Genomic DNA, 226,450 nt, shown 5'->3' on the forward strand with positions numbered 1-226,450 from the left:
AGTAGTAAAGGTAGTAATTTAAAAATCTACCTTTCAGTCATTGGCTGAAGGAAACGGACACATAAGTCAACCAATGATGAATCTGTTAAACAGGAGCTTGAAGTAGTGACACCTGCAGCACCTGAGCCCACATTTTAAAATGTGTTATTGCCTAAAAACAAGTGTGTGCACCTCTATCTCTTTCCCTCCAAGACTTGAGGCCCCTGTAAGCATGTGGGTTAAGTAGGCACTGGTCTCGTGAGGAAGCTGAGGGTAACCAGAAACAAGTAGACTTGATGGGTGGAGTGTGGTTGCGGTGTAGCCCTTGTGCCCTGAGCCTAAATTAAGCTACCTAACGTGATATATGGTGCACAGCGCCAATATAAAAGCATTCCTCAGCTGGCATATTCCACAGTAGTCACAACAACTCATTGCTGCGCCTCTCTAACTAACACCAATCCCACCGATTCCTGATAACGGCACACGCGCCATCAGTCGACCCTCCTTCACCCGACTGAGGGCCACAATTAGCCAACAAAAGGTAATCTCAATCAATTTCAATTTCACCTTTTGTAGAGACGATTGAGAACACAAGGGGTTAATTATCCCTCTGCAGTATTGATTGGGGTTTCTGGCTGGCCGGTTAATTAGGGTGACTGATTTGGCACCAGAGTTGGAGTGAGAGATAAATGATAAGCGGGAGTGGAGAGGACCGCGGAGTAAATCCTCGCAGCTACTCGACAATTTCAAGCCTCCGCTGTTGCTTCTCTCTTTCTCTCCTCGTCTGTTTCTTCCTCTCATGAATTTCACTGTGCTTTTAGATGAATAATGAAAGGGCAGAAGATTCAATCCTCTTTTTTTTTCTCTGTTTGACGAATCTGGCTTGATGGAGGCATTTTGTGTCACTCAGATACCTGAGACTTTGCATATTACATGCTATTTATCTATGACAGGAAGATGCTCTGAAATACTTAGTTTGTTTCTTATGTATTTTTCATGATGTGCTGCTTGCAGAAGACGGCATAAAAGGTTATTTCTCTCATACCTCTTCAAGCTGTTTTTATTGTCGTGTCTCATTGATGGGCGCATGATAAGGAATGAATAAAACCCGGTCGCAGAAACATGTATATCCCTTTGTGGGAGCTTTCCATGAATGCTGGGCCGACTGCCGCTCGGCTATGCTTGGCTACACAGGTGACAGCGTGGCTTAGCTGTGAAAGTGAGGCAGGCAGAGCTGCAAGGCAAGCCTAATTGAAATCCCCTCCTATGTGAGACAGAGGAGATGGAGCTGTAAAAGGCCCTGTAATTACTGAGGCCACTAATGAGAGATAATTAGGTCATATGGCAATGTCTCTACCGGGGCTCTGTTGCGAGAGTGGCGAGGAATAAAAAGGTGGGCAAACTATGAACTCCTGTTGCTCATAACCATTATGCACCACCATTACAAATGAACAGTTAATTAGAAGTAATAAGTTATCTTTTTGAAAAGGCCCCTCTTTTCATCCCCAATGAAGTGAATACTGCCGAGGACAATGGCACACGCATGGCACAAGTGAATTAAGCAGCTCTTTGGCACCCGAAAGCTACTTGGACCCCGTAAACAAGCAGATGAGCAGATATGAAGGCTTCTTGTCATTTTTCATTTTCCAAAACATGGTGACTGTGCTTCATTTCCTTTCCTTAAGTAGTTTTAGTTTTATGTCGCTGTTGCTGCTCTTCTCTACTTTTGCACATTGCAGACTTAATTGAAACTGTTAACCAGATGCCACCATTTATTTGTGAAGGTACCACTGTGTAAAAATACTCCGTTAAAGGTAAAAATCAAATATCTAAATGTAAAACTTCACTAAGTACAGAGGTGTTATCGGCAAGATGTGCTTGATTATTGAAAGTAAAAGTTTACTCATCGTACAGCAGACTGGCGTGTGTCAGTGTTATTGTATTAGAGCTGCATCTAACGATATTTTTGTCATCAGTTATTCTGCCAAATATTTTCTCAATTAATCGGCTAGTTGTTTGGTCTATAAAACATTTGAAAAATTAAAAATGGCCATCAAAATATGCGATGACCTCATCAAATGTCTTGGTTTGTTCCCTCAAAAGTATTCAATTTGTTAAAAATAAAATAAAACGTAAAATGAAATGTTGTGAAGTAGAAGTATAAAGTATCATACAATAGAAATACTCAAATGAAGTACAAGGACTTGAGTACTTGGTCTTTGTTACATTCCACCATGCTGGTTTGTTGTATCAGTGTACCACACCCCTCAGGCCCCGCAACATGCATGATTTAATTTTAAAAGTGTATTTCACATAAAACACAGCGACTGTAAAATGAGTGCCGGTGATTTTACTCTCCACTGTCTCTGAGAGTCCCAGCGAATTCGAGTCAACCTGCACAAGTGGAGCGACAAATTAGTAGCACTCTCATATTCACCAACACACACATTCATACACAGGCCTCATATATTTAAAGTGTTTGACGCACATCTGTCTTTTTATCGACATCAATACTCCTCATTGCCCTTTAAACCTCTCTTAATTGGCCCTCGTAAATACATTTACATTCATCAGATGTCGGCGAAGTGACTGTGGGATTCAGGGGGAGGCTGAGACAGACGGCTTCCTGTTGAACGCGCCGGTCGGCATGACGAATATAGGATGCGACGATGTTCACGGTCAGAGAAGCGGGATTATGTCGAGCTGCTGTGCATGAATGTCTGATTCCCGCACACCGTATATGAGGAACCCCGTTGAAAAAGGCTTTATATACCCAGTCCCTTTACAGCCGTATATATTGATGATGCAATTCATGTTCCTCTGGCTGTTGTGGGAAACATTTGTACATTGTTTGGTTTACCATCTCCTTTTGCAGGGCTAACGTGAAAGTCGATATTTCTTGGATTTGTTCTGTGTGCAGTGCTCAGTTTGTGGAAAGCATTGATTTGTTCCTTGGTATTTTTCTTTTGGCTTCGCTCAGTGTTAAAGGATAAAGTTTTCTCCACAGCTTTATACTATGTGCCGCAGCGTGGAGGGCAGTGAACGTATGAAAGCGTGTCTGAATGATTGAGCTCGCGTGCATGGACGACTGCACGTGCTCTTCAGACGCAGCGACGGTAAAGCGTTTAACAAACCCGGCCACCAGAATCAGCCATGTGTCTTTTTATTGGAGAAACAGAAAACCAAAGTGGAGGAGTCATGGGTGCAGCTTTGGAAAACCCCTAATGGGCTTCTTCAGAGCTCTTCAGGATAATGACCTCTGACGCTCGCCAACCATTTAAGTGATCTCCAGTTAATTGGGCTGGAACCTCAGTCATGTCGACACCCCCCCCCCTCTGACCCCGCTCTCCTTTTATCCATTAGCAGTATTTCTATTCCACACTGTTCTGAGTGCCTTCAGAGAAAATGTATGCAGTGATGAATTAGAGTCCCTCGTCAAAGTGTTTACAATTCGCACCGCTGTTAAAGGAAAATGTAGTTTATAAAATGTCATAAAATAGTGACAAATGCACAATCACCACTATTTCAAATTTAAATTTTACAGTGATATAAAATGAATATGTAGTGTGTCCACACTAAAAATAAAGTGAGTAAACTCACAGCTGGAAAACATTATAATAAATTGTGGGTGGTGGTGAAACGGCTCCATAAAATCTCGGAAAACAGGTGTTAATAGGTATTAAATCTCAGGAAAAAACATGTTGTCTCTTTTTTTTTGGAAGTTTAATTGGCAATTGGCTCATTTTGCTTTCATTGCTCTTCAAGTATTGAACTCTCACAAGTATTGGCACAAAGTTAAGTCCTGGCCATTGACCTCTGTCAGGAGAAGAACACTGAAATGATTAACAAGATTTCACTCATTCTACGCATTAGATTATGTACTACTATGTTTTCTCTTCGAAATCCTCAGCCTTGGCACAAGAAACCTTCCTGTGACAAGTAAATGGTGGCATCTGTGGGCTGGAACCTCTGCGACACAGCGACTGGGGACAGAGGCTGGCGGGACGGGACGGGATGAATATTCATCACAGGGCCGCTATTTCACCCCATCGGCTCGGTGCCGGCTGTTCCCTGTCCTTCGATAGAGACGGAAAGGCAGAACGTGACACAGAAAATGTGATGATGATGTGTGAAGAGAGTCGAGGCCGAGGAGGAAGCGAAGCAGATTGAGGGAAGGAGAGGGCGTGGCTTTGAAAGATGCTTCGACCGGATGAGAGCGACAACTTGGGAGGGTGGACGGCGGGAAAAGAGAGAGAAACCGAGGTAGAGGGAAAAGATTGCTTTGGAGAGATAACTAGACAGCAGCAGCAGAGAGGGAAAGTGTCACGAGGTGGGGGCTTGGAGGGAGAATGAGGAGAGGAGGTGAAAGGGATTGCTTTTGAAAGATGAGTAAATAAAGTGGCAAAGGATGCAGGAAAAAAGGATGTCTTCAGAGCGATGAGTAGACGGCGTGAGAGGAGCGAAAGGTGTGGAAGTTTGGCGTCGGTGTAAAGAATGATTTATCCTCGGATGAAGACAGAAGCCGACCCCCCCCCACCAGCTCACTTCTCCTCCTCCCGCTCCTCCCAGCTCGTCCTGAGCGCTTGCTTTACCTGTGGACAGGCTGCTGCTGCTCTCCGGTCGAGGGATAAGTAAACAAGGCTGTTGCTCGCAGATGGGGCTGTCGGAGATGGATGGCCTTGTCTCAGATACAAGCATGAACACACACACACACACACACACACACACACACACACACTCGCTCACACTGAGCCAAACTATGGCAGCGTGGAAGGAGAAAACAAATACTCGCACATGAACAAAGTCATTGGAAAAATCACTTTAGGCAAAACAAGAGCGTAGTGTTTTTGTGGGTGGGCAAGACCACAGAGGAGATGGTGCAGTATTCAGCGTCTGCAGAGGTGAAGCTGGGACACACCTGCCTGCTGTGATTGGCTGTGTGTGTGTGTGTGTGTGTGTGTGTGTGTGTGTGTGTGTGTGTGTGAGAGGGAGAAAAGGAACAAATTAGATGGTAAACTGTGTTCATGACAGCGTGTTTCTGTCTGTGTGGCTGAGCACTCAAGGTTTCCTTTCGCTGCACCGCGACCCATCACCTTCACGCTTCCTTTTAGCATGTCTGTCTGTCTGCATTGTGTCGTCGTCTTGTTTGCATGAGAAACCTGTAATCTTCCAGAAATGTGGGTGGGCAGGTACCATTGTACCCTGGATAGACAACTCTAAATCACAGGAGGAAGCGCGGAGAAACAAATAAAAAAGTCGTCATCAACCTTATATTTTTCATTTGTCAGCGAGGCAGAAGCGTGACCGCGCCGCTCCCCACATGGAAAAGAAAAATATGAATGCAGAAAACGGCAATCCTTGCCGCTCCGCCATCTCACGCGTCGGCCGGCCCTCCTCGATGAAGAATTCATTATCTCTAATGTATTCTAATGCACCCAAGTGCCAGCTTTCATCACAGCTGAAGAGTATAATACTCCGGTTTTGTTAGCGTTAGTATGTATGAAAGTTTCTATACAGTATGAGCTCATCTACTGTAACTGTATAGCTTCCCGTCTACATGGTCTTTCGTGTTTATACAGCTGACAGTTTAGTGATGAATGTGAGTCGGTGGATGTTTTTCAGCTTCAACCAGCACACGATACAAGTTCAACAGTTCAGTAATTTCAAAAAATGACCGCAGAATGCTGCCACTTCAACACTGAACTGTATGAAACAGACGACTGCATCACTTCAAATGTCAATCAACGGCTGAAATTTTCACCCAACCTCTGTCACAGCTGTGTTCAGTCAGACTGGACGTGAAACTCGAGCCGTCAGGTGATCGTACAGGTTGTGAATTACTTATTTGGAGGAGAAAACAAAGGCAAACTGTAAAATTAGTTTACAGAATTCTGGTTAGATTTTGACCTGCAGCACTTTCTGTAGCTGTGTGGACACAGTTTCACCTCCAAATGAAGTGGTTTAAATAATCAGGATGAACTGTTGGCCTGTTAGCTTTTTATTTTTTAATTTTTTAATTGGACGTTGTACATCCTGTTACAAAGTCTTGGTACTTCAGTAACTAGTTGCTACTTAACCAGGGCCTCAGCACATGTTCTACTAACCATCAGATTACAGTGAAGGCAAAGGGGTCCGTTTGGGGCTACATGTCACTGCTGCTCTGTTGGGTTTTCACAATGAATGTTGAAGAAAGAAATAGAAAACTGCAGCAATATGTGTTCAACGTTGGAAACTAGGACTCAATTTGATATCTGTTCTGAAATTTCTCTGCCTTTGACTGTCAAGATAAGGTGGTCCCACCCTCCTCCCAACCCAGAGCCTTCATTTGAAACGAGAGTTACGTCAGGGTGCATTTGTATGATTTGCGCAGGTATGTGCCACGATAGAAATCCCAGCCTCTAATCCAGAGTTAGTCAGTTTCGCACCAAACCTGTCACCTTTTATTGCAGTTTTTCCAGCATGTTACTCAGGTATCTTTCAGTATTACGTCACGTTAGTGGTAGTTCAGGTCCCAGTGAGATGAACGCTATGAGGTAAGATCCCAGTAACAGCTGTCACTTTCACATTATCCCAAAACCCCGACTCACTGAGCTTGATAATGAATTCCTATACAATTTAAGTTCACGCGCTGTAACGTCGGCCGCAATCAGCAATAACTCAATGTGGATGTCTGTCACTACATCCACATCACAGAGAGGAGACGCAGAATATCTTTGAAGAGAGCTGTTTATATATTATATATCGCCGATCACTGCAGATTTCATCATCACAGCTGGTGATTTCATTTTTTATTGGTTTCTTCTCTCCTGCAACTCTTTTTTCCTTTTCATCTGACTAGGAGAGATGGAGACAAACACACAGTGTTCACACTGCACCTGAACGTGTCCTGGTTTAAACTTCTTCTCCCCTCATGTGACACAAACCGGTGTTTTCTTACCAGAGTGAGTGGAGTGGTGAATTTCAAGTTAAGGACTAGTTCATCATTTTTGGTTTCTTTGAGATGAGAAAATTATTATCTGTCTCGTGTGTGTACCTTATGTACTGATCTGGGATCAGGATGTGGCTCGCCTAGTTTAGCCTTAAAGGGGAACTCCAACGATTTTACAGATCTTTGGGAGCACTACTGCATATGTGTCGGTGGGGGCTGAAGAGTACTAGTCTGAAAATTGTAGGTGTGTAGAGTTAGAGTCTCTGCGTGAGGCTCAAGGCTGCAAATAGTTACAGTACGCCACATAATCCCCACCAAATCCTCAAACCGCTGTTTTTACATTCATGTTTGTACCAAATTCAGACTATACAATATCAGCCTGATAATTACCTGAGCTGTCAGACACGTAGTGTCAGGAAAATGAGCGTTGGTCTATTTCTCATTTTACCCGACTAGAGTCAACTTTATTGTTGTTGCACACAGTAAGAACCAGGACAACAAGATGCAGCAGTGTGTCATAGTCAAAGACAACCGTTGCTGCTTCTTTGTGACGCCTCGTGATGCTCCAACAAAAAGACTACTGTGGCAGAATATTTTCTTTAAAGATGGCATAAAGAGGGCATGTTTGCCTTTGTTGGAAAACGGATAGTATAGAAACCAGAGAGGGAGAGAGAGACCAGTATGACGTGCAACAAAGGATGTTGCAGTTATTTGGTAGGTGGAACAGTGAAGCTGGTCGCTGGCATTTGACCAATCACCTGTGCACATCATGCAAGTCATGAAAGACTACAAGCTATGATTGGTTAGCATGTAGTCTGCCTTGTCTCTTGGATGAGTCACAGCAAGACTTTATGTCCTCGCCTAATCTGACACAGGGAGCATCTCAAAAGACTCAAATAATGTTTAGTTTGGTCTCTGCATCAAACAAACAGATAGTCTGTTGGTAGCTGTATTTTTTTTTTTAATTCTTTATGCTAAGCTAGGCTAACTACGTCCTGACTCCAGCGCTTGATGCACAGACATGAGATTGATGTCTATCATCTCATCTCTTTAAACTCTGATCTGAACCACATGAACGTGCATTATAATCTGCAATCTAATCAGCGCCGCCATGATAACAATAGGCCAATCACAGACTCCCTTCCCATAATTTCGGCACTGACAGCAGCTTGAATGAGTCATCTTCAGCATGAAGCAGTGGACAGAGAGCCGACAACCGAGTTGACTGGTGTTTGGGGAATTGCCTCAGTTCAGTCAACACTGCAACATGTACTCTAACTGAGGTGAAACGGACAGGTGTGCAGTCGAGCAGGTAGCTATAAAAACAGATGTCATTTTGTTTATTTGTACAAGCTTGTGTTTTCTTACACTGTCACTTAATATGTTAGCAGATGTGGGTTACATCCCAGAAGAGATATGAATATAAATCTCACAAATCGAGTCCTGCAGTGATTCAGAGCCGAGCGCGAAGGCCTGCGGAGTGAACTCACCCACCGAGATCAAACCTCAGTCATTTACCTGAAACGAACGGCAGCGAGGCTTCTGTCGAGACGTTTTCTCTCAGACAGCTTGTGACTCGCCTGTTGGTGTTTTTTAATTTCAAGAGCAAGGTGACGCCCAATGGGTGCCGGGAAAATGGCAAGCTGTGAAGTGACAGTTTGCCCAAATCTGCTCGCTGTGCGCCAGCGGGGAGAAGGCGCTGAGTTTTCATCTCTGGCAGGCTGCTACTGAAGAAAGTGGGCGATTTGTGTGATGTCTTAGGCTTCGTCCACAAGGTGGCTAAATCTGTAAACACATTTTTATTCTCAGTTTTAAGGCGCAGTATTTCAAACCCACAGAGGATTCTTAGATGACATTACATGTAATTCCTCTCTCAATTGCCATGGCAGCTGACAAAAAAAGCCACATGGTGCACGAGGAAAGACTTGATTCATTAGAATAACATGAATGCCATCATAGGCGGGAAATTAAATGCCATATGTGGTCATACTGGTCCCTCATGTAATGTAGTCATGGTGTCTTTAGCTGGAGGAAACGCACTGATTCACATTTTATATTCAAAAAATGCTGGGCTGTTCGGCAGGTGATTTAAATTTAGTGAAAACTTTTTCCTACTTCGTCTAACATCAGATTCCTAATCATATGAAAAATCATATGATTTTTTTGCATGTTGAAGTTTATATTTTTTTAACCTGCTGCCACCATTTAGGCCACACTATTGCTAAGTGTGGCTTAAAAGCGAAAGTGTGTAATGTGAAACCAGATAATTATCAATGTGTTTTAGCGTGTTTCAACTCATTGTTTTGGTTTTCCAGCCCACAACTTGTTGCCACTCTCACCAGCGTGGTTTTCCGCCACAGCAAGAAGCTGTTTTCAACCAAAAAGCTCTAAAAACCAGCTGTACACCACCTGGTCAGCGCCAAACGGTAGATGGACAAAGTTAGCGACTAGCTGGTGAACACAGTGGAGCATTTAGCAGCTAAAGAGCAGAATATTTCCTTCAGTAGTTGGTAGACACCAAATCGGAGCGCGGCTCTCAAATGAATGCTAATGTTAGTCGGTGCCTGCTCGATATGTAAATAAGAAACTGTTTGCAAACCTGTTCACCATTTCAACTTTATGAGACAATCAATATGTTAATGTTGTTTTTCCAGCTCGTCGCATGCCCCCGTGGCCAAAAATCAACTGACGCAGTTTTAAAATAACTGTTTACCATCAATAGAAGGGCCACAGCTATGGATTCATTTCATCATTAATTTATCTATTTATATTTTTAAGTTGTTTAGTAATCATCTTATCTACAAAAAATATTGAAAAGTCCCTGTCACTGTTTCCCAAAGGCCAAGGCAATATTTCTTTTCTTTCTTTTTTTTTTAATATCAACCACCAAAATGTTAAAGATATTTAACATTCAATTACATAATACAGAGAAAACACATCAAAAATCCTCATATTTGCGTTGCTATAATGTTGGTATTTCTGCTAAATGGCTTTAAATGATTAATAGGTAATCAAACGTGTTGCCGATAAATGTTCTGTCCAGCGACTTATTGACAATCAATACTCAGTTATTTGCAGGAAAGCCATTAAGAATTATTGCACCAGAGCCCATCGTGACCAAACTGCACCAGACCTAGAGCACATTTCACTTCAGGCTTTTCCTGTAACCTCCAGCTTACCACAGTGAATCCATCTGAAATGAAACACCCTCCTGTCTGAAAACATGAAACATGGGCACATTTCACTTCTCGTGCGGAAGGCTTTTGATCCTGATCCATCCTTTCACTGTGGCTTCCAGGCAGCGGCTGGTATTTACTACGTGTTGGTGTCTCTGGTGTATTCTGATCCGACTGCGTATGCAGTGTCTTGACTGTTCTTTGCTGCTTGTGCTGTACAAACTGGGTTGTTTTGGTGATAAAGGAATTTCTCTCTGTGGCAACAATAAGGTATTATCATCAGTCCTGCTTGTTATTTTCAAACTGTGTATATATTTTCTTATTTATATGCATTTTCAGGTCACACATATTTGATCTACTGTCTTGTTTTTTTTTACACTTTGTGCTGTGAATTCAAAGATGCAAATATGAGTCGTTCCTATCTTTTCACTAATAATACCAATATTAGCTTTTTGTTCCTTAAGGGATTATTAGAGTTTGACTTGAAGCTAACTCTGTTACAACTGCCAAAACTACTGATCCTAATACAACTAATAGTATTAGTACGAGTCTTACGGCTACTATTAATACTGCTTCTCCGGTTCGGTCTCTGCCGTACCCTCACAGCCCCCTCAGAAGCTGCTCTTCATTGACACCAGCTGTCACGCTCCAAATGTTTGTTTTGAGTGGAGTTTAAATTGGATGTAATGTGACTGTATTAATTACATAGAAGAAGGCGATGTGTCCAACACGTTCTGGGTTTTCCTCATAAGATTCGTGAAGTCCGAACATGAACCCGCTCTCCTCGCCACTCCGTTCTTCCTCTACCCTTTTCCTCAACCCCATGATGTAACCGAAGAGCGCCGACTAGTTGAAAATACCTGATCCTGGAACATCAACTTAACATTACTGTAAAGACTAAATGTGTATAAACAAGCTGACAGCAATTCAAGAAGAATACGCTGAATTTATATTTGCACAATTATTGTTTGTCACACAATCTCACTCTTACAATATCGTCGCAATTTTAATTATTTTAATACAAACTATACATAACATAATTACATGACTTTGCTCCCCCTAATTGAATAATAGGGACGCATTTGCTCCATTGATCAGGCACCTATGGCAGTAGTCCCACCCGACATACACGCAGCCCTAGTTGAGAATCACTGCCCTAAAACACTAAGGGTCGGCAAGAGCTCACTTTCTTCATTATCTCATTTGTGTCCATGTTGTGGATAATATACATGCAGCAGACACAGCATCATCAGGTTTTCTTGACTCTGAGAGAGGTGTATATTGAAGTCTGAGACCAGTTTTTTATTGGTTTGCATCTTATTTTCAGTTGTTTTTGTGATGGGAGACACTAACATATGGAAGTATCATGGAATTAAAACCTCCTTACTGTTAAATATGTAGTGTGCACTAACACAGCATCACAAAATACAGCAACACTGGAAGGACATAACTCTCATATTATGAGATCAAAGGATTGCTATGATTAAGCCTCATTAATCCAAAGTTTTGGGATCGCCTCCAGATTGCAGCCCTCTTGAAATCACTGACACCTGTCCATTGGCAACACAACAATTTGGCAATGAGCATCAGCAGTCGTAAGTATGAAAAAATCCTTTGAAACAGATTCCTACTGCCACAGGGTTTACAGATAAACATGCTCTCAGAAACCCCGGCTGAATACACATTTCCTTGTTTTTTTTTTAAGAGTCCTTTAAAGCTGAATGGTTCTTGATAATGTGCCACTGAACTCCAATCAAATCACAGGCTGTTAAGAAGGAGACACTGTTATGGAAACCATTTTAATTCTGATAACATGCCGTACATTTGACTCCAATCAAACAATGGGAGTTTAGAACATACTGCACAGTTTATGCATATCATCATACCCCTTTAATGCATTAAGCTTAAATTTCCCTTAACTTTTCAAAGGAAATGAAACCCCTTCCCCCGTTGTATTGGTTCCTTGTGTTTTGCTCATCTTTTGCTAGTTCTTTGTTTCTATACATTTGTTATTTTATCATTAGAGCTCATGATTTTTATTTTATTAAGTTTATATCAAATGAAACTGATGTAAATTGGCTGAAAATAAATCAATAATGAACACAGTCAGTTGAAAGTTGGATTATGGATTGGATAAACTTGCATGATCTGATCTGTGTAGGGAAAATAAAATGAAAATTTTCTTCAAAAAATAAGAAAGCTTATCACTATCATATTGGTTATAGAAACTCCGACCTTGGTAGCTGCGGCGCTGCTGTCAATGAAGCTGATGAACTAAATGCTGAGTGAATGCCAGAAACATTGAAAGAGAACCGGCCTGGTGGTCTCAGCAGTGAAACATAGTTCCTTATAACGATGCTGTAGCTGTAGAATTCAGCAGACAGTTTGCAGCAGCCTTTTCTTCCTCTCCAGTCTTCTCCTACGCACCTGTCACTGTGTCTTCAGGTGTGCTAAAGCTCTGCTGCTTAGTGGACTAAATGCCAAAAACTGTGGCGTGTTATACGTTCCACTGAGTCCTCCTGACTGTTTATAATTCTGTTCAACACACACATAAAGTTGGTTGTTTTGTGTGTCTCTTCGTCATCGTTTTGTGTCTCTTTGCTGTTGTTTCGTGTTTTTGTGCCATTCGGGTCTCTTTGTAGTTGTTTTACACCTTTTTGTGGTCGTTTTACTGTCTCTTTGTGGTCGTCTTGCATCTCTCTTAGGTCATTTTGCATCTCTTTGTGGTCATCTTGCGTCTCTTTGTGGTCATTTGATTGAGTTTTTGGTCGTTTTACTGTCTCTTTGCATCTCTTTGTGGTCATTTTGCGTCTCTTTGTGGTCATTTGATTGAGTTTGTGGTCGTTTTACTGTCTCTTTGCATCTCTTTGTGGTCATTTTGCGTCTCTTTGTGGTCATTTGATTGAGTTTGTGACAAGAACTCTTGACAGTCAAGCTGAGACCAGGTGCTCCCTGACGCCTCGGGTCACTTGGACCTGTCAGGCCCACTCAGTAATCCTTCCAGGATCACACAGCAAGACATAAGCTCATTCTCTGTGATGTTTGTGAATGTGTCTATAAAGAATTAACAACGTGAAATGGCCTGCATGTTCAGTGCTTTGGTCTTTTGAGGATTCAAATTCTTATTCCATGTACATCATTTAAATGCAGCTCAGATTGTTGTTTTAACATTTGAGCCAATAGCTCCCAGCCTCCTCAATTATGCACAGTTATCATTATTAATAGATTCTTTCAGACATCTATTGTGGCTTCTAATGGAAGAAAGCACCCTAATGCATTGCAGCACACCTCTCAATCTGCTATTAGGAAAGCATCTAATTTTCTTTTAAAACTAGACGGCCTTCATTCTCTAGCTGGCCCGATGCGAGGACACAAATACTAATGTCAATACGTTTGTAAGGCGAGTACAATATGGCAGAAAGTGTTCTGAAAATTGGTACTTTCAGAGTTTCTACATTTGTGCTCTAGAAGCTCCATTAAGCCCCAGTGATTTTTTTCTTTGAAAAAGGGTTCATTTGTGTCATGGGAAGAGTGTGGACCACCTCATGGGCAAAGGTTCAAAAGCCTAAAACAGCATGACTACCTTACACAGTTCTTTATACCCTGCTGGTAGTTAAAGAAATGTCAAATCAGTTGTTTAGCCGATTAGTCTTCACTTTGATGCTGAGTAATAATTAATTTGCAGCAGCAGCAGCAACCTTTCAGTTGCTTAACTCAGAATGCAGGGGTCATGTGATCGGCCGAAATGTGAGGGGGCATGTTAGAAGCACAACACAACGGGTTAAAAGCAGCAGGAATGAGGTTCCTTCGCAGGTCTGCTGGGACAGCTTGCATGCACACTTGTGTTTATACTACGCTGGATGTCTGAATGTGACTGGTCCATGCAAACCCTTGTGGACATGGGCAGATAACAATGTATGTCACGCAGGCCCGTGCAAGACTCTCCCAACCATCCAGATGTGGGAAGTATAATTTGAGACATCTGGAAGGAGCTCTGAGGGGAACCGCTCCTCCTTTGCACCAAAAGAAGCCAGTTTGGGACTTTTTTCTCTTCCCCAGTGTTGATCCCTCAGCCCTGAGGTCTCCTCCAGAGACCCAGAACATGCTGAAGGGATTACGTATGGCATCTGGCCAGGGAACCCCTTGGGATCCTTCAGGAGGAGCTAGAGGACGTGGCAAGGGAAAAGGATGTCTGGGATACCTTTCTTGGCTTGTTGCCACTGTGACTCAAATATACTGTGGAAAATGGAAGGATGATATGCAAATTGCCATGAAATTTCTTGAGCACATTCATGCTCTTCAGAGGGTAAACGCTCCCCATGCTCTTTCCTCTACTCTACCCTCGCGAAAGCCTTACGTTTCTACCATCACTGCTGGTGAGGCTGTGCTTATAGCAGAATCATCAGTGTGTTTTTCATTTGTATGAAGGGTGTAAAGACATAATTACTATTGCAGCCTCTTGAGGCCGCTAGTGGACCTTATAGTCTTATAACTTTAAGCAGAGAAAAATGTATCCCATAAACCATCTCACCCCCTTCCATAAATTAACATATCTTTCGAATGTGGCTTCTCGCAAGTTCTCACAAGTTTTCCCAAAGATTCAAAAGGTTCCTCCTGAGAATTAATCAAAAGTGGAGTGGTAGTTCAGTGAGCGCACACAGTAAAAACGTTGGACTTCCCCAAATGGGTTCATGTGCGTGTTTCATAAAAGCAGCCCTCATCAGGAGGAATGAAACCAGTTCCATGTTCTGCTGCGAACTTTTTCCCTCTTTCCTCTCTTCGAGCGAGATCAGCACCAACAATGTTACGTGGGTGTTTGTATCCTGTATTTGCTCCGAATTGTCTTGAAATATTTGGTGTGCTTTGTGTTTTCTCCTTTTTTTGGGGGGATTTTTGACCTTGAGTGACTTCAGCATGCCCCTAGCTCCGTACGTGATTACCGAGAGATAGTTATCCTTGAATCTTGGGTGTTAAATTTCTTTTCTCCGGTGCCCCGTGTTGTTGTGTTTTCCGGCAAAGGATTTTATTGAAGGAGGGCAGGATGATGGATAAGGTCTATTCCCAGGATCCCCTGCTCAGGGAACGTATCATCAGTGTCAGACTTTGATAGCAGCTCAAGGTGATGGGTGTCAGGGGCTAAAGCAGCAGTGGGAGGAAGGAGGTGTGAGATCAGAGCAATAATGGTATCCTTATCATGACTGACTCTGCCTGTGGCTCATCATGGCCTCTCTCTGTGGCCAGACATCGCTCAGCTGTGGACTTTCTACACTGTTAAAGAGGTGGTGCCATTTTTAATACTCCTTTGTGTCTGCTACAATTAAACCAAGAATTTGACACTTTCATCCAGAGTAGGCAGTTTTGTGTCTTGGCCAAGGACACTTTGACAGGGCATAGAGCTGCTGATGGATGGACTAAAGTGAACTTGGGTCTTGCTTCATATGGGACAGGTCCTCTTAAAACTGGACTACCTGCTTCATTGTTTTATAATTGTACAACACCTACAGCACATTATTGCCTCAGAATAGTTTTATTTCCCCTTACAGATATGCTGAGTACTATTAAAACACAAGCTCTTAAATCTGGTGTGCGGGACTTTTACATATTAATGAATGTCCGTTAAACGTCCAAGAAAAGTTTCTGATGCTCCAGATAAAAAAGAAGGAAGGACTACAGTGAAAAAAAAGAAAGTGATCAATTCAATAGGTGTTTCTCAGTTTAAGACTGAACTTTAAACCTCAACTTTCAAGCTAATGGTGACGAAGTCCTCAAAGTGCTCAGAATTTGAACATCTACAATTACATGACAACTGGGCAAACTCCATCTGGAAATTGAGATCATGTGCTATACTCGAAAGCTGCTGAGCGGATAGTAAATGGACCTTGTGGTGGTGTTAATGAGATGAGATGAGATGTATTGTTCTCTGATACTGGTTCTCTGCTCTTTTCTGTGCATTCAAAGTTGACGATTATATGTGGAAGTTTTGTTTCTAAAATAGAAAATGTTTACTTGAATAGTGGCTCATATTTAAACAGAGGAAGTTCAACAAGTGGTCTGAAGCCACACATGACATCCAGAGCATAAACTAATCAGCTCTTATTTAATTTGCAATTAAGTCCCAAGATGGGCTTTTGTTAAAAGCAGATGGACATGAAGGGAAAGAGAGGCAGCTCGGTTAGGTCAACAATAACTGCATGAGTCATTAGCCTTCAGTATCTGTTTCAATTTGTCTTTCAACTGGTTCCAATAATTATCAAGTTGTTTTAGTGAGGAATCCCATCAGGGATAGAAACAGTTGTTTGTCCAAAGGAGTGTTTGAAAAATACCACATTAGTCATGTATTTGCAAGTATAATGCTGTTACATGGACACAATACATCAAATGTGTCATTTCTTTGGATGTGGCAGGAGCTAAAAATGTCTCAGACCATAAAAATCAATCCAATCTATGGAAAGTGATGTTAAAGGCTGAAAATCACTGATATTGTAGATTCTCACACAAAAACAGTGAATTTTGATGTGTTGGACCCATTTCAGGGACAGAATGATAAACAGCTTTTTTTTTTATCTAACCAGAATTATAGAGTTATATGGGTTTCAGCTGACAAAAGCAGTATTCAAATGCATTGTCTGCTATTGTCATTCGAGGGGATACGCTACTTCTGTAAGAGATTTGCAAAAATCACTGTCCATTGTGATGCTGGCTTGTTTCTATCAATCTCTATCAGGCTTACAGCTCTATAAATACTGCTAGCCTTAAATAGCAATTTGCCAGTTTGATCAGTTAAGCGCTTTTGACAGCGGTGTCATTGAGCAACTTTTTCCAAGATGCAGCGGGGATCACTCGTTGCCCTCATTGATACTGTACTCTGTTGGTGGGATTAGCTTCAAATCCTCTCCCTCTCTAAAATCCTCTGTAGTGAGCGCAGTCATTGAACCTGCTGTAACGGAGCTCTACTCTATTTTTATTCCTTTTGCTCTTAGTCAGCCTTGGTGAGAAACATCAAAGCACATTTGTAGTTCAGCAAAAGGAAAACCAAACCCCTCATTTATAACTGGTTCACAGCTGAATTAATTATTCATTCAGATTACCGTTCACCAACACGAACAACAGGAAGATAGGACGAGACACACAAACACGTACACAAATTCTCTCAAAGTGCTTCAGAAAAGTGAAGGGCAGATAATGAGAGCGGTTGCCGTGTTTTCAGTCTGCTATAAAAGCTCTCACCTTCCAAAAATCGCCCGAAAGAGCACAATGTAGAGGTTTACTGCACAGTCCAACTCCAAGGTGTTTTTAAGCAGATTAGTAGGTGTTTTGAAGCAGATAAGCAGACAGATTACAGACCTTCTCTGCAGTGGAGTTTAGAGTTAAAGCTTTCAGTGTCTCTGACGGGTAATTGGGCTTTTGGCAAGACAAACAACATCATACATAATCGCAATCAATGAAGTACAGATATGCAAAGCACATTTAAATTAAACAATGCAAAGTGCTACAGATGGAGTTAATGGGGTAGTCTATCAGGGACGTTTTAAACAGGATTAAAACACACAATGTGGGTGAGTCATCCAGGTCACAAATGGCCATAGTCACACATTTTAACTAAGTTTTTACGCCAATTCAGTCAGAGACAATGAAAATCTTATTCTTTACACTATGAACATGACATTTTACTTTAGCTTTGGCATGAAGGTGTTTTCATGTGTTGATTTATAGCAGATTTCCATCAGGCTGGATGCTGTACCCGCAACTTGTGGTGTTGTCTGTGCGACGGGAATGTCGTGGGAAAGGCAATAAGAGCTTGTCGTCTGCAACACTTTGGCTCACCGGTTCGTTTAAGATCAGCTGCGGCCAAAAAGAGTCGCAACACAAGCCGTTTTCTCTGCTCTTCACTGTTTATAATTCAGGTATTACACTTATTAACACACAGACCTGAAACCTGCTGCCATTCACCGGGACCTGCATGTGTAGACGGAAGGAGAGAAATGGAGCTTAGATTTAATTTGTTGAATTTTCAAGGTAATTCTCTGGGTATCACTATTAGCAGAGACTCCAGTTTACAGTGTAGTCCCACACACTTCATTAAACCAGAGATTAATCCTGTGACAGCTGTCTCATACTGCGTGTCTCATGTTCAGCGGACCTGCGTAATGTGTACATCTGCTGTGTGGACGGCGTGTCAGATAAAAGTAAGAGTGAAATAAAGTAGTCACAGGAGCTATGGAACTACTGAAAGCGAAGCACAGAGCCTCGCCTGCACAAACAGACTTCAGCAGTAGTTTATTTTGGGTGGAACATTGGTTGGAATTGATATTTCTAAATGAGGCATTAAAAGGCCGTCCTTGTTCAAACAAAGGGGCTTTTTTTAACAGCAGTGTTGTACTGGAAGAGGTTGCTGGCTACTTTTGCGCAGCTATATTTAGAGTGAAGAAATGACAATAGTTTAATATGTTTACATAACTCCCTTTCACCTACTCATTATATTATTACAGTTAGTGCCAGCGATTCATTTTCTCTCCCTCACACAGAAGCTTCCTAAATGAATGGAAAATGTTGCATGCCAAAATCAAACAGAGTCAATCTCCTTATAATTCGCACTAAAACAATATCATCGTGAGGCGCCATGAATAACTCAAAAGCATATATGTAAAAAAAAATAAGGAGGAACGCTGTTGGGATGTGGACTTTGACTGATTTGCATATGAAATGCAAACATGTTTAAGTAAGACGGGAAACACGAGAAAATCGCACATCATCTCCGCACTGCAGCGCCCCCCTGCAGCGGCATCGTGGTATTACAGTCAGGCGCCATAGAGGGGAGCGAAGACTAAGAACGCAGAGGTCTGTGGGTCAGCACTCTGTGGAGGCTCCCCTGTGCTGTTGTCCATCCATCTGCCAACACACACACACTCTCTCAACGGTGTGAACTCAGCAGTGTGCTATGTGCACACCAGTGAATCACTTGGTGGTTTTTTTCCTCCGATAAATCACAACAAACCTGAAACCTGAATTAGACCATGACTAACTGGAAGATGCCACCGTGTCTGACAGTAAAACGGACACTTCACACATGGTGTAACACTAAGCTCATCAGTCAGGAAGATCATTGATCATAGAGTTGAGCAGACTGTGCACTACTGGCTGAGTTACTGGCACCTTTACTTGGTAGTCCAATAGTATTGACCAGTCTTGTTTTAGTGGGCTTTGTTTGCATGCAGCTGAATAGTCCGTGTGGAGAGGGGAACTCGATGGGTTCTGAGAAACGCCACAAGAGATTATTCAAAACTGTAAACCATGAATATCAGTTAGGTGAGAGAGGAGCAGCAGACGGGTTGGATTTACCCAAAGTTTGTGACGACTTTATTCATGGTTGGATTTTATGTTCAAACCTGCCAAAGCAGGTCAAGGCCATCGTTAAAGAGTCGCAGTTTCACAGGAAGGGACATTTTTTCAAGAGATTAAAGCGTCAAAATGTCTTTTAAAGCAGTACTTTTTGATTTCTTTTGGCCACTTGGAGGCAGCAGAACAAGTTGTAAATACAAAACGTATATCAATTGATGGCTAACGTGTCCATCATTAAAGTCCAGCGCTCCGACCTGCTCTGATTCAACTGACATCTTGGTTCTTTGTTCATTCTTTATACATCTCACAATTTCTTCTGGCCTCACACAATGTGTGGATTAGAAAGAGAAATCGGAGTGCGCTTGTTAAGTGTAATTACTTGAACTCGCCAGCTGAATCCATCTTCAGGGGCAGGAGTTTCTCAGCAGGAGGTTTCTCTGTTGCACCTGTGTTTAACTACATTTTTTGTGTAAACCGCACCGAAACATGGCACCGACTGGCCTGGTTCAACATACCGACTAGCAAAGAGGTATAACTCACCAGCTTACAGCCTGGATAAAGCATCCTGCTGACGCTGAGAATGAAATGAACATGTTTTTATATGTTTTTATACTGCCTCTGTACCTCTTGGCAACCAGCTGGCCACATTACACAACACTACATACCTGCACCAGCAGGGCACAGACATGCCCAGATGCGTGGCATTCAAACGAGTGCGAGGGAGGGAAACATGCCTTCTGTTTTCAAGTATGGCCGAGCAGGTGTGTTTCTGCTGCTCAAAGACGTCATCTCGTATAAACGCACCTCGACCCTGCTGGAGTTCCTATTTTATCAGCTGTTAGCCCATTAATTTGTCTGCCTGACAGGCATCTAATGTTAGGACTGGACTGCATCCATCTCTGGCTCACGGTGTCCTCCGCTGTCTGTCCGTCTCAGTCTGTCCCGGCTTTGATCATGTTTGGCTTTGCAATGAGTCAGACATGAACACGCGCTGATGCACAACCCACACAGATCCTGCACATGCATTCACACCACGCGCACGCACACACATGTATGAAGCTTAGTCTTGCACTGATGCTTCAAAGCTCTGCCTCCTAACTTGTCTCTCTCCACACCTGTCTGTCTGAATCCATGTGGGCAGGGATGTAGATATTCCCTGATGTAAGAATGTCTTGTAATCCTTCCATATGTGTCATGTTACTCATCACAGCTCTAACTCTGAAGATACGTAACACTGTCAACAAGACTCAATTCTATAGTGAATAAAGCGACTCTTCAATAATTTATTCTATATCAGTTTGCAAAATGACTTGGGCTTGGTGTCATCTAGGGCTCATTGAAATATATGGGATGCTGCCGGCTTTCTGACATTAACACGACAGCTCATGTGAACACTGTTAGCAGCCTCAGAGGAGGACTTCACCACCTTTCTGGGATTAAAAGTCCCCAAAGTCCCGATGTGTTGCTCAGGGAGCTTAATCTGAATTAAGAAAACTTTCAATTAAAGGAAATCATCATCATCATCATCATTCATTTTCAGGCCAAAGTCACCTTGCCCTAACATTCTATTATTCATTTCATTAAGATGAATTAATTAACAAATCGTTTTTTTTAAATTCTGCGGTCCAATACAAGCACTAGTACAAATTCATGCATTGATTTCTTTTCGTCCACACTTGACTTCCTTTTATATATTTATATTTTTTTGCTACTGAACAACCACTGATCTTGTAAATAGGAGGAGGCAGAGTCTGATTAGGGGTTAATGTTAATGTTTGAATTCTTTTTTAAAACCTTGGCTCATGATATTTATGATAATATTATAGGCGTCTAGTGAATGGTGCTCCTGTTCGAAGGCTTTGTAGTTACACAGTCGTCATCTGCAGTCACATATTTAGGTTAGTGGATCACTCTTGTTGGGAATTAGTAAGTACATTTACTGTGCAGTACAGTACAGTACAGTGACTTTGATGTACTTGTGTATGTATTTAGTTTAGGAGACAGGCGATTATTGTACTTTTTAATTGACTGTCATAAGCTCATAAAATATTTATGTTGTTTGGTAAAAATTCATGTTTTAAACACTCATCTACTCCGCTTCATCAGGACCGTGTTGGTGTAATTTGATCATATTTAATGAACAGTGGCCCGACAACAAATGTAATAACCCACCAATTGTTGTTAAATCCGCTGACTCCTGATTGGTCAGAAGTACGTGACATCACCTTTTTCCAAGTGAGCCCTGTCCTCTTTAAACCAGCGAGAAGAGCCCACACAAAACAGCAGAGACGGAAATCTGTCAACTGATAAAAGCTGATTGAGAAAACAGAGTAAAGAATTTGAACACATTTTCCAAAAAAACTCCCACAAAGGACTGCAATATCCAACTGTGAGAGCGATTTTCAAAGATTGTCTCAGGCTTTTTAAAATCACAAACAGGCCTATTTCCTCCCGCCCCAACGGACATATAGCATTCTGAAACATTTCAAGTGCCTTCTTATTAAGACGGGCACTTTCTGCAGTAAGGCTCCTCTGTAAAGGAAACGTCTTCCATCATGAAAAGTGGGCAGGCAAACCCACGGGGAAGTTCTCCTTCCGTGCATCACTGGAGCAGGAAAAATCCCTTGAAAGGGTTCTTGGCAGCAGGTGACGGGCTACTGTGGCGAAACAGGAGCACGAGATTGGCTCTCTGTGAAGTGGTTTAGGCTGGCTCGCTCTCAGTATCTAAAAGGAGGCCTCTGCCATGCTAATGAGACACGCCCCGGGGTGAGAGGATGTTCAGAGTGTGACAGCTGCCTGGGAGTCCGTGACTCACTTAACAAAAAAAGAAGAAAAATTAAAAGCCGATAACTGTTCGTGTACTACAACATTGCACTCTAAGGCATAAATAAAGCTCTGTAAGGGTGGCTTAGTATTTATTATACATATGTTAGGGGACTGAGAGTGTTTCTCTAACAATACACAACTTTTGTAATGGCTGCTGTGGTTACACTGCACTGCATTAAAGGCCACGTATGTGATATTGATCCAAGAGAACACCTGTTGCAAAAAAAAATGGTCAATAATTATAATTAAACAGGATGCTAAGGTTAGGATTAAGGATTCCTTTTTAGGATTTGTTTTATTCAGGATTTGAAGAAAACTAAATTGCATGAATGTTATTTCCTTCCTGCCAAGTAAAAGACTGAAGAAAACACTGAATCTTTGTAATCATTTTGGCTGTTGGATGATTATTGATATAAATTACTTGCTTTTGGTGGTGTTGGACCTCAAAGACCCATATTTGTGTAACCAAAATTTTCTTTATTTTTTGTTGATTTGGTTTCTATCTGTCATCCAGTAGAGCTGCAGGATTTTCTGCGCAAGAGTGCTTGTGCAAATGGAAAAAAGAACTCTTACATTTGTCACATTGGCCGTCTGAAGTCACTCCTGATTTATATCATGCAGTATATTTACTGTGTATCTTATTTGAGTTGTTCTGCCCTCAAAGATTCCCACAATGGATCAAAAGAAGTGGTGTCCATGGCCTGAATTACTTTATGGATCCTTCAGTGATACTCAACACATTTTATAGATGGGAGAATTACAGACCCTCAGTGAGTCTCACGACGTCAGTGATGCAGAATGATAGTGATTAATAAGTGCCCACAGTCTCACTTTACTGCTCATTATAGAGTAAACTACTGAGTGCCTGTTATTATTGTTGTTGTTGCTGTTAATATTATTATTATATAGGGAATAGTGAATGAATAATCATTTTGGGGCCTATTCAGTTCTGTTGTATTGTATTTTAAATATGGAAGGTTTGAGCGTTGTGCTTATAACATGATGCTGCTCATCGTCTGATAGTGTGGCTGTCAGAAACTGAGTGACATGAACGCTGCCGCAGTGTTAAAGCCCTAGCCAGACGTTTCCTGCATTAAAAATGAAACAAGCCAATGTTTGGGAGAGGGGTCTCTGAGGGAAAATCAAAGTGTGTGTGAGGCCGTCATGTGGTAAACAAAAGGCACATCATTAGCACACCAATCACTACAGCGTTTCACTCCGTGCTCTTCTTGCTTGAATTTGAACTGTTACTCCGCACAGAAAACTGTTATGAGCTGTGACAAACTGTCAACTTAAAAGTCAGACAGCCGGGGCGTGGGTGTGGACCCTTGGCAGTAAGCAACTTTATTTTATCTTTCTGAATGGGACGTACCTGACAACAGCTATTTAGTTGTGGCTGTTGGAGTTCCCTCTCTGGATTATGTGATAAAACTCAGATTGTGCAAGGCAGGGGTCTGTTCCGATCAGTCCACCTACTGGTAATGGCTGCCGTATCTTCAGTAAATAATAAACACAGAAATAGTTTGTCTTTAACTTAAGGTCGCCATTTAGCTGTAGGTTCAGTTAAGTTTATTATATATTTTTAAAAAGAAATGTAGATTTAAAAAAAAGAAAAGAAAACTTGATTTCTGGCTTTTGATCATAAAATAAAGCTGTGGTGATGTGCAGCGTGCGAAACGCTTCATTGGAATCAATTAGAAAAAAGTACATTCTGCTGCTAAAAGCTCATCCAATGAAATCGCCCACCTAACTCTGTATGTTCAATACAGTTTGTGTGTGGAGGCCAGTTGGCTGTATAAAGGCATCAGTATGCTTCAGATGAAGAGCTTTTCAGATCGTCTAACAGCATCTGAACCCCCCCCCCCCCACATCTTTCCGAATGGGGAGGGTTGTGTGTCAGATTTGCAGAGGTGAGAAAGTAAACAGGGTTTAAACTTTTCTCTTGTGTTCATTATTCACACAACTATCACTCACTATTACAGCAGGCTTCTCGTCTTGTCTTTCAGTGTAGCTCGTAGTTAAACTAGTTTGTTTGAAACATACTGAACCCTTAATTCCCTTTCAGAGAAGTGCGGGGCTTTTGCCACGTTCAGACAGAAAACAAAACAATGTCAGAAACGCTGAAGCTGCTTCTTAGGTAGCACATTGCTCCACGTACAAGTGAGAAGTTCAAATACAATCCAGGCATTACTCTTACTCTTTGTATTATGGGGTTTTTAAAACTTTCCCATGGCACATAAAAAGCTATTTTTATGCGTGATATCATCCCAATGAGACGAGCTGGTGATGTTTATGCACTGGCTGTGCAATTTTCATTTATATGAATGTGCGCCATCTTGGAATTCAGTACCCACTTCTTATAATACATCCAGTGGTTGCGTGTATCTGCAACTGCAGTGTGTTAACGTTACATTGTTTTTTGGCTGTTGGGGCCCCCTGCTGTGCCAACACACAGGTCTCATTATCAAAAACTGCAGCCTCCTCATTCATTTCAAAGTGCGAATGAAACCTTATTAAGCACTGAACATGTAATATCAGCCGCCATCCCGCTCATGCAGAAGTGACAAAACCTTTGTCCTCCTGCCACAAATACAGATGAACCAGGACCAGCGTCCAGGATATGACAAGCTAAAACTCCACCACGAAGCTAACCTGACACCCTTTCGTCTCTTTACGGAGAGTCTGATCCATCCAGCGCTGCGCCCTGTGAGTTAAGGACACAACACGACACTACAAAGAGAAGAGGGACTAATCCAATAACCTCAGCTGAACTTTCTCATCTTCAGGCTGTTGGAAGCCTTGATGCACTCACTATCAGCTACTGAACAGGGTCTTGTGTTTTGTTGTTTTTTTTGACACAAAATTGGCTGAGGCAGAGTGGGTAAGTGGGAAATCGTTTGCGTGAAAGGGGGTGTTGCAATTGTGTTTGTGTGTGTACCTGCATGTGTGGTTATCTGTGCTTGTTTGTTTGTTTGACTGTGCCGTCACACATGTATGTGTGTTCGTGTGCACGGGCTCGTGGCTGAGGCATAATGAAGAAGCCTGAAATTGTTAGTACAGCATCACATACTGACTCTGAATGTGTGTCTGCAGCATGTTTGTCTGTAGGTGTGCGTGTGTCTGTGCTTATCTGCAAGTAAAACCTTTTAGGCGACCATCTCTTACTCTTCACTTACATTTGACTGTGTGTTTTGTGCTGCATGTGTGTGCGTGTGTGTCGGTGAATTTATCTCTCCTATGTAACTTCCTGCTTTGATTTGTGTGATGCTGGATTCTGTTCTGATAACAAACTGCAGCCTCTCAGACAGCCGAGCCTGCAGCTGCTCCGTCTCTCACCCCGTCCTCCATCTTCCACCCTTCTTCCCTCTCGCTCTCACCAGCTTTTATGGAGGCAATAAATAAACCGTACACTGTCTCCATGTTTAACTTGGTTTTAGAGGCCAGTGGAGCAGGCCGCGCCTGGCAACATCACACTTTACAAACGCGGGGTTCATTGGAGGGTCATCAAAGATCTTCAGTTAGCAGAAGAGCCCCTAAAAGGACCACTTCGATGTTTTGAGAAGTACGCTTGTCTGATGTATGAGAAGAATGACACAAATGTGATATCTGTGCATCCAGCAGCCTAGTTTAGCTAGGAGAAACTGCTAGCCTAGCTTTGCCAAAAATCACTTCTAACGGACAGTCTTATTTATAAGCTGTATGTTAAGAAATGAAAATGTAAACATTACACTGATGTTTTAGTAGCAATTAGCAGAATGACTAAAAACAGAGAAACTGCGCCCATTGGAGAAACAATACACGATAAACCAGAGCTTTTTGGGCTGAATCAATAAAGAGGACGTCATCTTCCTACATAGCTAGCTAGCTAACTAGCTACATCCACGAGAAATAGCAAATGAGAAATGACGGCAACAAATGTGGATGAGTTCGACTCAGCCGAACAGGCTGTTATAAATTGACTTACAAAAGAAACTCCTTAATCAGCGTAGTTCTTGCCCGGGTCCAGACCTTTGAATTCGCTCACTCAAGCCAGTCTGATTCTGGTCCCATCATGACATGAAACAATGGTTTCTGAGTCGAGAAGCGATCGATCCTGTGAGCGACATTTGAGACCCAGTGATTGTTCAGCATTTTTGCTTGATAGATGAGTTGATTACGTCATCAATATACTTGGACATTGACTATGGCACCAAAGAAGCATATTTTTCAAATGTGAGTTTTAAAAACATGCTTTTTAGTGTCCAAGCCTGACAAAAAAAAAGTGCTTCTTTAAATCCCTCGACGTGTGGAGGTTTGTTCCATGAATCCATGAATTATTAATGAAGGAAATCTTAAAGGAACTTGCTGAAGTTCCCATGTCGTTGCCCTCTAAAGAACCCCTAAAGGTTCCTCGAAGGCCTTTAACTCGTAAGAGACTGGATTAAGCCAGGCTAAAACAAATTTAAAGAGTGTTTCTGAGAGGGACAGGTTCTTATGGAGCCACCATGGCTAAGTGGATGAAAAGGGATTCGGGGAGATCAGAGGCAACTCCCATTTATCGTGATCTATGTGTGTTTTAGGAAGGATTAACAAGGCAGATGAAGGAAGCAGCATTTACCTGTGTGGCCATCTTGAAGCCCTCATGGATCTGAAAGGCAAATACAATTACCATGATGGAGGGCCAAAACCAGAAGGCCAGAAAGAGGGAGGTGGGGGCGCTTTCCAACGGATATCAAAGCCTACATATTATTATACTATGTCACATTTTAAGCTTTATTTTCCTAAATAAGTTTGGATGTGTTGGCTTACATCTCACATGTTATACAGTAATATGATCCGATGGAGGGTTGAATCTGCTGCTTCCTCTTTCTTTCTCTTTAGCTGCACCACTGTGCACTATTTCACACTACAGTACTGTTAGCTAGGTGTTAAATTAAAACATCATCTCTTGTATCGCTTTATATAAATATTTATGTTATTGCTGCACTTAAATAAATTCAGCTTCTGCAGACTGATAATTTGCACGTATTCCTTGCGCTGCACTGTTATGTAAATACACTAACGTATCTGCAAGCTAAGCTACACAGTCTGCAAGATACATAGCCAAGCAGCTACACCACGCAAACAGCTGTATTAGCTTATAGCAGTCTTAACACATTAGCAAGCTCACCTTTTTCCTGACTCAAATGTGTCATGAGTTGTTTTCCCTCATTTTCATTTCTTTCCTTTCATTTTGGCTTTTTTGGGGGTATCTAGATTCAGCTTTGATGTTGAGGAAAAAGCATCTAGCTTGCCAGCAGTCAGTACAATTAGCCACGTTAGGTTATGATCAAACCACAGTGCAGGTACAGACTGAACCATATGTGTCTTAATGAGGGGGAGCGCTGGGGGGCAGAGGACCTCACAAACCCATATCAGCCATATTTCTTAGTTTTTATCAAAGGAAAGTTTTTGGGAGTTTTTGGTTCTCGTAATGGTAACCGTAATAGATTTCATCAGCATTAGATCCTTTTTATATTTCAGACATGTGGGATGCACATTTCTCTGAAGCTGTTTTAGACCACAGCTCTTCAAAAAATCATCCCCATGAGTCTTTACGACTAATGACTTCTGACTGGTTTTGTTTATTTTCTCCAACCTTCACACCTGGTACCCGTCTCAACCACACACATGGATGGGGAGAGTATTGGACTAGGCTAGCACCTGGTAAATGATATAAAATATGTTAAAAATCCAGTGTCATCCATGCTCCTTGTCTTCTTCAGAGCAGTGGCAGTAACGTAGGCGGCTAATTATTTTCTCTCCCTCTCGAGAATCAATTGATTGCGTGTCTTTGAGTTGGTCTGAAAGCAGCCGAAAGAAAACGTGCTGTCATATTCACATCATAAATGTTATTATTCCGCACACATAGCACGCAGACACAAGGTTGACATTTTCTAATTAAACGTTTCCTTAAGCTGTGTACATCTCCCTGGGAAGTCTGAAAGACGCAGACGCCCTCACTGCCAAGATGAAAGAACTCATTATTTTCCCTTGCCCACTATCGTCCTCGTGTTTCTCCCCTTTTTATCCAGATAACAGAACTATTCCATTTAATCAATGTTGCCTGCTAGAGTACAGCAGAGCAGCCGCGGTCAAGAAAATGCACCTCAACAAGTAAGCATAAAATTCAATTCAGCCCCCCCCCTCCCACGCCACCCCAAAACAAACAAGCACACATAGCAGCGGGGCATTCATCATCGCTGTTTCTGGTTTGACAACTCGCTCTGTTTTAGTATTACAATCATAAGCCTTGAATTGGATAAGGGCAGCAGGAGAGGTTGAAAAATGGAAACGCAATGGATTTGGCCCGCCACCAACAGGAAAAAAAAAAACCCTTTCCTGTGCGGTTGGAAATGATAGCACTGCACAGAAGTTGCAAGGAGTCGGAGATTATATTCTAATCCTCAACTCACACTTTAGTGGCTCTGTTTGAATGCAACCCACAGGCATTGTAAAACAGCCTTAATATGGAAATTATTTCACAAGACACAAAAAACAGGAGAAAAACTATCTTTTTGATTTTTTTGTTTGTTTTATTCTTGGTGTAGGGTTTGATGAGTAGCAGCAAAGATTTAAAAAAAAAAAACACAGCAGCAAAAAATTGACAGGTTTCTTTTTTTTTTTTTTAAAGGATTAAGTGCAATCAGTGACAAAATGGGAGGATTGGGCGCTGTGTCAACCCTACACAATATCAAAAGCATAAAGATGAACCAAACGTTGCTCAATGTTTAAAGCACATCATGGGATATATGTTTCAAAACCAGTGCTTCTCTGCGCTGCTCGTAGGATTCAGTTTGAAACTCCATCAGATATCCCACTGACAGACAGGCAATCATCAATCCAAAGCCGTGTGCATTAGGCTGCATTATCTGTCGCTGCAAACTGTGCAGCTTCTCTTGTTCACAGAGGAAAAAGTTTCTTTGTTTCTTGGGGAAACAAAACTTCTCTAGTTTTTTGCAGACAGCAACTAGCATTGAGTTGCCAGATCAGTCGCATTCAAATCAACGCTCTCAGCAGGAACAGCAGGGTATTAAAGTTTACTTTGGAACAGATAGCTGTTATTGCAAACATATTGGTTATCTTAGTCAAATACTATCTTAAATAGCTAAAGAAAGGGAGCTTGGCGAGCTGATTCTCGCTGTAATGTGTTCTTTCACATGGTTCATTTCAGTCCAGCCTTTTATACTTTCAACCCACTCGCCAAAGAGGAAGACATTGAATAATTACAACTTCTTTGAAATATTTATTATTTATTATCATCAGCTACAGTGCGATTGAGGTCTGGTTAAGGACTGATGTCTACTCAGTTTAAGTTGCATTACATTTTATTTTCTGGCTGTTTGGGGATATAAGAACACATAAAAGCTGATTGATGTGAAGGCTGAAATATTATTGTTTTGTTTTAGCGTACAACAGCCTACTTACACATCTAGCAAACACTAAACATAAGCATTCAGTCGGTGATGAATTTAACTAATAATTATTTTAGTTTTAAACTTTGGTTGTGCCGTAATTACAGCAGTCCGTTACTTTGCAATGGCCATTTATGTTTGCTCCTCTTCAGCAGCTCCAGGGACCAGATGTACTAATGATAGGTACACACAGAAGCCATGAGATTGAGATTTATAAAACAGAACCAGGTGTTCATGCAGCGTCATAAATGCGATGAAAGGAATGCGCATGTATATTTCTGTCTTCATGCGTACAGAGTTTTATGCATCTGGCCCCAGGGGTCTTCAAAGTCTGACACTCCTCAGACTTCCCCTGACTTCCTCAGACAAAATCAAGACAACTGCGCCCGCCAACACCCCCGTCATCATCGTTTACATTATGGCAAGTCGGCACCATCAGAGGTGGCGTATTAGTTATTAGCAGTTTGCAATGTACCCATGGATATACAGCCAACTATCACTGGATTACTTTGATACTGAAGAAAATAGTAATACAAATTAAACATAAGGTGCTCCTGTTAACTGCAGACATACATACATCCACTCTCAGTGGAGTATTATGTCTGTGTGCTCAGAGTTATGATTCCAACAACACCTCAACAGCAGCCTCCTCTGCCAGCAACTCCTTTGACATTGCATGTGCTCATTTGATGCGTTTTTAATAATAGAAATATTGATTAGTGGAGCTTTAAGGTTAGGTTTGTGTGAGACACAACAAAGTCTCAAAGTCAAATGTGATACAACCCTTTGCTCTAATAAATAAATGTCCCACTGAGTGTTGGCTTTGGACATAAACTATAAATTGCAGAGTTGACCATAAATGGGTGATTTTCCTAAGGACAAGGGGTAACACTTTTGCAGGTAGTTTTGAGTAATGCAGAGCTCTATTCAGGTATCAGTCTCCCTGTGAGACAATAATACATTTTAGCGCAGGAACAGGTAGGGCCCTTCAGCACAGGTAATAAAAATCAGAAAAAGGTTTCTCTAACCACAGAGCCACCTTAATGCCGGCTTGCAAATGTTTTATCTGCTATTACAACCAGCATACTTAAAAGCTCCACCAAGCTTCTGCTGTTATCAGTGCTGTACACATCAAACACCTGTAGTTTTAGAACATGGTGCTCTCCAGGAAATGAATGTCTGCAGGAGCCTGTGATTCAGCACATGCTAAAAATCTGTTAAAGTGCACATGCACCAAATGGAATATGTAGTTTAGCAACCCTTTTTTTTCCACGTCAGATTTAGCAAAACACCTTGTTCATTTCAACAAACTCACAGTGAATTAAAGAGACTTGAGCTTTTAAGGTGACAAGTTCCCACTTGCTATGATTCACCTTGCAGTGTGTTCCATGTTCTCATGATCTGTACGAGCTCTTTGTACTGAGCTAGGGGCCATTTAAGATGTCAGAAAGTCATATTCAGTGTGGGTCCAACTGGTCAGTTGAGATCACAGCAAAGATACAAGACATCTGGCCGTTCCTGAAATGCAAATGCCATCCTAACTTTACAGGAAGTGGAGGACTTCTTCCCCTCAATGCAGCTAGAGCGCTAGGAAACACATTTAATACAGAAGATGCTCTTTTCATTTGTTGTCTTATTTGTACAAAGGACATCTAGGAATGAGAATGCATTACAAGCTGGAAGTGTGGGGTTTGAAATAAGTGGCCATTCAGGAGGCAGAAGGGGTCTAATGAAAGACGCCATGGAGTTGCACTGCGTCAAATGTAGGATCCAGTGGTTTTGGACCTTGATCCATACAACTAAATGTTGTAAATGTCAGGATGTCTCAGCCTCTGCTGCTCTGATGTCTCTCTTGTGGGTCCCCCAACTTTATGGAAGTGCAACACTGTAAATCGCAGGAGTGCCTCTTCAAAAGAGGTGCTAGTGCTGCTAATCCCCCGCTTTATGTAGTTATCAGCCATTTTGAGCTTATTAGTTTTGTTAGTTTTTTTGGATGGAGTACCCCTTTGTCCTAATGAAATTGTGGGTAGCTGCTCACAACCTCACACAAGCCAATTATACACTGCCTATATCACAGTTTTCCAACAATTTATAGAGAAAATAATTAGTTGAAGAAAATAATTAAGATTAATTAATAATGAAAATAATTGTTAGTTGCAGTGCACACACTGCTTCTAATTTAGACTTCTTTTTCTTTCTTCCTCCATTTCTCTGTTCACTGCCACCCAAAGCACCCTCTGCCTTTTTGATAAAATGACACAACACATTGTGGATGCATGGGTCAATAAAAAAACATAAATCCAGTTAATTTTTTGGTGAAAATTGGTCAAAGAACAAAAATGAAAAGAATAAATGATGATAAAGTTTTGGAGTTTACTATCTGCCCTCTAGTTGTCATAATAGTTTAATGCAGCTGTCAAGCAAATGTGGAGCATCACTGGTTGAAGAAGCGGCCAGCAGTGTGAAAACAGCACAGTTTGAAGTAATTTAGCTTTACTGCCTTTACGCTTGGTGCAGCGTTTCTCCGTGACCGATGCATTGTAAAGGCGGTAAATATATACATCACCCTCCCGTGGTGAGCTGTGAGGGACTCGCTGTGGTGGGGATAGCTTTGTAGGCTTTATGTGGATCATGTATGTCCGTGCATGCACGTGTTGTCCCACTGTGTCTTGCCCACTTTCATGGGATCGTGCAGCTTCAAAGCCACATTTATGGAATAATGCGTCAGGGGGTCTGACTGAGTAGAAACTGGTCGGCTGTGGTAGTAAGTGTCTCCTTTGTTGGAATAATGCTCAAGACCAAAAAGTGACTGGAATGATTCAGACTAGCCAGCATGGTCTGCTGGACTCCCACTTACCCCAGCATGAAAATATAGGCAGCAGCAGCACAGTGAGAAATGTTATGGTTTCGCTCTGTTGTGACTGTGTGTGTGTGTGGGGAGGCAATGAAAAAGGCCTCACACAGAGCGCGGCACAATCCGGCAAGTAGAGTTACCCCTGGAGAAATTAGCACATAATGTTCTCAAATTATAATTCATAATGTTCTTTTAAAGGCTTGTTAGCGCCGTGGTTGGCTGTTTTAAGAAATAACGGCTCCACAGAGAGCATAGAGCGATATTACAGTTTACACGCAGGCTGTTTTGGTAAAGACGTACCTTTTAGAGAAAAAAAGATGATTGAAGAGGAAGTGGCAGTTACACTATATCTGTTTCTGCCCAAACACAACTATCTGAACTTCTAGTGGCACTCCAAATATGTAAACACAACTTGAGCTCAATTATATCAGTTTTGTTGATGGCGAGAAATACGGCGTAATTGAGGTCAAGTCATGTCTGAGTTTCTGCAGTTCTGCCATTTCAGTGTTCTTTGAAAAAAAGGAAAAGAAATCATGCCCTCATCCATGAGTCATAAATGCGTTAATGGACAAAAGAAGTGTGAAAAGTGTGCAGCAGACAAAGCTCCTACTGCCTCGGAGTCTATCTACAGTAATGTATTTCTGGAGCACTTTAATATTTCAATTATAATATATAATGTGTTTTTGATTTAAAGCAGAAATCAGGCTCTGAATAATGAATGGGGTTCTGTTGATCAAAAGCACACGTCTTAGAGTTGTGTTGTAGCTTTCTGTTCACCTTCAGGAACCTTTGAACTTTCACGCAGTATATTCCATGTACACAGAGCTGAGACGTTTGTGTGTGACTGCAGCTTTAAGATCGCGCAGCTTTTGTAAAGGCTTCTTTATCTCCAAAGACGCAGGCTGACGACACCTTTCTAGGTATGCTAGTCTTTTAGCACGCTGACCTTCCAAGACCACGAACACCACAGTCAGGAATGAGTTTGTGAAGTCACTGCCCTTTGTAATATTTTGAGTATTTTCTTACCGGTTTCTTTGTTGCCTTTCTGGCTTGAGATTTACTGATGACTGAGACTGAATTCAGCCATTTAGATTATTTCTGCCTTCAGTGTAGCTCCGCCTCCTATAAGCAAATTATACATTACAGTCAGCAAAATCAGCAGCTATCAGCTATGTTTACAACCACGACAGATAAAACAAAGTTCTCAAAGAAAATCCTTAACCTCAACCCTGAAACGCTTTGACAAGAGCAGGAACGAGGGATGTTTTTGTCTGTCTGTCTTATTATACTCACACTCCAAGTATAGTTTTACATTCCAAAAGCTTCATGTAATGCTTTGACAAATCAAAGTCAATATTCAGCAAATAATGTTGGCAAATTATTTAATTAACTTTAATAATGTGCTTAACCTTTGTGCTACAGTTTCAGCATGCTGCAAACAAGGTTAGTTACCTTTCACACACAGGATATCTCAAGTTGAAATGAAACTACAAAGAGTAAAAGAAAGTCTCAGCCTACTTGCTGTTCTATATAAACACCTAATGTGTGTCTCCCCATGCTAATAAATCAAGTCAAAAACTAATCTTTGGAGAAGAGTAAAAAATTCATGACCATCTGGCTGTGAGATTTCTAATCACTGGCGTTGCAGTCGGGGAGGAAGACTTCTGTGAACCTCTGCAGCTCTCAAACCGAGGGCCATGGATGTCCAGGGGTCTTCTAGGACGGGAAAATGGGAAAATAGTTTGCTGACATGATAAATACATTCATAAGTGTCATTCCAAGCACACTTTAATGTTGAAAATTCACTGTTAAATACACTAAAACGGCTAACGTGTGTCTGTTTAGTGGTTTGTGACATTTGAAAAATGATTTTGGAAAACCTGCGTTTTTACTGTTAAAAGGGTTTTTACTGGGGAGTTTTTCCTCATTCTAATCGGGGGTCTAAGGACAGAGGGTGTTGTATGCTGTACAGGTTGTAAAGCCCCTTGAGGCAAATTGTGATTTGTGATATTGGGCTACATGGAAAAGATACTGAACTGAAGTAGTTTCTTTAGGCTCTTGTCCACTTAAATAAACTGCATGATCGATTAATTCAGTGGCTCCGATCGTGATGTAAACCCAACATGGTACATGAGGACGCAGTGTCACAGATGACCTTTGATATTAGCCACTGCAGCCGAGACAACCAGACCAGCCGGTCCAATCAAAATACTTGAGTAGATGAGTTCAGCGAGTTTAGGATTCGTCTCGCCCGTCCCAACCTCCCCATAACATCAATGAAATAATGACATGACTTCTGAGCCGACGCAAGCAAGTTGTTCTTGGCCGTTTTTGGAGTCAGAGAGACAAACCGTACTGTCGCCTCCCCTTCCCCTCCCACTCTGAGGGTGAAGAGTGCACACCCGCCTTTGAATCCTCGTATCCATTGAATGACAATAAATCAGGACAGACGTCGGGATACGAGAGACAGCGGAGGACGTCGTCATGCTTCAGCGGTCAGCCCTCTGGATCTGCGGGTTACATTTGCTCAGTGATGTGGTCAGACTCAAAAAATAGATAAATAAATAACGAAATGTTATTCCATCTCCCGCTTTCCCGATGTTTTTCAATTTTGTCCCCGCAGACAGAATAATACACTGTTTTCACATTCAATTATGCAGCAGCTGAAACAGCTCAGGAGAGGAAGAGGAGGAATCACGACATTATGTATTAGGCTCGAGAGGACAGCACAGTTATCTCTGCTGGTAATGACAACATGAAGCTCCACTGATGCCATTTTGTTGTGCGTTTATTTTATCCCTTTGTGTCCCTGCCATGGCCTGTTGCGTCACACATATGTTTGAATTATTATAGCGCGTTGCTCTTCCCTCAAATGCAATAAGATGTATTATTTACTGTTTTCTGAAGGAGTGGGAATCCTTGAAGGCCCCAAGCCTCTCTGCACCATGTGGTATGTGCTTAGAATACCACTGAGTGTTTAATAGGCAACTCAACTGCAGTTTAGATCACTTATTAATGAAAGAACGTACAAAATACACAAAGCCTGCTGTTGCTGCAAGACCGATAACACACTAAAGTCAGATGATCCCTGAATAATAAATACAATAAAAAACAAAACGATCAATAAATTATGATCCTTGTTATTTCAATTCATTCCTACATCAGTGTGGCGCCCCTGCCTGCCATCGTAGATTCCAGCTGTCACCTGTTTTGCGAGTCCACGTACACTCACCACGCTCCAACGCAATCAGAAATGTCATTAAGCATTGACTTTAGTTAACTCCACAGACGGAGATCCATCCTCCTGTAATAAGGCGCTTTTCAAGTGAGTTCCTTGTCAACACATGAAGTTTTTAAAATGTTTGTGTGATCTGTCATCTACACCAGGAACCCTGAGGATGTGACTTGAACTGGGAAGAAATGCCTAACTTGCTGCACATCACCCAAATCATCTGCACGGAACAAACATTAATAGCTAAACTGTCAGTTTGATGTCGTTCCTTTTGGCTGCTTTGCTAAAACATCTCTTTTTTTTTTTTTGGTCGCTGTCATAATGTTTCAAGGAGAGAGTCCAGAATATAATAAAGATACTGAAGTATTTAAATGTTTCCGATATATATCACGCTCAGTCTTCTTTCTGGCCACACCACCTGAACACTGCTTCACATTTTGCCTTCCCTCTTCCTCTGTACCTCTGACACATCTTGCGCCCCAAATCTCTGGAGTCGAATCTCACTGTTTCTAAGTATGTGCTTACACCAGCAGTGGCATCATGAGACAAAGCGACAGGCGCTTATTCATTTCATACGAGTGCAGGGAACCAAGGAGTGACAGAGTGTGAAGTGGCAGCTGGTGGAGAGAGATCAGTGACTTGGCAACACTTCAAAGTTGAGCTGATTTCAACTTTATGCAAATACCGAGCGATGCATTGTAGTGATGGACAGGAGAAGTGCCGAGTTAAAGTCTTGTGCTGTAAAAATGCTTTTGACTTTAATCTGTCAACTTATTTGTTGCTGATTAATTCGTGACTTTGCAACTTAATATAAATGCGTGTCTGTTTAATTTAAAAAGCTGTTTTCATCGAGATCACTATAACTTTGGTGAGCAAGCTGTGTGTGCAGCCGTGGTGTCCACTATGGATTTTAACATGTAAAGCAATTTTTCTGATGTTAGCGGCTTTTGATTCAGGTTAGGCTGCACGTCTCTGATATAAAATGTTGCAGTGCATGTAAACTGGAAGTTGTGGAAACCACCGCCTCATGTCAAATTACTGCCATCTTAATTTGAAAGGCTAAGATGTGGTCGCTGTCTGTAGGGAGGAGCATTGGGTCAATTACTACACATGTATTGAGCAGTAGAGTAAATGCAATGCTGCCCGGGTCACATTTTGAAGAAACGTTTTTAATGAACACGTCTGCAAAGCTGCAAAATATTCATACTGAATGTACCTGCTAAACATTTGCTGATGATGCATTTCATTTGTTTTGCCTACAGGATCCGATCCATGATTAAGTTATGTTTAGGCACACAGAAGAGTTGGCTAAAGTAAGGGTTAAGTAATTGTTAGTAATTAGTTAGTAATTTCTAAGTAATTGTCTTGGTTGAATATAAAAAAAACAAATCAAGGCTGCCTTGAGTCACGAGAGAAGATGTGTTTAGTTTTTCAATATTTAACCTAAACCATGATCTTTCCACGAACCTTAAAGTTTTTAAGTAACCTAAACCTAACCATACAAGGACTCAGGAGTCCGAGAACCCCTTATCTTATGAAAGTCCTGTGCTTTGTGTGCTCAACATCCCCGACCGCCTCCTTACGATTTCTGTGCGGTTCACACTGTTGCCAGCGAAGATAATCTCTTTCTCTTCTCTCTCTTTGAGGTCGACCCTCCGCCACCGCTCGGCAGGAGCTGAAGAACCAGAGTGGAAGTAACAAATCACATTTTCTCTCATTAGTAAATGACTTAGTTCTTCCACCTGACTGCTCTCCCAACCTTCAGGAAATCAGCTTTGCCTTGAATAATTCACTGTTCCTGATCTTCTGGAATGGGAGACTGTAATTAGTTAACACCCAAATAAGATTGATTAACAAGCCTAAACCAAGAGACTTCCCTGACAGATTAAAAAGAGGGCCACATATAATCTCTACTTGCACTCGGTGAGCAAACACTTTTAATTAACCATGCCTATAGGGGGAGAAGAGAATTGGATGTGTTCAGGTGTTGGTGTGATGAACAGTTGTTACACTACAGCTCAGGAGAAGCATGGCTGATTCTGTCCCCCCATTTTCTCCAAGTGTCACAGTACTTCATCTCCTGCTCTGTTCCTCTAAAGAAATCCACGAGATGCTTAACTGTTGACTTTGATCATTCATCGGGGAGACATTTATTGCAGCTGCTAATTAAATATTTTCCGTAACAACACCTTGCATCCCGCAGGCCTGCCGCAGCGGCTCATGTTCCTTCTGCAAGAACGAACGCTGAGAGAGTTAGCCTAGCCGCGGCGGCTCGTCAGTATTGACCGTGGGTTGTGTTTGCTGTTGGTGTGCTAATGCAGTACCTGCTGTTTCGAACACTTCCTGAGGGATATGTTGAAACCGAGTCAATATTTATGAGTATTGCTGCTGTGGGCTCTTCCCTAATGGCATATGGCAGCTGAGGTGTCTGTGCAGAGCGATGAATGATTCGCCCGAGGCTGCCGACGATGAGAGGGGCTGAGTGAGAGAGGAAGAAAGGAAGTGTGTTTGTGTGTGCGAGAGACGGGCGGTAAAGAGCTTCATACAGTACATATTGACCTGGCCTTTGTAATGGTGATGATGCAATCCTCTGACCTGGCCCCAGGATTAGAAATCTATTCAGGTTAGAGAGTAGAGAAAAACTGTGCTTATCTGTGTGGGGGTGCGCTCAGGTGAAGGTGAGACCTTGTGTTCCACTTGCATAATCTAATAACACGAAGAACAGCGTTTTGGGAATATTGTACGTTCACACACTGTCAGTTGTGATTGTTGGAAATACGGCTGCAACTAATGATTGTCATTATCGATTAATCTGCCAGTTATTTTCTCGACTGTTTTTCCTTCTATAAAATGTCAGAAAATGGTAATAAAAGGCTCATTATAATTCTTCTACAACCTACCAATACTCTAAAACCCAAATATATTCAGTTTACTGTCATATATGACAAAGAAAATCAGCAGATCCTCATGTTTGAGAGGTTGGAGTGTTTGGCGGACACTTCCACTAGTGTCTAATTAATGTGTAACTTTTGGAGATGGATTTTCATTCTCTCAATTCATATCTGTTTGTTTTTAGCTGCCAATACGGGTCATAGTTGTAGTTTATTATATTAATATTTATCTGTTGACTGAGAAAGATATTTGTGGACAGAGTATTCAAATCTTCCAGTGAAGTAGAAATACTGTTACTGCGCTGAACCACTGTGGTATAAATGTACTTATTAGACAGAGAAAAAGGTACAACTTTATGTGTCTCTTGCCTTATGTTAGTATCTGATGAGCTGTAGACCTGTGTCTTTTCTGTGGTTGTCAGGAAGACGGCAAGAGAGGAGCTATCTCAGGCAGACGCTGTACGTATGGCTGTCGTCAGCGTGCATGTTCTGCATGCTGTGATGAATCATTACTGGCTGATGGACTTGATTGCAGCTATTGTTTTGATTGAGATGCCTATAGAGCTCATTTATTTGTTGATCACAGCTGTGGTCTCATTAGTTAGTAAGCCTTCTGATTTTCGACTTTTTCTGTATTACTACACTGAAACTGTGACCTGATGATGGCGCTGGATGAAAAAGTTAAGGCATGATCAAAGTTATTACGGTTCATCCTGAGGGGGACATAAATATCTATAACTGTCGAGACATTTCACAGAAAAACAGAAATGACAAAAGTCAGTAGGATTCATCCTCACCGAGTCTGTGACATCACCATCTCCATGTGGCTAAAAAAAACTGATGGCACATCCTGAAGACAAGTGATGTTAATAGACACTGTTGGTGTTGGTTTATCTCAGTGTGACAGACAAAACCTCATCTTTGGCTGTTTGAGTGTTTCTTTGTTTCATTGATTGATTGATTAATTAATTCAGGCTTTAATTATACTCAGCGAGAACACATTGAGCACTTACTCACAAGTGTGCACGTTTACACTTTAACAGCAATTTCATTTTTGTACGTATTTTCTTTCTTAGGCTGCTCTGTTGCCATGTTTGGTGTTTAATGTTACTGTCTAGAGGAGTCAGCGTCATGACATTGGTGCAAAAATCACATGTATTGGAGCAGCCTATTGATTTGCAGCCTTGCCTACAATTACCTAATACAATACATCCAGCAACATTAAAGAGACAGCTCTAATAGTTTGGACTGTACAGAATGAGACAAAGACACACAGTTATTGTCTCCTCGTATATATATATATCGTCATATTGTCCAACCCTAGTTTTAATACTTTTTCGGTCCCAGCCTCTCTCACTGTGGCTTGTCCGCTGGAAACCGCTGTGATAACATTTTGCGACAGCCCGACATTATAAATGAGCTCTGCCACAGTCGAGCATTCTCCTTATTAAAATGTGCTGTGATGAGCCAGCTCTGTTGGGTTTGAATCATAGACCCTGTCCCTCCCTCATTAACACCCAGCGAACACTGACTCCACACTGCCGCTGCTTCCCTGCTAGGGAAGGATATGTTAATGCACTGGTGGTGGCGACACAGAGGTGCTGCATACTTTTAATCATGTGCATGCGTTCTGTTCGTCTGCACACATGCATGTTTTTGCACAGTATCTCTGTGTGCAAACGCTCAGCCTGTTCTGATGTTGGCGTCTTGGTGTTCCACTCCTACGTGTACTGTATGTGTGTGTGTGTGTGTGTGTGTGTGTGCCTGTAATGTGAGTGTGTGAGATCATTAGCAGTAATGTGCACTGGCCTGTTTCTCTGCCCGTCCTCGGCTTCTTTAGATGTATTAATATTTAGAGGAGTCACCTGGTGAAACTGAAAGCTTACGCAAGCACAATCACCATGAGAGCGTACATGTATTGTTGTGTACTGGGACTCATTATCGGGCAGAGAAATTTGCACACATAGTATTTTAGTATACACATGTTGGGGGGGGGGGGGGGGGGGGGACGAGATTTTTAATGTGTTGCACTTTTTGGTCATACAGTGTTTTGCTTTTACACAGATGTCCACAAGCATTTGTCATCCGTGAAACAGTTTCATGATTGTAGCTGTAAAGCCGTAGTATAAACACAAATGATAAAATAACATACAATATTAAATGAAATAACAATAACACTAAGTGGGATATTTTGAGTCTCTGCCTGTGCGTCTTTAATCCCACTCGTTACTTGGCTTCTAGCAGTTATTTTTATTATCGGTGAAAGAAAGAATGAAGATTTAGGTAAGCTTGTAAATAACAAGGTACCGTGAGGCTATTGGAAACTGTACAGGAAAGTTACAGCAACAACAAAGATGGGATAAACCAGTAAGATAATACATTAAAATGTAGAAATATATCATAAAGACTGATTTAAAATCAAGAGGAAAGGGCAGGTAAATAAACCTGAAATGCAACAGACTTGTAATGTTAGCTTGTCACTCGAGTGAGGCAGCGGGAAACGAATGGGGAGCGACGTCTGACACATTCAAAAGTATTGCATATTGCAAGGTCATAGTATTTTTTTATTTTATTTCCATCAAAGATAATTTGTTGACGTGTGGTAATACAGTTGAAATTGCAGGTTTATTTGAAGTGAATCGCTGGAGGCGCATTCATTTGCTGGTTTAGAAAATACAAAATATTAAATACAAAAGCTGGCTGACAGAAAGGATTGCATTCACAGACTATCAAATCTAGAGGACACGTATAACAAATACGGATGTCATTAAAAGATAATATGAATTTGACAGCACCTTGGACTGAAACGGTGCTTTTTGTAATGTTCTCAAAATTATTATGAAAGGTGATTGTCGAAGAAGTTTAATATATATAACAGGATTGTGATAATAAGAGTGTCACTGACAAACACTCAGTTTATTGAAACACAAATAAAAACAAATTTTCTGTCTCAACACCGATACAAAAATCACATCTGTGAACATGCCTAATCTTTGACATTCATATTTCATTTATAAAGTAAGTCCCAACCACTGCATCGCTTTTATCTTTCTGATAAACAGCCTCCATTTTCCCTTGTAGGAATGGTCTCCAAGCCAAATGTAATCTTCAAAGGGAAGCACTGAGGCGTCCTCGTGGCTTAGATGCGAGTCATGTATCCACAATGTCTTTTGTTTGAATCTGGAACAGGACCATGGTCACATGTCATCCACCTCCAATTTTATCTCGCCAATCGTTTTCATCTTTCTGCTGCTGATTATATACCCCCCCCCCCCCAAAAAAAAAGAAATCTGACAAAAGTGTAGGGAAATATTTCAAACCACAAAATGGCATTTGTTTGTTAATGATAGTCATGTGCATCAAGGAAGTGATTGTTTTGCTTTTAACCTAATTTTTCATGCATGTTTAATTAGGAAAATAAATATTTGCTCTGGCTTTTTGTTTGAATATCTTCCCCACATAAAATACTGATATATGTGTACATTTACTCTAATGATCCCCATAGGGAAGTTGTGAGATGGTGGCCTATATACAGTAGCTGTGGTGCTGCATTAAAGTATAATTAGTATGAGAAATGACAACAGCAGGGGGATACAGTACCCTGGTGGGTTAATAGGGCACTTCCATCTTCCATCACTGCCTTGTATGTGTCTGGATGTCCTCATTGAACTGTGTGTAACTTCAACTGCAGCTGTCCCTGGTGTGTGTGTGTGCGTGTGGAGTTGACACACAGTAATGTGAAAGCCATGTTCGCACCAAGTCAAATGACAACATACCATGTTGTCATTTGGGTTACTGCAGAACCCAGAGTGCACTACAGCATAAACATTGCTACACATCAGAAACCAGTTGAAGGGATCATAAGAACTGGAGTTGGATGTTGTTGGATTCTTACCATAGTGGATAACTGATGAGGTTTCTCATCAGTAGAACATCTCAGACTCGGCTTGCTCTACCTACTTTGACTGTGCCTTGACTTGAGTTGAGAGCTAATGTTAGCATGCTAGCGTGAGCGGCGTGATTGTGTATTGTGTACAAAGGAAATTAAAATGACATGGACATGCATTTGCTTTAGACACAGTGAACAAAGGCAAGCAAAGGTCCGGAACATCGTAACGTCTAACTTGCGTTGTGATTTAGTGTGATTATATATTGAAGTAGCCTGGTAGTTGTATCAACGACTGACTGTCAAATCAAATAAAGAAAGTACAATTCAAAAACATTTTGACAATATTTATTGTCACTTAACATTGAACTATACAGATATATAATACTGTAGATATGTATAATGTTCTTCCCTCATTAAGTAAAAGAAGGGCTGCATTTAAAAAGAAAATAAATAAAATAAATAAAATAGCTTTTGAAAAATTGGAAAAAAAAACTAACCCTTGAAATGAAGTGCAGAAATAAAGCGTAGCAGCAGCTTGAGTTTCCCTTTTTCTTTGTTAACTGTTTCACATCTTGACTTCACAGCCTCTCTCCCTGTATCGTTAACTCGTCTTATCGTCTGTCACTCGCCTCTCATCTCTCTCGTCTGTATTCAGAGTCGCAGTGTTTATAACGCCTGGAATGCACAGATTTGATTGGCTGAGTAGCGTCACGTGGGCTGGCGTAACTCGTATGAAATTGGTCTGTGAGTTTCCTGAGCCGCTGAACCAGTGCTGTAAAGACTAGAAAAACTGCGCCGGTTAAAATAGAAGCGCCCCGTCAAAATTTAAAATCCCATAATAATTTATTGATTAGAGGTCCAGGTCCGTATAGGACGGCGTCTGGGTCCGGACTCGGACCGCGGGCCACCTGTAGCTAACAGCTACAGATAACGTCTGCACAGTCAGTACTTTGACAGTTTGTGGTGAATAAAACCAGCTAAACAAACAGCTAAAATCTCTGAATAAAGCAAGGTGAACATATTTTCTGGAACATGCTTGCAGTGATCATACAAATGTCTTAAAATCAATGTATGAATGATTTCTTCATGGTCATCTGCTACACACAGTATGTGAAAGTCCCACAGAGCGAAAACTTAAAAGAGAAAATAAATTTGAAATGTGTTCACAGTCCTCCTGAAAAACTACTGGCTTCTGCAGCTTGTTGGTAGAAACTTTTCCTTACGGAGGCAAAATGTGGACTGAGAGTTTCTCTGAATGATGGAATGCTAAGGCATTTTGAGTGTTTTCCATTAGCCTGAGAAATACTCAAGAGACATAATGTACCAGTTGAACACCTCCCCTTGGAGTGTGTGAGACGGTGAGTGTATTGCAATGTAAGTGTTCTGGAGAGTTGGAGGAATGAAAGGGAGGCAGGAAGAAAGAGAAAGAGGAGAGAAAAGTCACGGAGAGAGAGACAAGAGGGGGAGAGCGGCAGAAAGAGGAAGAGAGGCAGAGAGAAAGAACGATCAAGGGAGGAGAGGGAAGGGGTGAGGCAGCGAGAGAGAAGTGGTACAGGAGACAGCAGCAGAGAGAAAACCTCTCACAGAGAGCATCTCAGTGTGAGTGTGTTGGTTCAGAGCGGCTGCACATCAGGCTCCACAGGGGGCCGTGGAGAGAAGCTGCTTGGCTGACGATGCCTTCTGCAAAAACTGACGTTTGCTTCCGAACACAACCTAACACTTGTATTTGGCCAGCAGGCCAAGGCTCTGAGAGCAGTTAGAGAGGCTCTGGAGACGGAGGCTGCTTGCTCACACCAAAGCTTTATGTAATGTACTGCTTTAGTAGTCCAAGTTCCCAGAAAAGGTGCAAATTGCAAGGTGTTATTTGGTGGGGTGCACTGACATTTGGCAACGGATGCATAAAGTCGGGCGTGAATCAGGAACGTCTGAGCTGGAAACACTGCAGAGATCGTTTGGCAATACAACAATTCAGTCACTACAGTGATTTGTAAAGTAGGACAGTTGCTGTTAGATAACAGCGGCTCATCAAATAATTACTATCTTTGGCGGTGAGTTGCATGTTGTTACCTAACATGCTGCTCTTCCATGAGACAAACAGAATGTTCTGATTCATAGCACACGGTCCGATGAACTGTAAGTTTTTTGGTCAGTTAAAGATGGGTTTGGATTGTTTTTAAACCTGTTTTGACTCACATGGCAGATATTGAAAGAGCTACTGGGTACTGTAATCATTCCTCCTCTTCATACTGGCCGCAAAGTGATCCCTTACTAGAATGACTCAAAAACCCAGGCCTTGTTCTGTGTAAAAATGTTGTTGATACGAGGCTTCAGCAGGCAGAGATAGCAAAACAAGTCATTTATTTTAGTACAAATTTCCACACACTGTTTCCTTGCTCATCCACTGGGATGGGTTTGCTGTTGGGTATACCACACCGGCGGTGAAGAGTTCTGCATGGGCCTCAAACAGAGTCCCAAACCCGGTCCGTACCTGAGCCTTTCAGACCTGGCCTGACTGAACCCGCCTGGTACTGCTGAATTTGAGAGCATAACAATAATCTAACAATCTAATTAACAGATCAACTTCACCTTTCCCAGTATCGGACAGATGGATGTGGCTGTTTAATTCAAAGCGTCTTTCCCGGCTGAACTTGACAAAAGTCAGTCAAGTTACAATCCAGCGCAGAACTTTGTGCAGCCATGATCGCGATGCTCTTTAAGAATACGAGTTGTAGAGGAGATTTTTTTTTTGTCACAACAAGTTCATAATGTTTCCACAGTGCACTGGCCTTCCCCAAAGCACTGGGGATTTTAAGAAGCTCCCCCTTTGCAAGTTTTTGCTTTATTTCATTCATTATTAACTGCTAGCTCTGCAGTCCAATGCAACACATAGGCTTCCCAGTGGACATCGCGTATCTACATGCAACACACGACACGCATCGACGCAGACGAGAGTCAGAGAGAGAGAAACTGCTGAAACACTGGTTAAGTTTTGAGTAAACTTAAGAATTTGGACTTTGGATTTTGAACCAGTGTGAAGAGGAGAGACGAGCGACCTATAACTCTTTCAACAGTCGTATGGGATGTGAGTAAAGAGTAGATGACTAAGGTAATGCATTCAAAGTTATTGCACTGTGAGTTTTTATGACTTGTCGGAACATTTTCCTTTCAGAAGTCATGAGTACGACAACAGCGATCTGGTCTCTTGGACTCTTCTCATGAACTTGGTACATGACCCCATTTCAAGGAACCATCAGACTCCAAACTCATCTGCTGTGATGGTGTTATTTCTGCGTTTTGTGCTAACACTAATATTGAGTGACGGCAGTGATTTCAAAGCCAAACTCAACACAAAGGTGTTAACTGGTCTACAGCAGGCCAGTCTTAGTTTTGTCCTTACACTTGTCTCATGGAAGTTAGACAGTTGGACTGAAATAATAAATGACTACAATTTAATATTCTTATTGTATATTTAGCCACCCAACCCTAAGAAACCAAGAACAATCAATCAAATTCTGGTTTGTGCAAAGACAATGTTACTTAAGTGCTCTACTAAATACTACCTTTTCAGCAAAAATCACTGTGCCTTTCAAATTTGTTTCTAAAAGTTTTAACTGCTATCTTCCATTGTGCACTTTTTAGTAGATTATAAAGACAGAATTGGACCTACTCTGAACAACAATATCCCTCTTAACTCTTTAAGGTGGTCCAGCTGTTTACAGCACGACACTGGTACAGAGCTAACAGTGGAAAAGCAGTATGAATGTACTGCAACTTATCAGTTTGAAGCAGGGTGTTTCTGAAAGGAGAATGCATGCTCAGCAAATCTTTCTTGGATTACAAAACTAGAATAAAAATGTGTCACAATCGTCCTGATCTTTATATAGAGTACGCTTCAGATTCTGTCTCGTCTTGACTCGAGAACAGAAATTGACTTGATCATAAAACCCACAACAGCTCTGTGGATGTAAAGGAGTTCTTGCGTGATCAGTGCTAAATATGGCATCACTAAACGTCCTAAATTCATTTCTGATTTAATCAGAGATGCTGAGTCGAGCTGAGTATTGCACTCAACTTGTTCTTCCTGTCTTCAAATAATTGCTGTAGAGTCTCGCCTAAGTGTAGTGAAACGTTGTGATTTGCACATATGGTGCTAATGCCGGCGTTGCATTTTTCTGTACTTTAGTCATGTGATGTTTTGATGATAGTCATGGCAGTGGTGGTTTTGTGCTTCTTTGAGATCACGTCAGTTTCTACTGTCATATTACGACTACTGTGACCAAATTAAAATGGGTTGCACCACACAAACTACTTCTTATGTAGAGATTTGTCAATTTACAGCTAACTAAAGATAGCTAAAAGATATCTGCCCCAGGGTCCCAACCTCTCAAAGGCCCCAAAAGCCACAGATTCACTGCATGTTAGTTGAATTTTGGTGATTTGATTAAATACAAAACAGGGCCAGTGGTTGTGGGTCAACAGGGGTCCAACAACACATTTTCCCCCGGGGCCCCCTAGAAGGTCACGGCTCACTGCCAGATGGAACTGTTGCATAGCTGACTGTCAAATATTAGCAAGCTAGTTTTGCTAGCTAATTAATATGGCTGTGCTTACATAGTGGATTGCTCTTGATTGTACAGCACTGCAGATGTTCCGTAGCAGCCGATTTACACATTGCTGAAGTCATTTTACAAGCTAAGACATTAGTTAAATTTTAATGGTGCAACCCGACCTCACTAGAAATCACTAGTTTGAAACTAGCTAGTAGTTACTAAGAATTTAAGAAGGACTTTATGTTCAAACTTAGAAATAGATTTATGAATAGCTGGTGAAAACCAATCCTGGAGAGCACGATTGTTTTCCATGAACCAGACCGTGGGCGTTTGGATCAGCAATGGTGGCAACTATTAACGATTTGATAAAGTGTATGTAAGATGATGAGTTGGGTAAAAATAGTAATGAGACTGCTGATCTTACACCATAACCTGGCTGGTCTTCAGAGCGCCCAATTTCGGCTGAATGGAAACTGGCTGAATTGGATTCCTCGTTCTAGTACTGGTGCCCGTGATCGATGGTGGGCTGCATTATGTGGTATCCTCTTCTCTCGCTGATCTGATCTCAGCAGACCCACGGGGAGAGAGTTAATGGCTGTGCTGTGGAAGCAGTCCTGTACCAGCTCCGGCTCCCGAGGTGTTCAGTCATGAAGGTCATTACGGTAATGGAAAAGGTTTGTTAAGCTCCACTTGCCTGTGTGCACTACATGACTGGTAGATAGCCCTGGACACACAAGGAGAGCGGCTGGGCCGGAACAGATGGGAGCAAGAAACCGGGCTAACTTTAAGACTCTCATATGTGGCAACATCATCTGCCCTCTTCCTCTTCATCTTCCTCTCTGTCAACTTCACTTTTAACTTCTTTTTCTTGACTGTCTTCCTCTTTCTTTTGTTAGTTTTTTTTTTCATGCATCTTTTCATTTCTTTCCAGCTGATTAGCTGTGCTGCCTGCTTGCACTTTACTTTAGTGATGGATGAATGTGGATAATCACTTCCTAAAACACTTTTAATACACTGACTTTATTGCCAAATCATTCTGCCCGCTTAGCTTGTATCCAATGGAAAAACTACAGCAATGCATGACTATTTAAAAATACCTGTACGCCTGTAAAGCAATAACCCAAACACTATTTAGCAGGACTTAATTTGACAGTGAGGAGTCTTCAATCTCCACTCAGCATGCTCAGGCATCTGTACCCAGCAACTCGCTGAATCCTAATGAGTACATTTCTACCAGCAACAGCAGAAACAATGGCTGTCTCGCTATTCATTTGTACCTACAACAGCAGCTCTGCTTCGCTCCTCCGATCACTTACACAGACGCATGAATATTCCTCATTGCAGATTAGCGTCTCTAATCAGCATTCCATCTGAGACGTGCACGACGACTGTGATTCATCCACACACCCGCCTTCAGGGAGGGAAAGAGAATTGAAATTTCTCAAATCGATGGGAAAATACTTGGGGATGGAAAGAAATCAGCTCTCCAAATGCTGAGTGCATATTCACAGATGTAACAAGAGTCCCAATTGTTTTGTATATGTAGCGTGGGTGTTTGTGTTTTGGGCGGCGGTTGGGGGGTTATCCTCCATGAATATTGCTGAAAAGGAATCTATAGCACAGTGGTAAATAGTAAAACATTAATAAGCACTAAAACATTTACATACACTGTTATGAGCCTCAGCTACAGCAGTCTTTAACATGATGAAGATGATGAAAGTGGAACAGCAACACATCATCATCATCATCATGCAGCCCTGTAGTTTTATCGTTAATGTTGGATGAATCAATCAAAAAGTCTTGAGAGTGAACTTTTCACAAAAGACTCATTAAAAACTATGTATATTCATATCCAGTGCTTTGGAGAGTGTTGGTGTCAGTCACGTGACTTAACTCCAACTGATCATGTGTTTCAAATGCCAAAGACCAGAGTGAAGGCAAAAGTCCATCAAAAAAGTGAGACTAATGCAATGCAGGCCTTGCAGAGTATCACCAGTGAGACATAAGTCACTGACTGCAAAGGACACCGCAGCATTGACACTGAATATTAAATATAAGGGACGTAATATGTTTTTTAATATAAACCCTAACGGCACTAGGGTGGAGCTTGTGTGGAGTTCGATGTGGCTATATCCCCACCATGGATTACAATACCAGCACCAAGAAACAACCAGTCGTTCAACATACAAAATCCTGCCTGATTTCCTTGTATTTGGCTGCTGTTTTCTCCCATTTTCCAGTTGCTCTGGTCCAGTAGCTCCCCCAGTTGCCGTAGCAACCCTGTAAGCACTGGAATCACCTGGGCAGGTTCACGTCGCTCACGTCACACAAGATGTATTTACTTAAGTAAACTTTATTGAGCTTGCTTTGGTACGCTGCCAAAAACACATTGTTTCATCATCCAACGAGCTCGTCGAGAGAAACCAGAAACTCGTGAAAATGGGAAAGTGAAGGCAGCAGAGTTGGAACAGCCGGGGGAGACCACCCGTGACCTTCTCCAGTACTTCCATCTCTTCTACTCACTCCTGGCAGTGTTGTTAGCTGGCTGGCAGCCAGAGGAGGAACCTGGTGCCCAAAGTAACCCCCACAAATATTCCACAACCAGCAAAGCGGCTTTATTCTGAGTTTTGTATGAGCAGAACTCCTGACTGGAATATTCTGTTGCTAAAGAGTCCCTGTCTGTCGTCCTCGTTTGTCGAGATGTAAGCTGTGTAGTTCCTCTGTTATTCTGCCTATAATTTGTTTTCCAATGACTTTTCCAAAGTTTACTGTTGTGTATTTCTGCCTGCCGTCTTTCTGCACTTTGGACATGTCGCAGTGCTGTTTTTTTTTTGTTTTTTTTAAGTTAAAAATGTTTTATTGTTAGTGTGGAGTACTTTTGGGAATGTGTTTGCAGTAGGTAGTAGTCTTTTTCATTAATGCATTTATTACAATTTCCACCAGTAAACAATGAACGGCCCAAATAGCACTAAATAGAATAAACAATCTCTGGCACCACCCATGGAAATACAAACAAATTAAAGCTGAAAGTGAGCTCTCACTTCAATCTCATAGTTACTGTGTCATTTCAAATCCAACGTATTAGAGTACACAATCTCAAGCACTAAAACTGATATTTGACGCAGAGGGACAACTTTGGTCCTCTACCAAAGAGACTGCTCTGTTCAGCCCCTCAAAGAAAACAACATCAAGGGATTTTCACTAGATCGGAGGAACTAACATTGTTATTGCGCTATGCATGTTTGTCTCTGTAGTCAGCACGCATGAGTGGCCCTTGCTGGTTCACTGCTCTTAATATCCCTAGTACCTGGGCTCCGTGCAAGGAGACGCTTTTCAGACCTTTTCCCCTGGTAGACGATGGGAAATGAAATGAATGGAAAAAACAGACAACTGACAGACGCACAGACACCAACAAAAACAGAGACACACAGACGCACTGTACTGTGGCTGCGATGTCTCTCACGCGTGCACGCACACGTGCACATAAAACCGGGCATACACACAAGCCGACATATAAACAGGCACATGCATCATACCAGCATGAATGCATCCACAAAAACAGGTTTACACACACATAGATGTAGGCCCAGACAGGCAAATACAAATTATATCCGCATGCATGCTCAGAGACGGTCAAAAAGGGACAGACGGTTATACACACACATATCAACCCTCTCCCAGCAAGCACTTGACAGACACAGCGGGCGGCCAAGTTCAACACCCACAAAAATCAGCACAAAATTCTGATGATATTACACTTAATAAATTATATTAAAACACTCAGGAAGTTAAATTGAAATAGAAGGTTCCAATTTTGCAAAATGGTGGAGCAGTTTAATCGCCGCCTCTTATTTTGGCCATATGTGTACATAGGTTTTTAATGTTGATGCATATTGTTTGGTTATTATTCAGTTAAAATCTCAATACATTCGACAAACTGCAAGACACCAGTCTTAATAAGGCATTAGGATTCAGTAAAAGGTTAAATGCCATGTTAAGACAGTTTTTTGCAGACTAGGGTGCGCTGCAAAACTAATTCATGAATATTTGAAGAACTAATTCCAAAATGAGATACAGTGAATTTATTAGCTAAATACTGGGCTTGCTTCCCAAAAAAGCCAAGAAGTGTACTTTTAAGAAACTAATGGAATGGAAATGTTGCTATTATGGTATTTCAAATTCAAAGATGATGTTTTTGAAACAGATTGAAATAGATTTTTCACATCTTCAAGCTACTTGCTTAAAATTCATCAACCTATAAGACCGGAATGTATTGCTGCCCTCAAAAGTGTAATAATATGCGGAGAAAAAGTATTGAAGTACATTGTAACTTGAAATGTCTTCCATAATGAGTTTCCATTTCACATGGATGTGTCATCATTTCCTAACAGGTTTGTGATCTCATTCTCAAGACATTTTTATCTGCAGCCAGACAATAATAATGAAACTGACAGTAACCTTAAAAGAAGGTAAAAGAAATTCAGAAATTGCCTTGCAGACAGTAAAACATTCATAAATGAAAAAGAAAAGCAATAATAAAGAAAAATAAGCAAACGCAAGACACCTGAAAGGCAGAAATATATACATTTCCGTGTGCAGGAAGTGGGTTTGATTGATAAATTGGAGGTAAATATATGCATTGTTCATTACTTACCGGGAGAATGATGAAACAATATTATTTGTCTCAAAGAATAGGTTAGAAGAGGTGAGTCAGCAAACAGCTCCACTTTGCAGCTACAACATGATGTGACTGATATCTCATGCAAATATATGCAAGGTTCATTATGAGACCGATTAATGACGACCAGCGTTCACATTAATGTCTAATTTCTCTGTCGGGCTAACGTCCATGTTGAAGGTGAAAGGTAACGTCTCCTTGGGGAGGAAGGTGAGGGAGAAGGTTATTAGATTAGTGTGAGAGAAGTGTTTCACCAATGGTCCCCGCAGGGTAAAGTGATTGAGCTCTGAAGACAGATTGTGTGCAATTACAGTCCATTTGTTCCAGCCTGGGCCCCCCCCCCCGCCGTTAGAGAGGACCTGGTAATGGAACTGGCTTGCTGGCTTTCGCCCGGCTCCTATTGTCTTTGACTTGCCTCTTTTCTCGCCTCGCTCTGTCTTCTTTCCCCTTCTCTTTCCATCTGTATCTCTATCTCCCTCCTCTCTAGTCTCTCCTTTCTCTCGTGATCAGAATCACTTTATCCTCCAAGTCCAATAAATACACTAGATCTCTCATTCTCTCATTCTTTAATTTCTTCCTTTACCTCTTCTTCTATATATCTTTATCTCCCCTCCTCTGGTCCTCCCACACTTTACTCTCCTCCCTGTCCTTTTTCTGTCTCTTTCTCCTTCTTTCTGTCTGGCCGAGGCAATTATATGCTTCCCAGCTTCTAACTAAAGGCCTTTCCTTTTCCAAAGCAAGAACCCCCCCCCCCCCCCCCCCCCGTTATCCCACTTGGCCTCCTCCAAAGGACCCAGTGGAGTCTGTCACTTGCAGGATATATCGAGTGTAACTTAATTACATGAAGCTCGTGACACCAACAAATGCAGAGGGACCTCACATGCAGTGCAAAGGGACATAGAAAAACATATTAATGACATATCACTCTACAAATAGAAATTCAGTCAATGTGCCAAATGACCATATAACCTCTGTCTATTCTCAACTTTCTCACATCCTTTCCTCTTGTTCTTTATTTTTCTGTCTGGCCAAGGCAATTATATGCTTTGCAGCTCTTTGCAGAAGCTCTTTGCTTTCAGCAGTAACCCTTCCCTCCCTCCCTCCTGGTCTTTCTTTGCTCCCTCCAAAGCAGTTCAACTTCGCTCAGAACCTCCTGGTTCTCTCTCAAGGACCCTGAGGAGTCGGTCTCCTGAGTGCACCATTGCAAGATTCAGAGTCGAGCTCAATTAGATGCCAATAGTGTTGTAAATAAATGCTATGTAGCCTGAAATACAGTACAAAGGAGAGTGCAAGACCACTGTTCAATATGTCACCAAGATGTCAATATTCAGTCATCGGTCATGTGCAGCTAGATATTTATGTGAACAGGCAGTCTGAATATTTGCTCTTCTTTCTTTTCCAGTAGTGGCTAAAAATACATAGACTTCCCTCTTCATCTTTATTTGCCTCCCTGCTCAACACCTCCACTGCCATCTTCGTGCCTCTTGATATTCCCAGGCCAGATGGAATACGTAATCCCTCCTGAGTGTTCTGGGTCTGGTCGTGACTGGAAGTCCTCCAGGAAGCGTCCTGATCAGAGGCCTGCCCACCTCCTCATGCTCCTTTCAATGTGAAAGAGCAGCTGACTTTATTCCTTTATGAAAGCGGGTGCTCTGTATATTCTCTCTGCCTTCTCACTCGGTTTCTCTCTTTATAGACAGTCTTCCTTCCTCGTCTTTATTGGCCCTCCTGCTGCGCACCTTCACTTTGCTCTCCATACCTCTTGGCCTGCTCCAAAAGACCTTACAGAGTCCATGTCCATGAGTTCACGCTCTCAAGATATTGAGGAACCTAATTAGATGAACCATGTGAAAGTGACATAAACAAATGTAGTACAGTACAGAGGGCCATCGCAAGACCTGTGATAAACATATCCCTCTGTACATAACAATAAGTTCCTGTGCATTGTGAAATGATAAGTGTTCTGTGCTCTATTCACAGCTTCTCTTCGATTCTCTTGTTCTTTCTCTTCCTTTATCTTTCTGTCTGACTGCAGCAATTACCTCCTATTCTAGCTCTTTGCTAAAGCCCTTTCTTCTCATCAGCAATACCACAATTCCTTCGTAGTATCCCTACTTTCATTCGGTACCTCTTGAGTCCCCTCCAAAGGACCCCATGGAGTGTGTCTCTTGGGTGTACTACTGAGTGGAGCACAATGACATGAACTTTACAGAGGCTTAACAGATGTCGCGGGTCACACTCCCTCTTCAGTTTTAGGACAGGTGCTGTCAGAGTGGTGCCATCACAGGTAATTAGCTTCAGATTTCACGTTTCATTGACGGTCTGTTGTAACAGAATTATGTGATCGTCTAAACGGAGGACCGAGGGGGAAAAATGTAACCTGTCAGAGATGAGCTGTTGCAGATAAACGGCCACTCCCACACCACACGTGTGTTTCTCAGACACTTACATTTCTAGCCATAAATTTTAGTATTGACAACCTCATCCATCACACCAGATGCAATTCCGAGTATAGCCTGGTGGTTTTGGTTTTAACAACCTTTCACTGCAGTTCTTTATGCGTAAATTTTTTTTCTCTCCATCACACCGTTTCTCATTTCATTGTGCGATTGTTGGGCCGATTCTGATTTGTGCATCACAACTGATTAGACCGAGCTGGAGGGGGGGGGGGGTGTGTCTACCTTCTGATCTCGTCATGGCCCGTCACTGCAAGCATCACTGAAGACAGCAGTGCTTTGAGCTAAACGTCAGCGTGCTAACACGCTCACAATGCCAATGCTATCTTGCTGATGTTTACTTGCAGGTAAAATGTCTAACTTGTTAACAGTCTTAGTTTAGTGCTGGCATGCTAATATTTGCTATTTGGCACTAAACACAATTAGATCAATGAGATATTCTTCTGGATAAGTGGAAAAATTTGACCTGCATGGCTAAAAGAATGCTTGTTGAAAACCCGAAGTTGCTTTTGGAGTATTGTTTTATAATCCAGGTCATGCAGTGCAGAGCCAAAGCTTGAAGTTCACATCACTCTTACAAAGTTCACTTACCTCCAGCACCGTCTTCAGAGTTTACTGTCCTTGTACTGTCTCCTTCCAGCACTTCATCCAGCATTTCATCCGAAAAAGAAAGTCCAGTCCATATCTACCCATAGTTTTGTGTGTTGTCAGTTTTATTTACATGCTGACTATCCAGACGAAACAAATCTGTGTACTTTACTGGAAATAAGTTCTTACATGTGCAGTGTTCGTATGCACATACTGTAGACTCATATACTTTGTCTATTTGCGCTATTTTCTCTGTAAACATCTGCTCTCTGTTGGCTATTCAATTTCTCGGTCCACCTTCTTTATTATAACTCTCTCTGATGATCCAGTGTGTCTGAATTAACAGAGTACTGATTCAGCCTTTATACCAAATTTATCAAATGCTTCACATTTGCATTTTTAGCCATGCTAGCGGCGCAGCTCTAGGGATAGCAATGTCTGTTATTAGGTTGGTTGGTTGGTTTACCACGTTGGTCCAGACTGAAATATCTCTATCAGATGATTTAAAATGAAATTTTAATGATGACAATGTTAATGGTTCCCAGACGAGAAAGCCTACTGACTTTGGTGATGCTCTGACTTCCCTCTGGCACCATTATCAGGTCAAAATTTAAATCAAAACATTGTAGTAAGTGTTAACTAACAAATGTTAGCATGCTAACATGCTAATTTATGATGTGTTGTGTATAGCCTCATAGAGCTGCTAGCCTGGCTGCAGACCCTTAGTCTTGTTAAATGCTTGGTTGTAAAAGTCTTCTGGGTGCAAATGTTTTTTATGCATGTATATTTTTGCATGTATATATATTTTTTTTTTTAAAGAAGAAACCGATTCATCATCTGGGAACCATTAATGTCAGAACAAAATATTATGCCAATCCATCCAGATGTTAAGATGTTACGCTGGATATTTGAAAACGTTCACCTGCTGATGAGGAAAACACAAAATCATTCATGAATATAACTGTCAGCCTGGCAAAGGTGTTCTTACAGCTTAAACGGCAAACATATAATGTAGCGTACATTTCGTGGTTCCCATGTCAATACAATTTCAACAAATTCAATTTCAAGACAGCTAGATATTCTCATTCTGGCTTTACTGAGAAGAATTATTGAGATCAAAAGTGAGAGACTGTGCTGGGAGAAGCATCCTAGCATTTTTATTTTTATTTTTGCTGAAAAACAATCACATTTCCTGTCAAATCTGGTGTACAGGAGGTAAAGCTGAGGCTGTTATAGGCTGCTAATTCTCCTCATGATGGACCTGTTTGCTTACTCTAATTATACTGACACCTCAAATTATTCTTGTAATGATTTATTGATGTTAAATTGCTACATGTAGCACCTCCAATTATGCAGTCAATGTATTTTGTATGTCATTCTTTCTCCGCTTGTTTTCTGCCACATACATAAACACATTTATACCTTTTCTTTCATTGCTTAAAATATGCTCGCTGCTTTCTTTTAATCTCTTCAATTCTCTTTCTTTCACAAACACATACTCTGTACATCCGCACTGTCAGCCTATAAACACTGAATTTGTCTGCCTCTTAATACACTTACACTTTTTTACCACTGTCCTCTGTCGCTGTCCTCTTTCCCCCACTGATACTGGTGTGTTTTGATCAGACTGTGTTCGAGACGGGAATCTCCTCCACCACTGGTATAATCGGTCCGGAACAGGGTCCAGGTGCAGCTCAGCGGGAGAACCTCTCCCTTCCCCGGAAACCTGGTGATTACAGGACAATTAAAGTAAACACTAACAGCTGAGCTTCATCCCAAACACAGCCTTTATCAGTCAGCAGCCCGCCTCTCTCTGGGCAACACTGGGCATTTATCTCCATCTAGACAGACAGACGACCCCTTCGGGCAGCATCCTGCGTGGAAATAGCTCCACTGTAAACACCTTCATCTTAAAAAGCTGTTTAATATGGTACTGAGCTGTATCGTCTCATTTCGTTTAAATGTTGCGGAAATTGTAAACGCCGCTAATTGAGGCAAGAGCTCTTGCATGTTTCCATGGCAAGTTTATTCTCCATGAATGTCCTCAAAATAAGTCACTGTAAAAATAAAACACCCCAAAATTATATTATAAGTGTGATACCAAGGAAATCTCAGTATTCAAAAATAGCTGATTTGTCCCCCAATGTCACTCATGTTTTTACCTTGTCTAGAGTAGCTCACATTTTTATCTTTACAACAGCTGCTCTGGCCACAGAAAGCTGACTTACTCTAAAACTAAAACTTTAACAACTAGTGAACATAAGCAATGGTAATGTTATAGCACTAGAATGTGATTGATAGATGGCCCATTAACCATTTAACAGGACATTTCTGCATCATCTTGATGTGATGTTGTTCCAACAGCAGCCAAAAGTTCAGGACTGAACATTATGTTTAATAACTTGCTATCAATGGCATTTATTGCAGTGTTTGCCTCATGTTTTGTTGGTAGTGTAACTCTAATGTGACTCTTGTGAAACATAAAGCTGAAATCAAGGCTGCACAAATAAAACATAAATATTATGTAAACAGTAAGTATCAAAAATGTAATATTCACCTCTTTGAGCCTGCAATTATTCTCACAAGGGGAAGTTCTTTCACACCACAGTGTTCTGGCGCTCTGCAACTACCAATCAAGTGAACCGCATAAACTGCACCCCCACCCTCCCGCTTCAGCCCACACACGCAATGTTTGAGTGAACCGGGGGCCTACAAAAACGAACAAAAGACAAATTGACCTGAACAGCGATTAATATGATTTTTATTAGTGTTGTGCTGCTGCTTGCTTCAACGCTGCTCAACAGTAGAGCAAGGCGCCCTTCATGTAACAGTTCACCTGAACACATATTTAGTGTTAGCATCACATTGAGATTCTCAGCGGGTTATTCTGATGTTGACCAGCTGTCCTGCTGCTGGACAATCAAAAAAGAAAACGTTGTAATTTAGGTTAATGATGCCCATTCTCGCTCTAAATGTGTGTGTGTGTGTGTGTGGTCATACTGTACATGCCTGAATATACTGCATTGCCCGTGAGGAAAGACAACCTAAAACACAAGGACAACGCACATCCATCTGTCTGTCTGTCATGTCTGTCCCCTCTGCGCAGCCGTGAGCTCTGGGAAACAAGTGTCCTGCAGCTGTGTGTATACTGGTCCTGTGGCAAAGCCGCCTGCACACTGCTCAGTGATTGTCACACTGCTGCTTTCTCACAATACACGATGTTGCACACTGTGTGGCCCCGCCGGCTCTTTTCACTGCAGAAAAATCAGAGCATGAAAGTATGTGATTTACTTCCATTTCTTTTGTACAAGAAGAATAGATCAAGCCTTGTGGTGCACCGTGTTATCTCAGTTGGTTTATAAAAGGATGAGATCCTTGTTTTCAGCCAAACCCCTTCATAATTTGTAGCTAGTCTACACTTAGTCATTGAAACTGAGAGATGCAGCTGCACCGTATGAGCCTTAGGCCACATTCAGACCGACAGTAGTTCTGCATGGAAAAAACCGCAGGCCTCTCAGTCATTTGAATGGGGACAGTCTGTCAGCTCCGGAAAAACAACGCAGTGCTGTTGTTTTTCTGTACAGTGGTTTAACATCTCACCCTGCTGCCGTGATGTACAGGTGCACTCCAGGACCCTGTGACACCACTGTTGGGTGGTAACAAGTGGACAAAAGCACACTTCAAAGATGAAACAGGCCTTAAACGTTCAACCGTAGAGGTTTAGTAGTAAATCTTTAAAGAATCACTGAAATGCCTGAATGCTACAGCCTTACCCTTTTATATTAGGACTCATTATGCAAACATTTCTGGAGGCATCCTGTCACAATCATAATCCAGTCTGGATCAAATATCCAGACTGGACTCTCTCCAGTGGATGTTGTGAGCTCAGGATCAGCAGGGCATCAACCTTCTGGTATCTGGGTGGCAACAAAATCCTGCCCATATTTGACTGAGACCCATCTGGAACCGCTCCCATCTGTTAGTGTGTGCTCACCCCGAAGAAAAACTGCAGTTTATTACAACTTGGGTCTATTTTTCACAGCTCTGGCAATCATTGCCATCGGTTTTGATAACATTGTGCTCTCCAAAGTAATTGTTGAGATCTCAAAACACGGCTGCATCACTAACAATACGTCTAGCGAGGCATCAAGCATGAGCGTAAAGGCTGTAAACAAAGGTTTGTCAGATTTATTAGAGCAGAGAAAAAGAAGGTGAACGGTAAAACGATTACCCAAACTTGCCGTTGTACTCATCCAAACCAGCTTACAGGCCGACTTCCTTCTTCAACTTTGACGTATGTTCCATAGTTGTGCACATGCATACAGTTTTCCTGTGCAGTAAGAGATTATTACTGACATTAACACCAAATAAAGTGGTATCTGGCTAAACTGTTGTGAACTGAGTACAATGTCATCGGTATTACAGTCACGTTGTAATCAAGAAAAAGACGAAGTTCAGTTAGCTCTGCTTGGTTAATTACTTTAGAAGGCTGGTTGGCTTTCCACCCCCCCCGAGTCCACATTGTACATGTTATAGCTGCGTTTGTAATTTGTCCATCTCACAGAACACAAATGCCTCAGTGTTAACCAGTGCAGCGGCCTACATTGTTGGCTTGTGCTGAATACACATGGCTGCAGCTTGTTTAACTGTATGAGTGAGCTCCATCAAAATGCTTCTGAATGCACCGCAGCACTGTGGCTGAAATGCTGCTGCCGTGCTGTTTACACTGCACAACTGGTGTAGACAAGGAATAAGTGTAAATGAAAGAGGAAAGGATCCACAAGTGGTACAAACCCCCCCCCCCCCCGGTCAGAATTCACATGGGAAATAACAAGCATGATTGTCCTGACGCGTCATCCGACGGCAGCACATTGTTCACTTGTCCTCCCTTCACTGTGGCTTCATGCTCATTACTCCACCGTGCCTTGACCTCTTCCCCTCCTGACCCCCCCCCCCCTCCTCCAGTGTTACAGTGACCTTCTGACCTCAGTCTGCTCTCTGCTGTTAGTCCACACAGATCCTGTCTTCTACACTTTCACTGCTCATATCTGCTTTACTTGCTCCCGATCTTTCTGCTGTCTTGTATAAACAGTAAATAAACAGTAAAAGATGAATAAGATTAACAAATAAAAAAATGATAAAATAAAACACATACCCTAAAGACCCCCCTCTGATGGGGCACTTGTAGCAGGGAAAGAGATGTAAATCTTGGCCAGATTACTGAGTCTTGGGAAGTTTCATGGAGCTTCCACCACTGAGCTGGATCAGTGTCAGGGGACAGGTAGTAGCAGTTTCAGTTTTGTCTTGTCACTTTCCTCTTGAAGTTGAAGAAACTTGAAGAAAGTCTTTTCTTCTTGGGGTTAGGGTTAGGGTTACACCCGCACAGCTGGGCCAGCCTGTGGTGTGATATTGTCAGCTGGCAGAGACATCAGATCTGTGACAGCTCTTTTCTTAATTTGTTTCACCTTGTCTTGGTCAATGTAAGTTGTCCTTCAGTGAGGCCACGTCCAAGAGTTCATCTGTGACAGGGTCACTGTATTTGTCATTAAGGTACCCCAGTGTTTTTATTGTGAAGTCAGTGTCTTCCTCCTCTGGCTGCAGGAGACTGCTTCTGAGCACATGGAGCAGCGGTTTGATGTAGGAGACGCTGACATAAGTCTCTTCAGACAGGGCGTCAGTGAAATCTAGCAGTGGCTTTCACAGCTTTATTCACTGACTCTAATACATTTATGTCTTACCATGTGGGCACAAGGGGCCTGCTTTTCTTCTCTGACCCCAGGACACGGGCTATGACTCCCTCCTGTTCCAGGACTTGCTCTATCATCTTTTGCCTTGAACCCGTCCTGGTTGGGGACTCTATAAGCTGAGTGGGTAGACTGAGCTCAGCCTGTACTACAGCCAACTCTCTTCTTTCTTTTTTCCAACTGAAGGAAAAACGCACTGACAACCTTTTAAGAAACCCCAATGGCACGCTCAGTCCTTCACACCATTCTCTGTATAAAAAGAACGAAACAAGAAACGAACATTCAATACTGTGACATGGACTACACTCATACACGTATAAGCTAATATGTCTTTTTTTCTGTTGCAAAGGTAAAAATAGTTTTACCTTTCAAAACTTTATTGATACATACAATGAACTCACACACGTGTGTGCTATATATGACGTGTGCATTTTGTGGAAATATGTATGCATTTGATTCAATTGAAATAGGATGCAACAAAACTTTATACTAGTAAATGAACTAAGGCATTAGGAATGTTGAATATGGCTTCATTAATCAATCAATCAATAAACTTTTATTTTTTAATTTAGACAAATAAACTCACCTGGACCATAGCTCTGTTGTAGAGCAGTAAAAAGACACATCCTCCAGCTGTTTTGCAATTTTCTCAAGTGCACTGTTGTATCGATAAGGGCAGCGTCAAATCACGTGAAAATACTTTTGGCTCGGTAGCTCGCATCTGGGGTCGAGCATGTGGATGAACGCAGGCTTCTCATCTGTATATATGGGCACCACATCTTTGGTGAAACACCTGTAATGTCTCTCCACCGGGGGCCGCGTTCTCATATGAGAAAGTTCCTTTTCAGCAGTTGTTTTAGGACTGCCGCTGTCTCGTGCAACTCGCAGTGCCACACACTCCGGCTGCTTGCTTCTGTTTGAGACGCTGGAATAAATGAGTCGTGCTGCTGCTTTTAGCTGCCGCAAACTTCACAGCAGACAGCGGTTTGTTTGAGGTCGGACGCTGCAAAACCCAACCACTTCCAGATGACGCCTGTTCTTGGGAACAAACTCCTCACTTTCATTAGCGCATGCTGCCATCGTGATGCTTCACCTGTGTCTGAAGGGAACTCTTCTTCAACCGCTTTTTGTAATATCAATGATATTAACATCTTATTCTTTCGTCGTCTGGAAAAGAGCATCACTTTAATGCTTGACATGTAAATTTACAATTTACCAAAGCCCTCACTCATCTTCACCTCATTTTCTTTTGCGTATCCAATCTGTCCATTTGCATTTGGTGCAAACACAACACCGTAGTTTGGATTGCTATTTCCTTTTGATCACAGTCAACTGGCCAGGCAAGAAAACAAATAGAGTGTTTTGAAATTGACACAGAGAAACATTACAGCACAATCAAAGCCGTGATCTAAAGCGTTCTATTTAATGTCAGCCATTCATGTGCTGATTTTAAATCGCTAACAGCACCACGCTGTGCCAAGTGTCTATAATCACAGTGACAATATACAATATTCTGGCCCGTAGGCGAGAGCTCCCTCTCCAATTATGTTTCTCTTGGCTTGAGATTGAATCTATTACTGTGTAATTGCCTCTATATCTCCAACTATCACCCGCAGCAGTTCCACAGATTATTCACACATATGGTGAGTAAATGTTTGGTGGAAATCAATGCTATTTTTAGGATGTTGTTGATATTGAAGGAGCTGTGTCCTGATGGACTATCTTATCCCAAATCATTAGCGATGGTGACCCAGCACTTTCTCCATCTGAGAGTTTATTGGAGCCGAAGGAAAAAAATGATTCAGAAAAGTACATGTGAGCACAAGCCGGGGTTGTGACAAATAGTTTTTAACAATTCCTGTAATCTTTTGGTCCCAGGTGGGTGCGGTTCACTGCATCAAGATAACTCAGATAGCATCAGTCAAGCTGTCATGCACTGAAAAGTAGACTTACTTTCCTGTGGTAGTCCAGCAGGGTAAAGCCTCCGGATCTCAAAATACTGACTGAAACAGACATTAAGAGTGAAATATTTATAATTCAACTTAATGCTTTTCGCCTGCCAGGTCTGCCAAGTAGAGTCAGCTATATCACCACCAGGGTTGAGTCAGTTTACCTTCTCTTAGCTGACCATTTTATTTAGGTTAACGTTAGTTTCCATTTCGCTGGTGGTTTGGCCTGAAGATAGTGATATTGACTGGTCTGTTCACATGTGTCCAACAACTTAATGCAAAGGAAAATATCTCCAACGATGGGCTAAATTAACGAGACATTTCGTTTCCCTCTTGAGGATGCACACCAAATAGCTTTTTGTTGCTTCTTTCCCTTTTTATGGATTTTTTAATATGTCAAAGATAATTATTAATAACTTTGGTGACCCTCAACCTTTCATCCACAGCAGAAGGTTTACAACCTTTTTTTGCACCTCAGATCATTTTTATTGTGTCAGTGTTACTGTGGACTGACTGAGGGAGGGTTATTAACATTTAACTGACAGGGTTGGTTTGGAGATTACTGACAGATTACCTTGCCTGCTGATGACCTACAATACACGGCTCTGCCAATTACTTCAAAAATAGCCTCTAATAGCTCATAACATGAATTATTATTCAGCTTTTTGATTTTGCCAAATCGAAACATTTCCTTTTGACCCCAAATTTGCTTTGGATTGTAATGCTCCCCAGAGGATAAACCCCCTCCATATGACCCTGACATCAGCCTGGTGATCTTTGATTCTAATCAAAATATTTCACAGCTATGATCATACACCTAAATCACATCTGGCAGCATCCTGCTAGTCAACGGTTTTAGATTTGACATCACTGCAGTAGCTGACGGCTGTGAAGTTTATGTTTTTTATGTTTTTCTTTTTTAGAGATGGTTGCAAAGTGGCCGCTGAGTTGTGTTGTTGTAAACTTATTGTGCTATTTGTTTCTGTTGGAGGAGAGACCATTTCACCTCGTCATTGAAAACAAGGTGCCATTCTCCACTACGCTTTCCCAGATGCTCAAACAGAACAGTGCTAAAATATTAAAGATGCATGATGTGCACTATGTAAACAGAGCAGCTCTTTGTGAAGAGTAGCAAACATCATTATATGGATTTACAGCCTGAAAATAACCCAAATCAGCCAGCTTCTTTCGGTCACAGCAATTCTACTAAATGATGGCTGGTCCTTCTGGAGCCCTGAGCAAGCCAGGCCAGAGTCTGCTCTCACGGTTCCAATGCTTTAGGTGATCATTTGTTTTTGAATATCTAAGAGGAAGCAGAACAAGCACAAACACATGTGGCCGGGTAATGATGGTGCAGTGTTTGCCTGCTAACAGCTGCACAAAGACTGACAAAATCTTTTGAATGCATGGTGTGGGCTCAAATCCTGAAAGGTGCTTTCATGTCGTTTTCTGAACCAAACATATAAAAGAATACAAAAACATTACATGGGAAGATGTTGGTGTGTTGCGTCCGACACTAAACTCGGGCCACTTACAGCAGAGAGGTGTCTAACAGCTAACTAACAGCTAACTAACAGCTAACAGCAGTTAACGAGAGATCTACACATGAAATAACAGCAACATGTAAGACCAGATAACACAGCACAATCGGATCTGTTTTATGGCTGCAATTACTGTGACTACACAAATCACAGTTAAAGTTTGAAGAAAACATCCTCAGTAATTGAAAAACAATCCACTGAGTCTTGCTGGATGCATACGCGGACGTTCCTCTGATGTTAGCGACACCTGATTGATTTATTCATCTTCACGAATGCAGTGCTGCGTTTTGACGAGAACCCTGCTGCTGTTTTAAAGTGAAAACCTCAAAACTACAGTCCTGCGTTTACTGACAGTGAAGCTTTTATTTATTCAGTTATTGATAGGTTAGGAAAGTGTCACCACCTGTTCTATAATTTTATAAAAATGTCAGTCTAAAAGACTCAGAATTCCTGAAAAGCAGACTTTTTAAAGAAGCAAGGATTTCATCTGAGAGCAGCGCACAGCTTGAAGGAGTGCCGCTGATGTGCTTATCAGGCTTCTTGATAGGCTGGCAGACCATGTCACACTAAATCTGGGCTATCACCTTTCCCAACACACAACAAAGGAGAAAGATTCAAAGCAGGCAGCAGGGGTTGCAATCTTCTATGGAGTAACAGAGCTGTGTAAAGGCGGGTTCGAATACTTTGTGGTTTTTTTAGACTGATTGGACAGCCAAGACCGGAGGTTTTACCACATCAGGACTATTAAGGTTCACACAGAGAAGTAAGGCAGACTTCACAAGAGGGGGAGAGCTGCACGGAGAGAGTGTAGGAATACGCAACAATCACAACAAGTCCTCCCAATTAAATGCCAAAATACGTTGTTTTTCCTCTAGAACGACACATAGAGGCGTTTTCTGATCTAAAGTTATGGAATCAGGAAACAACAAAGGAATTCTTCTTCTTGTCCAATGTTTTGTTGACCCACCCATCCACCAAGACCATGTCTCTATGCAGACTTCGTCACTCTATAACACCATCCCCTGACTTCTACTTCAATGTGAACATGTTGTTCTGGGGCACTTGCTGAAATGACACATGCTGTCGTTTTTCTTGGGAAGACGGTCTCAGTCTGACAGGTGATTCGTGCCGCGTCTTTCCAGAAGTTCATCTGTTTTCTGGCGCGTTCTTCCATTAAAATACATGACGTTCAACAGCCTGTGTGAATAGAAACCTTAGATTACATCAAGTCAACTCTGTAATTGACAACCTAGGGCGGCTGCCGGGGATGAATTGTAAACTTCATTTTTAGCAACATGGCTGCTCCGTGATGGTGTGCATCTAAAGATTGAACGCTAGTTAATTCGTCTGGCGATGCATTTGTCCAAAGCAACGTACAGATGAGGGTAAAATCCACACAGCCACGGTAGATCAAGGAGAAGCCAACGTTGCAGGTACAACATAGCAAATGATATATATATTTTAGAGAGAGCGTGTGGTGAGTGAGTGCTCTTGAAGTAGATAGGTCTTCAAGTGAGTTCTCTTTCTCACTGCTCTGTAGGACACAGATCGTTTGTCATTATTTTCACTTGATCATCGTTTAAAGGAAAACTGTTTCTTACAACTTGAGGTTTGTTTTTGTTGATCCGTCAGTTCTATCAGTTTGGATAGAAAACTGTAATCACCAAAGTAACTGCTGAGCGGGAACATCACAAAGAAGTGGTACACAGGGGTTCGGACAACGAGCTCCCAGGGTAGTCAAACTCTTATTTGGAAGAAGAAAACAAAAGCAAACTGTAAATTTATGAGTACAATGTTAACATGACCAACAGAACCAAAGACCGGAGTTACAAAACCACGAACCCACGTCGTAATAAACCGTGGTGTTCCTGTTAAACAAGTACTCTGGTGTGACATCAAGAGACGGATTAAAAACAGAGATTCGATGAAGCACAGGGAGATAAATACTTTCACTTTCAGTCCCTTGTATAGGTCAAGCTTGAAAAACCCTGGTAACTAAATAGTAAAAATAAACAAATAAATCAGTAATAATAATAAATAAATCTTGTCTCTCTTACAGAGACATTATCTGTGTTATCTAAGTGTTTTCACAGACTGTATGTGTCTGTACTCCTCATGACTAATGAACTGCTGATGTGTAAAATCAGTCTGCGCAGTCTGTTTCTACACCTGAAGCGTGCCTCATTCTCACATATGTGTCGCTCCACTGTAAGAAGTTTTGGTATCAACCTGCTGAGCGCGCTGAGCGCAGGCCTGGTTGCCGCTGTGATGAAGTAGCAACACGTCTGATTTAATAACAATATTTTTTTTCCAGAACAATAGCTTTACTGAGAGGAACTTGTTTACAATTATAAATGTTTGAGTTTGCCCCAGCAGCATTGTGATGCTGAAGCGACCCACAGCTGTTTGTGCCTAATGAGGTGTCTAATATATCTGAGAACAGTCAGACTTTGTAGTTCGCCAGCAAAAGGTTTTCATGAATCTTTGTCTCCGACGCACAGGAAGTATTGGAAGATTTTGCAAGTAACCGAGTTAGACTTCTGCGGGCGTTAGATTACGTGTCGAAGCATTAATCACAAATAAAAACACTGTAATGTCAGTTTCACCACAGAATTTGTCCTTTGTCTTTTGTGTGCATTGTCTTATAGGGAATCAAACCCTGTTCTATACTTTATATATAACCAGGAAGGCCTTTTGCTGTATATATCGATACAAGAAATGAGAGAAAAGCTGCTTAATACTAACATCCTCCTCTACAATATATTACTGTTTTCTTTTATTCTCCAGGTGCAGCGGGTGGAAATACCCCCAGGAGTATATTTTCAAAAACTCTTGCTATCACTTTGTTCTACAATTTATACAAGGAAGCACAAAGGAAGGAAATATATGGATGAGCACCGTCTCAGCTCCCAGTAAAAGCTCTTATTTCATTAGAGGGCCTCGGCTGCACTTGTCTGGGTTGCACTGCAGGGATCTACAGGGTTTACTTGTCACCTGCAACAAATCACACTTCTCCACCTTTTATGGACATTGAGGCAGCTAGTTTGGTTAGCTAGCAAGTTGCCCCCAGAAGTATGTCCCTGTGCACTTAGCTACGGTGGGTAATCCAGGGGTCGCACACTCTTCAACTTCAATGCAGCCTCTCTATTTGTTAAATGTGTCAGTTGGTTCATCACATTTTGGCTTCTTCGAGGTGACTATAACTCCTGTCTTTGATGTCTGTCTGCAGCTCTCCAGAGTAGGTGTGTGTTTTCCTTTAGCTCTTCATTGTGACCAGTTTGAACAAAGTAGGACGGGACCAATTTAGACAATCTTTGATGGGTTATTGATTAACACTTTCTGCTCTATGTACTGTAACTACAAAATCACTTTCTGGTCGGTGGTTTGTGTTTGAAGAAAAACTCTTAATGCACCCTCCAGTCCTCGCTCTTTAAGCATCTACCCACAAAGTCTGCAAGAAGGAAAGCACAAAAACCCTGCCCCCTCCCAAAACTGCTTGGTGGCTAACAGTACAATACTCGTGTAACACTACACAGCTCCCAGCTTTATGTGTGTGTGTGTGTGTGTGTGTGTGTGTTTTTCCCCCAGGCCATAATGCAGTAAATCAGACTGTGTTCTTAGTCAACTTCCGTGCTAAATAACTGTTAAATGTACTGTAAGTCAGCGTTTTTCAGACTCAGCAGCGGGGATTTTTGCTGAGAGGTCGCTGCTCCGGTTCGCTGTCAGAGACAGGCTGTTTTGTAGATTGTAGATTTGATGTAAACCACTATTAGGCTGCATTCAAGTGGGCCCTGAAGGTAGGAATGATTTAGCTTCCTGGACACTACAACATTACCTTTTTGTTTATTTGTATAAATAAACAACTTATGTTACGCAAGCAAAATGGGGGCTGACAACTGAATATCTTGTGATTTTTACATAGTAGCTAATTCACTGCTCAACAAGGCGTCCTATTACAAAATGTACTACAAATGTCCTGAGAACCGTCAGTATGAATTACACTGGCGCGGGACGGATGTAACGCTTCTTCTGTCAATTTGCCCACTAAAATTGGGCTCATTACAGCTTAATAGCCATCAAATCCACAGAATAGTTAATATCCTTTTCATTGTGAAGTTGTACAAATCCCTTTCTGTTCCACAGGCATGTCGAATGTGGCTTTAACAGGAGTAATGAAAGCAAAGCCCCCCTGCAAAATGCAATTATAGTGTGTGAATTATGTACAGTTAAACCCCCGTAATGATTCTCGAGCCAGTGGGACAATTATTGCATTTAATTTGTAGATACCATCGTTTCAGATACGTCTTGATTTGACATTTTCAAAGCGAGAAGTTCATCAAGTTTTTCTTTTATTAATCCAAAGGGAGCGAGCAAACGCCTGAGGACACCTCACAGGAAAAAAAAAAGAAAAAAGAAAAGGTGCAGTGATAAACCTTTGAATGAAAGAGGTTCAGTGAAGTTCAGTCAGAGTTCATGAAGCCTTTAAAAAAGGGTTTCGCAAAGAAACATTTGTCCACAGGGATCACAATAGAACAACTCAAGGTACTTACGTCAACTGTGCCACCAAATCTGCTTTTAAAGGTTAAATCTGATATTCTATATTTTTTATTGCCAACAAATCCCATGAAAAGCCCAAAGCCAACAATGAATTGGTACCAACAAGTAAATAAGTGTTGACTCTGTATCTAAAGCCTTATGTAGGTCAAATAGGCTTAAACACTCATTAGCTCATTATTTACTCCCTTTTCTGTAGGATATCACCGGCCTTATCCTACTTTCATGAAGCTTTTCGCTTTAGTGCGGAGTTTTCTTTTTCAGGTTGACTCGGACAATTTCTGAAGCTTTTTATCTGTGGCTTGGCAAGCTGTAGATGAGTTACTTACAAATAAAAATGCAGAGGCTCAGGTTTAATCAGTCAATGAAAATTTAAAAATCACATGAAACTGGTCACAGGTCAGCTCCAGAATCTTTTTGTGTGTTTTTTTCTACTTTATGTACATATCTGATATACTGTTGTTGTTTGTTGTTACTTACCAAATGCTAGGGCTACAATGAGGTTCAATGTGTATGACCTCTGGTTCAAATATGAACGTGGGAATATGTCGTGGGAATTTCAGGAAAAACAGAAGACTGGCAACAAGGGAGTAGTTCTTGTGGTTTTATTCACGTCTGCAGACGGACGGTTCCGACAGCAACTCAATTGTCCCTGCCCGGCTGACCGTACTGCATCTCAGAGTGGTCTGCTTTTATACAGCATGTACAGCGAAGAATGTGAACACTTGTAAGACATACGTCACTCTCTTTGACAGTCATCACCTTGTAAGGATCAAGTCTCCAATCAATGATAATTATAGACAGCTGAAAATGCACCACTGAGAACACGTAGAGAAGTCTATGGTCCCTTGCTAGGGTCAAAGGGCACCACAGCAAATACCTGTGACCTAAAATAAACTCTTCAGGGTGAGGAAGGGATATGTTGTATTTTCCCACTACACCTGGGTCCCTCGTCATCGGTAGTCTAACGTGAAGACGTCTAATTTGAACTTTCTAATACGCTATATCCTCAAGTTTTCACGTTTTTCTTGTAGCATTTTGAGTTACATCATTTCTCTTGAAATATATGATTTAGCTCGACTCTATTGAAGAGTTCCTTAAAGCCATTCTGCCGTGTGAAGTATAGGGAACTCTAAATGGTTGTTACTTGTGAGTTACCCTCAAGTGCTCATTGACTCTGTTTGGATTTCAGAGCCCCCGATGAACACAGAGATTTGAAGGTGTGCAATTGCAATGTGAAGATCCCCTACAGGCCCTGCGAAGCCTTTTGACCTTGTGGAGCCGAAGAATGAGGCAGAAGTTCTTGGCAAATGTGTTTATTACTTTGCTCTGAGCGCTCCAGCCTGGCACACAGAGATGTATTTGCATACAGGGCTCTTCTTTTGACTCACCTCAGCATGTACCAGCAGCCGTCTTTGCACTTTTTCGACCCGCTGACCGCACTGCAAACCATAAATTAACAAATAAATAAACACCAGCAACTTCTCAAACACTTGAAATAAAAAAAGAGTGCATGTTTAGCTCTGGTTTCTTTATCATTATTTGCTTTAGAGATGCATAAAGAAGCTCCGCTGTGGTATCTGGGGGATGAAAGTGAAAAGGGGGCCACGATTTTCCCTGGTCGCTCTCGACCTCACACTATCTCAATTAAGCTTTGGCACTTTATTCGCTTGCAGATTTGCATAATTTATGAAGTGCCCTCAGGAAGTGCCTCCTCATTACAAGGCTTGTTATTATACTTTTATTAGGTTCAGAATTGGGCCTTTGTGTGCGCTGCCTGATAACATAGTTTACACGAAACAAACTGATGGGATACTGCGCTTTAATGTCTTCCACTGAGTTTGAGCATCTGTGACTCATACAGGTCCTTGAAACTTTGATTGCCAAGAAAATTTCTGCTTCAGGACGTCTGCAAAAGTCCAGTTTGAAACCGCTTTGATCTGCGGTTTGAATTAGTTTTTTTTTATGAATTCTGTTGTTGTATTCTAATTTTTAATAAGAATTTGTATTACTATCACAATATTACTGTTACATCACCATTTCGCTGTTTACGGCTCTGCTGAGAGGAGCCGGCAGTGCTTTTATTATTAGTATTTGCTGGCTGAGTTTCGTGCATCCATGTACACCCTCACAGTTGTGTTTTGACTGATTGTCCCGGGTGAAAATGCCAAAACACATCTTAATTTGGCTGGTTGTGTCGAGGGGCGCAGTGTTACGATTCCCCCACATCGTTGTTATTTACACAAGCTAACAAGGTTAGGACAGGATTTAGACTCCTGAATGTCATGGTGGTTTTAAAGAAGCAGAATTTAATAAGCTCCCCTGTCAGGTTGGTTGCAGCAGTGCATTAATAAGCATGAATATGTATAAGCATCTCTTCCTCACATTTAAAGGATTAACAGCTGAGTCTGTTACCTGTTTTAGAATTGCCAGAGGAGGAGTATTTTTGGCTCTACTAGGGGGAGAATTATTTATCATCATTATTATCATGTGCTGGAGGGCACGCCGTACCAAGCTAATGTCGATACTTAAGGCAAAACTGGCTTAAAAAGCTGTACCTCTACGGCCCACCGTAATTACTTGATTTCAATTTACATATTATGATAATTTGTGAGTCATATGGCACTTTGCTCATTTATGGTTTTGAATTAATAGGCTCTGGCTGTCTGCATGGTTCAGGGTGGAGGTGTGTGTTCTTGACCCACTTCCAGGAGTCTGTGTCGCTGTCGGTCCATTCAGCTGAGTCAGGTCTGCCGCCCCCACCCCCCCCACCCACACACACTAACCCGTTTATATGCCCCCATCATCCCCAAGCCAATATATTCCCATTTACTGTGGCCGACAGTGGGTATGAACAGAGCTACGAATAGCACTGGGTCATTTAATGAGGGCGGAAGTTACCTGAAGGTGAGAACAGTGGGCTTGTTGCTTGAAGGTTGCTGGTTCAAATCCCTGGGAAGGTAAAGCAGAGAGAGTAGTAATAAGTGTAGTTATTTTCTGCACAGGTCTACAAAAAGGTAATTTAGGTGACTTTTGGAAAGTGTGATAATGTGATACAGTATATTGTTGTTTGATGACAGGAGTGATACAACTAGAGATTATCATTCTTGATTCATTTCTTAATTGTTTCGTTTCAGTTTGTTATAACAAATTAGAAAAAAGTAAACCACTTGTTTCCAGAGGCCATGTTGACATCTTCAAATAGCTTTTTTCCCCCCAACCAACAGCCCAGACGCTAGATTTATTATATAAAAGAGATAATATCAGCAAATTCACACATTTCAGATGCTGGTTTGGCATTGTTGTCAAAAACAACTTCAACAATTATTCAAAAAGTTTTGTTGATTCAGTATCTTGTCTTAACTTGTCGAATAGTTTCAGCACATTGTTTCACATGTACGCGTATCCATTGCACCTCAAAATATCAGGATGCTGTAAATACTGAAGATCTGTAATATATCCAGTATGGGCTGGATGTATCTCCAAAAACAAGATGTCTTAATACCTACAGAAATTCATAGTGCTCATAGTGTCAGGAAACGCACAGTACGTGACTGTAACAAACAAGTTATGTTCACAACACAGTGGATTTATACGTGCTTTATAGGAATTATGAGGAGAAGGTGCTGGAAGGTGTTGGAGGTCAATTCTTAAACTTGTAGTTTTGTAGTATTGCTTTTGTTTTTTTAATAGTTTTGTAATAAATACAGAAGCCCCACATTTCATAGCTAACCTAAGTAACTATGGCAACATGCTGAAACCAGGGCTGTGCAATAAAACAGGATTATTGTTCACTGATCAAACCACACGTCAAGCAAATGCCCTTGAGCAAGCACATGTCTCCCAGCTACTCCAGCTGAGCTACATAGTGGGGCGGATTGGAAACCTCTAGTTCTTCTGTGCAACCTTCTACTATGTTTGGATGAGTTCATGTAGTTTCACCAGCAGGCGCTCGATGTAAATGTGTGTTCATCATCACATTTTGCATGAAAAAAAAAAAGGCATTTTAAAACAGATCAAATGTCAGTATGGACTATTTTAGCATCTAAGCATCAGATATGTTTTATGCCTTGGGGTTAATGGTGTGTTACATGAATGTGGGCGAGGGGTTAATGTCAAACAGCACATCTCCATGTGAACAAGAGCCTGCTGTCGTATCCTAATATGGATGTTTGCAGATTTTTATGTTGACTGCTGTACCTGTTGAGCGAGCAGATTTTATTTCACCCGCGAGAATTCACATCAGACCGGAGTTGGGATTTGACTGATCTGTCATGTAGCATTTAAACTAAAGTTAAATAAGAGAACGAGCGGCATGCAAAGCAAAGCTTCAGAGGGCCGGGGCTGTGACAGAGAGGTTTGTCTGAAAATCAAATGAGCGAGTCAGACTTTATGCGCACGGCTCACCTACTGTATCCTCGCTCGCAGAAGTGTCGGTGCAAGTTTAAATCGATCTCGCCGCCTTATGTCAGCCCGCTGGAGTTGGCCAAAGTTGCTGTTTTGCTGATGGTCAAACCCCTTTGATCACGAGACATGGTGCGAGGTCCTGAGGCCCTCCAGTGACTCAGCAGATATGACTCAATGAGGCAGAGAGTAACCTGAGTCAGCTGAAAACAAAAACCCCAGTGTCATAACAATAAGAGCCGGGTGGAAAATGAAGCATTTTAGCTGACTAAACCAGAGGAGAGCCAGTGACGACGGCAACGATCACACATCACGGATGAAATGCTAAGCGCTCCTCAGAGATCCAGTTTATTTCCCCCTTTGGCCTTATATAGAAACATTAACGCTTTTGTCACATGTTGGCAAAATACATCAAACCTGGGAAGCTAGTGTGTGTGACGACAGCCTGAAAACACAACACCTACGTTGTTAATGCTGCTATTGTATTCACTCTCTCATCATTACCTGCACGACCTAATAAAGATACAGCTTCAATACGCAGCGCCATAAACAGACATTTATGAGAGACACAAAAAGATCCACTGTCTGCCCAGAGGCGATCGAAGGGAATCGAGGGATGAACTGAGCCTGTGAGACGGAGAGGAAGAATGAGAAGAGAGGGGTGGCTAAAGCACCCGGAGGTCAACAACAAAAGCTTCACAAGCAAAACTAGAGACAGCTGTGCCTCAGGATATCAGCTAATGAGCAGGGAATGTCTTTCTTTTCAAGAATCCAAGCTCACATGATGTGACGAGGAGGCTGGAGCAGCGTACGGTTGATGGTCTGTGGCAAATGATCCTTTATTACCAGGAAAGAAAAAACAACATAAAGGAAAATCAAATGATTCTGTAAATGAGGGGTTTCGTGCCAAAAGTCTGGAGTGTATTTTGGGAATGTTTTAGTTTCCTAAAATCCATCAATCATTGCCTCAAAAAAAAAGCACAAATTATTCTATCATCAAGAGCAGTTTCCCAAGTTTGATGTGCTTCACTTCTATTAAAGTAATGACTTTTAGCGCACAGCGCATGTGAGGGATCTTATCTCGTTGGAATTAAAATTTTGTAATAGCACATAACTTTTCTTCAATGCACTGACAACAGCACAAGCAACGTACATTTAAACAGTTTAATTTAGATCACTGGACTGCAGTCTAGTTACATTAGTTCAAAGGATGAAGCTGGTGTAATTCTATATTTTTATTATTGTCAACAAACCCATGAAAAGTCAAGAATGGGTTAGTCCGTCTCTCAATACTTTCCAACTTCCCTACCCTGCCTGTGCCACTCAGCCCATTGGTTCCTACTTTAAAAAGGAATCACAAATATATAGTTTCATATTAAAAAGGCTCAGCAATTTCCTAAAACAGCTGGGCACTGTAGTTTTTAGAAAACATTTTCAGCTGCAGATTAATACACATTAAGTGCAGGACATTGTGTGTGGGACTGACTCAAAAGCAACTATGGTGCCCTTGTTTATTGTAATGAAGGAACATGTCACTCAGCGGCTCACTGATGTGTTTTTAACAGTTTTTGGACAACAGTGGAGCTCTATGGCACAGAAGAAGAAGATATACTGTATATCAGGCTTTGGTTACACAGACAATACTTGTTAGTAGGATCAATTCACTGTTGGTTTTGGTCTTTTCATGGGATCAGAAAAATATAAGATATTACAAGATTTGTTCTTGAATCAATTAAGAAAAGAGCAGTTAGCTGACCTGCCAGTTACATTTCATAATGCAGTGTATAAACAAGACCACGTACACGCATGCATTCACACATTTATGCATTCACGTGTTCACACCTGTCACACACACACACACACACACACACCATGCCAAATTTCAGCCTCTTAGGGCAAAAACTAGGAGGCTGACCGACCAAACAACATAGCAAGCTATAGAGCTGCTGGTGTTTCTTTATAAATATGTCTTTGTTTACATAGTGGCATTCAGTTTTTCAAAATGGAATTCACTCTTAGACTGTATGCTCTAATAGCATTAGCAGAGGTTAATTAAGTTGGTCTAACAGCTGTAATGAGATAATTACGTAGACACACTCATACAGATGGCAGTTATTTACACTGCAGGTAACAGGTAACTGGCAGACGAGGTGAAGCTTGAAAGAAAAGGTTAGACTCTTTTAAATTGCAATAGTGGTAATGATTTATGTGTTTACGAGCGTTGTAGACGTCTGGATGTGAAACCAGTTCGAGCGATATTGTTTGGTAAAAATGAACAGTGGTAATTCCATACTGGTAATTGTGTGATACGTGTGGTCGATTGAGAAGTCATGAAAAATGTGAATTATTGTGGCTCGTGTGTTTCTGGTAAATTGATTTAGACTCTGCTGCTGTTTGAAAGAAAAAGTAAACTTTCTGACTTGTACAGTTGTACACCGCAGTGACGCCAGTTGTACCTTTGCTGCAGATTCCTTTGCATTGTTGCAAATGACTGTGTAAAACACCATTCGTCATTTGTCGGAACGACATCCTCAGGGTAGAAATTAATAGCGTTAACACAATGGATTGTCTTGTTGTTTAGCCCTTTGCACTCTGTTGTGTAACTAGGTAGGCTGCACACACAATGCCACCCGTCCTCATAAATTTCCAGCCGAGGGTGAAAGCGAACGTTGACGAGGACCGAGCCTTTATCTGAGAATGATAAATCCCCCACCACTGCCACACAGAGGATCACTGAGGAACCTTGAGCTGATTTATTGAGCTCAGAAAAACAGGGAGAGTGAGGAAGCTGTCCTCTGGCTGGATATCGCTGCCATTCTTCATTTGGGTGACGTTTCACTCAGCCCCTGAAGAGACTCCCAGGGAATACTGCTTTGTCTGTTTTTTAGACAATTTTCATGGCATTTCTGCTTCATAAGATGGTGTTTAGAGACAAAACAGGAAAAGAAAAGCGGTATGAGAGACATGACAGAGGGTCATGAGTTGTATTCAAAGCCATGACATTGCACATACATCGTTTTGTGTGTTTTCATTTTATTCTTGAGGCCAGTGTTGACAACAGCATGTCATTTGCAACTCTGGGGCCTCTCATTTATTGAAGGTTCCCCCCAAAGGCGCAGCACACCAGCATTTAAAACTGCGAAATGTCTGGGTGAAATAAATGCATTTAATTGGGATCTCTGCGATCAGTAGGAAGAGGTGTGGTACATTTGCATGATTGTTTGTGTCCAGTTCAGCTTTGGTTTACATTTGTGCCACTGACAAATATTTCAAAATGGAGGAAGCTAACATTATTGTAGCTTATTAGCTGTGTGTCATGTAACCTCCTCTGTCTGAGTATGAACTGCTGTGTTACGGCACAGTACAGAGGAAATGGAAAGAAGCTGGGAGAACTATTGTGACTGACTATCACTGGCATGTTCACCACCTACAGTAGTTCACCAGCAAGCCCTGCGAGTAGTCAATATTTCATGACGATGCACAGATGAATTGTGCCACCCTCTGGTGTGAGGCCTTAAAAATTAAACATCAAGTGCTTCTTTCAAGAACCACCATTTAATAATTATCCATTGTTGAAGCAGCAGAGAGACCAATTTCAGCTCCCGCTGTAGCCCCAGTAAACCATGACGCAATGGAGCCATAAGAAATGTGAGAAAAATTTTCGCTTTCAAGTTTTCTCCATTGCTATCGCTTTCGCCGCCTCCACACGCAACTCCCAGCTCAGCGAAACAAGTTCACATTGGTTCTCTGGAGGCTGTCAGACAAAAGCAGGCGAGGCAGGTTGAAGTACACCGGGTACTCCGCAAGACTTGACTACAACACTTCATCACAAAATCAGTGCCTCGCAGAAGGCACTGAACATCACACGTCCAACAAAGTAAGAGTCTCGAGGTCAGATATTTCTTTTAAAAGCAGTGAAGTTTTGCAAAATCCTGCTGTGCACTCATTGAAACCTGGCAGCTGCCCAGCACAGGCGGTCTGCTACCGACCCAGACTCTCGACTAAATAATTAATTTGTGTTGTATCAGGGTCTGGGTGAATCCCTTCTCTTGGTTCGCTGGAAGATGTCCATTAAAACTGTTTTTGCCATGGAGAGTACTGCACATTCTCACCATTATGAATTAATACTTGTAGCTGGAAGGCTTTGGCTTCTGCTAATTGTTAAAGACATAATGTTTTGTTTCCGCGGTTGACAAAGATATGTTTCTAACAAATATTTTTTATTTAAATAACGGTTGTTATATATCTATTGCTGCCAGCTGGTGATAGTTCAGGCGGCATAATCCACTCCAGACTGCGTGGCTTGTTGTGGATTATCCCTTAAATTTAATCACTGTTATAGATTGATATGCTTGCCTCAAAGTCACTAAGCAACCCGTGTCACCTTAGCAACATGCTAAAACATTAGCAGGCACAGTAAACAAGTATACAAGTATCTAACTTTTGCTTCATAACTTTTCAATTCTGAGTTGTAAATATTCAACAAAACATGAGAACGCTCTTATTTGAAATTTTAAAAAGCCTAATAATTCAACCCCCAGATGTGTGTTTAAGGATTGCTTAAGGCGCTCGACACCATTTTCACATTTACTTTGTGTCAGGTTGTTCTTTGCTCTGCAGCTCATGCATTCTGCAGTCTTCTAACACACTGTTTGTCTTGGATTGTACCGTACATGTTAAAGTGCTCTCACAAGGTCTTTTGGAAGTTTTATAGACAGAATTGGTCTTCGTTTACCAAATAAACAAATCCTTTACTTCACATGCAGTTTTATGTTGTGATGCAATACATTTTCTGGAACATTACTTGAAAACACTGTTTATTGATAAAAGAAGCAGACAGAGATGTTAATTTTTAAATACATAACAAAACAAATTACTTCATCTCATTACACAGAAGGCATGAAACAATCCAATGTTGCCATAATCACTTCTGCTCAGTGATTTGCAATGTTTTTCAACTATGGTCTCCAACAATTAAACATTGCACTCCTGTAACACACACACAAAAAAAGCTTTATTGAAAGCATTCGTCTTCCTTGTCAAAAGCCTCAACTTTTTCCACATACTGTATGCAATAATAACTCCCAAAGCCTGTAAACAGCCTCTGATGTGATCTTTAATAAGAGAGCTGCTATGGTATAAATGCTTTAAACGGTGTCTATGGCAGTTTTTATATTGTCTCATGATGTATATAGTCAAGTCTCCAAGACTCTGACATCGCTGGCCCTTGAGTTCCATCTTTCAAATACATACATCATCCATCTGCTGCTACATCAGCCGCCAGTCATGTAGCAGTGTTGCTAGTTGTCCTGCCAATCACCGCGGCACCAATGGTGCCACAACCCGCAATCATCCGTCTCAGAGTGGCCTTTGGACAGCAGCAGAATGATGTGGTTACAAGCAGCGTGACAGCAGTGAACTGGGCGGATGGATGGATACGTGGACATATAGATGGATTTTGTTTTATTTCATCATCCAAACCTCAACTATTGTATTTCACTTGTCCTTGTAGTAATCACGCTTTTTAAAAGGCTATTTCATTATTCATATATCCATTGAGGCTAAAAACAAGTCTGCTATTTTTAATGCTAAGCCACTGGTGAGTGTTTGAATTCCCTTTTCACTTGTGTCCCTGAAACATCTAGGTTATACCCCTGGGTGATCTGCACTGAGCCAAGGTAGTGATGTGAGCTCTGATGTCAGGGAACAATAGATTGATTTATTTGGCCTTACATGGTTTTCACTGCTCTGTACAGTGTACACTGTCTCATTTCTTCAGAATAAAGTGTTGGAGCGTAGGTGAGATGGTGAGCTTTTTTGAACCAAATACAATTTCCTGCTGTCATAAAAGCAACCACGTAGGACTTATTAGACAGCAAATTAAGTGTTGAGTGAGTTTTTTTTTGGCTCTGGGACCTGCTATAAAATCTATTGGGTAATCTAAAATATAGTTCCTAAAGCAGGTGCCAATGGAAAAATGAGCATTCTTTGAAAAGCATACTTTTAGTAGATGTGTGGTTTTCCCCAGACAACACCAATTTTCTCAATTTCAGCCACACATCTTTTCTGAAGTATTTAGTGGGCGGTTTAGCAATATGAGGAATGGGGAGAGACAGGCAACACGAGGCCGCTCATGAAGAGTTTCGTTTTGTGGCTTTTCAATTGAATCTACCTGCATCACTGGGTCAAGCTGGAGCGTCCAGGCAAGCCTCAGGATGACCCTCAGTGCTAAACATATCTGACACCTTAATGGTCCAGGCAGACAGGGATGTTTGTTTAGTCGCTGTAAGGAAGAGAATTGTTTTCAAATTATCTGCACCTGTCTGCTGCATTGCTCCAGTCAGCTGATTGCTCTATCTGCCTTCCTCTTAGACAACTGCAGGCGTGACCGCTCTAGCCGAGACGTGATTGGCCGTTTGCAGATCCATTAAGCTGTGGTGGGACCAGAATTGACCCTTTGCTTCACATGATGGCTACATACACCTGTATGAATGCAGTTATATGAGGATCAGTATTGCCTGAAGACCCTTTCAGTCCCACCTTTTCTCAGATTGGCTAGACATTGGAGATATCGCCTCCATAGTTCAGAATTCAATGAAGGCGATCCTTGACATGCATATCTGCTGCTCTCGATTGAAGTGGAAATGCATTCTTTCAAAATGAGTCTATTGCACGAATGGAAAGGAATTTGAATGGAAAGGAATTCGAGGTGGAGTGAGTATTTACAGAAACTGCTGCACGTGTCAGCATGCAGGTCAGGGTCTCTGTGATTGCTCTTAAAGAAATTCGTAAAAACTGAAGGATAGATGTCTAAACCCCGAGCTGTTTTCATGACCAGCTGAATCAAATTTAATTTGTTCTTTTCAGTTTCACTTCCTGCCTGTAGCAAATGCTCATAGCGTGTCAGTGGGGGTTTGATAAGGTTATTCATCGATACCATTTACTCAGTCATTACTCCATCGGGGGCCAGATGTATAAATTGCGCACATTAGTGATTATAAAAAACACATGCAGTGAGTTGCATGCTTTACACCAGGAACACGCCGTTATGAGTCAGCCAGGCTGAGAGTGTGAATTAGCAATGAGGCAAAAACATCAAAGAGGGAATTTGTGTTTGGAATCTTTCAAAGTAGTTAATATTTAAAGTCTCAAAAGATTTATAGCTGCATGTCCTCTTTTATAAGAATGATTTTAATTCTAGCATATTGGTTTAGATATTACTACTGTACCAACTGTATTGTAACAGATTATTTCTGCTCATATTAGTTCATAAATCCGACATAATGAAGTGCAATCAGTTGAATATTATGTTCACAATGTACATCAGTATATATGTTATTGCTTGATGCTGTTTTCAGGAATGAAGTCAAAGAACATAATAAATGAAAAACTAAAGGCAGCAAGTACAATATGAGTGATCTTGAAATAACTGGCTTTCAACCAAAACAAAATGTTGGCCTAGCTTTGATCACTTATTATTTAAGTTCAGATAGTTATGTCAGCTGAAATTTTGGCACAGCTTTGTACATCACCTGCAGCTGGTTAACGGTGCAACATGTGTAGTTGCCATAGAAATGCTGATGTTCACATGTTGTTCTTTTTCCTTTCTATGAACTTTTAAAGACTTCTTGTCCATATTTACCTGAAAGTTGGGTTTACAAGGTTCGTTCTTGACCTTGAAAACAGCAGAGAGCGACATTGTGCCACATTGTGTTAGATTGCATTGTAGCAAACAGTGTGAAGTGAAAGTCAGTGTCTGCTGGATGGCTTGTCTGGCAATTTGCAGTTAGCAGGTTAGGAAAACAAACTGCCGACTTACACATCCAGCAGAAGCAGAAACAGCCCAGTAAAGTAATATTTCTGACCACAACTACTACACAACTGATGTTGATTTTCAGTGGGATCAGCGGTTCTAGCTAGCACCCCTTTCATTTTAATGGCAGTCCTTCGCTTTAACTTTTAGCTTTTCTGTGCTCATCATCTCAACTCATATTTAACTCTTATTTTATAGATCAGTGTCACAAAGATCTCCTGTATCCTAATCTGTTTCACTGTTATTCGCCTAACTCTCTCCATCTATCTCCTACAGTAGTTGCAGTTTGCAAGCAGCCCCATCTGGCAAGGAGTCGTGGAGTGTCACTAAATGAACAGACGTCAAGTCGCAGTGAGTATACAGATATTTGCTTGCAGCACTGTGTTTGAAACCAGTACAACAGCAGTTTAATTTTGTGCAAGCTCGATTTCATTTCTAGTATACTGCTGCCTTCAGGAGAGAGCAGTCCTGTTGATTGGCTTTTAATGTATGTCCAAACCGGGTTGAATCTGGATGGTTAAACAAGCATTTGATGCTAATTGTGTAACTGGTTAAAATAAAAGCCTATGAGAATATCAGGACACTTCACATCTCCCAGTTTTACCTGTCTAATGCCTCTATGATGAATCAGTGACCAGCATTTGAAAACATTTCAGGTCTTTTTTACTCCAAAAAATCAAATGAAGTAGTATTTCATCTCCATAATGTCACTACTTCACTACATATCATGAGTCACATTCAATCTCAAGACGTGAACTCATAAGCCTGTTATGCACCGCCGCCCCCTGAGCTCTTCAATTAATTTTGGCATCTTTTTTTGCGAAATCACATCACTAAAATTAAATGTGAGCAGATATGCAGTTAAAGCAGTGAACGCAGCGCCTCCAATTCCTTCACGATAACGCCACATTTTCCCCGCGAAATGAATCCAGCACAGAGAATTACCTACAGTGTCATTTTCTCTGCATGATCACACTGATTTTCCTATCGCAGGTTTTTGCAGAAAATGTATTGGTTTATCTTTGAAATGTAGTGGAACTTCTTAACCAGTGATGCCGCTGTCAGCAGTGCAAACAAAAAGCTGATTACAGGGCAGAATTATCTAGATTGCCTGTCTCTCTTAGCATCCAGAGATATCATAGCACCAAAGAACAGAGAGAGGTACTTGCCTCACACGCTTGTTTATAAGATAATATCTTTTACGAGTCCCCATTCCCAAGCCCCGCCCAAACAATATAAATGTATATGAGGGAAAACTAGGGCAAGCCTGAATCAGAATTTCAATAGACCCCATTTTTGTTTAGACTTGCAATTTTGGCAGTAAGCACCACCACACCCAGAATATCAATCAAAAGCTGTTATTCTTATGTCTCTGAGATGTGTTTTGAGTGAGACACCACTCTGCTCAGCGGAAGTGGCACCGGTGAAAATATCTACAATAATCACTACCAGAGGCAGATGTCACAGATTTTTTTTCCCCCTCGATATGAATTATTCCTCTGATATGAAGCGTCGGCAACCCTGCCACCTTTCTCTCCCCCACACTACTATCAACACCTCGACGTTTGCCAGTCCTCTGTGACCCCTCCATACATTAAACAGCAACATTAACTGCCGTTCTGCTTGCTGATTCACTTGCACGGTTTTATTGGAATGATGCTCAGAGATATTTGGCTGCAGAGGCCAAAAATAGAAATAGGGTGATGATGGATCGTAAAGTATTTCGTTTATTGGACTTAATGGGGCTCAGTTTATAGGTAGAATTGTGAACCATTGAAATAGGAGTGTCAGTGGCGTATTATAGTCACCATAAAGCCCCCGGCTCCCTTCAGAGCACTGCATAAATGCAGCCAGGAAACTTAGTTAGTCATATGTTGGAAAAGAATAATAAATGACAACGCTGTGAAACGAGGGGTGGGTAGAGTGAATATTCAGAATACCTTAATTTGAACTCATCAATGCCAGAATTCAGCTGCTCATTGTGTTCGACTCACTCGTTGTCATTTAATTGCAGCGTGGCTTTACTTTCAAATAAAGTGGGGGGGATTTTTTTCTTAAGATGTCAAGGAATTATTTTCGGGGTGCGAGAGCCACCCGCTGTGAAAGCTCCACTCCGAGTGAACCCGCCGAAACTTGACGGACATACCCGCCACCTATGGTTGCCTTAGCTTGAATGAAGTGAATGAGAGGCTGATGGGTGCACAAAGACGTGGGAATGTTGAATTGGCAGGCTGCACAGGTTCCCCTGCAACCCCTCAGAAGCACATTTTAGCCCTTACAGCTGATTGACTCCTGGCTCAGCCTCATTAGTGAGTTCGGAGAGGAAAGTTTCATGCAGGTGGGGTGGGGAGGGAGTTTCATAGAGCATGAAGGCCAAATACACCGCTTCCCATGACAATACCAAGGACACTGTTCTGCCGACCACAGAACCATGGCAGAGTCCTTGGCTCATCTAAAATGCTGTTTCACATAATGGGACCAAGCTGAAAACAAATAAACCAACCTGATAATGAGGCTTTCCCTCAACTTGCGCAACGTTTTTCCAATAAGAGTCATCTGTGCTTTTAATAGACAACAAACATCTGTGCTGCTCGGAATCACAGAATCTAATTTGTTTGGTAATTGTTGGCTGAGCACAGAGTGAGCTAACCACGTTTTTTGTCAATAGCTATTAAAGTTCTCAGAGACATAATAAAATGGTTATTCATTACAGTATGCACTCCTCTCATAATTCAACTGCCGATGTAAGTTACAGCACTCAGTAGTGGATGTTTTCACTGCAAGAGAGCTAGGTCGGGTTTTAGCCAGCGACGTGGCTCTAGAGAAAGAAATCTGTCTGTCGCTTTGGTCCAGGCTGAAATATCTCAACAACAATTGAAAAGGCGGTCATGAAATTCGTTAGCTGCATTCAAGGTTTCTAGCGGATAAATTCCAATGACTTTGTTGACCCCTTGGCTGTCCTTGTAGCATAACACTTTTGGTTGAGAGTGAAATGTCTGGACAACTATTGGATTTGTTGCCATGTAAATTGGTGCAAATCATGCAATGAATAATCACAGTGAAGGCTGTTTTCTCTTTGTGAAAGGTTTATCTTTTAGAGATTCATGGTTTTTCTGTGGGCAGTGATGAAGAAATGTTTTAGGTAAAACTATTTTCACAGTGTTTTTAGTAAAAGTCTGAAGTTGCCTGAAGTGTTTTTTTTTTCAGAGAGATAAAATTACACAAAACAAGATCATAATTTACACAGGAAAGTACTGACACACATTTTAAGATACAGAACCAGACCTTGTATGTGTGTGTTTGCACGCAGCTGTAATGTATTCAAAGCAGTTGCCGTCACTCAGGCAGTACAGAGGTTTATTCAATTAGCTGTAATTCTGATGCTTTGCTAATTAGTGAGGAAAAATAATTATACTCAGATGAGATCCTTTGGGGACTTTCCACTTGGTTTGTTCGCTGATTCGTCTCCTGTGATTCAGTGGCGAGAAACAGGCGGACATAAGAAAATACTATTATGCTCCCTTCTACTTTAGTTAGTCCGTCTGTGAAGGGTAAGAACCTGATGTTTCACAGACTCTCCGCTGCCTCCATTTTTGGAAATGATGACATATTTTCTCACAAAATGACTGATGGTAGAAAATGAGGAGAAATTACAGTGCTTTCACGAGATAGTTGGTAACTGATGACCTTGGCTGACTGAACGCTTTGTGGCTCGATGTTTCGTCTTTAGCGCGAGGAGGCACTGAGAATTTTTTACATTTACTCAAATTTGTTAAAGCCTGCACAAGAACAGGAGGAATGTGACTTGGGCTGACGCTGGTTAATGCTGGCATTTATAAAGATAACGCTGATTCATGCAGTTCTGACAGAAAGGTTGACAGTCAAATAAATCAAGTTTCTTTTCAAGATAAGATATGAACTATTTGTGAATTCAGTTCTTGCTGGTGTGAAACCACAAAAAAAAAAAAAAAAAAAATCAGATTGAGGAATATTGTTGAAATTATTAGCTGGTGTGCAGCATTTGCTATTAGCTACAATAATTAAAAGTAATCATCTTTATCTTTAAAAATTGAAATAACAGTGATCACGCTCACGACCCGCATGATTCGACACGTTTTTAACGGTCAGTTCCAAAAGAGAAACCTCTGTTTTTTAGTTGTTAAATTGGGGCTTAATTGCGAGACCGCAGCCAGCACAATAAAGGCAGAGGTGCTGACAGAGGTAGGAGGTAAAGTGGAGGATAGATTGGACACTGCTGGGGCCGGGCTCACACCGCTGAGAACAAAATAGAGGTCCCTCTCAGTAATGGTGGCTGGGGAAAAATGGTTCTTGTGAAGAGAGGGGAGGGGGGGCGGGGGGGGGGGGGGGGTCTGACTTCTTCTGTTGCTGCTGTTTTAATGTTGATCATAATTTGCATCTTTATTTAAGAGAGACCTGGCCAACAGACAGACAAGCAATACTGAAAAAGACAGAAAAGAAATACTATGACGCACAAAACACTGTTACAACAGACCAAACAATACTAAACACACAGAAGAAGCTAAGAAAGCCACATGTGATGTAAAATCAGAAAATATAAAGCAATATAATTATGTAAGAGCAGACACAGGTTACCATAAAAAGCAATTTAAATTCAGTCAGAGATATTCAGCTACAGACTGTTACAATGGCTACAGAAAAAAGTAGAAAAAGACGGAATTGGGGAATAAAAAATCATAAAAACATGAAGACACATGTAGCCTGCTCATTTTCTCCTTCTGTCTAATTATAACAGAAATCAAAAGGCTGAGCTCACAGTGAACTTCTACTGCAGTAAACTCCATGTAGTCGTCTTTTCAGCTGTTTTTCTCAACTTTATTGTTCAAGGTGCCTTACCACAGCCGCGACTATAGCATCGTCGTGTTGGTTGTATTTTGAAGGTCCAGTTAATGCCGGTCTGTTTCTGTTAAAACAAGATGTGGATTACAGTGTCAGTGCTTGATGAACTAGATTTAAATGTAAATGTGACCAACTTGAAAGCAGCTGTTTAATGATGAGTCTGTTTGTACTTCTGCTTTAACAAGGACGTTGAATTAAATGACCCTTAATCAAGGCGGCATGTTGGAACCCAGAGCCCGGATGCTGTTAGACATAATTTCCATTTTCAACACTGCCAATTCTGTATCTTAGCATTTCAACACATTTTTCAGGTCCTTCAAAAAAAGATCTTAATTTGTGCAAGTATGTGACATTTAACAGCTTTATTGTCAAGACACAAAAAGCAACCGTGTCAACTATGTCAATTACAACCACAACAGAGAGAAGCCTTTTATTGCAACAGAACCACAGTCTTGAAGGTGGCTCTCTGCGAAAATAAAAGAGCAAAAGCGTGGGTTGTTTGTCTCGCTAATGCCACTCATTTTACTTTTAAAGCAGGTGCATTTTGGAAAATGTGCTCTTGAACTGAACCTGCCTTGCGTTAATGGAAGCTGTGCTGTTGGAGGTGGAGGGCTGCAGCCCTCCAGGGATCCTTGATAAAAAGCCATTAGTCTCCTGTGGGCAATACCTGGTACTTTACAGTATATAATGGACTTAACATGCCGGTTGTGTATCTTTGTGTTCTGTATTTTATCCATCGTACTGGGATTAATCCCTAAAGGCTGATAGATGCTAAATGAATATTTATGACCCCATACGGTGGGGGGGAGTACCGTAGACAGGTGTGTGTGGTTGTGCGCCTTTGAACTGGCCAACATAATCAAATCCTCATAACATACTTTTAACCAAAACACTTCACTGTGACATGAGTTTATAGATTTGTGAGAGGAAAATCATGTGTTTTCCTTTTTACAATGTTACATTGCTATAATTAGCATCAAACTGACAATTAGATATCATTATATAAAATATAAAATAAGTACAAATGACCAACAGCGTGCCCTATTCTTTGGTCTCTTCACAGTCAAGAGTCTTTGATTCTGCACATCTGTCTATGAATAAAAAGAATATATCAGGCAGATTAAAGCCATTAAATTTGCTGAACAAATTCATGCTCCCAAATAGATAAACCCCTTTGATTTTTTTAGGGCTGCCCTCTTGGAATTTACATTTTAACCCACTAGTGGTTCTTTTGAGCACTTTTTTTAAATTGTGCGTAATAAACATCGGAGCCTCAAGCAGCTGCTAGCGTGTCTTCAGACCCTTTGAAGATGGCACGAGGCAAACCAGAGTTCACTGTCAGATAACAGACCAGCAAAGAGCAGAAGAAAAGGGGCAAGTAGAAAATCGAACGTTTGTAATTTTTGCAAATGTGCGCCCTTGTGTTCAAGATTATAGATGCAAACAAAAGCAAAGTGCTGCTTGGCACAAAGTCAGCTAAATTGAAAAGTTCTACTGCCACAGACTTTTCTGTGATAACAAGCTAGTTGAGCATCTAGTCATTTTCTGAATTTCCTGTGTTCATCTCCATGAATGAATTGTCTTTGACCGACTAGTTGATTGTATTACTTGCAGCGTCAACACAGGGTTTGTATCATTCTCCTGCTGCCTACTGAGCTGCACAGAGAATTTAGTTTCTTCCTATGCAAAGGGTTAGTGTCGCGCTCTGCCCATTCAGATAGACGGGACCGCAGAGTAACCTGACAGCGCCTCAGATTTGCATTAAAGTCTTTCTGATGTCATTTTAAGAATCTAGAATGGTTTTCATACAAATGCTGAAACTCTCCCACGTGACTGTCTGTTTTGTGGTTTAGGGCACTTCTTAAAATGATTGTTCTGCAATGCAGTTCAAACCATCGAGCTAACTCGCTCTTTTTAACGTCAGCCGTTTGCTGGGGTTGCACGAAATTGCAAATCAGCGGCTGGTGACACTCTGGCATGTTCGCAACGAGGAAAAGAAAAAGAGAGGAGGGAGGGAGAGAAGAGAGGAAGCAGAAACAGTATCTAACACCTGCAAATGGAAACTGTCACAGCTTGATAACAAACCTAGAGGAGGTTGAGCGGAATAAACATTAAGCTCTCTAATGTTGCTGCTTAATGAGGTTTTCAATGACAGTGAGATGGAAAGAAGTGACTGGCAGTTGTGAGCGTGATACACAAGGCGAGCCGGCTCCCGTGACCCCTGCAGGATCTGTAAGTCTTAGTGGCCATACATTTCATTCCTCTCAATGACGGAGATCCTATAGAATATCATAAAAGGAGTCACCGCCACGGCTGGGCGCTCAGCTCTGCCTTTGATTTAGTGCAGGGAGACGACCAGAGACACTGACGCAGCCTTGCATGACCGAAGGCAAATGAAACAGGAAACTGACCGCCTCATCTTCTCAAGGGTGTCTGTGGAGGGTGAGGGGGGTGTTCAGGTGGGGTGGGCAGGGGTGGTAAGGTTGGGGGGCAGTATATTTTACTAATGAGGACACACTTGCATTCACCTGTGCGTTTACAAACAGAGATGAGAGAGAGAAATTAGTTGTATTTTACAAATGCACCCGAACATGCTTTCAATTGAACACTGCAGATCTGGATAGCTGGATAGCTTGCCTGCTAACTGCAGTGTGTCTATTGATTGCCTACACACAGACATATAGATACAATAGAGACATATGGTAGATAAAAATGATAAAACATTACAGATTTCTAGCTAGCTGGCTATCTGCTGGCTTAAGATAGATGCTTTATAGAAATAGAAAGGTATCGATAATCTATAAGTAGATATGTGGTGTTAGAACAATTCATGTGGCTAATGATTAGCCTGGTTCCAATAGGTTTAAATAGGCCTGGTGCTCATTCATGACTCTTTCTGCTAGTTGGAGAAAAAACAATTTGCTGATCACAGTTTTGTAAGTTACATTAAAAATAATAAATGATAATAAAAAATATTTTATTTAAATAAAGCACTGTTTTTAGGGTCAAAGTTATGGTAAATAAATTGTCACGATGGTTGTAGTGTAAAATCAAAAAGTCTTTTTTTAGCTAGTCCGTTATTGGAGTGAAATCTTTTCCCCCTGTGTGTAGCATCTTGCCCTGTATGTTAGAAAACAGCATGGTATTCCCCTGTTGACCTGGATCCTGTCAGTAAGGCTCATGATCCACCTCTGGACTGGAATAACTCACCTGTGATGTGAAAAGTCTCCCCAAACATTTCACATCTGAGCAAGACTGTGTGCAGATGATGAATAGATGACATAACGTCTGTAGGAAAACCAGTTAACACAGCATCTTTTACTTTAAGATTTAAGGAAATCTGGTATTCTGATTGACATGCAGACACTCGCTGCTGAAGGGTCTGCATGTCCGGCATTTGAGGCGTTAAGCTGAGGCTCCTAACCAGAATGACTTTGAGTGATGTAACAGTTAGCAGTTTGGAGGGTTTCTCAAGGACACTTTGGGTAGCACGTCGCCTCTGGGGCTCTAACCAGTGATCGTTTAATAACAGGGACGTCTTTGTGAGCGTTAGGCTACCCTGCCACCTTTCACTTATTGTGCTGTTCATGGTTCACAAGTCTCTAATCCATTTAGGTGTGGGAGGCACGGGCTTCATTACAAATGAAATGGTCCGTGCACATCGGGAGGAGGAGAGGGGAGTGTCATATTAGCAGAGTGGACTTGATATTATACGCTGTCACTTCTCTGCCTTGAGATGTACTTTGACACTGACAGAAAAAGCCTTCGTCTTCATGGTTCTGTAACTGGTCCTGCTCCCATTATGTGCAGCTATGACACTTGAACTACAAAATGCCAAAAGTGCAAACGGATGATTTTCCAACTGTGTGACTATGACCAAATGCTGTTAAATTGCCATTTGGTTGATGCTTTCATCCAAAGCAGTGCTTAAGCATTGGTGGTAAAAGAAGCCCTAACCCGGTCACTTTAAGCATGTTTGGCCAATTTATTCAGGGTCTGGTATTTTTTCCTCCTTTAGTTTGGATCAGTCGGACAAGTGAGAAGAGTGCCATTCAAACAGTGCAGGTCACCAGCTCTGACAATGTAATACGAACCAACAGCAGGAAACAATGCCAAAGTGCACTCAGTTTTATGGGTATTAGAGGAAACATGTTGATATCTTTATAGTGAGCAGATCCTGCAAAGAATAATAAGAACTTGTCCGAAGGGATGCTCAGATTCAGCTACTGCTTCATGTGTTCTTAACCTCTTCAACTCGTGATTTCCTCAGAATTCCCCATGTGCTTCTTTAAATTTCCATTTCCAAAAACCCAGTGTACAAGAAGTATCTCATATATTCTGTATCTGCTTGTTACAGCACGAAGCTACAGTATATAATGCTGACAGCAAGTATTCACACCCAAGATGCTGTTTTTATGGCTTCAGCATTACATCAAATTGAAATATTTTAGATGTCTTGTGCATAATGTTTTGCACTTTCTTGTGACATATTTGTATCCCTGGAAACTTGGGGATCTCCACTAGAATTTAAAATAGTCTGGCACATTTTAGTGATGTAAACACAGAGAAGGTGGATTATGGCAATGAGCACAATAAAGGTCCCTTATGATTTGCTGAATTTGCAGTACCAGGACTCATACTTGTTTGGACTCGTCCTTGGTGGGTTAAGCAAAGTGGAAAGCACCATGGCTGAAACACCTGTCAACCCTGGCACCTCAAACATACCGCACTTCTCTGTGAAAACCTTATGTGATGTTTAAAGTCAAAGCTTAGACACACATCAGAATAAGTGAAAGTAACTATTAAACCCTCAACTTTTGTTGTTACGCTTGATGTTTCTCGGGAGAATCGTCTCTTTTCAGTTGTCTCTAATGCAGTCTGAGTGTCTTGGAGTTTGCGTTTCGAGGCCTTTCAACACCAGAACAGATCATTGATATAAGATGATTCTCAAATCCCCAGATTATGCTGAGTGACAACATTATTTTTAGTATCTACTTCCTGCATCAGCACTGATCGTTGGCATTGGGCGTAAGTCGTGGTGTACAGAAACATCCAATATGGACGGAATTCCTAGGGACACTGGACTGGGCCTTTACAGCAACTACATCTTAATACTATAAGCTGTGTTGGCTGCAGTTTGGTGTGAAAATCTTAATGCCAACGGCCAACGAAGCAGCACACCTAATGAAAATAAACACATTTTAATTTCGCCATGCGATTTCTGACAAATTATCATAAGGTTTCACTTTTGCGAGCACGCCTCCGGACGTAAGTCAGTCAAAAGTTCATTATAAAAACAAACAGGTGAGATCAGTGTGGCGACACTGATAACAAGGTTATTTTCCTCATCTCTGTAATGAATGGAGTAATCAGCTCAGTGAGGCTGCTGTCGAATGAACATCAGCACTAAACCATTTCTCATCCACACTTCTTCTCCCCCGACGGGCTCATTAGTGTGCTGCTGAAAGCTGCACACCACTGCTATACAACATATTTATTATTTAGCATCTTTTTCCCTATTCTTCTTTTTTTCCCCTACTTCCTTTGTTTGCACTGCATCCTCCTGCACATTTCACACTCCAGCGCTCTGATCAAACTCTGAACTACTACGACCTACTCTACTTAATGTGGCTCTCTCACACTCAGATACTTTCTTTAGTCGTAACATGTGGGGTATTTTTTTATCAAAGGTGATGATGACATGTAGGGTTTATTAACAGGCTCTGATCCAGAAATGCTGCGGTTTGATATTGTTAAAATATTTCACTGATTCTTTTACAGCAATTAGCGTTAGACCAACACCCTTTAGTCATTTCTTCACTGTGATCTCTGTTCTTCTTACTACGTGATCACACTTTATAGCTCACCATCTCATGAAGCTAGAATAAATCTTCACCTCTAGTGAGAAGTTATGACCTATAAAGGGTTTGTCAGTTTGAGCATGTTTCTGCATCACAGTTGGATCAACATCATCAGTGTTGTTGAGAGCAGAACACATGCTCATAACAACTGCTGTCATTGTCACCGCGGTGTAATTGATGGCACAGATGTAGTGTACGCTCTCCTCGTTTAGACACACGGAAGTCGCACATCTGTTTAAAGGGTGTAAAGGCAAGACGAAGGAGAGGGAAGTGGCCTTCAGTTCTCTGCAGTCTCAGAGTCATTTGTTACCCCTGCCTTCAGATAACTACATGTGAACTTTGGTCCAGAAGAGGTCAGCCGTTTTCCAGCCATTCCATAATGTCTGTCTGGGATAAACAGTACAGGCAGAAAGTATTTGGCTCCATTCCTGCACTCAGCTTTAATTTGAGGGTGTTTACATCCAAATCAGTTGAAGAGTGAAGACATTTTCAGGAATTCTCACCCTTTTACTGCATAGTTCCCCAATTTTAATAAACAGGAAGCGATTGATTAGTATGAACATAAAGTCCTTATATCTATTATGTGGTTGCAAATCGATCGCAGCCAGTGACCTCAGCAGACACTTGGTATCCTTGTTGCTGACGCTCCGCCAGGCCTGAACTGTAGCCATCTTCACTTCTTTCTTGTTTCGGGGGGGGGGGGGGGGTTGCCTTCCCTCTGCTCTTTGTGGCCAGGTAACTGACTTTGCCAAGAACCAGACACGTCGCCAGAGGAAACACGAAGGGCATCTGGCTGAATATTTCTATTTTATTTTAAGACATTGTTGGATAAAATCCAGGCAACCGTTGAAGAATATATATTTCTACTTTCCATATTTACATGAAAACAAAAAAAAAACGTTTTGCAGCTAAAAATACACCTCCGATATTTGATTGCAATGGATATAAACAGTTTCACTAAGGAGCACTCCAACTGTATGTGTCGGTACAGGACTGATACTAAAATCAGCCTATTTTGCTTCACTTGCATGGAAACAGCAAATCAGACTCAACAACATAAAGACCAGTGAAGCGTATCAGAGAATAGAATTTAATGCTGCATCTTCTGCAATTTCTTGCCCATAACATCTTGACTGCCTTGGCGTATCTTTAGGATCATTGTCCTAAAATTTGGGGTCTGACACTGTACACCCAGTACATGTGAACACCTCTAAATATCCTGCACTTTAACTACAGTAGCGTCTTTATTCCTACATCTGTTTTAACCTTATAGTAATTTCTTTATTTTCAAGCCAGCGTATCAGGGTCTTATTTCTGCACTGCACATGCACGCTGGAATGGAATCCTTTGTTTGCTGTTAGATGACTAAAAGAGCGCCTCGTTTTGTCCTGAATATTGTGGAGATGTTCAACTAATTAAGCTCACTTCACATTCTTCCGATAAAAAGATGTTTCGAATCAATGATTAAAATACATCTCAAGGCAAATTTTCACTGGGAAAATATTTCCCCAATGGCTCTGTAGGCCCTTAAAACATTATGAATGTTTTAAGACTATTTTGTGAGCACTTTTCGTCTGGGGCTTCAGAATGCACTCAACTGCGGTAATCCCTAAAACTTGTTAGAAACAACTTCAGATACATAATTGTGTACTCACGCTTTTACAGAGCAGGCAGGAGAGGAGGCCCTGGAGGCTGGGCTCTGTTTCTTTTTCATGCCCACAAAATGTTGTATTTACTCTGAAAGACAGCAACACACACAAAACCTGTAAAGGCCACTAGTTATTCAGGTTAATCAGGTTTTATTATTTAGGAGTTTTGATATTGAGGTGTTCAGAGAAGAGGATGGTGACCAGAGTCGAGTTAGAAACCCTTCGACCGGCAGGGAACTGAGACACATGGGAGGAGAAGGTAATGAGTAATTCAGCAACTAGCGTCGACGTGCCCTTTACCTCACACTGCTCCAATGCAGCCGCTCAGTGTCCACCAGTATGATGCTGTGGTTGTACTGGGGAGCTAGCTGTGAATGTAATTGTGTGCATGGGAAGCAGGGAGCTGCTGGAACAGAACATGCATGCACAATCAACTTTCCCTGGATAAATAATATGGAAAGAGATTAGTGCCAGCAGAGATTGTATTTGTATTGCATAAATTTGAATTTGTCACCCTCATATTAAGCAGCTGATTTAAAAAAAAAAAAATGCCTCTGTTGAATAAATTAATTCAGAAATTGAATTTGAATGGAAATTAAAGGCAGTAGCTTTATTTTGGATTTGATTACATTTAAATTAAACTTAACATGCCGGTATGATCTCTGTCATAGTTTGTTGTCTTCTGATTGTTAAGTCTTTGACAAAATATATATAATATATACAAACACCCCTCAGGACAAGACATAAAGTAAAGGGTTAAAACCTGTAGGAAACATTTAGATTCAACAAATGTATTCATGACTTTAAAGCCTTTTAAACTGAACTTCAGCTGAACACTGTGGCTACAAATGACTTACATGGATAATGGTAAATTATTAATGTTATTATTAACAGTGTTCACTCAATGTTCATTACACAGCAATATCTAGCTAAAGTTTGCTAACATTAGCCACCAGAAGCTACTGGTCATACCAGACTGAAGCCACAACACCACATCAGCAAAACTGTACTGAATGGAGTACGGGTGTGTTGTATTATCTAAGTACAGTTATACTACTTTAATCTTCAACTCCACCTACATTTCAGATTTTACTCTGACAGCTATAGTTACGAGTCACTTTAACTATTAAATATATATTAAATAAAGCACACGATACACTTCTGAAATACAACACATTGTTCCTGATTAAACCAGTGGTTCCCAACCTTTTTGGCTTGTGACCCTTGACCCTTGACGAGTGTCTAGTTGGGCCCCTTGTCATGTTTCAGATGAGTGGTTGGAGTTGTTGGAGTTCCCCCCGCCAAACATTTCTCAGCTTGTTTAATTTGAAAAACAGTCAGAGGCCTAAAGAGGTAAAAGTATCCAATATTTCACAAGAAAGTCATTTGTTTAGCAGAACTTTTGTTTTTTACTTTCCTCCCTCATTAATCTTCTCACAACCCCTCAGATTTTTCTTGTGACCCCTTGGTGGGGCCGGACCCCTAGGTTGGGAACCATTGGACTAAAGTAGCTAACTGTATAATGTTGTTAAAACTAGCTCCGCGTCAACCAGCTACAAGCTAATAATGTCACGTATAATAATATTTCACAGGCGCTACTTTTTTTCTGCGTAAGTACTTTTACTTTTTAGTACTGCTTAGTATTTTGAATGAGGGACTTGTATTGGTCCTTTTACTTAAGTAAAGGATCTGAGTACTTCTTCCACCATTGTTTAAACTTTCCATTCGTAAGAAGAAGTGTTATTTCTTCTGTCGAAACAAAGGTAAAGAAGGTATTAATAGCTGTTCAAAGAGCAAACTAATAATTTAAGTGATTCAGGTTCATATTGAAGGAAACAATTGTTATTGTCTCAAATCTGATAAATCGAAATAAACAGCAACTGACGTCGGCAGTGAGAACGCACTGTGACTAATAATGTGAAAAATAAACATTGTTTGAATCAGCTGTATTTTAAACTTAGTTAGTAGCTATCGACATCTCTCACGTTCTTCGCCTTCCATTATGCTTCATTTCTTGCTTTTCTAGTGAACAAAAATGTAACTCTTACTGCCTGAACTCACCTCTGATAAAGACTAGACTAGTTTCTGTCTGCAGTGTCTTCGTAGACACAGTGGAACAAACACTGAAGGCAACAATTCAATTTGGAAGAAACATCTTTTACCACATCTGCCTCTTTAGTAGTTCAGTCTCCTCTGGGGACATACAGTACTCTGTAGCATACTGTATGTCACCTAATAAAAGCGTAGACTTGTACATACAAACAAGTCAATGTAGAGCCAACTGCATTTCTTGCTTTTCCGGTTTGAGAGGTAACATTGCCAGTTAGTAATTATTGATATCAAGAGCAGGAGAAGAAAGCTTTATTGCCTCAAATGACATGAGATCCCCTGGCAGCACATTCAGGGTTGACTGCTCCTGAGGTGTTTTTGGAGGTGTTGATGCTAGAAAGAAAAAAACGTTCTGACACGCTGCTGGCTGCTTTGTGGTTTGATGAGGTAACGTTTGCGTTCCTGCCGCGGATAATGTCCGTTAACTGTTGTGTTGAAGAATTCTGTGTTGCAGACGGACAATATCAAATCTCTCGACAACAAATTGACAATCATCTTTGACAAAGTAAAATACTCGCATGATAGCAATTTCTGTATGACCTTGGGGTCTGTTTGACCCCCCGCTTATTAGTGTGCCGGTTAGTCCTGGAGAAGAAAATGGGCAGTAAAAGTTGTAGTAGACTAAGTTTGTCAGTTTAATCGAAGGCTTGTTCGCCATTTGTCTACCTGTGTGCATGAATGAAGAAAAGTAGCTCCGTGTTTCAGCTGTCTTCGTGTTTTCATGCAGAACATTTAGGGTCACATGTTCCTTAAGATTTCAGTCCCTGTTGATTTTGGCGACACTCACGGTTACCGCGGTAACGGCAAGTGCGGTTAGCGCAGACCTCAGTGACGAATACATTGTGTTTCCTGTGGCTGCTTCACAATAAAACAACAACGTGTTTATAGCACGAGGAGAGCAGACGCAGAGTAATAATACTTTGGTGTTACTTTGAGATTATTGTGTTTGATTATAGGTCATTGACGTGCATTCACGTTTTTGTGTGAAACTCAGTGGCTCCAATTTAGTATTTTGGTTATGTTTAATATAAGTTGTAATACACTGTGAGGTTGGAGAGTTTTTATTACAGTCTGCACCCAGTAGCCCATGATATTATACATAGACAGTCTCATTCAACTCAACACAGGCTGATAATATGGAGACAGTTTTCCTGACGGCAACAAAATACAATAAATGTCACTGAATGAGGCCGATGACTCAGTTTGACCATCAGTCATTTTATGAATATTGTCTACATAATTCCTGTGGCCCATTGCTTAACTCAAATTTGCTGTCCTCTATTCATGGTCAGTTAGATGCTGTTCAGTAGTGGAAAAAAAAAAGCAGAAATACAGTTAATGTCTAACCTGAGGGGTTCTTATATACGTTTGTTTCCCTCATACACAACCTCATTAAACATTAAGAATAATAAACATAAGACAATAGAACATTTCAGGACCGTTCAGGACCGTTAAGTGAAGGTTTTATTTTCAGCTGAATGTATTTTATGTTTTCTATGAAATATCGTTGTGATAATGATTTCTATTCAGATTGAACTCTTTCTCCCTGTGTGTGTGTGTGTGTGTGTGTGTGTGTGTGAGAGAGATAGTAGGAGTGAGAGGTGTCATTGTGTGTGTGTGTGTGTGTGTGTGATGACAACTGACTCAGCTGGAGAGGGCAGACAATGACAATGATGATATTCAGTAATACTCATAGCAACTGGGGCCTTAATTTAGACATGCTGCAGTTACCAAGTACAAGGCTATTTAGTTTCACGTTGACAGTCTATGATTCATTTTTAAACGTTTGCCAGATTTATCTTCTGCAAGGGAACGTCATTTACACTTCCTTTCCCAATTTTTGTTTTTATTTTGAAAACCCTCAACAAACAAATCATATTTCAAACTCTGATCTGCAGCAAATATGTCTGTTAATTGCTCTTTAGGCTGTGAAAAAAAACAAACCCGCTTTCATAAGTATAGCATGACCTATAACTTCCTAAAAGGCAAATTAAAAAGGAAAATCGTTTGATTTGTGTCATGAAAATAACAAGGCTCGCTCTCTTTTTTTTTTTTGCATCTCAGTAATGAATGGAATAATTAGGTCTGTGAGGCTACTGTCGAATGAACGTCAGCATTAAACCATTTCTCATCTTGACTTCCTCTCCCCAGATGGCCTCATTGATTTATCCATTTCCACGCATCCTTGCTGTGCATCTGAAATATGCTGCTGCAAACACATCATGAAAACAGCCCTGAATTGCCAAGGGCATACGGGTCTTTTAGCTTTTATGCCTCACACTTCTTTCTGGACACATTCGTCTCATCACCTGCCCACTGTGATGGCCAGATATGATTATAATTACACCACAGGCCTACCTTGAAAGGCCTGAACCCGATACAGCCTCATTTGGCAGCCCGTCTATTGCTTTTTTTCCCTGGTTACAGCTCGAGCCTGCAATAAGAGCAGAAACTGATGCTGCAGTACATTGGTACCACTGCAGGGGAGGCTTCTCATATTCAGCTTCATTTTCAAAGGGCTGTTGGAAAGGCTAGTGACAAGTTGGCACTTTGATGACTGCCCTGTGCTACACGGGCGAAGCAGAAATATGTTGTCTGTTGTAATCTCCAATCATTGCTGTAGCCGGCGGTCGGGAGCTTATACACCATCCAAACTTAAGCATAGACAGATTTTCAAGCGGGATACGAGTCGTGCTGAAATAAAAGAAAATGTAAAACACTCCATCGGAGGCAAAAGTCCTGTATTCAAAATGTACACAAGTGAAAGTACAGAAATGTGATCAAAGTTAGAAAAGTAAAAGTATGCATGCAGGACCTTTACCAGGACTCCCAATGGTCTCACCACACACCCCACCCCCTCATTTGTTTTTTGATTTAGATTTTTCATATTGTATGTATTCAACTAACCGTTCAATTATGATATAGTAATGCAGTCAAAGTTCTCTCTACACTGCAAGGAATAAAAGTCTGGTGGAGAAATACTAAATAATAATCATTCATTTCATTGTCTTAAAGTAGTCAAGTGTTTATTCTGAAAATACCAGGATCAGTTTTATTTGGTTATTTTAACTTTTTTTTCGATCTTATTTTATTGCATTTGAGGTATTTTATTCTATTTTATTCACTGTACTTTTTCTGCAGGATTTTATTTTTATTTTGGTGTTGATTTGTTTTAATTTCCTTTCCAACATTGTTTTAAAGGGTGCTAAATAAATAAAGTGTATTATTATTCCTGACTTAAATCAGTGTAGTTTAAATAAACTACTTTCCATCTCTGCATATACATTTTTATTACAAGATACAAAGAGTTGAAAATGCAGCGCAGCAAACCGTCAGGCAACATTTTACAGATTTCATTGTTTACGCTTTGCATAGAATTTTACCAGCTGAGATTCTCACACCTAAAAAGATTAAGCTTGGACATCAAATGAGACGTGCTGAGTTTCATTCTACTCGGACCTTTAAAGGCTATAATACTCGGGGAATGTTTTGTAGCAGTATGGCTTGGTAATATCACCCACAGCAGGGTTTTGCAAATGGGATAAAATCAGTGTGATGGCCAGGAAAGTGCCATCAGTCCAGACCTTCAGTTGTCGCTCCGCAGGCTTCTATTTCGGCTATATTTCTGCCGAAGGAGAGGGAGTGTAAAGTGTTCTGAACTGAACAGAGCACCATCACGAGCTTTTAAAAAGCATACGTTAAAATCAAAATGTGACCGCAGGGTGGAACCGCGAAGACCAAGTCAAGACTTCAGTCCTGTTCGAGACCAAAATATGCAATAAACAGTAAAACATGCATGTAGGATGGACAGAGCTGTAGATCTGTGAAACTCTTTCTCTCCAACTAAGAGTGTACAGACGTTCTACTAACTGGAAGTGTGAGAAAATAAAAACTAAAATAAATGTCTTTCTTGGCCATTATTTTGAAATGATCTCTTATGGAAATTAAGTAAATACCCTTTTAATTTAACACAAGATGGTAACATGAAATATGTGGAGTTTTCTTCAGCCTAGGTGTATTCAACTGTACCACACAATAGTACTGAAACAAGTAGCTGATTGTCAGAAAACTGACAATTTTGACATTCACTGATTCCAGCTTCTTACATATGAGGATATTGCTGCTTTTCTGTGTTTGACGCTCAGGAAGTTGAAGCGTCAGTAGTTTATTCAGTAATGGGACATGATGGACTTTTCCACCGTTCCTTGTATTACAAAGTGAATGAAAGGATGTAAACACAGTTACCGTGGGGAATATAGTTAAAGCCGTTTACAGCCGGATCACATACAATACATCCGTCTAGTGTTGCGGTGGTTCAACAAGAGAAATCTGATGTTGAACTATAAATGCAAACCTGAGCTGTAGGTATCTATGTCATGACCTCCGTTAATCTCTCATGTCAAGTACAAATCCAGTTTAAGGCTCCCGATGGAGGTTGGCCCCTTGCATGGCAGCTCGGTCACCGTTGGTGTGTGAATGGGTGAATGAGCGCAGATCTGTAAAGCGCTTTGGGAGCCGATACGGTTGAAGAGCGCCATATAAGTGAAGACTGTACACCATTTCAATTGTTTGTCTTAATTGTAAAACATGAGACGTAACATGTAGGAGTTTGGTCTGGGCGGCTGCTCTGCAGGTACACTGCACATGAATAATGTGGTATTTCTCATAGTTCTGGGTAAGGTGTATTGATGAAAGGACTGCAGTTGAAAATTAGCCAGCTGGCTTACAAAAATGTTGATGAATGTGCGTCCTTATAAAAGAAATAGATAAAATGAACATATCAGTCATATTTTCAAAAAATATGCGTAGATAGAAAAACATAAACATTTTGCATAATCGTCCAACAGTGGAAAGTAGGTGAGGGACAGACAGGTTGAAGATGTCAGACACACAGAGAGCAGAGTGTTGTGCAGCAGCTCGATTTGTGACATTATCATGTAACTGTATCCTCTTTGCCCAGCAAGTCTTTATGTACCGCGGCCTTGAAAAGCTGTTCCAATGTGTGATTCTCTCTCTCCTTCGCCTCCCCCTCTAATTTCTCTCGCCATGTGTCTCTGCGAGACTATGTATCAGCAGGCAGACACACCGAAAAAAACAACATCTCAGGAGCTGGCATTAATTTGAATGCATTAACACCTCTTAACCAGCCAATTGGAAGGTTTTTTTTTTTTATAACGTTTCATGACCAACCCAGCAGGAGCCTGTCCCACATCCTCTCCTGGCTTATGACATCAGCATTGCAAAGACTTTAAGGGCAAGGCAGCTTTTCAAGTCACCGAGAAGGGATACAGAGTGGGAGCGGAGGCGGGGACGCAGGAGAGAAATCTCTGCAAGGATTCGATCCAGAGCAGGCGGGGGCACGTTTGATTCAAAGAGGAGAGGTGGGAATCAATATGCCATCTTTTTTGGCACACACTGTAATTCAGGGGTGTTGGGAGAGGGGTTAGGCTCGGTTGTACTTTCATGACCTTCTGGGAAAACCTGTTTCGGAGACCTGAATAAGGCCTGTTCTGCCTTCCCACAGCAACTGCAGCCAGTTTGCCCTTGAGCAAGGCAGTTAACTACCAGCTGCTGCTGCTGTGGAGCTGCTCAGCGCTGCTGCTCAGCGCTGCTGGACCACCGCCAGGCTACGAATCCAAACCTCAGACTTTATACCCCCCTGATGTCACTTGGAAAAACCATTCTCCTTGTGTTCTTTCTTGTTAAATCTACACATGCCAAGAATGTTACGAACACACTCGTTTTAACACAAAATGAGGCGGCGGCAGACAAAAGCTTCCCGTCCCAAAGTAAAGACATCCCATACGCTCACCCTGACTGCCCAGATGAGACTCTGTTGTTTGGTATGGTCACATTTCTACTCATAGGAAGTGAAATTTAAGAATGGAAACCAAACTGTCAGCTAAACTGCAGCGAAAGAACACACTGTGCCGAGAAAACTAGTGTGACCAACCATAGATCTTTTTACTCTCTCGTCCTTTGGAACACAGAAAGCACTCGTGAGCATGGTGCATGCTGGCGTTACATTAAATCTCTGAATTAAATCTGAATATGCAATACATTTCCAAGTTTCTTTTTTTTTTATTTAGACAATCATACCACCTTAAAAGACTGGAAACACAGGTCAAACCACATAGAGCCAGATAAAGAAGAAAAAAAAAGAAAAGGTTGCCAGAGTAGCAGATAAATGTCCATGCATGCTGAGATATGCGGCGTCTCCAGTCTCCATAGCAACCTTAATGTGAGTGTCAATAAAGGCTGAAATTGTCCAATAAGTGTGATTTACAAAAATGAACTTAAGGAGTTCAAATAAACTGTACATGTAGCCACCTTCAGAGGGCCACATGAATAAACATACAATATTAAGTCTTGACAACTTTACAGTAGGAGTCAGATGAGGAGTACAGTCCTTTAAATAAAGACAGAAGCAAAGCAAACAAGCTGCAACGCAATCCTTCGTGGCAATTTCACTCGTCAAAAGTTAGTCCACTACAAGTTTGTTTGTGTCACTGACAGGCTCAGATAGTCTGACAGCATTATGGAAAGGATCCCTCCTGAGATATACTTGTAACCATTAGTTAAAAATGACCAGTTAGGTGGGCGTTTACATCATGGTCACAGCAATAATCATGTGGTCATGCTTTAAAAAAAAAACGTTGACTGCTGCTATGAAACAGGAAACAAACCGCGGTCTCTGGCGTTGCAGTCCAAGGTTTTGTTGACCCATCCGTTCACCCAAACCTCGTCCCTACGCTGACTTTGTCTCCTTAACGTCACCTGACTTCCTCCTTTGCTCCCGTCACAATTACCACAGCCGCTGGAAGGCTTTGTCACTTGAATGTAAAGAGGAGGTTGTTTTGGGACGGTTGCAACCAGACAAACCAGGTTTTTATTAGCAGACTACAGTATGGAGTCGCCAACCACCAGGGAATAAGCTGTTTTTTGTGTCTCACTCTCCCAAAAAGATTTATATAATCATGACCACAGAAACCAAAGCAAAGCCACAATACTGACAAAACAGTGTATGTTTAAAAATGATGTGGAATGAAAAGCTTTAGGATTATTTCTCTGTAAAAACACACGTGTGTGTGTATAAATCTCTACAGTTTCACCCTCTTTTACATACTCTGACAACAACCTCTAGATGTGATACTGACAGAGTACATGTGTTGTGATCAGTAAGTAATTAAAAGTGGCCTTCAAATGTAAGGAAAGCTTGAGCAAAGAGGGAAAATGGAGAGAAGCAGCAGTGGCCTCTGAGCCGTACATGCTGCTGGCCTTGGAGAACAAATCCTCCTAGAAACACCTCTTCTCTCGCAGTATCTTTCCTCTAAACCTGCCGACTGTCTCAGTATAAGCAAACCCTGAGAGAAGTAGACTGCCCACTCTCCTCAGAAAAAAAAACTAAATGCTGAACAGAAGTTTGTCTGCTGAGGTTATGCAGCTTCTTCTTTAGAAACAGAGTATGATCCTTCCCACGTTTCCGTGAGTGTCAGCCTTTTTTACATACTGCACAAACAAGGTTTTGGATGAAAGTGTCCCCGAGATGCTGTAAAAATTCCAAAAATAAGCTTGAGGAGGCAAAACAACTCCCAACAGAGAAACCGCTCAAAAATTAATTTCTCATCCAGAGTGTGAGTTTAACGACTTGAAAATAATTCAGGCTTTGACCAAAAGAAAAATGTAAAAAAAGAGGCACCCATAACAGCTGTCAGTATGAAGAATTTAAATATTCTCCATGATTTATGGAGTGCTGCTTCTACAGGCTTAATCCAATTATTCGGGGCTGCGTGGCAAACATATTTCTTGTTGATAAAAAAAAAGTAGGCTATGTCTCAAAACAATAATGGAGCGTCAATCAGGCCCCTCTGTCCCCAAAACCAAGATCAAACTAGATTGTTCTTTGTTCTGTTTTGAAACGAGACCAGCATGAGCACATTAGACAGCAGGTAGCCTCAAACAGCCCATGCTGGCTGCAAGATGGTCTCTTCATTCTCACCATTAAGAGGCACAGACACTGTGAGTCAGCCTGCCTCTGTTTTTATTGTCTGCTCCTTCTCTGCTGCTTCTGCTGCTGTTGGCCCCTAAAATATTTTCTCAACTGCCTCCAAATCAATGATTCTCCTGCAGGTTGACTGTGGTGGATTCTCTTTTTTTTGGGGGGGGAATAACCTACTTTCAGAGAAGTGTGGATATGGTCTACCCACCCATACAGACTATGCACCATTTTACGCTGTTTCATTGTTTCCATTTTATGGCAGTATGAAATAGGCTATCGATTTAACTTGTCCTCTTTCAACTTTGGCCAAGATTGGATTTTTAAACGAGCTGGGCTGGGCATCTCCGGCCGACCCGCCCGGGAGCAGAGGATCACAGGGACTGTGGGACTCGCAGGTCGGAGTGCGCAAAGCAACGCGCCCCTGTGATTCATCCGCAGTTTCCAGACGGTGCGCAGGTGGAGGCGAAGAGGAGAGGAAGCAGCCGCTCAGGACGGACGGATGAAACGGCCGGGGGATGTTCAATACGCGTAAGATTTCTTCGACCTAAGGAACGAACTGCTTTTTTCTGCCCCCTCCTCGGCGTTGCGTTGATTTGGCGCAGCTGTAACCAATTTTTCCTTCATGACAAAAGTTTGACTGTTAAAAGATGAAGCTCTGCTGCGCTCCTGTTTTTTCATGCAAGGCTGTGGATTCCGGCGTCAGCGGCCAGTCATCACTTGAGAAATAGCTGCCATTCTTTCGGTCTTAATTTCGGTGCCAATTTCAACAAACAGAGGGCTTTTATTCTCGCACAGCATCACTCGCCCGGGATTGCATCCATTTGAATTAATGTCGCACTCCATAATGGACTTCCTCGGACTGTACTTCTTACAGCTGGCTCTTATCGGTAAGTTGAAGCACACTTCTAATGTAATTCAGCACAGTTGAACTTGTTCGAAATGAACGCGTTGCTCTGCGGATGGTCGCTGCGGCTCCTATAAGACCTGTTCTCTGCTAGTGTCCTTTAACGAGTCCGTACTCAAAGTTGCATGATGAGATATTTATTTCCCTGCGAGATCAGTCAGTTGTGTTAATGTGAGCAGATGCACTACAGGGTCCCGGCCTGAGCAGGGATGCTGTGTTTTTTTAAGGGACCACACAGAAAGACCGCAAAATATTATCTGATGGGAGACTGACAGTAATGAAGCGGCGGGACTCGCCAGATTGTCTCCACTCAAGAGACGCTTGCATGTCTTTTCTCAGCAGTAGAGCAATTTCTGTGTCACCCAGCAGCCCCGTATGTACTCCCATGTGTATGCAAATGATGTGAGGATAGATTTGAAAAGAAAATATGGTCTAAAAATTGTTTTTCGCCACCAAAGCCGCCGCTGCAGCTGCTGCTGGTCCCCCGTTTGACTGCGAAAATGCCAATGCAGACAAGTGTGTCTCAAAGTGTTGGTGTGTGCGCGCGTCTCCCAGCCTGTGTGGTTATTGTTGCGCATGCACGTGGTGTGCGCGCTCGTGCAGGTGAATTGTGTTGTGTGTTGTGTGTGTGTGTGTGTGTGTGCTGGGGGCGGAGCGGAGTGGCAGCCGGTGTGTGAGGTGTTTGTATGTGAGCGCCCGCATTTGTGCATGTGTGTAAGAAGCATAAAACTGCCCAAACAAAGTGGTGTGCAGGATCAAATCAAGCCCTCAATCCATGAGCAACGACCACCAGCACCGCACACACACAACCACATGCACACACTCTATTAATCATGTTACCTGTACACCTCTCATTGTGCCAGCTGGTGCAAGTCATTTCTAATGCCAGTGCTGTTTTCTACTGGTCTAATTTAAAATTCATCTGTGGTGCAAACTGACTTTTTGATTCTGCTGCACTCTGTTCTGCAAAATCCCCTCACCATGGAGAGAAAAAAAAGCCCCCTTCCTGCAGAGAGAATGCGGACTGGAAACGGGACGTATGGACGAAAGGATTTGTATTTGTGAGATTTATAGCCTCGATGATGACAGCTCTACATCTCAGACTCCATTTCCCTTTGCTGCAGCTGAGATTTCAGCCACTCACGAGGCACACTGAAAACAGCCTTGTATGGCGTGTGTGTGCTGGAAATTCAACAAGATGTTCCACTACCTCGAACCCTGAGCGCACACACACACACACACACACACACACACACACACACACACACACACACACTTGCAGCACTTCTCTCCGCCACACTTTCCCTAAAGGAAGTGGTGCTATTACGTCTACTCCGCCTTCCCTCACTTCTCACATCATATGTAAAATGTGTGTCACCATGCTGAGCTGTCACTCAAGACACGAGACGGGTGGGTAAGTGAAAGCAAGATGTGTGTGTGGGGGGGGGGGGGGGGGGGGGGGGGGGCAGTCAGTCCTAGTCTTTTCTCCACAGATATTCTCACCTTGTCAAATAGATGTGTCAAAACGGCAGAGAGTTTCTAACCCAGGGCCTCATGATCCCGTCCATCAGCCTCACAGGGAGGCAGGCGCACAGAGAAGGGGGGGGGGGGATCAAAGGAACTGAAGCAGCTTTAGCCTGAAGGTTAGAGAGGGGAAGAGGCAGGTGGTCGGGTTTGAATCCACAGGAGGGAAATCAAAGTGGGAGGAGCAAATGAGTCTTAAAGTGCTGTCAGAAATGTTAGGAGATGAGTGCACCTGAACGATTCTTGGGGGGGAAAAGTGATAAACACAAATGGGAAGTTTGGAATTTGCCACTAAATCTGAGTTGCAGTTGCTGACGATAAGGCGCAGCATGTACGCCGAGTACGCCAAGTCGATTCATGTAAGCCTGATTTATTATCGGACGTTTATGTTTGGTGTTTAGTGTAAATATTTGCGACTGTATTTTTGCTTTAACTTTTTAGTGATGCATTTTCTGTGTCGTCTCGTTTGTCATGCAAAGTAGCGCAGCATCACTTGAATTTTAAGTAAAACATCTAACACCATGGAGAGAAAAAAAGCCCACTTTTGATTCATGGGTTGCATTTTGTTATCATGTCCAACGAAGAGCTCTCAAATGTGAGAAAAGTCATATTTACAACTGAAATTGGAGCTTTCATGGAGTAATTGAAGGCAGCATCAGTTCCTTCAGCATCTTTTGCCAAAGTGTCCTCGGGCACGCTTACCAACAGCAGTCGCTCCCAGGTGTTTGTGTGTGCAGACTGGCTTAGCTGTACTTCTGAGGACCTGCAGTTCACAGCCCACTCTCCTTATGAGGACATTTCGGTTTAAAAGGACGTACTGGCTGCTGTGTGTGTGTGTGTGTGTGTTTGTATTTGCATGCAGCTCTCTTCCCTGAGGTGCTCCTCTACAACTTGCCAGGCCTAACAAGGTTTTAAAAATACATGTGGTGTCTGGGGCTGCAATAATATCTGTCCAATCTAATGTGTCTTTCTGATGGAGCGAGTTGTATGAAGTGGATGTATGCAAGATTAGCATGCTGTGTCGTTAACTTACGGGAGTTAAATCGTGCATTAAAAAAAAGAAGGGAAAAAAACAAGCCCCTATTTACTTCAGATTTAAATTAGCATATTTGCTGCTCAGTCTTGTGATGCTCCAGTGATTATCTGCCCACACCGCTCTGAACATTTTGCAATCATTACTGTAATTAGTTGACCAGGTTCATCTGCATATTATTCTTCTCTAATGGTAGGCAGTAAATGAACACACCCTATCTCGCCATTTGCAACATGGCAGCAGGTTTGTACTGTTTTACATATGGGGAATCTTGTTATATACACAGCAGTAATTGGCTGGGAAGAAGTAATAATCATAAACATAAACGGCTCACTACTTGAAGGTGGTATGTATATTTTTCCCAGCGTGAGTTTGTGGTGACTGGTTCCTCACAGGGGCAGCGGAGGGAAGGTGTGAACAATTTGAGGATGCGTTAAACTGCAGGGGCCCTTAAGAAAGGCAAACTGGTGTGTGGCTTTAGATTAGATTCATCATGGTGGGGGCCCACTATCACGTCCTACAAAGAGGCCCCGCGGACTGGAAGAATCATCCACTGCTGATTTTATATCAGCCTGTTTTGGCAAACAGCTGATTATGTGTAATCTGTTTCAAAGTGGTAGCTGTCATCAGTTACATTCAGTGGGGAAAAAGAACACAATGATCAAATTACAGACGCTAAAATGAAGTAATTGTCGAATTGTGCAAAAAATGTTCAGACAGGAAACGTTCCATTTTGATTATAAAATTATTGGACGTGATTAGAGTCATGACTAACGAAACAAACGGTCAAATTATTACTTCCAAACAGTTTTTAAGTAGTTATCTGATTCTAAAGAAATGACTGACTAGTTGTTTTTCAGCTTATTTACACACTGAGTCATTTTATACTGTAGCTAATCACGGTTTGGCTGTTGATTATGTCAGAAAAGCGTTTGAAATCACTGATTGGAACTAAAGAGCCATTTTGATTTCATATTTTGAGGACTCTAGAGCAAAGTTACCCAAAAGTAATTACAGTGTTGAGATTGCAGTACTGAGAGTAAGCTGACTGTTGATTACCATTTCTCACTAGGTATTTATTTACTGATTAACTTTCCAGTCCAGTTGAATTGATGTTTAAAGTAGTCCTTCCATACTTCACTGCGGTAGAATTATCTCATTTTTAGAAGAAAAGTACAACTTCAGATACTCTGAACACTGTTAGAAATCACATGTTTAATGTGCACTGAATTCTTGGGTTTTGTCTGCAACAAGTGATGTCTTACATTTTCTCTCCAGTGTTGACATCTGCATGACTTTGTTGCGTGTAGATGTGAGCTTTACATGTAGTTGGGAAGACCAATAGCAATTAGGGATTTTCTAGCATGGGAGAGTCTAACATGCGGCTTCATTGCATTCTTGTGAATTGAAGCTGCTGTCTGTGTAAAGAAACTGGTCTGTCTGCCTCCTCTGAGATGGATTTCTGTCTGTATGATTATTGAATGTCGGTGCCAGATGGTGGGTCTGGACTTAAGAATCAAAGCCTTTCTCTGACCATGGGGGACTAACATTGTTGATGGTCGGGATTCACCCCGATCCTTGTGCCAATACTGACCCATTTTAGCGGTCTCGTATCAGACATGACGTGACTCATCCATTAAATACAGTTTCTCTGTCAATGTCATTATGAAATTCAGTATTTTCACTATCAGTCACTGTGGGCGACCAACTCAGATGTGGAGCCACAGCAATCCCTGGTTGCATGATCCCGATGAGTTCCACGCTGTATACAGATTTTAAATTTGGGAGAACGACAGCAGCGGTATCGGATTGATGTTCACTATCAGGAGAGAAAAAGTTTGATCAGTGCATCTCTCGGTGGTGACTGCTTGACTACTTACGGACAGGAATACACAACCAAAAACCAAACCGGGCCCAGCAATGCAGGATACTTCTCAAGCAGTAGTGTTTTTTATGGTTTATTTTTCTTAAAGCTGCATTAATGGATTTTTGGCCACAAGGGGGCAGAAAGAAGAAGCTGGATGTAACACAGCCCTGACACATCATTACCTGGTAAAACACTTCTGGCTAACATTTTAGCAAACCGTTGCCTATTTATTTTCCACCAAAAAAATGCGTCTTAGCTGCTACATGCTCCAACTTTTAGTTGCTAACTTTGTCTGTCTGCTTTTTGGCATTGGGCAGGTAGTGATACGTACAGGGGATTTATCAGAGCTTGTTTGGTAAAAACAGAAGTGGGTGTATTTCTGTCACTATGGACCCACGTAGCCATTTGAATTGGTGTCAATGTAAGAGTGTTAATTAATGTGTCTTTAAAGACAGAGTTTCACATAACGGATACACACTATAGATCCTAAGATGAACATTTCACTCCACACATATAGCTTCCTAATTAACAACCCCACACACAAACTCGCACACATGGAAAGGCCTCCCGTGTAACCAAACCAAACGCTCTCAGCAGTTATTCAGCCTCATCACTATGCTTTGTATGGGAATGAATAATTTGCTCCTTGCATGTTTGGTAACCTTGAATTGTGACGGATAATATTATGGGTTTTTGCAAGTATGCGCTTTATGCATTTATTCTGACAAATCTGAAGCCCACCCCCTCACCGCCACCCCCTGACACATGTATAATTCATGCTCACCCTTCTCTCTCACCGGGACCCCATTGCTGGTGCTGCGTTGAACAGTTTCTTGATTTCTCTTATAGTGGATACTTCTTCGTGCCTTCAAGTTCCTCTGACAGAGAGAAGCGAGAGAATAGTGTCGGAGAATTACAGGAGCAAACATAGCGGGAAGTCGGGGATCTGAATGTGAATGCGAATAAGCCGTGTGTGACAGCGAGAGAGGGGATTTATTTTTTCCATGAGGCTGGAGCTGTCGTTGGGCATCTAACAGAGAGGAGATATGTATCCTCTGTAGAGCGTTTCCCCAGAGCTAAAGTTGCTCTTTAGACCTCCGGTGCGTCGGCTAAGTTTGTAGCCTCAAATTTACTGCGCCGCCCCCTGATCGTTGTTTATGCAAAACACCTGTCGCTGTACATCCCAAAAGAAGAGATGGTAGAGATGGCTTTCAATCTGCACCCAGGCTATTCGCATTTGCAGATATCATTTTTTGACACTCAATCCATCTTGTCTGATTGATTTATTGATTTAATTTGTCAACTGTCTCGTCACAGAGATAACACTTTGCAAGCTAACTAAACTAAACAAACTGTTTTCTAACTGTCATCATGACTCAACAAGAGTTGAAACATAAAGATCAGATTGCTGGGTGTGTTTCATTGGTGACTAGTTGACATTTATAGCCGGTTGTTCTTCGCTGTCTTACTGGCTTTCTCACTGCTCCGTGCTGTCTCTGCCAGGACAAGTAATACTGTATGTATAAAGAGCAGATGGAAGCAATTACAGGCCATCGGCAGTGGAGAAAAGAGCAAAATGGAGGCACTAAGATGGAGATAAACATTCCCTGGAATAGAAGGAATCAAACTGTAGCACTGATGCTGGTAGGGAGGATTTTGTGGGATGAAACCAAAGTGACAGTGCTCCTTATTATGTTAAAACCCTGTCATTTCCACTGGCTTTTGTTGAGGGACGATAATGCTACAGAGACAATTACCCTGCCCTTGCCTTGCTGAAAGGATATGGCATTTACTGCCAGTGTATTCCATAGCCAGACATTTAACTTTGTAATGAAAAGGCTGCAAAATGCTCCAGGCTGATTGTGAGAAAGCCTAAAAGGCTGCAATTAATCAGAAGAAAAAGTTTGAGTGGGGGGAAAAAGGTAGCATAGAGTTGGATTGGCAGGGAGAATGACAAGTGGTAATGAAACAAGCTAGCAAGACTTCAAGGCCCTTCATCAAGTGTTCACAGTAAGAGTGTCTGTCAGTGCATATTTAAGTACTGTATAAGGAACTTTCAGTGACTCATTGCGACTGATGCAAAGCATTGTCCAGAGCCTACAATATAAAGGCTTTTATTACTCCACCATTTATTGAGAGAGGTGCCGGAGGTGAGAATCATATTCTTATCTTGCATAAGTGAAGCCGACATAAAAATATTGTTGATAATCACAAGGCCTTGGCTTCCATTCACACGATTGTGTCCATAATCTGCAAAGGCTTTTCTGCCTATTCTTTTCTGTGTTGTCTTGTTGACTGTTTTTGCAGTTAGAAGACAAGAAATCAACATTCTTCACTGTTTCTGACAGGAAATTATACAATATCTGCGCTTTGACACCAATCAGACTGTGACTTAAGAATTATACTGCCTCTTCAACTTCACAAGACAAGACTGGAGATGTTTCACCACCATCCATAATTAGTTTTCATTTTTTGCAGCTGTGCGCAGCTCCTCCGTTCCCCTTGTGCATTGTATTCTGGGACAATAGTGTACATCAACAGCACACTCAAAAATCTACAATCTAATCTAAATCTAAAAACTCATGTCTTGACCCAGATGGCAATAGGAAAGCTCGTATTGAGACTGTCGTCTTTTTATATGGTCGTGATGTTTGGAGAAGTGGGTACATTCAAGGACTAGAAATGTTTGCAGAGTTTATGATATAGAATGAGCCTGTTACTTTTAAATAATAATACCTGTAATGTTGCTTGGCTAGCAAGTTTTTTTTTTAAATTTTGTCTGTCTACAGTGTGTCTGCAAAAGCTAGTCACCCTAAACATGTCCAGTAAGCCCAGTTTAACCCACAAGAGTCTTCTGCTGGCTCATGTTACTTGTTTTGTTGGAATGGAGGACACAAATTCGTAACAAGGAAAGCTTCTCTCGACTGCAGATATTGAAAACGGCAAGGCCAAAATGTCTGTCAAGAGTCTGGAAATGTTTCTGTGGTCCTGAAACGGACTGCATCTTAGTACTTGACGGAAACGTTTGTGAGCAGGTGAAAAAGAGAATTAAAGAAAGCCTATTACCAGAGTTGTTATTCAGTTGAAAGTTCTGCTACCAGATCTCTCTACCAGAAAAGAATCTGTTTTACTGTACGCCAGACACATTATTACCGTAGCAGCAGGGTTGTCTCTGAGGATTATGAATGGTATCAAAAACGTTAATGTGAATTTTTTTAATCAACTGTCCCTGTTTATTTTAATGAACAGACTGGCTTATTTCATTCACTGAAAACGTCATCCTCAATGCAGAAGCCAAAAATATAACAAAGATAATTTAGGGTTATCCATCTCTGCGTGCCACAGCTCACATTTAGGTTAGGTCATATTAAAGTAGTAGCTCCTCCACTTGCCGTCTTACTTTTCCCTGAGAACTCCCAGCAAATGAGAGCAGACCAGCAGGAGGCAGAGGGGGAGCAGAGATCCCAGAATCGAGATGACATCTTGCAGCTCTTCTGCAGGGGCCCCGGGATCTGGGGAGCTAATTGGTTTCTAATCAGAGCTGCAGTTTCTGCTGTGGCGTTCCGCTCAGCCTGTTGAGATAGAAATAGAGGAAGAGTGTGAAATCGGGACTCAGGAATCAGGTTCAGTGCCAGGCTGTCAACTGACTAAGCCAACGGGAGGTGGAGGAGGACGGGGATGTGTAGAACGGGCCAAATCGCAGCAGGCGATCCACCCAGCCTGTCTCAGATATGTGCCAGATAACATTTATGAGGGCTAATGAAAGAGTTTGCGGCTCAACACTTTTACATGGTTTCCACTCTGTAGTCTGTCGCAGGCCACTCAGCTGATTTTATCTTTTTGTCTTGCATGTTACTCGTCATCACCCAGGCAGACGGAAAAAACTACAAAAAATGGAAGATGTTCAAGAATTCATAAAGATATGTGAGGCAAAAAAAAACTATTTATTGGCAGTAATGATAGAGCAGTTTGTGTCTTGTCTCTTTTCCAAGAATATTTATAACACAGGGTCTGATTTAACTACTACACTATGCAGTGTTTTTGTATAAGAAATTATATTAAACAAATACCATATGCTATGTTCTATCAGTTTGTATTTTCTGTGACCTCGTGTGTACTGAAAACAGTCTTGTGGCGATGTTCGGGATCTTAAACCATAAGATATATGAGTCACGTCAGGTGAGCCACGCTTCCAGATATAAAAGTCCTGTTTTCTAAATAGACATTGTCACTGTCACTGAATCATCAGGACAAGAAATAATACAAATACAAAATAATACGGTAAAAACTTAAGAAGTCAAGTCAACTACGACTCTCAAGTTGGGGCAGAAATGTCCAATTAGCAAAGTTAAAACTCTGTTGCCCAAACTGCTAATGGCAACCTGAGGCAAGAAATTACACTTTGGAGAAACCTAATAAAACATTCACCAGTTTAAATCAATTCTCTTTTGGATTCGAGGTAAACTTTGGCTGAATTCTGCAACTGTGGCAGGGTTAATGGTTAAGTTTGTTTCTGCCTGGTGTATAGTGTTTAAAGACATTTTTCATACCAAATTGACATAAAAACTTACACTTATCAGAAACAGAGTATTAATTACCAATGGTTTTGAGATAAACCTACTTTAACCTTAGAACACAATCTGACTATCTGTCAACAAAGAGAACGGTTGTAATCACTAAGTACAGAGAGGTTTTGGCAACAATAATGATTGTAGCCCCGTTCCAGACCTCTAAATCACCGCCCACATCTGTGATTTGTTCAGCGATGTTTAACTAATGAGCGGATTGCGCTGATTGGAGAAACAGTTGATTAATCTGGGCTTCCACAAAACGGTGACAGGTGTAGATAAGATTGACACAGCTGCAGAAGTTGTTGTAAAACAACATACAAAAATAGAAATTGTTAAACCTGCACGTCTTTGATAGCCATTACTGCAGCTTCCATGTCAACTGAAAATGAATGAAAAGAAAGCAGTAAGAAGCAGTATTGATAGAGTGTCAAAGATAAAGTTGATAGGGTGAATCTGTTAGCAAATGGTTGCCTAATTGCACATAAAGCAGTTTTGCATTTGGTTTAGTCCATCTGACGAATTAGTGTCTAATAGTCACTCTCTTTTTATCTCTGGTTTGGTCTCCACCAACTCTTAAGGAAAATATCAGGCTCTGTATCGGCTACATGCTCTTCTGAGCCCACTGGTCCTGGGCAGGTAGTACTGTAGGTTTATCAAAGCCTTTTCACTGAACCGGACCCTAGAGCTGTGGGGGGCTGCAGAGGTGGTGATAATTCTAAGCTAAACTAAAGATCTTTGACACAAACTTCACTCAGATGATTGGCAGGAGGGCGGGACTACCAACAAACCAGCCTCAAGTTGAAGCTTTTAATGTGAGAGCAGGTTTTTTATAAAGATACATGGGTTTTATTTAAACTATCAATACATGTATGTCCTACAGCCCCTGGGATGGATTCAATGTGAATATCATATGAAGCTTTTTCTGGGTCTCCAGCTAAACTCAGAATAAGATGGGGCAACCCCTTCCTATCTCCGCTCAGTGGATCATCTCCCTTTAGCTAAGCTGATAAATCCTGCCTTCAAGGTCTTTTTTTTTTCCCCCGGCACATCTAAATGCATTTTTTTCCCCCGATTTATTTCAAAGGGGATTTTAGAGTGTCGTGATTGACACGCTACACACAATGTAATAAGGAATTTGTTGCTTTTCTTCCCTGTTTCATCTGGTACATGTTCACATTTCATCAGTGGGATCACAGATTTGTGTTGCAGTACCCCTCTTATGAACACAGGAATGGACACGTTAGATGTCGTGGCGTTTGAACATGTGACTTTCTTGCACTGTTTTTTTTTTTTTATGTCAACCATGTGGTCAAGCAGATATGTGTAGTTAAGGGTTAAATAAAACTGTCCTCCCAAACTGAGCGATTTAAATAGATGAAACCCTGATCTCGTTGCCTCCAACACGTCGTATGCTCATTTTTAAAAAGAATGAGACCTGAAGATTAGTTGAGCCAATAAAACTAAGGTAAGGAAGCTTAGTAACACAAGAATGGATGTAAATAGGATTCAGCGGCAATGAAAGGTACAAAGTGGTCTAATTAAATCCCTCTCGATGTGAATTCAATTTCCCCAGGCCTCATGGCATCCTGTCAGTGATAGAGAGAGCTGCCTCTCTTTGTCTTCCTCTGAGTAAATTCCAATTAGGTCGTGGGTGTATGTTGGTGTGCCAGTCAATCACAGTCGAAGCCTGTGTTTTTAAAGACGATGACAGTAGCACTATATTGACTGCAGCCCTTTTGGTGCTTCTTATTTGGAACAATAGGCAGTTAACAGAGATATTGATTTTTTTTTTCTTTATATGCTCGTTGAGTAGGACTGCCGGTTCATTTAGAAACTGGCCACTTGCAACCGCACACATCACTCGGAGGGTTTTCTCGAAAATATTGATAACACTCACGCAGCCCTTTGTACTATAGCGGCTCTTCAGCCAATTAACACTGGCATCCACTGCTAAAGTGATTTTCATCTCTTTGGAAAATTGAAAATGTTTTCCCCTGGTGTTATCCATTACAGATCATTGTGGTATTGCAGTCTGCCAAGCCCTCGCATTTCTTTTTTAGTCACACTTGTAAGCAGCGTGGAGACGACAAAAAGGGAGAAGCAACAAAAGCAAAATGCTGGTGTTGGAGGAGGACAGTCCACACCTACACCTGTCTTAATCCGATTGGGCCTTTGGAACAAGTAAGAGAGAGATAGACTGCAGTTACACGCCATCGCTGCCTCAAACCACAAATGCGCACACACATACACACTTGGATATTTTCTTCAAATCGAATTACTGATGCCTGTTGCGATGGCCAGTGCCGGCCTGGCCCCCGTCATCGTCTGCGTTTGCCTTCAGAGAGCCTCATTTATTTTGAGAAGACTTTCTTTTTTTCTTTTTTTTAAGACACGCTCCCTCATGTGGAACAGTGAATATAAGATATAAAACCCGTCTGCCTGGTGACTTTGGGCCATGGCGAGATCAAACGACAGAGTGAGGGGGAAAAAGAACTGAGAGATAGAAGAGAAGAGAGGAAGAAAACCAAAAAAAAAAAAGAGTAAAGGAAAATATTGGAAGTCTTTTCCAGATGACTGCTGGCTCGCCTTCGTCCCTTCGGTCGCTGCACGTCTCATCTTTAGGTTTAATTTGCTGCTTTTAACTCTGTCCATCGCCCTTCCCCCTTTCCGTGTGATCCTGAATCCTCGCCCTCTATGGCTTCAGGCCTTGCTACTGAAGTGTGACCCACCCCACTGCCATTGATTTAAGGTCACCCACCATCATGCCGGTGACCTTTCACAGATTTCAATTATTTGATAATCCACCGCATCATCCATCCTCCAGATGGTCAGGTATTAGATTCTTCACCAGCACTTCAGTAGCTACATGAGACGCAGCTTTTGGGGTTTTCTTGGCTTCAAACACTCTCAAAGCTCTGGCAGTTTCTTTAGGCTTTCTCACTGCTCCTTAATAGCGCTACTCTTGTGGAGATGAAGGATTATGAGTAGATAGCCTCTGAGGTCAGAGCCACTTGACTTACTCAGATGGTATCTGAGTAAGGTAATGGACACGGGGTCCTAAAAGACAGAAGAGGAAGTAAAGTAGAGCTTGGATGGTGCTGCCGCAGATTGGCTATATTCGCCTCCCATCCCACAAGGCAGCAGATAAAGTGAAAGCCGCCCCCCCCCCTCCTCTCCTGTCAGTTGCTGTGACCTCTTGTGTGATCAGCAACCTGAACAAACCCAGGGTTACGTGTTCACACCATGGAACAAGACGCCGTCTGATCTTGATAACCACTGGATTGGATGAAAGCCATCGAGCCACAGAAGAATGCTCCTCAGCGTACCCCAGCCTTCATGGGGTTCATGAGGTTTCAGCCCCCATCAATATCGTTTAAGGATTTACACGGTGTACCAGTACTCAAGTGTTCTGGGAGCTACGTTGTAGTACACTCTTGAGCGGAGGGGGGCTAAGAGCCCAGAACGCATTATAAGACCAAGAGGCTGGCCTCAGACAGTGAGCCAAGAATCTGCCAAGGCCAGAGCCATGATAGATGATGAGGCGCGGCGAAGGTTTTATTGAGGCTGTAGCGCGGCTTGTCGTGACAACTAGAATGAATGAGATCCTTGGCATCTGTGGGCACTGTCATCCTCCGCTCCCATTTTTATTATTACTTATTCACGTACGGCAATAATGTTGGTTCAATTTCTTCCCCTATCAATTTGCAAGCTTGGCTGTTAAACTGTGAATTATACAACACTTGGACCAAAAAAAAAAAACGATGGCGGCTAATCAACACGATTATGCTGAGGTTATTTACAACCTTCCTTGGCTCCCTTGAAGACTTTTACACTTGCGGATGGAGGGAAGCATATGGAAACACACATCTTGACTGTAGCAGCTCTCTGCTGGTCCTCTTGATTAGCTAAATGATAAATCCATCCTCCTGCTATTCACAGTTGATGATATTTGCATTTGTTGTCATTAGGTTTTTTTTCTTCAATCGTGATTACAACCACGCAGTGTCTGTTTGTGTCTCATTTTAAAGTGACAGTCTGCAAGATTTGACCATTGTATGGTGGAAAAATGTGTCATTATGGTGTGGTTTGTTTCAAATCCATTGAGGTATTATGTAGTAGAGTTTATATTCATAAATATAAGTATATATATGTTATGTGAAGATAAATGTGCAGACATCTGTTTATTAAAGGTGCAGTAAGTCTTGTCTCATTGTGGTGGTAAAAATATTCTCCAACCAGATGACATGAGGGTGAATATTATTTAATAGTGATGAAAGTGATACTGGTATTTGATGATGATGATGATGATGATGGTGTTTCCAACCAGTGCGTTTCCACTGTTTTTAGTGTTTCATGACAACCCCCCCTCCACAGATGGATTATTATATCATAACTGGAAAACATTAAAAAGTGATAAACACCATTTTTGTCTTCTTCCATGGTGCAAAATGCTAATCGTTAAGGTGTTTCTGCACTGCAGTGGTGGAAGAAAGACTTTACTTAAACCTGCAGTACCTGATTTTTTGTTGGCCACTAAGTAAGTTGATACGTCAAAACACGTGAAGCAGTTACGGAGCAACATTTGGAGTCGTGTAAGTCCAATGTTCACTCTCTTTTAGCTCTGTTTTTGGTCTCTACCAACTCCTGGCCTCCTCTTCCTGTCTGTCTGCCTGCTGTTTGCTTCTGAGCAGGTAGTGTAATGTGGGTTTTTTATGTATATGTACGTTTAGCTGCCTGCTGCGGCCCGAAAACGATGCTATGAGAGCAGTGAGAGTGAACCAAAGCAGTAAAGTTGTGGACCCGACAGCTGAACAATGAACTGAAACTCACTGTAAAGCTCCATAAAGCTGAGCGGAGCTGCACATTCAGGTGATGATTCTCTGTAGGTTCATGACACCGAGCGACTCCTTTCACATTGTTTTAACATTTTAATAGATTATAGCCACTCAAAGTAAACGCACCCGTCCAACAATGTAGAAATACTCCATTACAAGTAAAAGTCCTGCATTCAAATGTCTTAAGTAAAAGTACAGAGGTATCTTTTGCAAAATGTATTTATAGTATCAAAGGTAGAAGTAGTTGGCCCCTTATACTTACCAAATATTAAATAATAGGGTAATATTAACAAGGAAATATCAATGTGCAAGCAGCATTTTAGTGTTTTAGCTTGTTGAGGTTGTTAACAACTTGTATAGGTCTGAAACATGACGAGGGGCCCAAGAGGTTAGTGCTTTTTTGTAAGTGGTCACAAGGCCGAAATGTGGTTCACTGGTTAAATCTTGAATATTATAATCATAATAATAATCTATCAAGCTTATCCATATGTGTTTTTAATGTAATATATTAATTTGACAAGTAACTAGTAACTATAGCTGTTAAATAAATGTAATGGAGTAAAAAAGTAATTAACTTTTTACTGTAATTTTTTTTTAAATTGTAAAGTAAATGTACTTGGTTGCTTTCCACCACAGGCACTGCATTTCCTTTAGATCGACTGTCAGTATAAGAGTTCAGCCGAACTGTGAAGTTCATTTAGCATCATTGCTTTTTATGGCATCAAGTCTTTATTGCACAGGATGGTAGAGAGAAACATGGGGAGAATGACGTGCAGCAAAGGTCCCTGAGCAGATTCAAACCTCCTCCTTTTAAGTTTCTGTGTGTGGCACCATGGTGGCGGCCTCAGCTCACGTTGACGAGCCAGTTTATTGCGTGAAATGGTTTAGTGATGAAAACGGTCCACACACACTGAAATTATGATTATGTTATTTTCTGGGCCGGAGTTGAATCAAGGCAGAGGTTTTCCACAGGGGAAACTAATTTTTTTGGGAGAAACTAATTTTGACGGACGGCAGGAAGCAGCTGCTTGACGCTGGGTGTTTCAAACAGCAAATGGAAACGCTTTCATCGACTCTGAATCAGTTAAATGTTCTGCCAGTCAGCGATAGCGAAATCCCCAAATTTATTTAGATGAACTGAGTGTTCTGACTGTTCGACTTTTTTCAGGGTATGTAATGGTTTCTGTGTGTGGTCGTGTGTGTTCGCGCATGTGTGGCGAGTACAAGTAGACATGCATGTGAGAGTGACTTTCCTTTTCATGCCTGACATTTATGTTTTGAAGCGGTCGACCCAGTGGTCCGGCTCAGTGTTCCTCTGCGCTCCCCGTTGCCCTCCTGCCACAGGACTGCTGATATTCCGCCTCCCTGTCTGCTAAATCCTCCGACCAGTCATGTCACGCTGATCCCCAGCCCAGTCATTAGGGCTCATTGAGATCGGCTAGCATGTTCAGCTACGCTTGACTGGATGATTCCCATTTATCCTTAACCCTCCCTCCCTCGCCGCTCTCTTCAGAGACAGGAGCTGCCAGGTTCATCTGTTTGCCTGTCTCCTGACTTGTTAGAAGCTTCTGTCAGCCTTGTTACTGAGCCTGCTGATCTGTGGCCATAAACCTGTGCAAAGGTGGAGAGGTATTAACGAACCGGGGCTTTACACAGCTGTCCGACAGGTGGCTGAAAGCCCAACGTCTCCCTCAAACCGTGGATACATTCATTGCTGGCGCCGTTAGCAAATGCTGAGCTGCGATCAACCTAAAATAGATCAACAAATCAGCATTTCCTCGCTGTTTGAGTTCACCTTCTGAATTTTAAAAGCGGACTTCCACATGCAGACAGATGCTCAGTCTGGTTTATTGACAATATTGGATTGTATGTGAATCATTTTGTGTAATGACCCCAAAGTAATGGTCTATGTCTACAATGCTCACTAAAAGCAATGAACTGGTACCGTTTCTCAACCCTATAATCTCCCACTGTCCTCTAGTACCACTTTATTGCATCCAGGTCTGCTGGCTTTAATATCCTGGTTTGTTAAATCAGTACATTTCATTGCTGGCTACGCTGATTTGTTTCCAGCGGTTGCTGTAATTACCCCTCATGGAATCAGTTTTGTTGGCGATGTGTACCAGACAAAACACTGAAAAAACAATCTACCCGAGGAGATGAAGATGTATCTGACCCACTGGGAAATCTTTACAAGATGAACACCATCAATACTAATGGAGGATTCCCATCAGATATGAGTTTAAGGCCAGTATGTGTTAAGCATGCTCTGCACATGTGACTTGATATTTAATGAGCCTTTAAAAGATCAGGAAAAAAAGATGTTTATTCCTCAAAATTAATTAGTATGTTGCTTATATTTATTCATGAGCTTCTCTTTTTAACTTCTTTAATTTGTTTTCTCTTTGATAAACCCTCTTTATAAAAAGAAACACGTGTGTGATTGAGTTGCTTCTGCCCACTGCACACTTCATCAGATAGACGTTACCTGTCGCTGGCACAGTTTTGTGCACAGTCTCTTTGCTCAGTGGCTTTCATTAAACGCAAGAAATGTTTTCAAACACTGCAGCAGATTCCTGTGTTTATTACCTTGTTGCCCAACACTCTTGCAAACGGAAAGCACACCCTTCATCAACACCTGGTCTGAAAATAGTCTGCGTAAAAACGGCTTGTTGTGAAACACTGAGTATGTATGCGGGCAACTGTGAAGAACGCAGAAAAGCTAAAAAAGATGAGCAAGCTCCTTCGTTGCGTTTCTCGTCTCAGGGCCCCTTGAGAAATCTCCCTGCTGGCCCTCATTCTTAATGCTCTTGTCTCTGAGACTGAAATAGAAGAGAAGGGACACTCGGAGGGAGAGTTCAGCATCGGAGAAGAAGGGATGAAATGAGAGCGTTAACTGTGAGAGGGATTAAAAGGTGACACTGGGGGTGAACAAAAGACAGAGCAACTGGGAGCTGAAGAAAGAGAGAGTTGACAGAAAGCAGACAAGATTAATTAACTTATTTCCAACAACAGATCCTATTAAAGTTGCTGTCAGCACCATCGGACCACTCACTGAATGAGCGCAGTAACTCAAACTGAATACTTTATGAGCTTTGTTTTTAGACTCATATGTATTCAGGCTATATAAATGTATGGACACTGTGTGCATGCCGTCCAGTGTTTGCTTGTGTTTTATTTCTGATTGTTGCAGCCGCGGTCAGATATCTGTTGCTATGCTGTTATAGAGAGTGGGAGATAGCGAAATGGCAGGTGGGTCTGTAAACACAGCATCTGAGTGATTCAGTACAGCAGGCATTTCTCCAGGTCTGTAACGCCAAAGAGCGATGGAGTCGGGGAGGAGGAAGGGGGGGTGTGTGTGGGGTGAGAGGCCGACAGCCGGGAGACGGCGATGAAAGATTGATCAAGGAGGCCGATGCCTTTTCAAGGTGAGATCTCAGTTCTTAGGGAGGGAGGGACCTCATCCTCACCTCCTCACCCCCTCACTTCAGCTCTGGCCGTTTTGTTTTCCCTCTTCGGGGCTCTGGGATGGAGAGAGACCTCGGAGAAGGAAACGAAGCTGAGTTTGAGGCAGCAGGAAGTCTCAGATTAGGGGAGTGAACCGTTGTCTGTTTTCTTTCCCTGGTGGACAGTACTAACGCTCTAATGCTTTCCCACAGCAGTTTTGCTCCCTGCTGAATATTTTGGTGAGTGGTTACCCCCCCACCCCCCCTTTTCCCCCCTCGCCTTTTTTTCTTCATTCAGAGCAGCCGTGGCCCCGCTGAGGCTTTTTAAACATCTGTAGAACTCTATTATGACTGTCAGTATCATCAAACACAGCAGCAATAATGCCTCTGGGCGTTAATGTTCACCTTCCCTCATATTTATCGCAGCACCATTTGATCTTACATCTTTCTTCACCCCCCCCCCCCAAACACACACAGAGCTGCTCAGTTAAAACCACACGAGGTTTGATCCCGCTATGACGAAGTGTTTCTGACACTTAGAAAGGCATCTCCCCACTGTTCAACTCTCACGTGCGTTCCTAACAGCGAGCAGGGTAGTTAGCAATAAGTGCTAATTTCACATAATTGATTTCCACCTCAATTCCATTTAACAGAATGTAAAGACCTTAAGTGGAGCTCTGTGTCATTCTGCACAGTGTTTTTCACTTCCCATTATATCCTCTATAGGCCTTCGAGGTGAAAGAAAAAATGTGTCCACTTCATAAATGGAAGCAGGAGCCTGACTGGCTGCAGAAGCAGGTTTCTTTCAGGTGTGATTATAAGTTTGTGGGTTCAACTCCGTGGGCAACTCTGGAGGTGGTGCATAAATTAGGAACTCTTCCCTTAAGGGCTGTCAAGGTGCCCTTAATCAAAGCACTTACAGGAAAATTACCCCTCAGACACTCTCACACTGTTAAAAATCACCCTCATCCAGGAATTATTTCTGACAAACTGAACAGAATTTGTTCTTCTTGCATCCACTTTTTCTCAACCGGTGATGTACTGCTTTTCCCACAATGCCTTTCAACATCCTCCAGTAAACTAGTCTGGACTTGTTGCTAGTTAGAGAGTGATAGTGACAGCAATAACGTTATTATTAACAGCAGAGAAAGTTCCTCCAGTTTAGAAGTGGGTGAAAGTTATTGAGGCTAAAGGCCATCGAGGAATCAATACCCAGAATCTTTTGCATGAGATTTTTTCTTGTTTGACTGTTTAACATTATCTCCGAATTGTGATTCCATACAGCCACCTTGATTTATATTCGAGGTTGTTAAAATTTAAATTGAAGGCAAGGCAGCTTTATTTATATAGCACATTTCACAGAGGGAACTCAAAGTGCTTTACATAAGCAAACAAAGAAAAGCATTAGAATACATACAAAACAATAACCAATAAAAAAACCAGAATAAAATCAACTAAATTAAATTAAAAAGAAGAAGCACAGCTTTGGGTCCGGTGGAGCCCTGAAGTCGCTGCACCATTCGTGCTTCATAATCACTGGCTCTTCACCAGGTGCCTAACATCCCGTCATCACAGCGTCACACTTCTCACTATCGCTGTGCTGATACCCTCCCTCCGCCACCCCAGCCCCCCTCCTCCTGATGTGCTGTGGGATATTGTTGATTTAAGATTTGATGTTCATGTATATGTTTATTGATTAGTTCACCAGCAGAATCATTCGAGAGCTCTCTGAAAGAGCAAAACTAAATGTATGCTATAAATATTGTCTTTGACTGAACTCCTTTTTATAGCTGCGGAAAATATTCCATTGTGGTTTCATGATGTCTATATTTAGCCATATTTTTATGCTAATAAGACAAGAAATGGAACCAAGCAACAAATGGACACTCAGATGCGAGGTATATTACCTGTGACGCTTGTGAGAAATTAAGCACCTGAGCAAGTTCTTGATGTGTCGCATCGTGTTCGACTTCTTTTTATTTTATAATTTTCCTTTGCACAAATTAAGCTAGCAACTTGGTTTGGATAAGATGTTTCACTGAGAATGGCGCGAGAAAAATATATATATACGTATTTAGCCTGTCAGAGCTAAAGTTAGCTTTAAAAATGTTTTCAGCTAAATCAGATTGTTACAAGCTAATAGATGAGTCATACTACTGATGAAACATTGAAAATAGAAATTTGATCTATTTTAACTGCTTCTTAAGCTGTAACATTGAGCTAATTTACATTATATTTAATTTTTTTTAAATTATTTGCTCCTCATAGAAAAGGTTAAGACGGTGAAATCACATCTTATGTACATGTACTGAGGCTGTGGCTGAATGAAACAAAAACCCGACCACCCATAATTTAAAAGAGATTTCTCCCCCTACAGCTGTGACATTTGCAACAATACGTACACATTATTTTATTGCTTATTTCATGCTGCACATGCTCAGTCCCACACGATCATATTTGAACAGTGACATGAGGGTGTTCATTCCAACAAACAAGCACGCATGCATTCATACTACATGCTCCACGAATCATAGACATGCTAACACACAAGGACTCACACAGGCACACTTTCAAATAGCTGCCAAAAGGAGTAATGGTGTAACACTGGCAACAAAATGGTTTTTCATTTACACTCTGCAGAAGCATCACACATGCTGTACTCATTTCCCAGACTAACAGGACTTCTGCCATTGTGCATAATGTTCACTGCTGGGCCAGAACTGCAATTTTGGTGTTTTTCTTTTTGTCACATGAATAGAAAGTTGTCATTTAGATTCATTTGTTAAGTTTCTTTTGTCCTTCCGTTCTCAACAAAATACTGATATAGTGACTTAATGTGTTTATTACAGAAACCTTTTGCCTGGATGCAGATGACAAAGCTCCTCTGCCGGTTTTACACCCACATGCACCTCCACCACATAATTACTAGAACTGCAGAAAAGTCTCACAGGTGAAAACTTGGTGATTATCATGCCTCCTCTCCAAGTGTTCATGGTTCTGTATCCATGGTAGAGCAGAACATCATGCTGGTGTTGGACCTGTTAAATCTGTTCTACACCTTAGTTTAAAGTTCACAGATACACAGCTGAAAGAAAACAAGCATTTCCGTTCCTCTGGAAAACCATTTTAATGAGAGCATGTTTTTAGGTGAGAAAAACTAACTGTAGGTGGTTGCAGCTATGAGCAGGGACCTCAAATCATGTTTTGATTTGAGGTATACACTTAACTGCAGATACTACCGCTGGAGAAGACGGCATGATTTATTCTGCAGAAGGCACAAGATGTCATATTTATTCATTTATCCCGTATAGTGTTTCGTGACGCAGCTCCTCATACTGTAAACAAGGACAAGCAAGAGAGGAAGGATGTACTCTAATTAGTACCTGACACTTCCCTCCCAATCACCTGTTCACATGATGCAACTTGTGAGAGAAGCAAGCTATGATTGTGTGATATGCATCAAGTCGTGGCAAGAATTTATAAGTCTATTATTGCCTAATCGAACCCTGTGAAACTCTTGAAAGGCAAAAATATCATGCAGTCTGATCTCTACATCAGGAAAACACTAAACTAACCTCATTAATCTGCTCATTCACATACACAGATACTCAGTTTTAGGTTACATTAGTCTTAAGACGACCAGCCCACTCTTTGTAGTCAGCACTACCATGCTGTGATGCTAAAGTGTCAAAAAACAGAGTGAGACTGACTTTCACAAGCTGCCCTCTGTCATAACAGAACGAGGCTTTGCAGCTGTATAAAAGTGCCCGTCAGATGGCGGTGAGTTGAGTCATCTAAAGGACAAGCGATAGAGGGGGGAAGCACCTCCGAAGCTTAAAGCCTGCAGTGTGTTTCATGATCGGGATTACCCCCCCCCCATCTATAGGTAGACACGAGCAGAGCTTCTGTGTCGCTCTTTCTCTACTCGGTGCAGTATTTCCCTTCATCTCACTCCTCAGTCCTGTAGTGTGTCTTGTAAATCGTCTTCCCGTCTCTGTCCCATACCATCCAGTGTCATAATGGTTACGTATATATCTCATCCACTCATCTCTGAGTTTAAAGTTACAGTAGTAAAAGTGAGACTACGGCATTGAGAGTGTCCTTATATTCCGTCCGAGGCTGCGTTAAGGTTTTATTCACTCTCTGTATCTCGTCTGTCTTCTATCAGAGCTCTCAGCATGTCTGAGGTTATATAGAGTGTACTCATCCTCCTATCTCTGTCCCTGAGGTTTTATAAGCACTCTCTTTTTCTTTCTCTGCTGTATTACAATATGTGTCCCTCTATCTCTCTCTCTCTCTCCCTGAAGTTACATTATCTCACTCTTCCTCCCTTTCTGTCTCAAACTCTGATACTCATTAGCTTTTTCTCTCAACTTATATGCATAAGTTGAGTTCGCAGCAGTGCTGATGTTAAATGCAGCCTCTCAGCTCTTTGGCTTGAAACACCTTCTCTTAGCCTCCTAGTTAGAGGTGTAAATGTGCAGAAAAGCACTTTTTGGGGAAGAAAGACTGAAGAACAGTTTGGATTCGGACCTGATTAAAGTGATCAGAGCCTGTGATGTGGACAAGGCTTGAGTGGTTTTCCATGTGGCACCGTAAAAAGGCTGTTTCTCACCTTGAGGGCATGTTTGAGGTTTGAAGTTTACCAAAACAGCGATAAGCAGCTGTCGCATGCAGCACCTAGATGTGTTCATATGTTGTTGTAAACCGATTTCAATCAAACAAGGAATCAATAGTTGGTCACTAAACTCATATGCGACACTTTCAGTAGCTGCTGTACAATACGAGTCTTGCAGTGGTTTGTCTGTGAAGCAGCCGCAGCAAATGTTAGCATGAGCAGGAACTTGACACAGAAATTAGTGCTGTGGAAAAAGAGAGCAAACATGGTTACATGCACTGAAGACACCAGGTGAGTCAGAGAAACCAGGTTCGGCAGGTAATCTGAGAATGCATTTACGTGCTCTGTAATAACCTGGTTACTGTAAATTTGCGTACACATGCAACAAGCCAGTAATCAGATTTCTCCCCGTACCCCAAACCTTATTTTGGAGGCTTTGTCATTTTCGTGATAGAAGACGCTGCCGTAAAAAGCTGATTAGAAACTCAGTTTTGTGTATACAAGAACTCGAGTTTCCCCTGGAGAAATCTAGCTTCCCCTATTACGGAAAACTGGTTTCTCATTTACATGATGTTTAAGAAATCAGAAAAGGCCGTCTGTAACCCTGTTATCTAAGTGCATTTTAACAGATTCAAGGCTGCTGTCAAGGTCAAAGTGGAACAAAACTCCAAACCACAGAAACTCTTATGTAACAGCTACCAGCTCAACTGTTAAACACTCAAATCTTTACAGAGAGTCAATACCATTGTTAGTCACCTGCATCACCATTCATGTTGCACCAAACAGTGCAGACCGCCATGATTGTCCCCTGCTGTGAGGACACAGTGGAGCCAGCGGGAAAGGGGCACATGTGTGTACACAGTTAGAAGAGCCCCCAAAAAGAGTCTAATAAAAAAAAAAAATTAAAAAATCCCTAAAATTAAATGCAAAATAATAAATTAAAATGTTGGAAAATGTTTGGATCCCCTCGGAAATACTGTATTTTCTCTGGCTGCTTTCAGACAGATGCAAAGTTGTATTTACTCATCACCTATAACTTTTTCTCCCTCTCCTGCCCTTTCTGTCACCTGACCTCTCTGTCCGTCTATTTATATTCCACTCCTCCTTTTCCTTCACCCCGTCTCTCCCTCTGTCTCCTCACAATGAGGATATTATTTACAGTAGTTTCAGTCCATATCTTTGACCCTCCTCGCAGTGATAAGGTTATGGACTTTCTGTGCAGCTGGTGGCTGCTTGCCCACCCCTCCTAAAACCACACACAGAGACGCAGACACACACATTCAAAACACACACGACTGCTTGTCCATTGGCTGTGAATCATGGTCTGACCCGGAGAACAGGGGACGGACCTGTAATTAAGCCTCTGCGCTATCATTCCTCTTCTCACCTTTACTCTCCTCCACCTTAAACTTCTTTGTGTTGCACTCTCACTTTCTCCCTGTCTCTATGACCTTTCCCTCCATTTGTCCTTATCCTATTGTTTTGCCTGTCAAATCCCCCTTTTTCTCTCCTCTTTCCTGTCTCCTAAATCCTCTCCTAGTTTTGTATTTATGTACAAATGCGAGATTTGTAGGTTTTATCGGGCTAAATCACAGACTGGATGCTGCAGCAGAGTCTCATCCTCCCTCCGGTTTGTTCAGAAGAAACAGAGCTGCTGGTCACTGGCAGGAGATTCTTTTTAATGTCATCGTCACCCTGAACAGCCACTCAGAAAGCATTCAGATCTGAGAAGTATATTTCATTTAGATTTTCACCTCTATGCAGATCCATTTTGCATTAGCAGGTAGATCTGTTGCATCAAACCAGGTGCTCGCACGATCACATGACCAAATATGCTCAGACAAAACAGACACACACAGATCTAACATTTGTAAAAGAGGGATTAAAGATTAACAGAGGAAAAGCTTTGGAAGAACAACAAAAATAAATCCTGACAAAAACATTGTGCTAGTTCAAGAAAAGGGTCACACTACATTGAATAGAAATTTGTAGGATTCAAAGACGACGATGACAGAAACATATTTTCAGTTCTCAAAATTAACACCTTGAATTTATAAAACCACCTGAAACAGCACCCCAAATAACTAGTGGAAGCTATCAAAGCCACTTTAACTTTATAGTCCCCAAGGGGGAATTTGTCCCGCAGTCAGCTAAAACATAGAACACACAGAGACTTGAACATAAAACATATTACTGCTGAACTCCCCCCGCACAAGCTCACATAAAACAATGTACATCAGTGACAGCATGAGATAAAACAACCTGGAGTACATCCAGCCATATATATATACATCCTCGGGAAACACAAGGAGACAGCAGCTTCAGCTTTACATGGTACACCCCCATTTCACCTGTACACCCCCAGGACCCCCCAGCTTAATGTTTTTCTAAGCCTGATTTATCCAGCGCACGTTGGTTTAGCATTACTTCTTCCTTCCAGCCTCGCTGTGTTTCACATGTGGAGTTCACCCACATTTAAAAAGCCTCAGGGCCGTGAGCTCTGCTCAAGTGCACTGAAAGAAGAAGAAGTTCCTGAAAGAGTTTTTCTCTCCAGTCCAAAGAGTCGAGCTTGTAAATCTCCACACGGTGTTTTTGAAGGCCCCGAAACCCTTTTTTCATAGCATACTAATCGATGAGCTTTCAACCACTTGTCACGGCCCTCAAGCTGCTCACTAAACAATTTATTGAGCAAACTTCATCAATTTATGATGACCATCGCATGTGGCTGAAAGCTCCAGAAAACTAGAGACTTCTTTTTTTCTTTTCTTTTCTTTTTTAAGTTTTCTTTTTCAGTGACAAACATTTTATATGATAGAGAAATATAAGCATTTACAATCAGGTTTTCATGGGCCACCGCAGTCTGGACCACATAGCTCTGTCTCCTTCCCCCTGAAGTTATATCGACTGTCCCTCTCAGTCCCAGTGGCCGGTGTCATCACAGGACCACATGATCCCTCTGACCTCACCTGTCATCATCCCGCCTGGAAGCTTCACAACCTTTCAGTCAAGCCTCACACTCTGCCTGTCTGCACCTGTTGTCTGCTAAAGGCTAAATGTAGCTGAAGTTGTTGTAACGCCGTCGACTAAAAGGTTAAAGTGAAGAATTGGGTGGCGTGAGATGGTTTTTGCTCTTTTGTTCTTTTGTCTTAAGAACAATAATGTAGTTTGTAATAAAATTGTGGAGTTATCATTCCCCCTTTGCACAGCTCTTGTGTGGCTCTATGTACAAGCGAGTGCATAATCTCCACTCCTCATTATTTGAAAAAATAAAAATAAAAAAATCATCATTTGCATATCAGAATGTCAACGGTACATTTGCATATTTTTCACGAACACTGCACAATTAATGACTTCGCTGCGAGGCTGTAATAGGAAAGACCCCCTGCTTAATATTGATAAGTATTGGGCCATTATTCTACCAAGCACAACCACTCGGTCATGCTTAATCATCAAGTCAATTCAAATGTTTACGTTTGCAGCTTGATGATGGGGCATGAGTGCACGCCTAATGCTTTCTCAATACGGTTCACTGTGACTGATAGGGCTCTGGATTGGATGACGACTGTGTGCTGATGGAAATTATTCAACATGTATCAAAGTTGGCAGAGATCAACAGGAGAGGTTTGCATAAATAAGCCATTCCCTGCGGCCCCTGGTGCCCACTCCGAGTCTGTTTGTAGGTGGACGGCTTGTGAGGGAGGCGGTGTGTGTTTGCGTGGGCAGGCAGGCCGCTCATTAGCATATTCACAAATTTTAAACGAACCTGCCTTCAGTCTTAATTCCACCTAGAAAGCAAACACACACTGGTATGCATCCCGACACAAAAAAAAAAAAAGCCACACATGCCTGTCGACACAAACACACTTCTATAATCACACACTCTTAAACACAGACACACATCTCCGCCACACTCAAACTCTCTCACTCACATTCACATCACACATTAGAGTCCTCTAGTGTGCTGTTTGATAAATCTTCCCCTTAAGTCTATTATCCATGGAATACTCTGGTGGCACGAAAAAGCTGCTTTGAAGTCTTCCACCCTCTTCCTGCTTATTCTTCAGTATGAAAACACATACGACACTCTGCAACTCAGCTGCCTACTCGCCTCCGATGCACAATATTCTGCTTGAAGAGTTCATTTCCAAAGTGCCAGATATGCATTTTGGAAATCGTTCCAAAGCATGTTATCTACTTGTGTAAGAGGGGGGGGGGGGGGGGGGGGGGGGAACCTAATTTGTTGTAGTTTGTTTGTGAACAGAGTGATCTTCTTTCTTTATTACACTGACAAACTCACTGAAGGAAGCCATTTTATTTACTGCAGCGCTGCATATAAATTCTTGATCATTACCAATACCAATATCTGGAGACTAAAGTTGACTATAAGAAGTGTTCGATATCAAACTTGAATACTGACCAAAGACAAAAAAATGGCAACTGCTCTGTCAGATTCTTATTCTTGATTACTTTTTCTTTGTTCAGATAGTTCCTAATATTAAATATAAAAGTAAAAAGGTTGAAGTCTTTAGTTAAATGAAGCACAGTTAGTTCAGAGCACTGACGTCGTTGCATCAGCTGCTGGCTACCAGCTGACTAGTAATGTCCCATTCTGTTCATACAGGTGTACAGCTGGGCCGTTATTACCTGACACCTCTTAATATTACTCTGCTGGTGTGCTCACACAATCACTCTGGTTTCAATTCTGAAACTCAACCCAGTGTCACATATTTGTAAACACACCTGTGGGTTTATGTGTTACCCAAACTGTCTGTTGTAAACCTCCATCACAGGTTTTCAAACTGTGAGGATTAACCCTCTGAGGAGGCAAGCTGGGGAGGAGAGAGTTGAAAGGGGGGGGGGCACGGAGGGAGAGACTCGCGGGCAAATATACTGTGTGAGGTGAAAGGGACACGTGTATGCAGGTGTGCTGAAAAATAAGAGACGTTAGTGTTGTAGCTTGGCGCTGTGATTTGGTCTGCTTACCTACACAGCAGCAGCAGAGGCAGATTCACAGCTCATGGAGGCAATTAAGGTTCTTAAAGTGGCAAAATGAAGGAATATATTTGAAACCAAGAGCTGAAAATACAGGAGCTAAACCGAAACATTGGAATATGATGAAAAGTACCTCAAGCTAAGTTTATTTGGAGTAGCACAAGTAACTCACCACAGCCTCAGTCTGTGAAGAAGTGCTAGCTAATGATAGCATGCAACCTGTGCCATCAACAGAGACTTGGGGGGGTCAGACCAAGTCCTACCATCCTTAACATTGTTGTGTTTGCGCACAATTGTCTGTGTAATTAAGGATTATAACGTGAAGTTTAGGTGTTCAAAGGTGTTCAAAGGTGTTTTACTTAACGTGGTAAAACTGGGGGCTTGTTGATACCCTGAGTCAGCGTCTGACAGCTCCTGTTCTTTGCCCTGTTGGACTCATTCCAGCGATCTCGCAGATCACAGCTATCAAGCGTATAACTGAGAGGAGTGATAATCAAAACACCAAGATAATGCCAACAGCACCCCAAATGTATATGAGGAGAAAATAGGTCCTCCAGCTCGCCAGGTTTTTTTTTTAGCCAATCTGGGGATTTAAACACATGACCTCACAAATCTGCAAACTTTCTGCAGCAGAGCGTCCTTCCTAATGAAACAATATTTCCTTTAAAACAAGACAATAGGAGTAAAATATGGCTGTGCCTTTGAAATATATGCTCATTGATATAGAAGTAAAGCACATTATGGATTGGTTAATTTTATCGCAAAGCAAAGTGGATATTAGTACATTCTTGGATATAACTCCAAATGTGATCATCTCAAGAGGGACCTCTTTGTTGCTTGGCCATAAAAGGACTTTGTGTTGAGTTAAAACAGAGATAAAAGTGGTGCTTTCAGTTACTTTACTGCTGCACAGCAGAAAGAGAAGAACAGATAGGAGCCCATTTCCCTCCCCTCTTTCGCTACCAGCCAGCAGGATCCCTGGTTTCTGTGTTTAATGGGGGCTAAAAGACACTTGGACAAAAACAGAGACACTGATATGATGAAAGGTTTTTTACCACCCCGCACAGCACGAGGGAAACGTCACTGTGAATTTAAAGTTTAATGACATCTCCCCGATGTCTTTTGTGGAGGATGCAGGGATGGTGGGCACCAAAGAGGACTTATTTGTCATTTTTGAATAATTAAAGACACATTCTTGTTAGAAAACCTTTTGTTGTCTTGTAACTGACTCTGAAGCAATCTAAGCCACCAGACCTCCCAGCGGCACTGAGTGCATTAAGCAATCGCTCTCCCACTGCTGAAATTGAGCAAGTCACTCATGCATGCTGATGTCTTAATGCAGAATTGGATGTGTAATCTTATGGAGTAAAAAAATAACACTTACCTGAAACAAAATTAGCAAATGGCAAGAAGTCTGCAAGGCACAAATAAAGTGAAAGCTTCCTTTCACTTGAGTGTGAATGAGGCGGCTTCTGTGCTTTCAACTTGTGCAGCAGGCAAACCGCATGCTAACGCTACTTTTTTTGCTAATGTTACCTGTATGAGGGGGGGGGGGCGTCTTTGCTATCAACCCGTGTTGCCTGTTGATGGTTTGGGACAGACGGTGTCATTTCTCCCTGCCTGAAAGAGCTAACTCTGTAGTCTCATGTAGCATTAATACTGCCAAGAGCTGCCGTTTCTCAACATGTGGCCTTTAGAGAAAACGTTTAGTGAAAATGTGAGGATGAGTGTCATGTATAAATTTACACCTAAACAGTGTTTTCTACAGGTTAGAAGCAAGTTGCTTTATTTCTAAATACTTCCATTCACAAACTATCTTGTCAGCATAAGACTCCTTGCACCCTGAAGTAGCTGATGTTACTCCATTACTAATTATATTAACAGAGAACACTCATGATCTATGCCCCCCTTTACATGTACTTCTATCCATTTCCACCAAGGCACAAATCAGAAGTGACATTTTAAACACAAGTGGAAAAATGTGTTGAGTTCATATTTGGACTGAAGTTCGAGATGTTTTGGATCTTGTAGACATTACTGTGTGTCTGTATTTCAGCCATGGTTTCCCCAACAAACCCAAACGTTTACTGAAAGGGGTCTAAATATTCTTAGTTTTCTCATGATAACTAGAAGGAATAGCAACAACACTGATGAGCCTCCTTCCACACACGTCTTTGAACACAGCACCCTGCTGCTGCACCACCACCTACCTTATTAACCCCCTGCAGATATTACACAGATATTCTGGTCTACGAGACAGTAAAAATACTACCTATTGCTCCTTTAAAAAAAGACTCTGCGTCACATTTTATAAATGGCAGAGATCTCCTTTTGCAATAAAACTGGTCAAGTGAAACCCAGTTAACCGCAGAGATTGTAGAAACACCTAATCTGTTCAGCCTGGGCTACTGGATCAACTTTTGTCACCCCCACAGCTCACTGAGTCAAATCTCGCCCCCAAAGTACCGCTTTTGTGGTACATTTCCTCCTTGAGCTCCCAGTACATCAAGATCAACAGTGTGAGGACAGGTTAGGGCCACAGTTCCATCTGAAGACTTAGTCTGAGCCCTGAAAATCATTAAACTTTGAATAGAAGTCGCTATCAAAGCTCGGGCTCCCTGTCACATTGAGATATTGCACGCACCGGATGAATGTAAGGATTTACAGTGAGAGCACTGAAGGTCACCCGCCCAGAGGCATCAACTCGGAGGAATACCATGTCCCCGGGCTGCAGCATATCCTGCTTTGTCTGACTACTTCTAAATGATAAGATGTGCATGAGGTGGAGCCGATTCTCTTGGGGGAACCTTCTTTGTATTTTCAGTTTTTGCAGATTTCACCGCTGGCTCACCCTTTTCCAAAAAATCTGAGTTACCAGTTACCAGCGGCCGACATGGCGTGCAGGCGAATGAGCCCGTTGGATATTGTATAGACAGACGAGGCATGCAAAGGTAAACTAGCAGGGAAATGGTAAGAAGTCATGCAGAGGACATGTCAGAGACGTTTTAGCTGACAGGCTTATCCACACTGACTTTCAGTGAGTTTTTCTCGGACGAATAAGCTTAAATTCCTCGATCAACAACAAGACAAGCCATCAAAAGTAAGGACCTCAAGGGTCAGAGCAACAGTGCAGAGAATATACAAGCAATAAATATCCCTCTGAAAGTGCTGCATAATAAAACAGGAGAGAAGTGAGGGTTAAGTTATAAGACAGAGGGGCTTTTATATTCAGATAACATGAGTTATTCAAATTTCAAGATCAGTGAGGCAGTATAAATGTGTGGGATACATGCTCATAGTGTATTCAGACGGACATCTAGACAGGCTGATATACCTTGGGGCACAAAACAAAAACAAACAGGTAGGCAGGTTTATAGACAAGCAAACAGACAGACGAGGAGATAGACATGCAGGCAGACAGACAGAGGGACAGACGGTGCCCAGAAGAGCAGACAGACGAGATAGACTGACAAATTTAAAGATGGAGAGAGTGACAAGGCTCTGAGGAAAACACACACACACACACACACACACACACACACACACACACACACACACACACATACATAGAGACAGACAGCAGACAAGCTGGTCTTTTCATGGCTCATTCTGCAGGGGATCAGGGAGGGAAATGGCCTCTCAGCAGATGGAATATTTATCACGTCTGGCGCTGGATTCGCTACCCAATCACAGCTGAGAAGCAGTGAGACGGCTGGGACAGATCTGGGCTGCACAACATACACCGAGCGGTTTGGGACGCACCATGACTCGGGCTTCTTGTGCCCATGATGGTTATGAAGGCCTTGTCACCAACCTGTCACTCACCAGCCGTACAGCCCAGCCGCCAGCCAGAGACTACACAAAACGGCCCACTAATGAATACAAGACAGTGCTTAGCGGTTTCCTGGCGACAAGTTCCAGGCGTAGCTAGTGGAGCTTTTGTTGTTTTACAGATACACATGGCCCATCCAGGCATTGCTACCAGGCTCTCTTGCTGCCTGTCAGCTTGTTTTAAGAATTTCACTGTGTAGTGTGTGGAGGCAAAAACAAAAGTCGGCATGTCCGATATCAAAACAACAAAAATGACCCACTAAAGTAAACAAACACAAACAAAACATCCCACTAATGGTGCGTCAAGAATGTGGAAGTTTCAAGTTTCTTTGCAAGAGGACGTCATCGGTGCACCAAAAAAATAAGAGCTCTGTTAAAAATAAATATTTCATACATCATTTTCTCATTGTGATTTGTTGACACTGTCGCATTGTGGAGCCTGATGAAGATGGAAGTTTTATAACCGCAAGGCCAACCCACGCTGACATTGTTTTCTGAAGCATTGTTAGTCGTCTTGTCTCGTGGATCAGATAAAGCTCCATTTTACTAAAGGTATCCGTCCTTACCGACTCCCAGAGACCGTCTCTGTTTTATGACACAAGTCAATTTGTTTCTTTCGCAAGAAGTTTCAGCGCTGTAATCTCACAAATCCCCTGCTTGTGTAGAATTTTTGCAACAGTAGCTTTTGAAAATATTCTGGTAGCATAGGTTTTCGTCTGTATTTCGTCGGCTATGACTAAATACAGAGCTGCTAGCATGGCTGTGGACTCTTACGCTGCATTCACATATCAGGCCACATGGTGAGGACAGTGTCCCTTCACATAAAGCTCCTCCGTTGAAAGGACAACAATGTGCAGACTCAGAAAGCTACAGCAGAGTTACTCCTTGCCACCAGATTTACTTGTGAATAACAGTAATAGACAAATCTAGTCAAAGTTGTAGCTGTCATAACTGAATGTTTGTGTAAATTGGTCATGTTCATATTGATTTAGGGTGCACAATCAGACACAACATATATGTGCTGTGATCACCCAATGAAAATGGTTTACTTACTATTTTGTCACTCACTGTAATCTGAGTGTTTTGTCACTGAGCACAAGACAGATATGTGTGATTTACTGACTAAAGCAGTGAATTTCATTCGGACACTTGTGGGCCTTGGAAAAACAATCCCACTAGTGTCTGTTGGTGCCTGTCAGCTTTACAGTTATTAGTTCTTATCATTTTACAGTCTGTTGGCAGCAGAGACAGCAAAATACATAAAGCTCGACATGGCTACCATCCCAGCTGACTAATACAGATACAAAATGTGCTGAGACTTAGACATTAGGAAAAGTGCCAAACTATTCAAACTCCATGCTCTGGACAAAATGTACAGAAACTGCCTGAAAATAAGTTGCAACACCACTGTGCTGTTTAATGCTTAGACAAGTAACTCTTGAGTATTCGCAGTTTTGTTTGACATGGCAGACTTCCACTCATCACACACTCACTGACAAAACTGTTGTGAAAGGAGATGCAACATTTCACACATAGTGTTAGTTTTACAATAAACAGAAATACGATCTTTCACCTTTGCTAAACAGAGGTATCAAATGTTTAGAAAGCTCAGAGTTAAAATCTGATTCTTCTCTTCCCAAGCGTCAATGCCTCTCGACAGCGTTTAAAGCCAGAAAACAGCACTTTTGGAGATAAGTTCCATGCCACGTTAGGACTTAAGGATAAAGCAGCAGCCTTCTTGAGACACATTTCTCATGTAACGATTTCTTCCTCCAGAATCCGATTTAAACAAAGGAGTTTAGTGATCCATTTCCTGGTGTTAAGATAAGAAGAGCAGTTTAACAGGGTGGCTAACAGCTCTTGTAACTAGAGCTCATCTGCAGCCAGACAGCATCTCCTGCTCCTCCCCATCCCTCTGTGCTCCCTCCTCCTTCTTTCTCTGCCTTACTTCCTTTCTTCTGATTCCTCCAGGGCTGCAGGCTGGCAGAGGCTGCACTGGTCAGCCAAATCAGTCCAATTAGATGGGCTCATTTGGGGCTGTTGGAGGGGCTCAGGTGCTCTACTGAGGTGGTAAATCTCTGTTAAACCTGGAGCCTACTGTTCTCCTTTTCGCATTAATATCCCCCGTTCCCAGCCCCCACTGTTATCAAGGTGATCACATCCAGGGCTTCCCTTTTTGCTTCTGTTCCCTCTCCTTCCTCCCTATTTCCTGCAGAAATAGGGCATCTCTGTGCCAGCAGTCTACCTCTGCCCAGAGGCGAGGAGCACTGGTTAGCGAACTGAGTCTGGGCCAGCTCACGTATGTGGATTATCCATCATCCTGTCACTGCTTTTAATTCAACGCAGTGCAGACGCCTTTAAGGAGACTTGACCTGCATAAGTTGTTGTTTGTACTTTGATATAAAGGTCAGTCCATTTACTAATGATGCATTGAGGGACTGTGATTGGCGCTAGCCTTGCCGTCCAGGGGTTCAGAGGGCAGGTGTGGTCTGGCAGGGCGCCTTGTTGTTAGACAGCTGGGTTAAGCCAAACAGAAGCACAACAGAGCAGCAACCTGGTGTTCTTACAACACGTGTTTCTGTTTGGTGCAGAGTGAAGAACACAGGGAGCTGAAAGTGCGACTCCCCACAGTTTTTCATCACTTAAAAATCAATATAGTAATCGAAACAAAGGTTGTCCTGAGCACACGGTGAAAATAATGACAACAGAATCTTTTAAGCATGTGTGCATGCATGTGTATGTTTCCGTGCATGCATCCATGCATGAAATGCATGCATGTATGTTGATGCATAATGTAAATGAGTGTGTGCTTTCGTGCATATGAAAGCACATAAATCTGCAGCATATGACATCCTCTGTATGCTTCGCGCATCAGCAAGTGAACGCATGAAGAAATAATCGTGTATTTTCATGAATATTTTATTTGCGTTTATGATCTCGTGTGTCCAAGGATTCCTATTTGCCGTCTGTGTGATCACAGGTGAGATGAGCTGATCTGAAGGGAGGGGAGTTACAATAGAGAAGCTGAGGCATCAGGTACAGCTAACAAGGCCAGCGCTGCCAGCTATGCAGAATGAGCATCATCCCCCCCCCCCCCGTCACAAGACAACAACTGCAGAATGTTTAAGGCAAACTGACAGTCCATTATATCAATGACAGACATATAACTCCCACACCTGCACACTCTTTGGCACTCATCTAGTCCAGGATTCAGTGTTATGCCAACAACAGGGAATTACAACTTACTCTGACTGCATCATGACTATATGTTATGTTTTGTATATGCAAGTCTTATTATTTTGTGTTTAACAGTTTTCACTGAGAAATATCAGGAATTCCTCCGAGCGGACCGAGTGTTACATAGCTATCGGGAAAAACAAGGTGGGGGGGGGGGGGTCTGCTTTTACATAAACGAAGGCTGGTGCACAGACGTCACAGCATTAAGGAAATCGTGCAGTCCTTGCTTAGAGACTTTTATTCACCGTGGGAGTTTGCCTCGTTCATTCTGGTCGGTGTTTACGTCCCACCTCAGGCCTGTGTCAGTGAGGCGTTACAACACCTGGATGACCAGATAACTAATGTGGAACTAACCAATTCTGGACCATTGTTATACTGTTATGAATGATGCCCATCACTCTCTGGTTCATCTTATGCTGATCTACAAGCAGAAACCAAAATCTGCTACGCTTGTGGTCAAGACTGAGGAGATGGACCGACGAGGCAAAGCTGGAATTACAAGCCTGCTTTGACTGTACTGATTGGAGTGTTTTTGAGGCTGCAGCCACAGACCTGGAAGGACTCTGACATCTTACTTCAGTTTTTGTAACTAAAACCTTCTGCACAAACAACAACAATAAACCCTGATTTACAGCAAAACTCAGGCAGCTTCATCAGGCAGAGGAGGGGGCCTACACTGACGGAGGAGATCAGATATTCTCGACTGTACAGAAAGTATAAGATATGCACAGAAGGCTACAGACGACCAAACAGTGTTGTATCGTGCAAAAGAAGTTATAGTGAATATATATTTTTTCCATTCACTTTTAATTGACAGAAATGCAGCCCTAACAAGGCATCACCGTTAATCAGTACACGCCTATCAATGGGAAAATCAGCTGTTTGACATCATTGGCTGTTTGGAAGCAGACATGTGCGGAGTGATGTATAGAATGCACTGATGATACCGTTAGAAACCACAGAGGATCACACACCTGCTCCTGTCAGCTCTCTGCTTCACGTCATTCGTCCACATCAATGATCCACTGTTGTCATGCTAACAACGGTCTAACTTTCTCTGATAGCGCTGCTTCACAAGCTGTGTGGCGTTTGTTCTTCTCCTTGTTTGTTGGCATAATTAGTCATTCTCACATTCTGAAGCTCACCCACGAGGGATTTTTTGTAATATTCTGCTCTTCATTGTGTGATTTGAAATAAAGTAAAGCCGAGCTCTGTTTACTCTTAAGGCATTGCAACGAGTAGGCTTGTATTTCAAATTTGCAGGGGCTCACAGGTATAGAAAAAGTCCTGTACAGCTCTATTGGCACCTTTGATTGACATGCTGGGAGAAAAACAAAATTCCCACTTTCTGGCGTTCTGATGACAAAAATAGACTCACAACTTCCTTTTAAAAAGAGCATATGCTTGTCAGATAGAGTTGACAGCCCCAGCAATCATGCAGGCTACAGTATATGCTAAGTAACATCTGGCACCACATATACACTACATGTTTACACACAAAAAAAGAGATTGCAGCTCTCATGTTGTCAGAAGGCCACAGTTTGAGGTAATGATTGCTACTGTAGCACCGCTGCCAAGAGCCAACCAGCTGTTCTAGTGACAATAGCAATTTATGTCGGGAAGCAGAAGTAGCTTCAGTATGAGACAGTTTTTATATTTTGGTATCTGCATGGCTGTAGGGATGGTAATGCCGGTCAGTTGGCCGGCCAGCCAGACATTATCTCAACAACAGTTTGAAGGACATTCGGCGTACCCAGAGAATGAATCCCTCAGAGCTGCTAGCATGGCTGTCGGCTCTTAGCCTGGTTGAAAACAAAAACCTCATGCAAGAGTTCATGTCTAAAATGTGGTGAATTTATGTGGAAGTTTGGGATGCATATTCCGTAGGTACATTTTAATGGGTTTGCGTCGTACGTAGTGGAGACTCCAGGGCTGAGATTTAGGGTTAAGTGAGAGGTAAACATATTGTGTTAATTTCTATAAAAATGTAAGAAATGAAGGACCCACTTCAGGGTGCAAAGTTAACGAAAACAATCCTGAATTTGGAAGAAATCAATTATCAGATTTTGGCCTCCAAGAGTTAGAGTCAAGCATCTGGTCTCTGCTGAGGTTAGAAACATGGACATGTTTATAAACTATTTCTTTTTTTTTTTTGTTTTCTGATGATGCATTCCAGCTTATTTGGGATTATCATGATACTGTTGAAAAAGCAAGGACAATTAATACGGTCATAAAAAGGGATGAGTGATTCAATGCGTTTTTTTTCTCACCGCAGCACTTATGCACACTGGAGGGGATTAGTGCACTGTGAGCCTTATTTTAAGGGTGTGATTACATTTTCAAGGGCGAAAATCACATTATGAGAAGTGACTCAGGGAAAAGCCTCGTCCCCAATGTACCAGGCAATGGTGCAGCGGAACTCTGTGAATATTTCTGAGGCTTTTGGCTGTGTAGAGATTTGTAATGTTTTGTCAGGAAAACAGTTTATCGACAGCGAAACACCCGACCGATCACACATCTCCCTCCCCGCTGAAATTGTATTCTTATCTCTTCCTGAGATCCTGCAGTGAAAAGCCTCTGTTATGTAAAGTGCGACCACCCAGACATATCCGTGCCCACATACCATCCATCTAGTGTCCGCACACCGACCCAGCTAAGCCCATTTATCTGCCCATCTATCCCATCCATCCATTTTACCCTCTCTCGCTCCTCTGATCTGCTGCCCAGTCATAATCAGCCAGCCCTCAAAGGCAAGACGGTCTTTTATCTCAGTCAAGCATTCTCCACGTCACTATCACCGATACCGTCTCCGGACCTCCTGCGTAAAATTAGATTTAGATATAGATTAATATATTTTCACCCCCTGTCGACGCTACCACCCGCAGACCCATCAGCTCGGCTGCGCCTTCGCTTTCTACAGCAGTGCTTTGATGAGGCAAGATACCTGTATTTGAAAACAACATGTAATTTCCTGGTTAGTCAAGGCGGAAGAAGTTTCACTGTGGCCTGCTGAGTGAGTACTTATGCATTTTGTCTTGGAGCCTTCAGGGTAATCGCTGCATGCCTCGACGGTCCAGTTCAAGACACTTGATGTGAGAGGACACAGTTCATGTGTAAAATAAGTGCCTGCTTGGTTTTCTCGCTGTGCATCTTACTCGCTGAGATGTTAGATTTAGTGGGTTTGAGGTCAAGTCACTGCATGTGTTTGCTGGGTTTATTTGTCTGTATTTATCAGTGTGTGTGTGTGTGTTCTTCTTTTGAGAACAGGCATGTCTCCAGAGTGAGGCCATGTTTGCAGATTGAGTTCATTTATCTGGTGATTATATATTTGGTTGGTGAGAAGGATTTGGATTACTAGGATTATGTTTCGGGGTAAATGCAGAAAAGGGCTTGGGTTTGAGGTTGATAATGTATAATGCCTATTTATACATCACTTTTTTAGAACAAAAGTAACATGCAAAACAGCCAAATCGAGCAAAAGTTGGGGGAAAGTAAAGCACTTACTGTCAGCTGCACGGGAGAGCCCTGATCAAGACGTGATCCTGATCAACATTTCTCAAAAACTGAGGAAGTTCGAGTGTCTCGAACTCAAGTATGGCTTTAACATTACACACTGGGAATTTTTGAGAGTTAAAGCAATACTATCACATAATGATAATAATAATATGCTTGTTTACTGATGAGAACAAAATTGACCTCTGTAAGTTTAGTACAGAAATTACTTCAAGATGTGCTTAAATCTTATCTTAGCAGAAACACTAAACGCAGGTAACAAGTTAGCAATCAGCACGTCAGAAGTTGCCCACGTTGGAAGCTGTGCACAATTTCCAAACTCTGAACAAAACCCAGGTGATTCTTGGAAGTGTTGTTGGCTAGTTCATTAGCTAACAAGCTGCATATTTTGTCCTTTTGTTGGACGCTAGCTGTCTCCCCCTACTTCTAGTGTTTGTGCTAAGCTAGGCCGAACTCTTCCTGGACCAATCAACCTACTGAACACACGAAGATGAAATTGATCGTCTCCTCTAAGGGTATTTCCCAAAATGTCAAAGTATTCCTTTAAGGTTTGGGTTAGGGGTTGGGGAATGAGCGTAATCGATGGAACTTTGGTATTTAAGTGTGTAGTACTCGCATGCCGTATGCAGGTGTCTCTGTGCCTGTCTGTGTGTAATCCAAGGCTGTGGCAGAGCGACAGGGACACTGTACATCTGAGAGTTTCAGGGAGATAATTGGGACCTTTTCCCAAGTGATTACCATTCAGAGGGAGTTAGGATCAAAGCGAGGGCGCCGTGGCAGCCGAGGAGAGAGGGCATGGCTGCCTTCAGTAATCTTTTCAGATAAAACGCTCCCCCTGCCTGCCTTCCCGCAGGGCTCCGACCGTCCCATCCCTTACCTGGCTGTTCCTTGCTGTCACCGAGAGACAGACCTTGGTTACACTTGCCAATTCGATTAGATTTCGAAGATTAGACAAGGACTGCATGATATGGGACCAAATATAGGCTTGAATCAGAATCAATTTATTGGCCAAGTACAATAAATGCTGTCTGGGAATTGCCTTCGGGACACAGCCCTCAGGACAATATTTTTTCATCGGCACGTTAGGTCATCACTTACCACAGTGACGTACACAAAAAAGTAATTCTGTCATGACATAAGGACAGTAATGCAAGTACGACATAACTAATGTGATTGAAGTAAATCTCATTATTAAGAGATTGTTTAAAGACCTCAAAACAAATTTGATGTCCTCCCTTGCTTATGAAAACCTTTAAAAAACAATAAAGTAACGTCAGAAATACATTTTTATCAAACCTGTAAACTAGTCTGTTTTGTAGTCTGCGATAAGAGACGGTGAGGATCGCTCTTTACACGTTCACCACAGCCCTGTGAGTGAGATCACGTTGTGAGAGTGTTGCTGATGACTGAGATATTGTCAAGACTGAACCTGCCATCACATTATCACATGACATGACAAGATTATTAGGAGCGGTGCGATTTATAGAATTACGTAAGTGCTCAACCACGTTATTGTCTTACCCACAGCACTGTTGTCATAATTGACAGATCGAATTTTCCAATTAAAACTCAAATGGTGACGTGAGTCAAATATCAGCACGTAAAGTGCACGGAGACATTGTTCTTATCACTCTACATACTGCAGTGTTTGAGCCAGGAGTGTCACTGCTCCATTCAAGTGGGACAATAAACAATACCGTGAGACTGTACCTTCATTTAGTGCTACAAAATGCTATTAAAATGATACAAGAATTGATATTAGACAATATAATTAAATCATGTGGGTGAAAAATAGGGTCCTCAAGAAAGTACAGACCTTTGTTTCATCAGGTGCTAAACTCTGAAACTGACAAATCATTTTCAGACTGAACTTCAAAGTTCATCACTCTAGAAAACCAGAGCAGTCGCTGTAACTCACATTTATTAACACAAGAGCCTCTGGGATACCTAGAATTACTTAATAACTTCCTCCAAAATTTTAATGATTACACTCAAAAATGGCAGTTTGTGCAACGGTGACGATGCTCACAGGTACGGACAGTTAAAACTGAAGACATCAAATTTCATCCAGTGCTCTCAGTCTCCCCATTAGCAGCTGAGCTAATGTTGTAATTTCTGTCAGGATAAGCTGCTGATCATCCCTGAATGTCCGGAGTTCAAGATTTAAGGTACTGATGTGCGTAAAAGTGTGACCGAGAGATTCCAGCTGTCTGCTAACATTGGCTGTTGGGCAGTACTCAGTGCTATCTGGCTACAACAGGGCTGGAAAATCATTTTCTGTCAGGGTCTTGGGAGATGAACAGTGATGTAGTGTTACCCAAAATATATTTTAGAATTTGTAGATAACCATTAAACCTTGTAATTTTCCATGCGGGCACAAATTAATTACTAAATGTTGTACCCATCTGACAGATTTAAGCAGGATATTCATAGCAATGACCCAGAATTCAGTAATTAATCACAACTTCAACAACAGAGACAAGGACAACCATCACTTCCTTAGACTGTGCTTATTGCAGAGATGGAAACAACTTCAAAATGTGATTTAGCCTCAAAGGCATTTTGTCCTTTTCCCCATTTAAATTGAAAGACGGGTTGAGTGTTTTTCACCAGATGGTTACACATAAGATAACAGTGCAGTAGAAACATATCAAGACTGAGAGGCCACCAGGACATTTCCAGTCTTCATGTTTTTCTCATTCTTATCCTCTTCCAGCGCGTCTGGTCACGCACAGAAAGCAGGCAGCGCTTTGAATGTAAATATCTGTAGACCCTATCTCAAGGTTTTCCCCATCGACGGACCTCTGGCACAACAAGGGAACCAGGCTGCATTATTCACAGTCGCAAATGAAACTGTACCCCCGTGAGAGAAGCATACCCGGCAGAGAACACACACACTTGACCTGGCCTTCTGTTCATGCTGTTTCCACATCTTTCAGCCCCTATGAATCCCTGCATCACTGTAGAGGTGCATACTGAGCAACTAGCCACATCCCCACGGATAGCTTCAGGCAGCTCAGATTAGCAATGAGAACAGTTTGCTTAGAAACATTGTGATAGATCCGTGTGAAATGAAGACCCGATAACGGCGAGCATGAGCAGTTCCTGAAATGTGTCGAGTGCCCTTGACGAGGAGTTTCAGCTTGTGAAGGACAAAACCTGAGATCTTACACACAGATAGTGTGCCAGTAAACAACTGGTCCTGCGGAGAACATAAAGACAAACTGTTGCTGGTGTATATTAATATTCATCTCATGTTTACTGGAGTATGGACAGGTATCAATTTTCTGTTATGGAGTTTTAATACCAATAATTGCACAATCAAATCTGCAAATCAAGATTTGTTTGCAGTAATAAGAGCGTATCAGGACAGTTTTCTATGTGTAGGCCGAATGTTTTGAGATGCAGGGCTAAGCATGCAACCTTCAAGCGAAATCAGAGTAAAATCCGTTTGATTTGACCCGAAAGTGACCCTGGCATATCCTACTACTGTACACTCTGCAGTAGGAAATACTGTCATCCCAATGAAGACTGCGAGGTTTGTGGGTTATAAGAAAAGTACATTGTTGTTGAGATTTCCAGAGTCATTTTTGATGGTTTGAGCAAATAAAACCAAAACTATTTAAAGAGAAAACCTGCGCTTCTTTTAGTTCACAACTTGCCGTTACGTCTGTTCCTGTGCAAACTGCCAGTCTAAGCAAGTAAGTTAGTGAGTGAGCCGCCAAGTGAGTCACCGAGCGTGGGTTTGGCGAGAGAGTGACTAGTGGGTGGCCGAGGGAGTTAGTAAGCAAGTCAGTGAGTAAGTGAATGAATGAGGCAGTGCATAAATAACCGTCAGCAGGTGACTGAATGAGTGAGAGGATATAGATAGATATGTATGTAGATCCGTGAGGCCGCGAGGCCGCTGAGCCTCCAGGCTCTCGTCTTGGGCCGGGACATCCTCCTCTTGGAGACGAGGGCAGCAGCTGCGATCCTGATGTGAATGCAGAGCCAGAGCCTTAGTCAATAAATCACCGGCCGTGACTGATGTGCTTGAACATTGAACCTAAGTGTTTGAAAACGTGGCACATTTTCTATAGAGTCACATTCAGACAGTTCTGTCAGCGCTGATGGACTCAGAGACACACAGAGGCAGGGATAAGACAGACAGAGTGCACGCTCTGCTCACTGGACCTCACAGTTTTACAATATCATTGAAACAAATCTCAACTTCTTACTTACAGCCCTGTTTCACTGTATCAGATATACAGACGTACACCTTGTAGGCACGCTGTAAAGTGCTAATATGTGCTGTCACGTAGGATTAGATCTACTGATTGGACAGATAATTGGCCTCTAAGTAGATACTGGATAGTCGGCAAACATGTCGCTCACCAAAAATATGAATATCATCTTAAAAAACAGCTGTTCATTTTATACAGTAATTAATTGTGCAATTAAGCTTTCTTTAAATTAATTCTTAATCTAAACGCAGTAATGTATTCCAGAGTTTTCTCTACCATTAAATACTGAAGGTGGGGTCGCTCACTCTGCCTTACGGAGTCGCTGCAGTTGGACCATAAAATGGAAAGATGTGTGTCCTCTGCCGCTTTTCCACCCCTACATAAATAAACATATTTATATCATGTGTTTACAGGGACATATTTCATTGATTTGGCATAAATATCGGCTCAAAATAGAACCTTTAACCTAAATTTAGACATGTTGGTATCTGAATCCACAGTGTAATGCTACAAATTAACTGGCAGCCTGTGTGTTGTATGTTGCGTCTCTCGTCTCAACATCGAGCTAACACTGAGTTACAGCAATCTGTCTGAGTAATATATGAAGCTCCCTTAATCTTTGATGTATGCATTCATCAGTGCATATGTGCTGCATGTGTCCAGCTGGCTTGTTTTCGACTGCAGAGTATCGTCTCCGCTCTCTCTCTCTCTCTCTCTCGCTCGTCAGTGTTTTCACTTAAGAATATGATCACTTCAACCAAAGAATACTAAATGTTGGATATCATGCGGAGGGAAAGCATTTGAATTGCAAAGAGGGAGGAATTATAAATAAGAAGTGACAGTGGTACTGAATGGGAATGGCTTGAATGCTGAAACATTTGGATTTGTAATTACATCCTCTTTGCAATTCAAATCATTTTCTCTCACGCAGTTTATGACTTTCTGCAACCTTCTGAGTGGGGAGACCCATTAACGTCCGCTTCTGGACTGTTATTTTGAGCTGTTTGCAGCATTTTGGGTCCCTAGGAGTGAAGAATAATATACTTAAACACCTTGAAGCCAGGCTTGTAAGGAAGTTATTGATTTGTAACAACTTCTAGCAACAAATTGAAACAGACCTAGCACTGCCTGCTTGTACTAATTCCCCTCCCACTCACCTGGACCTGATTTTGACTGGAACTGGAGGTGGTGGAAGTAAGTGGTTGAGCAGCAGTGTTTCTCTACACTACCTGCCAACCACCACGACAACAGATGGACAAAGATTTGACGACTAGCTGAGAAGAAAGTCCAGCACCTAGCGTGCTAAAGCACCGGATATCTTTTCTCAGGATTTGGCAAGAGACCAACCCAGAGCTAAAAGAAGGCTGAGTATTAGACTTTTATCTCGACTAAAAGAATGATAATGTTGCTTCATGCCTGGTGGGTGTATAAACAGGCAATTTATAATGTGATAAAACATCAGCATTGTGTTTATAGCTTGTTCTTCAAAGCCAGAGTGGCCAAAAAAATCTGTTAATGCTGCTTTAAAGAATGAACTGTAAAAGTGGAGACACACATGTGATAGTGGAAGCTGATTCTCACCCTTTTAAATGAGATCTTTCAGACTAGACTAGAAGCAGCCAGGAGGTCTGTGATGGGCAATGTGATGAGGAAAAGTAGTGAAAGAGATATGCTCAGAGAATCTGCTTGTGGAAAATTAATAAGCGCTCTGTCCTCACTGAAGAACTCCCATCAACGTGCCTTTGAGCTAAGAATTTAACTCACAGTTGCACGACTTGTGATTGTACTCAGCGGCACCTGAGGCTCCGGCGTGTGCAGCTGTGTGAATATGAAGCAGGCTGTTGTTGCAATTGAGCTCGCTCAGCAAACTCGCCCCAGAAGAAAATGAAAAGATTGAAAATTTTAGGAAAATAAATGGTTTATCCAGTTTCAGACGGAAACTGAGGATAATGTATGAAGGCACATGATGCCATTTATCATTGTTTACAAGACATGTCCTCCCCCCAAATCAAGATCTGATAAGTCGGTCCTGACCTGCAGGATAATTTATCACAGCCACTCGAGCTGGATGATGTTTATGGTGATACATGCCTGTGGGTATTTCTTATTCCTCATCATTACACTGGCCTTACAAGCCATCATTTATGAGATATTACCCTGTTTAAGCTGTAAGAAGCTGCCTGTAGTTATGAGCTGCTGAAAGCCAACTCTCTGAATTCTTCTACATGCAGTTTAATATGGCTCACAAAGGCAGGACTCTCTCCAAATGACAGCGTGAGTAAAGAGCTGCATGTGCTCAGTCACACATACGCTGGTTTCATAAGCCCAAACACACTCATACAAAAGACACTGCAGGCATTTTGACATACACACAGGGACACATACACAAAGAAAAAGATGCTCACTTGGACATGCACACTCCCACACACAGTGCCAAACATATCTTGGTACCAACTACTCAAACGTGAGCATTTGCGCAGCTTTTCTTTGGTTTCTATGATTGTAAATTGAATATCTTTGGCATTTGAACTGTTAGATGGATTTTAAAAAAGCCATTTGAAGACTTCACCTTGGGCTTTGGGGAAAACGTGATGTGCCTTTTTCAGTACTTTCAGACATTGTATAAACTAATCAGCCGATTAATTGATGAAAGTTATTGTCAAATATAAGAAGTACTCAAGTATCCGTATCAGGAAATGAAAATGAAAGATGAAAGGAAGAAAAATACATATATATATCTCTTGCAGTTCATCTCATGTTGAATATAAAATCCAAATCAGTTATCACAGTAAGAAGTACGTGTCCCTCAGTACCAGACAAAAATACACACACCTCCACCTGCACACACAAAATACCCAAAACACATGTTCTCTTCCACAGACATTTCACTTGTCCACACTCACTCATTAGCTACCGTACACACACTCCGTCACTCCACAGCTGACAGACCCGCCGACTGAGTCGCTGTCACCGTCGCGGTCCATGACAGGGCCACTTCGCTGCGTGATGATGTAAATCCTGCATCAGCACTGACTCGTCTCGCGGGCCTGCTGCTGCTGCTGGCGCACGTGTCACTCCTCATCGCCTCCTCCGGACCGACAGCTCCCCACTTTTCCTCATCACAGATCTCCTGACTGCTTTCCAGTCCAACCTCCCTCTGTCAGTGTCCTGGGAAAGTGGCAAGAAACTGGGTGTAATTACTCCACCGGGATCACCTCTGTCGGTGTGTTAATCCTCCTTATCTGCTCCGGACAAAGCGGCAGTCTTTTCTCATTTGACCTCTGAATCGGCAGTTAATTCTTGTGATATGGTATTAACCGTCAATGACTTTGATGGGTAAAACTGTTCGCACTCAGATACCACGCTGCTTCTAAAATAGCAATGCTAATTTACGGCACTCCAAGAACAATCAACACTTTGCCATTGCGTCTGAGTTATGGATTCAACACCCATCAGACTCAATTTAATACTTTGAGATAGTTTTAAACATTTGCCCCAGAGCTGTATCAGCCCTCTGAGTGGACAAACAACCCTCCAATCAACACCTGCCAAACAATGTTCTCACAAGAAAAAAACAACAGTTAACAGCTAACACTGGAACGTTTGCTGTGTTTGCTTCACTGAGATGCAAATGTAGGTACTTGTGATGGCATCAACTGAGCGACGACACATGTATGTCACTAAATGCATTGTCAGTCATACACAGAAACCAAAAGCACATCTGTCATTTGTTTTAGCGGCGCAGCTCAAGGGTCAGTCTGTCCACCATATTGGTCGAGACTAAAATATTTCAGCAACTTGACGTGAAAGCTGGTGCAGATACACATGGTGCCCAGCTGATGAAGCCTAATGGCTTTAGTGACAGTGACAGTGTCTGTGCGTACAGCCTCTCGAAGCTGGTAGCATGGCCGTAGACTCTTAGGCTTAGGCTTGTCGTCCTATCATATCATTAAATGTTGTCTGGTTGCTGTAGTGATATAAATCCCCAAAGTTATTTACTTATTTGTTTCCTTTGATATGGAAATGGCATCATCTACATTTGACTGCAGGTTGTTTTGTTGTTGATGTTCACAGTTAAGGAAATTAAAGTCAGTGGGGCCAATCACTAAATCCAGAGATTATCATTTAATCCAGGCAGCACCTTTTCCTTCCAACCTAAATGCAGAATTAATACCCACAATTAGTAACAACAGTAGGTGCAAATGTTCTTATTATTGTTCTCAGGTCATCTTGTTTTCATGCTTGTACTTCTGTTTGATTATCTTTACGGCCTCCACTGGGGCTCTCTCAGCCTCTTTCAGTCTGTTTTCCCAAAAGACTCCGCATGCAAACCATCTTTACTGTATTGTGAGCTGATGGACTAAGATTGCATCAATGCTCAGATGTTTAATGGAAACCAGGTCACTGAATTCTCTGTGGAAAACACACATACACACACTTTGGTTGGGTCTATTTTAGTGGGAATTCATCGAGCATCTATTTTTAGTGCAGGACAATCACTTTATTGGAACCAAATCTGTGGTCGCAGTGCTGTGTACCAGCTGCCAAATCTGAATCTCAACAGAAGGATTCCTTTATCCTCCTGTCAAGCAGGATGTTTGAGGGCTACTTTCAAAAGACTGTTACTGATTACGTTTCACTAGAAAAAGTAGTAATCTGTAACTGTAATCCAGTTTTTCCAGATTAAGATCATGTGTCTCCAGTAGGTTTCTCTTTGATGTGAAAACGAGAACCTGTGAATTCAGGGTCAGCTAGTGTTCTATATATTTCTATTGTGTGCTCAGTGGTTTGTCGTGATGTGCAGTGTCTTCGATGTCCCCATGTTTTGTTGAATTCCTCTTATGTTGTTGAATGTGATCCCAGTCAGGGCCTTTCTGTGTGGAGTTCGCATGTTCTCCGTGTGTCTGCATGCTTTTCCTCCTGGTGCTCCAGTTTCCTCCCACTTTCCAAAGACATTTAGGTCAGGTACACAGGAAACTGTAAATTACCCCCAGGTGTGAGTGTTAGCGCTGTGATTTTTTTTTTTTTTTTTTGCCCTCACGGCATGTAGGTGCACATCCATGCAGGGAGCTAAACATTTTTACAATAAAGGTTGAAGAGAGGTTAGCCTTTGATGTTTTTGCTGGAAGCAACTGTGAAACTGTGAAAACAGTATTGGATAAAACGAGCACGTTATGCTAAAAATGAATTAATACATTAACAAGAAGTCTGGATTCACAAAAGAGTGGACAGCTTTTAGTCAACACCATTTCCTGTAAACCCGAGTCCATCACCAATTAAACATCACCATGGGCAAGTCGAATAGCCGTGGCTAGTTCAGACACGACTGGAGAGAGAGTGCCGGACAATGCAGCAATTAGAAATTAGATTGCAAAAGATTTAAAAATTACATTAAATAATGATAACGTGGATGTGGAAGAAAGCAAGCTGAGATGATTCAACCTCACCTCTCTACAGGAACACAGTAATTCATGTAATAAAGCTATAGATGCTGTGAATCTTACAATGTTAGCTAAACTGCGACTGACAAGGAGCTGTGCCAGCAGAGGTTGCTATTAGCAACGGATTGGTCAACTGAAACCAACAGCCGGTGGAAGAACAGCGGTACGCTGGTGACCAATGATTACAACACCTGACAAGTTGTTCGCTCCATGGTTGTAACGGCTGACATGAGGGCAAAAAAACGACCCATGGCAAATTTTAGAGCTCAACAGCAGAACAATCATGGAGCGTACAGCGTGGGTCGGGGGGGGGGGGGGGGGTTATTATCCTGTTATACCATGGCCACTTGCCAAAAAATTGAGAATAGCTGTAACAAATTTTGATCCCCCGTTTTTCTGTCATGAAACGGTTTCCGCGTTGCTTGGCAACATCTAGCTGAACAGGATGGGTTACAGTTTAAAACCAGTTGACGTTGCACAAACGCAAAAATGCACTGATTGCTCTCAAATCCTGAACACACGCCACCTACAGTACGAGTTAGTTCTTTTATTTGTAGTTTTGCTCTGGTTTTCTCTTGCCTTTCACCTGCAGCTGTCCTCCAGAGCTACAGACTAACATTAACAGTGTTACCACAGGTAAATCCACACCTGCCAGCCAATCAGAGTCGAGAATTGTCAGTGGCCATGCAGGTTTATATAATGAATAGATGGGTGGATGAGCCTACTGTTTAGTGACTGCACAGGAACAGGCCTACTTTTTGCCTCCACTTTTGTCAAACCTCCCCAGAGAGTTTCACTTTCGTCGCAGCTCACATGTATTTCTGTACGCGTGTGTTGTTTCAAAGCAGAGAGCCAAGAAACAAGCTTTAAAACCAGAGCTCTCAACACCTGAGAGCAACAAGTAATTGAGTTATTAGTTTTGATCAATGGCCCTATCAGCCACTCGCAGATATATATATAAGTAAAAGTAAGCAAAATCCTCTTTGATTCACACTCTAAGATCATATTCTCTTTAATGCCTCACACGTTGGAACTGAAGTAGCAGTTGGCATGATGGTTGTTGAGAATAACCCAATTCATCAGATTAGAGTGTTTGTAATCACATTACATGTAATCCTGCCCATTGTACATGATCCTTTACCTACCAACCACGATGCAAAAGCAGCGCGTTGGATCTGCACGGCCCCTCATTGCCCCACTGACCCAATCCTTCATATGCTAAATCCAATTGATATGTACAAGGAAGCATTGATTACATTTGGTCTTTTCATCTAATCCCGCCGAGTACATGAGCCCTTAATGTTTAAATCAAAATCAATACATAACTTAATCATTCAAACTCGTCTCTAATTTGTTTGTCACAATCGATTGCCTTGGCCTGAGCGTGCTGTCTGCCTCTCTCCCCGTCAATTAAGGTGTGATGTGAGCAGACTGTGGCTGCCAGAGAGGGGGGGGGGGGCGGTGGAGGTTTGTGACCAGCCCCTCTGACATTATGATCTATCAAATGTTATGACCTTGGGGATATATTAAGTAGAGCTATGGAGGCAATGGTTGAAATGAAACGACGAGAAAGATGTTCAGGGGAATGTAATTACAACATGGGTATTGCTCATTTACACTGATACATTAATATTACAAAGATATAGCTTTAACACATTATCCCACAGTACGCTATAAATTCAAAATCTCATATAGAGTACATGCATTCTGTATGAAGTCATAGCTGCGGATAGACTTAATGGGCGTGGACGTAAAATGAAGTGGACATTTCTAAAGCGCTTAAAACTGCTGTCGGAGGAATTCAAAGAGATTGTTCGATAGCTCAAACAGGGAGGTTGATTCAGATTCTACTGAAAATCATTTACGTTAAGTATCATTTTGCAAGAACATTGAAAAATTAGGTCAAGGAGCTTGTTTTATAGGCATTTAACTTACCCTTCAATGGAAAGCAGCTTACTTACTTACGTACGTTACTTAAACTAAGCCCCAGTTCTTAGATTACCAGCACTATAAGCAGCTGACGTAAAAGATTGTACAAGTCAATGCTGCAGCATCTTGACAGCAGATGAAACAAATATTATACAATAACAGCACAACTCCTTATACAAAAATCCATCTCTTTTTTGACGGCACAGATCCTTTCATCTTGGCCGTTCCCACATGAAAATCCTGTGTCAGCAGGGACGAGGCGACGAGAACCTCAGGCAGTAATTATGGTTCACATAAAGCCATAGCAGGAAACAACTCTTTTTTCTGTCTTTTTTCTTTTTTTTTTTTATGACTGTACTGTATACATTGGCTTAATTCTGCCCGGAGGACACAGCAGTGGATTATCTTATGCCAGGCACTTGCAGTGTCTAGAAGAAGTCTTCGCTCAAGCCAGCTCATTTCAGACTCATCTCTTATTAGTCCCTTTGAAACAAATTAAATGGAAACCTGCCTACGTCGTTGAGATTTACGGGTATCAAGGTAGTCTCCTTTAACAGCCTGGGTATTGAAAAGCCAGATGCGGTGTCAGTGTTTTGAAGGCTTTGTGGGATTTAAGTGGGTCTAAGTTGCAGTAGCAGAAACAAAGAGCCATCACTCAAGAAGATGGTCTGCAATCATACTAACTAATATATTGCTGTCATGGGACCACCTTGCACAGTGTTGGTGATTTGGGGTTTACATCTTCTGCCATTTAGGACAAGTCTACCACCCATTGAGGTTATCAAAATCCTTTTCGAGGCACACTGGATAAACTCTGGAAACACTGGAATTGCATTGTGGTCAACCTGAAAATAAAGCGCTTCTTTTCAAAAGCTGACATTACTGAGATTCAAGGTTATCACCACCCGACAGTGATGACGTATACTACCCACTGAACTCTGACCCCCATAGCCCCCAACTTCATTTACCCTTCTACCAAATTCAAAGGCATGTAACGGTCTCTAACTACCGGGTGGAAGTAATTTGAAATGTGGTCATAAATCCAGCCAAGCGCTGAAGCTTTATGAGGAATGTTGGGTTTATCTGCAAAGTCAGGAGTGATCTCCATCTTTTATCTAAACTTGGACAATACACACACTGCACACTGTGATGAGGCTGGTTGCGTTGGAACTCGCTGCAGATATAGAAGCAATAAAGGCTTCATCATCAGTATGAAACCAGTGAAGAAATACTTTTCGAGCATTGCAGCAGCTGATTTGTTACTTACTAACATTACTACCCACTGGGATCTGAGCCCATGGTGCCAAATATGAACTTACAGGTCCCAAACTTTCTTTAACCTGATGAAATATTCATGTATCTTAAGCTCCTTTGATATATCTGTCTCCACAGTATTATCTGTGCGAAAAAAAATAATAGTTATATCTTCTAACAGTACTGTGTCAACTCGACACTTGGGCAGTAAAAGTACAGTTGGGTGAATAAAATCCTGAGAATCATGTTCTTTGCCAAAAGGTTCTCCCTCAGCCCACATGCAGAATTTGTTTTCAAATTGTTTTATTTTAAGAAGAAATAAAAACTCATTAAACAGAGTTTCCTAAAAAAGAATCCATGTCCAGAGATTAAACCTCCCTGCCTCTGAAACCAGAGTCCCCCGGCCTTAAAGAAAGTTACCAAAGGTTTTTAAGCAGTCTAAGTAGTCTATTAACTACAAATTGAGTTTACTGACTTTATTGGCAACCATTTCATGACATGTGACACTGTTTAACGCTTGCTTTAAAATTTCTATTTTATTACATCAAAAAAGTACAACATTTCGATCCCAAATTGTCTCTTTGTCAGGCGCAGAGAATATTTAAATTCCTGTGTACCTGATAAAGAGCCAGTGCTAATGTAATAGCCATGCAACAAAATAGAAATAGAGCTTTTAACAGTTTAGAAGTCATAGTTTTATGTAATAAAGTCTCAAAGTTATTATCATGCGCTACCGCAGTTGTGGGAAAGGATTGTCCTTCAACAATGCTGTGACATCTGATCATTGATCGTAAGGTGTCACTAAGCATTACGTTCACAAAAATTATATCCATATATACAAATGGATTTTGTGAAAAGGATAACGTGACTTTAGTTGTTTCTTGCTGCAGGAAAGTTGTTGTATAGCAGTGCATTTAAAGTATCAAATGTCAGAGTGTCCTTGAATGCACCAACAAGAAAACCAGCAGAGTTTCACAATCCCAGCTGGCTACTGTATGACTGAACAGCAGGAGAAGTCTGAACACTATAGGTCAGCATAAATGTGAAGTATGCATGATGTATAGTTAACGGGCTCAAACGAGCAGCCAACAGTTTGGTCTGTTAATGTATTTATGGTGCACCAACTCCTCTTCTTTATAGAAATCAAATGGATGAATCAAACAAAAATGATCCACTCACAAGGTGACATCTCCTTCAGCATGTTCCGTAATTGGAGACAAATCTTCTCAGGGGCTCTTACGCTAATGTGTATTGCTGGAACCTTTACAGATAAAACATTTCGTCTCTCTCTTTTCACTTCTAACAACCCCCAAACCCATCTGCATTCAGAAGGTGATGGAGAGATATGGCGTGTGAAGTTAGAAGCGGGCTGGCAGGGGGAATGAGCAGCGGCCTTCGTCTTTGAGTGGAATCGATTGCTTGTACAAGTCGAGGGAAATGAAAGAGATCTGACCACCCTTGGATTGGCTGGAATCACTCACGGACAGAATCATAACAAGGGAAAGAGCTCACGGCCGGAGTGTTTGTGTGATAGCTTGATGGTGGAGCAGATTTATGTGCATAATGGAGATGGTTAGATATAGTCTTTTAATGTGTTTACAGAGTTTGTTTTTAAGCGTCAAATACTTTATTCTCGTACCTTTTTCTTGTTTTCTTATTTTCTAGAGGTGAAAATGACTCAGCATTTTGCAGATTAGAGTCATCACCATTTACAGTGCCGTCACATTAAAGATGTGAGTGTGCTTCTACCAAAGTGTTTGTTGGGTGGCCAAAGAGCGTCTGAAACCACCTACCACCTCATGACCATAAGTCGAACTTAAGGCGCTGCGTCTGACCATCAAGACTGTCCTCATCAGGACGACGACACCATCTAACATTTGTTCAAATGCATAAAACATCCTATATTTATGCTTTCTAGACATGTGACCTCTTGTGGTTGTGCGAATATTGACTATCCTCTCTTAGAGGCAAAGGCGTAGTAGTAGTGCGATGTTGATGTAGCACCTTAAAACCTCGTGGATAGGAGGTTGCGGTGAATGTTTGGGGATACAAAAGCTTTGGCACCAGAGATTGCAGTTTTGATCCTGTCTTCTATGACCAGTCAGTGTTGTTTCTTTTCCCTGTTCTTAACCAAGAAGTTTTAGTTCCCTAAACTGGACCAGACATAAAGGTGTGATGGAAGGGACGCTATGAATGCCTGCTAAGATAAACTGTAATCTTTACTGGAGAGGGCAAAGCAATTGAATTGCGCCTCTCTGGGTATCGAATTAGTACCTGTAAGTGGTTGAGTTACTTTATGAAAGTACATTCTCAGCTTTTTCATTTTTAATGACGGGCGGAAAACTAAGAACAGTCGCAAGTGGTAGTTTGAACTGATTCTAAGTACCATTCAAACATGGCTAATGCTTGCAGAGCTCAATTTAAGGAACTATCGGAGCTGAAAGGACTTCCATCCCTGACCGGGTTAGTAGAGGGCCAGAGATTTAACAGGAGGAGACGGAGGTGGGGGTAGAGCGGGCTGCCGGGGTGGCTTCGCTGGAAATGGAGGCCATAGATCTGTTTGTTTGGGGATTAGGCCGGGATTAGGCCTCTAATTCCCTTCCCTCGTGTGCATAATTGAAAAATGTGTCTGCCCATCGAAGGAAGATGAGAGGCCGCGGAGCCTGAGCCCCTCGCAGCGCTCGATTTTTAGGCTGACGAGCTCCAAGTCAGAGAGAAGAGGAGGAACTTTTAACAATGAGTTTCAGTAAAACCAAAGTCCACAATTGAATTCCGCTCAGCTGCGCAGAGTCAGTCTGTCCCTCCGTCTGTGTCTGTGAGGGATGAGCTCTCTGACTGCAGAAGCAAAGCGACAGACAGCTGCATCCAACCAGCCTTTTGTTCCTCAGCCTTGAGGAGAGAGCTGCTGTCATTGTAGTCTGTACTAGAGGGCCTGTCTCCTTGGATTCTTTGTGTTTTTCCCTGCAATCCTGTGTACGTTATTCCCTGCTGGCCCCCCTCTAGACTAAGCACAGGCATCTGCTGGAAATTTCCTGTATGGTTTTTTTGATGCATGACACCTTGCAACATCATATAACCGTGTAATTGTATAGCTAACGTGGAGATCTACACGAATCCGAGACCCCGAGTCCACTTGAGGTGTCGAAAATCCATTGTAATTGTGTTTTATATCCCTCTGCTCTTTGGATACATGTGGCGCTGAATGATGGCATCGCAGGGTGGATGATGAAGCGACCAGAGATGTATTACTATAAATCAGATCAGATAGTGCCGTAGAGCTGCATTAGGCTTGAGCGGAAAGGGTATCTTATATTTGTCAAACGCACATGTAAAGATCTACCCGCCTTCTAGATGGGGGTAATATGTTTGAAATGTTGCCATAAATCCAACCGAACTGTCCAGACTTTTGTGAGAAATGTTGGGTTTATCCACAATTTCTCTCTTTTAAGTCAGTCTGAGTCAAATGCATCCAGGAATCATTTCTGTCATTTATCTTAACTCTTGACAATACATGCCGAGCGCTTTGATGAGGCCGACCGCGTCGGAGCTTGCTGCAGATTGAGCCGTCACTTTTCTTAGGCTGCTGAGAGCTCAGTGTAGTCTGATAACAGATATGATTGCACTTTGACTCTGACATTCAGATGTTTTCATCTCAGGCCCAAATACACTCACTCATCCCTAGTCTGAAAACTAAAGACGAGCGATAAACCACAAATGTATTCGTCAAAAATGTCCAGTTTTTAGAGCTATCTCACTGAAGCAAGATGCCAGACTTCCTGGGAATGTGGAGCTGTTACCTGAGTTTATTGGTCAGCAGTATTTTGAAAAATACAAAAATCTGGCTGGGTTAAATAATTAACGCTTTCATCTCCTTCAGCAACTATTTTTATGGTGACTGTGATCCGCAGCTGCTCGGTAGCCAAGAGTAAAAGCCTCTTGTAGCTCCCTGTTATGAATTTACAGTTAGTAACTGTATGAATATAAAGTAGGTTGTTGATGAAAATGAGTATGTCTTTCCTTGGATGAATAAAAGTTAAAAACACTAGATAGACAGGATAGAATGCACTTAGTAAGGATTAAAATGATCTTTTCATACTTTTGGGAATCACGATCGATCACATCATCTCCCAACGGAGCCAGCCGAGATAAGGACGGTGTCGCTACGACATTTGATCTCTTCTACAGCTAATTATGATATAGGCTATTAAATTCTCCGTTTGCATTGGCTCAGGCCTAATTAAGTACATGCATTTGTCCACTGAACCGCAGACATTTAATTGAAATGCAGATTTGAAAAAGCGACTTTGTCAGAATGGGTGGAATGTTTTCACCTTCTCAAAGCGTCTGAAAGGCATGTGATTAGATGAGAGCGAATGATGACCTTTTTTGAGTTTCCCCCGTATACTTTAATTAAAATTCATCCTCCAAAGCCAAAAGACTTCTCTCATTTGGGTGATGCATTCCTTTGAATGGAAAGGCCGATTAAATGTGACCAATGCTATGTTTAAGAAAGGAACAGTTAGCGCTATAGAAAAGTAGCAGTTAGATACCTACTTCCATCATCATTAAAATCATGAAAGACAAAGCAGTGTGCGATGGGAGGATTACGTGTAAATGTTTATTAGGTGTTCCTGGTGTTTGTCTGCTGTTGATCAGATTGTACAGACATGTTGCTGAGAACTATGGGTTCTCTGATAAAATGTCCCCATGGGAACAGACCACCTTAAACCATAAAAAAGGCTATTAACCCAGACTTTCTGCAGACTACTCCAGCTTGAGGCTTTGTCTGTCATTACTGCCATTTCCTCTGTCTCGCTACACCTCTTGATTGCTGCCGAGATAGTGAGACAGATAGTGTGACAGACCACAGAAAGATTTTCTCCAGCTTCCATGTTTGTTTGTATGAAACTCTGCAGAAGTGTTTGGACTTCTACTGTTATTTCTAACTTTTTTTTTTTAACTCATTTTTGCCTGCATTTGATAGGAGACAGTAGAGACCTGACACGAACTGAGAAGAGAGAGAGAGAGAGAGAGATGAGGGTTGACATGCAACAAAGATCACAGGATCTACTTGAATTGTAAATGTTGCGATAACACGGTCACTGTCTTAAACCCCCAGGCCACCAGGATGACCCATTTCTAACATTTTGAGAACACACACGGAACAAAGTGTCAACAAATCTTTCAGTATTATAGTATTTTAAACTATTAAAAGCAGATTAATGAGCCACACGTGACATGTTTCCTTCATTACCATAAATACACGCTGCAGTTTATTTTGAGCCAATTCCATATACACCGTCCTGTTGCTCTAAATACTCACTAGAGCACCAAATGTGGATTAATCCGCAACTGAAAATAGTTCCCAGCAAATGCAATATTTCCTCCTGTTTGAGTGACATTTGCTACAAAAGACAGTGCCCAGCTGTTTCAGGAACTTACTGAGCCTTTTATCAAAACTAAAAGAAAGTATTGAGAGACGGACAAACACATCGTTTTGATTTTTTTTCTTTTCAGCGACAGAACATTTCCAGCCGTATCCTTTCATTTTATCAATGGGAAAAAAACGGTTCAATCCTTTTTAGAGAACAACAAATGTAATCCACTGAATTTAAAAACCCTCTGGGCCTTAAGTGCCAAATTTAGTACTCTAAACTGCCTCCTCTTTAAGGAGCAGCTTCTCTAAATCTCTCCTCTCTTTGATAAAGACACCTTTTCAGTTCCTGTTTGTTAAAGGGTAGAGACTGAGTGTTTAATTTCCATTAAAATGTAGAAAAGGTAGCGACTTCCAATGCTGCTGTTCACATTAGATGAGAATACAGTGCGTGACTGTATGTATCCCATACTCCTGCCCTCCCTGCAGTGTAGCTGCAGGTTTACACTGTGCACATTATGGTCTTATCAAGCCGATGACAATAGACACACTGCATGATGGTGGCTGCAGGGCTGCTGTAATTGGAATGGACAAGGTCAAGTGCGGCACTCCCAGTTTTGAAGAGAGCAGAGTGTGCTTTTCTCCTATCCTAACTATGATGGCTACACAATCTGACATCTGTTGATATAACATTGTGGCCATGCTGCCAGGCAAGCGTGGGGCGGTGGCGTATAAATCTTCACTCACCGAAAAATGAACCGGACGTGTTTACGTAGCAGGGAACTGAGGAGAAGTGTGAAGTGTCCTAGGTGAGAAAACATGTTTACCAGTAGTGGGAAATCAGGAGAGCATATTTCATCAGAGATCATAACTTTGTAAACATGTTTACTCAACAGAACTGTTTGTGCTGGACTGATAAGGGTTTGTCCTGAAACGTAATGGAAGGCATCAGGGACCCCAGGCGTCTTGGCAAGTTGGCATCAGGGGCCCCTCAGAGTGGCATTTTCAGAGCGCTAAGGGTGATGTGAAATTCACATAAACAGCTAGTTCATGTTCACAGCCGTATGGTGTGCGAGGGTTAAGATAAGAGTTCACACGAGGTACTCAGGGATCTAATATCTTGCTGTCAGAATGATTAGCATTCCAAGAAAAGGTGGTGTGACGCATAGGCTTTCTGAATTTGCATTATTCATCAGGACTTTGCAAACTTGCTGTGGGAAGCCCCAGTGTTTGTTTGGAGCCCATGGGAAAGGCTTCCCGATGAGAAACTTTTTTGCTTGCAACCTCTAAAAACAAAGTGCTGTCTCCTCAAAAATTACCCAACATGGACGCTCTTGTCCAAAATGATGAACTTAAAGTCGGGCAGTAGATCAGAGAGACCGTCACATCGCTGAAAGGTCAAAGATTTCCTCGAGTAAAATACCTCATCCGTTCCCTGTAAGTCAGCATGGTTAAAAGCCTCGCCTGATGTCATTTTTCCTTTTCAAGCTACAACAGCATATTAATAACAGCAAAATAAGAGCGTACACTGTATATATTACCCAACAGCATCTAATATGTGTGCATTTGATATTCAAATCTGCAGCGTTTAATCCTCAACACATTTCTGCAAACATGATCCTGTAAGTTTTTTTTGTGATTTTAACGTTTAAATTTTGATGAAAAAGGCAAATAGTTATGTGATAGTTTTGCTTTTGGACAGAAGAGCACAAAAGAGAGTTTCTCTTTCCACTGGGCACAGCAGCATCCCTTTAATCTGTACAGTATTTTATTTTGGCAGCTGTTGGAGAACCCAATGTTTTGTTGGCAAAGAAACAGAAAGAGACTATTATTTTTTTTTTGCCCTGTCAAAGAGGATTTGGTAAGTAGACACCTGGGTTTAAACTATTTTCTAAAAGGTGATACATATATATTTTAAAAGATTTGGCAACACAACAACTCACCTCTGCCGTGTTCTGTGTGGGGAAGTATTGTTTTTAATCATTAAAGGACTCTGCGATTAAAATGCAAACAGATGGAAAACCCTCTATCATTTTGAAATTGATTGATGGGTGTTTTAGTTGTTAATGTTTTTCTGTTTTTTATAATTTATTTTTTTCAGGGATTTTGCCTTTATTGTATAGTGACAGCTGCAGAGGGAGGCTGGAAAGACTGTGATGCTGTTAAAAGCTTGTTTACATGCGTATTGTTTTTTGTGTGTGTATTGTTTTGTAGACAAAAACATGTATAAAACAGTCTCACTTTGGGCTATGATCAGTTGAGAAACATAAATTCTGATTTCTGTTATGCACAGTATGTGTATATAGCTCATATCTACATGGTCAAAATATACTGATTGGGCCTTAAACGTTTCAGTGATGTGTGACATAAGAAAATAATATTGTCTGAGATGATTTTGGCCATTCTTTATTGCATCTGTGGTAAATGTACCATTTTAACTGTTTCACTGTGCATGTGGATGTAATTACAATTTGCAGAATATAAAAGGACACGACTGGTGTTATTCTATATTTTCTTATTACCAACAAATGCTATGAAAAGACCAAAACTAATGATGTCTTAGTCCATCTCTAAATATTTTCAGACCTTCCTATCCTGTATGTGGAACCCAGCCCCAAGCCCATGTGTTCCCACTGAAGATGTAAATCTTTAAAAATTGTTCACAAATTTGTAGTTTTGAAGGCTTACACCTGGGCACTGTAGTTTTTATCAAACGTTACTCAAACAGGAGAAAATTGTGAATTTGTTGGGGACTATTTTCTGCTGCGGATTAATACACATTTGCTGCTCTTGAGAGTGTTTCCAGCAGCAGGACGGTGTATGTGGGATTGAGTCAGCTCATGGTAATAAAGGAACATGTCAGCTAGTGCAATGGTTTGTTTTTTTGTGGACAACAATGGAGTTCTATGGCACAGGAGGAATAAGATATATCATGTATGCAGGCAATACTTGTTAGTAGGATCAATTTTCTGTACAGTAAGAAATAAAGAATATCACCAGACTTATCCTTTAAGATTTCAGTTTTAAAACATTTTCCCATCAATACTAACTGCTGCCCTGGAGGTCCAAACCTCAAGCCTGAGAACACGGTGAAGCAATTGTTCGAATAAATAAACACACAGAGGTGGACATAGGAAGTGGGGGAAAAACAATATATGCTGTAAAGAGATTACACATGGGTTTCCTTTTTAAATGATTTGCCCACCAACCATATAACTTTGGCACTGTTGACTTTCACCTAATTGGCTCTCTCTGTTGTGTGCACTGTAAACAGACATAACTTCATACATCAATACTGGGACCGACACTAACTACCAGCTATACTATTCCAGCCTGAATCACAGAAATCCTCTGCCGTGTCTTGTGATGCATTAAATCTGTACATTTCTGGAGGGTAAGATTTGGGCGCCTTTTTTGTCCGATTCTGCCGGATTGTGACTCAGTGGAACGCGATGCGCCGGGTACCATGGCAGAACACAATCTTCTTATTGTCATATTGTAAACAGATGGGAAAAGGGAATGGAACATGACAAGGCATCAATAAGCACAAAAAAAGTCTATTTTAGTCTTGCATTCTCGTGTCTCTGCATGGTCTCTGCAATGCAGGACTCCATTGTGCTGCGGATGGGTAGAAATAAACAAGCAGGACCGCGGTTCTTTATACTGACTTTTCCATCAGGAGATTATGAACGGAGACTCTCCACTGTGGTGCTATGTTAAGAAAAGCTTCTTCTACTGGGGGATTGGATATGCCTGTGTTGTTGTTTTTTAACCAAGAGGTATTAAAAGTAATTATACCAGCAAGATAAACATAATTAGCACAGCATATGTGAATTTTCCATCACTAATTATCTTGGTATGGTTCAACAGATTGTTGGCCCGTTCTCAATAAAGATCCATGCCTTTGCGGTTGTGTGTATCTATTTCACTTTAGGATTCTTTATTTACACTTATACTCCTCCATCAGTTATCACTGAGCTAATGTGTCCTTAGAAAAATAGCCACTAGAAGGCCATTTACCTTCATCATTTATTCATCACGGCGTGCATCACAGTTTACTGCAAGTGACGAACTCTTTAACCCTGAGTCTTTGCCTATATTTTCCTCTCACCGCGGTGACCCTGGGTGCTGCAGGGATTTTAGTAGCGGTGCACTTGACATTGTTTTGTTGCTGCCTCTTAGGCTCGAGATGGTTACAGAAAGTATGTGGCTGGTTTCCAAACTTCCCTCTCTTGCTGCCTTCGGTGGTGACAGCCAATAATGTTCCTGCATGTCGGTGGCTTCCTCAGAGCCAAGTCAAGTCAAATCTATTTATAAAGTGCTTTTAACAGGCAGGTTTGTCACAAAGTGCATCACAGACGGAGAAAAAAATGACAGAGAATAAAAAATGACAAGAAAAAGAATAAATGCATCAGAAAAAGGATGACGGGACGGCGGGAGATTGAGAGTGCCGTGTGGTGACATCAGCCAACAGCAGCCTTTATGTGTGTGTGTGTGTGTGTGTGTGGATCATTAGCAGAATGGGGGGTAAAGGCACAGAAGGAAAGCTAGTATGGTGCATGCAGAGGGTTTGCAGGTGTGTTACAAATCTCCCAGCAACCACAACTTTATTATAACTTTCCCACACTACATAGCACGCCTAACATTGTACCAGGAACCCCCCCCCCCCCCATTCACCTCTGGGGAATCAAACCAGCGACCTTCCTGTCTCAGTGCCTCTAATCTAAAAGTTAGGCAACTAAAACACTTACATTAAGGGAAAGATTGTGGTAAAGGGTTAATAGAAAGGCAAATGTTAGTTGCAGGACACTGAATGTGGGCAATCGACATAAATCGTGAGGTGCAGAAATCGTAAATCCCGATATTCAGAGACGTGGCAGCCAGGCCTGCTGCCTCTCTGCTCCCTGAAAAAACAGGAGGACACATATTACATATATTTGAACGCTGTTACTTTGGGGTGATTAACCCTAACCCTTCAGTTTTAGAGAGTTCAAACCTAAGTAGACTTTCATTGGACGTGTTCTTGGTGCATACATTTGCACTACACGTGTGTGCTTTGATAGTAATGTTGTTATACAGACAGTTCTGTATTTGTACTGTGTGTACTGTAATGACAGATACAGCTAATGTGACACATTCAAACAATCACGTCATGGGACAGCGTGCAGACTGGGTTGCTTTTACATTTGGTGAGACTCCAAACGGAGACCAGCTATTTCAGGTGGTGCAGAGTCACTTTTCTCAACTGCATCCGAGTTTGACAGCAGCTTTAAAGCTTATTGAAAATGGAGTCTGGTTCAGATAAACCTCCCCAATCATTCAAAGTGTGAAATGCTCTGAAACATTGATACACAGGGTTGTATATTTGCCTTCTTCAACACTTATATGTTTTTTGAGCTCATGCTCCTAGGCAAAGCTTAAAACTCTGTATATCAGGGTTTTGTGAAAGGCCTATGAAGAAAATGAATGGGTTGACAGACTTTGGGGACTGAGCAGTGTAGGAACGAGAGAGAGAGAGAGAGAGAGAGGGGTGCAGGAGTTGTGCGTTATATGCTGACATCACCCACTTACGGCCTCGTCATTTTGTGGCCCTGCAGGCATCCTGGGAGAATGAAGACAGGGGGACAGAAGAAGAAAAGGTGTTGTCCCAGTGCTGTGATGCTGCTGCCTCAGCCCCGTGTGTCACTCTGAGTGTCAGCTTGATTAATGAGCCCCAGGCTCCCATGAGTCCCTCTCGCAGGGACAACACGGATCAATACGCAATGAAAGCTCGCTCCGGAGCGCCCTGTTCACAGCCGCTATGGGTTTGTTGGAGACGTCAGGTGATTGAGAAGTTCAAACAATAGTTCTATATGTTATTACGTTGGCTCAAATGTACTGTAAGCCTCTTGAAACAGTCCAAAGTTGAAACAGCAGTTGAGGTTCAGTATCTCAGGAGACAGCAGACATATGCTGGGGATTGTTTGATAAGAAACACAAAGTACAGTGCCTCAGTGCATGCCTTTTAACTGAAGTGCCCTACGGCACAAGCTTGGCGTGTTCTCAAGAATAGATAGTGAGCTCTTAAGAAGTATGTCGGGTGTGTCATTTAACCCCTTTATTCTCCCTGTCTCGCTGCATCTTTTTAATGAACTTTTTCTTCTGTTTGTATAGAGACCCCTCCCTGTAAAGACAAACCAAATCGAAGGTCGCTCTGGGGTTTTAATTGCTTTGGCAGGAGCACAAGTCTGTCTCCTGCTCAGATTTGGGACCGGTCTGGGTCGATAGCTCACGGTCGATATTGTTTTGTGTCAAGGAGAGAATAGGGTGGGGTGGCAATGTCGGTATTTATGAGCCCATATTGAAAAGGATTTTAAACGGCAGAATGATTGTTGATATTGAACATTCGTGAATTCTAAATGGGGCAATTTTATTCCAGCTATATCAGGCACAGAAAGGGATGCCAGTTGACTTCCTGCTCGCTGTAAAAGCCTGTTTTGCTGCAGGCAATGGTCAATGGAGTCTCCCTGCATCACATTTATTTTGAGCCTTCCTGAAAACCCACAGGGGTGAAACTGATCACATTTTCTGCCCACAGTTCACTGAGTATTGTTAACTGTGCCGTGCTCATACAAATTCAGGGGACTTGCTTCAATTTGTCCCCAAAAAAATTTGCAGAATGACAAAAAATATTGAAGTTTCTGAGCTGTCAATTTGAAATAATCATGAAAATCAAGCAGGCTGAAAATGTATCTGTTGAAGACATCCCTGCTCGTATTTGTTCTTACCTTGAAAAAGGAAATCCATGGCTCCAATTGTGAATCTCTTTTTTCCAGCTCTGTAGATGATCTTTCAGTGCTTGCAGCTGTATTGTCAAGGCTGCCTACAACTGGTTGATGTAAACTTTAATAATACATGAATTGATTCTTATTTCACTTTCAAAGTCAAATTGATAAAAATACACAAGCTGCATGTTTTCATTAACAATGTTTTTTTTTTTATCAGGCAGTCAACAGCTATACACTTAAATGCTGTTTAGCACTAATGAAGAGAAAAAATACATTTTTTTCTGTGATGCCACAGTATAAATGTGACACCCTTAAAATGACGTGTTGACATGTGCCTCATGCAGGCAGAGTGGAGGCTGTATTTATTTGTTCATTATTTAGTTTAATTACTGCAGCTGTTACTGAGGACTGAAATGTGTTTATTCTTTGATGCCAGTGGAGTATTATTACATCCTGCTAATATAGTCAGTTTTAAAGGACAAGCACTCCCAGTCAGTGTTGTTTTTTTATTTTAATAAATAATTTGGATTGCCATTTGAATTTAAATACTTTTATGTACATATAATAATATGTACATAATAATAATGTTTATGCTCTTATGTGTAGTCTGTGACAGTTGCTTTAATGTTTTCGAACAGATCTGTTTTAAAACAAGATTTCATCGAGATTTTAATCTCAGTTAGACTTATAAAGCTGCAATGTTTAATATGTTCATATCAACAATGGGTCAATTGTCCGTGTCATGTGAGAGGTGTCACTAAAAGTGACCAACTTTACTGTTTTGGTTCAATCTCCCATTAACCTTACGAATAAACAGAAAGCAGCTAAATAGCCAGATATTTTCCTCAAGAGTTGGTGGAGGCCAAAGCCGAGCTAAAAGAATTCACAAAGGCACCAGAAACAGGACTCCAAATGGATGCTGAGGTATAAATGGACAGCTGTTCGCTAACACGTTAGCCATAACAACTTTATAAGAGGACAATATGTCTATGATATGTTTACAACATTTTGGGACCAGAAAAATTAATGAATACTTTTTAAACTATCTAACAAAGGAAATAAATAAATAAATAAAGTAGTAAAAGTAGTAGTATAGTAGCAGCAGTAGTTGTAGTTGTATTTGTGTAACTTTTAAAAGAACAGCAATACAACATATACAAATGAATTAAAAGTAGAAAGTCTTAAAAGGAGAGGAGGGTGAAAACAATGCATTCACTCCTTCTAACTGCCCCTAATCACTGAACAATGAACATTACCAAAGGTGTTTGAAAGTCTTGAGGATAATTTGAAGGAATAAGACATGAATCTACATCCTGTTCCACTTTTGCCCACATATAGAAGCACAAAGTTTAATTTAATAAAATGCCTCTCTCTATTACAAATTACACAGACAGTTACAGCCAAACAAAACCGTACTGACAGCGAGTCCCCAGCGGTGAAGACTACACATGCCCAATCATCTGGAACGGTAGCCGCCATGACAGAGACACCGAGACACAAACCTGGCTGAAATTCCCCAACCTCGTCAATATTTCAGCACCTGATTTATAATTATCCCAACCACCTTGCAGAAGCCCACCACAGTGCAGCTCATCCTTATTACAACCACATTACATCATGTATAACTCTGTTTGAGTTGAATGCATATGTCACTTTAAGGGCTGTGGCACTTTTCCGCTGAACACTATCTAACCACAAAGTTTTCTTCTGCCCACTTACATCAAAGTTACATATCCCTGAATTATATAACCCTTTTGCTTACCCATGGGACTCCTCTGAGTACGCCCATGGCAAGGCCTCATAGTAAAAATATTAACTTTCAGCTTTATCCGGGTCAGCGGAAGACAACATCCTTTTTTGGGCTGCGGGGGAAATAAATAAATAAATATGCACGGAGCTCGTTTAAGAGCTTATTTCTGTAAAGTCTTTTGGGAACATTTTATCAGACTTTCCTAGTAACTCCTCTAAATTGAGTGCATTAAATCAGTTATTTTCCTTTGGAGCTAAAAGTGCAAAGGTTCTAATATCCTTAGCAGGAGAAGAAACGTGTTATGTGCAGGCACAAAGCCTTTTGTCTCGTTTTTTTTTTTGTGTGTGCCTCTATTATTACAGAAAATGTTTTGCCAGCCTCAAAGATAAACTCTTATGAAGAACCACTGTTCTTCACATATTTCCTGCAATAAATGGAGAACATTTGTCACAGTGAACAGGCCAATATAGTGAAGTCTTGTTTTCCTTTTCATGAAACAAAACCAAATTCTCATGCAGCAGCTCAGTGTAGCTGGACAGCAGCTCCTAGGAACCTTCTCAGTATGTTTTTATGTATTTGGGATGTAACTGAATACGACTCTGCCTGACTCTGAGAGGAACTCATGCAACAATCAACAGAAGTAATCTTTTTCACTGATCTCAGAGTGTCTGCTGTTGATGAAACAAATCGTTTAAATCATATAAAAGGCGCTCCTTATAACTTCAGCTCGTGTTCCATAGTCATCAGATTCAGACTTTTTCTCAAGGTGCTGTTGTCTGTTCATCCATGGTTGTGGTGTAAACAAGAACTGCTTGTAACTTGACTTTTAATGATGCAGATTTTTCAAAATGTAAACAAGAATATCTAGGCTGCAAAAAAAACCCTGAAGTGTGGATAGTTTCAAGTTTGATATTCAGACATTTTGTTATTATTAACTCAAGATCCAATTTTAAAACCTGAAAGTAGAAAAGAAAATGACAAACTGACGTGGCCAAGAGAGCTTTTATTATTCTTGTCCATGCAGATATTTTAATAAAAATAAACAGATACAGATAGTAGGTTTGCATTACAAGCCTTGCATGTGTCTTTGTTTTTATGTTAGTTCTTGCGCCAGACTCATGGGAGTCTGCAGAGAACAGGGGACAGATGAAGAGCTTTATGTCCCAACAGGGAATGCATAGCCAACAAAAAAAACAACACAACACCAATTGAAACTACAGACCTTGTTAAATCAGATTCATACAACAGCTTGGATCTCGGGGTTTGATAATCACCTCCAGTCTCTTCTCTCGTCAGTGTCAGAGAGGTGACCAGGGTTCAGTTTTCTCGCTTCGTCTCTCAACACGTGCCTGACTTAGTCTGTGATTCTCACAGGATCTTTGCTATTATAAGTCCGCAGCTGACATTTTGGTCAAAATTGGTTATTCAATACAATATGGCACTAAAAACAGGCTTTCACATGTGTTCTAAAGCATTATTTTTCATTTTGGTTTGATTTCCAATCTGGGTATAAATTTCCTAGTTTCTGCCTGAACCGATTGAAATAATGATTTGCAAAGCTAGAGTATATTATATTTTTGGGTTGAGTTGGTGCCTTCTGTGTCTGTTGGCAAAATACTAGCAAAAAGAGGTCCAGGTTGAAAATATCCAGTTATGATTAAAACATGCACATGAAAAACTTTTGATAATGGCAAAACTACTCTGCATGCAGATGGGACCTCATAATTCCAAGCTCATGAATTGGTTCCACAAGGCATCTGCATACATAAACTAAAGCTGCATCCACAATGGAAAAGATAATCAAAGTTTTATCTCTTCGCGGCACACAGAAGGCCATCTTTGCTGTTTAAACACGAGGAAATCTGACTCTATGAGGCTTTTCACTGCTGAGAGCTTTGGGTCAGATTTGAGTTGCAGATTAAAAAAGTCCGATTTCATGTGGTTTGTCCTTCTGTACTTGTTCATGAGAGGATCGGATCTGCATCACAAAGAGTTCAAATCAGACCTTGTGCTCCTGCGTGAATCCAGATAAACTAATCAACAACATTTTCCTGACAATGGATGTACTTGGAATCAATCCAACTTCAGCCAATGATATTACAACGATAGGAGGGAAAGGTGTGTTTGGCAGTGCACGCTAGCTGACACACAAAAGATGATATCTCGGGTCAGATGTAATGAATATGTTATTGTCAAATAAAAATGTACAAAACATGCAAAACATTTGGCGCACAAATTACAAATGATGGTAACATAACATACAAAGGCACAGCAGATCCTTTTGCTTTTATCAGGTTTATTTGAAAGTAAGACAAGTTTTAAAAAGCATTACTTCTGTAAAATTACTAACTTAATTAACGTGTAATAATGTTTAGGACTCTAACCACAAAGTTTAGGGTTAGACTTTGACTTGAGACTTGTTGGTGATGACTAGGGCCTTCATAGCCAAGACTGTGACTTGCAAAACAATGACTTAATAATTATTGTTCTCTTATGTCCGAGCGAACAAGCGTCTATGAGCCGGAACTTGGAAACGCATGCGTTGGTGTGCATGAAGGGTTTAAGTAAAAGCATAAATGCAATGTGTAATCAAAGGCCAGGTGGTAATCGCTTGATTCTGAGGTGCACGAAACAACACTTTGCATCAAGTGGATCGATGACTCAAACCGGATCCTGACAAACACCAAACTTCAACTGTGCTTTTGCACTTGAAAAGACACTTGAGCTGGAGGAGGATGTCAGTTACAGTGAAACCCATTTATGCTCAGCTGCTGCATTTACTCTTTTTTCTTCAACACTCAAGATAATTGTTTCTTGAGTGTTATATGTAGAGCAATGTTAGTGAAAATAACTTTAGCATTTCAGGACTGTCTTTTTGCAAAAAACTCAAATGTCAACTTATATAGCACATTTGAAGCAAACGTTGAACAGTTTCACAAAAAATACACCCTTATTTTACGTTCCCTGATACCCAATAGTGCTGTTTCCTGCTGTAACAAGTCACTGTTCACATTAATATACAGTTAATGAGGTCCTCTTGTGAGCACAGTTTAATATATGCTTTCATTAATAAATAATAAATTGAGACTGGTGACTGCATATGGTATTTCTATAGTCCCATTCTCATCCTGATTTTTATATCAAGGAATTTTTAAATCTAATTTCCACCTGGTTTTAACATTTCAAACTGAAAACCAGGACTTGTACCAATAATATCACCATAAATGGATTCTCTCATTACACTTTCCAGAAAGTTAATATTACTTGACAACATGTTTTGCCTTGGTTTTAGTAAACCTTACTAACACATGTTTTTGGAGGGCAGCACTCTGTGAAGATTGGCAGATTAACAGCTTATGCTTTGTAGATTTCCACAGCACAACAGCACATCTTGAAGTACAGTAGTATTAGTATACAGGGTTGTGGGATCTTACACGTGGGCCAATGGACCACAGAAAATATACAACTCTGCAGATAAGAGTGCTGGTCTTTCCTGGTTGTTAAGTTTCCACTTAATTAAAAGTACTTCCCCATAGTTTTTGCTATCTTTTCCTTCTAAGAGTTAAGAGTACAGATTTGATTTTAAACAAAACTCCTCACACACTCTCAGCAGCAGTAAGGTGGCACTGGGAGCTCCGCCTGGCTTCAGCTGCAGCAGCAGCAGCAGCAGCTCTGCACCGCCTACACACTCACATCCACGCCAAGAGAGAACTCACTTCCAATTCCTCTCCTGTGCTGCATGTGGAGTGAGTGTGGACCGCTTCCTCTCCTGCTTGTGAATAGTTAAAGTATGCCGCTCGGTCCAGGGCAGCTGTCACCTCGCCGGAGTTTCATCATTATTGGATCGGTTCCATAAGAGAGTTTTTTGTCACAGCCGCAGCAAATCCTGCTCATGTGAATATCGTTAGCACTGCTTTAAGTTGAGACTTTCACTGACACGTAGTTTCACAGCTGCTTTTGGAGTGCTGTGTTTGTTATGGCAACAGATTTTAAGGCGCCATCGTGTCAAAACACAATTCTTAGCATAGTGGGAAAAACTGACTTTGTTACAAGTCATGTGAAATCATAATTAGCTTGCTAATTGGACAGGGCAGACTTCTGGTAACCTGTCATCCCAGTTGGTTTGATATTTTGGGGGCAAAGGTGTCAAAATAAATCATTTCAGCAGTACTGAAGACTTTTCCTATGGGGATAATTAAAGTAATAACTATATAATAATGTAATAAAATAGCTTTTTCTTTCCCGGGATTTAATCTCATATACTTTATTATGTTGTTTCATAACATTATATTAGCTTTTTTTCTCATGTCCAGTGGTCTAAAATGCCATTTCAAGGTCTTTTCCACCCCGGCAGCGAACGATTTGCGGGTGAAACACTGATGCAGATGGAGGCTCTCGGCATTTTCATATGAGTGAACATGGAGAAGCTTCTCTGTGTGTTGGCAGTCTACAGTAGGCACTTCAAATTACTTCTGACACAAAGAGAGCCGAGCTAGTCATTTATGTCTGACTTGATCTGTCTCTGCAGGGCTCGTGTTTTATTCGTGTATGTGGGTTTCAGTATCTATGTGTCATTGAGTGTGTACACACAGAACAGTCGGACACAGTACTGGCTCGGTCCTGGCTTGTATCAGGTCAGCTCGCCCCTGTCACAGTGTCCCTCTCCCTCATTAAAAAGATGCCTCTGGCTCTACACTCATGGCCAGAGAACTAAACTGAGAAAGCTCTTCTCAAAGTGACAAGGACCATATTAATACTGTGATGCCCTCCGCTCACTGGGCCATATTAGCAGGAGAGTACTGACAGGAACAGCACCAGCAGTGGCAAAAGAATAGAGTAGAAAATGGCCAAAATTCAATTTCAAAGTCACTCTTGCACAGCAACATCAAACCCAGCCAAAGCACAAACTTATTCTGTTGGATGTCGCCAAGAGATTAAAAACGATAATTTCCTCATGCAGAATGATATTGCTGTGAAAGTGTGACAGAGCGTAAGGTAGCTGGAGAGAGATATGGAAAGAGACAGGAGTGAATCTGTCAATACACATTATCATTTCATCCTGATCTCATATGGAGCGTGATGCTCTCCTAACTTAGATAAGGGGATGCCGAAAACCAGTGGTGCGTCTTCTAATCTGCTGCCTTACATAATGAAACATCAACTCACCTCCTTGCTCATCACGGGTCATCTCCCAAAGAGTATGTGACCACAGAGCTTTGCCAAGCGCCAACATCAAAAAGCTGTCTATTTTTATCTTTTGGAACGACGCCGGTAATTAGCATGCATCCACAATCAGTAATTAATGCAGAGTGGATTCTTGGCCAGTGAGGGCATCTACAGCGGAGAACAAAAAAAACGATAACATAACTCTGTAATGACGCCGCCGTCACGAAGGCTTGAAACCATCTGACTGAACAAAAAGTTCCATTTGTCAGTTTCAAGGTTAGTTTTTCACTCTCATTGAAAAGTTGTGAGTTTTTTTTCCCCCTTAATCTAATTCTCTGCTGACCTCTGCCCTCCAGGTTAAAACATACATTTGGGGAGCTCTTTGTAAAAGTTATAATTGGGGGTCAGTGATGCATTCACTTCCCAGGCTTCCAATCAGCGTTTCCCCGTCCCGCCACCGTATCTGACCCGGCCACATGTACGAGCAGACACACACTTAATAAAACAGACAGAACGCTAAACCTCGGTGCTGTTGGGTGTGTTAGTGTGAGAATGGGCAAATTAGAGGCAAATAATTACGTGCTTTGTCCTACCAAGGTTGAAAATAGTTATATAAGTGCAGTCCACTTACTTCTCACATTCAGTTTGTTCAAACGAGTTAAAGTGTGGCGGTAACTCTGATGACTAACATGTAATAAGCAATTCACTGCATTTTTCCCATTAACTTGCCCAACAACGTAATATTGTACAAAGAATTTCTAGGGAGAGTTCAGCTCCAGATTCAGCACCATGGACAGAGCACGGAGTGAGGAGAACTGTTACTGATCTCTTAGTACATATCAATACCCAATAATCAATACAGTCGTGTTTTTGTGAGCATGCATCACTTTGGTTTGAGTCACCGTTGCTGCAAAGCACTTGATAGTCTGTAAACCAACAGAGACATACAGAGTGAGCCATTAGCCCCAACATCACTGGTGTTACAGTGTACTGATAAGTAACACACTAGATGAAAATACCCACCTTAAGCACACAGCCAGGCATGGCTCGGGCTTTACTGGGTCATGATATTTACTACGCTGCCTCCCGGGGTGTGGGAGTATCATTTCCAGTCGGGCCTGAAACTGAGCCTCTGACATTTGAAAACAGTGTTTGAAATGTTGCCGTGATATCGTTCCACCTCAAACCAAAAGGACATTCTTGTTACTTTACACGTGTCGTTGGGAGAGGTGTTTTGTTTTGCTTTGTTTTGTTCATTTCTGTCGACTAGGAAACTGCAGTCAGTTGCCAGAAGTCGTTAACTTAATGTTTTTCTCACTGATCAAAGAAATATGTCATTTATTTCTTTTGACTTATAACAACTTGCACAGGTATGCTGATTTCATTCACACTTGCCGCTATTTTTTTTTCAGCCTTTTATAAGATGATCAACAGTAGAGAGACAGACATCGAACAAATAAATGTCTGCACCTTCTGATGAAGTTATATTTCTACATATATTACACCAGACTTGTGCGGAACAGATGTACAGACGGTTTGACAAAGGAGAGAAAAACAAACATAAAGTATCTTAGTAAAGCGTTGGGCCATCGCACGCCTCCAGAACAGCTTAACTCTGCCTTGGCATAGATTCTCAAGAAGTCTAGAAGGAAAAGATGAAGTTTTGACGGGGGTGTTGCAGAGCGCCGTCTACCACGTCGCTCCCAGTTCTCCCATAGGCTTTCAGTTGTGTTGAGGTCTGGTGAAGGCCATAGAATAGGATTCACATCACATCATTTTTCTGGTTTTTCCTTTAATTTGTCGTATGTCTGTACATCAGAGGTGACAGCTTTTTATGGCAGAGCAACATTAAACTGATACCGAATATGAAATCTAGCTATATGAAATTATTTAGGTCAGTTACTTAGTGTAGAACTTTCTTGTCAAGAAAATCATATTAGCCCGGAGCTCTCTCTGTAAGCTTCGTTAGCTAACCCAGTGACCTTCCTAGATAATAAATCTTAAGGCTATGATGAATGAAAAGAGAGTATTGAAGGAGAAGTTCTTCCCTTTTGTCAATCAAGTCTTCCAGTTGTAAGTGTTCAGAGAAGCTGTGTGTCTGTAGCTCTGCCCACTCGGGATTAACTCAAACAATAAGATTATTTCCGCCCTCAGAAAAAAAAGAAATGCGTGTACACAAATATTAGTGTAAGAGCGTGCTCACTCACAAGCGCTGTAAATAGACAAACAAGAGGAGGGTGCTGACAGGAAGACACACACATTTACAGTTCAATAATGTAATTCTCAGCCAACACTAGTAAACACAGACAGGTAGAAACTCACAGTCGCACATGCACGTACGCACTGCTCTTTCCCTCTCAGCCACACACACACACACACACACACACACACACACACACCGAATGAAAGGGTACCCTGGGGAGGCGAAGTGAAGAGGTGAGCTTCACCAGAGAGTCTGTTCGGGGCGAGTGAGATAGAGCGAGGCGTATTTGTGTATCTCGGTGTTGATATTCATACTTTTTGTGCACGCAGCAGAGATAAAAAGTAATTTGAGAACAAGACTGTGTGGTTGTGTGGGAGCAACGTGATGCTGTACATGTGTGTGCCATGTCTGATATTGATATGCAATACCCACAACGTATAGAAACTGTAGCTAGTGTATTCATACCGCAGTGTGTTCTTATATGAGACAGAAAGATATGAGATGATGCAGAAGAGAGAGAGGGAGGGAGAGTGAAGCCATTTTGGCATTTGTGTTTAGACATGGAGAGAAATAAGGAGCTTAAATTCCCAAATTCTTGATAGAGCCTCCAACTGTGCTCCAATCACATTTTATAGCTTTTTGTTCTCAGAGGACAGTGAGGAAAGAATGATGCAACAAAATAAGAATACCATTAGAATAATATGGCAAAATGCTATGCCAGAAAACAACAATATACTCCAGTAAAATGTGCCAAATGTCACTAATAACAGTTGTTGCAATAGGGAAACATGGGGAGGGGGAAGCCAGGAAGATAAACAACACCAGTAGGGTGTATTATGAATTCCCATACAAATTCAGACTGTAGTTGGTGATCCAAGTCTGCCGTACAAAGGATCTGTTTTGAAGTTAGAAGTTGGGGAGATTGTGACAGACTGCCAATAATGCAGCTGAGGCCAGAAGGCGAGCTTGTCATAGTGGAAACCAAAGAACTTAGCAGCAGTGATGGAGGCTGTTAAGCTGCAGGCGGATGTTTTCCAAGCCTGGTTTGCACAGGAAACTCTGTTCTCACTGCAGGACGGGCAGGTTGGGAAGTCTATGTCTACATGAGTTGCAGAATGGAACCGCGGGTGTGGCATGGCTTCAGTTTGGAAAGGCTTTTGAAAAGGACTTTCAGGTAATGCCAGAGATTTTTTGAAAAGCTTTTCTGTGTCTCAAGAGGCATGTAATTCAGGCTTTTTTTCCACATAGATAGGACCTGGAAATTGGATTGAATTGTTGAAAGGTGGAAGGATTCTTACCCTTTTGACACAGCCCCTGATAAGGGGTCAGGGGATTTTGGGAACAAAGGTGTGGAAGTAGCCATTTAAAAAAAGGGGGGAGTGGAAGTTTTGTGCCAGGTCATGAAGTTTCACACTATTTTGTCTTACTTGGAAAGTCTGTGCCACGGTCCTGGAAATGAGATTGCTGTGACTGTTGTAGTAATGAGTATTCAAACACAGATACTCCATTGTTTACCATGTGGGAGATGCTGTATGATCTGTGTTAGCCTGAGGAGTGTCCAATTTGATGGAGTATTTGCAGATGATGTTGGTTTAGTTTGGTTTAATGCCACTACAATCTTCGATGTGTACTGGTGTGGTTTGCTGTTAAGTGGGAGACTGGGAGATTGAGGACTGGTTAGGGTTACGGACCGCAGTGACGTTGGCTTTACATCAGAATCTGCCGGTGAAGAGAGCTGTGAGTTGGAAAGCTGAGCTCTCAATGTAAACCTCAGTTTCGACACTGACCCCCATTACAAGCTTTGAAGCCATGAAAGTGGGATCACAGCCACATGATATTGAGATTGAGATTTGTTTGCAAGGAGGAGGAGGAGCTCTTTATTCCCCCGCTGCTCCATCTCTTTGAGATAAACCAGTTGAGGTGATTTGGTTTCTTGGTCAGGATGTCCCCTGGACCTCCTCCCTTTAACAGTGTTCCAGGCATGACCTACTGGGAGGACACCACTGGGCAGACCCAGGACCCACTGGTGTGATTACATCTCCCAGCAGCCCAAGAGGACTTTGGGATCCCACCAGTGGGAGCATATTACTATAAAAAAGGATGTAGTGCTGCTCAGTTTGCCCTGCTGCCTCCACATCCCGAACCGGACACATGGATGGTTGATAGGTTGACTGTCAGTCTACTTTGACTCTTTTTGTAGTAATTAAGACTGAAAAAGCATAATACAAGAAGTAATGATTATTCCCGAACAATATTCCCTCAAACAAATGAAAGTAAATGTCAGCTCACTATTAACTCCAGTCCCCGTAGTCTTTTATGTATTTCACATTTTAGCTGGCACTCTTATCTACAGGCTTGCAGTGGGAATAAGGTTCAGTTCCAGACATTACAAGTGATCAACGGTAAAGTCTGCAAGTGTCAAATCCACAGTGCTCAAACAAGAGTAAGGATTTTAAAGGTCAGAGTGACAGCACCCAGACAATAGATGAAACAAATAGCCTTGTTTCCCCAGATTGTTCTCTAACTGAGAAAATTGGCAACAATTACATCAAGACTGACATTGGACTCTTTTATCATTCACTGGCACAACAAGAAAATATCACATTCAAGAAAACATCCTCTCCCCAGCCTCTCTCCCCCAGCAGAGGGTTTTACTCTCAAGCCAATGACATTTCAAGAGTATTTCTCCACCAACATTGTGGTCTGCAACAGTTATTAAGCCCCGTTTTTGTCCCAGTCCAGCTCAGCATTGACAAATAAGACATATAAACACCTGTTCTGCTTTGTGCGTTTGAGCAGCGCATTAATACAACTAAAGACAGGAATAACATAATGAGAGCAGGAGATAATAGGATGTCTTGTTGACAACCAGTTGTTCTGTGGTCAGGATCATTGTCGTCTTGTACGACACCCTCCTCTTGCTTCTTGGCATGGTACAGTATGGGTGCAGCTGGCAGGGTGGATGTGGTTCAGTATGCTGTCAGCTATGCCCTCTAATGGGCTCTCTGACCATGCTTAAGGACAGACGAGTTGTTCAGGCCCAGGTGGGTCTCACTTATGTGAATGAGCCTTCATTAATTTCCTCAGTATGCAGTCATGCAAAGCTGCACAGTTTCTCTCCTCGGAAAAAAAAACAGCAAATAAATGTAATTTAGTCACTTATTTAAACAGTCAATCATATTTTTTTTATTATTATCAATATTGTGATAATATAGTTTACTATTTTTATTTTAATTAGTGCTGTAAAGGTTTCATTTCAGCCTAATACACTCCACCTGTACTTTGTTTAGTGCTAATTAACAAATGTTAGCATGCTAACATGCTACATTAAGATGGTGAACATGAACCATTATATTGTACCTGCTAAACATCAGCATGTTAACATTGTCATTTTGCTGTGCCTCAGTATATACAGCCTGACAGAGACTCTTTGTCTAGTTACTGTCCATTTTTATGGAAATTCATTTTCTGACCAGTGACAGAACAACATATCACACAGAAAGACATCAAATAGCTTCCGTCCTCACGGTGTCAAACATTGTGTTCTTCCAGACTCAAAGACTTCCAGCGTGTATCACCTTGTCATCCTGTGTTTACATGTACATGTTCTCATTGTTGAAGAGAAAGAGTCGAGTCTCCCCCCGGTGTTATAAGCTGGTCATCATGACGGACATGGGGGGGGGGGGGATTCAGGATGATGTTTTTCACCAGACTCAGAAGTCTTTCGAAGAACGGCTTCACCAGCAAAGTTTCAGTATCCTGAGGATTCTCTTTTTAAGCTCAACGAAAAGAACTGACCCACACAGGGCAGCCATACATCTTAACACCTTGAATGACTGTGTAGAAAAATAGGAAGAGAAGTTCTTTACTGGCCCTCAAGGACCTCGGTCTGCCTGAAGGTGGATCCATTGTTGGATCTTGCCACAGGCTCTCAGCTCCCAGCTCTCCTCACCCCCACCTTAACCTCTCGCCTCTTTTTACACTCACCCTCAGTTCAGACTGGCCTTCCAAAAAATAAAACTGTGATAGGTAACAGTGAAATAACTTAACCACTGACCATTTTCTTCTTTCTTCTTCTGCTCATCGCACCCAGTTTAATGTTGAGCCGTACCACTACCGCAAGTGTAAAGAAGTTGTCAGTATGATATACTAAATGTGTTCATAGTAAAGTACTCAGAGTACAGTGTATTTCCACTCACTTACATTTCCTATTTCAGGGACTTTTCATGCTCTCAGATCAGTTGAAGAAAGAAAGGAATAAAAAGAAGAAGGAAGTGAATATAACAAAAGAATAAAAATGGATCACAAGAAGCAAAGAACAAGAGAAAGTTTTAAAGATTTAGTCTTTTTCCGTAAACAAATTATTTCAAATTCATACAATCTGAATCTGCAATAATTATAATGTGGTGGAGTAAAAAGTAGTTGACAAACAATCTCAACTCAACATCCATTCTGGCTTCCTCTGGAGCTTCTGACTGTGTGGTCCTCCTCATCAACAAGCACTGCAAATATTCAAACTTCCAATGGAATAAATAAAAAGTAGTCGAGTCGAGAAAGAAAGAGACAGACACACACACACACAAGGGGAGAGAGACGGAGACAAGAGGAGAAGCTGAATCTCCTGGGGGATGAAGATCCAGATCTAAAACATCTGGCGAGAGGCACTGACAGCAAAGGGGAGAGAGAGAGAGATCCCAGGACGGCCGACGGTCCAGCACAGTGAAAAGAGGATGAGGAGGAGAAGCAATGGAGGGAGAGACACACACAAACAAAGAGAAGTGGTTTACAGAAAGTTTACCACATTCAGCTGGAAGTACTTGGCTTATAGATTCATTGAGACTGAGGCCGACCCCTCCAAGGTAATGATAGGTGCAAGGTAATCAAAACTATACAACCGGCTGAAAGTTAAAGCGAAAAGATGAGTTTAAAGTTTGGATTTAAAGGTTTCAGTAGAGTCAGACTGTCTGATATCAACAGGGAGGCTTTTCCAGAGGAAGGAAGGAATGGGGACACGCAGGAGAGGAGTACAACAACATTTCACTCTGAAGTAGTAGTTCAGGAAAAAGTATCACCGTCTTACATCTGTACTGCTTTCTACCTCAAAATACTTATGAGAATATCCAGCAAAAGGCAAATGCTATTCTATTTCTGTTTAATATAATTAAAACCTCGTGAAATACCTTTAATTTATATTCACATAAAAAGTGTCTTCATCATAATGATATCCAATTTAGACTTTTTCAAGCTGCTGATTAATGTCTTAAGCCTTTGTCTTTTATTTCTTTTCAAATACTGATCTAGTAATCTAACTTCAGTGCAATAATCATTTCACTCCCCCATCATATCATTCACACCACTGAGGAGATCAGTCTGAAATCAATTTATTATTATCTCGCGCGACATGAATGTGTCGGCAAAAAGTATGATCTCTGCTTCAAAAGAGTGAAATTCTTTTCTCGCTCGGGTTTTTGAAATTGTTAAAACAGTTTTTCATCAAGCTTCCAGATCTCAGCGTGTATATACATGCCCGCACACACACTTTCAATTAGAAGAAAACAAAGAAAAATGCCCAAATTGCAGCTGCGTGGTTATTCTGGACCAGCTACGGAATGATATTGACTTTCTTCAGGATGGATTAGTCACCGAGGAACCCGGGAAGGAAATTAGTATTCTGCATCACAGCCAGAGTGGTCTCTTGGTTCTCTCTAAATTTCATCATGTTTTGCTGAATCAATGATACAGAGCAAAAGGACCCTATCACAGCATATTTTTGAGGACCAATTATTGTCCGAGTAAGTCTCTCTGCAAACTAAATTTATGGTAAAGTGTCTAAATAGTTTTTGCACTATTGTGTGTACGAGTGGATTTACACGAGCACGTTTGTTCTTTCACATTGCCGTGTGTGTGTGTGTTTGCGTGCGTGCGTGCATTTATGGGAAGAATATTAGCTTTTTGTGTTTTGGCAATACTGCTGGGGAGAAGAGAGGGCATTATTAGTAGCTGTGAAAGCAGAGACAACATAGCAGAAGAAACCCCAGCAGACACAGTGAGTCATCTTGGTTAAAAAGTGTTTGGGGAGGCGCAGTTAGCTAATAAGGAACTACAATATACAGTAACAAGAGCACGGTCCCTTGGTAGCACTGTCAAAGATTTACCAAACAATGCAAGAGCCTGTTATCTCTAATAGGATTCATCATACTGTCTATAGCAAGTCACTCAGCCATTCAGCAACTGATGAAGAGAAAGATGGTTTTTGTGCAAAGTCTAGTCAAGAAAGCATAAACGAAAAACAAACAACAACATGCGCAGTGCACCAGCTCAAAATGAGAAAACAAACTTCGTGAGCTTAGATCTCGGTTAGTTCAGTCAATGTTGTGAACTTGGAGTTGCAACTTGGAAACTAGAAGTTTCAAGAGTCGCTGCAGACGCTGACTTTAAGACTCGACTGAAAGGATTTAGTTGAATGCTGAATATTCTCTCTGAAATCTTTGTGCAGTAAGTTGTCCCACTGCCTGTTGTGCATTTCAAGTCAAGTTTATTTGTACAGCTCAATATCACACATGATGTCTCAATTGAATTTGCAGGCCCACAACGACGGCTGGAGCAAAGTATCAATTTTCAGCATCAATCAGCTAATGGATTGATTGAAAATGTCTGCTAGATATTAACATAGAAAAGAAAGATTTTTAATGAGCGCAAAGTCGCAAAATGTTCATATAGAACATGTGCAAAAAACACTGGTTTTCCCCAACAATATTATGATAAATCGTATTTGTAGCAATTCAATATCTGCTGATAGCAACTAAAGCATGATTCATGTTATTAAGGTTATGATGAGGCAAATCAAAGCACTTGATTAAGGTTGGGGAAAGATCGGGGTCTCGGTGTACAGTCAATCTTTTACCAAGACCACGTTCTCCCATAACCAAAGGTTTTAGTAGCCTAAACTTATCCACACTCAGGATGCAAACCTCTTCAAAATATGCAGTAAACACAATCTCTAGAAGACAGGGTTGCATTTAGTCCTTAAAATATAAAAAATACCAATCAGAAGTTCTGAGAGCCCAAGATGACGTGTTCACGGTGCTTGTTTTGTCCGACAAACAGTCCGAAACCCAAAGATATTCAATTATATATAAGATGATGTGGGGGGGGAAAAAACGGCAAGTCCTCACATTTGAGAAAGTGGAATCGGCAAATGTCTCCAGTTCAACACCAAACTGCAAACTGCAACCTCGGTCGTAAACGTGTAGTTCAATGAATACATCTCTGACACTGTCAATCAAAACTCAACATTCTTATCTTTGTAAACGTAGAGTTTACGGCTGAGCTGTTGCATATTGTGAAGATGTACCTAATAAAGTGGCCTCTGAGTTGCCACTCCAGCCAAAAGCTCTGAGAGAAGAAAAGGAAATACAAATCAAACAATTCAAAAACTTCGCACAGTCGACGTTGTATGTTTGTGTAACAAGACATTTACAGATAATGAACATGGTTTATGATCCCGCACTGTGATTCTCTCTTTGGGGAACACAACTTTGAAGATGACTGAGCAGTAAAGTTCTGACTGTTGTTGTTTTCTGGGATATTGACTCACAAAAAAAAAGCTGAGTCAGCCTTCCTGCATGCAAAATTTTATCATTGTCATCACTATCTCCGTTCTGGTCCCAGTTTTATCTTCATCGCTCATTTTATGAACTCTTTGCAGTGTTGAACATCACTTATCAAGAATCAAATCTTATTGAGCTTCCTTTATGTGACGTAACAAGAGCGCAGTGCTTTCTGTGGAGCGGCTCTTATAGATTTTAAAGGAAGCTTTCTCTCGTTGGCTGATAGCTAGCGGCTGATGGCAGTGACCGATGCCCGGTGGCTGTGGAGGAGCCGGGGGTTTAGGTGGGAGGCAGAGAGACGTGAGGAGCCACTCGATGAGATGAGGGGAGCTTGAGTTCTCTCACCACCCCTACACCTGTTTCCTTTGAGTAGAGAACCCAGCGGCGAGCGAGAGAGGAGGATAGGAAAGGTAGTTACTTTGTGTTTGCTGTAAGGTTTTATTGTAAATTGTTGTTTACAAAGTTATATTGTAGTAGTTGCAGCTGTAAATCAACACGTAAATTGTAAATATGCTCGCAGGATCACGGTTGTTTTCATTTCGTATCCCACAACGCTGTCAACAGTTTTTCAGCTAATGCTAACATGGACAGTCCCCCGCTTTGTCTGCCAGAAAACATTGGAAACTGTTTGGCTTTTAGCTGCGAGAATGAAGCCCGTGCTGCAGGAGATCACAGGAATGAAAAGTGAATTCAGTTTTGTTGTTTTTTTTGGGGGGGGGGGGTGGTATCCCGTTTCCTTGAAAATCTTGAACCACACCAGGTGTGTTTGTGTGCGAGTGACAGATGAGAGAAAAGGAGGGGGGGGGGGGCAGAGAGATAATTGGAGAGGATGACGCGAGCAGAGAGGAAATCAGAGAGGAACAGAAACAAAAAGCGAGAGCTGAAACTGATTATTTACCTCAGTGGGATAAACAGGGAGGCATATAGGATGGAACGAATTTGAATGACAAGGCAACTGATTTCTCCTAATTGGTTTTGACTGTCTCTCTTTGAACTGCTGGTGCGCCGCGGCTCTGTTTCCAGGCAAACAGCTATCTCTTGCAATCTGGAGTGCTGCTTAATTTCTCAGACAAATATCAAACCTCTCTCCACACTGGATTAGTTGCAATTTAATAAGATTTGCTCTGCTGCTGATCACCGGGGGCTTTTTCTTCTGCCTTGAAGCTGAAGGGAAGCCAAACCTTGGCTTTAAGGTTCTTCTGTGCTCCACCTTCCACATCCGCACACCCACACACACCACCCACGCATCTGCTCCCACCTGCAGCTCCACACACTCGCATAAGAGAAGAAGAAATCGCTCTAAATGTGTTTAAACCGAGCGAAGAACACGACCACAGGGGCGAGATGATATCATGCATTTCCAATGCAAATCTGCATTTTAAGAGTTTTCTCTGAGCAAGCGACATCTTGACATAAGGCTTTCGTCACTTGATCCAAGAAAACTTGCGAGTGGAGCTGATTTGCATCGAAAACGAATGACATTATCTCACCCTGCGTTTTTTTTTCCCCCCCTCCCTTTGCTTTACAAAAAATAAATCTGATTTTAAGACTCTATAGTGGAATGAATGACTTGTTGAGGCGGATATTTTCTGTCAAGACCTCAGCGAAGATGAGCTCTTCACTTGAGTGACAGATGCTTTCTCTCAATAGCATCCACAAACACCCCAAACCCACAGACCCATTGCCTCACTGTCTGTCTAGACTTTTATTGACAGCTTACTGCTAGATTAGCTGACTCCTCGGAAAGGTTGAGAAGTCTCCTGCTGAGCGCGCGGCAGTTAACCCCGTTTTCTCCACAACTACAGCAAGCTTCGGCTCAGGATGGAGACTCAATTCATACCCTTTTCTGTTTCATCTGACCATCTCTTGAGTCACGTAACCCAGGGAGGGGTCAGGTTTGAGCCGGGCGAAGACGTAGAACTCTGACAGTTGTGCCGTTGGAAAATTAGCAAGCTCCTGCCTTGATTAGGATCCTGCTTTCGTTCCTGATCACTTGATTGAGCTGTGATGGAATCAAATTTGATTAAGATTTAATTACTGAACCGACTCGCAGCACAGAGTCTCACCAAGTATTCAGTGACAGAAATGCTTTTGGACATGATTTCTGGGAATCTGTCAAGCAGTGGATAACCAATTCTTCTCACTTGTTTAAAACTCTCACTATCATTACAGTACATTACACCATCATTTTAGATAGCTTTATAATGCTTTCTAAAATACTAAGAGAGCGGTGAATGGTAGTACCCTTAATACAGCTGCACAGTTTCCCCCGTTTTCCTTTAAGTAGATTTAAAGTTCAGTATCATCTTTTTCCGCCCCGTCTGACAGTATTTCATATATATTCTGTCTCAGCTTGTTCCAGCTCTTTATCAGAGCTATGTGATGTTTACACTAGGTGAAATATTCAAACCCAAGACTCCATATTTTCATAGCTGCACCGTTCCCTCAAATGGAAATGTCTTGTGCATCATTTTAAACACATTTCAGACATTCAGCCTGACATATTTGGTGTTTGGAAACTTTGGGATTTCCAGTACAGTAAAAAAGTAAAAGTTCTGTGGGTTTGAACAAAGTTTGGCTGCACGGTATGAGTTTGTACTGGCTGACCCACCATTAAGTTAATGGTTTTTTTTTAGCCAAGCTAGCAACATGGCTCTATGGATGGCTATGTCATTCAGTCATTCTGTCTAAGTACAGCCTCATAGAGCCATTAGCATGACTGTGGACTCTTAATTTGTAGTTTGGAACGATGCAATATTGGTCCTAGTGATGTTGTGCCTATTGTTTATGCTTATAATTGTATATTTTAGGACACGTATAAAGTAGACACATGGATGGATTAAAAAACACGACAGCACTTTTAAGGGTAAGTCTAAGAGCTGTCAGACAGCTGGGGAATAAACAAGCATTTACTCTCCTTAGGGGAATAAAACTTGCATGTTATTAGTGCCACAAGAAACAAGACAACAGTAAACCCCCACAAATGATGCGGCCGACCTGTAACAAATATGACACTTTGTTTTGACTGGAGCTGAAACATTTCACTGTAATTTTGAACATGTCAGGATATATTGGTGAGATGCATCATCCCCCCAAGTTTCATCCCAATCCAGTCAGTGGTGTCAGATTTATTCTATGTGACAACTGTATGAATTTATGAATAATAGAGCACCCCCCTCGGGTTTGTGAATATCATTTTAAAATGCTGGAATACAATAGTGAGATGCATCGTTGACCAAGTTTGATCGCTACTGACAAGGGACGTGGAAATGTAATCCAATTATTAAATTCAATTCAATTTAGATTATTTTAGCAGTGATTCAGTGGATCATAAAATCTCACATTCATTCTTTTTTTAAATTGTCTCTGACAAGTCCCACTACTTCATGGCACTGTATGGAAGTGCATCACTAAGTTGCTGTTGTACACCTTTAAGTTGAATTTGAACTGTTTTGTAAAAAAAGTACAATGATGATTCAGTCAATGACAATCAAACACAAAGAAGTAAAATGGTTTTAGGTTTAAACCCATTTTTAAAAAATCCCTGGAACATCAGCCCTAAAGTAAAAAGTACAATCTGGAGACTTTTAACAAGGTAGCTTAGCCGTTTCTCCAAGCTCTCATTGGTGTATATTTAATATGGCTAACCATGGCAAAATAAATGAAAGTCATATTTTTCTGCTTTCATTAGTTTCCTTTGTGTCATTGAGTTTTGTCTGTTCTTTAACTCGCAGTTTTATTTGTTTGTTTGTTTGTTTTATTTGGGGCTCAGTGTACTGGATCCATTATTGTTTCTACATCCAAATAAGCCTCTGAAAGCTTCACTGAGCAAGTGTACAGAAAACCAATCCATAGACCGGTCTCCTGCTCCGAGCTCGTCATGGGGGACCACAACATGACGCTTACCAGTGGATAACCTCTGTCTGTCTTGTCTCGCAGGAGTCCCACGTATGGCTCTCTCTGCAGGCGGGAGGGACTGCCTGCGTGCAGGGGACACCTGCTCCAGCGACGACACCTGCAGCCCGCGACTGCGCACCCTCAGGCAATGTGTGGCGGGGGACGGCAGCATGAAGCTGGGGCCCGGGGCGCGAAACCAGTGTGAGAACGCCATGACGGCGCTGCTGTCCACTCCTCTGCATGGCTGCCAATGTAAACGAGGCATGAAGAAGGAGAAGAACTGCCTGAGCATCTACTGGAGTCTGCATCAGTCTGTGCTACACGGTAAGTCTGGCATTAACACACCGAATCTGATGGTTCTGTTCCCGAGAGGTGGGCGGGAGCAGGTACAGTATGTTATTGGGATTATCAAGTGTGTGCCGCCCATTACGCACGAATTAGGCCTCCGCCTCCAGACAGCTCAACAGTAAATTCCAGGCTTAAATGAAAAGAGTGATTATTGTGTCAAAAAAAGTTCAAACTGAGGCTCTGATTCCTTTTGTTCCACCCACACTCATTGTATTTGATCACTTTTGTGCTTATTTCAAACGCTTTGCACTACCGTTGTCATTTCCTACACTGAACCAGTATTTGTAGTACATTTCAATTCAAATGTACTTTTATATTTAAAAACAACTGAAACTGTGAATATCATAACATTGTGATTACCCTGCAAGTCAAGTGCAAATGTAAATAAAAAGACATGTAGATAATGAACTAATTAAACAGTAAAGCTCAGCTGCCCAGGTTTCATACACCAACCATCATTATTTCCAGGCTGGAGTGAGTTATAATACCTACGCTGGCTAGACTACATAATAGAAACACTTTATTCAAAATGTCTGAAACAACTGAAGCAAACAGTCCTTAAACATGGCTAATATTAGGTTTCAGGCTGTTTAATAGAACAACCATTTAGTCCAATGTACATGTCATTTTCCTTTTAGTTAGCTGTGGCGGCTGTTCCTCCCCAGTAAACATTGATGTGGCGATTTGCAAAAGACATCTAGATGTCAACGTTAAAACTGGTCACAAAATTAAAAGTTTCCACTGTTTCAACAGCATCTGAACAATATTTCAACATGTAGTTGTGACCTGCTTCATATTGCAATACGGTCATTTAAATGCTCTTGAAACAAAAGTTATGAGCCATCAATGTAGTTTTATTGCGTTTGGTGTATTTTGACGTGATTCTCAAGACCATTGATACATTAAACAAGCTGCTTTTATTTATTCACACATGCTGCAGTTTGGACAAAGATTGCGTGGCCTCTTTCCTCTTTCCTTCAGTAACCTCATGCTGGTTTGAGAACCTACGTATTAAAGTGCTGATTGCCAGACCTGTTTTATAACTTAAAGCAGCTCATTTGTTTTCAGCCTCATATGACCTGCTTTCGTTGCTGTTTGCAGTTAATTTACTTAAAAATTTAACTTCTTTTTAATTAAGTTAAAGCTGGATTACCAAGCGGGCAACTACCCTGAGGCCCCAGAACCCCCGAAATCCCCCAAAGTGGCCCAAAAGTTACTGACACTGCATGTCAATTGGTTTTATTAACTTGTTTGGAGAATTAGCAGCGGCAGAGTGTTATATAAAGTAACACAGGTCCTGCATTAATAGGTCATTTTGAGACCATGTTTCCGTGTTTCTTTATTATTTTAGTTTATATTTCGCTCATATGGTGTACATTTATAAAGTTGTGTTTATGAAAATTACCACAAACTAACTGACACACCAAAAACATGGGGGCAGGTTGAATTATTCCAGCCTTTTACTTATTTATGGTGAGAAGACAGATCATCATCTGGTCTCAGGTCTGCTTCTTGACAGGGTGCATACACAATGCACAGAGGGTGGTAGTTAAGTGGTGGGGCGTCAATATAGTCCCCCAACAGGTTAATCTGGTCATGCATGAAGCGTTTGAATTATTTGGTCTAACTTTGTATGTAACTTTTATGATGAGCGTGTTGCCATTGTCTGTCCTCTGTGTCGGCAGGACTCAGCCTGGTGGAGAACTACCCGTATGAACCGGAGGAGAGGGGCTCTGACTACGTTCGTCTGGCCTCCATCGCTGCAGGTGACTGGGCGACTGTCTCTCTGCTTCTGCTTTCAGTTACTCTCACAAAAATAAATAAATAAGCGGGTCCCGACCAAGTTATGCGTCAAAGAAAGAGCAAAGCGAGATGTCATCCTGCGTCATTTTGACGGAGTAGACGGGTGGGTGTGCAAAATGTTTGATGAGTAGCAGCCCACACTTTGCTTCTGTCTTGCCTCTGAGCCTGTGGGCAAGCCGCGGGGCTGGTATGTGCTGCTGTTAGCCCTAGAGGCACAGATTAATTACCTATTTACTTTAATGCAGCTGGAAGCAGCAAAGCCGGGGGGGGGGGGGCCGAAGGGGGGAGAAGAGACAGAAACAGAAAGAAAGAAAGTCATGGTAAGAGGTGAGAGGGAGAAAGAAAATGGAAGACAGACAGAGCTGGTTTGTTTTTCCCGTTCCCAGTTCGTAAAAGAGAGAGGCTGCACACAAATGAGGAGTTACATTTTTGTTTCACTGGAGAGGACATAAAGTCAAGTGTTTTGTTTTCTCCAACGGCAATTATACTCTGGATGAGTGAAGCTGAGATAGAGAGTCTGTGAAACTTAAATAATGACTTCAATGAAGTGATTAGTGTGGAAGGCATTCATGCATGCCGTACATTGTAATGATAAATGTCCTACAATCACACAAAAAAAAGTTTAAACAAGTGGATAATGATAGCTCAAAGGGAGGACCGCTGCTTAATTTAAACATTTAAATACAGTCTGTTTATACTAATAAAGCAGTGTTTGAGAAAATTAACTATGTCAATATTATATAATATAAGGACACCTGCAAAAATGAGTGCAGGGTAAGGATGAAAAATACTAATATTTCACAATCCTCTATGTTTTTATACTACCTGGTAATTAATTGCATGATTTAGATCAGTCTGTGTCATTTTGAGGGATAATACTGAGCTACTCTGGAGACAGCGAGCTCACCGTCTGACACAAAGTGTATTTTTTCTAATCTAGATCAGCAGTGTATTTGTGATATTTATCACGGGATCAGGGATATCCTCTTGATATTAAAAATGCACGAGGTAGTTTTGTATGTTGGCAGCTCCTAATGGCAATGTATCAGCGTCAGTGTCAAATACACATTCGTTATGGTTTCAAACCGGATGTAATGCAAGGTGACGGAGTTTTTTACAGCACAGGGATAAGAAAGGCAAATGATTTAACAGAGTGGTTTGAGGCCAGTTCAGGAGACAGTTTGCATAATAGCCTTAAAGGTAAATTGAGGTTATGTTCAGTTGTACTGCAACTCTACAGCTTTACAATGGAGTCCATTAAACTTTAAGGCAATCTGAACTTTAAAGCACACATCTGAAATGTTTGTTATAGTATTATTATTTTTCACATCACTCTGTAAAACTGCGTTAAACAGTTAAAGAATTATTTTGGTTTACTACAACTTGGATCAAATTTTTATAGGTTTAACCATCATTTTTATTGATTATGATAACATTGTACTCACCAAAGTAATTATTGAGATCTATAAAATGGAGTCTGACGGGACAAGAAGCAGGAGCAGTCAGACGATCAGGCAGATTTATTTGGAGAGAATTAAGGCGAACAGTAAAATTATAAGCCATTACTGTCGTAAGTATCCAAACATCCATCACAGGTTGCAGACATTTCAGGAGCGCTCTCTATAAGTTGTCCTTACAAATGAAGAGGTTGTTGTTAAACTGGTGCCATGTTTACATAGATTAGATCACAGATTAGGGAAATGGGATAAATTGTCCTCACAGTATTTGTATATGAGAGGAAAATGCACTGAAAAAACACACGAAAATAACAAAATAATTCAGATATAGTGGACGTCCCCTTTAACATGCTTGATCATACGTTTTTGTGACCTCATAAATAAGCTGCGTATTAGAATGACACCACTCGTTTTTAGGCCGCTTTGAATTACAGCAGCACCAGACTTGCACTGTACAGCCTCCTCGTAAATTTCACTCCAGCAACTCCAAGGGAGGTCAAAGTTGACATCCATGCCATGCATCTCGACAAGTCAACTGCCAAAACAACAAAGACGTGATTAATGGATGTTTTTCCACCCTTATAGCATCTCCCTCAAACAGAGTAATGACCCTTTTCAAAGACGCCGGAGCCACAGCTCATCATATTTTGAGGAGTATTCAAAATACAGAGTTCTTCACCCTTCACCAATTCATCTCTTAACTAATGTGAAGTCAGTGGTTTAAACACATTAGTTGTGTTTTAAAAAACACAACTAATTTCCTGACTTGGATTTTCTTCGTCACACACCTTTGTTGGGTCTCTAAAGGAACAAGTTGGTCACAAGCTCTGTAAAGCATTAAGGAAATCATACGATTACAATGAAGGTAAATTGTGGAGCTTTAATTGGAGAGCATTTACATCCAGATTAGGAGCAGTTCTTGCCCTCATTGTCCTACTGCACATGTCAGGGGACTGTGTATAAAAACAGGCTACAATTTCTGCATTGTTCATCCATTTTGAACGTGGCCACCCTCAAACTCTCTTCAAGAAATACTCCACTGAAAGTCTATCTTTTGAGAATCAAATGTTCAGTTTGTGTAGGCTTGAAAAGTGGCTCTGAAGGGTTTGTAGCTTTCTCCTTCACAAAGGATGACTGTTGTACTCAGCAACGGTAGTAACAACAGACCCAAACAATAATCCACCAATTGACATGGCAACATTTTGTTTGTTGTTGACCAGCGTAATCATTGTCTTTATGGTAACTTTACCAATACATTTCTGTAAATACGCTACAAGGCATGTAGTAGTAGTATGCTTAGTTGTTTAGTGGCCATTGAAATTGCGGGTAACTGCTGAGGCTCCTAGCTGAGTACAGCTGCCGTCCTTCATAGAGGAGCAAACTTTTCAGAGCCACGTTTGAAACCTGCAGGTTGTGAGTATGTGATACACAAAAGCGGTGAAGTATTCCCTTCACGGGCTGTTAGCGGTGATCAGATCCATGTTGGATGAACTGCAGGAAGTTTAGAGTAAATTTCTGCATTTTTCCAAATTGACAAATACGACAAAAGCTGTGTGTAAAATGTTATCATAACTGTTAGCAATGGTCAAGAATAGCAAAATCTCCTTTTGTACTTCAGCCTCAGACACGGTGTCATTTGAAATCCTCTGCACTGGTGTTATGGAACCAAAACAACAGAATGTGTCAGTGTCCAAATACTGGCAGACTCCACTGTAGATCTAAAATTTAGACATGCGATGATGAATATTATAGGACCAGGGCTGCGACTGGAAAACAAACCAGAGTGGCTCCCGTGAGGAACAGCTCAGGACTCTGGTTGTACTGGGCATGAATGTGAAGCGGGGTGTTCCTGGATAAGAGTATGCATGCTCAGCAAGTCTCCTCTGAATAAATAACGGTTAAGAAAAAACACAATGACAAGATAAAAACGTATGTGCATATATGTTTCCCACGCATTTGGCCACTGGATGCAGTTTGTCATCCCACCCTGCAATCCCATCAGGTCCTCCTATCCTCCCGCCTCGGCTGCTTAGCAGTTAAGTTGGGAATAACCTATGCTCTGTGATGGGTTGTTAGCTTGCTCTTCATATTTTATATGACAGCTTGGTGAGAGCCGAACTCACCAGGAGACACAACTACAGGCAGTTTACAAACTAATGAGCGGCACTATCTGCCAGAGGAGCTGAGCGTCATCATGGCCGTATTGACTGGGAGGTCACCTGGGAAAAAAAGCACACATGATGATGGATTGGGAAATAATGTGGCCAAAAAAAGATGGTTATGAAAGGGGGCTTTCCGCTGCCTCCACGAAGGTGGCTCATTACCTCGGAAGTCAGAGGGAGCATGTGCACTGAGGGAGGCAGAGGTGGACAAAGTTGAGAAAGAATGGATGGAGAGGGGAGAGACAGATGGAGTGGGGGGTGATGGCAGCGCTGAGAGTGGCAGACACTCAGCGAGGGAGGAAGATGGCGAGGGAAGGAGGGAGTCAGGTGAGTGAGGGATGGACCCAGATGTAGGGAGGGAGTGTTGGAAAGATGGATAGATGGATGAATGGGAAGGAGCAGTAATTACAGGCCTTGTTGTGCGGTTGGAAAGATAGAGGAGCCGCTTTTTCAGCACTGCCACTTTGCATTAACCCAGCAGAATGAAATATTCAGCCATTAGGCCTTGGCTGAAACACATCCCGTGCCCGGGCTCATGCAACATTTAAACACCATTCATGTTCTATTCATTACAAGGCGGGCTATTACATATAATCATCATTTTGGTTTAGTTTGCACTTCAAGACACACATTTATTTTTTTTTTATCTGTAAATGCAACACTGCTTCTGAGTGCAGAGGTGGGAGAGGCAAGTCAATACTGACTCCAATTAGGCCTTCAAATCATTGGAAAACATTGCCTGGGATTTGATTTTCTCAACCCGCACAGAAGGATAAAATGTTTTCTACCTTCCATTTGTGTCACATTCTCCTTCTAGAGTCTGAAGTAACAACGGTGAACCGCTGCCTGGATGCTGCCAAAGCATGTAACATAGATGAGACGTGTCAGAAGCTTCGTACGGAATACGTCTCGTCCTGCATCCAGCCGTCAGCCCGCTCGGGGCCATGTAACCGACCAAAGTGCAACAAGGCGCTAAGGAAGTTCTTTGACCGTGTTCCCCCTGACTACACCCACGAGCTGCTGTTCTGTCCCTGCACTGACACGGCCTGCGCAGAGCGCCGCCGGCAAACCATCGTGCCATCATGCTCATACGAAGACAAGGAGAAGCCCAACTGTCTGGCTCAGCTGAGGATCTGCAAAGCAGACTACGTGTGCAGGTAGAAATTTGAAATGTTGTCCTACATGCTGCCTACTGCCAAGAGCGTTTACATTCACTCTCCTGAGTTGGCATCTTTCGACTGAAGTGATCAGTTGCAGCAACTGTGGCTTCTGTAAAAGGATGACAAAGGCGACTTAGCTCAGTCACTACACATCGCATTAATGCTGAACCTTTTTCAAAGCTTACCACTGTCATCAGATATTGGTAAGACATTGTTTTGTTAGTATAGTGTAAAGTATCCATGACAGCAAACACTGATTGATTTAAAAAGTCCTGGTGTGTTCAAGTGCTGCTGTGATGTCCAAGATTTACAGCTGAAATAAAACAATTCAATGGTTAGTGGCGGAAAGTAGATTCTCAAATAAATGGAGAGACAAGCTTTGACACGCTACATCAGCTTATCGAGTTTTTATGTGTAACTCCACCCTGCATGAGTTTACGGACACGTCCAACATCATGTTTGATCTGCCAACTGAGGAAACTATGTGGGTCTCTTTTTCTTGTTAGATGTTTGACCAGCTCCACGAGCCACTTTGGCTCTCTGTTGTTTCACACCGGAGGGGTATTCTACAACTGACTGGTGCAAGCTTGGGGAGTGGTCTGTAAGAGCTGGAGCAACTCCAGTATACAGACTGAACACGGACTTTTTGAATTTCAGGAAGTTCTTTAATTATCAAAAATGACGCTAAATGGTGTACAATTGAGCAGGGAGCAGCATTCAAATCACACAGTAAGTGTGAAAAATATAACGATTAACATTTGCAAACAGCAAAATGGCAAACTCAGTTCATTTCAATCGTGACGTCATAATTAGTGGATTTGCTGAAATGTTTTCCAGTAGGTTAAACTTTGATAAATTATGACACGTTGACCAATAACAGTGTTGACCTTTGAGGGGAAAAGAGAATCCAAAACAGAGGAAGCTATTGTAGCTTAGCTGCCTTCGACAATCCACAAACGAGGCATTGTTTGTTTGATATGAATATGTCTCTTGAATACAGTGTGAGCTTCTTGTCCGGTAAGAAACTAAGCTAACTGGTATGCTAACTGACAGTTACTTTCAACTTTAATTTGGATTTCTTTTTTAAAAAGTATGTTGTTGACAGAAAGTGGAGTACCTCGGTTGATGTGGTGGCCTCGCACACTGACTTTCCCTCAGGACAATAAATGGCATTGTGTCTTAGAAGATAGGCCTGGCTGGTATGATATGTTCATTTAGATTTAATTAGTCAGTTGTGTTTAATTAATTCAATTGTTATACTCATTAACTGTGTTTAATCAGTTCAATTAAATTCTGCATTCATTTTGTGATGGAAGCAGCCAGGCGACAAGCAGACATGTGAAATAGTCATTATTAGAGCATCCATTATCATTTGGGATTCACAAATGACTTTCCTGCCAAAGAGCTCAGAAAATGTTTATCAAAGTACAGCCGAGACATCATCAGGATTAAGTAGTTTGTAGAAAACTGACCCTCTGTGCAAGATAAGCGTATTTATTCTACTTTAAATCCGTGTGCATGTGAGACACTGATGAAAACACAGATTTCATTCAAATTTAAATCGATTGTAAACGTCCAATCAGAAAGCTAACAATGTCTTATGCCGTCATTAAAATTCAGAGGGTGCATTTCTCTCTATTTCACTGGAGACTGGAGTTCTCATACCCACCCTGTCAGCCTCCTCTCTCTGACAGCAAATGGTCACCAGCATTTAATCTAGTTCCTCTTCAAATGTCAGGAAGACAAAGGGCTTCATCTGTCACGACTATCGATCAGGCATTATTCTCCCCCGCCGCCCCGATGGATGGAGTATCTCAAGGCCCCTGTGCGGCTGGCCAATCCCGCACCAGTCATCTGGCATTAAGCGGCAGCCTGCAGAGGATGCCTTCACTTAGCGCACAGCCTATGAGTTTTACGCACATCATTATAATGACATGACAAACGAGGGGAGAGCTGGGAGTCGTGGTGCCCTGAGGGGATCCCGTTGCAAATGCCAGGCGACGGGGGCCGATGATGTGATATGATGGCCGCGATAGCCTTGTGCGATGATGATGATGAGGCTTGATGTCTGGGCGGCCGGCAGGAAAGGTGAAGGAGGGAAGGCAGAGCGGCTGTGGGAGGGAGTATTTATATGGAAGATCCATATTTGTCTAATCTCCTCGCGGCCAGGCCTGCCAGACAGTGCCCACGGTATTTAGAGAGCAGAGCCAAGGCCTATCTTTGCCCCTCATTGACTCTTTACAGCCTGGCAGCCTTCCATAAGACAACGGGAAAGTGGGGAGGAAGAAAGGGAGGGATGAACGTCACCGGGGGTGACTCGAGAGGTTACTGAGGTGCTGCTGAGGGGGAGATCTTGAAGGGTAGAGGGAGCTGATGTAGGTAGGTAGATGGTTGTGGGTTTCAGATCCACATCCTGTCGCTGAGAGAAAGCACCGGTGCCGGCCACCCCTCGGTGACACGATGTGTGCAGCAGCCAAGCACGAGTAAATGATGGATGGCATGTTATTGCTCCCACAGGTCTCGCTGGGCACAGTTCCAGTATGATTGCCAACCTTCCGAGCAGAGCGCCAGTGGCTGCAAGCAGGAGAACTACGGAGCGTGTCTACTTGCGTACACCGGCCTGATAGGTAAGAACTAAATCTCTCTGTGCCAGCGCTGGCTCGCCCTCCTTCCGTGATGGATCAGGAACAAAAAGGTTTTAGAGGGAGGAAGGCGGAGAGCAGACAAGTGCACAGAACAGGACTCAAAAGAATGAATCAAAGATTGTGATGAGAAGCGCTGTTCACCGATCGATGGAGTGCTGATTAATGTGGCTGCCGCTTGCCCGGCCAAGTCGTCGGCATTATAAGTAGTGCAATTACAAGTATTGACCGCTGTTTTGAGAGAATTATCCCTGACGTGACGATGAGTGGGAGCGGGCAAAGGCGTAGAACACGGCTCATTGTACTTTAGATAAAAACTGAACAAAAGATCACATAATGCACAAAAGGTTGTTAAAAACCACTCCAACTAAACATGTCATTATGGGACGGCAGTACCGAACTGAAGTGCTTTCAAAGAGGGGCGGGGGGGTTGTTAAGTTTGTGAGGGACAGAAGGAGACAGATTAAGGAAGACAAGGACAGAAAGCTTTGCAGCAGTGATTGTCCATTCTGGACAACTGAAGTAGAAGTGAGATGCAGAGGTGTTGTTGTTTGTAAGTCCGGGACCCAGAAAATCGATGGAGGTAAATCAGAACTTTTTTTCGCCACACTGCCTCAAAGTGCAGCAATTCTATTTCCCACCTCTTTTAAAAATACAAGCTACAAGGCTATATTACCCTTCCCAGAGAATGACTTCCCAAATCATTTCCTGCCGAAAAGCTCCAAAGGCAGAAAAGAATAAAAAAAGAATACATCTCTCCGTGATGGTGCCTGGTCTTTGCACTGCGGGCCGCTACACTGGACTCAAAGTCCAGCGAGCTGCCTGCCCGGTGGATATGCATGTTAGAAAGAAACACTAAAAAGAAAAGCTAAACGACTGCTACTGTTTGGACTTTATCTGCTGTAACATCAGATAAGACTCAGAGATCAAGAGGATGATGCTGAACAAGCAAGCAGCTCTGTCTCTTTTTTATGCATATATATATATATATATATATATATATATATATATATATATATATAATAAACGTATCCACAAAGAACATCACATTTCCAAATAATTGCCTCTCACAAAAGATCAGAGTATTTTTAGCAAATGCTAGCTGGTTTCTGATTCCCTTTCCTTCTGAAACAGGAAATACACACACAGTACAACTTCGTTGGCTCAGTAATGTCAAGCTCTGTCAGCAGTCGGGACTGAACCGGTCAACATTGGATCACCAGGCTGCCGGGTTAACTAACCTGCCAGTCTGTGTGTCTCTGTTCGATTCGCTCCACTTTCATCTCTTCTTCATTCTAAATTCCTCTCAGTTTCTCTCTCGGTGAACACATTCACAGGCGCGCTGATAACTCAGTCTTAACCTGATTAGGGCAACGCTGCGATGATAAGAAATTGCCATGTAGATGCCTTTTTATTTGATTATCATAATCAGGGTAAGGTCATAATCAGGCTAAGCATAACAAGATTAAATCAGCCAGGATGCTGCTTTGTTGGGACTTTAAACTCCTCAGTCAGACAGTCTTCTGCCTTTCGTTTAAAACTGCTGTTTTTGTGAGGAGTTAACAAAAAACAGGGCAGCAGGTGGAAGAGTTTGAGTAACAAAATACAGCATAAAAAGACTTCTTAGTCATGTTATCTTATGTTCAGATTCAATCAAATGTAAACCACATAGTGAGAAGTTATATTACTTCAGTGTGCCTGTAAACATACATAAATGTGTTGGCTCCCCCTCTCCTCCCCTCTACAGGAAGCACAATAACTCCCAACTACCTTGACAACTCCACATCCAACGTGGGACCCTGGTGCTCCTGCGCAGCGAGCGGCAACCACAGGGAACAATGCAATGACTTCCTCGCTTTTTTCCACGACAACGTCTGCCTGAGTGAGTAACAGCTGCAGAGAGAGAGAGACCTCTGGAAACACAGTCACAATAACAACCCTGTCTGTACTTAAACAGTCACTGATACTTTTATACTGCAGAAGTCCTCTGATGTACTGTAACACTAACGCGAGTCAGCCTGAAGCCAGTTAATGAAAGGTTTTACATGCTGCTCTCAGATCTCCATCTGTAGGTAAAGAACACAACTTACAGACACGTCATTAACAACTACCATTGACAACACAAACATAGACCTGAAGAGGGCTTTACATGTCTTTTATATTATTACTTTTTTTTTTAGGCAAAATGAACAATGAATAATACTTTAAAATGACAGTGTAGAGGACTTTCCTCTAAAAGCATTCAGCCATCACATAAGTAGATTATACACAGTCAAATCAAAAATTTAAATAAACTACAACAGTAGTTCAGTCCGATGAGAAGATCGATGCCACTCTCTTAGATTAGTTTATTCTAGCCTACAGACGGGGGAAACAGCTAGCCTCGCTCTGTCCAAAGTTTTGTATTTTTGAACTTTGGTCAAAGCCAGGCTACCCGTTTCCTCCCGCTAAACTGCTAAGCTACGCTAATTACCCACCAGCTCCAGCTCTGTATCTGACACACTCATATTCTCATCCAGCTAACAAAATGAAGCAATATTTGGACTCATAACATCAATATGAAGTCCTAGCTACTGTCCTGTTCGTCAGTGAGAAAGACAAGTAAACAGACGACAGAGTCCTGCCCACACAGTCGAACTGATAAGTCATCTCTGACAACCACTTTGTTGCATTTTTCAATCTCCGTGGGGAGTGATGGCACTAGTGACACATCAGTGACACGGTAAAACCGCACAGTCTCTCCCTCTCCATGTGTTTACTTCAGTCAATATTTATTTACTTCTTTGCACAAAAACCGACTCGCACACAAACAACCCCCTGAGTGATGGCAGCGGTGACAGACCAGTGACATTAATGAAACAGTACAGCTGGTGGCACACATGGGTTACCACATGTCACATCTGTGTGTTTAGATTATGATGGGATTAAAAAAAAAAAGTATTTACAACAATAAAAACATGACTTTGTCAGTGGCAGACATCAGCGAGTGATAAACTGCAGTTACATAAGGATTATCCAGCAATCCTCTGTAGTCTTTTACCTTTTACCAGAAGCAGCTTTTATTCATCTGACAACAACAACAACAAAACAGATATGATGATAGGAGATCATCCCTCCGAGTGAGTGATAGCACCAGTGACATTAGAGTGACACCAGTGACAAAGTAATACAAACTGTGGCTGCCGGTGTCACAGCAGACGCCGGAGTTTATCCTTGGTTATTATTTTTTTCTAACAACAAAAGAAGACAAGTTCTTACAAAGCTGTCGGCGTGAGTAACAACACCAGTGACAGACCAACGACACCAGTGACAGTACAAAGCAAACTGCAGCTGCTGTCATGCGGTGACGAAGCAGAATGTCAGCGTTTGTTAAGTTTATACAAGGCCTGTGTCTTAGTTCAATTATGACGAACACAACAAAGTATCGTCTTCTCGTCAGACATCACGCGAGACGCCTCTTACATCTGCTTCCACCGGACACGGCTGCATTGAGCTCTGCACCAGCCAGTGTGCCAAAGTCCGCTGGATACGTGGCTGGAACATCTCACCCACTGCCGCGTCACAATCAGCTTGCGTCTCGAGTGTGAAATTCACAGTAACACTTGAGATTACGGCCCACAAATTACATTACTCATTACACCCACGCTGTTCTTTATGCTGTATGTTTTCCAATAAACCACGATAAACTGTGATTGTTTATGATGTGATGATATGACAGGACGTAAAAGCTGGTCGAAGTTCCTCTCCAACATCAGTTTGATGGTCTGTCATCATTTTAAAATCATACATATAAACTTCTGCCGAGGTTTATCCTGATGTTTTGTCCCCGAGCAACAATAATACACCATATTAAATAATGAGTACTAGTATAAGTAAAACATTTTACAATGTAATTTCCCTAAATAAGATATTAGTATCATAAGTATAATATTCTGAAATAATAATAATTTCATTGCAATATAACACAACTTATTCTTCAACCTCTATATTCAGTATTCAGTATTTTATTGATATCCCATATCAAACTGCGAAATAATTCAAATATAATTTTCAGGCAGTAAGTTAAAGCAGTACCAAAGTCATTTGTGTTTGTACGTAAATGCCAATATTATTGTTTGTTGACGTAAGTTTAATATTCAACAAACATTCATTCCTGCCTGTTCAACTCCTCCCTCTGAGTGACACACTGGACTGATTCTCTGTCAGCAGCCGCTGCCTCATTATTTATTCTTTAAATGTCACGAGTGCAATACATATATGTACATACGCAACAGAGCATTACATACATATATATATATATATATATATATACATTGTTATTGTGTATATTTTTTACTTAAACATTGTAAATGTGTATATTTTCTATTTCTTATTTTCTATATTTTTATATATACTCTTATTTCTAAATATACTTGAATGGGAGCACCAGTACTGCATCATTTCCCCGCGGGGGTCAATAAAGTATTTCTGATTCTGATCTGATTCTGATTAAAGACGGACGCTGCAGAGAAAAAGGGAAGGATATCTGGAAAGAACCCAGTTTAGAACAGCTTTTACATTTTATGCTGTAATCTCCTCAGTATAAAGGTACGGTGTTCTCCAGGCAAAATATTTGTGTGTATGGAAGTAGAAAAAGACACAGCTAACATTTACCAGCTTGGTGGTTAATCCAGTAATAAGCGTAATAATCCAGTAGGAAGCAGCATGTCCTCTGCATCAAAGATGGAGACAAAAGCATAAAAAAACATCTGGAGGAGTACCGCCAATAAAAAAGAAGATATAAAGGACGACATACATGAGAAGAAATAAGATTCCTGAAGACCAAGCAGACTAAAACTTACAATATTACTCATTAGAGCCATTATCTTCTTCTCCAGTGACAAAACTCTCTGTACAGTAAATCACTTGTATTAATTGTGCTCCTCAAAGGGATCCCCACTTGACGTGCTGTAATGGGTTTTAATGAGTTAGTCAGTGATTCAAACTTGCAGCTGCAGATTAACAAACAACAGAGCAGCAATCCCTCACAAAGCGTTCCTGGTTTGCCAGAAACCTTCGCAGTGTTGATTGACAGAGCAGGATGTTTTCTCAAATTAATTAAAAGCCTACCAGCCTGTCCATTTTGGAGGAATAGTTACCACCTGACATGCATCGCTGTATGAGATAATGACATTTTGTTAAAACGCTTCTGTTAAACCTCCCAGTGTAATTATGGGGGTTCTCACCCTGAAGGGGTAGAAACCCTGTTGAGTTTGTGCCGGTTTGTTATTATTGTTATTTGTTGTCTTCTGCCGCGGCTCAAATTCCCGTGAGCTAGAATTTGCTACAAACATGAAACTCGGGCCAATAACTGGAAATGATGTGCATTAGCTTCCCAAGAAACATGACCGCAAACAGCCAGATGGTGGCGCTGTCATTCACGTTTTAAAATGTGAGTTTCTAAAGGCACACGTGTCCAGCTCAACGTGCTCTACGAAAAAGCCTCAAGAACCCCTGACATCTGCCGACCTGCATTTTGTGAAAAACACATTTTTGACATCTTTGAGCGAGCTTATCAAAATGTGTATAAAGCTTGTTGATATCTTATTTATTTCCGAGATATTGACCAATGAACTTCCACGAGCGCGTAGTTGAGCACATAAATACACCAAAGTCAACGACCGTCGAGCCAATCAGCACAAAACTTGCAGGATGTGTCCACATAAGTACCTGAAACATACCCTGAAAGTTCCATTCAAATCGACCACTAGGGGGCACTACAGATGCAAAGAATGGGCGTGGCATGACACAAATCACACTCAATCCACTGATATAGTTTGTACAATCATTACAAAACTCACAGGATATGTTTAATAGCAGTGCTGAACCATGTGGCTCATGTGGGTTATTGTACTGCTTCCTTTCGATTAGCACAAAAGGGTTAGAACCCGCTCAACGTTAATTACATATGTTTTCCAACTGGTTGATGGATGTCTTGTTGTTCAATGAAACCCCTCGTGTGCATCCTGCAGCCAGGACTCAGACTTTGCCAAGGTGGCTCTTGTGTGCTGTTTACTGTAAGCTCCTTAGAGACCCAGAAAAACAAACCTCAGACTGACTGGCCTCATTTCCCTCCATCTGAGCCGAAAAAAGAGAAAAAATGCTCCTCTCCTCCTGCCTGAGCAAATGGCGGAAGCCAAACAGCGCATACAGTACGTGATAATAAGGATGAACAAGTTTCTAATGGGAAAGGCGATTCACGGACCAGCGGTGCACATCGCGCTCTCATCTCAATTGGAGTTCAGTTTGGTTTGCCAGGCGCAGGCAGGCCGCTGTTCTATTTTGGGGAGAAAGTGTGCGTAATGATTTGGCAAGGAGAGTTTGGATTCGAGCCAATAATTTGGAAAATGAATGCGCCCTGGGAGAGCTCCTGAATGTTTTTATTTCCCCCATGTTCCTCATGTAATCACAGTACACGTAGAATGATGTGTTATTCATTTCGACGAGAGCCATAAGACTTTCCTCTCCTTCGGTTCTGTTTCACAAGTGGACAGCACGGTCGTCAATTAAATAAATCCTCCTGGTCTCTTTTGGTGCTTACATCTTTTTGCGACTGAATTCAGTGTTTTTTTGCACGCAGGGCCCCCCCCCCCCCTGCTGTTGTGCTGGGGCCTGCTTGCTGAGACAGGACTTCAGATGGCCTTTGATGACTTTGTAATTGAATGTAATTTGGTTGCCTGCCTCCGAACTAATGAGGTGGACGGAGAGAATAGTGGCAGGGAAGAATAGTCGTTTGCAGATAAGGGAGAGGGAAAACTGCTGGGGAAAAAAATCCTTTTCTGGAGTGAGCGCGCTCAGGTTTTAAAAACAGCTGTCGCCCTACCTTACCGCCTCATCAGAGCAATAATAACCACATCACTATGCAGAACAGCAGCTCTGGACTTCTTCATTCTCTGAAAGCTGAGTGTGTCAGGGAAAAGATGAGGGGACAGATGGAGGTGAAGCTCATTTATTTCTGTGATTATTTTAATTTTTCTGGAAGGTAAAGTGGTGTAACAGGGAAAAGTGAGGGTACCCAGCAATATGTCAGTAAGGTTGGGGGGACAGGAAGGGGGCGTGCACAGGATGTGCTCTGCAGTGTGGCTTCGGGGAACCTATGAAGTCAGAAAAAAAAAGAATCCCTCAGGGAGAAACTTAAAAGTCAAAGAGATGCGAGATGGCGGTGCTTAAACAGCCGTGTCCAAACATTTACAAAGGAACTGTCACAACAGCTTACCACTGAAGATATCAATTGGCACTTCATCTCTGCGTGACGGCGGGTGGCGAGGCACGGTGGCGAGCAGCTGGAGTTGCACCTCTCGCTTCTCTCATCCGTCAGCCTGCCAGGGGATCGCTGCACACAGCCGAGCGCTAACTGCACACTTTGAGCGCGCCGGCACACTTTCCCACCTGTCCTACCGACGTTAATGGCCCACAGCACCATTAGCTGGTCCACGGCGTTTCCTGCGAGGTGCTGATGTATTCACACCATCAGCCGGGCTCAATCTGTTTCCCTCACAATTGACTCGTTGCTGTTGTGTTGCAACTTGCAGATTGCCTAATTAGCTGCAGAGCTGGCAGTTACCCATCCCCCACCTCCATCTCTGTCTAGTAGTTGATGCTCAGTGTTGCACCAGTGGAGTCGAGTCGACTCCCTGCATTGATTGCTGCAGAATTTTGTTTGCAAAAGTAAACTACCTCAGGAGGATGGATCAATTTGTTATGATCCTGTGAGAAATCAATGTTTGTGTGTCACACCCCGATACTCCACCGAAGTCTTTGAAATCCCATCACTAATAACCAGTATGTGGCGTCTGAAATCTGAGGTTTTTTTGCTGGGAAACAGATGGAATAATGGTGTGATTTTCATTTCTAAGCACCCTCATCCATCTCACAGTATAAGCTGGAGATATTAATTGATGAATCTCTCATTCATGTCTTCATTTGAGCATATTTTAATTGAAGTGACTTTCATGCAAACGTAATTGCTGCTGAGTAGCCCATTAGCCGAATGAAAATGAATGCTTATAGAATATTAATTCATCATATGATCATAAGTCTTTCTGTTTTTTTTTGGAAATCCAAGAACTTGATGTAATTGGTGTCCTTTGGGGTGTATAAAACCATCCAACAGACTGTGTAAATTATACATAGTACAGAATGTACATACTGTAATATTCCTCCCAGTCACAGCCTACTTACCGTAAGTGGCCCATTTAAATATTGACCATGATCATTATTAACCATTGCAGACAACTGAAAGATGAGAAATTGAAAGGCTGACTGACGTTTAGGTCAAAGTCCCTTTTCTTTTTGACTTTTTCTACAGCATCCCACTTTTCCGTGTCAACAGTAAAAGTAAAAAGAAAAGGGTGAAAAAAGGTATTTGGCTAACCAGAGAATCGAGGCTTGTTCGCCGGGATCTCACGCTCCCTCAACCATCTTTGTTACACACTTGTTTTCAGCACTGACGGCAAAGACGTAAACTATTATCTATTTCAGTCAGGTGAGGATTCAAACCTGACACATCGAAAGCATCTGTTCATTGAATTGAATTACATCCAAACTTGAACATCTGTTCCTTTTACACCCGCGAATGAGAGAGATCTCTAAAGATTCACGTTCCTCCCGTCATCGTAAGAAACATGCAACTATTTTGACAAATTAACAACAAATAAATACACGTGCTTACATCCTAGAACAATTACTGTGATGAACTGGCAGCAGAGATTGTTCCCTGATATTTTGACAATGCTTGACAATGTTGACTGTTGCCATATATGAGTAGTGGTACAATGTGCTGCAGTGTAAGTAAAAAACTCGGGCCGTCACCATACAGTGTCTGGCTCTTCAGCTTCTAAATGTTCCACTATGTGCACTAGCTGGTCACTAACTTTGTGTCTACGTCAGGTGACCAGACACTCGAGCAAGCAGATTGGTCCTTTTCGTTGTTAAATTATTATCAAATCAATCACATTATTGAATTATTATTACTGATGTTTTGAAATGTAGGCAGTATTTTGACGTTGCAGCCGGTTGCAGTGTAACTAACTTTAAGTACAGTATTATATTCAGCTGGATAGTTTAATCGCTAACTGTGTGTCATATTTTTATACTCATCATATGTCTCGTATGAAAAGTAACTACAGCTGTCACACAACACAAGTAAAAAGGACGATATGTTTTTGGAAATATAAAGTAGCCCATGATGGAAATACTCAAATAAAGAACAAGAACTTCAAAGTTCAGTACAGTACTGTGTATATATATATATATATATATATATATATATATATATGTCTGACTGCAGTATATGAGACTATGGCTCGACGGTAGCCTGAGAAGCAAAAAGCAGAACGGACACTTTCTTGAAACGTTCCTCTCATCATGAGACGTGGTTTTTGTCATTTACAGTATAAACATGAGTGATGATGGATGCTGGATCCCACCTGCTGTGCTGTAGCATTTGCATTGCCTTTGAGTCTTACCACTTCACATCGCCATCCATCAAACATGCTCTACAAGTTTTAAACAGAAACACGACGGTACGGTTAGAATTTAAATGAAATCAAGTGTTGTTGAAAGCAGAAAGACAGGCAGCAGCAGGAGGTGACATAACGTGAATTTTTTGGGGCATTTGTTGAACGTAATTGTTGAGTGCTGCTGCTGCGTGGCAGATCGAAATCTATTTGACATCATCATTGTTTGGTGATTGGATGTTCTGACTCAGCTGTTGTGCTGTTTGTGTGTTCAGTCATTACATTTCCTGTAGGCTGGACTCCATATTTACCACCCACGACCAGTGACGCTATTCTCGAGTGTCACCGATGCGTACATTTGTTTTTATCATGCTGGCCCTCTTTTCCCTTCGCAAGCGTTAACACAGGACGACGACAACAGCAGCGAGAACTGATCAATGAGCTCTCTACCTTCCTTCCCACCTTCTCACCCTCTCATAACCTTATTGAGCAAGTCACATAATATTAATGAGTGTGTCCTTTGCAATCAGTTTGTTTTGTAAAACTCTACCCTCTAGTGAACTCACTCATTTCTAATTATGAATTATTAGCATTTCATAATGACATCATTGCACTCAGCAGATATTGGTGGTTTGTGTGTGTCGGGGCTCCACTGCCTGTGACCCTGCGTGGTGCTCGGATTTTACTAATGGGGGAGTCCTGTCAGGTTGAGAGGGTCTGAGAGTGTGTGTCCTTGGTTTTCACTGAGTGAATGAAAGCACTTCTAAATGTGAAAATCCTACAGCATAATTCATATAATTGTGACCTTACTTTAAAATTAATCATTGTGCAAAGAGTGCTTTCCACAATGGAGTAGCCAGCCAGACGGGGGGGCCCAGGTGCAAATTTTGGCCTCTGGCACATTGAAATACCACTATTCCATTATATCCACTGATATTTTCATATATCATAAATATTACTGCAGGAAGTTCCATTACATCATATTTTATGAACATAATTTGGGGCCTTCTGACTCAAGTTTGAATAACTGGTCAAATGCAAAAAAATACGAAAGCATTCTGGGACATTTTAAACGCTAAAATCACAGTGTGAGGCTGAGGCATGGCCTTCATTTTCCTTATATGACATGGGCCTGACCACATTGTGCTTTTTACAGCAGAGCCATCTCTAAGACGCATTGCAAACACACTATGAAACAGGCAGTAAATACAGAGAATTCATTCATTCATTAACCCCATCAGCGTCTGTGTGTGTATGGACATTGCAGCACTTTCAGTGGACTCTTTAATGTTTACTGCACAATCGTCAAGTCGCTGTCGCCAGTGTTTTCCCGTCTAATGAGGATGTCCCCTGTCTGTGCAATCAATGCAATTCTTAATGTGTTTTGTCATCAATTATTTTCCTAATATTTGTCACTGAAGACGACTCTCCTCTGTCTGCTCGGCAGGACACAACCTCTCAGCTGAGCACACACACACACACACACACACATTCCTATAGAGCATGTGGGGGCGGGACTGATGCAGACAGATAGGCTCGTTACTCATCATCATCATCATCATCATCATGCTCACATTGTTGTAAAACGGAGGCTAGTAGTCGTAAAATGTACACACTTGTTAATCAAAACTATTTCATTAGAATCTAACAAGAATAAAATAAAGTAGCCGGCCGGACTCAAATGAGCAGTTGGCTGTTTGGCTGGAGCTTATTTAAAGCTCTGCGCATGAAATCAAACATTGTGTGCATACTTTTCATTTAGATTATAAATTGCACAAGGCGTGAATTTAAACAAAGTATGAAGGACCTTCAGTTCAAGGACTAAATCCATCACTTTGAACAAATGAAGCCCGGAAGGATTCTGGACTTTACCTCACTGTCATGTTACCTGAGGCTACTCAGTTAGTTAATGGGGTTGATTGAAGGACTGTAGGTTGTTGCTGTGGGACGCAGGATTCAGTGAGAGCTATAGTAGTATAGTGTTTGTGTCAAGAAAGAAAACCTCGAGCCACATTCGAGAATACTAATCTAGGGCTCAAAATTCATCAAATTGTGCAGGTGATTTAAATCCAACAGAAATCTGAGCCAGGATAACAACAAGAAATCACTGCAATCTGTGGTTAAATAACATTTTCTCAATTTTCTCTCTATAATGCCAGTTCTCACACACACACACACACACACACACACACACAGACACACAGACACCCGTGTTGTGTTGATCAAATTAAGCTCCTAGCGGGGTCTGATTACATTTAACAAAATGCTTTGTAATTCCTTAAACTACACTAAATAAGGACTTAATTACCACAGGCTCACCTGTGTGAGAGGCTGCTCAAGATCCACTGTAAATACTACTCGCTCCCCATTATGATGTCATGAAGTACACCACCGAGAGAGTATGACGACACCTCGCATACTCCGTTACTCTCGCTCATCCCCGTTTGGGACTGCCTCATGCGGCGTGTGGGAGACAGTACTCAAGGCAGCGACTGTGTGCTGCTCTTTATTGGAGGAGGGAAAGTTAATCAGACATGCATTTGTCAAACCAGCCAGTTAGTCTTCATCCTTGAAGCCTTCTCTCTTGATAAACCAAACACACTGTTTGAGAATAACTTTCAGTGGCTTCTGAAGTCTGGAAAGGGCCAGTTGTTGCCCCTGGTGGCCGATAGAGTCGCAAAGTGGGAGGGGCCGCTGGTTCTGGAAGTGATTTTAATTTAAACAGTATTCTTATTGTTACTTAGCAGACACGCAGGACTCTCCTGAATGCTGTAACGATCGTATAGGTTTACGTTATGCATGTCATTTTGGCATGATGGCCAAAATACTACAATTCCCATGAGCCTCAGCCTCTGTTGCCACGGAGAAGAAGCCACACAGAGGTGCAAATCGGAGAGGTAACAAATTCATAACACAGTCGGGAACAAAACACAACAAAGTTACTGAATTCATCCAAAATCGACTTGAATTGAATTTAAAAGTGGTTTTAAGCTGCAGATTGTGTTTATAGGTTACTCAATACTGTAAAATGTAGCTCCCGCCCACATGACAGAATTTCAAGCTTGGTGATTGGATGTTTCTTGCCGAAATGCGCCGATAATCTGTGCTGATAATTCAACCGGCTGATCCAACCTGCAGCGGTGCTCCAACTGTGAGTGACATAACATTGTCTATGGGGAAAATCAATCAATGGGACTGTTACTTCCAGAACCAGGGGTGCCCGAGAATACTCCCCCCCACTTCGCAAACCCTATCAGAGGAATAAACACTGGAATAACACAAACTTCTGTCTCACACTCACACACTGCTATTCTCTCCACATAGATTATAATGAATTTCATTGTAATTTACTGTCAATCTCACTTACATGCACAGTAAACATCTTCTCATTCACACCACTGTTCAGTCTCACACAAGCTATAGAAAGGAGTGATAATGGGTTGTGAGTGTACTTTATAGCCTAAAAAACTCCACAGCACACTATTATAGCACATAGAGTTCTCTATATACGGAAGTGAATAGTGAACGGGAGGCTGAATTTAGATGCAGCGTTCGTGTTGAAAACCAGCAGGAAGGTCAGAAGTGAGTCAAATTGACTCAGCAAGCCCGCTGACCAGGACTGGATTCAAAAGCGCTGCTTGCTGTTCATTATTCATTTCTGTTCATTATTTTATATTATGACCAGAGTTTTTTCCGTCCGGATGTCATTTCTTTTGCCATTAAGTGAACTTGCATAATATCTGACTTGCAACGGCAACTTGCCTCTTGAGATTTCTGTCATCAAAACTAAAATCTTCAATCTGCCACCGACTGAGGCTCTCGTACATTTACATTTTATACACAGGAAAGTGAATTCCTGCTCACACAACTGTCTCTGTAATGGCAGAGAGTAGTGTTCAGGATTGCAGACTGCGGTGTTTCTTGCCTCAGGAATAACATTTATACTTGTCCCCCAGGCATGTGTTATAAAATATGTTACACATTTTAAGCAGCGTCTTACACTGGTGGCCCAGAAAGGCAACGAGATGCATGCATTTGAAGGAATCTGCTTTCTGTGGATGGATCATTCACTGCTGTTTCAGGGACTGTTAGTGTTTTTCTCTTTAACTGCTGATGCATCACTTCCTGTGAATCATACATGTGGATTTTTATTCAGAAATCTTATTATATACAGTTTGAAATGAATGTTTCAGACCGAAGAGAAAAGTCATTCAGTAGCCTGATGACTCACCCTGAAAGGTTGAGTTGTCCTCACGTGCCATGACCACAAGGTAATTACAGTCCCCCAGTGCATAATTATAAAGTGACCAATTACAAAGAGCCATGTGGGGGGGGGGGGAGCAAAAGGAAACTGGAGGTGATGGCTGATGTGAAAATGAGCAAAGTTTTTCCATTTAGCCCTGAGATGACGAGAACAGCGTCCATCTATTAAACTGCCAGTCACGTCCCTTCAACACGTCGTCTCCGCTGCTCTCGTCCTCTAGAAAATGCCATCCTGGCCTTCGGCAACGGATCGGATGTGAAGACGGGTGCCGGCCAGCCCGGGATGCCCAGCACAGCGACGGACAACCAGAACCCACACTTGGCAACCACCGCCCCGGGCGTCTCCATGGAAACAGAGCAGAACATACTGAGAGCACAGATACCTACTCAGGTGAGACGAGATGAAAATGTGATGTACAACCTTTTGCAAACAGAGAAGCACTAATGGAGACGGCCTCACTCAGAATTGGGTCGCGCTACTGCAGATATCTCTGGGTGTTTGTTTTATCCTGCAGGGAGCAGCAGACGGGTGGGATTTACATTCGCTGCATAATTCAGACAGCGTCAGGTACAAAGTCAGTCACATGAAAACTGAGATGAAGAGAACTGAAGCGCCATCCGTTAAAATTCCCTTTACACCAGCTTTTTCAAGTGTCCAAATTCTGTGTGTAAGATGTTTGAGTTATGTCATTTAAATTCAAATTGTGTACATTTTTCTAACATTTACATTCGTTTGGCAAATGTTTTGTCCTAAGCAACTGTCCAATCCACAGGAGATCAAGGAGAAGCCATCAAGAATAACTAATTCTTTCTAAAAACAGATGAAACACGATGCACTGCATCGCCTTTGCTGCTAATATGAAAGGCGTGTAAATTACAATAACGTGACTCTACACTTGACAGTCAGGACAAAAAAATAAACATCTATAAGTTTCCTAAATGTCAGTTTCCTTCTCTAAAGAGTTTGAGGCTTATATCCTATAATAAAAATGTGACAACTTTATTAGCTGATTCTCCTTTTGTACACAATCAATCACTAAAAACGGTTTTTGGCGATGATGCCTCAAATTTGGTATCATAGAGTTGAGATGAAGTTATGTACTGAAACATGTAAAATGTTACATGTTAAAGTAAATAAGGGTAAAACCTGTTTGTACTGCAGCTTCTATTTGATAGTGCTGACTTAAACTACACACTGTGACAAGCTATTATTGGCTGATAACGTCAATGCATTGATCGGGCTCTGCTGACCACTATAGACCAACCTATTGAGCGTTTATCATGTAGAGAATTGAAGCGAGCGAATGAAGGAAGTGTTGAAGCTTTAAGGTTGGATGTAACTTCTCTGATCCCAGTGGGATCATTGGATCTCTGCAGCAGCAAAAAGGATTCAGCACACAAAGTACAACATAAAACAAAGAACATAATGAGAATAAAAGAGTCAAGATAATTCAAACAAGCAGCGAAACTGAATGTAAACAAACGTGTGTTATGTAAGCTCATGCTACAGATAGTTTAAATACATTGGCGAGACTTCACCAGAGATTTTCACCATGATTGCACATCGCGGACTTTTAAACTTACAATATGCAAAACACTGTATATAAATACATACATAAGCATGCCATCAAAAAGTAAAGGAAGTAAAAGTATCTGTGTGCATAAATATCAAGTAGAATCATTCTGAAAGTTTCTGTCGTTACGAACTTCACCAAACTATCAACAGCCAGTTGTTGGAGTTGTGTCGGGGGTGTTTGGGGTGTTCTGGGAAGTTCAGTTGTCATCACACATCTCTAAACGTGCAGCGTGAACATATAGAATACTTGAACTGTCTCATATCCATAACTGCTTCATCAACAGTATAAACATGTTCTGTAAACATCATTAATGTAGCCCATACAATGAAGTAGTAGAGTAAACAACGATTAAAGTCTCTTGAACATAAATTTTAATGTGGACAGCCTGTTTTGCATTAAACATACACGCTGGTGTTTCAGATTTTAATAATGAGGAGAACTTTATAAATAATATAATTCACTTCAGGCTACGGAAATGTGTTCCATGTATTTGGCTCCTAATGGGAACCGTGCAGAAAATGGTGTAGATAACAAAATTGACAATCCGCCAACAGATATAAATAAACTTCACAAGCTAAACGTATAACTGGGCCACTTACTTATTTCCAGAGGGAGAGCTGAAGAAAAGGGCCGAAAGCCCAAATGACATATTCTCGCCTCGGGTCCTCTGAGCTCCTCAGCCCACGCACGATTGTTTCAACAGTGTGTATCATCCTCTGACCGCATTAGACTTAATATTAAGGTTTTGTCACCCGATAGCCGAGGATGGAGTCAGGATCAGATAAAGCGTCAGTGAGCCGACACCTGTCAGAGGTAATTAAACCAGTAAATTAGCTCCGAGTCGTATCATCACACATACGACTCTTCAACCAACATCCTGTCGCATTTAAATAACCACCTCTGATATGTTAGATTTCAGATTTCAATCAAATCTGGCTCGTCCACATTAGCAAGTATATGAAGTGATAAAATGATTGACAGTTTGCATAGTTTCTTCCACAAACCTCTGAGAGTTAAGGGGCAAAGAAAACAAAAAGAAAAGACTGTGATGGGTTGAGGAAGTTTTCGTGTGAAGGATGGAGAGAGAAGAAGGGAATAATCTAGAGATGGACATCAACTGACTGTAGAGTTTATTCTGAATATGTTCGCAGCCAGAAACATCTCTCGCTGTGAAATTGCGTCTGGCTGAGTGGCAATATCACTTGTCTTATTTTGCAGCTGTGGATGTGGAACATTTGGCCATTATACCCACATAGTTGCTCATAAAAAAAGGCAGAAGCAGTTTGCTCTATTATTCTACAAAAAAAATATCTAATAACAACATGTGTCCATTTTCTTTTTAGGTAAACGAGAACGACAGATTGTGGGGCGACGAGGGAGACTCCACTCTTCCCTCTCCAGGCCTGTCGGACCGCGGAGCCGAGCCCGTCCACCTGTCCCTGCTGCTGGGCCTCGGCTGGCCGCTCCTCCTGCTGCTCTCCGACCAATAAGAGGCCTCGCTCACCTGGCCTCCACGGACAAAACTCCGGACCCAGCCGGGGGGGGGGGGGGAGGGTGGATGTGAGAGAGAGAGAAAGAGCCATTTCTATGTGTCAAACGACGATGGGGGAAAGGGTCGACTCTGTGCCGCCCCGCTCCCCTCTCCCTCTGTCACAAAAATCACACTTAATCTCTGTTTGTGAATCATGACTCAGAGCAGATGTGTTGTGCAGCCCACGCCCTTAAAAAGACCGCCGGGGAGGGTGCCGCTCACGGGGGGGGGGGGGGGGGGGGGACACAAAGTACACACCTCATTTCTTGCTTCACACCTGCTCAAACACAAACTGTTACACACACGCAGACTTTGCTCATCTGAAAATAACGTCCAAGCTCAGTGAAAAGGGTTGAGAAGGTGTACAGTGAAGAGACACTGAAGATGCAGCGCAGGAATACTCCCAAAAATATACAAAACGAAACAAAAAAAAAAAAGTGTTTCTTTTCTTTTGTCCCTGAACATTCCTCGATGTAAAAGAAAAATATTAAATGTTAAGACTTTTCTCTCAGATGAACTGTGATGAAGTGTAACGAGATTTAAGGTGGATCTGTGTGTGTGTGTGTGTGTGTGTGTGTGTGTGTGTGTGTTCACACGCAGCGCTCTGCTCATTCAGCTTTGTTCTTTATTTCGATGCCACATTTGTTTTATTTTAATCAGACATAATTTTGTTCCGCAGAATGTTAGATGGAAGCACTCGTTATAATCCAGTCAAATCACAATGGACTTCTTTGACTGTTTGTTGTTGTGGCAGGATGAAGAGTTCATTTCCAAACAGAGAATATATATATATAGAAACACTTTTAACACTTTTCATTTGAACATTAAGAAGAGCTCTGAAAGTCTGTGAAAGTGTTTTATTTTGTCAAACAAGGACCTACATTACTTACTAGCCTTTGATGTATTGTAATTTCTTTTCATTTTAAATCATTTTGTATGAGTAGATGTCACTTTGGAGGGGGGGCTCTTCACATATTCATTCATTCAGCTTTAAGTGTGTGGGCCTGACAAACATTTGGGTTTGTTCCTCGTCAGAAATGTATATATATATAAAAAAAAAAAAAAAAAGAATCATGTGGTTTTAGTGAAGCAACAAGAGATGGAAACAAGTTTATATTTTTTAAATGTATGTGGACTTTGCCGCAGAGAAAACAGATATCTATAGACACGTTTGTGACCAATCATGTTTTGCCGTTGCGGGTGGACTCGTGGGAAAACAGACGGCCCGGGTTTTGATGCATGAACGGATGCATCTGTCTTTTTCCGAGAGACTTGCAAGATGAGGGTGGCGACCCACGTTGGCCCGCTACCTGCTGGGACTCTTCACTCGACGTGGGACACCAGAGGATTTACAATATGTACTGTAAAAGCACAGCAGCTCTGCTTTGTGGAGCGGACACGTCTATGAAACCTGTTGAGATGGAGAGGCCGAGGTTGGTTTGGAGCAAACGCTCTAAACAAGGAATGTGTCATCTTCAATACTGCCATTGAATTCAGTTATCTGGAGAAGAAACACCCATTTGTTTCACTGCACCATTAAATGACACAACATATGCTGATTTTAACACAAAGAAAACGTGTTGCCCCCGAGCTGCAAGCAGACCTGATGAAAATGACACATTCTAGTTCAAGTTGGACCTAAAGACGCTCACAGTATAAGCTCATAATATTGTCATAACAGCACAATACTTGTTGGATTTTGCCTGCCAAGTTCTACAGGAAGGAGAAAAAAAAACAGTTTATTCTTCCTCATTGATGCCCATGTAGATTTGAAGTGAGACCCCACATGGGTCTTAAAAGGGTCGTGAGGACATAAAAAATAATTCAACACTTAAAGGAGCAGTTCACTCCAATTACAAACATTTTCTCACACACCTCTAGTGGGACCCAGTCACGCTGATATTTTTTGGTTTTCAGGTTTTGAGACATTGTTTTCTGAGATTGCTGCTGCCATCCAAATACAATAAAGATAATTGAACTTTTCCTTTGGAACTACGTTCTCGTGATGTTACTGTTGATACCAAAGCTCGTAGGCGTCTGTTAAGTACGTACAGCAGCTTCCACTCAAGCTCCACAATCACATGACTGTTTTGAGTTTTGTTTTACTGCCCATCTGAACTCCACATGTGTTACCCCCCACTATTGCACTATTGCCCCACTAGAAATAGGTGTATTTATATAAAGTTGTTATGACGGATGTGTCAGCTGCCAATGTGGACATAGAGCAAACAACGCCCAACAAATGTAAGTCCAATTCTCCCTCTCTTTTAGCTCCGTTTTGCTCTCCACCAACTGTTGAGGGAAATATCTCTTCATCAGCTAAACTAAGCTAACTTTGTCAGCTGTTTGGTGTTTGGTGCTGGTAGTGTACAGTGGATTTATCAGAGAGAAAACAGCTGCGCGCCACAGCTGGAAAAGACACTAATGAGTGAATGAAAACTAAATTTGCTGCCGTAAAACAAAAACAACTTGAAACAAAGTGAAAAGCTCCGTAGAGCTGAGGGGAACTGCACAATCGGGTGGTAATTCTCAGGGGGTTCGTCACTACAAATCTCCCTTTTAGCATCACAGGAGTCATTTGAGCCACTGTGAATGAAAAAAATATTGATTTGCGCACCTTTAACGACATTGTATTGTGTGAATTGTGTTTTATAAAACACGCAGGAAAACATATTGATTATAGCAGAATTAGCCAGGAGATAATACACCTTTATAGCGATGTTAAGTTACATTAGTAGAGAATCGTGCTACAATTGATTATACGTGTTTATACCAACAGGCGTCACTACTGAACATGTTCCATCATTAACTTCTTTTTTCAAAAGAAATAGTCCCGACAGAAACTGTCCAGAGTGACTGGGACATGGACGGCTGATGAAAGACTTGTTCCTGTTGAGTTTTATTTGCGTTGGCAGAAGTTTAAAAGGCACATAAGATTGAAACTCTCTGCATGGCTAGATAGATCACCACTGGATGTAAGTGAGAAATATTTATTTGTGATTTGTGTGGACTGAAAATTACCAAAACTGCAGTTATGTGGTTTTATGGCGATAAGAGAGTCTGAGTGATACCTCTGGTTTTCACAAAGCCTCCGTCTCTTATCGTGATGCGACACCAGCCGAGCTCTGTCGCCCCGCTTTGATTTGTCCTGAGATTCATCAGTCAGCAGGCGTCGCGTTGTGTTGCTCCGGCGCCGTGAGGTGACCGACCAACCTGCAGACCGGCAGAATCCCAGAGTCCCCGACACTTCCTGCAAATAAAGACGACACAGTAAATGGAGGTGAATTCTGACCAGTTTTCTTGTGCAAAGGGGAGGTACTTTTTTTCACCTGTCCAGACTTTTTTGGTCTCCTGACAAAATGTGACTCTTGACCCTCATCCAGCGTCACTGCTCTGTATTTCAGAGGAAGTTCTCGCCCTTTTTCTCCCTCTAGCAGCACCCCTGGCATTAAGTTAAAAACCCATTTTCCATCTCACACAGGGCCTGAATTGTAAAGATGTTATAATATAGTGTATATACTACACAGTGTATACCATATATATGATGTCTACAACATTCTTACCTTGGGTAACAATAAGAAAGGATTTTATCCAAAGTTTTGACAGAGAAAATCTTTGAGAGGCTCATTCTGACATCAAAACTTTACAAAGCACAACTCTGCACATCAGAAAGTTTAATAAATGAGACCCCCGGTGTAAACAAACCTAAAGCAAATTTGTGTTTCTTCTAACCTACTGCATACCTTAAGGCGTTATTGTAGTAAAAATATCAAAAAGTGCCTGAAAGTAACCTGACTCACCCACATCGCTTGTTTTGGCTGAAGGAAAGGGCTCAGGCAGTCATCCCTTTACAAAGTGAGACTCCAGCTGCCTGTGTGCCACCTGTGTTTGCATATGGCGGATGTGATTGGTCCCAGTCTCCTTGTTTTGGGTCAACAGCTATGTGGGACAGACCTCCTGCTGTCCTACATACTGTAGCTGTTGGGTCCATGGCTGCTGCTGCTGCTGCTGCTGCTGCAGGCTGGTAAAAGGCTGAAACTTTGACCACCAACAGGAAGCTGAGTAGAGTCCAGCTGATGTGGGGCTTTAAACATCTGTAATGGGGTTTCTTAACCTTTCCTGGCCTGTGACATTTTCAGGTCCCCAAATTCTTCCCTCCATCAATTAAAGATTCATCAGGTTTCAGCAGCACAGATGGAACTCCAAGAGTTCAACACTAAACAACCACGTTTTAAAAATAGGAATTTATAACTTAAGTTGTTCATGATTCCATGCTGTTAAAGGTTTGTTTACGTCAGTAAAATGAGTAAAAACAGGTCTACAGGTCTTATTTTCCATCTAGTATGTACAGTATTAGTAAATATGTAATAATAGCTAACACAACGGTCAAAATCTATGACTGAGCCTTTAAAACTAACCAGGTGACATCAAGAGAAACTCGTTGTGTTTCTGCAGTGTCGTGTCGGGCCTCCTCCACGTTTCACCACATTAGGTTTCAGATAAAAACATCATAATACAAACAAACAAGACCATGAGTGATGTGAGCAGTTTGCTGCTGGCCTCAACACAACACACAGTCTGTTACGTTCTAACTGCGTTCTTCTTTTGGGTTGTGTTAGCTTACCTTATTATCATCGACATTTCTGTGGTGTTTGGCCTTCATCCTTCCTCTTGCTCTTTAAAAAGAGATCCATGTGGAGTGAAGCCAGCGTGGAGGAACAAGCAGCAACATCCTCTGTGAAGCTCAGAGAGCAAAAGCTGGCTGCAAATCTGACCATCTTCATGTAAAAAGAAAAATAAATGATTTGGAATCAGTTTGTTTTCTCTGCAGGAAGAAAAACATGATGCTAAAACACTCACTGCTAGTGGTAATATTATTAAAACAATACCAACTGCTGTTGAGGAAGAAGAGATATGATCTTATCTGGCCATCAGTCAAAAACACTATCAGGAAAAATTATAGTTACATCACTAAATGGTGATAAATATCCTTAAATACTCACCACACGTCACATGATTACAATAGGTGACACTTTAGGAGCTGCTGCTATCACCATGTTAGCATCGTGGAGCTCTTTTACACTGAAGGGGGAAAAAGGCAGAAAGCCAAATGAGAGCAGTGAAAACTTCTGCATCCCAAAAATGCCACAAAAGGAGGAAGAAGTTGGGAGAAACGTCCTGCCAGCGTTTCCCAAACCTCTCCTGTAAACCTCTTGTCATGCCTGTTTTATATCTCTCCAAAACAGCTGATTTAAAAGGATCAGCAGTCTGAAACACTCCAGGAGAGGGTCAGAGGAGTCTGGATAGCAACACAGAACAGCTGAATATCAAGACCAATCACCTGCACGGTTAAAAAGGTGGCATTTTGATATTTAATCAAACATTTCAAGCGTTATTACCTGCTGCCAAACTGACATTTAATCTGAGAAATTGATGGAACAGCGAATAAGTTAATGAATTCCTTCCAAAATGTGGAAAACGCTGACATATAGAGCCCATGGGTTCATTCTGTATGAATGGCTTATCAATGGATATTAGAAAGGAGGCAAATGTATTGCATTACATCATATAAGCACATACTCAGAGTGGTGGTATTGAGTATCTGTAGCTGCAGACAACCTCAGTCTACAAACACATGATTTAAACCAACATGGTGGACGGAAAATGGGGATTTGTTCCAGTTTCACTGTATGTTTCACAGTCAGCCACTTAGTTAATTATTTGGGCCCAACAATGGGCTAATTTCTCTGAGCAGCAATCTGGAAAAAAAGAAAATACTAATAACATTTTGTACGAGCTGCAGTCTGGAGGGAACTTTTCCTTCTGCAACAGTAAAGAAGATGATTTTTAATTAAAGGCCAATATCAAACCAAAACTCAAAGTGTTAAACAGGATCAGAATTACTATTGTCGTTGGTGTTACATAACACATTTAGACATCCGTTGATGATCTTAGCAATACGTAAAAAAATGTGTTTCAAACTTCCTCCACCTCCAATATCAGGATATTACTGTGAAAGCTCATTTAACGACTGCGCCTTCTATGTGATATTATGATACATGTGTCTTTTGTGTTTTTCATTCATGAGATACGCTAGCTTAAAGCAACCGCAAAGGACATTTTGGCCATCTTTGTTTATATAAGGATCAAATGAATGAATTAGGCTCATTGGATTACACCCTGTTACCCTGTTAGTACTTCTAAACTGTCACCAGGATACGTCAGGCTAAAAGCCCATTAATAGCTGCAGAAGACACAACAGAGCTTTTACTGTGAAAATCCGATATCACATACTGAACCTGAAAGTGTCACTCAGGTTCCTAAACAAAGAATGTTCACCAGGGACAATGCACATGAATCAACACTTCAGTTCACACATCAATGTTAGCTAATGAGCTCATTTTCATCTGTGTGAAGAATATGGAAGAAAGTGATCACACACAGAAATGTCTCAGTCAGAAACTGGTGCAGTTATCCGCAGAAGAAGCCTTCGCCTCGTTGAAACGAGTCCGCAGGTATCAGCCGGCGGAGCCACGATGTTTGGGCTGAGAGCGTAGAAGAGCAGGTGATTTTGATGGAGAGGAGATTTGATTTTTAATCAATTTCATCTTTTGATCATATTACATTATCTTCCTTAGTGAGTTGACCAGTTATGGTCATGGAATTATAAATGGTCATCAACTAAATGGACCTTGTGGTGAGATTGTTTTCGTCAGATGCTATTTCCAAAGTCAAGAATGAACTTTTGATCTCAATTCTAAGCCGACATGGACGAGAAATCCTTAAAGTGCTTAGAGACATGCGATGACAACCAGATAAACTCTATCTGCTGTGGAAGATCATGCCATATGATTGAAAGCTCCAGAATAGCTACTAAATGGGCCTTGTGGTGGGATTATTTGTGTGGTAGGATTTTAACGTTTTAGCTCCTCAAAAACAATTTATTCCTAGACAAATAATGCTGTCTTACGGCCATTTTGAGCTGGTACAAACATCTTGGATGATGTCTGTAATTTTAAGAAGACATCTGTTTTGGTTTTGAAGTGCCTCCTGCACATCTGCAGACAGGCTTTCCTTCCCAATATGGATTAACTGCAGATTATTTATGAGTGAAAGCCGTCAACGTAACAAGCACTGAGGGGAAAAACATCATCATAAGTCAGAATCTGACAGCTCAGTATACAGGATGAAGCGGGGGTGGATGGATCGCAGCAACTCCTCTGAGAAATGTTTACTAATTGTGATAATGCGTCTAATGCTGTCAGCAAGACGTGAGAGAAAAAATGTCGGCGACAAGAAAACACAAATGCAGCATTTCCGAGAATTACATTTCACTGTGTAACCTTTGTTCAGCAAATTTGAAATACGACGGGGGACATTTTTTTTTTGTTACGGACGTTATTGCCCCTGACAGCTCTGCTGAAAAACAGGCCGAATCAGAAGCTGAGGAGAGATAATTATATTAGACTGTTTGATGAAAGCAATAAAGCCTAGATGACCTGAAAATGGGCAGATGCATGTAAAGTCTGCAAACAATCTGTGCTTACTCGGAATTACACTCAGAAGAGGAGGAGGAGGAGGAGGAGGAGGACTGGTGGGGGGGTGGTTTCATAAACAGCATCGCCATAATGTGAAGAAAAAATAAGACCCTCATTATCAGCCAACTGCTACAGAGCAGCAGTGTGCAGCCTGTCAAAATGATCAGGATGGATTTAGTCAAAGACTTGGAATCAAAGGGCAGCACCTAATCATCTGTTTACAGCGTATAGGAGCTCCTCAGGCGAGAGAAAACAAGGTCGGACAAGGTAGTGAAGAAAGAGAGAGGAGGAGAGCGCGAAAGCAAAAGGTGGGAGGTGGAGAAAAAGGAGAGAAAATTATGTAGAAGGCTGAAAGAAAGGAAGAGGAGAAGGAATATATAGATGAGAGAGACGGGAAGGAGTGGAGTTGGGGAAGTGGGAGGCAAGAGGGAGGGGTAGAGGAGGGAGCAGCAACAGAGGAGAAAAAGAAAGCTACAGGGATTAAAATGAAAAGAGACGGTGGGTGAGAAAATAAGAAAAAAGAAAGCTGAGAGAAGAAAAGGAGGGATGGAGGGGTAGAAGACAGTAGCAGGGAAACAAGAGGTGTATATACAAATAACAGGAGAAGGGATTAAATAACAGAATGAAAGAAAGAAAGAAAGACAAGGTAGTCAGAGAGAGAGGACAAAGGGATATAGAGAGAAAGAGAAGGAGAGGGTGAGAGGAAAGGTGGAGGCAAGGGGAGAAAAAGGGGGAGGAAGGTAACGGGGTAAGAGATCTGAGGGATGGAAGGAGAGTGGGTGACAAAAAGAAAAAGCAACAGTTGGAAGAGAGGGAGGAAGAGGAGAAGCTGTAGGGGGAAGGAGAGGTGAGGGAGATGAACAGACATATAGAAAAGGACGGAGAGGTGAGGAACAGATGGAAAAAATAAAGATAAACACAGATGGATGGGGTGAGTGGGAGAAGTGTGAGATGGGGTGAGAATAAAGCGAGAGCCAAGCACGGGGGAGGAAAGAGGGAGCGAAGAGTAAAAAGTGGAGAAAGTGAAAGAATAAGAGAAGGAGGGAAAGAGAGAGAGAGAGGAGAGGAGAGGAGAGGAAATAAGAGCTCAGAGGCAAAAGAGAAAGATGAGGAGTGAAAGGAGGAGAAGAGAGTGGGAGAGGGAAACAAAAAGAGACGTGGAGTGAGGGAGAGGTGGGAGAAGGAGGGAGATTAAAGGGAGAGAAAGAATGAAAGAGAGATGCGGGATGACTGGTGATGAATAATTGCTGGTGAGAACACAGCGGCTCACCGACACTCAGCCTCTCCTGCCGCCGCTTAGCTGGAGGGCTCGGAAACATCAACAGCGGCATTAAAAATAGCAGCGATTATTTGAAAACAAGCCGGGGGAAAAGTGTATTTACAGATAATAATTCTCAACATTTGTTTCATCCTACTCGGAGCTGCAGACGGGCGTGGTGTGTGACAATGTGACGATTCCAACATGTGGGGGGGGGAAACTGTTGGTTTTTCATTTGTAATCCAGACTGAGGCATCGTGACACCCCCAGAGCAGACCGACATGCCCTGATGTCTCCTGAGGATGATCTCTAAAGATCTCTGTGACCCCCCCAGGAACAATGAATTGGCGTAGATGTTCGTTAGCCTCATAGAAACACGACTGTCAACACGTTTCAATCCCACTGTCACTGATTTCTGTGGGGGGGGGGGCGAGCGATTCGATTTTCCCTAACTAATCACTAGAGACCAACGTATCCACCTGAATCTTGACAACAGCATTGATTGGCTAACCGTTAGACCCCCTGCGGCACTCATTGGATCAATAGCTTTTCAACCAACAAACCGCTGTTTTTAGTGACCTTTGACCTTTTACTGTAGTACCACCGTCAAAAATGCAATTATCAGATTGCCTTGTGAACAGTTTTGTTCCCTTTATGAACCATTTTCATGTATCTCATAGTTTCCTCTGCTGCCAAACTCCAATCCAAATAAAAGTTTCTTAAGGACATTTATGAATTTGATTTTAAAGACTCCCTGAGCTCGAACACCACGGCCTCTAGGGGCTGCTAACACGGCTTGTTTTTGTAGTTACAGCATCAAAGAAAAGCTTTTTTAAATTTGAGTGCACTTACTTGAAAGACATCTTACCAGAAACCTCTGCCACTCCGGGCCGATTCAAACAAGCACGGCAGTTTGTTTGAAACGGGGTGAAAGGTAGTTATGAGACAAAACAGCGATGTGGATTTTCACATTTAATAATAGACAAAAATGTTCTGTCATTCTTTTATGTACATCAGTAATAACATGTTCAGTAAGCTATTATCCTCAAGTTTTACACGTAGTTTCATCAGCTTCTAGTAATGCTTGTTCATCTTTACACTGCTGTCTTACATACAAAATATGCCATGTACTGCAGTCACATTTATAAAAGCCTGGAGAGGTTCGCCATAAATGATTTTTTAAAACCATTCAACAAATGTCATTCACAATACTTTCTCATTATTTACAAAAAAACAGCAACTGCTAAATTATACATATTAACAAACTATTCCTCAGTATATATAATGCCGCTATACAAATAGAGACAGAAAGAAAGAAAGAGGGTAATGCCTGATTTTACAATGACCTTATTCTGATGCTTTAAACTGTGTATTCAAGCATTTTAAATACATATTAATGCTGCCAGTGTTTGAGAAAACTCTACTGTGAATATTAGGGAGATTTCCAGTAACTAATCACGCTTTATAAATATGTATTTGCTGTACATTGCTATCGGTTAATACAGAGATTAATAAGCTGAAATAAGGCCACTGTAATGTTAAAGTGTTACCCGATAAAGTTTGAGGCTTGGAAAGCGGGGTGAGATAGAGGGAGTTGCTCATCTCTTTAAATCGAAACTAATTTGACAGGTATTTCATGGGTACGGGGGCAGACAGCGTACAGGGTTCCTACACAGTTCCCTTTGCAGACGTCCGCACTCCCTCTCAGATATTTTGAGCCGCTCGGGGGCCACTTCACACTCCGGCAGCTCAAAGCGGTGGCCAGAGGTAATCGTCTGGAAAATCTGAACTTTAGGACCCAGGAATCCTGTAACGCAACATCAGTACAGCGCACACAGTAAAGTCCGTGTTAACCAACAGGGCTGAGCTTTGATGCGTTAGACCAAAGGGAAGAAGCCAAAAGATTTAACCTTCTCGGAGGTTTGTGTTGTGCTCTTTAGTTTGGATGCGTCACTTCCATGAGGTCTTAGTTAGGAAGGCTGGGACACTCCTCTCCATTGCAACTATAACTTGTGATTCAGGAAAAAAAAAAAAAAACCTCCAGCCACAGCCACACAGCACCTATTTAAAACAAGGCTGAAGGTACGAACAGGAACGTAGGAGTAAAACTGAACTCCTCAGAGATTTAGTTTGAAGCCACAACATGGGGAGATGCTAACAGCTAAAGCGGACTAAACCCGGCCCGAGGAAGGACAGCAATTAATGCGTCCAGTTTGGGAGGAGCGTTGCTGGGAATGTGCTGAGGACACCAAACCAATGTGGGCTTCGTATAAAAAAAACAAACATATATCTATCTGTACCAAGGTTAACGTGACAGATTATCATAGATTTTAGGTCACCTTGTCCAGCCCTACCACAGAGGTCTGATTTAGTCCCACCCTAACAGCTGTAACTAAACTAAAAGGACAGTGAGGGAGATGTCAATCAAGCACCGCCTGTGGACACCCACACACCTGAACAGCCAAGTTTAATCAGCCAAAAAATGAATGAAAACGCTTCCCTGGGTGGACCAGGGAGGAAAGTCTCCAATAACTGTTGAAAATGCGAATATATTCTAAATATTCCTAATCACTTTTGATGCTTTGAGACGCTGCAGACCTGTGTAGGAACCCAGTGTGAGGCTGCTGACTGCAGATTTGGGTCAAATAGCATTTACAGATAATAGAGTTTGTTTTTCATCACTTTGCATCATCATATTGCAATTTGAAATGGGTGAGACTGGCCACACAGGACGACCAAACATAATAAATAGTCTAGTTCGCCAAATAAGTGTTACATCAATCATAGCATAGAGGTAAAAACAAACATCTAAGAGTAGTTTGTAGACACTATCAGACCCAGGATCTGCTTGTCTGACCCATCGGGCAGAAACAGATCATGGTGTGCGAGGCTCTGGACAGGCCGCAGACCCTAACCCAGACCTCACATTTTCTTTACAAGTACAAGCGTCTTTCTCAACACATCTTCAACAAGACAGACCAGCTCTTACGTGGTCGGACCCGTGACCTTTCAGTTACTGTGCTGTCTGTGTTAACCACTGAACTTCCCCGCCCCCCCCCCCGGGCCAGAGAGGAGCTGATGACAGCAGGCTGCTGGGACTTACAAAGTGCCTCCAGCGAGCTCCAGTTTACAGATTCAGCGTGGCTGCACAGGCGATTTTTTCATTTTACATTCATTTACAAAACAAAAAACACAATCTTCATTCTTTGTGAAATTATTACTACAGTACATTTGAATCAGACGTAGAACAGATTCAGATCTGAGGAGTCTCTTTGCAAAATGAGATCTCTGCTTTGTGAGAAACTAAATCAAATTTGCAACCGAAGACATTTGTACATTTTGTCACTGAATATTGGAGAATGCAATAAGTGTCTTTGTTTCAACAGGGAGCATCATGAACAGGTAGTGTTTTATAAATGGAGAGAGAGCAATGTGGAATTAAACATTTCACCTAAAGAAAATCTAATATATGAGATGTTGGCTGATCTCAGAGCTGCGCCTGTTAAAGTGAGTGTGCTGCTGATGCTGCAGAGGACTGAGGCCTAGTCCACGTGCACCTCAGGCATGAGTGACAGGAGCTCACCGCCCATTTGAGGATGGGTCTTGTGACATTGCAGGTTATGTTTGCTCGCCTCTCTCTCGTCTCTCCATCAGCTCACGTTTTTACTCCAAATAGTTGTTGATTGCTGCTTTTGTTTTAAACTGCTTAGAGCACCAGATGAGTGTTCGCTAAACATGGACGTCCTGTGAATTAAGCCCCGCCAATCTGCCAAGCAGGTTAAAACAAAAGGGAGGAAAAAGAAATGTAAAACTGTTTGACCCAGAAACCTCACTGAAGTCTGTGTGAATTTCTGCCAAGGCTGAAGAATATTTCTGCCTTCCTAGAGCCATAAAATGTTGCCTCTATTG

The 226,450-nt window shown here is 41.7% G+C and overlaps 1 protein-coding gene across 1 annotated transcript; it reads left to right on the forward strand.

Annotated features, from left to right (window-relative positions):
* The first annotated feature begins 104,149 nt into the window (after positions 1 to 104,149).
* Positions 104,150 to 213,704, forward strand: gfra4a (GDNF family receptor alpha 4a). The gene is made up of 8 exons (XM_070920524.1): positions 104,150 to 104,207; positions 187,348 to 187,629; positions 189,339 to 189,419; positions 193,893 to 194,232; positions 196,753 to 196,862; positions 198,625 to 198,759; positions 210,859 to 211,028; positions 213,558 to 213,704. Exons 1-8 carry the CDS (start codon positions 104,150 to 104,152, stop codon positions 213,702 to 213,704), a joined length of 1,323 nt encoding a protein of 440 aa, XP_070776625.1.
* Positions 213,705 to 226,450: the final 12,746 nt, after the last annotated feature.

Source organism: Enoplosus armatus, chromosome 15 (assembly GCF_043641665.1).
Source record: "Enoplosus armatus isolate fEnoArm2 chromosome 15, fEnoArm2.hap1, whole genome shotgun sequence".
NCBI lineage: Eukaryota > Metazoa > Chordata > Actinopteri > Centrarchiformes > Enoplosidae > Enoplosus > Enoplosus armatus.

Coding starts and splice junctions, on each gene's coding strand:
- gfra4a (XM_070920524.1), top strand. CDS start 104,150: ATGTCGCACTCCATAATGGACTTCCTCGGACTGTACTTCTTACAGCTG. Junction 189,420..193,892: donor TCTGGCCTCCATCGCTGCAG/GTGACTGGGCGA, acceptor TTCTCCTTCTAG/AGTCTGAAGTAACAACGGTG. Junction 194,233..196,752: donor AAAGCAGACTACGTGTGCAG/GTAGAAATTTGA, acceptor TTGCTCCCACAG/GTCTCGCTGGGCACAGTTCC.